This window comes from Phocoena sinus, chromosome 4, assembly GCF_008692025.1.
Source record: "Phocoena sinus isolate mPhoSin1 chromosome 4, mPhoSin1.pri, whole genome shotgun sequence".
NCBI classification, from domain to species: Eukaryota; Metazoa; Chordata; class Mammalia; order Artiodactyla; family Phocoenidae; genus Phocoena; species Phocoena sinus.
The window spans coordinates 31969406-32257763 of record NC_045766.1 but is presented as its reverse complement, the minus strand read 5'-3'; the positions used below and the strand labels follow the sequence as shown (position 1 = coordinate 32257763).

The 288358-nt window shown below is 37.5% G+C and overlaps 2 protein-coding genes across 41 annotated transcripts; one reads left to right on the top strand and one right to left on the bottom strand.

Moving 5' to 3' along the window:
• The first annotated feature begins 50620 nt into the window (after positions 1-50620).
• Positions 50621-61240, top strand: LOC116752595 (peptidyl-prolyl cis-trans isomerase FKBP8-like). Its single transcript, XM_032629384.1, is given in 3 exon segments — positions 50621-50926; positions 60834-60942; positions 60945-61240. Coding segments are annotated over 3 exon segments (711 nt in total).
• Positions 61241-78070: 16830 nt separating this feature from the next.
• Positions 78071-281498, bottom strand: MBNL1 (muscleblind like splicing regulator 1). Of its 40 annotated transcripts, XM_032629636.1 has the most exons (14): positions 281361-281492; positions 191441-191558; positions 187940-187965; positions 187064-187729; positions 118851-119021; positions 117659-117769; positions 108844-109044; positions 97668-97925; positions 96444-96497; positions 95425-95578; positions 87970-88005; positions 87183-87277; positions 84079-84153; positions 78071-81508 (listed from the first exon to the last, which is right to left on the bottom strand). In XM_032629636.1, exons 5-13 carry the CDS (start codon positions 118917-118919, stop codon positions 84097-84099), a joined length of 1035 nt encoding a protein of 344 aa, XP_032485527.1. In that variant the 5' UTR covers positions 118920-119021; positions 187064-187729; positions 187940-187965; positions 191441-191558; positions 281361-281492; the 3' UTR covers positions 78071-81508; positions 84079-84096. The 40 variants fall into 40 exon arrangements, 38 of the variants coding, with proteins under 38 accessions (XP_032485527.1, XP_032485528.1, XP_032485530.1 ...); XM_032629637.1 differs by lacking the exon at positions 187940-187965 and having other exon boundaries at positions 187064-187633; XM_032629639.1 differs by lacking the exon at positions 187940-187965 and having other exon boundaries at positions 187064-187269.
• Between the last annotated feature and the right edge of the window lie 6860 nt (positions 281499-288358).

The following is a 288358-nucleotide window of genomic DNA, read 5'->3' as shown; positions in this document are numbered from 1 at the left end:
GTTAATCTCAATCTCCCAATTCATCACACCACAACCCCCACCTCCCACTGCTTTCCCCCTTTGGTGTCCATATGTATGTTCTCTACTTCTGTGCCTCAATTTCTGCTCTGCAGACTGGTTCATCTGTACCATATTTTTAGGTTCCACATATATGTGTTAATATACGATATTTATTTTTCTCTTTCTGACTTATTTCACTCTGTATGAGTCTCTAGATGCATCCACGTCTCTACAAATGGCTCAATTTCATTCCTTTTTATGGCTGAGTAATATTCCATTGTATATATATATACCACATCTTCTTTATCCATTTGTCAATAGGCATTTAGATTGCTTCCATGACCTGGCTATTGTAAATAGTGCTGCAATGAACATTGGGGTGCATGTGTCTTTTTGACTTATGGTTTTCTCTGGGTATATGCCCAGTAGTGGGATTGCTGGGTCATATGGTAATTCTATTTTTAGTTTTTTAAAGAACCTCCATACTGTTCTCCATAGTGGCTGTATCAATCTACATTCCCACCAACAGTGCAAGAGGGTTCCCTTTTCTCCACACCCTCTCCAGCATTTGTCGTTTATAGATTTTCTGATGATGCCCATTCTAACTGGGGAGAGGCAATACCTCATTGTAGTTTTGATTTGCATTTCTCTAATGATTACTGATGTTGAGCAGCTTTTCATGTGCTTCTTGGCCATCTCTATGTCTTCTTTAGAGACATGTCTATTTAGGTCTTCTGCCCATTTTTGGATTGGGTTGTTTTTTTTTTTAATATTGAGCTGCATGTGCTGTTTATACATTTTTGAGATTAATCCTTTGTCCACTGATTCATTTGCAAGTATTTTCTCCCATTCTGAGGGTTGTCTTTTCATCTTGTTTGTAGTTTCCTTTGCTTTGCAAAAGCTTTGAAGTTTCATTAGGTCCCATTTGTTTACTTTTGTTTTTATTTCCATTACTCTAGGAGGTGGATCAAAAAAAATCTTGCTGTGATTTATGTCAAAGAGGGTTCTTCCTATGTTTTCCTCTAAGTGTTTTATAGTGCTCGGTCTTACATTTAGGTCTCTAATCCATTTTGAGGTTATTTTTGTGTATACTGTTAAGGAGTGTTCTAATTTCATTTTTTACATGTAGCTGTCCAGTTTTCCCAGTACCAATTATTGAAGAGACTGTCTTTTCTCCATTATATGTTCTTGCCTCCTTTGTCATAAATTAGGTGACCATATGTGCATGGGTTTATCTCTGGACATTCTATCCTGTACCATTGATCTATATTTCTGACTTTGTGCCAATACCATATTGTCTTGATTACTGTAGCTTGGTAGTGTAGTCTGAAGTCCAGGAGCCTGATTCTTCCAGGTACGTTTTTCTTTCTCAAGATTGCTTTGGCTATTTGGGGTCTTTTTTGTTTCCATATGAATTATAAAATTTTTTGTTCTAATTCTGTGAAGAATGCCACTGGTAGTTTGATAGGGATTGCATTGAATCTGTAGACTGCTTTGATAGTATAGTCATTTTCACAATATTGATTCTTCCAATCCAAGAACATGGTATATTTCTCCATCTGTTTATGTCATCTTTGATTTCTTTCATCAGTGTTTTATAGTTTTCTAAGTACAAGTCTTTTGCCTCCTTAAGTAGGTTTACTCCTAGGTATTTTATTCTTTTCGTTGCAATGGTAAATGTGTTTATTTCTCTGATTTTTTGTTGGTGTATAGGAATGCCAGAGATCTCTGTGCATTAATTTTTTATCCTGCAATTTTGCCAAATCCGTTGATTAGTTCTAGTAGCTTTCTGGTGGCATCTTTAGGATTCTCTATGTATGGTATCATGTCATCTGCAAACAGTGACAGTTTTACTTCTTCTTTTCCAATTTGTATTCCTTTTATTTCTTTTTCTTCTGTGATTGCCATGGCTAGGACTTCCAAAACTATGTTGAATAAGAGTGGCGAGAGTGGACATCCTTGTCTTGTTACTGATGTTAGTGTAAATGCTTTCAATTTTTCACCATTGAGTATGATGTTTGCTGTGGGTTTGTCATATATGACCTTTATTATGTTGAGATAGGTTCCCTCTATGCCCATTTTCTGGAGGGTTTTTATCATAAATGGGTGTTGAATTTTGTCAAAAGCTTTTTCTGCATCTATTGAGATGATCATAATTTGTTAATATGGTGTATCACATTGATTGATTTGCATATACTGAAGAATCCTTGCATCCCTGAGATAAATCCCACTTGATCATGGTGTATGATCCTTTTAATGTGTTGTTAGATTCTGTTTGCTAGTATTTTGTTCAGGATTTTTACATCTATGTTCATCAGTGATATTGGTCTATAATTTTCTTTTTTTGTGATATCTTTTCTGGTTTTGGTAGCAGAGTGATGGTGGCTTTGTAGAATGAATTTGGGAGTGTTTCTCCCTCTGCAATTATTTGTAAGAATTTGAGAAGTATCTGTGTTAGCTCTTCTCTAATGTTTAATAGAATTTACCTGTGAAGCCATCTGGTCCTGGACTTTCATTTGTTGGAAGATTTTAAATTATGGTTTCAATTTCATTACTTGTGATATGTTTGTTCATATTTTCTAGTTCTTCCTGGTTCATTCTTGGAAAATTGTACCTTTCTAAGTATTTGTGCATTTCTTCATGGTTGTCCATTTTATTGGCATATAGTTGTCTGTAGTAGTCTCTTATAATCCTTTGTATTTCTGCAGTGTCAGTTGTGATTTCTCCTCTTTCATTTCTAATTTTATTGATTTGCATCCTCTCCCTTTTTTCTTGATGAGTCTGGCTAAGGGCTAATATATTTTGTTTATCTTCTCAAAGAACCAGCTTTTAGTTTTATTGACCTTTGCTATTGTTTTCTTCATTTCTGTTTCATTTATTTCTGCTCTGATCTTTATGATTTCTTTCCTTCTACTGACTTTGGATTTTCTTTGTTCTTCTTTCTCTAGTTGTTTTAAGTGTAGGGTTAGATTGTTTATTTGAGATTTTTTTGTTTCTTGAGGTGAGATTGAATTGCTATAAAATTCCCTGTTAGAACAGCTTTTGCTGCAGCCCATATTGTGTTTTCATTGTCATTTGTTTCTATGTATTTTTTAATTTCTTATTTGATTTCTTCAGTGATCCCTTGGTTATTTAGTAGCACACTGTTTAGCCTCCATGTATTTGTGTTTTTTATAGTTTTTTACCTGTAATTGATTTCCAGTCTCATAGCATTGTGGTGAGAAAAGATGTTTGATACGACTTCAATTTTCTTAAATTTACTGAGGCTTGATTTGTGACCCAAGATGTAATCTATCCTGGAGAATGTTCCGTGTGCACTTGAGAAGAAAGTGCATTCTTCCACTTTGGGGTGGAATGTTCTATAAGTATCAATTAAATCTATCTGGTCTATTGTGTCACTTAAAGCTTGTGTTTCCCTATTTATTTTCATTTTGGATGATCCGTCCACTGGTGTAAGGAGGGTATTAAAATCCCCTACTATTATTGTGTTACTGTCGATTTCTCCTTTCATGGTTGTTAGCATGTGCCTTATGTATTGAGGCACTCCTATGTTGGGTGCATAAACATTTATAATTGTTATATCTTCTTCTTGGATTGATCCTTTGATCATTATGTAGTGTCCCTCCTTATCTCTTGCAATAGTCTTTATTTTAAAGTCTATGTTATCTGATATGAGTATTGCTTCTCCACCTTTCTTTTGATTTCCATTTGCATGGAATATCTTTTTTCATCCCTTCACTTTCAGTCTGTATGTGTCCCTAGGTCTGAAGTAGACAGCATATATATGGTTCTTGTTTTTGTATCCATTCAGCCAGTCTTTGTCTTTTGGTTGGGGCATTTAATCCTTTTACATTCAAGGTTATTATTGATATGTATGTTCCTATTACCATTTTCTTAATTGTTTTGGGTTTGTTTTTGTGGCTCTTTTTCTTCTCTTGTGCTTCCCACCTAGAGAAGTTTCTTTAGCATTTGTTGTAGAGCTGGTTTGGTGGTGCTGAATAATCTTAGCTTTTGCTTGTCTGTAAAGTTTTGATTTCTCTGTCATATCTGAATGAGATCCTTGCTGGGTAATCTTGGTGTAGGTTTATCTCTTTCATCACTTTAAGTACATCCTGCCACTCCCTTCTGGCCTGCAGATTTTCTGCTGAAAAATCAGCTGATAACCTTATGGAGATTCCTATGTTTGTTATTTTTTGTTTTTCCCTTGCTGCTTTTAATATTTTTTCTTTGAATTTAATTTTTGTTAGTTTGATTAATATGTGTCTTGGTGTGTTTTTCCTAGGGTTTATCCTCTATGGGACTCTGTCCTTCCTGGACTTGGGTGACTATTTCCTTTCCCATGTTAGGGAAATTTTCGATTATAATCTCTTCAAATATTTTCTCAGACACTTTCTTTTGCTCTTCTTCTTCTGGGACCCCTATAATTCAAATGTTGTTGCATTTCGTTTTGTCCCAGAGGTCTCTGAGATTGTCTTCAATCCTTTTCATTCTTTTTTCTTTATTCTGCTCTTCAGCAGTTATTTCCATCCATTTCCATTCTGTCTTCCAGCTTACTTATTTGTTCTTCTACCTCACTTATTCTGTTATTGATTCCTTCTAATGTATTTTTCATTTCAGTTATTGTGTTTTTCATCTCTGTTTGTTTGTTCTTTAGTTCTTCTAGATCTTTGTTAAACGTCTCTTGTATATTCTCCATCTGTACCTCTATTCTATTTCCGAGATTCTGGATCATCTTTACTATAATTACTCTGAATTATTTTTCAGGTAGATTGCCTATTTTCTCTTATTTCTTTGGTCTTGTAGATTTTTTCCTGGCTCCTTCATCTGTGACTTTTTTTTTTTTTTTTGCTGTCTCTTTTTTTTTTTTTTTTTTTTTATGAGTTAGATTGTGTTCCTGTCTTACTGGTTGTTTGGCTTGAGGCTTCCAACACTGGCTGTTGGGTAGAGCTTGGTCTTGGTGCTGAGATGAGGACCTCCATGAGACCTCACTCTGATGAATATTCCCTGGGGTCTGAGGTTCTCTGTTAGTCCAGTGGTTCGGACTCAGAGCTTCCACCGCAGGAGCTTCAGCCTGACCCCCAGCTCATGAATCAAGATCCCACAAGCTGTGTGGGGTGAGAAAAAAAAAGAGAGAGAGAACAATAATGAAGTAAAAAATAAAATTAGACTAGGAAACTAACAGATATGTTAGAAAGAATTTAAAAATAAAAATATAGATGAATCAACAAATGGAAGGTATAACAGTACCACAATAGTAAAAAAGAGGAGGAGGGAAAAGACAAAAAAAAAAAAAGGGGGAAATGACCTTGGCTGTGGAGGGCAGGGCCTAAGCAAGGATGTGGTTTGGGTGGTGGGCGGGGCTTATGCTTAGGACCCACAGGGCTGAAAAAGGCTCTGGAGGCTGTGGGGGTGAGGGGGGGTGAGGCTTAGGCTCAAGGAACAGATGGGGCTCAGGTGTGCCCCCAACCCTGGTCTCAGAGAGCAGGGGACTTCACCTGGGAGCCCAGCAAGCTCCCTAGGCCTGAGTGGGTGGGGAAAATGCCCCCCAGCTCCTCTCCTGCTCCTCCCAGAGGCCCCTCCTGCCTGCCTCCCCTGATCTCCGCAGCCTCCCTCCTATGCCCCCAAGGACCCACACGGCCTGGAGGGGGCTTTGGGGGGGTGATACCAGCCTGGGAGCTCAGCAGGCTCCCTGGGTCTGAATGCGCAGGGCAATCACCCTCTGCCCTCTCCCGCTCCTCCTGGAGAGACCCTCCCGCCTGCCTCTCCTGATCTCTCCAGCCTCAGGGTCACTGATCCTGTCTGGCCTCCACTTCTCCTTCCCCCTCAGTCCCTCGATGTCCTACCAGTTCACTTGGGCATTCCTCCTGTCTCCTTGGGCATCAGGGTCCTCCACCAGTGGCCAGCAGGTGCCCTTGTGGGGAGAAGCTAACTCGGCGTCTTCCCACACCACCATCTTGACTCTGCCCTGGTCATCTGTTTTAAATATAGCAGTGTGTCCATGTCAGTCCCAAACTCCCAATGTATCCCTTCCCCAACCCTTCCCCCCTGGTAACCAGAAGTTCATTCTTTAAGTCTGTAAGTCTGTTTCTGTCCTATAAATAAGTTCATTTGTATCATTTTTTTTAGATTCCACATATAAACGATATTATATGATATTTGTCTTTCTCTGTCTGACTTACTTCACTTGGTATGATAGTCTTCAAGTCCATCCATGTTGCTGCAAATGGCATTATTTCATTCTTTTTAATGGCTGAGTAATATTCCATTGTATATATGTACCACATCTTCTTTATTCATTCATCAGTCGATGGGCATTTAGGTTACTTCCATGTCTTGGCTATTGTAAACAGTGCTGCAATGAACATTGGGGTGCATGTGTCCTTTTGAACCATGTGTTTCTCTGGATATCTGCCCAGGAGTGGAATTGCTGGATTGTATGGTAGCTCTATTTTTAGTTTCTTAAGGAATCTCCATACTGTTCTCCATAATGGCTGTACCAATTTACATTCTCACCAACAGTTTAGGAGGGTTCCCCTTTCTCCACACCCTCTCCAGCATTTATTGTTTGTAGATTTTTTGATGATGGCCATTCTGACCAGTGTGAGGTGATACCTCATTGCAGGTGTTTTTTGGGGTTTTTTTGACCACACCACGCAGCACATGGGATCTTAGTTCCCCAACCAGGGATCAAACCCACACATCCTGCAGTGAAATCTCAGAGTCTTAGCCACTAGACCACCAGGGAAGTCCCTCATTGTAGTTTTGATTTGCATTTCTCTAATAATTATCAATGTTGAGCGTCTTTTCATGTGTCTCTTGGCCATCTATGCCTTCTTTGGAGAAATGTCTGTTTAGGTCTTCTGCCCATTTTTTGATTGGGTTGTTTGTTTTTTGGATATTGAGCTGCATGAGCTATTTATAAATTTTGGAGACTAATCCCTTGTCAGTCGCATCATTTGCAAATATTTTCTCCCATTCTGTGGGTTGTCTTTTCATTTTGTTTGTGGTTTCATTTGCTATGCAAAAGCTTTTGAGTTTAATTAGGTCCCATTTGCTTATTTTTGTTTTTATTTCCGTTACTCTGAGAGATGGATCAAAAAAGATATTACTAAAAAAAAAAAGATATTACTGCAATTTATATCAAAGAGTGTTCTGCCTATGTTTTCCTCTAAGAGTTGCATATTATCCAGTCTTACATCTAGGTCTTTGATCCATTTTGAGTTTATTTTTTTGTAAGGTGTTAAAGAATGTTCTAATTTCATTTTTTTACATGTAGCTGTCCAGTTTTCCCAGCACCATTTATTGAAGAGACTGTCTTTTCTCCATTGTATAGTCTTACCTCTTTTGTCATAGGTTAATTAATCATAGGTGCATGAGTTTATTTCTGGGTTTTCTATCCTGTTCCATTGACCTTTTTTTCTGTTTTTATGCCAGTACCATACTGTTTTGATGACTGTAGCTTTGCAATATAATGGGAGGTCTTGATATGTGGAGTAGGCATGTCCAGATGGTACAGGGCTCCTGGCAGGGTAAGGCATCTCAGTCCAGTGGCAAAATCAGCAAAGTGTTAAGCAATTCAAAGGACAACACCTGGGACCAGTATTCATAGGCTTATTTCAGGGAGGTGTCTTAAAAGTGTCTTAATTTGCAGAGAGAAGACCAATGATAATCATTGTTTGGGAGTCACAGATTATAGAATACAAATATCTTTTTCCTGTTCTCACAGCTAGTGGTCATTTCCTCTACCCTGTTTTTGAGTGGTCATAAACTTAAGACCATTCGTTAGTCATGGACCAAATGGCTAGAGCAAGACAGGACTCAGAGAAAGCATCAAATCATTGTATAGTTTGTGAGTAGGGGGTCTGGTTTCCTGTGACTGCGATTTTAATTATTTTTCCAGTTTCCCACTACTTCAGATTGTCAACATGATAAGAGAAATTAGAGGATCTGCTCAAGGGTGGAGTGATAGACAACAACCAGGAGAGGGCATGCACTCCCCAGGAATGCCCAGAAATACTGAGCTAAAGAAACAGACATTCAGATATTTCATAAAACAGTGATCTCAGGAGGCCAGAAAACTTAGGGATGCTTGGGATATGTGTGTGTGTGTGTGTGTGTGTGTGTGTGTGCGCGCGCGCGTGTGTGTGTGTATTTCTTCTGGGAGTATATTTTTTGAGATGTATCTCATGATGGCTGAATTGGTTGTCATTTACTTTTTTTTAATTGATACTATACACATACATTTTATTATGAAACACAGATAATAAAGAGATAACTTTATACTAAAAAGAACTTAATTCTATTTTTATAAGCTTCTATTAATAATGCCAATATATATCCTAGACTTCCAGGATTTGTGTAAATGGAATATACCCACAAAGGCATTATTGCTTAAAACTAAACCCCCAAGGGATTTCTTCAAAAGTACACTGACAAGAATGTAACCTATGCCCATCTGTGAATTACACCAGTATTCCTAAATATGTTACCCAAAAAAGAGTTCAGGGAAGTGCCAAAAAGTGAATCTCCAGCTCAGATCTCTCTTCTTCCAGCACTGATCCACACCTCGAAGATACACTTCCCCATGAGTCTTGATCGCCTCTGATGGGCTGTGCAGTAATTAGGGCTTTGATTTAATGGCCAATCCCCCACTTCCACCTTGAGAGTCAACATCCTTCCTAGGAAGTGGCCACCTGTTTGTGCTTACTTACATGAAGGTATTACATCTCCCCTCATCTCTCCCAACCCCCAGCCCAATGCTCCTGATCAGGACTTGTCTTTCTGATAGAAGATTGAATCTGACAACGATAGAGAGCAGATGCTGGGCAAAACTGTCAGGTTGCTCTCCCTGGTTCCCCAAGCACACCTTATTTTCTACATCACTGCCTATGAAATGGGCACCTGTTTAAAATTCTTATTGGTTGATATTGAAACATCCCCTTTCAAAAGCATGGCAGTGCCACACAAAGACCTGTATGTGAATGTTCATGGCAACATTATTCATAAAAGCCCCAAACTGGAAGCAATCCAAATATCCGTTTGGTGAACATATTTTTTAATTGGGGTATATATGCACGGTAGCATACTACTCGGTAATAAAAAGAAAAAACTACTGAGACATGCCTCAAGGTGAATCACCCTCAAAGCATCACGCTAAGTGAAAGATGTCAGATACAAAGGACTACATATTTTATGGTTGCATTTATTTGAAATGTCCAGACAAGGAAAGCGTATAGACAGAAAGCAGAACAGTGGTTGCCCAGGGCTAGGGGTGGGAGTGAGGACAGACTGTAAAGAGGTCCAAGGGCACTTTCTACAGTGATGGAGATGTTCTAAAAGTGGATTGTAGTGATGGTTACACAGCTCTATAAGTTTACTAGAATCGTCAAATTGTGTAATTACAGTAGGTAAATTTTATGTTATATAAATTATACCTCAATAAAGCTACTAAAAGAATTAAAAAGATGACAGTGATCTCTCTAGATTCTCTATGGAGTAGGTTCTCCTCTCCCAAAACAGAGTTCACAGCATAATCCCCAGGTCACCTGAAGGCCTGAAGATTAAGGGACTATAGGAATGTCTAGTGGGTGGGAACCTGGGTGTGACTGTGTACTCACCAAGGAATCGTTAGCAACATCTGACAAGTCCTTGGGCGTAGCAAGTATAAAGCTCAGTCCACAAATTCTTGTGTTCAAGAATTATCACATCCTTTTTCTGCATAACCTGAATCGATTCCTATTTTCAACCTTCATCCACCTGGCTGGTAAAGCAATCATTGTCATTGTTTATTGAAATTCCCACTTCTTGTTCACACCCTTTAGTTAGGCCATGGGGCCAAAACGTTGATGGTCGAGGTGTCATCTTGTCCTTGGTCATCAGTTTGCACACTACTAGGGCCCTAACTTCATGACCCCTTCAGACCAACCTTCCTCTGCTCTTTCAGCACGGCCCTCAGGCACAGGAATCCTTTGCTGAGATGGCCTGTGGCCCTGTCTAGGCTACAGGTTGCAAGTCATTGGCATGGAGGCTACATCTGGCCGGCAGATGTGCATTGTTTGGCCTACTCTATGTTTTAAAAACATTTTAGCCAACTTTTAAAAGTCAGGGGAGTTCACTATAAAAAAAAAAAAAAAAAGCACCATTTCTGGTTCTCTGGAAAATCAGGAAAACTAGCAATTATGGACCACCTCACCACGTGGCAACAATCACAGGCGCTGAGAAGGGGCTGCCCATCCAAGGTTTGACACAGACCCATCCAACCTCAATTATCTCCCCAACACTGAGGTGGGGTGCCAGTTGACGTTTTTATAATATTCACAAGATTTTTTTTGTTCTGTACACCAGGCCCTTTTGCAACCATTTGTCTGACCTGCCTTTGCCATAGCAGGTGTTCGAGATCCCTGCTGTGGCTGCACCATGCAGCCACCCTCTTACTGCTTCCCCAGTAGACTGGACATGCACTCTTCTGCTTCCCTCTCCCCTGCTGATGGTAATCTCTTGCTAGTCTGTGAAAGAACTTTCTCCCTCCATTTGTTTTAAAAGCTGTTTTCCTTTGACTAGCCTATTCATTTTTAGCTCTGGGGATTAGCCTTTTAAAAACCAAAACTAGGAAATGCCTTTTTTTTTTCAGGCAACATGAGCTTTTGTCCTTCTATAGACCTCTCTTAAGATTAGGGGAGCAGAATCCAATATTCCTGCCTAAAAGGAGAAGGGAGAAGAGAAAATATTATGGAACAAGGGAGCATAGGTTAATATCTCAAAATATTAGCCCATAGGAGTAACTTTGTTTTCAGGTATCTAATTAAAACACATACTAGTTGAGTCAAACGACTCATCAATTATTACAAACACATTCCATCTTTTACTTGAAGTCAAAATATAATCTGTTCAGTGAGTTATTATTCCCTTTGCTTGTAATATTGCTGGGCTGTTAATACTAGAGGAACATGTAACTATGCAGTTAAATGCCAGGGCCTCCCTTGAATGGAAAGGATGCTTCACCTCAGACCTGGGTCAGGAACTAGCTCCCCTACAAACATAACCTAAGTCACTGGGTACCCTTTCCTGTCTCGGGTATGTGTGCTGGAGAGCAAACCCAGCATGGCAGAACAGAACTCTGAGGAGGTCAGGAAGCCAGGCAGGGAAGGGCCATGCCTCAGTCAATGCTCAAGTCAAAGAGAACTGCAAGAAGCCAACGAAAGAAACTTCATTCCTGGGATTAACAATAAAAAAGCAGACGGCCTGTAGGCATTTATCCAAGCACACTGGAGGGGAGCAGAGGACTCCTCTGCAGGCTGCACTTGGAATGAACTTTGAGCATTTACAGATGGGAAGGCTGAGGGCTCTGTGTAAACAGTTATAAAGGCGCAGAAACAAAGAAGCTGCAACCCAGTACGGAATGTCATCAGGCCACACAAAAGGAATCCACTGGCCCAAGAGAGTGCAAAACAAGGATTCCAGGCAGAGTGGATACAATCACTTAGCCACTGACTAGGCTTATTACCAGATCTCAGGGGGCCAGGCCCTGGAAGTTATTGTTTAAAGCTCATTAAATGATGCTAATAGTTCTTTTTCTTTCTTTATAGTTGATTTACAATGTTATATAAATTTCAGATGTACAACGCAGTGATTCACAATTTTTAAAGATTATACTCCATTTATAGTTATTATAAAATATTGGCTGTATTCCCTGTGCTGTACAACATATCGTTTTAGCTTATTTATTTTATATACAGTAGTTTGTGCCTCTTAATCCCCTACCCCTGTCTTGCTAAGAGCAATGATATTGAGAGGCAGTGTAAATTAATCACTCAATCAATAAAAATGGCAGCATGCCCACTGCAATACCAAGACACTTTTTCCCTTTAGGTACTGAAGCTGAGTTGGAGGGAAGTGGCCAGCTATAAATCTCCTGTCGTTTATTACAAAAGTTCGGTCGGAGGTTGGGAGGCACAGCTAAATGGAAGACCTATTCTTTCTACCCCTGAAGAGATACCTCACTGCCCAAGGGGGAATATGTGTTCTTTCCAGCTCAGATATTAACTGGGAAGGCAGCCAATGACCAAGGACATAAAGAGATGATTGGATGGGATATAATTCCTACATAGCATGTTAACTTTCCTTTACGTGTGCTTAGAAACCTTTGTCTTATTGAACAACTTAATCCCTGCTGGAGCACATAAATCTCTGTAGACAGGGGAGGCCTATAGGTATGTATGTCCCAGAGACTCTATTAACATCAGAAAAGCAGACTCTCCAGCAAGTGACACCATATCTGTCCCCTTTGGACCCACCCTCATGATTGGTCCCTGGACAGAGAAACCTCACATGAGGCTGCCCATCCCTCTCTGTGCCCACCTGCTCTGTCGCTTGCCAGGGCCAACTGAGCCTCAGGAGCAGCCCTGACTGAGCCCTTGTCCATCCTGGTCCACCTTTTGGGCTTTCTATTTTTTTCCTTGTTGTCTCCCTTCTGTTTTTCCCACTTCTACCTTGGTTCCATAAACTATCTGGACTGGAATAAACTGTGCCCTTGCCTTTGTATGGGATGAAACCAGTTCGTGGCCAAGTACTGGCTCTGGCAATTAGGATGGGACAAATCTAGACCATCTCATCCCCTATCCTTATGCCACCCTGCCCTCCCCTGTCTCACTTGTCCTCTGGTTCAAGTGCTCCCAGCACCAGCTCCTGGCATATGAACAGCATCTGGACATATGGTCCATATCATGGTTCGTGGTGAAGGAATCACTGAGAGGCCAGGAGGCCAGTAAGGGAAAACAGAAAGCTTAGAAGAAGGTCAGCATGCAAATTTGACCCCTTAGGTGCATGGCAAGATTCCCAGTAACTAATGACTAGAAATTGGATGAAGAAATCATTGGAAAAGATACAGTCAAAACATAGCTCAGACAGAAGCATCATTTGGCTAACCAGAGCCACATTAATAATAGTTGGAAATTATTAGAATAATTTGATCAATGACTTTTGCTGCCACTTATACCATTTGTTATATAGTTTTAAAATATATATAATTTAGACATGTGCTGTCCAATATGGCAACCAGTAGCCCAATGTGGCTATTTAAATTTAAGGTAATTAAAATTAACTAAAATTAAAAATTCACTTCCTCAGTTGCACTAGTCACGTTTCAGATGCTTGATAGCCACATATGGCTGGTGGCTACCATATTGAACAGCACAGGTATAGAATATTTCCAGCATCTCAAAAAATTCACTGTATCTTCATATATCAGGTTACCTCTCCCTCCATATCAAGTGAACAAGTGTATTGTATATTGCTTGTAGCTCTGGTCACTGTGAAATTTACCTTCACTGTGGTAGCTGACACGGCAGTCTGGGCCACCTACTTACGCAATCTACTCGTAACTTCTCTTCCTGTTTTGCAAATATTAACGTACTATTTCCACCTTACAAGAGATCGATGATACTCTTATGCACCTTATGACTCTGCAGATTGATAATATTCAATTTAGGGTAAGCAACTCAAGTTTCATAGTCACTTTTACCTCCATGATTCAGAGTCTTAATGCCTATTGATGTACATTAGTTTCTGAGGACCTGTTCTTTTAAGCAGAGATGAACTCAAGATTCTGGGAGGTCTGTCTACACTGCCATTTGCCTATTGGAGCTTGCCAGAGATTCCCCATATCTACTGTCTATACCTCTAGCACCATCAGATCTGCAGGATGACACGGCCAAGTGGCAGAGAAGATTGCACACCAGCCTGAATCTGCTGCCATCACCTCCAATCTGAGCTCTAATCAAAATTGTAAACTTTTCCCATAATCTGATAAACTGATTGGAGCTGGTACTCCCAAGCATGGAATAAGTTCCCTCAAAAAAACAGTGGGAGGGTGGTGGAGGAGGTATGGATTGGGAGCTTGGGGTTAGCAGATGCAAACTATTATACATGGAATGGATAAACAACAGAGTCTTACTGTATAGCACAGGAAACTATATTCAATATCCTGTAATAAACCATAATGAAAAAAATATGAAAAAGAATATATATATGTAAAACTGAATCACTTTGCTGTACAGCAGAAATTAACAGAACATTGTATATCAACTATACTTTAATAAAATAATTTAAAAACAAAAACAAAAAAATAGACCCAACCAAACACTATTTCTCTTTCTTAATGGGGGTCCAAGATGCAAAAATGCATTCTTTACATTAGAGAAGAATTTCCTGGAATGTCCCAGATCAGTGGTTCACTACAAAACTTTAAAATGTTTCAGGACCTCTGGTATATACGTATGTGACTAGAATATCTAGGGTAAATGCTGCTTCCTGCTTACCAAGTCTATTTAGCATAATGGTATCAAAATAGTGGACCAATATAATATTTTAAGGTAAGTCAAGACAACCAAGTTTCCTCCCAACTAAATTATGACATAGAGGAGAGTTAGCATGAAAACACTGAAGCAAAACAATGAAGGTATCCTGCCCTGTTTGAAGTGATCTCTCTTGCATGCTTCCCTATTCAAGGGATGAAGAATCATGCATTGCCCAACAGCAACCAGAGAAGATGTTGATCTGCTCCAGCAAAGATACCACATCTGGCAAAGTTGCTGCAATTGGGCCACCATCTGATTAAATTTGTCCATTCCTCCCATAACAGTCTTTTTTCTAATAAACCAGGAGATTAATGTGAGGGTTCTATCAGTAGCTAAGTATTTATCCCAATTATACATTTCAGAACGGGGAAATAACCACAAGTTGAGTCCACAGATCGATTGAACCTCCAGTGAAATGGACTTGAGCCCACTCTCCATTTACTACCAGCCATCTGTAAGTCCTCATCCTGACCAGAGGACCATGATGACAATGACAGCCCATATCTAACATCCTTGAAACATATAGCTATTCTTCTTTCTGGAGTGTACTATTACCCTGCAAAAACCAAGGGAACAGCACAAACTATTATAAGTAAGGCAAGTACCCTGTGGTACATAAGCTGAACCTGTATATTTTAGTGATTTGTTTCAAAGTTCTCTATATTCTGGGTTTTTTTAAATCTATCTCTCTGAAAATAACACAATGTCTTAACTAACATAGCTTTATTAAAATTTTAATATCTGTTAGAGCAGTTTTCTTCTTTGGAAATGTCTTGAGTCTTCTCGACCTTTTGCTCTTTCATTTAAGTTTCAAAATCAGCTTTTAAGTTCCATGAAAACCTCTATCGTGATTTGAAATGGATTTGACTTCAAGAGAGCCATCATTTATGTAGGGGATAGCAGTGTAAGACTATTTGTAGCTACGGAATAGAGATTTCATGGGAGTGAGCGTGAAAAAAAATTAAAGGGATTATCTGAGAATGTTTTCTGACAACTGGTATTTGTCCCGACAATGTTTTTACTGTTTCATAATAAACTTTAAACTCTTGTATATGCAGATCTTTTGAGAAGTCAGGTGGTAAAGGGAAGGAATGAGAAGAGAATATAGCTTGGAAATAAAGCTTTAAGTTTGAAGGAACATATTTTTGTTTTCTTTGCTATTGAGCTAGCAAAATTTGAAGATACTTACAGATAAAAGTAAAGAAACCAGCGGAAAGATGGAGAGTAAAGATTGAAGAGAAAAGATGATTGAGGAAGCAACAGTTCAGCAAATATAAAGCAGAATTCTGTGCGTGTGTGTGTGTGTGTGTGTTTGCACGCGTCTGCATACATGCACACAGAATTTCAAGAGTTCACAATATTAAAGAGGAAACTTTTTCCCAAATCATCACTTCCAAACAATCTCATTATGTGCAATTATTCTAATAGAATGGAGGGAAATCATTAGAGCTGAGAGACTGAGGAACTGTAGGAACAAAGAATTATTGTAGGAAACATGACCCATTTTCAGAGTTTTTCTTAAAAAGGAAATGAAATATGACTTGACAATTAGTAAATTTGACTGTAAAGAGCATCCCAAGTTAATATTCCCAGCCAGTTTTATGACTTTTTATGTAATTCCATAAAAGATACTTAAATTTCTCTGTATGCTATAATTTTACCCATCTTACTTAGGAGGAAAATTTCTCTATTTCATAATTCAAGGGGAACATTTTTTATAAATTAGAGATTGGGTTTCTTTTTAGGAAAAAATATTAAGAACTGAACAAAAAGTATTATAATAATAAATCACTTTCCCTTCAAAGGCACACATCTTTTTTTGAAATTTAGTAATATAATAATGAAAGCAAGTTTAAAATCAAATTATGTCATGGACATTCAGCAAGCAAAAACATACTAAAAATTGAATGGTGCTTTTAGTTTTCTTGCCAGAAGAATATTCTCTTTCACAAGCATAGTCTTAGGAAGTTTGTGATCTACACTCAGTTGTTTTAAAGTTACTGCTCATGATTTAATCTAATTTTAATTTGCTATATCTGAGAAAGTGTGTGTGTATGATTCCATGGCTTATAAAATTACTTTAATAATTAAAGTAAAAATGATTAAAGTGCAAATAGAAGAGGTTGTGATTTCTCTTACATTACTAAAAACATTGCCAGTGAAAGTGGTATGAGTATTAGTAATTTTATTAGTGTTACACATGACTACAGGGATAACAATCCTTAATGCTATATCTCTTCAATCATCTTTGTCTTTAAGTGGCCACATGCAGTTCTTGCTTTTGTTCTATTTTGTGTTTTGGGGGTGTTTTACCCTCCCACTTACCCCCCCATACACACACATCTTAATAATTTTGTGGCTTTTGGAATAATTTATAAATAAGTTATAAATAACTTTTAATTAAAACAAAACTAGTTCCTTCAATGTATGAACTATACAATGTATAAACTTTATACATTCCTATACAATGTATAAACTAGTTCCTTCAATAGATAAAATCATTTTTCTTTAAGCCATTAGTGCTCTACTTAGAAATTATGGTTCCAGAAGTATGTGACAATGACGACTTGAGGGAGTAACAAACTGTAACACATACAGCAACTGGCTCACTCAGACAATTCAGTGGTTGACTAAATCTCACAAATGTGTGAAAATGTGTGCTGATTCCTTTATTTTTTAATGTGTAAATAGGGAGTTTGAAATGCAGTTATTTGCCATAATAAGTCTGAGGTCTTTCAGTGACAAAGTTCCGGAGCTGAAATTAGTGTCACCAACTTTTAACTCAGTCTATTACATTCTAATGAACTGGTTGCATTTGTCTGGATTTAAATGGAATCATACATAGGACTTCCAGAATGGTGGCGTAACGACCCTCTTCCCCGCAGAACAACCACAAATGCTTAAAACTATATAAAAAAACAATGACTTAAAGTCTCTGGAAATTGTCCTAAGGAAATAGAGAAAATGGTAAAATTTTAATTCAAGAAAACTCACTCAATCTTTTTAAGAACAGTAGAGTCTGTGGTAATTGAGCCATAAACCTCTTCCTCCCACCCCCTCAGCTCAGCATCATGGAAACTACCCGTGGTGGGTGTATTTAAGAACACAGATCTCCCTCTCCATCTTGCTCTCAGGCTATGGCTATGAAATCTTCCCAGGAGTAGCATCCTCCAGCAATACTCATCCCCCCAGCTCCTTGTTCCAGAAACTCTATTCTAAGGAAAGGGCAGTTAAGGGATCTGGGACTCCCTTTTTCCACCCAGAAGGGTTGAAGAGTAGAAACACTATAGTAGGCCCCAGTCACTCTTGCCCCAGCTTGCTCATAGAGTGGAGGTTTCTAGCTGGGACCGTCAAGATGAGAAAACCAGAGACTATCAACCTCACCCAGCATTTCACTTGGATGACAGTGTTATCCCCATCTCCAATCCCCTAAAGTGGCACAGAGGTTTTACACAAGGGTGGTGAGACAGGCCATAAGAACAAATAGCTCCATAGCTCGGTAAATACAATATCCAGGGGCCCAAATTGACTTGAATCAAACTGTAGAGAAATGTATGCCCCAGGGCGTTGTTGCAAACAATAGAGCCATCAGCTGGCACTTAGTGAAGGCAACAGAGGGGCATTATCAACAGAGGCAAAAAACTTAACAGAGAGAGCAGGCAAAGAGATGAAGAAAGCCCTGATGAAACCACTGCCATCCTGAGTGACTGTGTGTCCACCCAAGGCTGAGCCCTATGAAGAACCACATCAGAGGATATGCACTGCGGGATATAGATTTCTTTAAAATTGTCTATTTCAACACAAATGATGAGATATGTAAAGAAACAGGAAAGTATGACCTATATACAGAACAAAAAAAAATACAGGCGAAAATGCTGCCTTTGAGAGGGCTCAATGATCAAACTTTGCAGACAAAACTTCAAAGACCTATTATAAAATATTCAAAGAACTGAAAGAAACCATGCATAAAGAAGTAAAGGCAGATATAATGGCAATGTCTCATCAAACAGAGAATGTCAAAAAAAGAGATGCATACTGTACAAGAGAACTGAATAGAAATTCTGGAGATGAAAAGTAAAAAAACTCAAACAAAAAATTCACTAGGGAGACTCAACAGTAGATTTAAGCTGACCAAAGGGAAAATCAGTGAACTTGAAGATGATTGATATAGAGTATGTAATCTGAATACACAGAGAAAAAAACGAATGGAAAAATAAGCAGCGTCTCAGAGAACACAACATACCTAAACTTATGGAATGCAGTTGAAGCAGTGCTTAGAAACTTATAGCACAAAATACTTTAAAAGAATAAATATCTTAACTTAATAATCTGACTTTTCACCTTAAGACACTCGAAAAACATGAGCACACTAGACCTAAAGCTAACAGAAGAGAGAGAATAGTAAAAATTAGAATGGAGATTAAAGAAATAGGAGTTAGAAAAACAATAGAGAAAATCAACTGAACGAAAAGTTGTTATGACCACAAAATTGACAAATCTTTAAGTAGATTAACTGGGAAAAAAGAGAAAAGACTCAAATGAAAGAGGGAACATCACTACTGACCTTACGGAAATGAAAAGGATTTTAAAGGAATAATATTAGCAATTGTATATAAGCACATTAGATAATTTAGATTAAATTAACAAACTCCTAGAAAGAAACAGCCAAAACTGACAAAAGAAGAAATAGATGTGAATAGACCTATAGTAAGTAAAAAGAATAAGTTAGTTAATTTAAAACTTCCCACAAAGAAGAGTCCAGTGCCAGATGGATCCACTGGTACATGCTACAAAATGTTTAAATAAAAATAAACACTCATTCTTCATACTCTTTCAAAAAATAGAAGATAATAATTCTTGACTCATTTTATAAAGGCAGTATTACCATTATGTCAAAATGAGACAAAAGCATGACAAAAAAGCAGAGACCAATATCTCTTATGAATATAAATACAAAGATCTTCAACAAGATATAGCAAACTGACATGGCAGTAATATATAAAAGGGATTATACACCATAACCAAGTGGAATTTATTTCAGGAATGTAAAGTTGGTTTAACATACAAAAATTATTTACAGGGCTTCCCTGGTGGCGCAGTGGTTGGGAGTCCACCTGCCGATGCAGGGGACTCAGGTTCGTGCCCCGGTCCGGGAGGATCCCGCATGCCACGGAGCGGCTGGGCCCGTGGGCCATGGCCGCTGGGCCTGCGCGTCCGGAGCCTGTGCTCCGCAACGGGAGAGGCCACAGCAGTGAGAGGCCCGCATACCACACACACACAAAAAAATTATTTACAGTAATACATTATATCAATAAATTGAAGGATAAAAAGTATATGATTATTTCAGACACAGAAAAAGCATCTTCATGTTAAAAACTTAATAAAATAGGAATAAAAAGAAATTCCTCAACCTGAAAGGTAACTTCTATAAAAAAAAAAAACCCACAGCTACCATTATACTTAATGGTGAAAGACCAAATGCTTTTCCCCTAAGATCAGAAATGAGATGAGGATGTCTTACTCTCACCTCATCTATTCAACATTATACTGGAGGTTCTAGCTAGGACATTTAGGCAAGAAAAATAAATAAGGCATTCACATTGGAAAGAAAGGATCAAAACTATTTCTATTTTCAAATGACATTATCTCGTATAGAAATATATTAAAGCTAAAATCCACTAAAAGCTATTAGAATATTAGTATAAGTGAATGAGTTAATATATTATATAATCACTATCAGATCAGATCAGAAGATCAACATACAAAAATCAATTGCATTTGTGTGTACTAAAACTGAACATTTCAAAAATAAAATTAATAAAAGAATTCAATTTCCACTAGAATCAAAAACAATAGAATACTTAGGTGTAAATTGAACAAAACACATAATACTTTACACTGAAAACTACAAAAATTGATGCAAAGAATTAGAGGATCTAAATAAATGAAAAGCTATTTCACATTTATAGATTTAGGAGACTTAATGTTGTTAAAATGGTAATATTTCCCAAATTAATAGACAGATTCAACACAATTCCTATCAAAATCCCTGTATTCTGTTTTTGCAGAAATTGATAAACTCATGCTAAAATTCATATTGAAATCCAAGAGACCCACAATAGCCAAAACATTCCTAAAGAAAAGAACAAAGATGCAGTACTCAGACTTCCCAATTTCAAAGCTTAGTTCACTAATCAAGATAGTGTGCTATTGATGTGAGGATAGACAGAGAGATCAAGGGAATAGAACTGAGAGTCCAAAAAATAGACCCTCACATTTATGATCAATTGATTTTTGACAAGGGTACCAAGACAATTTAATGGAGAAAGAATAGTCTTTTTCACATATGATGTTGAGACACTGGGTATCCACATACAGAATTAAGCGGTACCCTTTCCTTATACCACACACGAAAAATTATTCCCAGAAGATAGACATCACTGTCAGAGCTAAAACTGTAAAACTTATAGAAGACAACACAAGAAGAAACTTCATGACCTGACTAGGCAAAGACCTCTTAGATATGCCACCTAAACCATAAGCAACAAAAGGAAAAATAAGTTTCATGTCATCAAATTTAAAATATTTGTTTCAAATGACAGCATCAAGAAAGTGAAAAGACAACACAAAATAGAAGAATACAAATTTTATGCCAATAAAAGAGCTTAAAAAATAAGGAAAAAGAGAATCATGGTCTAGGTGCTATGGAACATTTTGCATGGGATCTCAGATCCTTCTTTTGTGTCAAGATATAGTCCTACTTTCCCCACATATTCCCTCTTTTACTTCACCTCTCTCCATGTGTAGAGTAGGAGAGAAATAATGAAACAGAAAAAATCAAGAGCAGTTGCTTTTCTAGTAAACTTTGGGAATATTTGTTTAGATCTTGTGAAAAATTAGAAGATCACTAACTCAGAATTCTACTAAGCTTGAAAGGGAAGCCTAAGTATGTAGCCTACTTACCATACACATCAACTTTACCTACATGATTACTCTTTAATGATTCTATAAGATTAACAGAAAATATATATTAAAATATATCAGATTTTAAAAATCAATAATCCCACCTATTAGTTCCTCAAAGAAAAAGTGCAGGGTATTTCTTAGAGCAGCACTAGATAGATTGTAGGTAATTAAGTTATACCTTGAAAAATATTGCCTCCAGATGGTAAATTAACTCGGTTTTTCTAATTAATATTTTAATAAATTACTCACCGTGGAGTTCTAAGAGTATAGGCTTTAAGCAGATTTCAAACTTAAACTATCCCTTAAATTCTTTTACCAGGATTACTAATATTTCCTAAAGAACTATTTATTTTCTAACTTGTTCATTTTCATTACTTAATATGCTGCTGGGAATACTTTGTCTTGGGCCATGTCTAGACATCCAGATGGTTTTGATAAATTCCCTTGAAAAAGAGGCTGAGTTCAGTGAAATGGCTAATCATTTTTTTTTAAACTAAGCATATTTTCTCCTAAAGAATGCCACAAAATCATCTTGACTGAATTATTCACCTTTCAACTGATTATTCTGGCCACAGGTCAATCAGAAACATCATGTTCTATGATGCAAGCTTAATATTTAGCACAGAGATACTTAACAGAGACATGATTCTTTAGTGGGAGCAGGGAGGGTACAGGGTGGTGGAAAGGAGGCTTGCTTTTAATGACCAGCCAGCTAAATACTGCCAAATAAATACATCCATCATTTTCACAAGCAAATTCATATCCAAAATCTAAGCAGCATTTTATTTCTAAGGGAAATAGATGTGGTTGAGGAAGCCAACTAAGAATCACTCTTTGAACTATACACTGAAAACTATCTTTAAATCAGGCCCAATAATAGACATGTTCATCAAAGGTGCAGCTTTCTCAGGTGGCAGAATGTAATGTTTTATTTGCTGCAGCCAAAAGAAAAAGGCTAGAACATGACAAGACTCACTGCACACCTCTTGGCAGATACACAAATGATTATCTCTTGTTTACTCTGTCAGACATATCCTGGATTCTAAATGGAGGAAGGATGTGCATTATTCACTCATTATGATTCTAGAGCCCAAGATCATGATTGTTCCTTCATTCATTTATTCAACAAATGTGAGAATAAATATGCGTTATGTGTCTACCATGTGGCAGCTCTAAAAGAGGTGAACAATATATAGAAGCCTTATATGATTCTCAGAGTGATTCTATGGCATAGAAGCCGACGCCCAATTAAATTATGTAATTTATCCAAAGCGGCACACTCTCCCAAGTGGAAGATCCAGGATGGAACAGTTCCCTCAGACCATAAGAACGTTTGTTTTTTACTTTGCTGGGTTATTTCTTTAAAGATATTCCTTTAATTTTAACTACAACGTATTTTATATATTTTAAAAAGAATAAAAATAGCTCAGCATTCAACAACCAGATTTAAGGGAAATTAACACTTCACAGCATTTGCTTCAGGTCTTAAAAACAAAAAAAAAGAAAGAAAAGGAATTAAGTATTACAGATCCAGCTATAACACTAACTCCATCCTTTCCCCTTCCTGATTTCCTAGAGGATCCACTGCGCTGAAGACGCTTTACATCATTCCCATGCATGTTATGTTAGCCAGTGCCTATGTATTTCTACATAGTAATGTTGTTTTATGTGTTTAAGTTTACATAAATGGTATCACTTTATGAATCTGCAACTTTTTTCATTTTATATGATATCTATCAGATGTCCATTTTCATATATGAATATATGATTATTTCTTTAGCCACTAAATTATATTAACATGCATTTTTAAATGTCCAAGTGCCTATGTTTTTACTAATGATTTCTAATTTTATTATTTACGTCTGTTGAGAGTTTCTTTGTGGCCAAAGCACGTTCATTTTTAAAGAGATTTCTTGTACTTGAAAATAACATAAAACTGTCTAATTGTTTTATACGCATTCCATGTATGGCTATTATGTCAAGCTTATAAGTTGCTTTGTTTAAATACTCTATATTGACACTAATTTTTGTTTGCTCAAGCAACTACTGTTTTAAAATATTAAGTAGAATTACAAATCTTTCTCTGTGATTGCATATCTATAAATATCTATTTATATTTTTTACTTCATATATATTAGTATGTGTTTTACCAAAATCATATCTTCCTTTTATCATGTAATGCCCTCTTCTCCATAATAATGTATTTAACTTAAAATCTATTTTGTTTGATAATCATCTTTCTGGACACCATTATAGTATGTCTCTTATAAACAAGGTATAGCTGATTTTGTAGTTTAAACAAATTGAGAACTTTTCTCTTTTACCTTGTGTGTGTGTATTGATTGTAGTTTCTGATGGTAGATATATTACTATCATATTATTGTGTACTGTTAACAATGCTTTTCCTTTTCTAATTATTTTTTCCTCGATTCTATTAGATTGACGTGTCCTTAGTTCTATTTTTAAAGTTTTTTAAAATATGCATATTTGACAAGCTCTAAATTAAATCAACAATTCTACACAGCTACTGACTAACAATGAGTACTTTTTTTTTTTTTTTTTTTTTTTTTTGGTACGCGGGCCTCTCACTGTTGTGGCCTCTCCCGTTGCGGAGCACAGGCTCCGGACGCCCAGCTCAGCAGCCATGGCTCACGGGCCCAGCCGCTCTGCGGCATGTGGGATCTTCCCTGACCGGGACACGAACCCGTGTCCCCTGCATCGGCAGGCGGACTCTCAACCACTGCGCCACCAGGAAAGCCCACAATGAGTACTTTTAATTGCTTTACATCAGTTGCTCAGAAAAAAAAATGTAGTTTCTCCAGTTACATGCATAGAAAACATTTTCCTATAGCTAATCATAAAGCAACTGCCATATGATATGGTAAACTTTAAAATCAAAAACATCCCTGTAAATATCTCTGAGTTGTTACTTGATTATCCTTGTGTGAAGTTAATGTGGCATGTGTGTTAATGTGATTTGAACCAAGATAAATTTAGGACTCAGAGGAATAGCTCAATTGTTCTCATGATGGAATTTTTGCTAAATTCGAAGATGTTCAAGTTTCACATTGTAAAAACTTTAAGATCATATTTATAAAGTTGACAAACAGCACTGGTAAGTTTGAGTTTTATTAATAAAAACAGAAATAAGACACACTCCTCAATAAAAGAAAACCAAGTTTTATTTTTTCAGAAATAATTTTCTGCTATTTTCATACTAATACATAGACGAATGTGTGATTAGGGTTCCTAACTTTTATTCTATTGAGCAACGTTTCACAGCAGTTAAAAACAAAGGAACCTCACTTTAACATCTATCTATTGTATCTATCATCTATCTATCGATCTACCTTCCTATCTATCTATCATCTATTTGTATATGGCAGAAGACTACGTAGAGGAAAAATAGAGAAGTGATTTTAAAATTTAAAAATATAAAAAATAATGTAAAATTCTAATAAAAATATTAGAATCTGTGTGAAAAGGCTAAAACAATGTTAAGAGGAAAATTCATCGCTTTAAATAATATAATACATATCAGGAAAAAATGAGATTAATTTAGTTACAACTTCAATATTATTAAAATTGTTCCCGAGCACAGAAAAGGAATCAAAACTTCTAGATTCTTTAGTAAAAGCCATCGGAACATTTATTTCACCCCACCCCCCAAATAGTACTAAAAATGGAGAAGTACAGACCAATCTCAAATATTAAATATATATAATATAATATTTGTATTATATTAGCCTTATTATTCCATTGGGAACACAAATGATGGGGAGGAGAAAAATGTTGAAACCACACTGACTCTTGATTTCCTCTATCTCGAAGGATGCATATCACTTTTTACAGTTCATTCGTTAAAGAACTGCTCACATGGACACACCCCAGCTGAAGAAGCAGGTGGGAAATGAACAGAAAAATGGGTATTTGATGAACATTAATGATACCTCCTACAGATATATTCTTGGTTTAAAACATAAAACAATAAATTGGAATGCCTTTCCAGCTTGCTGTATATCAGATATATAATCCTCAGAAGTCAGTGTTGACTTATGTGAGGTAAATGGCAATGTCTTCCTCTCATGAGCATACTTCTGAGCATTTAAACATACTCTAGTTTCTACCTTTAAAAAAATTAAAATCTCTCTTTCCAACCCCATAATTCTCCAGTTATTGTTCCACCTAAGCCAGTGGCACATAATTAGCTAAGACTAATTATAGCAACATGTAGTCTAATTATAGACTAACTCATAGCAACTAATAGGAAGCCTTGGCTATTATGTGAGTTGTCAGTTGTCATGATTTAAATAAATATCTTATACCCATTTGATAAATAAATAAACCAAGGCTTATAAGATTAATTGATAACCCAGTTAGGGTTATAGAACCAAAACATGGAGGTCTTTTGACTCTAAATCCTAGTCTTTTACCATCAACATAGTATATAGTAGGTAAACGATCTCTCCATACTGTTAACATTGTCTTCAAATTTTCCCCCTTCACTTGGGTTCCCCTAGGAGTTCAGGGCCAGAGAAGGAGGGCACTTCCTTCCTCACTTTCCCTACCCTGCAGTGCCCAACAGTCAGGACTAGCTTTCTTCTCTGACTACTCATCAAAATTTTCTGTCCCGAGTTTCTCTTCCAAAGAGAACTGATGTCAGCAAGATGAAAAAAGCACAATATAGTCAGTCATCTTAAAGAGTAACTTTGGGAAAACAATGACTTGACATTCTTACACAGTAGAATTTGACAATATGACAGTGCAATAATTTGAGAAACCTACACATTCCACTAGGTAGGCAACTTTCTGTGCTGTCTCTTTAGAGGGCATATCTTGAATATTAATGATTATCACATCCCCATTAAATCATTATACTGACTGATTACCTAACTTTGGTATTATGGTAATTCATCCTAAATTATACAATAAACCTTAGTTTTAACTAAATACTTTAGATATATTTCCCAAGAGAAAATGAAATTCATGGAATATTTAAACACATGAACAAAAAATAATTACAAAGCCATTATCAAGTATTCAGATTTTATTTCATAGTAAACTCAAAGCGTACTTAGTAGATTTTTTCCAATGTAATTTAAAAACCTAGTTAAAGTCATAAAAAATAATTTTCTCATGTTATATTATGCTTTTGTTTTAATAGAAGTAGCACCATGAAAGAGTTCATCAGAACTGTTTAATATTAGTCAAGTATTAAAATAAGGCATAAGGCTTTTCCAAGTCCAGTAATTATATAAAAGTGCATTATTGATATTAATAGATGTTTCCATACTTATCATTACCAAATTTGTTATTACAAAGTCATTTGCATTTTAAACTGATACCATTTTTATGTAGTCCAATGTGCTGTAAAAGTTGCGATGCCTATTAAAGAAATAAGCACCGATTGCAGTTTGCATTGTTACCATTAGGTGGCAATAGTTGTTTCTCTGTAATTTACAAAAGAATTTAAAGTTACTTTAACATTTTTATTTCTGGGGTGCACCAGTTCACTTCAAAAGTCCTTCTGCTTTAATGGCAACCTATGAAAAGAAAAGTGTTAAACAGTTTTTCCAAAATAAGACCGACTGTGTTTTTAGAAACCCCAAATCAATGAAAACATTATGGTATGCTTGATTTTCTCCATATATATAAAATAAAAACAGTTAAATAAAATGTACATGTACATAGATAGTAAAACTTTTTTCTATATTTTTTGTTTTCAAAATTCTGGATAAATCCTTTGAAGCTAAATCAACCTCAGTCTCAATCTCTCTCTCTCCAAATCTCTCTTGCTCTCACTCTCCCCTATTTATTTATCTACTTATTGGTTTGTGTGTTTAGTGCCCCTCTTTGTGCATGCCCAGAGCACATGCTCAGTCTGGCAACTGGGTAACACTGCTCAACTCAAAGATACTATGTAATAACAAATCCAAATTTATAATTTAAAGCTTACCACAGTTTAAAATTTTCTGATTGTTAATGTTAATTTTTCACTAATAGGTTATTTTTTCTCAAAGCAAAGTGCATGTGTACACACACACACGGAGAATTTCTTACTCCTTTTTAAACAGTAACTGCAAGAAAAGTTTTATAGTTTTCAATTATAGTTAGAAAGATTTATTTAGATTCACTGTGACTATATCAGAAACTCAAGCACACTTATTATATTCAATATAGAACAGAATTACGAACATTACTAATTAGTATTGTTAATACTAATAACATAGATAAGCTCCTTGTCTGCTGTAAGGAAAACTTATGATCTCAGACTCTAGTGGAAACTTGAGCTCTTATTCTGGCGGACAGAGACCACGTCAATCTTGTTCACCATTGTGTCTCCTGTGGTTAACATGGTGCCTGGCACAGACAGAGCAGCCCTTCAGTAAATGTTTGTGGACAATCTAAGTGGGAATTTCTCAGGCTTTTAGTTTTGATGACAGTGTAGCATTTAGAGAATATAGTCTTCGAACTCGAATGGGTAACCAACAAGGCCCCACTGTATAGCACAGGGAACTCTACTCAATACTCTATAATGACCTATATGGGAAAAGAATCTAAGAAAGAGTGGATATATTTGTATGTCTAACTGATTCACTTTGCTGTGCAGCAGAAACTAACACAACATTGTAAATCAACTATATTCCAATAAAAAGTAATTTTAAAAAATAAATAAATAAAAGTAGACTTTTGACTTAAAAAGAAAAAATAAGGGAAGAGGGCAAGGGAGCCCCTGGGGCAAAGGGAATCAGAGAGAGGCTTACATGTCTCCGTGATATCACTCAGCCTCAAAGTGGGTAGCCTCTGGGTCAGAGACTTCCAAGGGGCAACAAGGTTTTCCATTCTTCTATAGCCCCAGGGGTTTGTCTTATCTATAACTGGCAGATAAATCAGTGCAGTCCCACAGGGTTTAGAAGGCAACCAGTCTCTAAATGGCTATAAATATCCTTACTTGGGCTATGTTTAAAGCAATTGGATGTGTAAAAACTTGAGTCTGGCGCTGACAAAATTTGAGCTAGTGACCCTAGCCTGCTGGGAAGAAGTAACACCGTAGGAGCCGATATCGGGGGCCATCTTAACTCATTTATAGAACACACATGGATGGATTTACACACACATTCAAGATGCAAATTGTCCTCCTAATATCCTGTTCTGGTTAGTTTCCATTTGTTGCCTGGATTTATTTATTCTCCACCCTTTTCGGCCATTCTTTGTCCCGAGGAAGATGACCACTATAGAGAGTGTGCCCCAGGCTTCCTCGTTCTCTGGTTTATGTTTGGCACTAGCAGAAGATTAAGGGTGGGAGGAAAGAAAGATTGGGATATAGCTTCTTTTTGCTCCTTATTGCCGCACTGTGTCTGGCATGGGCTGCTTTCTACAGTTAGAGCTGTTGTCCTTGCCTTGCCTCCATGATAGCTCCACACCCTTTACCCTTCTAATGGGACCCAGCAGCAGGGGTGCTAGTCCCTCAGTGCCTCACTGTCCTCTGTCCAGTCCCTTAAATCAACGGTCCCCAACCTTTTTGGCACCAGGGACCAATTTTGTGGAAGACAATTTTTCCACGGATTGGGAGGGGGGATGGTTCAGGCGGTAATGTGAGCGGTGGGGAGCGGCAGATGAAGCTTCGCTCGCCGGCCGGTCGCTCACCTTCTGCTGGGCGGCCACTTCCTAACAGGCCACAGACCGGTATCGGTCCACAGCCCGGGGGTTGGGGACCCCTGCCTTAAATCGGCACATCTCTACTCTTGGTCCTTTCATCTCACAGCTCGAGCTCCAGTTATCAAATCAGACCAAATAATATCTCTGTTATTGGTGGGCAAATATTTTTCTACTTAGCATTGCAAGCCATATATATGGGTTTAAGATTTTACAAAAATGTTTAAATAGTTATGTTCATATGGCTCAAAAAAATCAAAAAACTATAAAAGATAAATCAAAAAACTATAAAGGATAACAACAACAAAAAAAATTTCTTTCCAACCCAGTCCTTTATCTAGCCAGAACCTCCTTGCCTTCCACATAGAAATCTCTACTCTTAGATTCTATAGATCTTTCCAGAGTTATGCATATTCAATAAGGTAGAAATATAGATTTTTATTTTTTCTTATTTTATACAAAATGTATATTATACCTACTGTTCTGACATGTTTTCCCCACTATATAATTCCTAGGATTTGTTTTTAACAGGTACATAGTTCTCCACCATAAAAGTAAACCATAATTTATTTAGCCATTCCCTATTGATGGATTTTTTTAGTTGATTCTAACCATTTGCTATTATGCAAAAATGTTACTATGAATAGATTTGAACCTATAGCATTGAGCATATATATACAAGTAAATCTATAGACTAAATCACAAAAGTCAAATTGCTGGGTCAAAAGCTATATGCATTTGCAATTTTGATAAATGTCAAATTGTCTAAAGGCCACACTAATTCACACTCATTTCAGCAATGAAGAGTGATTGCTTCCCTACAGATTGGCCAAAGGAGAATGTTGTCAAACTCCCTTCTCCTATGGATCTCTTCAGCATCATCTCAAACTCCAGACGGTGGGGCAAGAGGTTTACACACAATCGTAGGTAGCAAGCAAAGAAGCAGTCAAGGTAAAAAATATATATAATTAGCTTTAATTTAATAAGCTCACTTAAATATTTGATACAGAAAAGGAGTTATAAATCACCCTTTTAATTGATTCCCACTACGTTGTCTTGATATTCTGCTTAATATTACATCCTTAGTCCCCCCCAAACATTTCATTTTCTTACCGTCCAAAGAGTGACAGCCAGTGAGGCAGAATTTTTTTTAAGTACCTTTTCCTTTTTTTGATGAGTAAGACAAGTTCAAAGGGACATAACAAACTTATGAGTCCTTGGAGAAAACATGTAGCAGTCTCTTTCCTTGCCTATCTCTCAAAGAGATTAGTCACAAAACAAATTTATTTCTCTAGCTCAGAGCTGAAATATCTGGCTAGTGTTGCTGGTGGTCCCATGAGAGTTGTTGCAAAACATGAATAGAGGAAGAACAATTCCTTCCCTCTTCTAATGTGTTCACTGATTAACTTCCTGGTTGTGATTATAATGTTAGTGAAACATACTAAATTTGTCCCTACCATAATCTCTAGACTGGCCAGTATTAATATAGCAAACTATTAAAAAGATTGTGTTAATATGAGGCAGAAGTGCACTGGTAAATGTTTACAACATACTCTCCAGGGCCCACATTTTAGTATCTGTCAACTTCCATCATTTATATATTTCCTCCATGATGAGTTTTAAGCTACCAATGTAACATCACAAAATACAGAACTGGGAAGAGAAGCACAGGAGCTCACTATTATATAAGCGTCCATTATATATTATTTCTACCTGTGATATTGTGATTTATAATAAAAAATACACATTTGGTCTTCTTCGGTTTCTACCATAGAGCTCCTAAAACCCTTGGAATTTCATAATGGCTGAGAACCATAAAGGTGTCTCTTGTCACATTAATGAAGTGACTTTTGGACCTCCGGTAAGGATGAGGGCTGGTTGCCAGAAGAACCAACCCTGTGATTAGAGGGTTGAAACTTTCAGATCCATCCCCTCACTTCTTACCCCCGCCCCCCGCCACCTCTGGAGGGAGAGAGGACCTAGAGGTTGAATAAATCACAAATGGCCAATGATTTAATCAGTTAGGACTACATAATGAAGCTTCCACAAAACCCCAAAAGGACTGGGTTCAGAGAGTTTCTGGCTTAGTGAACATGTGGCGATTCAAGGAGGGTGGTACCCTAGGAAAGGGCATAGAAATTCCAAGTCTTATCCCCATCCCTTGCCATATGCATCTCTTCCATCTTGGCTGCTCTAAATGAGATCCTGTTACAATAACCTGGTAATCTAGTAAGTAAAATGTTTATTGAGTTTTGTGAGCCTCTCTGGCAAATTAATCAAACCCAAGGAGGGGGTTGTGGGAACCTCTGATTTATAACCAGTTAGTCAGAATCACAGGTAGTAACCTGGGTTGTGGCTGGCATCTGGAGTAGGGGGCTGGAAAGGGGCTGTCTTGTAGGACTGAGCCTTAACTTGTGTAATCTAATGCCGTCTCAAGGTAGATAGCATCAGAATTGTGTTGAATTGTAGGACACCATACTAGTGTCGGAGAATTGGTGGTGGTATGGGAAACCACACGCCCCTACGTTAGAAAGTGGGTCTCAGAACAACAATTATCACCATAGATACAATGGATGTACATAACCTCAAGGGCATGGATGATAGTCAATTACAGTAAAATAATTAGAAATTTATCTGTTTTAAGTATTTATTAGCCTTGTTTCTAAGATAATTTAATTCTGTTTATATTATTTAATTTTTAATAATGGCTGTTTAATTACCAGCTTGCAAAATTCTTGAAAATTTATCAGTTGGCCCTTGCAAGCTGACTCTAATGCATTACTAAAAGGGAACTATTATAGTCACACAGAGAAGCAAACCACTGCAAAAGGACACATTTATTCTTGGACCTCCCAATAGTTATAGTCATAATAATAACAGTGAGAAAGACTGCTGGTTGTCTATCCAAATCCACTATTCCCCTTTTTTCTTAAGAACAGAATTTTAATTTTGTTAGGTTTGGCAATGCCTCCAGTTAAAGTATACTTCCCATCTCCCCTTAAAGAAAAGGGAAAGCGTGTGACTGCATTTAGGCCAGTGATGTTTGAGCAACAGTTATTGATTGGGACTCTGGAAGAAATGGCATGGATTCAGCTGGCCTTCACCATTTTGCACAACCAGCTTTTTTCCTTCTCACTGTATGTGGTAGGTAGGATCATGGCAGTCATATTGTGAGCATGAGGTAGTTCTGAGGATGTGAGCTTCTGCTAAGAAGAGCAAAGCAGAAAATAGAAGTATTCTAAGATATTGATAATATGAAGAAGTCAATATGCCAGCCTTGAACAGCCCACCTCTCGACTCCATTGTACGTGAGAGAAAATTTAATGTATTTTTAAGCCACTTATTGTTAGGTCTTTGTAATGCACAATCAAATACTACTTCTAAATGATGATTATAGTTAAGATTTATTGAGTGTCTGCCATGTGCCAGAACACCATGTTAAGTAATTTATAAGTGTTACTCCTAGAAAGATAACACCTTTCTGTGCTTAATCATGCTAGTTTATGATATTTAGAATTATTTGTCCTACAAAGGATTGATTAACTTTAGATTTATAAATGTTCACACTTTCCCTTCAGCAGAATATACGTGTTCTGAGTCAAATTTATCCTTTCATGCTACGAGGGGTATTTACTCAATTTCTGCTCAAAGAGGTATTAACAATATAAAGAATTGTATTACATTTGAATTGCACGTGCTAGTCTAATACTCAGTTCATTGTTTGCAATAGTAAGTGTCTATTCAGAATCACAAGAAGTTAAGTAAGACTGAATATAGAAAGCACTGTTCTGATGTTCAAGCTCTCTTATAAAGATTTGAGGTAACTCTACTCCATTTCTCCATACAGTTCCAAAAATTTCTAAAAATCATATTATTAAGTTAGACATAATATTCAGACATAGAATCCCTGCTGGAATTGCAGACAGAAGGAGCTAACATTTCTAGTTCCTTCCAATGAGTCTATGACAGCACCTCAAAATAACAACTCATTGAAATCAGCTACCGGAAGGAGCAGTTGATAATCAGCTAGAAGAATGAAGCCTTGGCATGCTTGTCAATCATATCTATTGTTGCATCCTATGAAGGAAGGTAATCAATTCTGAGTGGCATCTCTTAAGGAGGAAACCTGCTTTTATTACAATAAGGCTTTTCCTGAATTTTAATTTTTGAAAAACATCTCGATCCTTCTTTTCTGAAATACTAAGAGGACCATTTGAGGATTATTGTACTTTATTTTACAATTCAGATTATAGTCTATCTTTTTTTTTAATTCTGAAATTAAAATTGAGGGGGGTTTGTTTTGGTTTTGTTTGTTTAAGTCCTCAGAATGGAGCCGTTAATAGTTATTGGCGCCAAACAACTTTCACCAAATCTTTCTTGATGTCCTCGCCTTCACCCAGTCCCATCTCTCTTTTATAGCAGCAACAATGCATCCTCAACAAAGTCAGAATTCCTGGGGAAGATGTGGAGACTTAGTCCAAGATTTATACTCCTTTTTTGAACCACCGTGAAATGTTTTTTTAAAGGTAATCTTTCCTAAAATACCTCCATTTATTTCTTCAGTGTGTTATAATTAAAGGGAAAAAAAACACCATGACTGACTTACACATTTTCTCCTTTGTATTTCTCCTTCACTGAATTATCTGTGAGAATTCTAAGGAAATAAGTAAATACCATGTATACACAAGGATTTAGGTAATGGGTTTTACTCCTGTTGTGTGCCAAAAATTTGTCTGGAAATTCCAGACATGTACGAGTTAACTACTTTTTAAAAAAAATTATTGAAGTATAGTTAATTTACAATGTTGTGTTATTTTCAAGTGTACAGCAAAGTGATTCAGTTATATACATAACTGAATATATATAAAGAATATGTATATACCCTTTTCAGATTCTTTTGCATTATAGGTTATTACAAGATATTGAGCATAGTTCCCTGTGCTATACAGTAGGTCCTTGTTGTTTACCTATTTTATATATAGTAGTGTGTATATGTAATTTAGGAATTTACTTTTTAAAGTGACCTGTTGCTTTTCTGGTGTCTGTTCATAGACAAGGAAAGTTTGGAAGTTGGGGGCAGAGCTCCACGGGGTCTAGGACTGTATAGACCTTTTTTGTTTTCCTGTGTCTTCACAAAATGCTTTATCCAGAGCCTGCCCAGATAATAAGTGACAGATAAGGCATACTGGGTCCTTAACTCCACGCTAGGTACCACACTGAGCAGTTGACATGTGTGATTTCCCTTAGACCTCACAGTCAACCTAAGAGTTAGTCAATGTTATTATATTTATTTCACAGATGAGGACATAGAAGCTCAGTCACAGCTATGGCACAGCCTGAACTCAATCAGCTTTGTCTGCCTCCAGGGTCTTTGAACTTAAATTCCGGTGCCCTATTGAGAACCTTAACAGATATTCACTGCATGTTTGAAGATCGCATAGGGGAACTAAAGGCCTGCAATAAACACATCCCTTTCAAAGTACTCTGCCTCAAAAATATTTCCCCACTTAGTCCATTGATTAGTTGTACTTAGTTCATCAAACCTTACACTGCACAGGTTAAGACTTTTACCCTCAGAGTGAATTACTTTAATCCCATGGTCTCCTACCTGCTAAAGATAAGCACTTTTTGGTAATAACCATTTTGATCTTAGGGAAAGAAAGAAAGTAAGTGAAGAATGGAATAATTTTAGAGTGATGTTGACTTTATGCATGGCAGACCCTGTGTTGAGCTGTGAGGTCGCTCAGAGGCAAAGAAGGATACAGAAGAGAGAGTGAGAAGGCAACAGAAGTATACTTATTTTAGTTTGTAAATGCGCCTAAGGCCCTTTGGGCTGAAGCAGATTCGCAAGCCCCTGACTGTCACATCTGGTTTCTCAGCAACAGATTATTAACATTTGTTCTGGGCCTTGATGGATTGAAAGCTTTAAAATAATTGAAATGTAATAACAATACTATATATACTAAACCAAAACAATGCTGAAGATCATATTTTTAAGTCCATGATTCAAAACACACTGTATCTCAGATCAGATCTTACTGGATCTCAGAATAAATATTCCGAAATCTATTACAAATATTCTCGTTATATATGACTTTTGGTTGTTTGCAGATACTCAGATCTACACAACAGAAGGACAGTGAAGGGATCTTACTGCACGTTTTCTGCAAGAGAGGCTACCTTTCTAGCAGCCTCTTGGCAGATGTAGAGTCACATGGCTTCATGGATGCTGTATTAGTTTCCTATTGCCTCCATAGCAAACTGCCACAAATGTAGTGGTTTGAAACCACAAAATTATATATCATACAGTTCTAGAAATCAGAAATCTGACACAGGTCTCACTGAGCTAAAATGAAGATGGTGCTCGGGCTGCTCTCTTTTCTTTCTCTGGAGGAGAACTCATTTCCACATCTTTTCCAGCTTCTAGAGGTGCCCATATTCCTTGGCTCAAGACCCCCTTCCACCATCTTCAAAGATTATAATATTAATATTGCACCTCTCCAACTTTTCTTTTGAACTCTCATCTCTGACAGCAGTTGAGAAATGTTCTCAGCTCTTAGGGCACATGGGATTAGATCGGGTCCACCCGGATAATCTCCCTACCTCAGGGCTGTTAACATCACATCGGCAAAAGTCTCTTTTTGCCATGTAAGGTAACATATCCATAGGTTCCACAGATTAGAGCCTAGGGATCTTTGGGATCCCTTATTCTGCCTACCACAGATGGCCTAACTGAAATATTTTGACTAGGACTGCAGTGGTCACCCTCCATGGGGCAGCAAGGAAGGTCACTGTGCAGAGAGCCTGACAGAGCCTCATCCTCAGAGTGACTCAAAGGTTAATCCTCTCATGGCAACCTCAGTGATAGCAAGTTCAAAAACAATTAAAACCTGCCAGTAGACTCCAGCTGTGAGCAAATTTTGTAGTACTGGGAGGAATAAAATTGGACAAATTAGCTTGGCTGATTTAACTTGAAAAATTTTTAATACACATTTAGAATATTCCTGATTTGGAGGTGAGGATATATTCAAATAAGTCATCAACTTAAATCAGAGAATCCCAGATTGGGATGAGATATCACCTTTTACTGTCCAGTGCTATAGTCCTCTCTACCACGTTTCTGACCTGTGAATGATATCTAACCATAGCAAGGGCTGGTAACTCACTGCTCATTTAAATTTTGCACAGCTGTAATTGTTTAAAGGTTCTTCCCACCACTATGCTGAAATAAGCCCATCTGTCATGTTCACATATGGCTCTCTGTTCTCTCTTTTGGAACCACACAGCAAAAATCTAATTCAGCTCCTACCTGCTAACTGGTTTCTAAGAGGGCATATAGATCCATTGTAGGCCACTGTATAGATTAAAGAAACTGATAGTGACTTCCCTGGTGGTGCAGTGGTTGAGACTCTGAGCTCCCAATGCGTGGGGCCTGGGTTCGATCCCTGGTCACGGAACTAGATCCCACATGCATGCCACAACTAAGAGTTTGCCTACCACAACTAAGGATCCGGTGAGCTGCAACTAAGACCCAGCACAACCAAATAAAGAAAGAAAGAAAAATAAATATTTTTTAAAAAGAAAAGAAAATGATAAAGGTTTCCTATTTTACAATTTGAGTCAAGAAAACAAACAAAAAAATCTAGCTTGTGCCATAAGTAATCACTTGTAAAAACAGTTAAAAGATGTATTATAAATCCATTAAACTGTTTTTAATCCATATTATAATCTCCTTGTTCAAATTTGTTACAAGGGAAAAAAAATTCTACAATGGACTTTTAGCCAGACAGTTCCGACTTGACATTTATCTCCAAAATACTAAAAATCACTTCAGTCACTAAGACTAGAAAAACAATCTTTCATTTTCTTTATGAAACATATGAAATTTCTATTTCACTTTAAAATCATCTAAATAACATTGCCCATGCTCTCTTTTAAGACAATTTTACTTTAACAACAAAAAGAGAGAATTTGAAGATTGAAAATTTCAAGGAATGGAATAGATAAGGGTCAGCAATTTCCAGGCAGCTGTTAAATAGATGTTTCTGTATTCAGAGGAACTGTTCATGAAAAGCAATTAAGTACTGCGCCTTTTAGTGTATCTCTTATTTTTTTTGGTCATGCTTTTCTTGGTGTATTTTTAAAAAATTTTTTTAATCAATATTAGTAAATATATAATAAAAGTTAAGGAAATTCACTCAAGTTTAAATAAACTGGCTTTGCTGCTTAAAATTTTTTAAAAAGAAATAATTCTGTCTAGTTCTTAAAGCTTATTGGTGTTTATAAGCAGTCAAGTAAACAAAATGAATCCAACAAAAGACCATTTATTAGTGTTTTTTAAAAAGTGATAGTGAAAAACACAGGAAGTTAGGGGGGAGAGATTTTTAAATGGGGGGATAATCTTAATCATAGGAATGTCAACTTTTTGAAGTGACAAAAAGCAACACGTTCAGAAACGGAACATTTGATTGACAGACGAGAATCTGCACAAAAGCTTTGAGAGTTTGATCCTGGTGTCTTTTGTGGAGTATTTGAATTATAAAAATAATGAACATACCATGTTGTTCTGAGGTATTTTTGTAATTGAAGTGTTATTTGGTTCAAAATTTCTTTCTGTGCTTGTTAAATATAATTGGTGTTAAAATATCCTTTATGTGTATTGGTCTGTAGCTTAAAACTGAACTTCAAAATGAATACACTGCAAATGAAATTCAAATTTGCCATTAGAGCTCTGATTCTGCCTGGATGAATCTATATTCATTGAAATATTTCTAAATAAGATATAGTTTAGTTGAACGCTCTTTTTTCACCAGTATTTTTGGATAGTTTTAATAAATAATGTAAATAATATCAAATTCAATTGTACCATAGTAGTTCTATTACCTTTTTTTAACTTAAAACACTTTATTTATGAATATTCACTTTTGTGAGACATTTGTGGCTTAAGTTGTGCTCCCTGAAAAATAGATTCTGAGATGGAGATTTGGGTGTCAGAGGTTCGGGACTGCTTCTGGGAATACTTCTGAAGAGTAAGGGAAGAGAATTGAGCAAAAGGAGAGGTTGAACTGTGATACATTTGTGCAAGCGTGTTCTCAAATTGAGGCCAAGGTTCTAGGCCTTATTATCTTTCCTACACTGACATGTCATTGGATGTAACACACATAGGGGAAGGGATGCGCAAGGGATGTGCTTCAAAGGAGGGCAATTCCCCAAGTATAATGCAACTATGAACTCTAATCACCCAACACTCTCAGCAGCAGTGGAAATGAGTGCCCCTTCCTCCTAAAGGCAATGGGTACATTACACTATTTTTTCAAACTAAAAAAGAATTCTTCCAGTATACCATTGGCATCATGACCATGATATCATTAGTATTAAAATTTAGACCTTAATGGAATATTTGTCATGATCAACCCCAACCCTCTCAAAGCACTAAGGAAGAAACAATGTAGATGATACCCTACACATCAAACCACTTCTAAGACTTTGGGCTAATGCATTCAGCTGAATTCCAACTCATATATCCACCTGCCTACTCAATATTCTCCTTTGAATGCCTAAATGGCACATTAAAATAAAAATCAAGCATTTGATTTTCCCCTGCATAAGTGTGCTCCTCCCCCAAGATTCCTCACTTGAGTAAGTGGCACAGTCATTCTTCCAAGTGTTCAAGATAAAATAATCTAATTCATTACATTTTGCTCCTTTTGGCACATGGAATCCATTAGGACATCATGTAGGCTCTTCCGACAAAACATAACTAGAGAGACTTCCCTGGTGGTCCAGTGGTTAAGACTCTGCAGGTCCACTGCAGGGGGCACGGGCTCGATCCCCGGTTGGGGAACTAAGATCCCACACATCACGCGATGCGGCTGAAAAAAAAAAAACCATAACTAGAATCAGACCACTTACATGCTATTATTATCTTAGCATAATCCAATATCTCCACTTGGCTATGGAAGCAGCCTCCTGTGTGGTCTCTGCTTCCCCCTTACCTGACAGTATGTTCTCCACACATCAGACAGCGATGGTTTTAAAACTAAGATCATGTCACTCCTTTTCTTAAAACCTTTCAAAGACTCCATATCACCCTCGCAGTCCCACTCACTATCCCTCTTAACCACCCACCATTTCCCCTCCCTCACTCTGTTCCGGCTACACCAGTCTTGTTAGTCCCTGAACACAACCACCAAACACATACCCTCCCTCAATGGCCCTTTCCCTTCCTGTTTTTTCTGCCTTGGATTCTGAGCAGAGAGTTAGATATCTGCACGTCCCCTCACTTTCGTCAGATCTCTGCTCAAATTTTGTCCATCAAAATTTTCTTCCTGCCCCTCCCTGACGCATCATCTTTTATCCGTTTCCCTGACTTAGGTAGTTCTTTAGTGAGCTTTTCAACACTTTTGCCATACTGCTCTGAAATTAAACTTTGTTCTAATATGGCTGTCGATACTGATGGCAGCTTACTTTGTCTAAGGTAAATACCTATCACACAAACATGGCAGATGGAGAGAACAAAAAGATGATGACAGGGAAGGTAAATGTTGTGGCTTTGCTCACTAGAAGAGTGTTCTTAGTGACAGCTGGAGGGAACTGACACAAGAGGTGATTAGTTTCCAGTTTCTGGAGGGTATCCTCAAGATGCTGGAGAATCACCTCCTGGTGGTTATATTCACAGAATTGGATTCTAAGTTGGTCAAATGAATCTCAATATCTCTTACATATCTGAGTTCATATGATTTTATTAGAATTTTAAAGACCGACCATTGTGTTTTACTGTTTTATGGACCCTTGAGATATTTTTATTCATGTTCAAATTTGACTAGGCGATCCATCTCAACGTGCTCCTGGTTTGCCATAAAGATGACTCTTCTTGTAAACAAGGCAAAAAACAAATTCCTCTTGAAGGATTCATTATGCATATGAGCACTTGATTAGAAATTTGGCAACGAGAAATAAATAATCTCTTGAAAGTTCATTACTAAATGATGCTATCATATTCTAAATAAGCACAGTGTGAATTTCAAACTGGTTCATTAATCATTAGAAGATAACTCTAATCAGTGGAGTGTTTAGTGTAAAGTCTAACTTTACGGCAATTGTACTTGATTGAAAATAGCTGCCAATTAAGAAAAAAATGCAAATGATTGGCAAGAAGGAAAAAGAGAACCTTAAAATCTTAGACATAATGACTCCACTGATTGCTAAAAATTGAATTGTTTAAAACCCTCAGATTGTTATAGCTGCCCTGAATTAATCCTGCACTATGCAGATTAGAGAAGTAATTTCTAGGTAGAGTAGAGACAGTTTTCATTCTCTCCTTCCTTAGTTTCGAACCCCAATTATATCTACAATGCATTCATGTAATGGACTACATTTCCAGCCAACCACCTTTATGGTTAGCTGACAAAATTCTGGATAATGGGATGTAATTTAAAGTGTCTGGGGAAAATTCTGGAGAGACTATTTTATTGGGAGCTGACTCAGCTGGGAAGTATGTTTTTGTGCCTTCTCCCTTCCCCTTTCCTACTGCTTGAAAAATCAGATTTGAAGGGTGAACTTCCAGAAGCCATATCAAAGGTGATTTTGAAGAGGGAGGCCACCTAACTGCAGAACAGCCCTGGACATCTATCTCTTTTATGCGAGAAGGAAATAAACTTTGATCTTCCTTAAGCCACTGTTTTGCATTTTCAGATACACATAGCCAAATTGAATGTGATAATACTCTGCTGCATGATGTTATATTAGGTTCAGTGGACGTGCTCTCTGGAGCACAACAAAGTAGCAAATGCACTGAGTATGGTAGTTATCTGTCATAATTTCCTGCCCAGCACCTATTCCTTTTCTCAGGAATGTGATCTCAGCTTCTGTGGAGCCATCTTTCCATTACTGAAGGTTCTTTCGGTGAGACTATAAAACAAGATGCCCTCTTCCCTGAGCAAGAGGTACCCATTATCCAACCATGAATGATGGGATTCCATGTGCCCTAATCTTGAAGCTTGAGTGACAAAAAGGTGAAATCTCTGGAGCTGAGTCTTCTACCATCATCCTGAAGAGACTGCCCTTTGTTTCTAGCCAAATAGATACTGAGAACCTCTAGTTACTGTCCTTTCTTAGCCCTAGTTATTTATCTTTTTCTTCAATGCTATATTTCCTTTCTATATATATTTCATCTTTGCTTTCCTTTTGAGGGGTGTTGAGGCGGGGGTGGGGAGAGAGTGCTGTATTTTCTTTTGTTTTTGATTCAGTAAACAGAAGTGTTTTTTTTGTATTCCAAGTTGTACTTAACACATGACCAAAATTGGTCTCATGATGGGTCAGTCAAACCCAACATAATTGATACTGATTAAACCTGAAGCTCATGTCCACTGCAGCCGTCTCATAGACTTAGACTGTTCTGATGCCAGATGACCACTAGGACTTCTGAGAGTCTAGCATTTGTCCCTGGTCTGCATGGGATCTTAGGTCACTATTACTTAAAGCAATTGGTTACTGTATAGTTTCTTTTTTTTTTCCAGGATGAAAATTTTATTACTTTATTTTTATACCTTATTATTAAAATGAAGATGACTATCCGCATATGCATATTTCTTTGGCATTTGAAGTTACATCATTGTAGACACAGTTAAAATTTATAATGCAAGATTAAACAGGACAAGGACAAAAAATGAAACCAGTAAAATAGGAAATGATGATATTTTCACAGCAATTTTTCAAAAGGCTCAAGGATTAAAGAAAGGATTTCACTTCATCCTTAAACATCTTTTGGGATTAGCTGAAAACTTTTTTCCTTGGGTATCTGGCAATAGACCTGGAAGAATGACAGGCCTTCATAGTACCTGAACTCTGAGTGTGTATAACACCAGTACACCAGCAAGGTAATGGAAAAATAGATCATATTACTATAGGAAAACCTTTCCGTTACCAAGTAAGATAAAATAATAATAATAATAATTTACATTTGTATGCTAGTTTTCAAGTTTCAAGTATTTTCCAAAGTATCTCCAGAAACCTAAACTTCTAGAGAATAAACAATCTTCTCAAGCATAAAGGAGAAAATTTTAAATGACTATGTTTTATGACTCTGGAATGTACCCTTAGTCACAGCTAACCATGTCATAGATGATGTCAGTGACTAACGGCATTATTTGGAGTGGATAAATTCATCCCCACTCATAGAACACAGCAAATCAAAAATCACATAACGTAGATGCTAACATAGTAGACTTTTGAACACATTTAGTACAACTCCAACTTAGTGCCATAGAGCTTGATTACTGTGGCTAAAACTTCCAAAACTATGTTGAATAAGAGTGGAGACAGTGGGCAACCTTGTCTTGTTCCTGATCTTAGTGGAAATGCTTTCAGTTTTTCATCATTGAGGACAATGTTGGCTGTGGGTTTGTCATATATGGCCTTTATTATGTTGAGGAAAGTTCCCTCTATGGCTACTTTCCGCAGAGCTTTTATCATAAATGGGTGTTGAATTTTGTCGAAAGCTTTCTCTGCATCTATTGAGATGATCATATGGTTTTCCTCCTTCAATTTGTTAATATGGTGTATCACGTTGATTGATTTGCGTATATTGAAGAATCCTTGCATTTCTGGAATAAACCCCACGTGATCATGGTGTATGATCCGTTTAATGTGCCATTGGATTCTGTTTGCTAGTATTTTGTTGAGGATTTTTGCATCTATGTTCATCAGTGATATTGGACTGTAGTTTTCTTTCTTTGTGACATCCTTGTCTGGTTTTGGTATCAGGGTGATGGTGGCCTCGTAGAATGAGTTTGGGAGTGTTCCTCCCTCTGCTATATTTTGGAAGAGTTTGAGAAGGATAGGTGTTAGCTCTTCTCTAAATGTTTGATAGAATTCGCCTGTGAAGCCATCTGGTCCTGGGCTTTTGTTTGTTGGAAGATTTTTAATCACAGTTTCAGTTTCAGTGCTTGTGATCGGTCTGTTCATATTTTCTATTTCTTCCTGATTCAGTCTTGGCAGGTTGTGCATTTCTAAGAATTTGTCCATTTCTTCCAGGTTGTCCATTTTATTGGCATAGAGTTGCTTGTAGTAATCTCTCATGATCTTTTGTATTTCTACAGTGTCAGTTGTTACTTCTCCTTTTTCATTTCTAATTCTATTGATTTGAGTCTTCTCCCTTTTTTTCTTGATGAGTCTGGCTAATGGTTTATCAATTTTGTTTATCTTCACAAAGAACCAGCTTTTAGTCTTATTGATCTTTGCTATCGTTTCCTTCATTTCTTTTTCATTTATTTCTGATCTGATTTTTATGATTTCTTTCCTTCTGCTAACTTTGGGGTTCTTTTGTTCTTCTTTCTCTAATTGCTTTAGGTGCAAGGTTAGGTTGTTTATTCGAGATGTTTCTTGTTTCTTGAGGTAGGATTGTATTGCTAAAAACTTCCCTCTTAGAACTGCTTTTGCTGCATCCCATAGGTTTTGGGTCGTCATGTCTCCATTGTCATTTGTTTCAAGGTATTTTTTTATTTCCTCTTTGATTTCATCAGTGATCACTTCGTTATTAAGTAGTGTATTGTTTAGCCTCCATGTGCTGGTATTTTTTACAGATCTTTTCCTGTAATTGATAACTAGTCTCATAGCGCTGTGGTCAGAAAAGATACTTGATACAATTTCAATTTTCTTAAATTTACCAAGGCTTGATTTGTGATCCAAGATATGATCTATCCTGGAGAATGTTCCAAGAGCACTTGAGAAAAATATGTATTCTGTTGTTTTTGGATGGAATGTCCTATAAATAGCAATTAAGTCCATCTAGTTTAATGTATCATTTAAAGCTTGTGTCTCCTTATTTATTTTCATTTTGGATGATCTGTCCATTGGTGAAAGTGGGGTGTTAAAGTCCCCTAGTATGAATGTGTTCCTGTCAATTTCCCCTTTTATGGCTGTTAGTATTTGCCTTATGTATTGAGGTGCTTCTATGTTGGGTGCATAAATATTTACAATTGTTATATCTTCTTCTTGGATCGATCCCTTGATCATTATGTAGTGTCCTTCTTTTCCTCTTCTGATAGTCTTTATTTTAAAGTCTTTTTTGTCTGATATGATAATTGCTACTCCAGCTTTCTTTTGGTTTCCATTTGCATGGAATATCTTCTTCCATCCCCTTACTTTCAGTCTGTATGTGTCTCTAGGTCTGAAGTGGGTCTCTTGTAGACAGCAAATATATGGGTCTTGTTTTTGTATCCATTCAGCCAATCTGTGTCTTTTGGTGGGAGCATTTAGTCCATTTACATTTAAGGTAATTATCAATATGTATGTTCCTATTCCCATTTTCTTAATTGTTTTCGGTTCGTTATTGTAGGTCTTTTCCTTCTCTTGTGTTTCTTGCCTAGAGAAGTTCCTTTAGCAGTTGTTGTAGAGCTGGTTTGGTGGTGCTGAACTCTCTCAGCTTTTGCTTGCCTGTAAAGGTTTTAATTTCTCCATCAAATCTGAATGAGATCCTTGCTGGGTAGAATCTTGGTTGCAGGTTTTTCTCGTTCATCACTTTCAGTATGTCTGGCCAGTCCCTTCTGGCTAGCAGAGTTTCTGCTGAAAGATCAGCTGTTAACCTTATGGGGATTCCCTTGTGTGCTATTTGTTGTTTTTCCCTTGCTGCTTTTAATATGTTTTCTTTGTATTTAATTTTTGACAGTTTGATTAATATGTGTCTTAGCGTATTTCTCCTTGGATTTGTCCTGTATGGGACTCTCTGTGCTTCCTGGACTTGATTAACTATTTCCTTCCCCATATTAGGGAAGTTTTCAACTATAATCTCTTCAAATATATTCTCAGTCCCTTTCTTTTTCTCTTCTTCTTCTGGAACCCCTATAATTCGAATGTTGGTGCGTTTAATGTTGTCCCAGAGGTCTCTGAGACTGTCCTCAGTTCTTTTCATTCTTTTTTCTTTATTCTGCTCTGCAGTAGTTATTTCCACTATTTTATCTTCCAGGTCACTTATCCGTTCTTCTGCCTCAGTTATTCTGCTATTGATCCTTTCTGGAGTATTTTTCATTTCATTTATTGTGTTGTTCATCATTGTTTGTTTCATCTTTAGTTCTTCTAGGTCCTTGTTAAATGTTTCTTGCATTTTGTCTATTCTATTTCCAAGATTTTGGATCATCTTTACTGTCATTATTCTGAATTCTTTTTCAGGTAGACTGCCTATTTCCTCTTCATTTGTTAGGTCTGGTGGGTTTTTATCTTGCTCCTTCATCTGCTGTGTGTTTTTCTGTCTTCTCATTTTGCTTATCTTACTGTGTTTGGGGTCTCCTTTTTGCAGGCTGCAGGTTCATAGTTCCTGTTGTTTTTGGTGTCTGTCCCCAGTGGCTAAGTTTGGTTCAGTGGGTTGTGTAGGCTTCCTGGTGGAGGGGACTAGTGCCTGTGTTCTGGTGGATGAGGCTGGATCTTGTCTCTCTGGTGGGCAGGTCCATGTCTGGTGGTGTGTTTTGGGTTGTCTGTGTACTTGTTATGGTTTTAGGCAGCCTCTCTGCTAATGGGTGGTGTTGTGTTCCTGTCTTGCTAGTTGTTTGACATAGGATGTCCAGCACTGTAGCTTGTTGGTCGTTGAGTGAAGCTGGGTGCTGGCGTCGAGATGGAGATCTCTGGGAGATTTTCGCCGTTTGATATTATGTGGAGCTGGGAGGTCTCTTGTGGACCAGTGTCCTGAAGTTGGCTCTCCCACCTCAGAGGCACAGCACTGACTCCTGGCTGTAGCACCAAGAGCCTTTCATCCACACTGCTCAGAATAAAAGGGAGAAAAAGTAGAAAGAAAGAATTAGTAGAAGTAGAAACAGAGAAAGAAAGAAAGAACAAAGAATGGAGGGAGGGAGGGAAGGAGGAAGGAAGGAAGGAAGGAAAAAAAGAAAGGAGATAAAGTAAAATAAAATAAAGTAAGATAAAATATAATAAAGTTACTAAAATAAAAAACCTCACTAATTAGGTTTATTAAGAGAAAAAAATTTAAAAATAACAAAAATCGGACGCATAGAACCCTAGGACAAATGGCGGAAGCAAAGCTATACAGACAAAATCTCACACAGAAGCATACACATACACACTCACAAAAAGAGGAAAAGGGGAAAAAATAATAAATCTTGCTCTCAAGTCCACCTCCTTAATTTGGGATGATTCGTTGTTTATTCAGGTATTCCACAGATGTAGGGTACATCAAGTTGATTGTGGAGATTTAATCCGCTACTTCTGAGGCTGCTGGGAGAGATTTCCCTTTCCCTCCTTTGTTCGCACAGCTCCCGGGGCTCAGCTTTGGATTTGGCCCCGCCTCTGGGTGTAGGTCTCCGGAGGGCGTCTGTTCTTCGCTCAGACAGGACTGGGTTAAAGGAGCCGGTGATCCGGGGCCTCTGGCTCACTCAGGCCCGGGGGAGGGCGGGGCACGGAGGGCGGGGCGGGCCTGCAGCGGCAGAGGCCGCCATGACGTTGCACCACCCTGAGGCGCACTGTGCGTTCTCCCGGGGAAGTTGTCTCTGGATCCGGGGACCTTGGCAGTGGCGGGCTGCACAGCCTCCCTGGAGGTGGGGTGTGGAGAGTGACCTGTGCTCACACACAGGCTTCTTGGTGGTGGCAGCAGCAGCCTTAGCGTCTCTTGCCCGTCTTGGGGTTCGCGCTTTTAGCCGCCTCGAGCCCGTCTCTGGAGCTCCTTTAAGCAGCGCTCTTAATCCCCTCTCCTCGCGCACCAGGAAACAAAGAGGTAAGAAAAAGTCTCTTGCCTTTTCTGTAGGTCCAGGCTTTTCCCCGGACTCCCTCCCGGCTAGCCGTGGTGCACTAACCCCCTTCAGGCTGTGTTCACGCCGCCAACCCCAGTCCTCTCCCTGTGATCCGACCGAAGCCCGAGCCTCAGCTCCCAGCCCCGCCCGCCCCGGCGGGTGAGCAGACAAGCCTCTCGGGCTGATGATTGCCGGTCGGCACATATCCTCTGTGCGGGAATCTCTCCGCTTTGGCCTCCGCACCCCTGTTGCTGTGCTCTCCTCCGCGGCTCCGAAGCTTCCCCCCTCCGCCACCCGCAGTCTCCGCCCGCGAAGGGGCCTCCTAGTGTGTGGGAACCTTTCCTCCTTCACAGCTCCCTCCCAGAGGTGCAGGTCCCGTACCTATTCTTTTGTCTCTGTTTATTCTTTTTTCTTTTGCCCTACCCAGGTACGTGGGGAGTTTCTTGCCTTTGGGGAGGTCTGAGGTTTTCTGCCAGTGTTCAGTAGGTGTTCTGTAGGAGTTGTTCCACATGTAGATGTATTTCTGGTGTATGTGTGGGGAGGAAGGTGATCTCCACGTCTTACTCTTCTGCCATCTTCCCGGAAGCCTCACTAATTAGGTTTAAATGTTTTTCATTCTTTTTTTATATTGTCTTTTGAAAATTGTCTCTTTATATTCTTTGTCCTTAGGAATGAGCTCTTTATAAGTTTCTCTAGTGCTTAAGCAACGAAGAAATATCTGTAATCATTGTTGAATAATCAAGTGATCAACTTTTTAAAGCCCTTGTAATCTTCTGTTCAGCAATCCTACTTGTTTTGCTCATAGAAACTAGCTTTTTACTTCTAGTTGCTGAACATAAGTTGAGCACATAGTAGAGATGACAGTTTACACTCACTACCTCATATAATTGTTTTTGTCAGTCCTGTGAAGTAGGAACCATCCAGGTTAGAGGTGATTGGAGAGAACGGTAAATTGCAAAGGTCAGACAGCTTTTTAGTGCTGAAGCCCAAACTAGAGCCCGCACCCCACTCGCTTTAACCACTGCAAGCCACCAAACACAAGAAGTGTTTATAAAAACAACTTGTCACATGGGAGCTGTCAGAGAATGACCTGATTCATACTATCATATTTCTGACCTTTAGCTTTAGTCTTGTGACCAAAAAACACCCCCCAAGTGGTATAAAGTTTAGCTTTCAACATGACTGAAGAGCGGGAATTATAGAGCTATTTTCATCTTCATCCATGTGAAATGACAAAAGGCACAGTGATGGTGTGAGAGCTGGGTCTTCCATTAATCCTCAGTCTCCCACTAACCCCCTGAGTGACCGTAGGAAGTTGTTTAAGCTCCCAGAGTCACGATGTCCTCTTCTCTAGAAATTATCTTCATACAACTTTCCTTGGATTCAGTGGAACTGTATATGTAATGGACCAGACAGAGTGCTTGGTACATGATAGATGCTCAATAGATATTATTTTTGTGTTTGGTTTCCAAGGTTTGATTTGGATGTGTAGGTGTCAAATGCCTGCAAATGATTTGCTCCAGGCTCTGTCACTCCTGAGAGTTGCTAAACTAGTTAATTCTTGCCAAGACTTTAATTGGAAGAAAATAAGCCATTTTAGAACTTCTAACAAGTACTTTACACATTGGAAACTTTCCAGTGTAGACTAAATTACTCTTAGCACATCTCTGGACAATTCCATGTCCTCCAAAATCTCTGTACCTTGACTATATTCATAGTGTAAATTCCTGAAACAGGCTTAAATAACTGATTGAGGAAAAGAAGAAAGAACGTCATACCATTACCAAGATTGGATTCAGACTCCCACAAGCCTAATTACCTCCTTGAAAAGTACTCTTCTGTACGTTTTGGCTCCAGCCTCTTAACACAATTAGCTACAGCCTTGATTTTTGTCTCTGCTCATTACCTGTATTATCTTCAAAGGAGGTATGCATGGTGGATTATTTCTTTCATCCAACACTGATACAGGCACAATTATATGATATTAACACTTCCTCTTCAGAAGAAGTTTGTCTTGTAGAGGTCTTGATAATCAGTTGTTCCTGATTTCATGATTTCGTTTAAGGACAGGCCCAATGAAACACATTTCTATTCTCCTGTTTTTTCAGTCTGTTGATTGCTGCAGGTGCATTGTAAGCCATTAGGTCCTTCTCACATAATCACAATCTTTCTCTTGGTATAACTGAAGTTACTGCATTTGTTACCTTCAAGAACAGTATAATTTTCAAAATGCACCACACTCAGTAGCTAGAATGATTTTAATTTCCTTTATTCACTGAGAGATGGCAGAAAGAATATTTAGGGTATGTAGTAGGGACTAAGTGGGTTAACTAGATATAATTAAGGCTGAGATTTTTGAATGACACAATGATTTTATTATTTTAAAATGCTTTGCAGTGCCTCCTCTGTTGTAGTTATTGTCTGTTTGGGCTTTTAAAAAATCCAATGCTCACTTGATTAAAATGGCAGTGCTAATTCTTATTCAGGCTGCTTGGTATTTCTGCTTCTACTGTGATGGATAAATCATTTAGAGGACATAACCCTTAATAACCTTTTTCTTTGTTTGTTTGCGGTACGAGGGTCTCTCACTGTTGTGGCCTCTCCCGTTGCGGAGCACAGGCTCCGGACGCGCAGGCTCAGCGGCCATGGCTCACGGGCCCAGCCGCTCCGTGGTATGTGGGATCTTCCCGGACCGGGACACGAACCCGTGTCCCCTGCATCGGCAGGAGGACTCTCAACCACTGCGCCACCAGGGAAGCCCGCTTAATAACCTTTAACAAGACCTCAGACTGTAATCTGTCAGAATTATTCCCTGAATACAGTTCTTCCTTCTGCTTCTGCTGAACATTTATACAGCAAAGTAATGTTAATAACTCCTAAGAGAGCTGGTAGGATTTTATTATATTTTAGAAGGAACAGTTATTTCTCTGAGAGCCCAAATTGGGTTGTCTATCCAAGGATCTCAACCTCAGAGACTTCTCTAGAAGTAGAATGATCCAGAAAAGCCACTTTGGATAGGCTTTCAAATTTTCATCTTTTCTAGAGAAACGACATTGATACTGATGACATAAAAATGATGGGAAGTGTGCCTTTCTTGACTGTCATGTATGAAACAGGTGACTTCCCTGCATTTCCTCACTTATCACCCCACAAAACCCATGTCTTTTTTCTTGGCCATCGTGTGATTATACGTAATAGTGCATCTGATCATAATACTTTGCCCATAAAATCTAGCTACCTTGCACTAGAGTTAACAGAGGTAACCCTTAGGGTTTCCATCTATAATAGTGCCAAGCTCAGTTTTTGTGTATAGATTTCATCAACATTAGATTTTATCTCATCTGTCTATTTCTGTTCTCAATTTGATGCTGATTAGAGACCCACAAGTGCAAGAACTTACGTTAGTCCTGCCTCAGTCCTCTAAGACTCCACTTTGTAGCAATGGGTAGGGCTTTAAAATCCCACTGAAACTTAAAGGGAAATACTCATGTGCTAAGTGCTATTTTAAAAGTAATTATCTCTTTTCTCAGAAGCTCCTTAATTTCCAAAATGATGTTTAGTTGCTTGGCTATTTACTATTTACTCAATGTGTGTCTTTTTCTTTAAATTTTTTTGGCATATAGTTGCTTTACAATGTTGTGTTAGTTTCTACCGCACAGCATCAATGTGTGTCTTAAACATGGACATGGGACAGTTATTTTGATTACTCAGATCTCTTCTTTCCTTTCACATGAGTTTTGAGATCTATTTCTGATAGTAGAATTACAAGAAAATGTCCTCCATATAAATTCAATCCAAATCTAAAATCTAAATATATGTATACACTCAAATGTATATTCATATGTGTTTTGGTCACTTGATAGGAGAGGGACCTACACCCGGTATTTGGTTTGAATGTTGAGACTGATGATGCCACACAAGCACCAAGAGAATCGAAAAAACTTGTTAAATAATGAGGCTTTGGGGAGAGAGCAGGGTGCCTCCCAAGCAGTTCCAAAAGTCACTTGGGAGTGTAGAAAGGAGACTAGCTTGCGAGTTTTATGGTGGTTAGGAGGTGGGGCTGCTGTGGGAATTCCTGTGTATGGCTTGAACTTCCCGCAGGAGCCACAAGAGGGAGCACCAGCCTTGCTTGCCGGCTTGCCCAGCTGTGGGGCAAAACGGGGAAAAAGCGGGGAGAGCCTTAGAAGCTGTCAGCGGGCAACCTCAAAAAATAGGGTCAGGGCCTCCCTGGTGGCGCAGTGGTTGAGAGTCCGCCTGCCGATGCAGGGGACACGGGTTCGTGCCCCGGTCCGGGAAGATCCCAAATGCCGCGGAGCGGCTGGGCCCGTGAGCCATGGCCGCTGAGCCTGCGCGTCCGGAGCCTGTGCTCCGCAGAGGGAGAGGCCACAGCAGTGAGAAGCCCGCGTACCGCAAAAAAAAAAAAAAAAAAAAAAAAAATAGGGTCAGTCTCTTACTACAGTATTACACGTGCATAAACACATAGCACAGACTTGAGCACACCTACCTACCCCTGCAGTCTCCTTTACCTTATCTTCCCGTAAGATTTCTGTGCATTGCAAGGACTTAGGTTCCTGTGATCACACTTGGCTCGTAATTCCTGCTCCCTTGTAATTCTGACTTGCATCTCATCTCCCAAGGCTATTGGTGTCTTTCCACTTGGGCTGATCAAGATGCAGAATTCAGACCTTCTACGTGACTGAAACAACAGCTGAAAGAAAAATGTCCCACTTCCACAAGACATTTGCCTTTGTGTCATACTATTGTAAAAGTTTGATATTTCAAAAGTTTTCTCTCAAGAAAAGAGAGTAATTGGTAGATTACTATCCCCCCATTGGTGGGAATTCGCCCCACCTCTAAGAAGGCAGAAGTGCCTGTGTGAATTTTTTCTCTATGACATAAAAAAAAGCTGTCCCCCTTTGATTATATGAGATTATAAATCTAAGTAATCTAGTAAACACACACACACACACACACACACACACACACACCAACACATGCAGACAAATGCTGACACATGGTCTGCTGATCTTGTTTCCTTGATGCTAAATGAGGAAACTTCACACAAAGTTGTCTTAGACTCAGAAGACTCAGAAATTCTGATAGTCTCCTCTAGAAAATGAAGCCGAAAATCACAAAAGATCTCTCTAAATTAAATGTTATCATTTGTATAAAATTCATAAAGTGGAGTTCTAACAGAAGGTACCCAAATTCTCTTTTCCTCTAAACTTCTTTTCTCAGGGGAAAAAAAAACCAGAACCATTTCTGTTTATTCCTACAACATATATTCACATCTCACTTTCCCTAATGAAATGTGGAACTGAGAGGTAAATGACTTTAAGTACGTGTCAACTTAGCATTATGAGTTGAATTAATCTGTAAACATTAAGCTTCTGCTCCTCACTTGTAAGGGTGTCATTGCTGAGCATTTACCACGAGTGACAGGTCTGGAAGTTTCAGACGGCTGCTTCCTCCCCTAATCTAACTCCCAACAAGATTCCTACTGAAGAGGACAGGCTGATAAATGTACTGGCTTGAGCTTTGTCTTAGTTAGAATATAAATAATTTGGATGATTCAAATATAAATTTCAAGGTTTATTTTTCCCCAATTTTAGGACATACGGTTTTAGAAATAGCTTATCCATCTTTTATGGAAGCAAATAAATGTTTTGCATGATGAAGAAGCTTCATAGTTCCTTCTAGAAAATATTCAAGGTTAAAATGAGCCTGCCTCGCCCAAATTTGCCAAAATATTAGGAAATGATTTTATAGGAAAAAAGTTATAAGCATCAGTTTCACATGTTAAATATAAAAATCAAAAATGTTACCTTGAGCTTAAAATAGTATATGTCAGTGATTAATGATGGATCTGTTTTCTCTTTTATTACTTATTCTTTGTAAGTAATTTTTTCAGTTGATAACAATTAAATGACTAGAAGTGGTTTATTGCAAAATGTTCTCAAGGATCCAAATGAATCAATGAATCTTTATAATTAAGCATTTTATTTGCTCTCTCCCTGAAAAAGAGAAAATGATATTAAAACAGATTTTACATCCTGTTATGTCCTTTAACCCAAACTAATGCTGACTGGATAAACCAGCTGCATAATTTCTATAAGAGTTTTTGTGGATTTAAATAATTGTGAACAAATTTATATTTAAAAAATAGTAAAGAGTTATAAAACTGGCTAACCAGAATTTGAAATTGACTAAGACCAGTGGTATTTGTCTTGAGCATCCCAAGGTTTTCTCAAGGTCACCAGAGTCAGAAAGACCTCTTTTGAATTCTTGGTTAATTATTAAAGCTCTATTTGGCAATGTATTGTCCTCTCTGTGCCTCAGTTTCCTCGCCTCCCAAATGGACATAAAAATGCCTACTTCAATAGTTTAGTTGTGAGAATTAACTATAATAAAAGGATTTTAAGAAAAAAGCAGAGCACAGTGCCTAGTTCACTGTGGCACTTAGTACATAGTACCTATTATCATTATGGTACAATTGCATTTTCCGGCTGATACTAAAACTACAGGATATTTTTCCTTCACTTCTAAAAGTACACATTTTCTGAACTATTGATAGCAAGACAACTTTTAAGACTCTTTGGTTTGTACATGTCTCAAATATATCCTTTATACTTTATACGTACAGTATTCTCTCTTTCTCTCCTTTTAATGCTCAAATGCACATAATACAAAGAAGCTCTCACACACACAAAAAGAAAAGAATATCTCTTCTTCCTGTTCTGAGAATTTTTCATTGCAGGTAATAAAATATTTTACAGAGAATTTATGTTATATATAAGTTACAAAGCTTTTATCCCAAAAGATAAGCCAAATATAATTGAATTTGAGAAAGTTCCCCTCTTACGAAAGCTGCTGCAAACGTGAGTAAGGTTATCCTTACAACTTCACCAGTTTCTAGGCCAATTTTAACAAATTAATACGGTGGAATAATAATTTGAGATGTTCCTTTGGTCTAAGAGATATGATGAAGGGACGTCTGAAATCGAGGAGAGATCAAGAGGGAAACTCCTTAGCTCTTTGATACAACTTATCATCAAAGTTTGACAGGCTAATTTAGGAAGTGACCAGTTATCAGCCAGAGCTAGTTTTTCCTGCTTCCATCCTGTTCCAGACCAGATAAAGCTTGTATAAAGTGAGGAGGGAAATTGAGGGTATTTTGACATTGGTGGTTCTCTACGCCTTTCTTCCCATCTTCACCCCAGGATGTGTCTGTGTGGACTTTGGATTAGCTGTAGAACATCTCAGAACCACTTGAGGATGATCCAAGAGCTGAGGAGGACTGTGACTCAGCAGTCCCTTATGGACTCTGGTGATTGCCAGCCTTGCTGATGTCCTCCCACCCAACGGTGTGAAAGCTAGAATCCAGAAGTCTGCGAGGAGTGTTGGAAACAAGCTGTAGCTTCAGAGCACCACAGAGGGGTGTGCGAGAGTACCCAAGACTTCCCTGTGTTCAAGAGAAAGTGTCCGTACCTGAAACTAACACAACATTGTCAATCAACTATATTTCAATAAAAATTTAAAAAAAGAGAAAGCATACCCAAGGTGAATGAGAGAGAGAATAATTAATGTAAGCATGGAGTTGGTTCCTTCAGCCAAGATGAGAGGCTCTGTAGCAGGAAATGTGTGCAAAGCTGTCCTTGCCAGGCAGCACTGGTTGGGAATGCAGTCATCACAAAGGGATGCCAGTGTGGACTGGGCAGTGAAAGCGCAACCACTAAATTGACTATGTTTTTTGGGAGCGACTAGACTTAAGTAGGTTTTATGTTTCTTACATCAAGCAGAATGAGTGCTTTTTTTTTCCTTTCTTTCTTTCTTTCTTTCTTTCTTCCTTCCTTCCTTCCTTCCCTTCCTTCCCTTCCTTCCTTCCTTCCTTCCTTCCTTCCTTCCTTCCTTCCTTCCTTCCTTCCTTCCTTCCTTCCCTCCCTCCCTCCCTCCCTCCCTTCCTTCCTTCCTTTCTTCCTTCCTTCCTTCCTTCCTTCCTTCCTTCCTTCCTTCCTTTCTTTCTTTCTTTTTTGAGGGCTTTGAATAAAGAAAGTTAATTTGTAGGAAATATAGAGGTATATTTTTGCACATATGCTATTTGAAGAAGGTTAGTGGTACCTGGGCGAAAGAAGCCAGGATCCTTACCCAGGTCTTTGATCCCAGAGCCAAGGGTAGGAAAGGCAACGTAAATCCCATATTTTCCGTCCCCAAATTATACCAGTTTTCAGAACTGAGGCTCCCAATAATTTAACTTATGTTATTATTTTTCTATATTCTCCAAGTTGAATGATTTCACCTACCAAACAAGTTACGTATGTCAAGTAATCATTAATTCATATTTCAAATTTTAAACCAAAAGGTATATAGCTAATTTTCAGTGCTTCTCAACAGTGTGAGTTGATTGAATCCTTCCAGGGCCAATGAAACTTACTTGTGTTCACCTCTTTCACCTTATCGCGGCAAAGGAAAGATGATTTTCTCTTGGAAAATCACTAGACTCCTAAAATTCCAACCACAGTCTCATTTCGAATGTGAAGGAATGGTGAAAGGTGAATGGTGAAAGGCTCATATAGAGGATAGATGGTACATAGCCGAAAAACCGAGAGGTAAAGAGGATAGAGTATTCTCATTGTTAATAATTAGAATTTGAACGTAAGAAAAGAATTCAAAGGTGTATTTAAAACTTTGCAGAACCCGTCTTACTTATCCAAATACACATAAAGTAAGCTAACAGGTAGGAAAACTGTGAAACGATTGTTGGGAATTTTTCTTTTTAAGATTTAATTTTATTTATTTTTGGCCGCATTGGGTCCTCGCTGCTGAGCGCGGGCTTCCTCTAGTTGAGGCAGGCGGGGGTTACTCTCAGTTGCAGTGCACGGGCTTCTCCTTGCGGTGGCTTCTCTTTTTGCAGAGCACAGGTTCTGGGCATTCGGGCTTCAGTAGTGGTGGCACACGGGCTCCGTAGTTGTGGCACACGGGCTTAGTTGCTCCGTGGCATGTGGGATCTTCCTGAAGCAGAGATCGAACCCATGTCCCCTGCATTGACAGGCGAATTCTTATCCACTGTGACACCAGGGAAGTCCCTGGGAATATTTTTAATTACATAACTCATTGTTCCCTATACAATATCTCATTTGACAAAATTTCTCCTCTGTAAAACCTTGGCTTTCTTTAGGTCACTGCTTTGTTTCTCTCTCTTTTTTTAAAGAGCAATTTTAGATTCACAGAAAAATTGAGAGGAGTATACAGAGGTTCCCATGTACACTCTGTCGCCACACATACACAGCTTCCTCCATTTTCAATATTATTCACCACAGTGGTACATTTGTTACCAAAGATGAACCTACATTGACACATCATAATCACCCAAAAGTCCATAGTTTACTTGAGTTTCACTCTTAGAGTTGTATGTTCTTTTGGTTCGGACGAATGTATAATGACATATCCATCATTCTGCTATCATACAGAGTATTTTCACTGCTTTAAAAAATCCTCTGTGCTCTGCCTATTCATCCTTTCCCACCCTCTACCCTGACGACCACCAATCTTTTTATTGTCTCCATGTGTGTCATATGGTAAGAGAATGACATTATGGAAAAGGCAGAAGTATGGTAAGACTAGGTTTAGTTTTGTAAGAAACCACCAAACTGTCTTCCAAAGTGACTGTGCCATTTTGCATTCCCACCAGCAATGGATGAGAGTTCCCATTGCTCCACACACTCACCAGCATTTGTTGTTGTCATTGTTCTGGATTTTGGACATTCTAATAGGTGTGTAGTTTATCTCACTGTTGCCTTAATTTGCATTTCCCTGATGACATATAATGTGGAACACTTTTTTCGTATATTTATTTGCTATCTATATATCTTCTTCAGTGAGGCATTTGTTAAGGTCTTTAGCCCATTTTTTAATTGGGTCGTTTGTCTTGTCATTGTTGAGTTTTAAGCATTCTTTGTATAGTTTGAATAGCAGTCCTTTATAAGATGTGTCTTTTGCAAATATTTTCTTCCAGTCTGTGGCCTGTCTTTTCTATTTCTTGGCATTGCCTTTCCTTAAGCAGAAGTTTTTAATTTTAGAGAAGTCCAGCTTATCAATTATTTTTTTCATGTATTGTGTCTTTGATGTTATATCTAAAAAGGCATCACCATACCCTGGGTCATCTAGGTTTTCTTCTATGTTGTCTTCTAGGAGGTTTATAGTTTTTGCATTTTATAGTTGTCTATGATTCATTTTAAGTTAATTTTTGTGAAAGTTGTGAGGTCTGTGACTAGATTCTTTTTTTCTTTCTTTATCTTCTTGCATATTGATGTCCAGTTGTTTCAGCAGCACTTGTTGAAGAGGCTATCTTTGCTCCATTGTATTGCCTTTGCTTCTTTGTCAACGATCAGGTGACTGTATTTATGTGGGTCTGTTTCTGGGTTCTATTCTGTTCCACAGGTCTATTCTTTTACTGTAGCTTTATAGTAAGTCTTGAAGTCGAGTAGTATTAGTCCTTCCATTGTGCTCTTCTTCAATATTGTGTTGGCTATTCTCGGTCTTTTGCCTCTCCAAATAAACTTTAGAATCAGGTTGTCTATACGCATTTCTCTTTTCATGTGTGTAATTCAGCTCGGTCAACCTTTTCACCTTGGTTGCCTGGAAAAAATCAATGTAAGGTATATTTGCTTATTCACTGGAATTCTGTTCATCCTTATGGGTGGAATTTGATTTTCTTCTCTAAGTCTTGTTTTTCCCCTTTCACTTAACTTTTATTTTCTGAGTCATAATGAAATAAATATAAACATGAATCACAGAGTCAACCCAACTTTAATAAGCCCATCATTTACCTTCCTCACAGTGAGGAAGGCCCCCGAGTCAATCAACTTGGGAGCTAAGGGTCTGATTCCTGTTCTGTCCTTCAACCGCACTTCATTCTTAGTTGTTCTCACTTAGGAAAGGAGTCGGTCTTCTTCACAAGACAAGAGGGAAAACAGACTGCTGGGTGATCAGCCTTTTCAAGTGGGGTGTTGCCTTACAGGCTCATATCGATGAAATCCTCAACAACCCTGATTTTCCCTGCATGAGCACTATTGTTGCATTGGAGAGATTCCTCACATTCTGCTCTGTCTGCCTTTCTCTTGGTGTGCTCTTGAACCTGAGTTGGTCCTTCACTGATAACATGCAAATATGATCCAAAACCACACAGTAAGACATGCAGAACAGACAACTGCTTGAAATGCCTGTTTTGATATGGTCTCTATACTAAAGGACAAAGTTAATCTGCACAAATATCAAACACTGGTGACCTATTGGTAAACAAACAAACAAAAAAAGATTGGTTCACTTATTTTCCCAGTGAAAGCCTGAGTGCCTCTACTCAGTGTCAACTTTCTTGTATATTTCCTCAAATTCCTAATGAGATAAAAGAACTACTAATCATAGCTAACATTTTGAGCACTTACTATGTGCCACATACTGTACTATGTACTTTATATTTATTTCACTAAATATTCTTAACAATTCAGTGAAGTGTCGGTATCATTAACTCATTTTCAGATGACAAAACTGATTGAAAAGAATATTAACATTTTTCCCTAAATTATAATCTAATAATTGAAAAGCAAGGATTTGAATCTAGGTAGACTCTAAACTCTTAAGTTTGTGTTCTTAATCACTTATTAAAATGGCCTCTAGCCCCAAACTATTCTTAACTACTTGAATATACTTCACATAGTCCTCAAAGAATCAAGATTATGCTCTAAAATCACTAGTATTGAAATCATATGCATGACCAACATTCATTAACGTTTTGCATGTTATTTATTCTCCGAAAACCTTTCCCTTGAAGGCTCATGTTCATCCTTCAAGGCTCCAAATTCCTTCCTCAGTGAAGCCTCCCTGACTTCCTCCAGGTAGTATCTGTTGCCCTGTCTTCTGTGCTTAGTAGCTTGTTCAAACCTTGTGATAGAACTTAACCCCATAATTACAAGACTTTCTTTAAGGCAGCTAGGCTGTTCTATTTCTTTGGTACCTGGTAAGTGCTAGATAGATTTTTCTAATATAAACACATTGAAATTCTTCAAGCCAAAAAAAAAAAAAATCATCCTTCTGGGAAGGAATTCAGAGAGAAGAATAGATAGCAAATATACTTTTTGGAGCAAGAAAAAGAATAAATACATATAATTTATGTATAACTAAAACAGGTTAAATCTCAAAGAGATGGAAGAATACTGTTGAATTCAATATCTATTTCCTAACCTACAGCAACATACTTCCCACAAAATATCCCACAAAAGAGCAGAATTCTCCAGAATACCTTTCGGCTCTTCACAAGAACTGAGGAGCTGCACAGTACTCTCTTCTTCTTCAAGGTCAGGCCCCAGGTTTGGAGGACTTCCTAGATCACATCAAACACCAACACTGACATCTGCTGGAAATGCACTCTGCCCATATTTCCTGCAGTTGATTAAAAAGAAAAAAAAAAAGTGCACAGAAACAAACTTATAAGAAACTACCTAAAAAAATACCCCTGAACCTAAACAAAAAACTAATTTACCAAGAAAATGTGAGCTTGAACAACCTGGGGTATTTCTTTTACTGAGACTATACTCTTGACAGAAAATTTTTGGAGTAACATGGCCATAGATTTATGACTCTGGATTACTAATTCTTATATACACATCCTTTAGCTTGGCCTCCAAAATGTATTTAATATTTTTTTAAAAAAGAAAAATAAGATGCATATCTCTGCAATTAACTTCTACCTCACTTTTCATAAATAGCATGGTTCGTGCTCTCTGGATCATAGAAAATACTAAATCATTTTGAGGCCTCAGTTTTCATGGATATGGAGAACATAGTTTTGGTGAATAGTTTGTTGCTATGGTTTATATCATTCTACCTGTTCTCCTAAGTTTTCTTTCTGCTGTCTCACTTGTGATAGTAATTAGGTATTTGGGAAACAGTCAAACTGAAGAAGAATATACTTTCCTCCATTTATTTATTTATAAATTTAAAGTTAATCAGATGTGAAGTATTTCTTTCTACACTTATTTTTCCTATTTATTGAAACATTTTGGTAAGAGAAAAAATTCTGCAACTCAAAAAAATTATTTTGTTTTATTTTTCAGGAAAAAAATTCCAAAAACCTGTATGTTTAAAATTGGTTTCCTATAAAAATTAAATCCTAGCTTTCTAGCAGAATCTTCCATGTTAAAAGATGTTCATGTTTTCTTCTAAATTTACCTCCTAAGTTCCTTTCTGGGGAAGTAAGGTACTTATTTTGTCCCTTTTTTGCTTTTCAGCTTTTTATCTCTATTGTAAAATATGATGAATATACAGAAAAAGCATATAAAACACAAGGGTACAGCTTAATGCCTTATAATAAAATGAGCACTCACGTAACTCTCACTCAGCTCAGGAAATAAAACATGAGCAACACGTTTACAAAAACCCTAGCTGCCCCTTCTCAGTTACAATCCACACCCTTGCTTTTCTTTACATTTTAACTCCTAAATATACATCTCTAAACACTACAGTGTTGCTGGGATTTTAATTTTGTGTAAATGGGATCAGAGTGCATGTTGGCTTTTATGTTGGCTTCATTCAGTCAACATTCTATGAGTTTTATCCATGTTGTTGCACGTAGCTGTGATTTGTTTATCTTTACTGCTCAATGTTACTCCATTTTACTAATATATCACCAATTGCTCATCCCATCTGTTGTTGGCAGATATTTGGGTCATTTCTGATTTGAGGCTGTTTCTGATTCTAATGCTTCTAAAAGCATTCCTATGTCTTGTGATGCATTTACAGACATTTCTGTTCGATATAAACCTAAGAGTGGATTTGCTGGATCATAGGGTATATGGGTCTTCAACTTCCATACGTAACCAAATCTTTTATTAAAGTGGTTGTACTGATGTGTATTCTACCCAGCAGTATATGAGTGTTTCATTTACTTCACGTCCTTGCCAACACCTGATATGGTCAGACTTTCTCATTTTAGCCATTGGGGAGGGTTTGTAGTAGTATCTCATTTTGTTTTTAACTTGCATTCAATATCCTTTTTTTTATAAATTACCTACATAAGTCCATTGCTCATTTTCCTAATGGAAATTCCTTTTTTCTTAGAAATTTCTAGAAGTGTCTGAACAACCTGGCAGCCTTGCAGCCGAAGTTGGACCACTGTGCAGTCCTGTGCACCTGCAGCTTCCTGCTCCAGCACCTGCCAGGCGACATCAAGGCACTCTTCTGCAAGCCCAGCAAGGTGAGTACAGCAAGGCCATCCTCTTCCTGAGGGCAGCCCTGAAGCTGGAATCTTCCAACAAGACCATCCACACCAAGCTCTCAAAGCTAGTGAGGAAGCACACCAACCAGCAGAGCACAGAGACCACCCTATACCCAGAAATGCTGGGCAACCCCACACAGCTGACTACCAAGTATCCTGCCAAGGGGGCCTGGTCCATCCCATGGAAGAGGCTTTTTGGGGAGAATGCTGTTGCCCTTGGGGGCATGGCTCTCTCTGTGGTCTTCGCTGCCAGGGACTGACTGCCCAGGTGGCTGCCACCTGCCACCGCCTCCTTGCACTGTGGACCCCACCCCATGCTCCCTAACTCTCCCAGGCTCCCTATCCACTGCTCTCTCTGACCTGACTCCCTCCTCCGGTTTGGAGGCAGTAAAGTTTGGGGATCCCCTGGTCCAGAGCGCAGAAGGGACTGAGACCCTATAGGAGGAAAGTGAAGCAGAGCAGAACCTCACGTCCAGCTTGGAGGGAAGGGACCCTCAATCCTCCAGACACAATTCCCACCCCGACCCCATCCACCTGGGCATCTGTTTTCTAGAAGGCCCTAAGCATTCATTATCTTAATTCTCACCATCGTGATGTCTCATCACCAATAGCTGGTTTTCCTGTTGCTAGTTTTGCCTTCTCAAATCTTCTGTCAGTGGCAACCAGAATGCTCCATCGGTCCATCACTGCACTCTGAAAGTAGAAACACTTTACTGAGGTTGCTGTGACCCCATTCCGGCCTCTCTCTCCAGCTTTCCCATCGTCTCTGCTCGCATTTCATGTGATAATGACTTCAGGTTTGTTGAAGCCTTTCGACTCATGCCTCGTCTTATCTCCTCTGTGCCTTAGCTAAGGTGGCCTTTTCTGCCTGGGATGTTCTTCCGGCCTCTTTGCCTAGATGCAATGGCTCATCTCTTGGCACCTCCCCGAGAGAACTTCCCAGAACACCCCAAGCTAGATTTTGTGCCTGATGCCACCAATCGCCCTATGCCTTAAATGTTCCTAGGTCTTATGTTACTGCCTTTGTACCTTTCTCCCCAACTGAACAGTCCTCCATCAGGGAGGGAATAGTGCCTCACTCGTTTGTCTCCATGTGCTCAGTGCGAACACATGCTTAACCTAGAGGAATCATCGGGGAAATATTTGGTTTTTTAATTGAAAATGTTGAACCCTTGTATTTCGTTACTTTACCATCTTGAGAAACACTTAAAGTACGAAATAATTGATTCATTTGTGCAAGTGTTTTGCAATCATTAGAGGACACGTTATTTATAATTCGGGGATTGACACAGGTAAAGCTGTGGCTGCCCAGAGTTTTCATCATTTTAGGATTATGGGAACTTCCAACAGAGGGTGAGCCAGAGAAGGAAAATAAGATTAAATCAAAACCAATCCATTTTCTAAGATAAGAACATTAGAGAAATAAAGAAGAATAAATAAATTGTTGAGACTAATGACTGAATTGATGTTTGAATTTTGTGGAGAGCTAGTTTACTCTTTCACCCCTTCATATTTGAAATAAGACATAATCAAGCCTGCCTTTCAGAGTTTTGGAAAAATGCAAAGAGTTAAGCATTTAAATAATTTCTCTTACATGTATTTTAAAATATTATAACGTTTACCCACGCATGTGGTGGGTATGCACTTGATATTGGCAAATCAGAGAATTAAAGAGATATCCATCCACATTTATGCCAACACATCAATCGATTCAAGTTAAAGGAACAGTATCATTTGCTGGGGCCAAAACGTAGGGGATCGCATTTTGGACTCAACAAACTGAAGGTTTGGGTATTGTGCAATTACAGAAGGCAAATAGTAGTATTCTTCTGTATCTCACGAGCATGATAGAGCTTGTAGAGAGGGGCACTTTTTAGAAAGTGGGAAAACCGTAAAATTGGGGAAGTTAGTGTTCCATAGACTCATCTTCTGGGCTCCTTCCCTACCATTGCTCCTTAGAGATCAGTGACCTTGCCCTCTCCTTTCCCATAGCAGTCTGCATAGTCCTCTAGTTTATCAATCATCAGTCTGAACTGCAGCGTTTTGTTGGCACAAATATCCTGCCAACTCTTCTTTGGGGTCTTTGAGCATGGAGACTGATTCAGATTAATTGTATTGTCCTCAGTGACTATCACAGAACAGGACACAGATTAGCATTCTCTAAATTCTTACCAAAGAAAGAACAGGGGAAAAAAAGATGAAGAAAGGACATGAGAGAGAGAGGAAAGAAAGAAAGTAACAGGAATTTAAGTCATTTTTCCCACAAAGTCTCTTAAAGTATTTAAATCATCATTAACTATGGAATGAAAATTTTTATCTCTTATTCAGGGGTTGGTAATTAAAAGTGAAAAGGTGGGAAAATTGTAGGGGAATGAAGCGGCTTCCCAGACCCTCTTAAGTCACATCAGATGAAATAATTGTTCACTACACCTTTTCATAAGGAGGGTTCTGCTGGGAGCTGAGAGCAACAAAAATAGTGATCGGAGTTCAGTGCCTTGTGAAATAATGTAGAGGGAAGAGGGAGGAAGAAAAAGAGCCAACTAATTAAAACAAGATAAATATATTAAAGAGTATTCAGGCTGGAGGTGTATATTCTGTACAAATCAATTTCCACTGCAATTCTTATAACTTGTTCACAAGCAAATGGCTTATGTTCCTCCTATGTGCCCCTGTTGTTGCTAATTAGCACAGGTTTGAGATGCCTGGGAAAAGAAACAAATACATAAATAAAAACCGTTCTGCGGATGATAGGGAAAGGCATCTGCGTGCAAGGCAACAGACTCTCAGTTAGAAATCTTTTAAAGGGTGTACAAAGACTATAAATGTATGTTCTCTCTTTCACCAAGATCCCTTATGAGAATATGCTCATAAACTATCCCACCCTACCAGAATATTACTTCCTACAGTCTCCTCTCCATAGGTAATGAGTTAGGTAATCACATTTTTGTATTCAAGGAGGGAGGAAAGCTTTAATTAAACACATTCTAAATTACTCTCTTTAGTGGAACAGTTCAAGGAGTTTAGAGTGGGCTGTGGGCTGGGAAATACCAGGTCATTTCTCCAGACAATTTTTCAAACAATGGAAGACACTGAAATGCCATCAATCTTTCTAGATACTCAGTGGTTGCATTGTTTTCATGACCTGAAAAGCAGAGTTAGTTAGAATGTTCCTGATCTGCATTTTCAGTGAGGATAGGAGATACATTTAATTAAAATTCAAGTAAACAAACCTTCAACCAGCACCTCCTAAATACAAAACTAGTGCTCGGCACTGAGTGCCACACACAGATGAGTAAGACTGGCTAATCCTGGTGAGAAAATGCCTTTCTTTGGGCAGATTCCAAGTTGTGATAGTCTTCCTGTAATATCAGGAAGAGTAAGTACTGAAGTGGAGGTAAAAGCAATCAGCCCTGAGAAAGTAAAGCAAGAAATAATTAATGTGTCTTTCATGTTGTCAGAAAGGAAGAGAAGAATGCTTCTAAAGGAAGTGGCATTTAATTAAGCGGAAAGGATGAGTCAGCATTCAATAGGAGAGATGGCTGGAAAGGATATATGCCTCCAAGGTAAGAGGATGCTGCCTTACTCCATTCAGGTCTCTGCTGCAATGTCACCTCCTTGGAGAGTACTTTGCCCCCATCTCCCAGCTTAATATACTTACCTTGCTAGCAAATCTTCCTAAGGTATGTTCCGCACACTTACTTGTCTTTTCCACTAAATTATAATAAATATATATGAAACAATTTTGATGATTTAGAGTGTTCTGAGGGCAGGGAAGGTGAGGAAAACACCTAAATAAATTGATTGATTGGTTTAAAATAGAAATTTGTGCCATAAATAAAATGTAAATAGCGAATGATATAATCACCCAGAAACTAGTTATAATCTTGGAGAATTAAGACCAAAGATTATACAAGATTATACTAAGAGTCTTCCCTAAAATAACATACATATTTCACTGATTCAGCAAGATATTTTATACAATTTTCAACTAACAGTGATAGATAAGTGCATGTTTTAGATAACACATTTTAATACTCTGAATTTGGCAAACCAACTCAAATGGGTGTCTGCTCTAAGAAACAATTTAAATGAATTTATCGTAAACAGTAAAGGAAAAAATATGAAGCAATTTAAATGAAAAGCAATAAATGTTTACTAAAACGCTTAGAAAATTTGAAAACCCAGAAAATTTAAAAATAATACTCCTATAATCCTACCGCTAAAGTTACTTTCCTATGTGACCAAATCATTTTTGAAAAAATCCTTTTTAAATACAAAACACTCCCTAATACTTTACTTAGTCATTTCCTAAGTACTGACACAAAGACTGCTCTTGGTTTTTAATATTATGAAAAAATGCTACAGTGAACATACTTACTCATAATTATTTTTTCAATGCTCAGATTACTTTTTTTTAAACATCTTTATTGGGGTATAATTGCTTTACAAGGTGTGTTAGTTTCTGCTTTATAACAAAGTGAATCAGTTATACATATGTTCCCATATCTCTTCCCTCTTGCGTCTCCCTCCCTCCAACCCTCTCTATCCCACCCCTCCAGGCAGTTGCAAAGCACAGAGCTGATATGCCTGTGCTATGCAGCTGCTTCCCACTAGCTATCTACCTTACGTTTGGTAGTGTGTATATGTCCATGCCTCTCTCTCGCTTTGTCACAGCTCACCCTTCCCCCTCCCCATATCCTCAAGTCTGTTCTCCAGTAGGTCTGTGTCTTTATTCCTGTCTTACCCCTAGGTTCTTCATGACATTTTTTTCCCTTAAATTCCATATATATAGCATACGGTATTTGTCTTTCTCTTTCTGACTTACTCCACTCTGTATGACAGACTCTAGGTCTATCCACCTCATTACAAATAGCTCAATTTCGTTTCTTTTTATGGCTGAGTAATATTCCATTGTATATATGTGCCACATCTTCTTTATACATTCGTCCGATGATGGGCACTTAGGTTGTTTCCATCTCCGGGCTATTGTAAATAGAGCTGCAATGAACATTTTGGTACATGACTCTTTTTGAATTATGGTTTTCTCAGGGTATATGCCCAGTAGTGAGATTGCTGGGTCATATGGTAGTTCTATTTGTAGTTTTTTAAGGAACCTCCATACGGTTCTCTATAGTGGCTGTACCAATTCACATTCCCACCAGCAGTGCAGGAGTGTTCCCTTTTCTCCACACCCTCTCCAGCATTTATTGTTTCTAGATTTTTTGATGATGGCCATTCTGACTGGTGTGAGATGATATCTCATTGTAGTTTTGATTTGCATTTCCCTAATGATTAATGATGTTGAGCATTCTTTCAGGTGTTTGTTGGCAGTCTGTATATCTTCTTTGGAGAAATGTCTCTTTAGGTCTTCTGCCCATTTTTGGATTGGGTTGTTTGTTTTTTTGTTATTGAGCTGCATGAGCTGCTTGTAAATTTTGGAAATTAATCCTTTGTCAGTTGCTTCATTTGCAAATATTTTCTCCCATTCAGAGGGTTGTCTTTTGGTCTTGTTTATGGTTTCCTTTGCTGTGCAAAAGCTTTGAAGTTTCATTAGGTCCCATTTGTTTATTTTTGTTTTTATTTCCATTTCTCTAGGAGGTGGGTCAAAAAGAATCTTGCTGTGATTTATGTCATAGAGTGTTCTGCCTATGTTTTCCTCTAAGAGTTCGATAGTTTCTGGCCTTACATTTAGGTCTTTAATCCATTTTGAGCTTATTTTTGTGTATGGTGTTAGGGAGTGATCTAATCTCATGCTTTTACATGTACTTGTCCAGTTTTCCCAGCACCACTTATTGAAGAGGCTGTCCCTTCTCCACTGTACATTCCTGCCTCCTTTATCAAAGATAAGGTGACCATATGTGCATGGGTTTATCTCTGGGCTTCTATCCTGTTCCATTGATCTATATTTCTTTTTTTGTGCCAGTACCATACTGTCTTGATTACTGTAACTTTGTAGTATAGTCTGAAGTCAGGGAGCCTGATTATTCCAGCTCCGTTTTTCGTTCTCAAGATTGCTTTGGCTATTCGGGGTCTTTTGTGTTTCCATACAAATTGTGAAATTTTTTGTTCTAGTTCTGTGAAAAATGCCAGTGGTAGTTTGATAGGGATTGCATTGAATCTATAGATTGCTTTGGGTAATAGAGTCATTTTCACAATGTTGATTCTTGCAACCCACGAACATGGTATATCTCTCCATCTATTTGTATCATCTTTAATTTCTTTCATCAGTGTCTTATAATTTTCTGCATACAGGCCTTTTGTCTCCTTAGGTAGGTTTATTCCTAGATATTTTATTCTTTTTGTTGCAGTGGTAAATGGGAGTGTTTTCTTGATTTCACTTTCAGATTTTTTCATCATTAGTGTATAGGAATGCAAGAGATTTCTGTGCATTAATTTTGTATCCTGCTACTTGACCAAATTCATTGATTAGCTCTAGTAGTTTTCTGGTAGCATCTTTAGGATTCTCTATGTATAGTATCATGTCATCTGCAAACAGTGACAGCTTGACTTCTTCTTTTCCGATTTGGATTCCTTTTATTTCCTTTTCTTCTCTGATTGCTGTGGCTAAAACTTCCAAAACTATATTGAATAAGAGTGGTGAGAGTGGGCAACCTTGTCTTGTTCCTGATCTTAGTGGAAATGCTTTCACTTTTTAACCATTGAGGATGATGTTGGCTGTGGGTTTGTCATATATGGCCTTTATTATGTTGAGGAAAGTTCCCTCTATGCCTACTTTCTGCAGGGTTTTTATCATAAATGGGTGTTGAATTTTGTTGAAAGCTTTCTCTGCATCTATGGAGATGATCATATGGTTTTTCTCCTTCAATTTGTTAATATGGTTTATCACATTGATTGATTTGCGTATATTGAAGAATCCTTGCATTCCGAGAATAAACCCCACTTGATCATGGTGTATGATCCGTTTAATGTGCTGTTGGATTCTGTTTGCTAGTATTTTGTTGAGGATTTTTGCATCTATATTCATCAGTGATATTGGCCTGTAGTTTTCTTTCTTTGTGACATCCTTGTCTGGTTTTGGTATCAAGGTGATGGTGGCCTCATAGAATGAATTTGGGAGTGTTCTTCCCTCTTCTATATTTTGGAAGAGTTTGAGAAGGATAGGTGTTAGCTCTTCTCTAAATGTTTGATAGAATTCGCCTGTGAAGCCATCTGGTCCTGGGCTTTTGTTTGTTGGAAGATTTTTAATCAGAGTTTCAATTTCGGTGCTTGTGATTGGTCTGTTCATATTTTCTATTTCTTCCTGATTCAGTCTTGGCAGGTTGTGCATTTCTAAGAATTTGTCCATTTCTTCCAGGTTGTGCATTTTATTGACATAGAGTTGCTTGTAGTAATCTCTCATGATCTTTTGTATTTCTGCATTGTCAGTTGTTACTTCTCCTTTTTCATTTCTAATTCTATTGATTTCAGTCTTCTCCCTTTTTTTCTTGATGAGTCTGGGTAATGGTTTATCAATTTTGTTTAACTTCTCAAAGAACCAGCTTTTAGTTTTATTGATCTTTGCTATCGTTTCCTTCATTTCTTTTTCATTTATTTCTGTTCTGATTTTTATGATTCCTTTCCTTCTGCTAACTTTGGGGGTTTTTTGTTCTTCTTTCTCTAATTGCTTTAGGTGCAAGGTTAGGCTTTTTATTCGAGATGTTTCCTGTTTTTTAAGGTGGGCTTATATTGCTATAAACTTCCCGCTTAGAACTGCTTTTGCTGCATCCCATAGGTTTTGGGTCGTCATGTCTCCATTGTCATTTGTTTCTAGGTATGTTTTTATTACCTCTTTGATTTCTTCAGTGATCACTTCGTTATTAAGTAGTGTATTGTTTAGCCTCCATGTGTTGGTTTTTTTTACAGATCTTTTCCTGTAATTGACATCTAGTCTCATAGCGTTGTGGTCGGAAAAGACACTTGATACAATTTCAATTTTCTTAAATTTACCAAGGCTTGATTTGTGACCCAAGATATGATCTATCCTGGAGAATGTTCCATGAGAACTTGAGAAAAATGTGTATTTTGTTGTTTTTGGAAGGAGTGTCTTATAAATATCAATTAAGTCCATCTTATTTAATGTATCATTTAAAGCTTGTGTTTCCTTATTTATTTTCATTTTGGATGATCTATCCATTGGTGAAAGTGGGGTGTTAAAGTCCCCTACTATGAAAGTGTTAGTGTGGATTTCCCCTTTTATGGCTGTTAGTATCTGCCTTATGTATTGAGGTGCTCCTATGTTGGGTGCATAAATATTTACAATTGTTATATCTTCTTCTTGGATCGATCCCTTGATCCTTAGGTAGTGTCCTTCTTTGTCTCTTCTAATAGTCTTTATTTTAAAGTCTATTTTGTCTGATATGAGAATTGCTACTCCAGCTTTCTTTTTGTTTCCATTTGCATTGAATATCTTCTTCCATCCCCTTACTTTCAATCTGTATGTGTCTCTAGGTCTGAAGTGGGTCTCTTGTAGACAGCAAATATGTGGGTCTTGTTTTTGTATCCATTCAGCCAATCTGTGTCTTTTGGTGGGAGCATTTATTCCATTTACGTTTAAGGTAATTATCGATATGTATGTTCCTATTCCCATTTTCTAAATTGTTTTGGGTTCGTTATTATAGGTCTTTTCCTTATCTTGTGTTTCTTGCCTAGAGAAGTTCCTTTAGCATTTATTGTACAGCTGGTTTGCTGGTGCTGAACTCTCTCAGCTTTTGCTTGTCTGTAAAGGTTTTAATTTCTCCATCAAGTCTGAATGAGATCCTTGCTGGGTAGAGTAATCTTGGTTGCAGGTTTTTCTCCTTCATCACTTTCAGTATGTTCTGCCAGTCCCTTCTGGCTTGCAGAGTTTCTGCTGAGAGATCAGCTGTTAACCTTATTGGGATTCCCTTGTGTGTTGTTGGTTGTTTTTCCCTTGCTGCTTTTAATATGTGTTCTTTGTATTTAATTTTTGACAGTTTGATTAATATGTGTCTTAGCGTATTTCTCCTTGGATTTATCCTGTATGGAACTCTGTGCTTCCTGGACTTGATTAACTATTTCCTTTCCCATATTAGGGAAGTTTTCAACTATAATCTCTTCAAATATATTCTCAGTCCCTTTCTTTTTCTCTTCTTCTTCTGGAACCCCTATAATTCGAATGTTGGTGCATTTAATGTTGTCCCAGAGGTCTCTGAGACTGTCCTCAGTTCTTTTCATTCTTTTTTCTTTATTCTGCTCTGCAGTAGTTATTTCCACTATTTTATCTTCCAGGTCACTTATCCGTTCTTCTGCCTCAGTTATTCTACTATTGATCCTTTCTGGAGTATTTTTCATTTCATTTATTGTGTTGTTCATCATTGTTTGTTTCATCTTTAGTTCTTCTAGGTTCTTGTTAAATGTTTCTTGCATTTTGTCTCTTCTATTTCCAAGATTTTGGATCTTTTTTTTTTTTTTTTTAATTATTGATTTATTTATTGGCTGTGTTCGGTCCTCATTGCTGCGTGTGGGCCCTCCCCAGCTGCGGAGAGTGGGTGCCACTCTTCGTTGCGGTGCATGGGCTTCTCAGACCGCAGTCTCAGTAGTTGTGGCACACGGGCCCAGCCGCTCCGCGGCATGTGGGATCCTCCAGGACCAGGGCTCAAACCCGTGTCCCCTGCATCGGCAGGCGGGTTCCCAACCACTGCGCCACCAGGGAAGTCCCTGGATCATCTTTACTATCATTACTCTGAATTCTTTTTCAGGTAGACTGCCTATTTCCTCTTTATTTGTTAGGTCTGGTGCATTTTTATCTTGCTCCTTCATCTGCTGTGTGTTTTTCTGTCTTCTCATTTTGCTTATCTTACTGTGTTTGGGGTCTCCTTTTTGCAGGCTGCAGGTTCGTAGTTCCCATTGTTTTTGGTGTCTGTCCCCAGTGGCTAAGGTTGGTTCAGTGCGTTGTGTTGGCTTCCTGGTGGAGGGGACTAGTGCCTGTGCTCTGGTGGATGAGGCTGGATCTTGTCTCTCCGGTGGGCAGGTCTATGTCTGGTGGTGTGTTTTGGGTTGTCTGTGGACTTGTTATGATTTTAGGCAGCCTCTCTGCTAATGGGTGGGGTTGTGTTCCTGTGTTGCTAGTTGTTTGGCATAGGGTGTCCAGCACTGTAGCTTGCTGGTCATTGAGTGAAATTGAGTGCTGGCATTGAGGTGGAGATCTCTGGGAGATTTTCGCCGTTTGATACTATGTGGAGCTGGGAGGTCTCTTGTGGACCAGTGTCCTGAACTTGGCTCTCCCACCTCAGAGGCACAGCAGTGACTCCTGGCTGCAGCACCCAGAGCCTTTCATCCACACGGCTCAGAATAAAAGGGAGAAAAAGTAGAGAGAAAGAATTAGTAGAAGAAAGAAAGAAAGAAAGAAAGAAAAATGGTAGGCCTGAAGGAAGGAAGAAAGAAGAAGGAAAGAAGGAAAGAAAGAGAGGGAGGGAGGGAGGGACGGTGTGAGGAAGGAAGGAAGGAGGGGAGGAAGGAAAAAAAGAAGGAAGATAAAGTAAAATAAAGTATAATAAAGTTATTAAATTAAAAAATAATTATTAAAAAAAAAACGTACGGATAGAACCCTAGGACAAATGGTGGAAGCAAAGCTATACAGACAAAATCTCACACAGAAGCATACATATACACACTCACAAAAAGAGGAAAAGGGAAAAATCATAAATCTTGCTCTCAAAGTCCACGTCCTCAATTTGGGATGATTCGTTGTCTATTCAGGTATTCCACAGATGCAGGGTACATCAAGTTGATAGTGGAGCTTTAATCCACTGCTTCTGAGGCTGCTGGAAGAGATTTCCCTTTCTCTTTGTTCTCACAGCTCCCAGGGGCTCAGCTTTGGATTTGGACCCGCCTCTGCGTGTAGTTCGCCGGAGGGTGTCTGTTCTTCACTCAGACAGGACGGGGTAAAAGTAGCCGCTGATTCGGGGGCTCTGGCTCACTCAGGCCGGGGGAGGGAGGGGCACGGAGTGCGGGGCGGGCCTATGGCGGCAGAGGCCGGCGTGACGTTGCACAGCCTGAGGCGCGCCGTGCGTTCTCCCGGGGAAGTTGTCCCTGGATCCCTGGACCCTGGCAGTGGCGGGCTGCACAGGCTCCGCAGAAGAGGGGTGTGGATAGTGACCTGTGCTCGCACACAGGCCCGTTGGTGACGGCAGCAGCAGCCTTAGCATCTCCCGCCCGTCTCTGGGGTTCGCGCTTTTAGCCGCGCTCGTCCCGTCTCTGGAGCTCTTTTAAGCAGCGTTCTCAATCCCCTCTCCTCGCGCACCAGGAAACAAGGAGGTAAGAAAAAGTCTCTTGCCTCTTCGGCAGCTCCAGACCTTTTCCCCGGACTCCCACCCGGCTAGCCGTGGTGCACTAACCCCCTGCAGGCTGTGTTCACGCCGCCAACCCCAGTCCTCTCCCTGCGCTCCGGCCAAAGCCCGAGCCTCAGCTCGAAGCCCCGCCTGCCCCGGCAGGTGAGCAGGCAGGGTGGTGAGTGCCGGTCGGCACCGATCCTCTGTGTGGGAATCTCTCTGCTTTGCCCTCCGCACCCCTGTTGCTGTGCTCTCCTCCGCGGATCCGAAGCTTCCCCCTCCGCCACCCGCTGTCTCCGCCTGCGAAGGGGCTTCCTAGTGTGTGGAAACCTTTCCTCCTTCACAGCTCCCTCCCAGAGGTGCAGGTCCCGTCCCTATTCTTTTGTCTCTGTTTATTCTTTTTTCTTTTGCCCTACCCAGTTACGTGGGGAGTTTCTTGCCTTTTGGGAGGTCTGAGGTCTTCTGCCAGCGTTCAGTAGGTGTTCTGTAGGAGTTGCTCCACGTGTAGATGTATTTCTGGTGTATCTGTGGGGAGGAAGGTGGTCTCTGTGTCTTACTCTTCTGCCATCTTCCCCTCCGCCCCTCAGATTACTTTTTAAGGATAAAATGAGTTGGATAATGAATAGAGTAGTCATAGTATTGTATTCGAGAAGAGAGGGCGGTTTTCATTTAACCTATTCTAATGTATGTTGTGGTTCAGTTAAGGGCTTGGAGCAGGAGTGGGAGGTAGGAAATACTAGATCCGTGTGTATGCAGTAGCCTATACGTCTTGTTTTAGTCATTGCCCTGTGAGGTTCTTGCCTTTCAACCTTGCATCTCAAGCCCAGCGTGGTGCCTGGCTAGATTCCTTTGTTTGTTTTTGAATTTTATTTTATTTACTTTTTTATACAGCAAGTTCTTATTAGTTATCCATTTTATATATATTAGTGTATATATGTCAATCCCAATCTCCCAATTCTGGCTAGCTTCTTATGTGTGTTTATGGAGCTGAGTCAGTGCTAATTTAAGCATCTAAACTAAACCTATGATGAAATATCATAAATATAGTAGTGCTACTCAAATGTAATTAGAAATATTTTGATAAATAGAATAAAAACACTTTAAATGTATTGTTTAATGACACAGTTTTCATGATCATTAAGGCATCCATTCTATGATTTGATCTTGAGCATGACTTAAGTAAAGAGGGAATTCAAATAGTTGAGTTTAGGTACGTCTAAAGGGTCGCTTTCAGACTGACATGGTTAAGTATGGTCTGTGATCATATCGTGCTGGCTCGTGAATTTAAAATGTTCAGTGAGTCAGAAAGCACTTGATTCTAGTTTTGAAATGTTTGCTGTATTTGCAGCAATGAGCAGGACCTGTTGTGGTGGTAAATAACGGGAAGATAGAGTTTCACTTCTGAACAGGAAAGATAGAATTAGAGATGACACAAATAGAGTATGTCCATGACTGCTTTGAAAGGGATGTGTAACCTAGGAACTAGGATGAAAATTAAAGATTACGTGGAGTCACTTGAGAAATGGATAATGATAAAATAGCAGTCATAGTTACCATGTATTAATTTCTTGCTGTATGCCAGGCACTGTTCTAAGCATTTTATATACATTAACCCAGTAGTTGCCTCCATAGCAATTAAATCAGAATGTCTGGTGGAAGGGACCAAGCATCAATACTTTTTTAATGATGCCCCAGGTAATTCAGTCTGGAAACCGTTCAGCAACCCTGCAAGGTAAATATTCTCATTGCTCTTTCTATCTTACGAAGGTGGAAACTTGAGTCCCAGAGAGGTGATGTAGCTCCGCCAAGGTCAAAGAACTGAAAAATTGAGACATGAGTCCAGGTGGACTGATTGCAGAGCCCTTGATCTTAACCACTTGCAGTGCCTCCCCCAGTGCTTTAATGCCATTTCTAATGAGTAGCTTTGATTTTTATGAGTTTAAGGAAGCTTCCAATGCATGTCTTAACAATAATCATTTCAGGAGGTTATACTCTTTTCCTGTGGTTTGACCAGCATCTGTGTTGTTGGTGGCCCTGGGTAGTACCCACCACTAACATGCACAAGGTTGTCAAAAGTGCCCTTCTCTCTGTCTCATTCCTTAACCCTCCAGATATTACTACTTATATTTATCTTCAGAGTCCACCTAGGCCCACATCTGGGAATTGGTTGCATTTGTGAAAGGAAGAGGCAGTGCCTCCCAGTGCCAAGGCAAAGCAGGGCAAGTGCTGACGTTCTTCCTGTTACTGAAGCCCCATTCACCGTGTCCAAATTTCGACTGTTAATTTGCTAGTTGTCCATTACAAAGGCTTCTTTTGTTCAGCCTCTGCTGCAGGCTTCTAGTTCCTCAGATGTCTTTCTGCTTTCATCCGAAACCTAAAGTCAAGCTCCTCAGATGTCCTTCTACTTTCATCCGAAACCTAAAGTCCTGTTATATTATGCGACTTCAGGGGTCTCTCACCATAAGACTTTAGTCAAGAGGCTTATAATACTCTCTTCTAGACTAGTGTACTGTGTGCCATTCTAAATAGATTTTGGAGATCTGCTTGGCTAACTTTCTGGTTCTTTGGCACGGCATTGCTTTACATTTAAGTTCAAGCATGGACTTCTTCTGCAGACTGCTCACTGAGGCCCAGACCTTGAAAGGCACCACCACCACTATTTCTACACCCCTTGTGAACACGGTGTTCTCCTGTGAATGGATCCTGTCTGCATGGGTAATTTCGGTCACAGCTACCCTGGTCCAAGCAATTGCCTTTCAGCTATAGCTTGGGGGGTATATTTCATTATTTAATTCCCCTATAGCAACTGCATATCTAGTGTCAGAACAGATTTAATAAGCAAGGCACTTGGAGGTCTGAGGACTCATCCAGATGTGGAACACTTCTGTGGAAGTGTTCTATGCTTTTTTATTTCCTAGATGAATTCATGACCTCAGCACACGCAGTGGTTGCAATAGTTAAAATTTCCCTCCAGTGAAATTGTGCCCTTTGCAGTGGAATCATACAAGCCCACCCGAAGCTGCAGTTGAACGCAGCCACCAGGCTCTGCTAAATTCCAAGGGCAGGGATTCAACAGCCCAGGCTCCACCAAGAGGCACCTGTGACCGACAGCAGCAGTCAGAATTCACATGACAACCCAGTGGCTCCCCACCACCATGAACGAACCTTCAGGTTTATTCTTTACCTGTGAGAAATTCTGTCTTGTCATTATGAAACCCAATCAGGAAGAAAGAAACTGACTGCACTTGCTTCAGTACATTTTTTCTGAAAAACCTAAATAGGTCACTAATAGTAACAGATTTTGTCTGTGTTCTAATCTGCCACTGCTCTTTTCTCCTAAAATGGTACACTTAAGGGCAGGATATATTTTTTTCCCCAACATTTAATTAGCAAAAGAAAAATATCACATGAATAAAGAAAAAGCTCATACGACAAAAAAGGAAGAGAACCGAGGGGGCTGCTTCCTAAGACAAAATAGGAAGAGAACCGAGGGGGCTGCTTCCTAAGACAAAATAGGAAGAGAACCGAGGGGGCTGCTTCCTAAGACAAAAAGGAGTAGCTCTGACCCCCTTGGTTGCCTCAACCCCCTGGTGGAGGACAGGTAAAGGGTAGGACAGGGCAGTTGAGGATGCCAGGTGTCCGGGGCAAGTGGCAGCTCTGAGGGAGTTTGGCTACAGGGCTTGGAGGAAGGAGAGTGCTCCAGCCCCGGGCCCCAGTCGGCCCCAGCACACATCTAGATTTTGCTCTTCGGGAGTTCAGAACACACAGGGCCCTTTGAAAACCTAGAGTCCAACTCATAAGAAATCTGGAGTTGTAAGCTGTGGCCTGGTGTGGCCTCACACAGCTACAGTCTGAGGGTAGCTTCAGATTTACTGTCCACCCCAAGTGCTGCATAGCTGGGACCAACCATAGCAAGGGCCGTATGCTGGAGGCTGGGCTGAGGCCAGCCATAGCACAAGGCCACTTTCTAGTCACTTCAGTGAGGTTCAGTGTTTTTGAAAGGTCAAGAAAAGTCAAAACAAATCCTTTAACATTTAATCTCCAACTTCCGCATTTTGTATCCCTTCATATTAATACGTGGACTTTGAACATTAAAGTGGATATGTTCTAGACTGTAAAAAGTTTCCAAATCTTGATATGTTCTAGACTGTAAAAAGTTTCCAAATCTTGAACATTATAATTTTGCTCCAGAACATATAGACTGTCTCAAATAGTAAAGTGACTGCTTCAGACTCATCAGTGAGTGGAGTAAAAACAAGTAGAAAGGGCTTCCCTGGTGGCGCAGTGGTTGAGTCTGCCTGCCGATGCAGGGGACACGGGTTCGTGCCCCGGTCTGGGAAGATCCTACATGCCGCGGAGCGGCTGGGCCCGTGAGCCATGGCCGCTGAGCCTGCGCGTCCGGAGCCTGTGCTCCGCAACGGGAGAGGCCACAACAGTGAGAGGCCCGTGTACCACAAAAAAAAAAAAAGTAGAAAAATAGCAAAATCTCGTTGCTGACTGTCCCACAGGTTCACTCCCATGTTGAGTGACTATTTCCTGTATGAAGGTGCGCCTCAGTCAAATTTAGATTGTCACTGATCTTCAGGGTCATTCCAAGGTGTAAACTCCGTGAATGTCAAGGGTCTGTAATGAAATAAGAAACCAGACTTCTAAGACAGGGTCCCATCCTGTGAGCTGAGGACCCCTAGTGGTCCCTGCAGTAATAACTCCTTCTGAACAATAAGCATTGTCTGGAGAATGAGTATCTCAAATGACTGTTTTTCAGATGCACGTATATGTTGTTGTGATTAACAAAAACGTTACAATTGCTATCTGTTACTGTATTTTTTCAGTTAAAAGTTACCCCAAAGTACTATCACTAATTGGAGAGGAGCCAGATGTTTTGATGTTACTCAAAAAGGCTGTGAACCCCTTCTTTAGATAATCTCCCCCCCAGGGCAGCTACTCTGGGGTGCAGCACCTTGAATAGTTGAGTCCACTGAAAATAACAGAAGTGTTCCACAGAACTCAGCCAGTAACAGAATTGTATTAATCATAAGTAATGCAGTTATTTTTATTGCAGTAAGTTTTAGAAAACAAGCATTGACCTACAAAGGAGAATTTGTAGGCTCTGACCAAATAAATGTCAAGTGCCACAGTCACACAGAGTAGCACTAAATGATCAAATGAGCAAATGTCTTCACATTGGAACTCTGGCTTTCACTGACTATCCGAGAAAATTGCAAAGTGCAAAGCCATGTGGGATACCAGGCTTCACTTCAACAGAATTTTTAATTCACCATTTAAAAAACTCACACACACACACGCACACACACACAATCAAGAGTCATGTCATGGCTTGGTTCAGCTGTGTGTGTGCATAAACCTTTATCCCTCTGAATCAAGTGTCATCATTATTGCATTTATTGAAATATTCTCTCAGATTGCCTGATATCCAGTGCCAGTCTCCTGGGGCAGTCAGGCAAATAAAATTTCATTTACAGAAAGAATTGATGAGAGAATTTCCTTTTTTCCCTTAGAATTTTCCCCTCCAGCATCTAAAATATATCAAACAGCACTTAAAGTGTCAGAGGAAAGGAGGACGGGATTTTTCAGAGAACACTGGGCAGTGGGCGGCAATACATCACGATTCAGATTCTCCCTCTTGGTCTGAGAGGCTAGTGGGGAAGATAGTCAGTGCCTTACCTGCCATCAGTTAACACCTTATATTGAATTTCTACATCATTATGTTCGTCAAGACAGACATGCATGGATGCTTGAAACGCACAAAAATAATTTACTCTTCAATCTCAGATACACAAATATACTTAAGAAAGAGAAGTTTTATTAGGGCAATTTCACTTTATTTTTCCATACAGCAAAGTCAACTACTGCAGTAATAATAAAATAAGCATAAAACAAATTGCAGCCCAAGACAAAATACATAATTTTAAGCAACTACAAGCAGAAAGTAAGTTGTGATTACATAATAGTAAAACCAAGCACATCTGTCCTTTCAGCAGATGAAAGCGTAGGGTTGCTGATAAGTGCAACACCATAACCAGCTGGAGTGAAGGCTGGATACACTAATTCATTAAACACGTGCCCATTATCACATTTGCGTTTTTGAGTGCTTCTGAGTTGAAAATTAAAACCATGAAATTTGAACTGTGTTTTATCTTTTTCACCTGCTGAAAGAACAGGATCCTACAGCAATTAAAAAACAATCACGTAACAACTATAGCTACTGTGTGCTGTTTGGTTTGCCTGTTTATGGTTGAAATTTTGTGAAAGTCAATACTTGTTTTGAAGATTTTTTTCTTTTTTTTTTTTTTTTGTGAACAATAAACCACTGAAATTGGCAGAAACTGATTTGAATAGTATATGTCCTTAGTATAGTTCTGTCTCTTTTTTGTTTTGTTGAAGTTTTAAACATGCAGTAGTTTTGAAAAATGTAAGGAATATTTGATCCATGATTTCACCTTAATGGTTGAAGTACCTGCTAGTTTTGGTAATGATCTTCAGGCAGATTTGGCCCAATGGAGTTTTTGTCAGTCATGAGATCTCGGAAGGATGGCCTATCTTTCCAGCTGAAAAAATCCTGGCAAACTACAAGCTGTCCACAAAAAGCAAAGCAACATGTTTGAAGGGGTATGGAGTGCTAACTCTGTGCCACTTTTGCAAGCAATTTTGCTCAGTCTGTCGTTGTATTAGCCTTAACAAAACTCCTTGTAATTATAGACGTTTTTATTCAAAATAAGATCTTACTATTATACAGGTTTCTCTCTTTTGACTATATACAGAAGTGCAAAAAGTCAACCTTCTCTCTAGACGTTCCAACATGCTAAAAACTGCAGCATAATCAACCCTCAGGAGTTTGCACACACGCTGTAATTCTCATTACGTAAACTTTGAGTATTTGGATTATCAACAAAAAGTCCCTTGTTCTATTTATTGATTACGCAGCTTATTTATAACAAGGCCTGATATTCAGGGATTTCAAAAATATTAAACAATACTTTAACATTTGAAATGGATACAGTAGAAAATAAATTTTATTCTAATATCTAGGATCTAGATCTTCTTATAATAACTAATTACAAACAAAATAAATCATCAAAATATTACTCAATTGTCTGCCAGGATTGTTGCGATAGCAACAACTTAACTTCTTACTTAGCAATGATTATATATTTATAAGATATCCATATAAAAGATCTTTGTTCTTTTAATGAAAACTAGACAAGAACTAACAATGACTGACATTCTTACACTTTAATATTAAATCAGTAAAATATAAATCATTTAGTTAACAATAATACGAATATTCATATGACACTACATGTAATTCAAAACTGAGTATGTTATGAAGGAAAAACTACTTTAATTTTTTTTTTTGTATTTTGAAAAATTCATCGGTAAAATCTAATAAAACAAGAGTCTATAAACTGAAATGGTATTCAATTGTTAATAGAAAATGAAATCTAATAAATGTAGGAAATGAAAAACTACATTTTAACAAGAAAAATAAGTAATATTCTATAATGTAACTAACTACAATAACATATGGAGTCACCATTACTCTCTTAACACGATTGAAATTACATTGGTATGGGTTCCAACCCGTAATGTAATAATCTAAGGCTTTAATAGATGTACAGTACAATCAGTAAAATCAACACATCAGTCTTATATTAGAAAGCATCTCTCTCAAGCATAAAAACTTGCAGTAAACTTGGAAGTATGGAAAGTTCTAGAACTGAACTTTCACTTCTCCCATTCCATACTAGAACTACCAGTGACCTGGCCCCTACTTCAGCAATTTTTAGAACTGCTGAACAGAGCAAAAATATCCTTTACTAGCTGCAACATCCAAACCACAAAAAAGGAATTCCTTTGGATGAATCCATTCTTAAAAACTGAATGCACATCTATTTTTTTTTTTAATTTTGTAAAAGGCTTTCTAAGGCTATAAGCAGTAAATCTGAACAAAACAAAACAAATCACATATAAAATTCACCCATGTACTTAACCCACCCAGTGACTAGGTTAATTAAACATTTCCCATTTTCATATTTTGGTTTATCATGCATCTGATGAGTGCTGCTTTCTTCTTTGTTTAGAGTCACTATTTTAAATGTGACTGTGATGAAGCATTTAAGCAAATGTGAAACCATTTTTGCAAAGCATTTAGAGTCTTCTGACTTTTGACAGAGCTATAAATAGAAGCAAAATAATTTCCTCCAACTTTTTTTTTGTTATCGTGTCTCAGAAATGGCATATCCCTTTTGAATAACATGTTATACAGTATAGTATGCATAAATATTACACTACAATGCATTAAAATAATTTTATATATATATATCTATTATATATATCTCCAGTATGTGTGAGTTTATCTGTATTGAGAGAGTTTGTATTGTGCTGTCTATTTTGTTACGGTAAAGTTAAATCGGCCATTTCTGAGACAGCTTTGGTTTCCAAAAAAAAAAAAAGGAAAAAAAAAAAAAAGAATGGTGCCCTTTGACTGATTAGTACTAGCAAATAAGCAACAAAATGTGGCTCCGAAAACAATAACACTGAAGAAATAATACTCTAATTTGATGTACAGTCTATGGCACTTCATGAGAATCCTTAACAACATGGTACTTAAAGCCATGATGTGCTTTAAAAGATACACAGTTGTGGTTTTGCTTGGCACATTCATCTCTGTCAGATCCCTCCCTCACCACATCTTAAAATCTACTACATTAAAAATATTACTCTTAAACAAAAATGACTGTGCATGCACGCTCTCATCTATAATGGCAATTTTAAATACAAGGTGCACCTTTGTTATTTGTAAACCTTGAAAGAAATAAACTTATTTTTAAAAAATTATATCTTGGTCTACAGACGTACCAATACATAATAGAATCATGGTTACACCATAGTCTGTCTTTTCAAGATGGCATGAATATATAGGAAACTAATTAGGTCTGCATATTTGAATGCATCACTCTGTGCTAGAAAAGAAAGACAATGTTGTTCTTTTAGACAGGAATATCACCTCAGCACAAATATCAATTAAATGTACAAAGTGTATAGGCAACAGTGTGCAGTGGATTTCCATGTTGTCTTGTCTTCTGGTTAACATGCAATATGCGGATGTCTTGTGGCTGAGGGGTTTTTGTGTGTGTTGCTTGACGGTATATACACTATGGCTAATGACCTCGTCCTTTACTCTAACCAAGCACACTGTCCTTTCCTCTTTAGCATGATCTGCAAGGGAAAAAGAGATAATCTTCATTAAAACAGCCAATATCTAACAGCAGTTTCCAACATGCATTCAACATGAAAACTGTATTTCTTGGTTTAAAGAGTGAACGCATGTATATTGTATCTTCATGTAAAAACAAAAAACACTTCACAAGTACCCAGGATCTAAATTTGTTTATCATTTCTTCGAGAATAAAATGACATGCACAGCTTAATAAAACTGTAGACTCTGAACAAATATCACCCAACACCAAGCTCAAAGTATAAAATACATTTGTAGAATCAAGGGGCATAATGTAGTAGAGCTCTTTTTACCACGGTCATTGTGGGGCAGAACTTACAACTCATTTTACTTCTAAAGGTTAATAGGTTTCAAGAGTAATGATTTGGCCCACGAAATTAAAATCCATGCAACAATCCTGTTAAACACAATGTGCTCTCTTCGGGTGCTTGATTAGCACAGTATGTGTTTGGAAAAAAATAAAAGAACGATACTCTACATGACTGTTTTGGATAAAGTTTGGATTTTTCCCACTAAAGGCAAGAAAATAAAAATTGTTCCATATGCTCCTGACAAATTACGGTTGAACTGCTATTACAATGCACCTGTGAGCTTGGTTCCAGTTTTTACGTGAAATTCGTTCCCAGAGAATCTTTACGTATTAAAATGTGCTTTAGCACACAACCTAGAGAATGAAAGAAATCACACTTTTGCTGCACTCAAAAACCAGTTTAAATATTGTAACTCCTCATGAAAATGAGTCATCATTTGTTAAACAGAACATTAAAGAGCCTAAGTTTCAATACACACAAATCCACCGTTTTGCTAATTGATGAACTTACGGCCATTTGCTATCTCATTTTTTTTCAACCTGGATTATTGCGAAGAAATAGAACGTAGTTACAGATACACATATCAAACACACCCAACTGACTATAAAAGCTTGAAACAGTTTTTTTTTTTTAACGTGTCAAAAAGACAACTCTATTTCCAAACCTACATACTGCAAAGCGACGTGCTTATTCAAAATGTGGCTGTTGCTCAGAATAATAAACATCATCAGAACTGCATTGAGAGAGCTTATGAAACACAAAAATCAGTTTCAGTCATTTAATTCAGGATTGCAGCATGTCTCTGATAGTACTTCTCAGATTGAGTCTATTTCTTTCTTAGACAGCTCTCAGATTTCATCTATACACTTCTCCTACATGGGTTCACCCTTTGACCAGCTGTTGCTATGCTCAAGGGCCTCTGAACTGCCCCATCTCCTGACTCAACACCTCTGTCCCTTCTTCTGTAAGGCCCTGACATCTCCCTTCACTCTGTAACAATCTTGATTGTCCAAATTCACTTAATTTCTGACTCTGTTAGGAAGAGCCGCTCCCTCATCTTTGCTCCAAGAGAGATGTGTTCACACCTCTCTTATTTTAATGTAGAGTGCTGAAAGTTACATCATTATCTCATTATCTACTCATCTTTATTTCCCCCGACCTGGTAATTAACACACAGTAGCACCAAAAAATCATTTGTAAATATGTTAATGAACAGATAAATGAATGAAAGGAAGCAACAAAGAATGATCACCCATCTTATTTACGAGACTCAGTTTTAAGCATTACGGCTCTTTCTAAATATAAAAATAGATACTAATACACTTCTGAGCATGTAGATAACTTGAACACATGCATACTGAATAAAACATATGCTCTATGGATGAAAAATGGTCGTCTTTGCAAGTATCTAAGTCAATGTGTCTGAAAGTAAACCACAAGACTTTCAAATCATTTGAGAAACAACAACATCTTTAGAATTATATGATCCTCCAGGGTGACTATTCTGAAGTACCTAAAGTTTACCTGGATATATAGATGTGTGTGTGTGTATGTACACGTGCACATACGTCCGTGTGTGAATATATTTATTTAAAGCAGACTCTTCATATTCTAATGACCCTGTGTGTGGCGAAGCACGGGGTAAAGTGGGTACATGTTCTCATTTAGGATTTAGCAAAGCAATTTTTGAATAAAATAAATGCTGACCTACACCAGGGATCAGCAAACTACTGCCTGTGAGCCAAATCTGGCCTGCTGCCTGCTGTAAATAAAGTTTTATTGGGACACAGCACACCTTTTAGTTTACACATTGTCTCTGGCTGCTTTTGTGCGACAGTGGCAGAGTGGAGCAGCTGTAACACAAACCCTGTGGCCCACACAGCCAAAAATATTTATCTCATCTTTCAAGAAAAAGTTTGCCAGCCTCTGATCTATGCCTTCTATTTAGTTTTAAGTTGCCTTTTTTCTTCACTATTGTGTTTATTTCTAATATGAAACAAAAACAAAATTAATATATCCTAACCTAAGTATTACACATATTTAAGTGACATCAACATATTTATTATGAATTCACATGATAAAATTCCTCATAACCCATCTAAGATAAAATTGTGAGCTCTATATAAATACTTTCTTTGAAATTTTGTAAAATTTTTTTAAGTGCATTACACAATTGTTATCTTAAAAAAAAAAAAAAAAACTATCACGGATATACACTCTATATTACACAATGAACTTACTGTGTAGTGATGAAAATTCTACATCTGGGTAACATACTTGTGGCTAGTCAGATGTTCGGCAGATATTATGGGTATCTAGCAAATAAAAAATTATTTAATGAATGATCCATGCAAGCAAGCCAACAACCAAGAGATGAAAACATTTTAATATTAAATTTTTTAAGAAAAGTGAAATTCAGCTGTGAGGTGACAGTCCTTATCTGGTCAACATAACAGTAAGTTAATGTAAACTTAATGCCAAAGTAGCAACTCAGTTTTAAAAATCTTTGTGTTAAATACTATTCTATAAATGTTATCAGTTTTTAGGAAGAGAAGTAAAACTATCAAAAATTCATGCAGAGTAGTAATTGAAAGAAGCCCTTTTTGTTGGCCTACACACACACACACCTGTGGTTTCAGTTATTCAGTAATCCAAAAAGTAAAGTAAGAAATGTCTTGCCTATTTTTGTGCAAGCAGTTTCTACATTTTCATTCAACTGATGGTGTCTAACTTTTTTTCCAAGTTAAAAGTACCAGGTAAGAATTATAAAGGAGTATTTCAAAAGAACTGGATAACGGTGTTACATCTACTTCAGAACCTATTTCTGAATCCCAATTGCACATTTTATTGTACTTTAAATGGGCAAGAGAATTACAAAACTTGAGAGAAGATACCATAAGGAAATACAATAAGGAATATAGAGGTGACTTGTTTCAATCATCCCAAAAGCCAAGATCTTCCAGTTTGTAGCCTGATTCTCCTCCAACCCAGAAGTATGACTGCTATCCTGGGAGATGGATGTATGACATCTATCCTATAGATGAAGACAATCAGAGGAATGAAGGCACGGCTTCTAACACTAGTGGATCCATTTCCCGGTGTGTAACCTTGAGCAAAGCACTTACTCTATGCTTAGGTTTCCTCATCTCTAAAATGGCCCGAATCCCATTTCGGCACGGTTGATGGGAGAATAGTAAAATCACATACATGAAGGCATTTTTGTTGTTGTTTCGATTTAGTTGTCCTAGACCAACTCAACATATTACAGTCCACAGTCTGGAGTGTAAATTAATTATGTCTCTATTTTATTTCCATTTCTCAGATGATATCTTCACACAATTTTACAGCATTGGCAAATGGCACGAAAATGTGCTCCAAGCATAATGAAGCTTCTCATACCATTTTTCCTGCTGCTGCAGGACAGGATGTTGCACCCAACAGTGTAGAAGCATCAAGGATGGGGCTGTCGAAACATACCAAGGACCTTCAACACCAATCGATGCAGATGAAGGGCCAGCTATAAACTTCTGCATGCACGCAGGCTGCATTTTGTGGCATCAGCTATTTCCAGCATTGCTACTGTACTGTAGGCATATACATATGTATGTATATGTAGATATAATATATGTGTGTATATATATATCCATTCCCTTTTCTTTCTTTTGGTCGTGAAACAGTATGAAGACCCAAGATTATGCATGAAATGGTCACAGCACAATGCGAAAAGTAAAGTGTCCCCTACGACCAAGGTGGCCAGGGCGTGTTGAAATTTGCTTTGCTGTACTTCTGCTTACACCAGCAATTCTATAGTCATCCATGGTACACACAAGAGAGTTCAACATCATTAATCTGCACCATAAACGGACTGCATTGAATCCATTAAGAAATTTCTACCATAGATTACTTACTAACATGCCACATATGCACAATCTAGCATTCTTGTAAATGAGTCTGATGTGTTAGCGTAAATCCAGGGCTATTTTGACAAGCTTCGTAAAAACTAACGATTCTTCGCCAAGAAATGTTTAAAGCTTGTCTGAAACTTTAAAATACATCCATTTTGGCATGCTGCTTGTGAAAGTTGTTTTTAATGGCTCTACTAATAGCTTACAGTTCTTCTTCAACAGTACACGGTGCACTACAGACACAAGGGTGGCTACTCCTTACGGCAATAACTGCGAATTCGGACGGTACTTAATGGCTCTTCTTTTCCCAGAGGGGCAACATGTTGATTCCCATCTGATACTGGTTCTTCTGAGAACCATTTGGCTACATTTAACCTTGGTCTGGGGGTTATCTGAAATTTGATTTGCCTCTAGATTTTTTCATACGCTATTAACCCTACTGAACTTTACTTTCGTAACAAACATATCTATATATTCAAGCCAAAACCTACTTTACATAAATTTGACTTTGATTCAACCAGTACTTTCTAGAACATAATTTTAAATAGGAGCAGAAAACGCTGGTTGAATCCATGCAAATTTTAAAATGTAAGTATTTTAATAATCAATTTCTTTTGAACAATCACATCATAAAGTTTAAATTTCTGAAACAGATTCCTTCCACTTAAAAATATCCTGTGTATCTGTCACTCCATAAACTTGTATGGAACATAGAATGACTCAATTTGCCGTACTGGATGCCTTTTTTTTTTTCCTTCATAACCCTCCAACGTTTATGCTGAGTAGTTACAGAAGTAAGAGCACTTAGGAATTTTATTTTTTCCCTTAAATCACTGAGAATCAAAACTTGGACACAAATTTAACTTATTTTGAATACGCAATCTGCTTATTGAATAAAACTATATAACAAACTCTATTTACAAGAGTGGTCATTTGTGGCATAGATAAAACATTTAAATATTTTGCTTTTTATGAAGAATTTGGGCAAGAACTAAGAACTTGTATGCATCAAATGCTTATAACAAAACCCTTAAAATCACCTGTATTTTAAAAATGGTTAAGTTTCAGGTGTGCCGCATTGTAGTTCAACACCTGTATACACTACCCTATATAATTTCGATTGGTCAAAACACCTGCGTGATGGATTGAGCCCAACTGAGAATTGCTTGTGTAAATATCATTTTAGTAGCTTTAGAAATGGAGCCGCGACAACTTTGGAGCACTTATAAATGGCATAAAAGCATTCTGCCGCTCATCAGAGAGAATGTGTAGGCCAACAAGAGGTATCTTTGAAACCCCATGCTCTTAAAGCACCCTCTACAGCCCTCACAGACACGCGACTCCCACGGACCTCAGCGGGAAATCCACGTGCGTCAGGGCTGTCGGACTGAGCCCTACGAGAGTTGGTTTTTAAGAAACAAAGCTGTAAATTAGCAAACCTGGTTGGCTGTGGCGGTTGCAGCGAAGGGAACACTTGTGGCAGATGTTGTTGCTGCGGACACAGTGGCTGGCGTAGCACCGTGCACCATGGGAACTTTCGGAGGGAAAATCATATAAGCAAACATACAGAAGAGTGTAGCAATATGGAAACCATGGCAACATGGAGGAGATAATTGGGCATGGTATTTATCACAGCAACAAGCCGTGTGACGGGGCATCATCACCAGTGAGTGACATGCAATCACAGCGCAAAGCAGGACAACATTCCAAGGAGAGAAGGGGAAGGGGGATGAAAGAGAAAAAAAAAGGGGAAAAAAAGCTTGTTACCATCAAATCAAGAAAATTGACACAAACAGGCTTAATTTGCTAAGTCAAAAACAAGAATTTTATATAGTGTTCATAGTCAGACATTCAAAATCTAAGTCAAAATACAGGTATTTACTTCATATATACAATTATCTGTTTGAATAAAAGTATGTTTTCTTATTTACTATTGTAAAAATATACAATATATTACTTTTATGAGATAGTTTTTTTTTTTCTTACACACCAGAACTCATAGTCCAATCAAAATCCACTAAAGGTGACTAAAGGAAACTTGTGTGTAAAGAAAACATTTATGTGAGTCCATGTCAATTAAAAAGAAAATGGCATTTAATTGACAGGTGTTAGTAAAAAGGAAATGGACTTGCCCAATAGATATAAGTTAAACTTAGCAGTGGATTTTGAGGGGCTGTGAGGTGCACCATAGGTTTAAGATAATCAAGAAACAAAGCTGGCACCTACCAACACTTGTAGCGGGTGTCATGCACAATATTGAGCCTGCCCATCATGCATTGCAACAGGAAGGTGGATTTGAAAAGGGAAAAGAATTAAAACATCCCATCACACGTGTAATTAGGAAATTCATTTGAACAAAGAAGAAAAATTGTTATTATGGGAACAGTGGCATGTAACTGTCAGCACAATCAAATCATACAACAGCATAGTGATCAATTAGAACTAGTCTCAAGTGAAGAATAAAAGCCAGTTTAACTGTGTGCTGGTACACGTTGTTTCTCCTAATTGCTGCCTACAAATAAAAGTATTTTGAAAAAAACTGAAACCTGCTTAATTCTTTTAAAAATAATACTGCAATTTGTTTTGTTTTAATCTGGTTACTAGCCATCTGGTAGCTCTGCTATTTCTGACTTTAACCTAGGAACTGAGCACATGTTAAATCATTAGGGAAATTTATTATTAAGATGCTAAATAATTCAACGCACAAAACTGACTTAACGATGTAATGAAACCAAAACATTCATTTTCATTCCTTTGGTCTTATTTATTTCCCTGTTCACTATAGCGACAACAACACAGGCATGGAAGGGGTTGTGATCATTCATACAGGAATTTTATTGGGAGGAAACAGACTGGTTTTCACTGCTGGTTTAGACCCTCAGGACTTCTTGGAATAGCAAGTGTTCTACAAAATTTCACATCCAAAAAATGGTTGATTAGATTTCAGTAAAAACCCTGAATGGGAGATAATGAAGATATATACATTGCATATGGGGTGTTAGCACTGATGTTCACAATGGCTCCACCATGGCGTTAAAATAAATATTACGCATATAGTCCCTGTTCTCTTTGACATATAAACATTGAAAAATCTAACTTATTTTACCAAGTACAGGGCCCTTTCCCACATACTGAATTACTGTTCTTTCTATGAGATTAGTTTAGACTTCTAGGTTTTAAAATATCAAATGATTTTATGTTTCTATCTGAATCTTGGTGCGTCCTATTTAAATACTAGCAGCATCTGGGATGAACATTTGTTAGAAAAATATCTGCCAATTTCCTCTTGTCAGAGATGGCCCTATAAAACAAAGCTGCCATTGAGAAGCACAGATTACTTAACTGGCATCCTTGTAACAGCTGCAATTAGACTGTTATCACAATTAGATGGTGGGCACAATGATCAGTGATTAAACTAGGTAATGGAGCTAGGGAGGCATCCTCTCAGGTGGAGTACTATTACATTGCTAGGCATTATTTAAGACACTTGAAGATCTCTGTCATTTGCTACCACTACTGAGTCAAAGACTTGTGAAAGACAACAAAAACAAACCAGTAATAACAAAGACGGTAATTTGAGACAGTAGAGCAAGCAAAATTTAATACTCTAGATCTTATGAAATCATTATCCCATAATAGTGGGGTGGGAAGACTGAGAAAGAGAGGATGAAAAGATGAATGAAAAAGAATAATGTGCAATTTGATAAACAGTCGTTTTAAAGACTGTACAGGTTATAGGTTTTAAATTTATTATTTATTATTATGCTGCAATTTGCCTATTGTATTTCATCCCATGCATAATTGAGGCTGCACACGCTGAAAATGAGTTAAATTTACCCTATCTCTCTAAAACTCTAAAGCATTTATGATTTGCATTTCAGTTTGAGTTATCTTCCTCATTAACATTATAACCAATGCACACAGTTTTGAGAGGGATTTGCAGCAAATAAACATAAGGCAGCAATGAAAATACTAGCCAGGGTGCAATAACTCACGAATATGAAGACATAATGCTGTAGGACCCACTTACCAAAAACAAAAAATCACTTTTGAAATGACCGTAATATCCATCTTTACATCAGATGGGTTGATTTATTAATAATGATTGTACAAGTAGCCAATTAAAAATTTTTTCTTCAGTTTTCAGCACAAGGCAACATTTAAGTGAATGTATTTGTCAATTTCGAATTTCCCCTACAAAGGTATTTGCAGAGCAGAATGGCGTGTTTCTGAGGAATGCAATACTTTAATTACATGATATTCATATTAAAATTTTAAATTGATCTGTATGAAGGTGCAGAAAAAATTACTAGGAAGGTAAGTTACAAATGAGACGTATGTGTAGGTAAAATCAGTTCAAGGAGAAAGGAAGGAAGTAGAGAGAAAAAGAATTATAATGGAGATTTGGTTGGAGGTTTGAATTTAGATACGGTAATTCAAGCCTATTTAGGTAGATTATGATAGAAGTATAAAGCTGATTTAAAGTCTTTTCAAAATAATTTATATCATTTCAAACTAAAAGTTCACAATCAGTTGAATTATTCTCAAAATTGATATCTAAAGAAGCAACAGCTTCATAGAATTTATTTCTGTTTCTATTCAATCAATTTAATTCTATTTTATTGCACTACTGAGTTGGGAAATAATAAATAAAACTCAGTGCTTACTACATTCCAGGCTTTATTCTAGACTCTTAGACTTGTCTATAAAAGTGCTTTAAGAAAATGTTTTTATCAAATATGTTTAGAACTCACTTAAACACAACTCTGAAATAATTACTACTATTATCCCCATTTTATAGATGAAAAAAATGAAAGTATAGGGAAATTATATCCTGTGGTACAGCTGTATTTAAACTTCCAAACCAGATTTGTAATCACTATGCTAAGTTTCAAGTAAACCACCTGCATTAATTTCATTAAGTATAATGAAAGTGATAAGCTGGAAATCTTTGTTTTCTATTCTTTCTGTTAAAACAACCGCATCCCTCTGCAACTCCCCTCTCACTCCAGCCCCTCAGCAAAGTTTCTTGGCCTTTTGTTTCCTTATTTCTGGTAGTGTTGCCACGCATGGCGAAGCTGAAGCCGTTTACAGCAAACTTACTTTTAGGTCTTCTGAAATCATAAACCTAAACTGACTGAGGGCAATATGCTAGGAGGAGAGAAGAGAGGTGTGCTTCTGAGGATCGCATGTAGGCAAAAACTGTGAAGGAGAGCAGAGAGAAAAGTTCCTCCAGACCCTGGAGAGGAGGCGGGCAGTGTGCAGGGTCCCTGGGTAGTCAGGCATGTGGCGTGTTCTTTCACAGCAGCCCTGCAGGCAGCAGGCTTTCCAAGGAATGGGCTGCTAAGGGAGGGAGGCTAAGGGGCTCAGGCAAGGATGCTTGTACCCAAGGCAGGCATAGAAGCCCTGGAGTACCTGCCTTCAAGAGATCTTGTGGGCTTCCCTGGTGGCGCAGTGGTTGAGAGTCTGCCTGCCGACGCAGGGGACACGGGTTCATGCCCCGGTCAGGGAAGATCCCACATGCCGCGGAGCGGCTGCGCCCGTGAGCCATGGCCGCTGAGCCTGCGCGTCCGGAGCCTGTGCTCCGCAACGGGAGAGGCCACAGCAGTGAGAGGCCCGCATACCGAAAAAAAAAAAAAAAAAAAAAAAAAAGAGATCTTGTAAACATGGACACTGAGGACATCAGCAGTGACCAGTGCTGACTGAGGAATGGAGAATGGGTAGGCTGTCTGAGACTACTGGACTGCACAGGACCTCTATTTGAGTAGAGACAGAAAGAAGAGGAGATGTGAGGATGGGGTTCTGGAATCCCAGTGACGCCGCCTGATATTTCTATCCAACACAGTGAAATTGGAGTTTAGAATTGGACTTAGTTTCAGTTCAGGAAAATAAATCTGATGTAAATAAAAGTGTTATTTCTTACACACTCTAATTTTAGGGGTGAAATTTACAACTACAACATAAGTAGACCCTAGGTTATGCATAATCTGTATAAATAGTGAATTTAGTTTTAAAGGGTGAAGGTTAAAAAAAAAAAGGACTATATATCTAAAAAAAAAAAACCACCAAAGCTTCAATGTGAACTTAATCCAAATTACTTGTATTTATCTTTAAGTGAGATGGACGGTGTGAAAACAAAAGGCCAGAAAACTTTCTTGGGGTGGGTGGGAGGGAGATGCAGTGGGATGGGGTTGATTGAATGAATGGAAAGATGGATGAATGGACAAATGGATAAGTAGACGGATAGGTGGATGGAAAACAGGGAAGGAACAGAAGAAAGAGAGGAAGGGAAGGAGGTAGGGTGAGAGAGAAGAATAGATAGATGGTTAGAAGGATGGATGGATAAATGGATAGATGAATGCATACATGGATGGATGATGGATAGATGGGTATAGGCCACGTAAGTCCCAGTTTGTTCTTAAAAGTTATGGTATATACTAATTTTTCTTAGCTAGCTAGCTGGTTTGCCACTGAACCCTGATCTTTTGCTAGCAACTTACTCTGTATACAGAGTTACCTGCTCTAAAGATTTAGCCAACCATGCTTCATTGTAACTTCAATGAAATAGACCTGTATGTCCCTGAAGTTATGATTGAGGCAACAGACTACAGAGCTCTAAAACTCTAAACTGCAAAAAATAAATGACTTCCTTTTTCTAATCAGTTCCAATGAAGTCTTCAGAATATAACTTCCAAATTATAATACTGTGGTTAGATAGGATGCTCTGATCATATAATTCTTCTATATGTCTGCAGAATAATCTAGACTTTGGAAAATGACCTTTTTCTCCCAGGTGTTATACATAAGATGACATATGAATTTGTGGTAGGATGGATTTTCTGTAGTTCTCAAAGTATATGTAAAAACTTAAATTAGTTGAAAATATTTCAAAATTGAGAGATTTCACATATGAACATCCAAATGTTCAGAATATCTGGAAAAAAAATCATAAGATCTGGCAACACTGGACACCAGGGCCACTGCATTAGGTTGTACAAGTTTGTATACAACCAACCCTGGGAGGAACAGACACAACCACCCCTTGTTCACGAAGACTCTGATGTATATGGAACCACAAAGGGTAGTGTGCAGTGCACCATACCCACTAGGCAGACAATCCTCTAAGGCAGCAAAGGGCTAAGTCTGAACATTGACCGACCCCTTTAGACTGGGCCTGTGCTCTCCAGTGCCTCCCAGACCCCACAGCTCGTACTTTATTTCTTGCTCACTTATTCACGTTTCCTGCCTGGCCCTTAAGGCATTTGGGTTTTATATTCTCCGCCTTAGATTTCTTTCCTTTCTGGTTGTCTGATAAAGTGGTTTGGCAGAAGTATAAATGGGCTATCCGTTTTAACTTTTTAATGCCATACTGGCACGCAGGTACATATGACAACGAAAATTTTATTTTTGGCTGCGCAATGCGTGGCATGTAGGATCTTAGTTCCCTGACTAGGGATCGAACCTGTGCCCCCTGCAGTGGAAGCGTGGAGTACAAACCACTGGACCGCCAGGGAAAGTCCCGACAATGAAAATATTTTTAAGGAATGATGGAGGCAGTACTTACTTCTGATTATGTGACTAATAAAGGTTAACCTGAAGCTTAAGCTCTTTAAAAGTGGGTTACAAATAACTCTTACTTGATATTACTATTGCAATAATTTCATAGCATGTTGACTACAAATATCAAGAACAGAGTATTTCTGATGCAAATTCATCATAAAAATGCAAATGCATCTTAAAAATTTCAGCATATTTCAATATATTGTGACACACTTTATTTAAATTAACAATGCTTAGTTTCTAGCACAGAGAGATTAAGTATGATTCTGACTTATGGAGGTATTTATTGTTTTTCTCTGACTTGACCTTACCTATCATCTTTTGCTCTATCCTATCCACAGACTAAAAACCATTCCAGGGAGACACTATTGTCATAAGTCAGAGTCACGCATATCATGCAATTAATGATTATACTTATTTAGAAAAATCTTCAGTCATTTGAATGTTTTTGGAGAAACTGATGCAAAACCCATTTCATAAAACAGATTATTTTAGGTTTCTTTAAATAATTTATGGAAGAAGTTAGATTTGTTTTTATATTTAGATTTTTAAATAGGGAAACTGTCATTTCTAGTAGTAATGTTTTATTCAATGAAATAAACTGACAAAAATAATTTTTAATTTCTTCAAAGAGATTATGGCAGTTACCTACTTGAAACTTGGTTTGAATCCCTTGAAACTTTGTCTACTGATCTGACTATAGAAAAATTGATAGATTATCTGTTGGAGACAGCATAAATCCAGGGGCATGGTAATTTATACGAAAGCAGAAAGATCCATTTCTGGAAATCTCTGAAAAACTGTATACGTTGAGAAGAAATTTTTTAATCTTATAAAACTTAAAACAAATGTGACTTTTCCCTCAGAATGCAACAAATACCCTACAGATCAAAATGATTTAATTTCTGTTCTAAAATGGACAAACTGCAACTTGATAGACACTATTTCATGAGTAAATATCATTTTATCTGTGGTTCTAGGACAGGCTATTTCTATTAGTGGAATATTCTAGTTCATTGAATGTTACTACATATTCTACATAGGGGTGGCTAGTTTTCAAAGACACGCTGTATATAAAGTTGTACTTAGCAGTAAAAACTAATGTGACTATAATTTATTCTTATTATTCAAAAAGAAATTATCACATTCCCTCATGGCATTTTGAACGTAATGCCCTGTAAATACTGTTAACATAGTATAATATACTAATGGGGCTGGATCTCTGACATACATAACTAGTCATAAACTTATCAATTTAATTAATAAAATTATTGTATTAAATAAATCTCTTAACACATGGTAATTTTTTAGAAAGATTAAGAGGTAAAGAGGAAAATAAGATTAGAGTCTCTGGTTAGTTGAATTCCAGATTACAAGAAGTGTAATATGTATTTTTCTGAAGTAAATGATGAGTGAGCAAAAATAATGAATTTCTAGATAACTAATTTTCTGATTATTTATGTTTTTAAATTATGTATCTTTGTGTATAGTTCTAGAGTATATTTATTTGACTAAGTTGTAATCAACTGAAACCACAAATGTATAACTCAACAATAAATGTAAACTTCACTGGGCACTTAGGGCTACTTCAATATTAGCTCAGGAGTAACAATTTTAAGTGACGTATACTGATTGGTACTGATAAGAGCACTTTTTAAGAGCTCTGGAACACAAAGTCAGTTTTTTATTCTCCACCTTGAAAACAAAAAGGCTGAAAAATAAAAATCCAAACTGAAAAGTGTCATTTCATATAATTCAAATGAACTCTATGGAATCATGAAGGCAAAGGGGTCTTACAGCAGGAAAGGGTCATAAAATAGCTTGACAGACATATAACGGTATAGAGGAAAGAGGAAAAAAAAAGAAAAGAATTCTACTTCAATTCCAAAGTACACAAACAAAAATAAATATATAAAACATCAATGATGTCTAATCCATCTTTCATTAAGCTAAAATTCTTAGTTTTTAAGGAAAACCATAGGAGATACCTCAGACAAGTTTCCATCTTACCTTCCACCTGCTCTATGGCTAAAAACAACTGGGGGTGTGGTTTATCTGCTCTACCAGTAGCACTCTACATGGATCATCGGATTCATTTATTCATAAACTCAAACCCCTTACCTGGTGGGAGAAATGCTGTATGCTGTTGTAACTGCATGTTGGCTAGAGCCTGTTGGTATTGGAAAATACCAGTGTTAAAGACTGCGGTGGCACCGTTGGTTTTTTCAAGAGCAGGCCTCTTTGGTAATGGGGGAAGTACAGCTTGAGGAATTCCCTGTTTAGTGAATGAGTATAAAAAACAAATACCAGTAAAAAGAGAAAAAGAAAAAAGAAAAATCAGTTGAGGGCTAAAATTGTTAGGAGGCACAAGCAAGTAAGCAGCAGAGCACTGAACTACCCAGGGGGGAACATCCAATAAACAAAAATTAAAGGGAAAAAAAGCAAGATAAAAGCTTTAAAGGAAGCATTATTTTTGTCTTGGGGGCGGGGGGGAAAACCCACTAGTATGAGAGCACATGTTATAATGTGTTAAAGTGTTTTAAGTCCCATAATGCTTCAGGCTTTCTGGGAGAAGCCATTGATTTGGGAAAAGAAGAAAAGCTGCACTGCGAGCTCCATGAGGACTGACAAGTATAAGCAATGTTAATAGTTAATTGTACGGAGTGACCGAAACAGGTAAAATAAAAATCAGTCCCACTCTGCCCCTCCCCCCATGTCTACCTAAACATGCACATGTCCCAGAGCATGCAAGTTTTTTTTTTTCTTAAAACACTGAACTAGAAGTATTAAAAAGTCAATAATTCTATCGCTAAAGCCATGCTAACCAAACAGGTACATAAATATACAGTCCAAAAATACATTTTTAATGTCCTTCAAGTATTCCATTAGAATATTCTACAATGTAGTTAAACTGAATGTGGACTGCTGGGCTTTCGGAATCTTTCATTGTATGATATCCGTCCAGGGACTTGTATTACAGTCTTTCCGCTAATTTTGTCAGGAAACCACACTCAGTTTTTCATTGTACTTTACAACTTTATAACAGAAAAAGGAATATATATTTTTAAATAGATTAAAAAAAAAAACTTGTATCTACAATAAAGCTACATGCCAAGCTAAAAGGTGAAAGGTCATAGTACCAGGTCAAAGGTTGCCTCGAGGGGTCGCTTCAGTGATTTGACAGCCGACTGAGTCTTAATTAGCAGGCAGCGAGCACATGATGGCAATGGGCCAGTGGGGTTCAAGCGCATTAACATAAACAGCAAGCAGAGGTGCATCATGGGGGCAGCAGTGCATTTTTGGGTAGGTGAGAAAAAACAAATAAAAAAACAAATCATCGGAATGCCATATACAACGAATAACAAGACTAAGCATGCACAATAAAGGCACTACTGAGTTGTTATTGGGAGGATAACTCCTCTTTGTAGTTAATTACAAACAAGATACTCTAACAGAAAAAAAAAAAAAAAAGAGTGAAAGGAAGAGAGGAGGAGAGAGTCTGCCTTCTGTATTTTTGCTCAAGTATCCATAAACAAACACAGAAAAGACCTCTCTCGTGATTATTTTACTGTGCTATGAAATACCACAGTGTTTTTTTATGAATATTTTAAAGATTACGTCATATATTTATGTAAAAAAAAGGACAACATTACAACAGCTAAGCAAAGAGCAAAAATGGACTCATTAAAATCAGCTATTAGATCACATTAAAATTTACCTTAAGTATATAGGTATCTGTTCTAAATGATCCAATCTCTAACTCCTCCTTGAGTACTGCTTTCTCCTTTCTACATAATGGCACAGGCACGCTTCTCTAGTTTTACAGTTCTGTTCATGCCACAATATTGCTTAAGATTATCTAGATAGCAAACTGTTCAAAATCTTGTAGCTAATTCTAAAAACAATTTTGTTGAAGCAGTTCTCCTAAATAGTTCCAGATTCTCTTATGGTTAAAAGCAAGATAATGTAGAGAAGAGCCTTGATGTGCAAAAGAACACACCGAAGGAAAACAATGGCTGATTAGATGGCACACAGAAATAAGAGGACCAAAAATGGCAGTATCGTTAAACCGAAAAGGAGACAGGTGTTCTGTACAAAGCAGAAATTTCAGAAACCCTATATCCAGAATAAGACAGTATTAAGAGCTAGGCCGAGGGAAGGAGCAATCTGAACCATTTGAGGAGTTACTCTCACTTCTCTGAACGGTAACTTCATTATGTATTGTCTGGGATACCTGAACAAACATATCTTAAGCAAAAATTTGTTTAAAAAAGGTTAATAAATGAATAGCTTGTCGTCAGATACAGTTGTTCACTTTGCTCTTTTGACTGTTAACGAGGATTGATCTTAGGTCTCTAACTCACCATGGCAGCTGCGGTGGCTGCAGCCTGAGCTGCAGCAGCCTGGTTGACCTGGTATTGGGCAGCCTTGATCTTGGCTTGCAGATGTGCGGGAGGGTGAAAGTATTTGCACTTTTCCCTAGAGCATCTCCCTTTGATGTAATCCATACACACGGTGACTGTGTTGTCGTTGGTGTCAATCATTGTGCTGTCAGCAGGATGGGCAAACCGACAATCGTTTTCTCCTCTGTTGCAATTGCCACGCTGGTACTCTCGACATACCTACAGGGTCATTAAGGGCACAGGGGTCAGTCAACATGGACAAGTAGAAACTTTCCGAAGATTTTAACTTAAAGTGCAAGACTGGTGATAGAAGCCAACAAATGAAAGGGGAAAAGATAATTTGCAAAGGAACCACAAAATAACCTGAAAACATTCTTAGTTCGGTATACAAATTATAATCCCATTTCAGTAAAATGTCCATGAGAAAGAAAACACATTTATGATACTAATTATGGTAAAATATCTAATTTAAATTATGTTGATATACTTATTCATTACCAAGGGGGAAAACAGTAGCTTTATATAGTGAAGAACCCTGGGGACACCACTTTAATCAAACAATCAAAGTTAATATCACCAGTACTAAAGACATAATGACATCATGTACTTACTGATATGATGCACTGAAAAAAGGATACAACATTACATTTGTTGTATTACTGCTGAGAGCGCATAACCTGAATTTATTTAATCATGAGGAAACATCAGACAAACTAAAATGGTAGGATGTTTTACAAAATGACTGATCAGTACTCTTCCAAAGTGTCAAGGTCATGAAAGACAAAGAAAGATTGAGACACTGTCACAGACTGAATGATCCTGGAGTCAGAGAAAGGAGGTTGGTAAGACAACTGGTGAAATCTGATTGAGGTCTGTAGATTGGCTAATAGCAGCTTATCAAGGCTAATTTTCTGGTTTTGTGAGTGGTAACATGGCTATCTAAGCTGTCAATATTTAGGTAAGCAGGGTGAAGGATAGATAGGCAGGAACTCTTGGTTCTATTTTTGCAACTTTTATGCTAATCAGAAATTATTTAAGGAAGTGTAAAAAGTAAAATGATAGCTTTTTCATAAAATGTTTCAAAGAGCTAAGTTTTTTATCATTAGAGATTTACCTGGTAGCTATAAAAAGCAGATGGAAAAAGATTAGTTTTTGTTAGTTTTTTTATTTTTTTTTTTTTGCGGTACGCGGGCCTCTCACTGTTGCGGCCTCTCTAGTTGCGGAGCACAGGCTCCGGACGCGCAGGCTCAGCGGCCTTGGCTCACGGGCCCGGCCGCTCCGCGGCATGTGGGATCTTCCCAGACCGGGGCACGAACCCGTGTCCCCTGCATCGGCAGGCGGACTCTCAACCACTGCGCCACCAGGGAAGCCCTACTGTTTGTTTTATATCTATTAATTTTGGATGGGGTCCCTGGGGAAAGGTGAAAATGGGTTATTTTTCATTCATCTGCTCGATTTTGACTCTTACTATTAAAGTTTGTCATGGTGCTTGCTCTAATCAAGAGGTTGCCGGCGCTGTCTTCAGTCAGAATAGTTTGACCTTTTTACCACAAGAGGGCCATCTAAACACAGAATGTCCTTATATTTTTATGCTCTTACTTCATGCTTCAAGGATGTTTCCGTTTTGTTTTTCACAAATCTTTTTACAAACTGAGCGAATGCAGACCCTGAACACTCAATTTTGCAATTCATCAAGGGGAAAAAAGGGGGGGAACCCCATTGTGATTTAAAAAAACAAAGATTTTCTTGGATTTAAATACATGAAATGATCACATCTAATTCTAGGCATTTCCCCCTTTTACATCCATATCCCATTACTGAGGAAAGTGCTTCCTTTTAAAAAGGTCTCTATAATTTGTATCGTGGTATATCTTAAAAATAGCATTATAAATGACATCTTGCACCATTTGGAAACCTCAAGCTAGCTAAAGCATTGCATTCCACACAGCAATGAGCCAACTCTATTCATCACCTCAATTTACGTAATTTTTAAAAATTATTAAATAACTACTCTGTACCGGACACTCTGAGAGATATTAGGAATACAAAGACGACTTAGGAAGTTACAGAAGATCCTTTTTTTTCTTTTTATCATTGCATTTATCTTCTTGAACAAAAGAAAACAAGGATATCCAGGAGTTTATAATTTGAAAAGCAAAAGTGGTAAAGCTGTTATCCACAACTATTGTCCTCCACTCTCACTGAGGACTGGAGTCAGCTGTGCAGCTTTCTACACCACAAATCCCCACTTACTAAATTAGGCTCATCAAAATAGGAAGAGAGGAACACTTAAATGAGGATAAAAACTCTTCACGTATGTATGCAAAATTATGCTAAACTTATACCACAGCATAAACAAAAAAGTTACTTTTCTGTTTAAACAAATCTGTGTCAATGCAGCCTCATCCAATAGGAAACCATCTGTGTTCGGACACTACTGCTGTTAGCTCTTCAGTAATTCCTGCTTTCTCGAATATGCTCGCAAAGAAACTGGCAGCAGCTGAACCAACACTCTGTTTTCCAATTTCTCTCACTCTTTGCCACACTGACAAGAAAGAAGATCTGAAGGCAGTCTATCTGTAGGATCTTGAATCACTATTAAAATCAAAGATTTGCAATTTTTCAAAAACAATTATGCCAGTGCTGAGTGCCAGGCTGATTTTGACTTTTTTGTTTCTCTGTCCATCTCAACGTTCTTTTTATTTTCAGGGATGTGAGCTTAAAATCAGGTTGCATAAAGATGATCATTCTAAGACCCCTTCTCGTCCCTCTCCGTTTGCTTTATGCATGTGTCCGTGTGGTTTGTATAGGTTAATAATCGGTTTATTACAGTTTTGTACTCTTTACTGCCTTGCAGGATGCATTGGGGGAGAATTCTAAAAAACATTTAAGCAGAGCTGATAACTAGCAGTTAGCTCAGAATTTTGTTCCTAAATCCAGCCTTTTCTGATGTTCCAAGAACTTAGGTAACTGTTTCTGCATGATATACATTTTTGACTGTTTTATTTTTTTTTTCCAACTTAAGGTTCCTCCTGACAAGAGAAATGGAACAGAAGAAATATACTGAAATAGCTGTTCTCCTATTATTCTTGCCTTTGAAAAAAACAGAGAAGAAACTGAAAAATCTCTTGTGAAAACTTGTACTGGTGAGAGCTACAAGGCTAGAGGGGCTAGAGAAGTTTGCCAAGCTTTGCATGTATATATGGATTGTTGGGTACCTATCTGAACAGAACAAACTTCCCAAAGCTTTTCAAACAGATTTTTCTCTAATAATGACCATCAATAAAATGGGATCTATCCCTTGACTGCTGAATCTGGGTTTGGCCTGATAAACTCAAGCAAACTTTAGACTGTGTTGCTTCCCCAAAAGAAATCTCTTAGTTGTAGTATTGTGTTACCAAATTATAGTTGACAGACAAAATTTCAACAAATCTAACCTTATAATTCAAATAAGGATAAGAAATTGCACAATTTACCATACAGAGAATTTGGAACAAAGAAGATAATATTAAATTTGAAAATCCTAACAACATTATGGCTCTTCTTTCTATTCTCATCCAATCTTCTGCACGAACATAGTTTTCAAATAGTTGTAACTACAGTATGGCTATTACTTGGTGATCTGTTTTTGCTCAACAATGTAGCATAAGCTTTTTGTTTGTTTGTTTTACTTAATAGTGTCCAGAGTCATCATTTTTGCTGGCTGCATCAAATTCCATAAAACAGATGTGTATAATATAGGTAACTCTTTCAGAGAACATCTAGATTATTTCCAATATTCCCATATTACAATGTTGCAAAGAGTATATTCATGACCACACTCTTTAAAAAAATCATTCTCTAAGGATAAATGTGCAGAAATGGCATTAGTGGGTCAACATATATAAGTACTTTTTACAGTTTGGTAAGTGGTTTTCAAACCTAGATGAAAATAATTCCATCTATTGATATTAGCGAAACACATAATGTGCTTCAATCAAAAAGAATGTTTGTAAGTATAAGTACTTATATGTACTGTAAGTATTAAGGCAGTTGACCTATACACACTACTATATATAAAATAGATAATTAATAAGGACCTACTGTATATAGCACAGGGAACTCTACTCAATACTCTGTAATGGCCTATATGGGAAAAGAATCTAAAAATGAGTGGATATATGTATACATATAACTGATTCACTTTGCTGTACACCTGAAACTAACACAACGCTGTAAATCAACTATACTCGATTAAAAAAAAAAAAGTATTAAGGCAGAATTTGCTTTGGAAATCAGGTAAGTTTTGTAAACTTTCATACAAAATGGATAAGAGGTTGCTTTTACAGTAAAAACCGTCATTTCAATAAAAATATTCACTGAAAATTCCATTTCCAGAAAAACACCTTTGGCATATAAACTTTAAATAATCAAAAGAAAAAGCAATCAGAAAAACTTCCCAAGGAAATCTAAATTAATTCTACATAAACCTTCTTTTGTTAATTAAATAGCAGTAGTAGGGTGGAAAGAGAATAGAGTTCGAAATCAGAAATTTTCGGTTCTATCTAGTGTTTATATTTACTAGCTCTGGAATCATGAATACTGAATAAGATAATGTACAGATAGCTTAAAACACACTATACAAATCTGATTAAACAGTTCTGTTATTCGATCTCAATTTCTATAAACATGACAAACATTTCAAAATGGTCAAAATAATAATAGGTTGTATAAGTAGTATTAAATTCATCATTACTCTGCAAGTTAAGGCTTGAGAGTCTAAGGAAATTAAGGTCAATGGATGAACTTATTCAAAACTAAACAGCCATTTGCATGTTCTTTAAGAGACATTCTATGTTTTGTGCTTAACATAGTTAACTCAGTCATCTTTAGAGACCAACATTCAAAGCAGGAAGAGAGGGCTAACTGTAACAGGGAAGAGGGACTCTCAGGGTACTTTTTTTTTTTTTGCGGTATGCGGGCCTCTCACTGTTGTGACCTCTCCCGTTGCCGAGCACAGGCTCCGGACGCGCAGGCTCAGCGGCCATGGCTCTCGGGCCCAGCCGCTCCGCGGCATGTGCGATCTTTCCGGACCAGGGCACGAACCCGTGTCACCTGCATCGGTAGGCGGACTCTCAACCACTGCGCCACCAGGGAAGCCCATCTCAGGGCACTTTAATACTCTGGGAAGTCAATTTAAACCTAATGACCAATATTAAGGAGCTTATTCAAAGACACATACATACCCGTTGTTCAACAGTAAGCATCATGGACTTTATTAAGTTTGAGCTAACACAACACTTTAAAAAAGAAATACTGGATAATCAACAATTTTATCAAAGAACCCAAAGCATTACAGGTCATGAATATACAATCTAATACAAAGAAATTACCTGTGTTTTCAATTCAAAAAGAATTCAAATATCCACATCTTAAAATTCTGGTGATTAGGGGAAATGATCTTAGTTAATTGTTTGTAAAATTACATTCCCAAGATAAATATCTGATGATGCGATATCTAGTTTCAGTCTGTTATTTGATAATTGTACAAATTTGGTCTACCTGAACCTCATTTTTTAAAAACTGAAGAAAAAGACATCTACTTTAGCTACCTCAGAGAATTTCTGTTAAGATCAACTGGGAGTTTTCTTTGAAATCTAAAAGGTGGAACCTATCATTACCACCAAGCCAGTGAAGACAAGCATATTTCTATAGATGATATAGCTAAGAATGTGTCATTTGACCGTATGTAATTAAAAAAATCAAATCTGAATATATAGGAATGACCAACTAAATAAAACTTCCCATTAAATACACTGCCAGATTTTCATTTACTCATTTCTATGCATGACAGGACATCTGAAACAAGCTCATCAATATGCCAAATGTTCAAATCTATAGTTACCTTTATTACTACTTCTAAATAACTGCAAAGATAGGGGCATTTTAGCTTTAATTTGTATGAAGAAATTGGTGGAAAAACAGCAAATATGAGTTGGCTGAGCCAGGATCAGCAATTCCCTTATTTTAAACAACGTACAACTCTATCATCTCTAAAACAAAACTCAAACTAATCACAGACAGTAATAATCGACAGAGACTAGATGTTTTAAATGGGGGATGTGACCACATTTTAGAGAGTCATTCTAAAGCCTTATTACAATTAAAAAAAAATGTAGACTACATAGACCTGTGTGCATAAAACTCAGTATTTCTTGGTAATTTTCTAAAGAAATTAAAATATCATACAAGCAGTAGCCAAACACTCTCTACAAAAATATGGAAGTAAAATAATTCTATCAATAAGCCTTTCTTAGATTATTAAAAGCATTTGCTTTTCTAATCTTATTTTGAATTGCATCTTTTATATGCAATAGATCATGACAAATCCATTCAATGCCTATAATAATGTCATGTAGGTATGCCTTTCACTATCACTTGAATTCACATTTATCTTTAAATGCTCTTTTTTGTGTAGGCAGTAGGTATCATATGTTTTTATGTCTATATGAAAAAAGTCACTAGACTCTTCTGTGTCAGTAAGTAGTGGAAGCATTCAGTATCCAGTGGTCTGAATTAGAAATTCATGTCATGATTACCTCAGCAGAATAAAACTTTCGGCACATGAATACTTTATTTTAAAACAAACTTTAACTGAAAAGTATCAGAAGCCTAGTGGTTTGCTCTCCTTCCCTGGGAATATGTCGTATGTTTTTGTCATATAGACTATTGATATAAAAATGATGTAGTTCACGAAATGGCAATCTAATGTCTCCATCAGCATATGAAATATGTGGCCACTGGTTTGTCTTTTGTTTGGTTAATGCTGTTATGCAGTATAAATTACCCTAAAAATTATCACCAATTGCTTAAAATATTTCATAATGCTGTACATTGTGTTCTCAGCAATTTCACAAAATGTAGAATGCTAAATGCATTGGAGGGGGAAGATTTTTGTATACAAGTAACTGTACATGAGGTAAATGATGAAAATTAAGACTTAAATAACAGGTGCTGGCATCCCTAGAATAGGTATTTTATAGACCATTTGCATTTAGAATCACCTGGCAGATCTGTGCAAAGGATTTCAGAGACCCGCTAAAGACCCACCGAATCAGTCTGTGGGGATGAGGCCCTGCATTAAAATTTTTTTTTTTTAGTGTTTAATTTTTTTTTTTTTTTTTTTTTTTTTGGCTGTGCTGTGTGGCTTGTGGGATCTTAGTTCCCTGACCAGGGACAGAACCCAGGCCCTGGGCAGTGAAAGCCCCAGTCCTAACCATTGGACCGCCAGGGAATTCCCAGGCCCTGCATTTTCCACAATCATCCCAAGTGATTCTAATCACATTAAAGCTTGAAAACCACTGCTCTAGGACTAGGGGCATGAACTAGATGCCATATTTTGTAGCTGGAATGTTCAAAATGTAAACATGTTCTCGAGAAGAATGCTAACACATGTTTAAAATGTGTCATATTTTATCTCTTCTGTTACATTACCCTAAGCTCTGAATAAGGGCATGTATCGTTCTGTGATTAATTAATTGATTAACTGGCTGACAGACTCATTTATTCCTTCACTGACTAAGTTACTGGGCATCATTTATGAGCTTGGCACTATTCTGGTGGACCTTTTCTTGTTGTTAATAACACAGCTGATAACCTTATAAGGCTTCAAGATATTCCTTACAACAGTTTTTACGTGTAAGATGTTCAACAGTTCTTCACTGGATATTGTTGAATAAACAAGAGAATAAATGCATTCATGGATCCTTCCTGCACCATAAAAAAATTATTGTGTCGTGAAAATAAGTCAAACAATGATTTCCTTAATTACCAACTCTTTGTAATGAAGCAAAGATATGACTAAAAACCTCAGTCCTTTCCAGTGCCTACAGATTTTTAACAATTTTTTAAAATAATCATTGAAAATGACCGCTACTTGAAAATTACACAAAGGCATCCCAAGGTCACAAAATGGAATTTTAAAAGCCTCATTTCAGTGACTGATATTCGGGAGAGTTGCTTCTCTTTAGAGCAAACCATGAAGACTGAATTTTACAGCATAGAAAGTATGCAGCTACAAGGTCTTTTAAAAGATATCCAACAGGGCTTCCCTGGTGGCGCAGTGGTTGAGAGTCCGCCTGCCGATGCAGGGGACACAGGTTCGTGCCCCGGACCGGGAAGATCCCACATGCCGCGGAGCGGCTGGGCCCGTGAGCCATGGCCGCTGAGCCTGTGCTCCACAACGGGAGAGGCCACAACAGTGAGAGGCCCGCGTACCGCCAAAAAAAAAAAAAAAAAAAAAAGATATCCAACAAAGAATGGATAATATGAATAGTGATAGAAAGCTTAGGTGTGTGTGTGTTATTTATGTGTTAAATACCTTTTCAGTAGTTTGTGGCTGGCATTAAACACAGGAAAATGACCTAAATTTCACCTAGACTGTTCTAACTGGAGGTGATCTTAGAGATTATCTGGTATATTCCCCTAATTTAATATGTGTGGAATATGAAGCTCAGAAAATATAAAAAACTTGACCTATGCTTACTCACCTAACTAGCAAAATCACCAGCACTACTCCTTGGATTCGATTCCTGTTTTTCAATTTAACATTTTTTGTAGTATCACACTGGGTGCTATAAATATAAATATGTGTTAGTTCCTCTAAACAGAACCAGAAGGCTGATAATCTACCATGTTTCTAACTTCTTCATTGTCTATTTTGTAGCCAAAGAGAGAAAGAAGTGGCAAGAAGAATTGGCCAATATTTTAACTGATTCAAAATCTGTTCACCTCAAAAGGAACTCAAAATTCTAAAATGTACTTGGGAGTTCCATGAGTTAAAAATAGAGTATAGATTTAAACCCCAAATAACTAAATGTGTAAATTAAGTGTGTGCACTTACTGCCATGTCTTTTAGACTCCAAGATGTAGTGCAATTAGCATGAGAGGAAATACCCTGAAGATAGGAGTGTCTAAAATCACAAGTGCTAGGAGAAAGGTGCCCCTTAGCTTCACATTGCAACATCCTAACAGGTTGTAACTGTGACATTGAGTCAGATCCCATGCAGGAGAATAAGGAAGCTGCCCTACCATCAGGCATTTAGATAAGTGGAATTCGGGTTAAAAGGAAATGACAGTCATTGCAGCAGTAGCCATTTGTTATGACTATGGGAAAGGAAGACAGACAAAATACTCAAAGTAGCTTCTTGCAAAAGAAAATCAAAACAAAAAAAAAAGAAAGAAGTCTTCATTTTAACTAAACACCATACAAAATATAACCAATTACAGACTACCTAAAATTGTGGGAGGATTAGTTTAAAAGAGTTCTGACCACACAATCAGCCTTTTAAAGAGATTCTTTGACAGAGATTTAAATAGAGACGTTCTCAGCTTTAGGAATATCATCTCCTATTAATAATTAATTCTATCAAGTTATCTCAGACTGCCTATTTGGTTCCCATTAAACAATCAACAGTTACACATTATGAACCCAGGGTTTGCTTCAGACAGGTCGGTGGGGGGGGAGGGATGATTCATACATTGAGCACATCTAATAATTTTTAAATATTTAAAATTTCTTAAATTTCCTCCCAGTTTATCTGCAAACAGCATTAGTTAATCAATGAGCAAGAACAATTGTGCAATGACTAACCACCCACAAGTCAAGGTGTTATCTCTAGCACACAGCAGAGTCCTTGGTGCACAGAGGGCATGCAATTAAGTCTCAACATCCTTCCTGAGTTCTCCTGGTGGAACTCTTGTAATTAGTAGCTTTTTCCAAAACTGTTCAATGAAAGGTAAAAAACAAGCCTAAAATAAACAAGCAAGTGAAAACTCTAAAGGGAACATACAAGCCAAAATTTACTGCCTCCTCTTTGTACTGTCACCTGTATGGGAAGGGAGAGTAATACACTAGTGTTTAAAAATGTAGTTCTGAGTTCATACCCCACCGGAACATCCTACCCGCGTGACCTTGAATAAGTTATGTTTCATCTCTCTCCATAAATTTATCGCCCTGTTAAATGGAGTTAATGATAGTATCTTCCTCATAAGATTGTTTTGGGGATTAAATGTGTTGCATATGAAGGGGTAACGCTGTGATTGGTAGACAGTAAATATCCAATAAATATCAACTATTATTATTACTGTCAAAAAGATGGTGGCAGTTATAACTACTCTGAAATCTGAGATCCTTTGTAATGCATGCAATGAAACTTAATAAACAAAAAATTGGTGCTTATTAAATAAATTCCTTCTAAACTGATTAGAGTCAATTATGTTCACACAATGGCCTTGTTCTACCGCTTTCTCAGTAATTAAGACATGTAAACGTTCTCAGCACTAAGTACTGCCTCATGCTAACCAGGGAAAAGAGGAAGAGCTCATTTGCTCTTTATATGGACACCAATGCTAGATTTGAGAGCTTCAATGTACAGTAATGTTGCCATTTTTCCCCTTCATCTAGAGTTTACCAAGTTCACTAAATTACAGCCATGCTAAAATTCTCAACAACCACTTCAACATAAGATTTATATCTTTAATTTCTTTTTCATGTAGCAATAGCAAAGTACATACGATCATCCTTGACTCTAAGACTGAGAGCATCACCCAATTTACAATTTAAAAACTTATAATCACATTTCACAAACAAGGCTGCCTTGCTATTCCAACCAAAATATTATGAGGCTTATGAGGAAACCTGCAACGATAAATTTCAAAACAGTTTGTAGAGAGTAACTGAATAACATCTTTATGAGGACAAGTATCAGGGGATTGACAGAATTTGTTAATAGCAACAATAACAAGAAACATTTAGGAAGCTTCTGCTGTGTGCCAGACACTGACTAACTCTTTGAGGTAAGTGCCATAAGTTTCTCCAATTTGAAGATGAGGAAACTGAGGCACAATGAAGTAATAAGCCGTCTGATCCCAGAGTCCAAGTTCTTACCCATTATTCTACATACGGATGTTGTGGCTTCTATAAATGTTACATTCATCAAGTATAGCATATCTATATTCTAGCCAAATGCTCCAAACACTGAACCAAAATCTCTGCTTTGAATTGTTTCTAACCTTCATGGCCAAGGAAGAAATAAACAAAGAGCACACTTTGAAATTTCGAATGGAATACGTAAAGACACCAGCGAATCACTCCTACCTCAAGTCTGTCTGTCCGCATTAATTTCTGTGCAGCAGCTGCAGCAGCTGCAGGTACAGGGACCCCAGGATTCCCTGTAACCAACATGGGTGCAGTCGGCAAGATCTCTGCTGGAACCAGGCTTGGGGAAACAGGTCCCAGGTAGGGATTAAAGGCTGCTGATGCATTGGTGGCTAAGCTTGGTGCAACTGAAAACATTGGCTGAAAAATAAAATACAAAGCAAAATTTAATCGGCAGGTCTTGGTTCAAAGTTGATATCCTGCATTACATATCTATCCTCCATCCATGTATCCATGCATCCATTCATAATCCATTCTCCCTTTGCTTCCTCTTTCCCTCCCTCCCTCTCTCCATTTAATTGTATGTTTATTTACTCTCATTTAGGATAAGAACGTTTCTTAAAATAAGCATTCATCAAATCAATGTTCTTCTAAAATATAATGGGTAATTATCCATTAAATTTTCCACTGGGATTTTGAAGCTTGGGGTCTATAATACTTGCAATTTCTTTTTGAAAAATAGCTCAACCAATTCAATACAGAAACTTCTTGTGGTTACCTAATCTCCACCTTTGTCCTGATTTAATCCTGGAAACTTGTCTAAGAAATACATTTCATAATTGCTATGTCAGATGTACTTAAAAGATCTGTTTACAACTGTTAATAGGTTGCAAGTGTCCTATTATCTAGAATAAATAAAGCAGAACTCACAGTGGACAGCAGAATTTCAGTCAATGTAAACTGTGAATAAATCTTATGGGATACGTGAAAGGTGATGATGACACCATTTCTTTTGAGCATATAAGATAAAGTATTTGGCATATATATTTGTTGCAGGTTTTCCTGGGGAAATTATAAATCTCCCACCAGCCTATTACACCTTTGTGAGATACTTAACAAATTCAGCTTACTAGGGAGAAACTATTCTGAAATGTGAAGTCTGAAAAAGAACACTTCTAAAGAAATGCATTATGATTGTTCAAGGAAATACATATAGTAGCATTGAATAAAATGCTACAAGATAGATTTTTTTTGCCAGAAATGCTTTCATGAATATATGACAGTAGTTTCTATTTGTTGATATGAAAATTTGCATATCAGGAAATACGTGTTTTTGAGTAAAATTAAATAATTTACCCGAAATCTATTTTAACAATGTGCTTTTCCAGTTTTCAAAAGATAACCTAGCACAATTTTCCACCTTATTGGTGGTAAATTTTCAACTTCCTAATTCAATGGAGTTTTCATTCTTGATGTTTAATGCTGTGTGTAATAATAATGTTTGTTTCCAAAACACAAAAACAAATGGACAAAATGGATCCTGTTCATTAAGGTAATTTTAAACAATCTGTTAACTTTACCCTGTAGTAAGGAATAGAATCACAGAAATTTCTTTTAGGAAGAAAGGGACATGAGAATGTAGATAATTCTTCCCTCTGACAGGAATAAGAAGTTAGATGACCCCAGAGTTTATTTAGTATTCAAGAGAGTTTTGGTGTAAGGTTTTATGCAATCAAGATGTATATGTTACAAAAGTAATTCTTATAGCTCAGAAGAAATATCTTTAAAAAAATAAAATATATCCTTTATCTAATTTGGCCCTGACTCATCCTGTATTTAGAAGAGTAAAACAGATTTCAAGTATACCTCTTTTCTTAGGGCAGTGGTTCTCAATTATGGGTGATTTTGTCTCGCAGGGGACATTTTGCAATATCAGGGGACATTTTTGGTTGTCACAGCTGGGGGTGCCAGCTGCATCTAATGGGTAGAGGCTGCTAAGTGTCCTGTAACACAGAACAGTCCCTCGTAACAAAGACTTATCCAGCCCCAAATGTCAATAGTGCTGGGGTTGAAAATTCCTATCCTAAAGGATACAGCCTTCTCGTGACTTCACAAATTGTTTTAGGACAAAATATTTGCAGCTAGCATATCCAGTCTTACTAAGAAGACCATGTAATACAGAGTATTTAATACATAATATACCATGGATTCCATCGATATTTTCAAATTAAAATAATTATTGTTCCTAATGTGTTGGTTTGAATGCCATGGTTAGTTGCCCTGCCTGGTTGATGGCTCTTGATGAAGTTGCCTGAAGTAATACTTCCGGTCCCCAGTTCCATCCCTGCCCAAGGCAGCTACCCACGGACAACAGGAAAACTACTGGGGGTTCCAGATATTAACAATCAATAACCTGTCAGAAACTGGGGCCCAGAGCAATCTCCATCTATCAACAGTTACTTATTCAAACAGCAGCTGATCTGATACTGCTTCACTGACTACTGGCTGCCAAGGCAGCAGCAACACAAGAGTTGCCCTGTATAGTAAACACATGCTGAACTTGGATCTCTATTCAGAAATATTCAGGTTAAACTTACACTGTTACACGCTGTCGGACACAATATGTGAAATTTCAGCCAGAAAAACATTCTAATTTTTCTCTTAGATATTTAAGAATTATAAGAAATTTAGCACAGAAGACTAAAAGACTAGTTTAGAATATGGAGAACAGAGCTGGTCAATGTTAATTCTTGCTATGAATTAATATGTATTTCCAGAGAGGGCATTTTAAATGTATACTTCATAAAGTTACTGAGATGTTTATGTCACTTTGCACAATCTACTATAATTATTTAGAAGCAGAGGTCCAACTGACAAACTGATGGAGGGAAGAAAAGCATTTTTATTTTAAGAAAACAAGATCAGTGGCCAGTAAAATTCAGCTTTGCTAAATATCACCGAATAAAATAAATTTATAATCTGCAACGCATATAGTGTAGCAGTTGCATATTACAGATAAAAGAATACTTTTATGAGATAAAAATACTCATCTTATTAACTGGAAACAATTTTTCCAGTAGATTGTTTCTACAGAGTCGTCACATGAATTAATTTTCTGACAATTCAGCAGAACAAATTCAAATCTGAAGAACTTTAGGGCACTGTCCCCAAGTAAAATCTGTAGCAGCTTCTAAAACACAAACTATTCAACAAACACTATCTCAAACTGCTCCCTCTCCAGATAAAGAGTTATTTGCTAAACAGGCAGACAATCGATAATAATAGCTCTGTACTTTGAAACTGGATTCCAGCAGCTGCCAAAAAAAACCCACGGAAGTGCAGCATTCCTTCATTTCTTTTGAATTTCTGTAAATTTGTTATATCCCTTTTTCAAAGAGCACCTTGCTGGAGGTAGGTCATTGCCGGCCCCATCAGAGTGCTCTAATCAGATTAGTGAAGGACTTGAACTGTGGTACTGCCAATTCTCTATTCCAAATGCCATCCGAAAGAGGATTCAGCAGAATCACAAAGACGGATATTAATACAATGGTATTGTCAAGCAGTATCCTATTTTCTCCGAAGTAACCACAGCATAACATATAACTATGTAATTGGTGTATTTGATACTGACTATATCCTTGTAATAATGATTTACAGATATCTTTGTTCCCAGAAGGCATAAGGAAGGTTGGTTTATGATTGCCTTTTTGCCAGTGAACATCCTAAGCAGAGAAAAACAAATTGCAATCTCACTAATGCTGGTGCATTTATGGGCTAACCACTTGTTTGTTTTAAATGAGACATTTGATTCCATTAAGGTAATCAGGCTTTATTATGAATGAAAATGTTATTCAATTTCACATTATGACCCTCGTTAACTGTGTGCCAACATGATTATTACAATAATTCTATTTATTGCGTGCCAGGCATTGTGCTAAGTGCTTTACCTATGTTATTATATTTAATCCTCATAATAGTAGAGTATAAACTCCTTGGAGCAAACGAAAGCAAAAACTCCACTGCTTTTGTTACAAGGAGGAGGGGATACATGTTTAGTTCACTACTAAATTCCCAGAACCGAGAATGATGCCTGGCACACAGTAGGCCCTCAATAAATATACACTGAATAAGTGAGTGAGTCAATGAATGAATGAAAGTGTGAATAAATTACAGCCTTGTCAGGTGGATATTATTAGTTTCATTTTGCAGATAAGGGAAAGGGCTCACAGAGATTATGTGCCCATGGTCACAAATGAGTGCATGGAAGACCTAGGATTTAGACATCGGTGTGTTTAATTCCAGGTGGTTCTAAAACCAGTGGTTCTCAGTGCTGGCTGTCCAGCAGAATCACCTGGACGACTTGAAGCCCAGAACTCCCTGGCACTCTCTACTCATCAGAATCTCTAGGCAGCAGTAGTTTTTAAGGCTCCTGGGGAAATCCGATTCCATATACTATGTGGTCTTCTACTATTTAAATACAGAAATAGGTCCAGTTTTCAGGTTCTATGTGAGGTCTCTAAGTATATATGTGCCTCCTGTGGCTCCCTGCTTTTGAACATGGTTTTCCCTCCACGGTGAAGGTTGCTCCTGTCCAGCCCAACTGCTTAATTCCTAATTAGGCTTCAAGAATCACGACTCTTTCTCGAAGTTTGCCCTGATCCACGCACACCTCCAACTATGAAGGGGCTTTTCCTACCCTCTGTTCCTACGTAATTCTTCGTCGCTGGAGTTCAGCATTGATCACCAGGTGTGTTTACTTAACCATCTCTTCTACTTGGGCTCTCAGAGTGCAGTCTCAGGCACTGTGCTTTGTCCATTTTGCACATCCTGCACTTGGCATCTATACAGGTCCTCTACAAACATTTGCTTAACAAATATATTTACGGATTTGCTGTTTTTCTCTGCCACAGAAACTAACTAGCAAATATATTAAATGTTTTCTAGTATACGTATTTGAACATTAAAAAAGATTTAGTGTTATTTCCTCTGAATCTCAAATTTTAATCATTCATTTCTTTAGTATGCTTATTTAAAATTTAATTTATTTTATTTTTGATTGTCCCTTTTTTCATATTGAACTAAGTTTCATTAACAAACTGTTACCACGCTGTAATCTTGCAAATATCATAGGGATTCTAATTTATTTTCAAACACTGTGTGAAACAGTGTTTGTTCTGCGTATAATGTTTGCCATTTTTAATAAAACAGAGGGAGTATATAAAACAAATAATATATACTCAGTATGTGCTGGGATTTACAGAACACAAATTTTAAGTCAGAGTTTTCTAGATTTTACCACTGTGTGTGTGTGTGGCGGGGGGTGGTGTGTTTTTGATGGTCAAACGTGTAAACAGGGAAAAATTAAGCTTTTTAAAAAAATTTACAGCACAAAATCAAGGTATATAAAACCATGTTTCTGGGTAAGCACAGCCCTGTACAAGAGCTATAAACAGTCTCTGTAAACAACTATTTTGAATATAAACATAGAGCCAAAAGCTAACGGGAATTATCAACAAATTTACATTACAGTGTCTTTTCTTCTAAGAAGGTAGCCCGTGATTGGAATAAAATGAGAAATACCATTTTAAACTCTGCTTCTAGACTGACTCGCTGACTGGGCAAATCAAATGACCACTTACTTTATTCTTAATTTCACAATATACTTCAAGTGACTTTTAATGAAGTAATAAACATTTAAATAAAGAAGACTCACTTCTAGCCCTCCAAGAAGAAAGGTATCAACAAATATGGCCTGGTGCCTAAGATTCAGGGCCCATTCTCACGCTGCTTGAGGAAGTAGAGGCTCCTTGACAGAAATAGGCAGTAAGATGGGCAGGATGGATGAAATAAGATTCAGAGTGACGGACCTGGAAACATTTTTACCAGAAACACTTGGGGATAAAGCAGCCTTATCTCAACCACTAGTTGGATAAACTGGAATGTAAAGCACTAAAAAACAATTTAAGAATTCTAGGTGTTCCTGGAAGTGTGACAAATGATGACTTCAAAGCTTTCAGGAACCAACTGCCCAAAAAACGCTTGGATATGAAGTGACAGCAAAGGCAAGGCGACAGGAGCAGCAAAGGAGCTCCTAAGACTTTAGCTAAATCCAGTAACTTTGAATTTCTCTATCCCTAGCCTACTTCAAGTTCATGAAATGCATAGGGAATTCGACATGAGTTTTGTACCTCGAAGTAGCTAGTGTGTGTACCTTCAGGGCAGGTGCCTTGGGAAATTATGGATGGCCAAGGCCAACCTTTGGGCTCACAGGGAAAGGCATGGGAGGGCACTGCTAGGGGACCTCCAGAGCTCAGATACACTCTTCAAAACACTGCTTACGCAGACCTCTTCAAGGGCAACGCCGAGAACCTGGAATCAACAGGGTTTCTGAAAAACATCTTTCTGGGATGGACCAAAGAAATACACCAGATGCCTCTAAGTTGTGAGCCCCTAGGTGCAGTGTATCGTTGATTATTTAGTAATTTCTTGTTAGATTACCTTTGCATCAGATAGTGTATGGCAAAATAATAGTATTTTTTTAAGTACTACCTAGAAAAAAAATCCAGAAATTTTATTTTTTTAACTTGGATAATTAAATACTATAGGTCCTCTATTTATCTTCACAGAACATACAATAAAGGATAAAATGCTCTTTTGCATTTTTATTAGTGGTTTAGAAATGATAATAGAACTAACACCAATTACTTGATAATTTACTATGCTAAATTTCAGGAAGTAGACATATAAATTCAATTATTTATTTTCAACTACTTATTTTCTTATCTTATGAAATTGGAATAATTATAAGATTGGTAGGACCTTTCAAATAATATATCTTAAAGTTTTCACTATATGCTGAAAAAGGTCAGGGATTTTAAATGAATCCACCAAAGACCCAGAGTTGGTTGGTGGCACGTCTCCATTTAGTGTTTCTACAGCATGGACGCCAGAACCTGAACGGCCTGCGTGAAAATCCTGGCCCTGCTAACTCACTAGCTATGTAACTTGGGGAAACTAGTTAATCTCTGAACCTCTGAGTCTTCATCTCTAAAGCTGGATAATATTCCCTACTTTTATAGTACGGTTGTGAGGATTTATGATATAAAATGTGCTGAGTGCCTTCAATGCCCTCAGAGTACTGTAATTACCCCCCAAATGTTATGTTCTTTTTCAGATTCCTGGCTTGGTACATTTCATTACAACATAATCAAGTCCATGAAAACAAGAAACTCGCCTATAAATCCCTGCATTTCGCAGACCAGTCCAGTGTTATATTCTGGAGATCTTAAATTTATAGACCCGGTCTCTCAAAATTTATGAGAAGATGAGAACCCAAACTGGGTGGCATGATAGCTATTTCCTAGTCCCAACAGTACCCTCATCAAGTCCCTGGCTGCCTCTGCTAACAGTCTACTAATAGGTATCCACCTGTACTCCCCATTCGATGCTGCAGTCTCTATAATTGGGCTTGTGCTCTGGTTCCAGTTATAATTCCTTTGGACTCTGGCTCGGGTAAACTACCCTGAACCTCTGCCTGTTCTTCTCATGTTCGGGAAACTCTTTCCTTCGTTCTTTCTTTCACTTATCAAGCAATTTTTTAAATCTCTGCCACATGCCAGGCATAATGCTAGATGCTTCTGAATTTGATTAGACCTCGCTAGCCTCTTCCCCTCTTCCTGTTTCCTCCAGTTATGGTCTGGGGGCCAAACTGGCTGGCCCTAGAGAACTAAGATGCTTTACTTACTTGACTAAAAGTCCAGTCACTGCTCAGATATTCCTGATACTGCTGAGGTTATGAATCTGCTCACAGCATTATCTCCTTTGCTATCACTACTACCTGGGTTGGATCCAAGTTTATACCACGTCTTCAACCACCACCATCTATTCTAGTGGCCATCCTCTTCTGAGTGGCAACCCTTTTCCATATTAGTCACCTGGCTGTGTTATAATCCCTCTCTGTAGGCCCAGCACTAAAGTTCCAGTAAACAGCTGGTTATGACCATCTTGTTTATTTCTGAATTTATATTCTGATATGAATATACATTTCCATATCATTATCCTCATCAAAACAGGGCTGACTACAAAAAGGATCAAAAAGTCTCAGGTGGGGTTTTGAAGGCAAATTTCCTGGATTAAAGCCTTTTCTACAGTCATTAAAACCCTAAATGCTTTAAAATTGAATAATTAAAATGACTTCTATACTCAGTACAAAAACGTCACTCTGAATGGAGTCTACTTTTAGACTATGATCTCAGGAAGCCTCTAGCAGAAGGGTAATTCCACATTCAAATCTAGTCATATCAGGGAAAATTAACATAAAGCCTGAATGGGCTCACAACTAATAAAAATAAATGCTCCATCTAAGCAGAGAATTTTCCAACAATAACACCAGAAAATGAGGTAATTTTTCTGATGGTTTCAGAAATCTGTGACTTGTTGATTTTTTTTTAAACAACACATATTTGTTATACCATTTCAAACACATGAGCATAAATGGTGTTTAGAGTTTGTCCCAGGATTACACATACGATGACCCTGAAATGGCCTTGAGAGTAAAACTCAAGGACTAACTCAGGAGATGGGCCAAGACTTCACAGTGAGGAACTCACTGTCATGACCTGTTCTCTGCCATCTGGGAACCACACTTGCTGATCTCAGAGGTTCTCCCAGTCACCCAGAGGGTAGAGCCTGCCGGTCAGCACGCTCTAAATGTTTAAGTGGAACAAAGTGTCTCACATCAAGGAGAGATATTATATTGACTATCGCAGTAGCCACCCCAAGGATTTATCAGATCTTTGAAACCATATGTGAGAGTCGAGTGTAAAAGAGAACTCTTGTCCTATATTTTACGCTAGAGACAATGATTAAACTTTTTTTTAAAACCAAATGGAAATCTTCATGCTATCCCAACACAGACATGTGAAATTAACAGGTGTCACAGAAATAAATTTAAGATATCATATTTTTAACTGAGTCCCCAATAATGGAAAAAATATATCAAGTTAAAACAGACAGAATTATAATATTCTCTCACCTCAACTGTATAGTATTGATAATTGGTATCACTGCCGATTGGATTTGGAGATCCCTCCCACCTCGAAATGCAATCCCCCCCTCTTTTTTGGAATGATTGGTTCATTAAGTTCTAAGAGAGAATAATAATTACATTGAGTTCAGGGGTTAAAATGTATCAGGAAAAAAATTAGTTAGCATACATGCTACAGTTAGCTATCAGAAAAATGTGGGTCTTCACGTTTCCATGACCCCATAATATTGCATATAAGTCAGTGACAGGAATATTCCGATCATTGCAAATTTCAACATGCATTTAAATACAGAATTACTATATCACAATTAACATCAGAACATCTTTTGTAACCTAAAATTAGTTACGATATTAATCTCTCACATTTTTGTGGATAAATGTGAGTAAAGGTTATTAAAGTCATTTGTCACATACACCCTCCTCCCAAATCCAAACAAATAAACAAATAAATAAATATGCTCAGAATCAAAGGTTACGTACATACACTGCTCAGTAAACATTAAATCCATATGACCACCTACAGTTTATAAAATTTTGCTCTTTTCTTAAAAGCTCTTTCTATACTCTTTCTATACAGAGTTTCTAAGCTCTTTCTATACAGAGTTTCTGCCTCTCCTGATTAGGTCTCCTTTGATGAGACTTCGAGGTCCATGATACAGATTTGTCACTGTCAGAATTTTCCTAGCATTTGTAACTATAAACTAGTTTCAATTTAAGTTTAAAAGAATAACAAAGGCTCCTTTTCAAGAAAGAGAACTGTATAGATTCTCTTTAATGAGAGAGGAAAGGGAAACATTTTCTCAAAATTAAAGATGATATACACCAATTTTTAAAATGACTATTACTGCTAAAGGTAGCCTGAAAATGCACCTTGACTATACTGCTGAGTTTAACGACCACTTAAAAAAAGACCATTTAACGTCTGCAAGTCACAGGATTTAATTTGAAGGGAGTTTTGAGGGACAAACATGCTGTAATGTAAATTTCCACATGATTTAGCCAGAAGATGCGTAACTTTACGGTGTGAAAATTGTTTCCAGGGTTTGACTGCTAGTTTGGCTAGAAAATGCTAGGTAACTGACACTGTTACCTATGTTCAGTTGATCTATCACCACTTTAACACTGAAAGTGAGCACTCAGAATGACAAACCTCAGGAACGAGAACTGAGAACACGCTTACCACGGGTTGCAATGGGGCACCGGGCATCATGGCGTTGGCTAGTTGCATTTGCTGGGCCAACATGGCCATGTTCTTCTGCTGAATCAAGTTATTGCGCCCATTTATCTCCAATTGCGTTTTTAAGTGGGGGGGTGGGTGAAGATATTTGCAGTTCTCCCTGGAGCAACGACCCTAAGAAACAAAAGCAGAAAATAATCACCTTAAAAAAATAATAAAATCCACAAATCTTAAGAAAATCATAATGATGCAAACCCGTCACTTGAATCTACCGTGGGTCTTTCACACACTGAAAAGAGTCCAAATCACTTTATTATACATTTCGAGTAAATAATGAATTCACTCTAGTGTATTATCAAAATGAGATATTAAGACATGTGAAAAAAGTTTCAAGCTTAAAGAAGCTCCTGTATTTTAATATTAGCACTAATATTTCTAGTTCCAAGTTTAAAAATCTACAAACTGCCAGGGGAATATTAAAACACAGAACTATCAAATAAAATGTTAGGCTCCTTCCATAACATCTTCTGGTTAACTTTAATGAACCCAAAAGAATGATGAAGTTTTACCATTTATTTTTACTTGTACTGAGTCGTAAGGGAATGAAATTAGAGGACTCAAGGCACACGGTTATCTTCAGTAAAACACCTTTACATGTATCTCACAAGAAGTAACATTAAAATTACTACTAAGCGTTATAAGCCAATATATTAAGAAATGTACAGATGAAAAGAAGATTTCCACACATTCCTCACTGTGTATAGAGATTAGTAAGTATAGTGAAATATTGGTGAAAAATGTAGCCTTTAACCTTCCAGTGGTAAATCTAGTCTACATCACCCAAGAATAATAAAACAATAGAAACAGACATATTTATCCTCCCAAAAACTTAGAGTATAAAATGGAGGAAAAAAATAAGTTACTATAAAACAAGAAATGTGAATATACCTTTCTTTTGGGATGAGTCTTCTCATCAAAATATATATATTAAAGTCTGTATTATGCAATATTGTCAGGGATTGACCCATATTATTTCAATATAGTATTGTCAAGTCATATTGATAGTAACTTATCTCATGAATTACCACCCTGACAACTTCTTTCACCAATAAATCTAATTACAGCTGTTTGTGAGGGTAAAAGAAAGATTTAATTGAAGCCATCAACCACCTTCTTGAGCTTTCTTTGATTTTTCTAAGAAAAATCTATTTACCATAATTTGACCTTGTACTGTAAATTGACTCAGAAAACTGATGTTTATATTTGTGAGAAAATCTGTCACAATTCTAACTTGAATGATTTATTTCTGGCTCGTTTTGATTAAGCTGTTTAGGAATAAGTTCATAAGTTTATATCACAGGATACTGCCTTTTATTTTAACAAGCTTTATGTAATAAAGCTTTACTAATAATATTTTAAGTCAGGAGGCAGTAGAGAACAGTGGTCAATAGCAAGGACCTTACAGGTCTCAGGACCTGGGGTAGAGGCCTAGCTCTCTCACTCAACAGCTGCATGAATTGCATAAAAAACTAACTTCTTTAAGCCTCAGGGTTTTCATTCATTTCAAAACTGCTATATAACCTACAAAAGAATAAGTTTATTTTTAAGATTAAAGAAGATAATGTCTATGTCACACCCTCGGTACCGCATGGCGCTCTCCAAGGAGCAGGGGAAGGTCAGAAGCTGCTATTACCACCGCTCCCAGAGCATTTTAAATTGTATACACAATAAGAGAAAAACAAAATATTGGCATGAAGGTAACTTTTATAATATTTATTAGTTATGGCTATTGATAAATTCACAAGTAAAGTAACATTTACATATCTATGACCTATTCCATCTGAAATCATCGTGCTTGACATCTGTTGAGATCGTGAGTATATTAGCGTAAAAGCATCTGGATGCAAAACAACTTTCATAAAAACAACACATCGGGCTTCCCTGGTGGCGCAGTGGTTGAGAGTCTGCCTGCCGATGCAGGGGACATGGGTTTGAGCCCTGGTCTGGGAAGATCCCACATGCCACGGAGCAACTGAGCCCATGAGCCACAACTACTGAGCCTGCGTGTCTGGAGCCTGTGCTATGCAACAAGAGTGTCCACAATAGTGAGAGGCCCGCGCACCGCGATGAAGAGTGGCCCCCACTTGCCGCAACTGGAGAAAGCCCTCACACAGAAACGAAGACACAACACAGCCAAATATAAATAAATAAATAAATAAAAATTAAAAAAAAAAAAAAAAAAAAAAACAACACATCGAGTCACAAGATAAACCACAGGGAATGACTGGCCAACATAAATAACTCATGGATGACACATGGTCTGATTTCAGGGATATCCAGTTGGGGTCTTTTAAAGAAAACCTGCTTTTTCAGTACAAAGAACAACTTGTCTCTAAGAGAAATTCCGCTTCTCAGTATCTCCACATCACATTTCTTACTAAGATTGGATTTATTTAAGTGCAGATAAGTAGGGTTATATCCACTCTGAAGATTCAGTTACTGTCAATTGACTCAGATCAGTTTCTAGAGTTCCATAAATAACACAGAGACAGCCCTGGGCCCTGAACCCTGCTTTGTCAACACTAACACTGGTCTTCCTGGCACTTCATTCTAGTGCCTCCCTTGAACATAAACCACCAGGGCTCTCCTACCTAGGAATACAGCCTGGATGGAAATAACGAAGGAGAGAAAACACGTGCAAACCACCATATATTCTGTATCCCCGCATCTCAAAACTTTTAATAGAAACTCGGACCTTTGGTTTTCGTTTTGTCTTTACTACATCTACTCAGGAAAAATGCCATTCTACTACACTTCCTACATAGGCCACCTTTCCATGCTTAGCTTGATCTGACTGGATTGCAGCCTCACTTTCAAAAAGCTATGTTCCTAAGAATCATTAACTGAGGACATTTTGTGGCAAAGTACACAGACTACCAAGCCTCCTCCACAGAGTCTGTGGCAATAGGTCTGGGGTCCAGGGATCTACATTTTAACGGTATTCCAGGTTATTCTGATATAGCAGAAAACACTACAAAACACAATTATGCAAAGCCACGTGAATTTTTCATCGACACGTATGGAAAAAATAACTGAGTAGCCTCCGCAATTCCTATTAGATAAACTTAGCTTCTTAGGAAGGTCAAAACGTGTTTAATGCTTACTATGCTGCTGAAAAATTGTGGTTTGACAAATAAAAAGGTCAAAAGCAAGTTAGAATAAACATCCTCTTCCAGAGAATTGCCTAAGCTCTGAGGAAAACCACCAGTAACAGCCCTTCTAGAGAGTTCAGGTAAATACGACATTGGTACCTCTCCACATTCATCCATCTCTTGAGTTCCCAGCACTGTACCTCAATAAGCATTTGCAGAATGAATGAATGAACACTTCTTACTAAATGCTTAAAGATGAATTCTACTGTAGATCCATTCTGGAGACAATGAAGATAACAGAATAAAAACTAGATCTAATACCAAATTTTGACTCTGAGTTGTACTAACCTAATGATGGTTTTATTCAGAGGCCAGAAATTTGAACACAGAATAAATAAAGCCTGCCACGATAAAAGGAGAAAAAGTAACATGAGGCCTGCAAGTTTCACTAGGGAGGAAGATTTGTGTAGGGATTCAATGTACTTGGTATTTTAAAATCTATACAGTGACAATACAGTCTAAAAAATCTAAAAACAGAAATTCAATCAGTATCTTGTACTCACATATGCAGATTTTTGTATAGGAGCTACTACTCTACATCATCAGAGATTTCACCCCAAGATACAATAAACTGGGTTGCTAGGATTAATGCAAAAACATGAGGAAGTTTCTATTCAGTTTTGATTGCTACATGCAGTTCCCCTTATTGCCATATAATTGTACATCTGACCAAACATAGCTTGGTTCAAACAACAGCTTTGTTACTCACTTGCCGTGTGACCTTATGGAAGTTAGTTAACTTCTCAGAGTGGCCACAGCTTTCCTGTAAATAGTTAACAATACCATTGACCTCACTGGTGATGTATGAGGATTGAGAGAGATAGTGGGCCAGCCTCATACATGGCTCCTGGTATAACAGCCTGGCAGTAAATATTAATAATTTCTCTCTCTTTCCGTAAGTTCTCAAACTAATAACAAGCAGCAGTTGCTTAACCTAGCACCCTATCTGTTAAAGGTACTAAAAATAATACAAGTAGCAAAACTCAGTGACAGTACATGTCAACCATCAATAACATAAGCTTTCCCCTTAATCATCATTTTCTATTTGCAACATCCACGAAGGGAAAATGCCATTCTAATACATTTCTCACAATGTTATGCTTCTGCGGTTTACTTCTGTTGATTGCACCTGAATCTTATTTTCAGTGAGCTGGCCAGCTGACTAGCAGGCCACACTATACTGCCTATACCATAAATATCTGAGACTCCATTCAAGGAGGCCTTTTATAAGTTAACACAACACAGATTCCAAAGACATCATTGTAATGCATATACTGTATATTTTAAGGAAACGGAGGAAGTTCAATAAAATATTGATCCAGAATGAGTCCATTTTTCTCTAATAATTTTTCTACCATCTTTAAATATAAGTAACCTGTCCAGAAAAAGTAAAAAATGTCCCCTTGTAGACCATTTGAGGCTAATGAGAGATTAAGTCATCAACTCCTCAATTTCTGAGGTTACAAACTGTTAAACTGTGAACTGAAGGATTTTCTCATTAGCCTTTGAAATTGGTACAAAGCATGTGATTCTAACAAGGGATGATGTACATTTAGATTAGTTGAGCCTCAAAATAAATGCCTGATTAATTTTTAAATATTATAGTGTAATTAAGTGTACTTTAAAGTGATTACACACATAGTACAAGCATATATAATATATATCTAAAAATGATATGTATGTGATGTATATAGTGAAGTATAAATTGTAGAATAAAGATAAAAACTGAATGAAACTAGAGATGGCAATTTAGAGACATAAGAAACTATTTCTCTGCTATTTCTAATATTTATTTAAGAACTAGCTAGCAATCAAAAATAAAACATCTTACTTAGAAGTTGGTCAAACTTAGTAAGACAAAAAAAAATCAACATTATATCTGAAAACTGGAAACACTAGTTTCCCATTTTTAATTACACTTCTTCCACCTAAAATAAAAGGAATATAGTGACCTATGAGGTCAGAATGTAAAAAGTCACCTTATTAAGTTGCTAATGGTAACTATGTGGTAGGATGAAAATTACTGAGTCACATTTGCGTAGACTCTGAAAAGAAAAGGGCAATAAAAAAATTATAGGGGTACCAGCTAATACGCATATGTCTTTTCCAACTTTCATTGGAAGTACTGGTTTTCTGGTAGACTGTTCAAACTGCAACCATTTATTTCAATTGTTAAAACCAATATTTCCTTTGGAACAGCTGATATATGCAAATGTTCTGAAGCACTTTCTGAAGATATTCACTGCTCAGATATTGGCCAGAAGCTCTGGCAAAGGAAGCTGGGAGCTTCCTATTGAAAATTGCTACTGGTTTGGTTGGTTTTGGGGGTTTTTTTCCCGCTAAGATGATACAACTATCTCAGAAAAATTTTGCCAAAGGGGGAAAGAAACCCTTTGCAGTCAAGAAATAGTTTCACGCTTTTCCAAAATGATGTTTTCTTATGGTTCTGCCATGCTTTCAAATGATCAATTCTAAGGCAGGGGCGAGTAAATTTACATATATAATATTTTTTTGAAAAGTATAAGTATCTAGTGGTAGGAAATGTACGGCAATTTAAAAGGTGATTAAGAAAAAATTATATTTTATACACACACAAATATGCACACACATGCATATATGCTCAAATGTTTTGTTTTCATTTAGGGAATGAATATAAGTTTAATTAGCTCTAGGAATTACAGCTTATTGGCTTTTGCAAATATTGAAAACAAATGAATTGCATCTAACACACAGGATATTGTAGCTCTTAAATGTATATATTTCCTTATGATTCACTTGTTTCCATAAGGGACTTGTGTCAGCTTAAAATTTTTTTATTATACTTATTTATTTTAAACATTTTATTTATTTTTTGGATGCTTTGGGTCTTCGTTGCTGCACGCGGGCTTTCTCTAGTTGCGGCGAGCAGGGGCTACTCTTTGTTGTGGTGCGCAGGCTTCTCATTGCGGTGACTTCTCTTGTTGTGGAGCTCGGGCTCTAGGCACGTGGGCTCAGTAGTTGTGGCGCACGGGCTCAGTAGTTGTGGTGCACGGGCTTAGTTGCTCCGCGGCATGTGGGATCTTCCCGGACCAGGGATCGAACCCGCGTCCCCTGTACCGGCGGGGTGATTCTTAACCACTGCGCCACCAGGGAAGCTCCTTGTCAGCTTAAAGAACACACACATCCTAAAAAGAAGTTCAAGGTTTCTCAACCTCAGCACTATTGACACTTGGGTGGCTACCTTGCCATTGCCATTTCGGTGGCCTAGTCTTTGTCGTGGGGCCGTTCTTGGCATTGGAGGATGTTTAGCAGCAGGCCTGGCCTGCTAGATGCAGACAGCACTCCTGCAGTCCGTTATGACGGTCAAAATTATTTCTTGATATTGCCAAAACATCCCTGGGGGTCAGGGGCAGGCAAAACCATCTCCAGCTGAGAGTTTTCCACTGCTTTATACCTAATGGACTTTAATGAAGGCCGTATTAGTCTGCTCAGGCTGCCGTAACAAAATGCCATAGACGGGGTGGTTTCAACAACATAAACGTATTTTCTCACGGTTCTGGGAGTTAGAAGTCCAAGAATAAGGTTCTGGACAATTTGGTTTCCAGTAAGAGCTCTCTTCTTGGCTTGCAGACAATCACCTTTTTATTTCCTCACATAGCCTTTCCCTGGCGCATGGACGCAGAGAGCTCGCTCACTTGCTGGTGCCTCTTATAAAGACACCAATTCTGTCAGATCAGACCCCACATTCAGGACCCTAACCTTAACTACTTTAACCTTCATTACTTCCTTAGAGGCCCCATCTCCAAATATAGCCACACTGAAGACAGGACTTCAACATACAAATTTTATGGGGATACAAACAGTCAGTAAAAGGGGCACACATAATTTAAAACCTGCTAACCTGAAGTTTTTTGTAAGTAGCTTTAAATATTTTCATTCTTACATTTAAATGGTAGGATCCTTTATTCTGGGAATTTCCTCAAACATAAGATAAGGGATTTGTACTATAAAACCTGGCTCTAAAGGAGTGGGTGGTTGACCAGTTATTCCTTCCAATTTTGCAAAATTCTAATAGCTGCAGCTTCCAAAAACTTTCAAAGTATGAATATGTGAAGTTCAGTAGCTGTTTGTTTTGGTTTTAAATAAAATTATTTTATTTAAAATAAAAACAAAGACTGTGGTATATCAAAGACTAAATAATTAAATTCCAAAATCATATCAATAGCTCCATTCACTTGTTAACTAGAATACTGAAGAAACTGACTTTTTTAAGGGCAAGCAACATTTTCTTGATTTCCCTACAGAAAGCCTTTTCAGGAAAACTAAAAGTTAGACATGTACCCCCCCTTTGAAAAAGAAGCTATTGAGAAAGATAAATTAAGTAGCCAGAGAACCCAGAAAAATAAAGATTTCTGACTGCCAAATGGAATTCTGGGGGACCCATTGCATAGTGTAGTTTTTAGTCATATGTAAATGGATACACGTGTACGTATGTAATTATGCATATACACACCATGTATGTTCACCCCAACTGTATACCTATTTCTAAGATCAGCGTATGTACTACAAACTCAGACTTTGCTTTTGTTGAAAATTTAAGAAACTTAAGATATATGACTAAAATTTTTATTTTATCCTTTATTTGAGAAAACACATGAGGACTTTTAGGAACCTATAGAATAAAATCTAAAAAGAGGGCTTCCCTGGTGGCACAGTGGTTGAGAGTCTGCCTACCGATGCAGCGGACGCGGGTTCGTGCCCCAGTCCAGGAGGATCCCACATGCCGCGGAGCGGCTGGGCCCGTGAGCCATGGCCGCTGAGCCTGCGCGTCCGGAGCCTGTGCTCCGCAACGGGAGAGGCCACAACAGTGAGAGGCCCGCGTACCGCAAAAAAAAAAAAAAAAAAAAACCTAAAGGAACGCTGTACTATCATTTAGTCGAAATTCTTAAAGCAGTGAAAACAGGTATCTTCATTTTTTTTCTTAAAAAGTCTCCAGGGGGACTTCACTGGTTTGATGTTATTGTTTGTTTTGTTTTGTCTTACAAATAGTATTCTATAGTATATCAAAAATGAGATGACACTTGAACAATGCAGTGGGCCGGGATGGGGGGTTGGTTGTTAGGGACACCAACCCTCACACAGTTGAAAATCCAAGTATAATCATATGGTTGGCCCTTGTTATGGGAGGTTCAACATCTGTAGTTCAAGCAACCTCAGAGAGTGTGGCATTGTTGCAGTATTTATTGAAAAAAAATCTGCATATAAGTGGGCCCACACAGTTCAAACCCATGTTGTTCAAGGGTCAACGGCAGCATACACATTGTTAATATGTCAAAACTATCTATTTACTATTTTTAGATAGTATGGTATACTACATAGTAAATAGATAGTATTGACATATTAACAGGAATTTTTTTTTTTAATTTGAGCTACATTTTTTGTTTGTTTGTTTTCATTTGGCTACGTTGGGTCTTTGTTGTGGCAGGCAGGCTCTCTAGCTGCAGCATGCGGGCTTAGTTGCCCTGTGGCATGTGGGATCTTAGTTCCCCAACCTGAGGTTGAACCCACGTTCCCTGCATTGGAAGGTGGGTTCTTGACAACCGGACCACCAGGGAAGTCCCTATTCATTTTTTGTTCTCAAATATTATGACTCTTTAAGCCAGATTATAAGTGCACCCTTGTACTTATTTCAGAGCTTTACCATCTAAAAAGGCTACAAAATATTCTTTAAAACAAACACAATTTGTTTTAATTTCCTCATTGGACTTTCAGGTAACACCAGGAACAAATGTTTAGCATCCCCATAGAACAATGGAGAAAGGAGTCATTTCTCCTCTTATTTTGCTGGGCAGTTAATCTCTAGTCTCCTAAACTTAACATGAAGTAAATATAGCAACATGAATCAATATTTAAAGCTTAACTTTCTAGGTGTAAATTGCTATTTCTTCATCCAATCAACGTAAGGACAAATGCTTGGAACTCAGGTCAACATAAGACCTGAGAGAATTTTCTCCTATCAGTAAGAGAAAAAAGAAGCAGAAATTTATAAATGTATTTTCACTGAAATATTCCCTATTTCTTTATTTTATTTTACTACCTATCTGAAGTGCTTTCAAATGAAATGCAATATAATGCAAATTTTGATATTTTTCCTTTTCCTGACCCCATAAAAAGTTCATCTTTATATATAAACTGTGGCTTAACAACTACTGAGACTGCCAGGAAAAGAAAGAAAAGTACTAACACACATACACATCCATACACACAATCTATTGAGTTTAAATTTGTAATTTTACCATGGCCTGAAAGGATATAAAAGAATGTAACAGACACTGTTTCATGGGCATTAAACTTTTTCACATCCAAGTCTAATCTGATTTTAGGGAAGCGATTCTTGGTTAGACTTTTCTAGCTATTTAAAGAGGCCTCTGCAGTATTCAAATGTTCTAGGCACTATTTTATAGAACATTCCTAAGTTTGATGACGATGATTCTTGGACACGAAGACCAACAGTGACATTTACAAGACTCCAAAATATCCTCAATGCTGACGCAATATCAACGCACTCTAACTCAAACATCGGGATACTATGACTTTTTTCCCAGAGAACTTAGGAGCTTTAATTGCACAACTCCCATTAATCATCTTGAAAATGGCATAACTGAAACTCTATACGTCTAGATAAGTATTACGTAATGCATGAGAGTCGGGTTAGCTGCTGCCGAGGAGGTGGAGAAAGGGAAAAAGGCAACAAATCACACACACATTCTTGTTACAAAAATACCACTCCTTTCTCCAGCAGCTTTTGTCTGTGAGAGATCAGATATACATACAACTGTGACAGCAACAGTTATATCAGCACACAATTTTAGCTGATACTCATCTGAAGAAATCTTAGCCTCCTCAGAGAGGGCCCACAGGGATCTTATATTTAGAGTTGCTTTTGATGGGATGCTGTAAGAAGAAACGGTCTCACTTTTTCCTTCTACTCCTGGCCTCCTCTATGCCACAGAATCCCACAAAAGTGTGTAGCCATCTATGAAGTGCTATAAAGGGTTTAGCTGGCACCTATGGTCTGCCACTATTCCAGTCTTCCTAGGCGCCAAAGATGGGTCTGGCCAGCATCCCTAAGCCAAACCAGAGCCTCCATGACCTTGTGAAAAGCCCAGTGACATTTGGTAGGTGCCAGTATCATTAAACAGTCCAACATTTGTTGGCTGCTTTTTTATAGCATCATAAAATTGGAAATGCCAGATCACTATGTTTCTATTATTTTTTAAAATTGCTTCATTATTTTTTCGGTACAGTACGTGTCAGACTTCTAAACTGTTTGGAGCAGAAACACTTCTGAAGTTTCATGGTATCCAAATCAGACAGTCTTCAATCTTGGCTAATAATTAAAAGCCCTAACATTTACATAATAAAATTTAGAGCTCTATTTGTAGCGCATGCCTTTCAATTGAGAAATACAAAATGTTTTACAGATAGCACCCAATTCATCATCATACCATTATTAGGTGGATTACAGCATGACTGTCTGTATTATATTTCTAGGGCTTTCCTGAAGGTAAAAAGGAGGTAAACTTCTTAAGTCAAAAGTACATAATTTTTTCCTTAACAATCTCTTGGAAGACTTGTTTAAGCAGTTCTTTATAGAACTATTCTAGCTCTTAGTGCATTGATAAAGCAAAAGCTCTCCATCTTTAAATACCTCTCCAAAGGAGAAGGAAAGGGGTCCTCACCCAAGTACACATAACTGAACCCAGACAGCCCAACTACGAAGTTGGAACTCTTCGCCATTACACTAGAGGTAATGGTAACCATTACACCATCACTTGATCATCGTTACATGTGCGTGCTTTTCTAATCACTGCTCACACCAAACACAGAAGACTTTATCCAGAATAGGTCAGAACCAAACGGATGCTTCAACCCCCTTGAGTTCTGCAAAGCAAAAGATGTTTCACAATATAAGCAACTAATTTTGGAGAAGATTAATCCACGTAGTATTTCCAAAGTGTAATGAAAAAAATTAGATTCTCTTATAACTTCCAGTTTCTCTGTCATTCTTTTTTTTTCCCCCTCAGCAGGACCGGTACTATAGGATCAACAGCAGAAAAGAAAATAATTGAACACCATAAAGTTAAATTTCTGCTTCACATTATCCATTTCAACAAGAGCCCTAGTGAGTCAAGAGGTTCTTGGACTATCTATGGATTCCACTGACCTGGCCTCTGTGATTTAGATAGATCACAAGTAAAGAAAAGGTGATTTTATACAGAAAAAGAGAATACATTATATATATTAAAAATAGGGCTTCCTGGTGGCACAGTGGTTGAGAGTCTGCCTGCCCGGGTTCATGCCCCGGTCCGGGAAGATCCCACATGCCGCGGAGCGGCTGGGCCCGTGAGCCATGGCCGCTAAGCCTGCGCGTCCGGAGCCTGTGCTCCGCAACGGGAGAGGCCACAACAGTGAGAGGCTTGCGTACTGCAAAAAAAATAATAATTAAAAATAAAAAACAAAATTAGACAATATAGAGAGGCTTTAAGGGGCAAGTCTTTCATTCAGCAACAGAAAAGAAAGTAATGGAAATCAAAGAGGTAAAACATTTTGATGACGTCAGCTCAAGAATAATAACACCATTGCTTTTTATTTACATGAAGCATTTGCTATATTTATACCTTCTAGATCCTACACATGCCTACAAATATAGGAAAGTAAACCCTGTTTTCACATCTCTAAAATAACATTTATTATTGGTTATGATAAACCTTTAAGTATAATATTATGCAATGTTTTCAAGGTCCCACTTCAATATTTCCCTTGTAAATCTCCCATCAAAACCCACTAGATTGGATAGTGTATAGTATGCATATGACTGGTGCTTAAACAGTTTTCTAAACTATAACAGATGTCCAAAATTTTGGCTATCAGTTTTATATAGAAATTATTAAATTACACTGCTCTCCAATCTTTTAGAGACATCACTGACTTTGCCAAATAACAAAGACCCTTCCTTTTCCCCAATTTTTCATTCCAAGTCCTCTGTAAACCTCTGAGATTCCCTAACTGAAGACACACAGTCACTAGCTTCCTGACCTCACAGATTCTGCCTCAAGTCCAGCCATTAAACACTACTGCTTCACGTAAACAATGACAGAGCACAAGGCAAAGGTGAGGTGACAGAGGTCCGCACTACTGCTGACCACTGTCTCCTTCGGGCAGATCAACTTCGTACTTGAACAGAATGTGCTCAATGCCACTGGCACTGCCCCCGTAGGGAAAGCACTCCCCTCCCCCCATCCCCATGACAATTTGCTAAAATTGTGCAGTCATCAGCTCTCTCTCTCTCTCAGACTTCAGGCTGCAGCGAGGAGAAAGACAATTGGCTCCCGGGCCCAGAACACGTCTCTATTGGATGCTGACTGCAGCAGCATAGGCGGTAGGGTGAAAAACAATCTCTTGAAGTAAAAAAAAAAAAAAAGCATCACAACACAGGTTATCTGAGCCCGTCTCCTCCTCTGCCCCCACCCCCATCCCCAGAGACTTCCACTGGCTTTCTCAGGCAGGTTCCCAAACATCTAAAGGAGTGACCGTGAACAGAAGTTACTTGAAAATTATCTCTGGGAATAAAACAGGAAAGTCTCCAAATTTTGAGAAAGAGTTCATATATTTCTACTATCCTAGAACAGCTTTCTGGAAAATGATCCACTTTAACAGTAAACAAATAAAAAGAGATGCCTATGAACTATGGAACTCTTTCAAAACATCTATATGATAAGTCTCTTAAGGCAGAAGGGTACTGAAGTGACTTAAACAGAGGCATTTGAAAAGCTTAATCATTACAAGGCGTTCTGTTCGAAACAGCAATCAGAAGCTGCGGAGATATTCTTAAGTGCTTATTTAAGATGAAAAGTATGGAGATGTTGGGCCTCACGGGAACCTCAGCCACGGCAACACTTTTATAATAAGTCAGAATGCGAACGTAAGAGGGAAAAGCACAGGCGGCTGTCACATGGTGTTTTTCTCCTGCTATCACATCAAAAACATTTAGGCTGAAAGCCCGGATCTGCTCAACACCGGGCTTGGGTGCATTAAGTGAGTAAAGCAACGTATCTGTGAATTTTACACTCTCTACCTCTGGCTAAAGCAGGTGGCTGTTAGTAGACATAGTTGTTTCATGTTCCTTGGCACTCTGCACATGCCTTCCTCCCAGCAGGGCCACAGGGCTTTACTGTGCACTAATGTCTTGCCTTCCTCCCATGGTGATGGCCTCCAGAAGGAGGCTGTGCCTCAACCTTGTGCCCACAGCGCAGCCCAGGCCAATAAGCCTAATAAACATTTGCCAAGTGAGTGAGTCCTGACTTTATTTCAGAATACAAGATATTCTGTCCAGAGAAAGAGAAATATAGTATGACATCACTTACATGTGGAGGCTAAAAAAAAAAAAATGATACAAATGAACTTATTTACAAAACAGAAACAGACTCACAGACTTAGAGAACAAACTTATGGTTACCGGGGGAAGGGTGGGGGGGAGGGATAGACTGGGAGTTTGGGATTGACATGTACACACTGCTATATTTAAAATAGACTGGGCTCCCCTGGTGGCGCAGTGGTTAAGAATCCACCTGCCAATGCAGGGGACACGGGTTCGAGCCCTGGTCCGGGAAGATCCCACATGCCACGGAGCAACTAAGCCCGTGTGCCACAACTACTGAGCCTGTGAGCCACGACTACTGAAGCCCGCGCGCCTAGAGCCCGTGCTCCTCGACAAGAGAAGCCACCGCAATGAGAAGCCCGCACACCGCAATGAAGAGTAGCCCCCGCTCGCCGCAACTAGAGAAAGCCCGCCCACAGCAACGAAGACCCAACGCAGCCAAATAAATAAATTTCTTTTAAAATTTTTAAATAAATAAATAAATAAATAAAATAGATAACCAACAAGGACCTACTATATAGCACAGGGAACTCTGTTCACTATTATGTAACAACCTAAATGGGAAAACAATTTGAAAAAGAATAGGTACATGTATATGTATAATTGAATCACTTTGCTGTACACCTGAAACTAACACATTGTTAATCAACTATACTCCAATATAAGAAGTTAAAAAATAAATAAACTTACAATAAAAAAACCTTCAGACACACACACAAAAAAGAAGAAATTAACACATTATAAATCAACTATACTTCCATTAAAAAATAAATTATATTAAAAAAAATTCTGTCCGATAAAGTAGTTCTCAAAAACATTCCTTGTGCATCTTCACCCAGACCTCTGTCAACTCACACACTGTGGCCTCATCTTCTCTCAATTCAATTGTATTTTCCTTCTCCCCTAGTCTCCTCCCATTTGCTCCATTTCCTGGTAACTTCTTACTACCATCATCCAGCCACAACTTTGTACTCCGACCCAAATAAGCAATATGGCCACTTGCTGGATTTCTCTGTGCCTTGAGCGTGTAACCTTCTCCTCTAGAGGTCTTGGTGATTTTCACACAGGAACTGTCCCAGGACTTGACATAAAAAAAGCAATAGAGCCCCAGCTCAATGGTGACGACCACATGAACTGGAATCACAGAGTTGTTTGTTCCAATGCTAATTTTGATATTTATTAGCAGCGAGACCGGGTTAATTACTCAACCTCGCTCAACTTCAACTTCCTCTTCTATAAAACTGGAAGTAAGAATACCATCCTAGGGGGCTTCCCTGGTGGCGCAGTGGTTGAGAGTCCGCCTGCCGATGCAGGGGACGCGGGTTCGTGCCCCGGTCCGGGAAGATCCCACGTGCCGCGGAGCGGCTGGGCCCGTGAGCCATGGCCGCTGAGCCTGCGCGTCCAGAGCCTGTGCTCTGCAACGGGAGAGGCCACAGCAGTGAGAGGCCGGCGTACCACAAAAAAAAAAAACAAAAAAAAACAGAATACTATCCTAGGGATGGAGTGACTGTTAGGCGAAGGCATGAATAATGGCCCTTGATTATGCTCTGGTACTCAGGGGACGGACAGCCCTAGGTCCCTCTCACTCTCCTAACACATTCTTCACATCCCTGGAACCTTGCAACCCCTGCTTCCTGTCACACAGTCCCACATCTCTGGTCACGCTTGAAAGCGTTCCTTCTCCTTTTCCGTCAGCCCCTGTTTTGACAGAGTCCTTCAGTTCACCGTCAAGTTAGAATCTCTTTTAATGAACTACTAACTCCCACTAAGCCTCTAGTGGCCAAGGATGGCAAATTTCCAGTCTAGGGGAAAAAACACTTCTCCAGGAGCCGGGGAGCCCTGGCTTCACTACAGCTCTTTCAGCCACTAGCTTTGTGGCATCATACAGATGCTCACTCACCTCCTAGCCCAAACAGTGCCTTCGTTTGTGAAACTGTAGCCAAGTAACGCAACTCCTGAGTGGCTGTGAGAAAGCTTTCCCAGTGCCCAAAGGCTGAATCAACTGATGCTTATTTCTCTGACCATAAGGAAACTGGGCATCTGTATTTTAAAAGGGGTTGATAATAAAGAGGAATCATTATCCTAGGTTAAATCTGATGATGAGAGGTGACCCTTTTCAAGTGTCACTTTCCTTGGATGTTTCCTCTTTCCCTTTCCCCTCTTCCTTCTCTTTCTTGTCAGGTAGGATAAACTCACAGTGGTGAACTCAGCACCAGTCAAACTGTATTACAGGTAATTTTTACAAGTCTGTCTATCCCTCGAGATTAAGAACTTGTTAAAAACAGGACAAACTCTTAACTTAGCAACCTAAGTACTTTTAGTTAATGTTTGTAGGATGAATAAGCAATTGGAGACAGGAGGGCATTTCTGGGGTCCCAGCCATCACGCCACTGAGACACCCCTGTAAGGTTTAAGCCAATGGTCCTTAATCATGGCTGTACATTATAAATTAAAAATCCCTATACCCAGCCTCCATTCCCAGAAATTCTGCTTTAATTGATTTTGGCTGGGTCCCAGGAAAGCTCTCAGACAATTCTAATGACTACTACTCTGAGGACCACTGGTTAGTCTCTATATACTAATGCACATTCTCATTTACACGTCAATCACAGCCCTTTTCCCTAGTTCTTTTAAACCCAGTGTTTGCCAGTGACTCCAAGATAACCACTAATGGTATCTGTCAGTTAACTGATACTTGTGTTTCTAAACGGTCTCCTCACAGCTCCTTTCCTGGACAGTGGGAGAAAGGGCACTCGGGGCAAGGGCGGGCACAAAAAGAGCCACTGCCTTTTGTTCCCTTGGGCATGTCATCTTGGGCACACACGCAGGCAAAAGAGAAAGCAGAATGGAACAACGATTCATTGTCTCCTCATCTAACCCAAAAAACAAGCTAGAAGATAGGAAATGAATGGATGAGGCAAACAAGTAAAATAAAATAGGCGGTTTTGCCTTAAATATGCTTTATGCCAAGTCTTAATATCTTCTAGAATAACTTATTTATACATTTATCTACTTGCTGAGACTACTCATATGCTGAGTGCTGCAGGGCCGCGGAGACACACATGAACCGGACACGTAGTTTGCAAAGGGGAATAAAGCATGCACATAAACAGCTAGAATATACGGACAGAAGACAAAAAGGGCCATAAGGTCAAAAAGACATTCCACTTAGAAAAATCAGATAATAGCTTTGAAGAAGAGGTAGAATTTATACATGAGCGGTTAGAAAAGATATCCAGGTAGAGGAAATAATATAATTTGAAGCATCAGTGACAAGTAATAAGTCTGTAATAAGAGGAGTGGGAAATAAGGTTTGCTAAGTATGCTGAGTCTCGCTTGGGGACAGTTTTAAAAACTGAGTTAAAGACTGTCTACTTTCTTCTGTAGGCCAGGGAGAGCCACTGAAGGGAACCAGGGATGACAAGAGCAAAGCTGTTGTTTCATGAATTCATCAGACAGGAGCACAAGGGGGCTTGACATGGCTGACAGCCTGGGGAGGAGAGACCAATTAAGTAATTATTTTAATAGTCCAGGCAAGAGCTAACACAGACCTGACCATTCTCCACATTATTATCCCATCTTTCTCACAAGCTCCCACTCCACCCCTGTTCTAATGCACACTCACATACTCATTCTCTCTCCCTTTTCCTTTCTCTCTCTCTCCCCAGCCATACTAAACTAAACTACAGTCAATCCCGTGTACAAGACATTACTTTGTCCGTGTAGATCCAGTTCTTCAAATAGTTCGCCTTCCCCCCATCTTTTTTGTTGGGCCTAATTTCCAGTCAGTCTCCAGTTAAATGTTGCCACCTCCAGGAAGTTTTCTTTAAACTTCAAGCCTTTGTTTAATGCTCTGTTAGTTGGTTCCAGAGCACTCATTACACTTTATCATAATTGCTTGGCAGTTGCCTATTTCTTTCACTAGACCAGGAATGAGGCTTGAAAACCACGACTGTTTATTTTCCAGTTGTATTCCTCAAACAAGAACATCTAGAATAGTGTCAGGCTCCTAATAGGTATTAACTCATTGAAGGAGCAAATAAGTAGTCTTTTAAAGCAGAATGTATACTGAATAATATACATATCATACATATATACTAGACATGTAATACACACTCATATATTAACTGTATATCTAACTTCTAAAACACAACTAGAACAGGGCTTTTTCAAAACCTACTAACGGGGATTCCCTGGTGGCGCAGTGGTTGAGAGTCCGCCTGCCGATGCAGGGGACACGGGTTCGTGCCCCGGTCCGGGAAGATCCCACATGCCGCGGAGCGGCTGGGCCCGTGAGCCATGGCCGCTGAGCCTGCGCGTCCAGAGCCTGTGCTCCGCAATGGGAGAGGCCACAACAGTGAGACGCCCGCGTACCGCAAAAAAAAAACAAAACAAAAAAAACCTACTAATGTCTTGAGAATGTACTTAATTGATTATCTGCCACATTACACCTGATCATTTTCCAATTTCTTGCTACTTAATAACAAATTTCTGGTTCAATCATTAGTCTGTTATTCTATGTTCCACTGTTTCCTTAATACCACGATAAAAACTGGCCTCCACACTACAGTCAAATCAGAAAACAGTAAATAGTAACTGAAATTTGGATTACTCAGATTAGAAAATGTTACTTAGAAGTGTCAATATGGTAGGCAGCTTGGCCAAAATTCTGAGGCATTGCTCAAGGGATATACCAATAAAATGAAACTAAGAATGTTTTGGGTTTTTTCCTGTTGTAATAGTTCTTGTTAGAATAGCAAGAAAAGTGGTTGATAATCAAATGGACTGATTATGCAAACAAAAAGTAACTCCTCCCAAAACCAGTATTCCATGTTATAAACTGGCAGGGTTTTGCTAAAGCATACCGGCTTCTGTGGGGCAGGGGGCAGATGCCCCAGGCTCCACAGGAGTGCATCCGTGAGATTACCAGAGCACACCTAACACACAGCAAGAAAAGATTTACAATGTATTAGTCAAGGAGTTTATTTTAGGGAGAGATTAAACGGAGAACCATGTAAGGACCAAGAAATACTTTACATAGATTCAAGTAAAAGTTTACAAATTATCCATCGCCTTATTATTTACACTTAAAACATGTTATCAATCATTTGAGTCTGCGCAGTCCTCAGAATACCAATGTTCTTATCTCCCAGATTTTCTGAAGTGGGGGAACTTTCAGATGACATCGTTCGTTCTTAACAGTACACATACAGTCCTGCCAACTCATTTGCTGTGGATTTGCTTTCTGTCATTTCTCCTTTTGTTTTTTCCAGTAATATACTCAAAAATATGCTATACCCACTGTGTTTTTCTTTAATATATGTCTGTGGGTCCACTATGTAAAAACATCTGTTAATTCACCACAGGCCATTTCTTATACCTCACTTTTCATAAATAAAACACTTTGCTCACACAAATGAACAGACAGTTCATTAAAATAAACGGGTAACCCCCAAACTTTCTTTTGAGAATTTTAACCTACATCTTTCTTTTATCTGATTACCTAACGAAAAAGAAAGGAAAAAACAGAGTGAGGCAGACCATAAATCATAACATAGGGTAAATTTTAGAAAATAGATAATCAATACTATGAAGTGTCCTGTGACACCAAGGGGGACCAAGTGCAGAGGAAAATAAGACCAGGGGTGAAGCAGTTCCTGGAGCATTTTCAATCGACCTCACAATGACCATGTGAGTAACCGGCATTAACTCCATTAGGCTGACGGGGAAATTAAGGCCCACAGAGATTTAATGACTTGCCCAAGATCGCAGAAGTAGCAAATAAAGTTTAAATCTAAACTCGAGGTCTGATACTAAGTCTGAGGATTATGTCCTCTATAGCGCAGCTGGCTTCTCAGGAATCCAAAAAGCCAGGAGGTTCTACTAGGTAAAATGGTAGCAAGTAACACCACACAGGTGGGAACTTCAGGCTGTCCAAAAGACAAGAGATAAACCAACCTGGCTGGAACGAGGGCTTTGTTCAGGAGAGGTAAATTCAGAGAGTTAAGGCAAAGTAAGTGGAAGTAACTAAATACCTGGTTAAGAAATCTAAATATAAGCAAAGAAAACCCATCCATTGAGTGCCTTTGCTGAGATCAATTTGAATTTCAGGCAGACACTGCATAGTGAAAATGGCCCAAGTCATAAGGATGTAGAAAGACTGCACTCAGTAAGTTCAAGTGGAATGACTGTCTAGCTATATTGTTCCTAACAACATAAGACAAAACAGTTGCGCTAAAATGTTTAAGTGGGTTAGCATGTCAAGCTAGCACACACATGTCCTCTGTGAAATGTATTACATACCAAAATGGCAGAGAAGAGAAACTAGACTTAAATGATGATCAGGACTATTATTTGATATTTGAGTTTAAAATAATTTATATGACCCTATGAAGAAATGAAAAGGTACCTAGTCACTCTATTAACCCTGAAGAAATAAGATGCTTGCTTTGCAATCTTAGATTTATAAAAAAAAAACATTTCTCACAAAATAAAAACTACTTATCTATATCTTTTTAAAAAAATTATGAACAGTTTAATACAAGGCAAGGAAATTAACCATGGGTGATGAGGGGAAAAAACTTTACCATGTTATTTATTGTTCGTGCTCTTCCAGATAGAGCAGTGGACATAATCAACTCAACTAAAGTCCTCCTAGAGTCAGGCTCCACCTGACACCACTTCTGTTTATTCTCTTCACAGCACTGGTCATACCTGCAACTACGCTGCTTATTTATGTGTTTCCTTACTGACTGACAGGCTGCACTAGGGACCTAAGATCCATGAAGGCAGGGCTTGTTTCCCAGAGCTTGGAGTGAGTCACAGTGTGGAATAAAGGAAAGAATAGATCTCACGTAATCCTCCCCACAATTCTATGATGGGAGTACTGCAATCTCCACCCCCATGACCTGGTGAGGATCAGGGATCCTGTGAAATTAAATAATTTGCACAAAGTCACAGAACAATTAAAGCCACAGAGACTCATCTGCCTGATTCATATGTACTACCGTACAAATTTGGCAGACTATGTTTAGAACTAAGACAATATCAAGTTGAAATTCAAATAGTCAGTGTTTAAAATGTAGCAATGAAAAAAGAACGATCTCCAGAGGGCTCTTTTCACGGTATATAAGTGCAGTCAGACATACTTCTCATAGCTGTCACCACAGTACACATTTAGTTATACTATGGATTTCACACAAATTGATATGACATTTTGCAAATCATAAACAAAGTTGTTGATGTCACCCTTTGGGAAAAAACTCAATTTTGCTCCAAAGTATTTGTGTTGCCACTACTAAGGTCTCAGTGGTTCTCACTTGGGAGAAAATTGTGAAGAAAATCTAGCTGATATTCTTATTTTTAAAAGCTGTAGGTTCATCCTGGAAAACCATGTAGGATGAACTGAATGTCAGTGCTAAAAATAGATTCATACAAAATTGGTTACTCTCAATAACTGTTAAAAAAGCTCTATAAATTAGACACCATTTTCCAGTGACATTCTTAGAAAAAAATTATTTAAAATACTTTCATACCTCCTACTAAAAGTGATAATATCCATGAGGACTGAGAAATGACTCTTTTGAGAAAACAATTTCTACAAACAACTGGCGAACTATATATAATCAAATTCACTTAGCCAACTACTGCACATACATAGGAAAGAGGAAACTGTACCCACAATTTTGCTAATAACCTATTTTTTACATCTATCTATTAATAAATATATATTGGGTGTCTATTAGCTTATCATTATGCTGGATGACACAGGATAGAAAAAGAAAGATAAAATGTAACTCTAATTAGTAAAGAGAGTCAGATGTAGGAGACATGAGTGGAAGCTGTCTTCATGGGAAACATCCTCAAGATGAGGTATGGATAAAGTTGGACTAAAATGGTCGAAGGACATTCTCTCAGCCCTGACAGGATTCATGCTCCACCCTCCCATTCATTCTCTAGATAAGGTGCTTTCTTACCTACTAGTTCACTAGGGTTCCAGAGACTTCTGGCTCATTGCTCACCATTTTGTGGTGGTTAAATCTCAGAAAGTGAAAGGGCTTGGATTATGCCCATTAAAAGTACTCTGGATTGCTTCCATGTCTTGGTTATTCTAAGTAGCGCTGCTCTGAACACTGGGGTACAACATAAATGTCCATCGACAGATGAATGGTAAAGAAGATGTGGTATATATATAGGATATATCTATACACAAGCATACATACACAATGGACTATTACTCAGCCATAAAAATGAATGAAACAATGCCATTTGAGCAACACGGATGGACCTAGAGATTATCATGCTAAGTGAAGTAACTCTGAAAGAGAAAGACAAATATCATATGACATCACTTATATGTGGAATCTAAAAAAAAGAAGGATACAAATGAACTTATTTACAAAGCAGAAATAGACTCACAGAGATAGAAAACAAACTTATGGTTACCAAAGGGGGAAGGGGGGAGGGATAATTTAGGAACTTGGGATTAACAGATAAACCTATCTACTATATATAAAATAGATAAACAACAAGGAACTACTGTGTAGCTAGCACAGGGAAATATACTCAATATCTTGTAATAACCTATAATGGAAAATAATCTGGAAAAGAATATATATAACTGAATCACTTTGCTGTACACCTGAAACATTGTAAATCAACTATGCTTTAATTTAAAAAAAAAATAAGGGAAGGGGAAACAAACAAAAAAAAGCACTCTGGAACCTGAGATCAGTTTTGGATATCAAAAAATCCTCTAGGATAGATTCTAGCCGCAAGATCATTTGTGATTCTAACCTACACAGCAGATTTAAAAGCCATGCAATGGCCATGAGCCCCTTCTATGTGAATTCTAGTGGGAATGCAATGTTGCCACTTTCTAGGATCTCAGAGCTATACAGGCACACATGGGGAAGGGATTTGAGGGAGAGATGACATAAGACAGGGAGACAGACCAGTAAGTGTTAGGTGGGAAGGATAGGGATGTTTATGTGTAGTTCTGTTACCCTCCTATGGCATCTAGGCAAGAGATGTGGACCCCTTTTAGGAGGTACCTCAAAGAGATACGACAGAACCACTCTAGAAACTTAGGATCTAAGGCAATAAATTATATACTGCATTAACATGCTGGAAAATTCAACAGACCATCTGCATAGGCATGTTTCCTGTTAAAAACAGAAAAAAGGGGCTTTGGGATTTTCTACTCAGATGAATTCTCAGGAATATTTTTACATCTTTTATGAAGTTTCCCTTACATTACTGCGAAAAATGAGAGTAGCTACCTTTCAAAAGAATGTGACGGTACTGGCAGAGCACTGAAATATTCTGAATGGCTACTTTTATAATGTATGCTCTTTCTTCATGTGTATCTTTCCCACCCTGAGATTATGGCTCACCCAGTTAAGGCTATTACATAATTGTGACAAAAATAGAAAGGGATTAGTTAAGAAGAAATGCTAAAGAAGACATATATTATTCAAAAATTAAAGATTAACACTTTGAATGTTCTGTACTTCTTGTTGCTACTTAACCAATGCAGAAATTCTGGGGCAGTTGTTTATTCAAAGAGGCAGAAGTAGGAGAAGTATGCCGATTTTCAAAAGCATTCCATTCATTTTTTGAGTTTTGAAATGGCACATGAAACGTAAATATGTACAAAAGGCTCAATTTGTTGAACTCTGTTCCCATTAACACCACTGCAATGGGTCTCATATCAATTTTAGTTCCCAGAAAGATGCTCTGAAGTTTTTAATAGAAGCATTATGTAGCAATAAGAAGTGGACTACATATTAACACGGATACAATATTACCCAAGTACTAAGAAAAAAATAAGGCCCATCTTTAGGGACCTCTTGTTGATATTTCTGTTTATATTGCATTATATGAAGAAAAAAGAAGTCTTTATGCCAGTACTTGCTAGTTATAAATCTCAACTGCCTCTCCACAAGGTACATTTCTTTTTCCAAAAATGACAAGACTGAATGATGTTCCCTGTACTTGTAATCCATGCTCAGTAGAAGAAACTCTTAAAAACTCCGCAATACATTCAGATGATAGAAGCTAAGGGAGTGCCAATACTTTATTAGCAATTCCTTGAAAACTCAGCCTTTCCCCCCAGAGTAGAACTGGAAACCATTCATAAGAATGTTTAAGGGCTTCCCTGGTGGCGCAGTGGTTGAGAGTCCGCCTGCCGATGCAGGGGACGCGGGTTCGTGCCCCGGTCCGAGAAGATCCCACATGCCGCGGAGCGGCTGGGCCCGTGAGCCATGGCCGCTGGGCCTGCGCGTCCGGAGCCTGTGCTCCACAACGGGAGAGGCCACAACAGTGAGAGGCCCACATACCGCAAAAAAAAAAAGAATGTTTAAAATGGGCTTCCCTATGAGTTGGGGTGGGAAGAGGATAGACACACAGATACTGCATGCTTGTATGTTACTTCTCACTGCTACCAATTAGGATGTCAGCACTTTGCTGATCAAATCTGATTTTCCACCTCTGATGTATACTCCGTTTTTCATCTTGAATTATGCTAAGGTGTTCGGTATAGGAAGTAGCACTGCGATAATGCCTGACATATGTTTAGCAGAAGGCTGCACAAACAAAACCATGGCAGGCGGGAGCTAGATGCACCGAGGGTGAGGAAGCATGCAAAATTAAGCCCCCAAATATGGTCAGCTTTCCTCCCCAAAGTCTTCTGGAGCCTCAAGAAGCATTTTGGTTCCCCATGTGATTTTCAGGCAAGTTGTGTGAACTAAGTTTTCAAATGCAAATGACAAGGTCAAAAGAAGGAAGGTTTACAGGTATGAGGATCTGGAAGAAGCAATGGAAATGTGGGAAGAAGGTCAGGAATTTGAAGGGTAATGTCAGAGATCTGTGAAGGGAAGCTTAAGCAGTTACATAACACATCTGCTCCTAGCTGTGAAGACTTCACACTTCAAACTTGGGATCGTCATTATCCATTCTAGGAAAGGTTTACATTTCTCCAAGTAAGTTCACCTTTATGTGTAATATTATGCTGTGAAGTTCCTTTAAAACTGATAAAGGAGACAGTGTTTAAAGGTGGGAGCTCCAAAAGGGAAAGGATATCTGTATGCGTATGGCTGATTCATTTTGTTGTGCAGTGGAGGCTAACACAACATTGTAAAGCAACCCTACTCCAGTAAAAATTTAAAAAAAAAAAAAAAAAAAGTGGGAGCTCAAAAAGCAAAAGGATACATTCAGTTTGAAATCCCAACCCTGCTACTTACCAGCCCTATGACCTTATGCATACAGTTTCTCATCAATAAAATGGGAATAACTATACTATCTACCTGATAATGTGATTTAAGAGAATTCAAATGAAAATTTATGTAAAGCCAGTACCTACCACCTAGAAAACACCGGTAGAGTGTAGTTGTTTTTCTTATTGTAAGTTTATCTTGATTTGTTAGATGAAAGTTTTCTAGTCTCTCTCTACTCTGAGTTCATTTTGAAGGCCTAGGTTCATTGTTCTGGTAAGTAGGGCCTTTCTACAAAGGTCTCTGCCACTCCAGACTGCAGGACAAGGGCATTCTTGCCTGTGCCCTGTGACCCCCGCTCGGAATCAAGTATCCTAGTATTAATATTCCTGCTACCTGGGTGTGCTTCTCCACTACAAGAAAGCAGGCATGGCATTTTATTTCCAAAAACTTGATCTCAGGGCTTCCCTGGTGGCGCAGTGGTTGAGAGTCTGCCTGCCGATGCAGGGGACATGGGTTCGTGCCCCGGTCCAGGAAGATCCCACATGCCGCGGAGCGGCTAGGCCCGTGAGCCATGGCCGCTGAGCCTGCGCGTCCGGAGCCTGTGCTCCGCAACGGGAGAGGCCACAACAGTGAGAGGCCCGCGTACTGCAAAAAAAAAACAAAAAACAAAAAAAACTAATTCACCCTTTGTGTGTTTGTGTGTGTGTAGAAAGAGAGTTACACATACGAGAGAGATGAATATACATACATATATATGGGGTAATGTGTATATACAGAGAGATCCATACATACATAAAGGGCATATATGGAGATAAATCCCCATTCAAGATCTATGGAATACTTCATGTGAACTTGGCAGGATTAAATAAAAGTAAATTAGGCTCTAACCAGAAAAAGTCCATTATTAATCTTTATTAACAATATCCACATTCATCTTCTCCAGTAATCCAGATATTACTCCACCACAACCTCACCTTCCTTCCTTGCCCTTACTTTAGAGCATGATTCATGTAATAAAGATTTCTTTCAGTTAGTGAGTTAATTTACCTATATACCTGTGTAATAATTTACATGTACAACATCAGATATGCTTAGTGGATACCTACGAAATACCATCAATGAAGTTTCTGCATTTCCAGCTTTAACTTTCAACTGCTAGGTCCCTGAACCAGAATCATTGGCCTTTTTCCAGAAAATTCTGTGCCTCCTTCTGTCCTACCATTTCCCCATAGTGTATCTAGTCATACACCTTCAAAGTCATAAACCCTGGACTGGATGCAGGTAGGCAGACAAAAGAACTGAACTCCAAATCGGGAGCACCCATGACCAAGACAGATGCTCTTAGTATAGGAATTGAGGGTAGAACGGAGATAGAAAAAGAATATTCCTCCACTCAATTATGAGATTGGGACTTTGAGAATTATAAAATCTGAAAATCTGAAAATGATAACGAATCTTTGTTACATTTTTTCCACTTTTAAAATTCTATTTGTACAGCCCTGATATGAAAAGACCCTTAATATTTTAAAGCTCGACTGTGTCCTCTAGACCTGTGTAAATTTCCAAACATAGATATGCCCCATTTCATCAGAGCCCCTGTTTATGTGAAGTCAGCAAGGACATACTGAGGCAGGTGGCCGACTAGGTGCCCTCTCCAGCTGAGGTATCAAGCCCACTTAAAGCACGTGACTTACATTTCCTCCCAAGAACCAACACAATCAATTACATGTCATGAATCTTTGGGATTGTTCCCAAATATTCAAACACTGCAAGAATATATAGGGTCTAGTGAAATCCAGGTGGCCCACAAAACAGTGTTCCAGGGCCTGTGGCTCAAAGAACAGAGCATCGTACAGGGAGCTGTAGACCACCTAATTTCTGCTTTTACTTTTTACTTTTCTTGTTCATTTATGGAATGGCTTTGGTAAGCTGATTTATCACTCTTTATATAAGTTAATAATACCCTTTTTATCACTTTTCTTAGGCTACTGGAGACAAATGAGATACAGTCAAATCTATCTACAAAGCATGTATGTGTGTGTATACATATATGTATATATACATATATGTATATATATATATATATACACACACACACCATACATATAGACAGATAGCAAATATATATAATTTGTTTTCTATATAAATGTAATTATAAAATTATGAGAATCCTATCTGCTCAGGAAACATACATGGATTAGAAGGGTAGACTGGCACTTTAGCAAGATAAGTTTGAACTATTCAGAAATAAATGCTGTCTGTGACTTCTGATGAAAAGAACAAAGTCATCTGTTAACCAAAAATGCAATGACAACAATTTTAAGAGACAAAGATGGTATATGAGAAAGGAACACTTTCACAGAAAATCTGCAATAGTGGAGAATAATTAAAAAGAGTGACTAAACATATTTTAGTTCTTGACTGTATGAAATCACAGCTTTGAAGGAGGAAATATACAGTATCATTTACTCTTTCCACATTTTAATTTTTAGAAGACAAATTTAATATTGCAAGTCTTCAATGTAGACAATTTCTTTCTTTCCAAGGATATGCTTTGTTAGCTTTCGTTTAATAACAGTTTTCACATTCAACACCAACTGCATTACTGTCTTGTGCTTGGTGCAGGGTTATGCTACTGCAGTGATATAAAAATAGCAAAGGCAAAAAAAAAAAAATACACAGCAGACTGGAATAGCTTAAAAATTGAAGCTTTTGGATAAAGCTCTCTGAAATAATTATAATAGATACAGCACCTGATCCTTTGCTATAAAATAGATCTTCCTTCATTATATAATATTAAAATTACTTAGGGATTCATATTTCTTTCTCTCTAGACCTATAAACTATTAAAGTTATACTGGGTTTCAGAAGAGTTCAAAATCCAAGCTGCATTGGCCTGCTGTGTCTGTTTACTTAATCTATTTTTATAACACTGCAGTAGCCAAATCCAACTTACCAAATACCTGCTTCAAAAGTGTGCACCACTTTGATTCAAGAGATAAAATTTATGAGAAGCTAGCTGCAAACTATGTTTATTTCTAATAAATCAATCTACTCTATACTATTAAATTCAAGGCCATAAGGAACCACAGATACACTGCTTTGAAGTCTGAAACACGGCCCAAAAGGATTTAAATTTTTTTTCAGACTGTTTGTTCGGCCAGGTAAGATGGTTGCCTACTTCACCTGTGTGAAATAACACAAGTTGCTATTCTTAGTTTGCAAATCTGAGTTTCTGTACCAATCCTCGGCAGGTTTTTTGACACCTAACTGGGTGTTGGGATAGATATATCATCTCTACGGCAACCTACTACACAAGTATATTGTAGCCAAATTATTTAATAAAATAAATCCTCGACCTTGAACATCTTTCATGCCAAAGAACAATGCCAAATCTAACTTACTCTGTGAAGCATTTCTAACAATTCAATGTACCCAAGAAAAATAAGCTTGAGAGTACTGACAGAATGGGATTTGCCAATTAAAAGTTGTTGCCATAGAAACAGGCTTTAATATGTTCTATGAAAAAAATGAACATGTTATGCTTTCTCTTGAGTCATTTACATTTGAACATAAAATGTGAAAAACACAATTACAGAGAAGGGTGTAGCTCCCTAAGGGAGCACCGAACGTATTCTCTTGTTCGTGAAAAAATAAAAGTTCCTTTTCTTAACCAAAAATGAACACACACTCTGTTTTCTTGAATTTTTCATAGGTTATTTGACTAATATATCACTTCAGTGTGCGGGGTGATTTTTTTTCTAGAACTGTGCCTTTTTTTCCCCAAAGTACTCTACTAGATTTATATTTTCTGAAAGTCTTCAAACACTGTGCTCTTTGAAAAATAACTTTAAAAATATCTTTTGAACTACTCGAGGGGGAGATCATTACAAAGGATCCTTTGACATTCTGAAGACTCTAAATACCACATGCTAAAAAGTATTTTAAGTACATCATTGAATGTTCCTGACTGTTTACTCAAGGGATTAATATGGGTTAGACTCTAGCCAGATGACCATAACCAGCCACAGGATATAAAATAGTGAACTACTCTATCACTTTTATTACTGTTTTACTAACACAGCCTATGACAAGAATTCAGGACATGGTGCTATCAGTCTTCAGGTGGTGACCCACAAGATAAATATTAATGTTTTGTAGAAATTCTATCATGCAGTTCCCAGACTGTACCGATTTCAATACCACTCTAAAAAGCGAATGACACATTTAAAATTTGTTTTTTGAAAGGAACAATCTATTATGATGTGACTTGATTCGTTATATATAAAAAGAAATCCTATGACTGATGAAAAGTTTAAAGTATATATACCTTCCTCAGTTGAGGGTAGAATGATCTGCTATGTGAAAAGACACTGAATAGAATACTTAATTAATACATTAATATTGTGTACCAGTGATTATCCAGAATTAGTATGATTAGATACCACTGAAGTTGATGAAGATTTTCATCTAGTATACTTAAGATGAAAGAAAGTAGTTGTTAAGAAAGAGGATGATATTTTAATTATAGAAGAACTGAACTGAAACAGTAAAACGTACATGACAGTACCAATCCTCTACATTCCCTTCTTCCTCCCCTGTGGGCATTCTCTCTGCCCTCAAAGAGGACTAGAGAGCACCTTGCTTATTTAAGGCCACAATGGCTCTTAAAGAACTTAACTTAAAAAAGGTCTAAATACAAGAAGGAGATATATTCTCGAAAGAAAGCATATATATATAAATATCTTACAACTCATTTTTTAAAAACCTTAAGCTATTTGTCTTTCAAACTGCAACAAAGATGCAAATCACATCTCAAAACTAAGTATTGTTACCAAATAGAGTTCTCTTTCTGTGATTTCTACTACAGATGTGCAACCTCCCTTGCATTACCTAAAAAGTATAAATAATCCTGAAAATTACACCATCGCTATTTGATCTTCCTTTCAGGCCTGAAGAGTAAATAATAATTATCCAAACAAGTTCTATGAGAACATGCCCACTAAAGAATTAAATTTGCCAGATAAACAACTGGCCAGCTGTGGACAACAGCTTATCTTAATGGTACAAAGTTTGGAATTATAATAAACTCCTGACAGCATTGGTTTATACAATTAGACATTTCCAAAGCAACACAAAAGGATGTCTGTTTGATCAAGCAAGAATGTCCTTTGCAGATTTACATTTCAAGTTTCGGAATCGAAAGTTGGAAAGCAAACATCATAACGAACTCCACACCTGCCAGCGAACGTTGCAAATGACTTGCTTCGGTGCCCTTCCTTCTGATTTGGTTCAACAACTAGCACAGTATCAGGCTGCCTGAAAGGATGTTAAATTACTATGACTGTAATCTAGTTGTTGTTTAGTTTCTTTTTCTAAAATATGTTGTTCAGAGAGTAATGTCATGACGTTTTATGGTTTTTAAATTGACGATGAGATGTGTTTTCAAAAAATGTAACTTTAAAAAATCAATTTGAATTCAGTCTGGATTCTTTTCAAAGTGTACATTTCATTTGCAGTGATTTTTCTATGATCCTCTAGCCAGGCAAAAACCCAGCAGCAATATTCTCTGGGGATAAAGGGTTATTTGATAATATGAAAAAGACTTTTTAAAAAGTTTTTAATATACCCTAAAAATGGATAAAAAGTATAATGATTCGTAGCTCCTCCAAGAAGTATTTCCTCTAGGCAGAGTTAGCTATAGCTTAACTCCATCTACCACCCTCTCCCAAATGTAACTTTTCTTAAAATAAAACATTATAAACTTCTGTTGTACACTAAGCATATGGGGTCTGTAATCATTCAAATACAAATTATTTAAATTTTACATTTTGAAAAGTAACGTGGAAAAGTTAGTCACTTTGTTACCGAAATAACAGGTTACAAAGTCAAACTCTCATTTAATCTAAATATATAATAAATCTAATAAACGGTAAATCTCAAACTCCCTTTAACTGTACAGATTTTACTTAGAGGCTAGAGATCTGCTGAATGCCCATTACATACAAAGGGAATCTGAGGCGAGTGAAGGTGAAATCACTAATTCTCTTAGTCACAGATTAAAGGTACACTCTCCAAATTCATCATTTTTGTTAGGTGTTATTTTTCCAACATGACAGCAACACAGTTTGCAAGGCAAAAGGACCCTGAAATATACCACAACACATCTACATTCTGAAAAGTGTTCATGTCGCACGCAGCCTCAGTATCAATACAATGCAGAACTGCCCAGAGGATTCCTCCAAAAACAACCCAAATAGGGTCACTTGGGAATTAGCTCCATGGCAGCTATTCCACAGGGATAACAAACCTTTGTTGATCTTGTTACAATGGCTCCTTTACACCAGCTCATCTAATCTAATTTAATGTATTCTCTATTCATGAAACAGTATTTCTCTATAACCAAAGTTTTCAGACCTTTGCTATTTTCAGAATACTTTCTGGCTCTGTACAGGGCATATAAACAGCTCTTAAGCTGTGGAGGCTCAGTGACATCCCTGTATGCTATGGGCTCACTCTTCAGGAAACCGCACATGAAGAATTAACATAAAATATTAGGGCCTCTGAATGTCTCCATTGAAACTGTGAACTCCTTCAGGAGTTCTGTGAACTCTGTAAGACTTCCTGGTTTAAGGTAGAATTCCAAGCTCCACCCGTTGTAATAGCTGTTAACAGACTACAGAAAATAGGACTCATCTAAGCACACAAAAGCAAGTCCATGTGCACAAAATCGTTCTCTGCAAGCTGTCTGATGGAGAGGCTTTTAGTGGGTAATAGAAGGAAATTCTAGAGAAATTTTGGTAGAAACTTCTATCAAAGCAAAATGCTAATAACACCTTAAAGGACAGCCCTTGTCTCCTGGGCCCCTTGCGTCCAGAGGTGGGATCAGGCAGGTCTTCCCTTTTCCTAGTTTTGAGACTGGAAGGATGGCCCCAACTCTCTCTCAGGTGAGAACCACTCCTTGAAAGAGATGTTAACGGGAGACCAATAATACGTGGAAACACCCTGATTAAGTATGGAATGGGAATGATAAACAAAATAAAGCAGCATTATGGAACTAAGAATGCTATGACAGAAAAAACCTGAAACCCAAAAAAACAAATCACCACCACCACCACCATCAAAATAGCAACAAAAAAAACAAACAAAACGAAGTTGCAGAAAGTGTTAGGATAACAAAAACTGTATTTAAAAGGTAAGAAAAAGAAGAGATCACCCCTGCCCGATGTAATAAGAAGAGAGGACAGAACAGAAGGACACCTATCCAACTCCTACTTACATTCTGTCATTAAGGACAAGTATCTTTATTTTTTTATTTTTTTTGGTCTCACCATATGGCTTGCAGGATCTTAGTTCCCAGACCAGGGATTGAACCTGGGGCCAGGGCAGTGAAAACACCGAGTCCTAACCATTGGACCACCGGGAAATTCCCAAGTATCTCTAAACTGAAAAATATGAAAGCTATAACGCACTCTGCCTTCTTGCCTGGGATACATACCCGGTAACATTCATGGACTGGAGAAGTACTAGAAAAATGAAAAAGAGCCTCTAGAAAAACACATTTTCCCATTTATTTTGGATTTCCAAAGTTTTATTTTCTGTTTCACACTTCAAATTACTTGAAGCTTTAGGGAAAGGGCAGGATAAGTCTTACTTTCATTCTCTCTCTAGTTCCTCTTACTAACACAATGTATGACTTCTCCAGCTTTTGTGCCTTCTTAAAAATGTTATGTGGCCTAACACACAGCAAGGGACAAAGATTCTATCATAGATTCATAATGTCCTCATACTTATGAGTCTCCATTATGATTTTAGGAAAGAAAAATGTTTCTTTTCCCTTAATCGGTCATTGTCTGAGGGGCATTATACTTAACTAATGCATAAGACAAACAGGGTAAGAGTAATCAGCTAGTTTTCCATTTGACTCTTACTACTGCCAAGTGGGTTTAAAGGCAAACTATTTCATACTTATATCTGCTTACTTGATTAAACATTACCACCTCTGCTTACTAAACAAGTCTAAATATACCCTCCTTGGGGTAACTAAGGAGTGTGTTATGACTTAGTGTAACTGTAACTTAGTTACACTAAGGTTGTTTCTAAATCAATTGACAGATACGCCACACACCTAATATGTCCCTGGCCTCAAAAAATATGATCCCTGTACCGAAGCAGGTTAGGGTGTCAAAAAAAACAGTTAAAAAACAAAGTAATAAGTCAATCAAACAATTATTTGACATCAAATAACTAACCCGTTCAAACTTTTTGACTGGGTTGATTATGTTGAAACAAAGTTAAGCATTTTAGAGGAATGCAAATTTTAGTCTTTTCTCACCCTACTGAGTTACAATGCTAAACTAGATAACATTTAACCAGAGAAGTAAAAAACACACCTTTTATAGAACAACTTGTGAAAATGAACATATGTGAATAAAAAGAATAATTATTTGTATATTAAATTAAGACCAACTTTCATAAAAATATGGATGTGGGAAAGTAAAATAAAATTAAATTTTGCTACACTATACTACATTGTCTCTGAAGTGAATTTTCTGATAAGTGATTTTCTAGTAAACAACACTGAACGTATTTCCCTATTCTGCTATAATATTTCAATAAGTAACCCATCAAATGTCTTCACCTTTTCATGTTGTATTAAAATTCTAAATATCAAACTATAAACAGGAATTTTTCTTAAGAAAATAGTGTGCATTTATGGGTAGAATTTATTTTTATTTTTATTTTCTAACAAGTTAGGATACATACTAACACAATATGCCCTGGGCTTTTTCTATGTCCAGCCTGAAGTTTAGGGTATATATAAAGTACATAGTTATAGTAAGGAAAACTATAAACTTCTGCTACCTTCACATATAACCATAATTGTACACACTTCCCCAAATCCAGACATGTTCATCCTTCAATCCCAGCTTTGTAACAAATAATTCTGAATATGGGCAGAATTTATGTCTTTTACTTAATTGTAATATAAGAATAAAACTTGTTATAATAAAAACATCTATTATAAAATCTTAGTTTGGGGAAAGATGTATGATTTTTGCCATTTGGATTTGTCCAAAAACAAGGAATTATTTTCTGACACAAAGCCAGATAATTCTATCTCACCCCCCGGCCTTGTTTTATTTACTGTGTACTTCTCAAATGCTATGGTATAAGAACTTGCCATATTTTAAAAAACCTTAACTTGTAATTGGCTTATGACTGTCTTGAGCATTCAGAGTTTTCCCGTATAATGCCAAACAAAAGCATGGGAAAAAACAGTCACCCAATGCTTAGAGAAATAATGCAGTGGAATATATACACATTTAAAGCACATAAACACTCATAAATTATTAAAAACTAAACCCAGAGCAGGAAAATGTGTAAAAGCCACATTAAAATATAGCATGTGAAAATGTAAATGAAAAGTTCCATATGAAGGGCTTAACATAATGTACTAAGGTATCAGAAATATTACTTATTCAAGCTCACAATACTCAGGATATATTTAGCCAAGCCTTTGGGGACAAGCATGATAAGGCAAAAGCTATAAAACCTCTTGCAAAACCTCTTTAGAGGCTTATACCTAGTAATCGATTAATAATCTGAATGTTCTTTCATCCATGTTCTTGTTTTTCTGTCCATTGCCCTTATCTTCTCTTTCTCTCCTTTCTATCTGGCTCAGGGCCAGTTAGACTTGAAGACCCGAAGAGTTCATACAAATGAAAAGTGTCTGATTTGAGCAATTTGGAAGGTAAGTAGAGTGCCAGATTCTTAAATTATCCCACTTTCTTTCTTCCTCTAATAATTTCAGGCACTGTATTTTAGGCATTCAAGGACCAATATGTTCTACAACTGTTAATTGGTGAATTATGTGGGCACGTCCTATTTTTATACTTTCTGACGCATCTTTTAAACTTCAAATCTATAACAAAAGGAGACCTCTCAACCACAGAAAACATAGTAAGAGATGAATAGTGAAGGAAAATTTCTTGATCTCAAGGTTATACAGCCTGAAATGTATGACTGAACAATAGTATAAGAATCTTCATACCTAGAAATCTTTAAGAAGAGACCTTTGTGGTTTAGAATATAAACTCCTCATCCAGGCTGGGAATAGCTGTCTGTGGTTTTAAGCTGTTTTACTTTTAGAAATTATACCTCTTGTGAAGGTCTTTAATTGCCTTCTAGTCTAAGCATCCTATGTCATTAGCCTTGTGTATCTTAAGGAAACTGGAGTCCTTCACCAATTCAGGTGGAGCAGAGGCAGGGTACTTTAAACCATCTTCATCTGAATCTTTGACCAAAAAAAAAGAAAAAGAAAGAAAAAGCCAAAATAAAACAAATTTTAAAAACCTCAAAACAAACAATCAGAAAACAAAATAAACAAAAAACCCCCAACAATCCTACTACAACCTCCTGGTTCTTCTCTGCTTATTTGTAGCAATTATTAAAATGCCATTTAGAAAATCTGTGTTCCAGTAAATTTAATGAAGACAATTCTGAGCAATCTGGAATGATCCCAGGAAAGGAAACTACATCTTGCCAAAAATATAAAATACAATCAAAACAATAGTTTGAAAGAAAAGCTGAAATGATTTAAATATTTAAGCCTCCAAGAAAAGCTACTAAGCCTCCTCAGTTGGTTTCTATGCAAGGCAACATGCTGTAATTACCCAATATTAATGATTACTAGTTGGCAAAAAATGAGATATTCTGATAAAAGTTTTCAGAAATAACCATATTCGCAGTTAGGAGAGAGCTACATGTATAGGAATTCCTGCTTAAGTGTTCTGTCAATTTGCTATGGTCATCAATGAAAAACTCAAGGTTAATTGTCAGAAATGTCAGTGGCAACCTCCCATCCAAGTTTTTATATTTAATTGCTGCTGTTTCCAACCTAGTTTTAAGTTATTCAGCATGTGTTAAACATGCAGGATAATCAAATTATAAATCAAAAGAAGAGTTGATATTCAGTCTACTACAAACACACAGTTTTAAAACTACTCAAACAATGATGTAACATAAAATATTGGGCATGAGTTCTTGATATAATTGGAATTATAAGAAGATTCCAAATTTTTCAAAGAAGAAACCTTTCATAGGAAAAAGCAATGATATAGGCACATTTTACAACAATAGTTTTGAAAAAAACTGTCTATTATATAAATATCAGGAAGGCATATGCTATTAAATATTTACATAAATTTGGAGAGGAAACAGCATTAAAAACAAGCATTATATTATACCTATTTCCTAGTAGTAAAATGTGAGTTTAGCTCTCATAAAACAGAACAATTAAAACTGATAAATATAGGCACACGTGCACTCCTACATCTCATTTGGATGGCAAGAACAGATGAAATATTCTTAAAACACTCTGTCCTGGTTCCCAGAATTTGACAGCTGTATGTTTTATCAAACAATTAACTAATGTGATAGCTCTGATTTTAAAAGAAATTTAAGGCACTATAGAAGATACTTAATTTACTCAATGTTAAATAATTCTAAACAAGTAACTGCCCAAAATTCTGAATCATGAATGTGACCTCCAAATATATTGATGTATATCAGAGCATACATTTTATTTCCATCAACAATTTGTCTTTGGACACATAATGACAACTAACATTTATCATCATATAATGTGTGCTAAGCACCGTTCTAAGTGCTTTGTATGTATTCACTCTTTTAAGCCCTTACAATCTTATTCAGTAGGCACTATTAATATCCCCAACTAAAAGGTGAGGAAACTGAAACACAAACAGGTTAAGTAATTAGCTAATAGTCATGTGGCTGACGAGTGGAGGTGTCAGGGTTTGCACTTCTTAGCTTGGGCTCTCTAACCACTCTGCCAGCTACAGTGTGTCTTCTACACTAGCTACAAGTTCAAGTCTCTGCAGATGGTCTCTTGCCATATCGAGCAGCAGAGGAGTATGTACTTTTAAATCAACCCAGATTCAAAGGCCCACATAAAAACAAAGATCCGGCCAATCTAATGTTTAAAAGCATCATATCTGAGCACAGTTCTATTAAAAATAGTAAAATGTCATCTTAGCAAAAAAGGAAGACACCTTTGAAGAAAGGAATGAATATAACCATTATTAATAGCTTCTTACTCACAACGCAAACCTTTCAACTACCTGGCAGAGACTCACTGTTATTGCTGTATTTTTCTCACTGCCATGGCTTTGGGGTTTCGTATTAAAGTAGCAGGAAGTTGGCATGTGAATCACCCACCACAACCCCTACCCCAAATCACATTTTGAGTATGAGGAAAGAGGAAAAAGGAAGGTAAGAGAAAAGAGGAAGTGAGGAAAAGGGAAACATAACCAGGAGAAAATGGGGAACCGAACTGGCATGCAGATCCCGAGGTGAAACAGCAGAATCAGAGTTCTCCAAGAAGACATATAGGGCTGCACCGCTCAGATCATCTGCTAGGAGATGTAATTGGAACAAATCACATGAGGTTTCTGTTGTGAAGTATTCTTCACAACACGCTCTTATTCCTAAAAACACACCATTTGCCAACAAAGTGTTATTTTAGATTCCTTGGTTTTTGGCTCTCCTCTCAGCTAGATCTAATATATGATCATCTACATAACAATTTGATAAATGGTAAGTGTCCAACAACTATTAGTCAGCAAGTCTTATCTACCATAAACATTTCATTCTGCTTCTAAAACAGCTTCATATTTCAGGTGTGACCCACAAATAACAACAGCACTTTCAAAGACTCTCTAATTTAAGAGATTCCAACTGAAAAGCTAGAACTGTATCACTGCATTAAACGAAAGATTGCAACAGTAGAGATAAAGTGCAGTTCAATTTATATGCCTTCAAGACAATATGTGAGAATATTTTCTAAGACATCTGAGTCAAATATTTGTATTATCTGAACCGTTTAACAGAAGAGTCCTACGGAAAAAAAAAAAACCCTATACTTCTAGTTTTAAATATTTCAGTCATTAATTTAAAAATTATTTTTGAAATTTAAAAAACTTTTGTAAAATGTAATTCATATTACACTTCAAACTATTAATCTATAAATATGTTGATGTGTCCTGTAGCAAGAATATAAAAATATGTAGAAGTTTCTCTAGGAAACAAAGGGTTGATATCTAAATTTAGATTTTCTAAAGTCTAAAGGGAAATAAATGTGGCTAACATTGCATTGCAAATACTTCTTACCCTTGTTAAAATTATACCATAGTATTAACTCGTAGGAAAATACTCCTTTCAGCATTTGAGAACTACACGGAAATTTGAGTACTATGTCTCTATTATTATAATTATTATTTATTTTTATGAATTCATTACCCAGGATGCTGTAAATATTTATATGCATAATTCAGCGGTAATCAGTGGTGTTTATCTTGACTAGCTGATAATCTACAGACTGCAGTGCATTTATGATTTCAATGGAATTAATCTTCAATTCTCTACACTTCATTGTGAGAAGAGCTATAAACAGATTGCCAAGAGGAGGCTTTTAGCATCGAAGCTTTACTTGAGGAAGAAAAGCAATTCCTTTGGGAGCAAACCCATCTTTATTCGCTGCAGAGTACAAGTACTCTCAAAAGGAGCTAATAACCCCAACTCCTTATAATATACATATTTAAAAGATATTTTCTTTGTCCGAGATATAAGAATAATAGACACGTTCCAAGAAATAACGTGATAAAGTCAATTCTACTTTGTCCAAGGGAAAGAGGATTACTTCCACTTCACAAGTCCTCTTTTGACCTAATAGAACACAAAGGATCTGTGGGCGGTGGGCAGGAGATGATGGGGTGGCAATCTGCCTTGTTAACAGTTCCAACATCCCTGAAGCCCTCCTCTATTTTTCCAATTATTTTTCCATGTTCAAATCCACACTGAACACTTCATTCTTGTTTGATAAATTTTATGTAGATTATTCCACAAGGAATACATCAATTTCACTTTCCTGGCAATCACACCCTGCCCATTTTCAGCTGGCTTCCTTTGACTCCAATTTGATACCCTGGATTGAATGGTCATGCCACGTAAGGGAAATGCCAAGGCAAATCTGTCAGCTCTGCGGGTTAAAGCCACTGTAGTGTGGCTACTTAATGATTTATAATAGAGCTGGGAAGCAGTCACTTGCAGTGCTGCTGGGAGATGCTGGTGGCTGACACCGATCACAGAAAGTGGTACAGATGTTTTCCAGCTGAAGATGCCTCGGAGCATTTTGTTTTTGTCATATCACTGCATATACCCATTATCCCAAAACTGAAAGTGACCCTTCTCTATCCAACCCTCTCCTCTCACTGCACACACACACACACACACACACACACACACACACACACACAACACTAAAACTAAAAATGTCTTTCATTGGACAAATATTGGAAAATTTTCAAATAATAAATCACTGTACATAGTAAATTTAAAATAAAAGCTGATTTTATAAGTGCTCTTTCTAGAGCTGAGCTATTCTTCTCTAATTTACAGTTATCTTTAAACTTAAATGTTTCTACAGAAGAAGAGATATAAGAGATCCTCATCTTTTAAAGTCTTTATATGTAAAAGATTAAAGCATTTACACAAAAAGTGATATGCCGTTTAGAATTTGCTTTAAAACATTAGAGCCCACTGCCTATCCCCCCTCCAAAAGCGGAAGGATAGAAGCAACAAGATTAACAAATATTGAAAATTGCTGACACAAAGATTACAGTATATTATTCTCTCCACTTCTGTATGTTTGAAAATCTTCACTTAAAAAACTTATTTAGAAATAAACACGGAGTTTTGCATTAAATCACCACTTTTCCTAAATCAATCAAATCATTTTAGTATCATTTTAGTCCATCCAATATTTTAAATACCTCAAAATATTAATGTCTAATAATCTGCTAAATCAATCAAATCATTTTAGTATCATTTTAGTCCATCTTTGGACTAAATCAAATCATTTTAGTATCATTTTAGTCCATCCAATATTTTAAATACCTCAAAATATTAATGTCTAATAATCTGCAAACGATTACTTGACCATTAATTAAGGACAAATGCGATGATCTGTAAAGAAAATCTGTCTTAATTCACTATCCAAAATAACTGACATTACTAAGCACTTATTTTGATGTCCCTCATTTTCATAAGGAAAGGTAAAACAACAAAGGATGACTGACATTCAAAAGCTTGCTCACCTTCCTACTTGGCTGTGATATTTGTTTCTTCATTATGCCTACGTATTTAAATTTCAGTCTTGCACCTGTCATAATCTATCCTCCCAAAGCATCGGACTGCTACATTTCCAAAATATAATAATACACTGAAAGATTCTTTCATTAATCTTGCAACATGGACCACTTAAAAGTAAGTGAAGCATTATAGCCTAATTCAGTTAAATTTTCCATAGCATCTACATTCAAATGGAAATGTATCTGTCAGCTTATTAGGTGCTGAGGATATTACATTATACTCTGCAGAGCTTGGCAAGATGACTCACACAGCAAAATAAGAAGAAAAATGGATTGAAACGGAATAAAATTAAGTGCTATAAAAATCAACTGGTAAAAAGTACACGTGGTAAGAGATGTGTGCTTTCTCTAAAAATTATGTTTTTAAATCAGAGATATATTGGTCTTTTAAGACCAGAATAAGATGCTTCTGATGGTAACTAAATTCAGGGTTGGAAAGTTGTTACTCAGTGCTCAAATAGCAACAAATCCTCTGGCTAGGATTATAAACCTAGTTAACAGCTTTTATACTCCACTGTGATCACTGAGACTACTCTTCTTTTTTTTTTTTTAATTTTGTGGTTAATAAATAATTGTGGAATCTTAGAGTTGTAATAGAATTTAGAAATAGCATTAAGTCAACCGCCTAATTTTGTAGATAAAGAAATGAAGGTTTGCTCATGGAATGTCAGTCTTGCCTTCCTCCTAGGTTGTAGCAAATTTAGCATTCTTTTACATGTTTGTCCTGACACAGGCTGCTTTGTTATGCTTTGTTATGCGTTTGTCCAAAAATTTACCTTCCTCCCTCCTCCCCCACCGCCCCACTGTCTCTCTCTATATATACACATACATGTATATCATATATATGTGATGAAGATATCTTCCTCTTTTAAGCTAATAGAATATCTCAGAAGAAAAAAAAGTCCCTTGAAACTATCTTGGAATTTCCAGGGGAAAAAAACTGCATACATTTTCAGCCTTTTAAAAGATGTTTAACAGAATTGTATAATTAAAATGATGTAGCTCTGTTATGCCAACCTCAAGACTATATCAGTTGTTCACAAACTGTTCTTAAGACAAAATAAAATTAGGCAAAGGTTTCTCAATTCTATCTTCAAATTCTATTTCCTTTTAAAAAAATTAACTGCTTAACATCACCAACTTAATCTCTAATAATATATCTTTTTAGCTATCTCTATTTTGGGGAAGATAAACTGAGCCTAAAGGCTCAATTACGTTCATCCAATTTGCGGTATCGAAATTTGAAAATGAAAGGCTTTAAGACATCAGAGAATGAAGGATGACAGTTTTAATACATACATGAGTTGTTTTGCCTTATCATGAAGCAACGTGAGAATAGCAAACATTCAACCATTTTATCTCTTCGTTTGCTGGGACTTGAGAAAAGTTAAGTCATCCAGTAATTTTTCACTAGTTAACCAAGTAATTAAAGGAACTACAAATCTATAAAATTTAAAAGAAAACTGTTTGAGCTACATACCCATTTTACTTTCATAATTTACAAACTGTCAAATAGTACAGTTTTCGGATCACTCTTCAGAAAATTTATCTCAATTCACGTTTTACAGGTGTTAAGTTCACTAAAGATATGACATGCGTGTATTTCAAATCTCTAGCATAGTTAAATGCTTTCTAAATAAGCCACAACCATCCTAAATTGGGTGGTATAGATTTCGTGACTGGTATCATCTAAAGAGCTTCCCAAAAGAGAGGCTTAGTTATAAAAGGCTGAACTCAGAGTGATGAAAGATAGCTCAGTGTTCGGACAGAGCAGTCCATTTCCATGGAGCTGCTAGCACATTTGTAGCCAAGGTCCTAACGTGGTCTGCCCTTGATCTTTACTTACAGCTTCAAAAGTCATTATGCCAAGAAGAAGGTAGGACAAGACACAAAATAACAAACTGGATTCCTTTTCACCACTGTAGTAACAGATCTACTTTCTGTTCTTTTGCAATCTCCCTCACCGTGTCTGACTGACTTTTTTTTCCCCCCAAGTTGGAGGCTTTTGTCAAAACTAGAAGTAACTGATTTAAAATACTTTATGGGAAACTAAATCATGTTGGCAGGACTGGGTTTGGAAAATAGTCTAGAGTTATAAATATGTTCTGAAAAAATGTTTTAAAGATACTTAGGTTTTTAAATTGAAGTCTGTTCACTAATGGGTCATTCTGGGTCATAAATATATAATGCAGTTAAAGCTTTTGTTTCACAATTTAGAGGACATACCTGGTTAATATATCATCTGGGATGTCAGATAGGTTTCAACTTACACATCAGTTCTGAGTGGGTGAGTTTCTGGAGTGGTAGCAGGCATGTAATGAATTTATCCTTCGTGACCTCTGCCATGCTGTACATATGCTAGACATGTCAAAGCATGCAGTGTTTTAGTAGAAATGACAAAGGGTACATTGTCCCCTTGCAAGTGATCTCTTACTGAGATAACAAAAACACAAAGTTATTGTAAGCCACACTATAGCTATATTGTACACAGATGTCTCTTGTTATAAGGGATTTTAAATATAAAAGATGCAGGCACTGCTACACAACGATGATGTTATAGTCTCTACCAATTATATAACTTAAGTGATCAAATTAGAGAAAGAAGGTACTCTATTCCAGGAGTTGTACATGAAGAATAAGGGCATCTTTAATTTATAATATATTGTGGGAACAAAAAATTCACTTCACAGATATTCTCTTTACTGAAAAGGTTTTGATGCAACGTAGTTACTGGATCAACACAAGTTATGTTCCCTGGGGGCATCAACAGTGTGATGGACGAATCTCATTACTGACTGATTCAGAAAAAGCATGAAAAAGAATGAAACGTGAGGGCGATCTGATGAAGACTATTATCTGTAAAAGGGCAGGATCTGACATGTTTTCTTCAGTAGAGAGCATCTGGCACTTTAGGTATTTTAGGTGCTTGTTAAAAACGGGTTGTAGCATTTAGGCCCAATCTCTGGTTCTGATATTAACCAACTACATGATGTGTACTCAAGCATTTAATTCTTAAGTTTTCTCATCTCTAAAATGGGACTATCAATACTTGCCTCAGTGAGCAGTTTTACAGAATGAATGAAATCGTGTAAGTGTAGTCACCTAGCTTGGCACCACAAAGCCTGACATATAGTCAGCACTCAGTAAAAAATTGTTTTTAAAAAATGCTATAAATAGTTTAATACTGGGCTAAGACAGAAATTAATTTCACTGGGCTTATTCCTGTATCTACTTCCTTCATCCTCCTTTTCTTTGAAACTTATTGGTCTCCTATGAACATAGCTAGAAGAATTCTAACACCTCTGTTCAACTTATTGATAGTGGCACATCCCTACTAAATCCTTACCTCAAAACCCTCTACCCTGTATCTTGTGGCTCAATCTATAAACTTAACATTGAGTTCTTAACATTTTAATAAAGCTTAGGCTCTTAAAATGGACTTGAGGACATGGGGAGGGGGAAGGCTAAGGTGGACAAAGTGAGAGAGTGGCATGGACATATATACACTACCGAATGTCAGCTAGATAGCTAGTGGGAAGGGAGATCAGCTCGGTGCTTTGTGACCACCTAGAGGGGTGGGATAGGGAGGGTGGGAGGGAGACGCAAGAGGGAGGATATGGGGATATAGGTATACGTATAGCTGATTCACTTTGTTATAAGGCAGAAACTAACACACCATTGTAAAGCAATTATACTCCAATAAAGATGTAAAAAAAAAAAAGATTAGGCCCTTTGTGTATAAGGTATGTGTAAATTTCCATAATAATTTAAATTTATATCTCTTAATTCTACTACTAGAATTGAGTAGTAATATTAGTAATAACATATTTCAAAGTGAAGAAATACTAAATTTGTACACAGAAATGAAATCCTAAAACAAATGTATAACTCCAATATTGTAAACCATGACTGAAAAGGACTATCTTTTGTGGTTATGTTCTTACAGATTTAACCCTAATTCTGCTATTATTGCATAAAAATATACAACTTGTTATGGAACTTTGTCTATATAATTTGATACAAATTTCTATGGTTGTTTCCTTTCTCTCCCCATTAATTTTTAAAATATGGGAACCACACACATATATTAATTTAGACAATTCTACAGATTTGTTCATCCTATGAAATATTCTCTAAATAAGCACTCAGCAAAGTGCCAAAACATAATATTTACATATTTACCTACATCTATATAAAGGTAGCAATCTACATTTGAGAAATGAATAAATGCAATTAGCCCATGAGAAGGTTCACTGAACTACTTTTTAAAAAAATTGTAACCCTTAAGTGTCTACATCTATGGTTCTGAAGCAAGGACAGTTTTGCCCACCTGGGGACATTTGACAAGTTTGGTTGTCAGAACTGTTTGGTTGTTTGGGGGAAAGTGCTCCTAGTATCTAGTGGGTAGAGTCCAGGGATGCTGCGAAGCACCCCACAATACACAGGACAGCCTCAGCCACAAATACTTATCAGATCCAAATTGGTGGTAGTGCAGAGGCTGAGAAACTCTGGTCTGCATAAAAGTCAATTAAATAACACGCCCTTCAGAAATCAAGTTGATGTACTCTTTTGTGGCGTTACCCTTGAAGGGAGAACTATGCTTTCTGCCTATAGGAGTTTAAAACAAATGCAATGTGCGATTTTAAACGAATACAGCTAAGTAAGTTTCTTGAATCTAGGTCATAGACTTGAAACATCTGCACAAGCGATCCCTAGTAATGCAATCTTGAGGCCCGTTGATCCTGCAGTGGATCTGTGGTGCAGGGCGCACAGGGAAGTGAAATGTGAATGATGGGTGCTTGGTCAGGGCTGCTGAAATCTGCAAGTCAACCATGTGGAACTGGCCCAATAAACAAAAACATTACATCAATTATAAAACCTCCAGAATCACTGTCATGTTTTCATTGATTAATTCCCACTCATTTACTCAACTGAAAGAGTTTTGCAGCAAGGAATAAAATGCTTTAAATGATATCCAGTCCCCTGCAAAGCCAGGTGTCTAATTATCGTGACTCATCCTTTCTGCGCTCTCTCTCTCCCTCTGTCTCTTTCTCTCTGTTACGCAGCAATATTAGCTGGAGAGACTACTAACTCTTTGCTGTAAGCAATACATTTAAAAAATAATTTTTAGATGTCCATTATCTTAGGAGAGAATGTCTGAAAGAAAATAAAATTGGCTCTTGGGTAAGAGACACTGGTTGAGGTATAAATAATTTGGTTAACTTCTTAAATGCACAATAATTACATACCCTGCCATTCATTCACTTTTACTCTTTGGGTTATCTCCTCTAACAGCAATATCTAGTATCCCCAAATTAAAAATATTAAGATCCATCCTTATCATAGTCTTTTACAGGACAAAATTACTAAAACACAAATCTGGTATCACTATCCCACCTAAGTTATTCAATAGTTGGCCCTAGCTCTTCTTTTTTTTTTTTTTGTAGTACGCGGGCTTCTCACTGCCGTGGCCTCTCCCGTTGCGGAGCACAGGCTCCGGACGCGCAGGCTCAGAGGCCATGGCTCACGGGCCCAGCCGCTCCGCGGCATGTGGGATCTTCCCGGACTGGGGCACAAACCCGTGTTCCCTGCATCGGCAGGCGGACTCTCAACCACTGTGCCACGGGGGAAGACCGGCCCTAGCTCTTAAGCAAAGATTCAACTCTTCCGCTGAACTCACAAAGTCCTTCATAACCTGGGTTTTAGCCTTCGACCCTGTGCCTTTCCTTTTCTCATAACTGCCCGTTGGCAACTGCCAGAGCACTTACACCAAACTGCTAGCAGTTCCTGGAACATCCCATATTTTTTCATGTTTCTTTGACTCGAAATATACTGATGCTTTGGTCTCAAATGTGCTTTCTCTCTTTTTATCTGCCTCATTTACTCCTTGTCATCCTTCAAATCACTACTGAAGCATCACTGGAACTCCTTAGGAAGCCTCCCCTGCCGCCCCCTCCTCCAGGATACGATGGACCCGTACTATGGATACAGGTCCATAGTACCCTGAGAACCTCCATCAGTGGGCATATTCCACTGCATCTGATGATCTTTTCTGTCTCCTATGTGAGACTGGATCCTTTAAAGGTAAGAAGTGTCCTCTGTGAACACTCAGAGCCCCTGGCAATGGCTGGCATAGAACAGATAATAAATGGCGGTGACTCAATAACTGGTGTCAATGAATGGATGAATGATGGTAAAGTTCATAGATTTGGGTATATGGGTTCCTTTCTCCACTTACAATAGTAACATTTTATCCTCTCCTTATAATCTAACCATCCTCAATTGTATACATCTTCTATAGTCAAGCTATCTCCTCATTGAAACCTTCAAAGTTCACCTTCAAAGTTCATCTGCTACCTAGTAGCTGTTTCATAAATATTTGATGCATGAACAAATCAAGAAATAAACCTTTTAAAATGATTAAGTAAAATTAGTCCAAGGATAGGAGGATTTCAGTAAGGGCTGACTAACAAAAGGAGTGGATATGTGCAACTTATCTCCTTCTGGATTCAAGGGAAAAATGTGTATGAATACATAAATCTACTTGGGAAATCTACTTGAATGGCATATGGGTATCTATGACACTGGTATTGCAATTTCTGTTGGGTCTGAAATTTTTCAAAATAAAATTTGGGGTGGAAAATACCAGCAATTGTAACAAATGTAGAAGTACTTACGGAAGGGTCAACAGAGTGCTATGGAAGCCCCAAGGAGAACAAGAGAGGAAACCTAGTTAGGTCTGGGAGCAGAGAAGCCTACTTAGAGAAAACTTCACAGAAAGGGTGATTCCTGAGATGAATCTTGAAGGACAGAGAGGGATAAGGAAAGGGAGAAGGAAAGGAGATTCCAGGATGAGTGAATGACCTAGATGTCATAAGCAAGGAAGGATTTGTTTATATTGGATCCTATCAATTTTAAAAAGTTTAAAATGTGTATCAATATTACCACAGATAATTACTGGATGGGTGTATGATTTTCAGCTATCACTAACTGTAACCATCAGGGCTGGGATACGGATGTGGGGTTTTGTTGTGGTTTGTCACGTTATGGTGTAACACCAGAGCTGCCTTCGCTTCACATAAATGTGGAAGATATACTGGAGGAGGGGAGACAAGTAACGGAATGCTAATCTGACTATAGGCATAGGCCAAGGACCTATTCAAGAAGTGTTAGGGCAAAGATACTAAAAAAAAAAAAAATGACAGAATAAGCATATCAGAAACTAGGGAGAATTAAACATTTGGAAATCATTAGGGCCCAAGCCCAGGTACTTGGTTGCCATGACAAAGCCAAAAGAATCAACTGAAAATCTGACAAGAAGGTATCCTGGGAGAAGCTGAACAAAGAGGAAAAAGGCCAATGTTTTCAAGAGGCAATAGGATTATAATTTTCTCTCTCTCTCGGGAATATGCTCTGAGTATCATTCTGCTTTGAGTCTTAGAGCATGAGTCTGATCTGACTGCAAATGAAGCAAAGGTAGGTAACCAGGGATGACATATTTAAGGTCCGAACCCTCTTCTAGCTTTTTAAATTCACCGTGAATCACTGAGGAATTTGCTATTTGAATAAAAGAAGGAGTCTGGAGCAAATAGCTATGCTCACAGTGTAGCATCGCATTCACTAATACCAGTAGAGATGTCTAGAGCCATCCTTTATCTTTCATTTCATGCCTCCCTCAAATTCTAGAATGGAAATTTTGGTTTTGTGGAATGCTGATCCCTCCAGGGGTGAGCTGGCCCCTGCTTGCACTGGCCAGCCCTAGCTGACTGTGTACTTCTCTTCTATAATCTACATTCAGTGACCTCACACTGGCGCTTGAAATCAGTCATGGCGTTAGTATTTCTACCACAGAAAACAACAGGACAAATCAAGGTGGCTTGTTGCTTTTTCCCCTCTCAGGGGGCAGATTATTAAACATTTACCAGGATACCACTGGATCCATACATCCAATCTAGACAGTCAGAAACCAACTAAGCATCTCATGATAAATAATAACTGAAAAAAACAATATTATTTTAAATAAAAAATACATGAGACATGGAGAAAATTTTTGAAATTCAGTTCAGCAATCTGTCAGCAAGCAATCAGTTGGGATTGCTCTAGGAAAACAAATGATTTGAAACTTTCAGTGTCATCTCTCCTCCCCAAGTGATGAGGTCAAGATATATACGGTTCCTGCTAATGCCAACTAAGAAGGAAGCAACAGTCATGTCTTGCTTATACATGTAGCTGAAGTCAAATGATAGAACATGTGGACGAGTTTAAATTGTGTTATTCTGGGGAGATAAAGTTTGAATTTCCAGGGGAATAATTAGTCTTTGCTTGTAAGTACTAAATGTAGTCTTTGAAAGAGTCAACATGTTTTCCCTTCAAGGAAAATTAACAAATACAAGGTATTAGTTAATGTACGCTTAAGCAACTGATATATTTCCATAAAATATGTATGCAGTTCTTTAAAAACCAGATGATACCTTTTATAATTCAGAGATTAACCAATATGGATCACTCAGTTCCTTTGATAGAAAAGACAGCTAAACTAGTGCTTTCTTATGCAATCCATAAACAGAAAAGAAGCAAAATGTGTTCTATCACTATGAATAGAAGGAAAAATGAAAAAAGAAGAACGCCATCACTTAGATATCTCAATTAATTCTCTTCATTCCTGAAAGCAAAGGAAAGATATCTATTTAAGAAGAAAACTAATTGAACTTGGATATTTAAAAGTGAATTATATGTATATTTTTTTCAAATAGCTTTTGCTGTCTTTTCTATCCTTTATTCTGACAAGTCACTTAAATCCCAAAAGGTAATTTTCAACTCTACCTTTTCTCTTTAATCATTTGTCTTTTTTTTTCCCATAAAACAGGCTTACACAATTCTTTTTTTGTTTTGTTTTGGCTAAGCAACATATGGGACCTTAATTCCCCGACCAGGGATCTTACCCTTATCCCCTATGTTCAAAGTGTGGAGTCTTAACTACTGGACTGCCAGGGAAGTCCCAAGGCTTCTACAGTTCTTAAGAAGCCAGTGGTTGAACACTACACTTACTATCTTCAACACATCTATGTTTAAATATGAATAAATTTAAAAATATCTTTAATAAAATAGATCAGTAATAGATCAATGATAATGACACATTTATATATCATGAATAACCTTACATGACTTTAAAGCTCCTTGAATCATAATTTGTTTTTTAATAATGCTTTCTTTATACACACGTTGACTCTTCATGAGATGCCAGAAACTCACTGATTTTCTGGCATCCCATGCCACTCATTGATGTGGCATATGAAATTTAATACTCTAAAGCTAACAAATCCTTTTCTTTCTTAAATACAGCCTACATAAATACTCATTCCTTAATTAATACACATGTGCGCACACACATACACACCTCTATCTTCACTTTTAACTCCTCAAGTGTTTTCTGCTCTGTGGACCCTGGGGATCCCCATATTTCTAATTTCACTATGAATTCTCTTTGTTCCTCTGCCATCACCCATATCTTGACATGCTGACCACTGGCCAACCTTTTTTTTTTTTTTTTTTTTTTTTTTTTGCGGTACGCGGGCCTCTCACTGTCATGGCCTCTCCCGTTGCGGAGCACAGGCTCCGGACGCGCAGGCTCAGCGGCCATGGCTCACGGGCCCAGCCGCTCCGCGGCATGTGGGATCTTCCCGGACCGGGGCACGAACCCGTGTCCCCTGCATCGGCAGGCGGACTCTCAACCACTGCACCACCAGGGAAGCCCCCCAACCTTATTTTTAACCCTGCATCTCATTGCTTTCTTCATTTTATGCGATCTCGTTGCAGCTCAGATTACCCTGATCAGTAATGTCACTCATTCATACGTCAGTCTATAACCAGGACCTATGGGAGTAGTAACATATAGAGGCAAGAAGAAAGTGGGAAAATGAAAGGCACCATTTGAGATTCAATTTCTCTGACACTGTTCTCTACATACCCTTCTCCTGTTCCACACGCCCACCCCCGCCAAGAAAACACCACACATACCCTGAGAAACCCTCATGATCACATTACTGAAACAAAAGTAGTCTTAAAGCATTCCTCCCACAGTCACTCTGGGTGACTTCCCTGCTCCTCCAAGGCTCCCTCTCAGAGATGGGAACTTAGTACCAAAGACAGTATGCAAAAACTACCACTGTCTATGTTTATAGAACAATTATTATTTTCCATAGTCCTCACAACAGTCACTTGACATCAAGGCAGATGCCACTACCTTCTTTTAAAGGTAAGGAAACCAGCTTCGAGATGTGAAATGCCTGGCCAAGGATCACAGAATTAATGGGTAGCAGTGGTTTTGATGACAATCAGGCCTTCTGAAAACTGACCAGCCTCCTTCCTTGTATCACTTTTCAGGATATAAGATAATATCGCTAATCACATCTACCATTCCTGAGGGCCTCTGTGAGCAAAGAGTTGTACTGGACTCTCTACGAGCACATTCTCCCAGCAGCTTGCAAAGATAGACAAGGCATACTCTGTAATTCAGGACTGCATGATCCCTACTTAGAAAATGTGGAAAATGAAGCCCAAAAGCCACACCAATAGTAGATGGTGAATTTGGGGATAGAACCAGGTCTTCTCATTCCTTGTCTGTCTCCCTACCATAGCACTGGCTACTCTGGGATTGCAAGCATGGTAATGTTACAGGGAAAATGTAGGACTCTGCGTTAAAATATATTGGGGGAAATGTAAGAGCATACACACGTGCGCGCACATACACACACATACGATACACACATACGTACATATACACACCTCCTGTGGGATGGAGAACAAAAATAATTGTATTTTTATAATTTTTAAAAACTAAGAAGAAAATCGTTTCTGCAACCAAGTTAATGTTTAGAAGGTTAGAGTAACATTACTGTATTCCACATAATTATTTTCGATTTTCCAGGTAGCATACACTTCCAGACACATGCCCTGTTGGATGTCTCCAGTTCTACCAGAGGAGGTTACCATGAACAGCTGAACTTCTGACCCTTAAGAATCACAGAGAAAAGATGAGCGGTATCTGTATAATATCTAAAAACAGGCCACCTTTTAAGGGTGTCCTTCGTCAGGCAAACCTGGATTACTAGTAGCTTCCTTAGCTGGCATAGCTTCTATGGATATTCTAGGATTCCACTGTTTCTTTTAAGGAGCAGATACTGGCAGTTATCTTATAAAGGGTAAGAGGCTTACCTCACAACAGCTGAATGCTGTTGATGACACATAAAAACCGAGAAGGACATTAAGTCCCATCAATCTCAGAAAAGAACAGAGTAATAAAGTCTTTGGACAGTCTTAATATACAGAAAGTGTGCTGGGATATCTGATTCTCTTAGTTCGAGACTATAAAAACTGCATCTGAGCATCATAAAACATAAGTCAGGGAGACTGTTATCTTTCTTAGCACCCATTTTAATGAATCAGAAAATGGTTTCACAAAACCACGAAAACGGATGCTTGCCACGTGATCACCAACCCACGCTGTTCTGCTCTACCAGATTACAAGGTGTATCATTCAACTGAAAGCAGAAAGTCTTTCCACTTCACACGATTCTGGAATTCTTGCTGCTTCTCATGAGACACAAGTGTCATGAAATTGAAGCCAGAAGCAGTTTTGTATATATTAAAAAAAAAAAAAAAAGGCAGACTCTGTGCTTTGGTAGCTGTGTGGCCATAATGGTCACTCTTATTATTGCTGTTTATCAGTTCACACGGGTACAGGTACTATGTTAAAGGAACAAGCTCCGTGGTGACTCCCCCGTATCTGGGGATGACTCAAGCCAACACATGGCAAAAATACTTGATATCGCTGCTTCTCCACTCTGCGCTTTTGATTAAATCTATCAGAATACTGAAATCGCCTGGAAGTCGACTACATTCTTAGAAATAAAGTCATGTTAGTGAATAATTTTCATATTAAATTGGTTTTGAAATACACATTCTTTAACAGAACAGTAGGTGAATACTCACATTCAGTATATTAGTCTAAATTTTGGACTGTATCTAATAACATAGTTATTAGCCTGGCAGTGTCCCATCCTCCGCTCATTAATTAATGACTGCATTTTTCTAATGGAATGCCCATTTGACAAGGAAAGAAAATTAAATCTGGAAGAAAAGTCTAATTCTATAGTCTTATAAACTTGTTTTTAAACTTCAAATTATCTTAAATAAGTTTGCACTTAAATATTTTATGCTAAAACTAAAATGTGAATTTAGTCTCAATTTCTAGGATTATCAAATGCATAGTAATAAGCCAAAGTTTAAAATATTTTGCTTCCTTTTATTCAGTGTCAAATGATATTCACTCTCTAATTGTTATCTTAGTAAAAAATTTAAATATTTATGTCCTAATCACATAATCCTTGTGGTTTAAATTTATAAAGCAAAATTAAACTGGACATAGGCTCTGCTCCAGGCATTTGCATATACAAACTCATTTAATCCTCACATGAACACTATAAGATAAGGAATGTTATTGCCAAGTTCCCTGATGTAGTGTGAGGTCAAGCTAGTACTTGAACCAAGGAAAGTCTCTATGATGCTATTTTGCCTCTCAGACACTAGGGCAGGGATGGAGTGTCATTCTTTTATTTTTTTTAATACTTTCATTTTGTTATTTGCTCATTCCTTCACTGAGTAAACATGTACTGAGCACCCAAACAAGTGCCAGGCTCTGGAGGAATAATAATAAATAATATAGAATTTATGCTTTTCAGTTATGTTCCAAGTCTGGTGAGACCGGAGAGCAGACTTTTGATGAAATAATTAAAATCTACTCAGAAAAATGCTAAAATGACAGGTAAAAAATTTCTATAGAAGCAAAGACTTGGAGAGAACCATTTAAACAGTCTGATTCTCAATGTCTGCGTCTGAAAAATGGGCATGAACAACAAGTATTTCTTTCTGAAAAGAAATAATTCTAAAACCATGAGTAAATTACGTGTCAACTTGATACTAACTTACACAGTATACACATGCCCTGCTTCACTCTAGAAATGAAGGATTTTGAGGCATTTACTTTCCATATGGTAAAAAGAGGTGAAATTACAGTGAAGCAGTTGAGAATATAAAACTCCAAATTAAGAGATTTGCTTTATAACTTTAAAGAATGAAGGGACTGGGCTTCCCTGGTGGCGCAGTGGTTGAGAGTCCGCCTGCCAGTGCAGGGGACACGGGATCGTGCCCCGGTCCGGGAAGATCCCACATGCCGCAGAGCGGCTGGGCCCGTGAGCCATGGCCGCTGAGCCTGCGCGTCCGGAGCCTGTGCTCCGCAACGGGAGAGGCCACAACAGTGAGAGGCCCGCGTACCGCAAAAAAAAAAAAAAAAAAAAAAAAAAAAGAATGAAGGGACCGTGGGTATCGAATTAAGCTATGGAAATCTCTTTTAGTCTTTTCATTAATCTGTATGGTCCTCAAACTCAAGTATAGACTTTAATAGAAAAACACTGACTTCTCTGTAATGCAACCATAAAAAAAACCTGACAATTTTAATCCATTTTTCTTTTTAAATTTTTATTTATTTATTTATTTAGGGCTGTGTTGGGTCTTCGTTGCTGCGCGCGGGCTTTCTCTAGTTGTGGCGGACGGGGGCTACTCTGCTGTGGTGCGCGGGCTTCTCACTGTGGTGGCTTCTCTTTGTTATGGAGCATGGGCCCTAGAGCGCATGGGCTTCAGTAGTTGTGGCTCGCAGGCTCAGTAGTTGTGGCGCACAGGCTCAGTTGCTCTGCGGCACGTGGGATCTTCCCGGACCAGGGCTCAAACCCATGTCCCCTGCATTGGCAGGCAGATTTTTAACCACTGCGCCACCAGGGAAGTCCCCCATTTTTCAATAAAGGCTCATATAGGACAAACTGGCAAGAGACACCATGAATAAAAGGAATTTGCATTCCCCATCAGCTGCCTGACTCTCAAGCATGCTCTTATCAACAATTCTGTCTACTGTCGCATCTCTCTCCTTGAATGAATCTATATCTAGGTAGCAACCAAATCAGCTCCTCCATTCAACCTGAGGGACTAAAGCTTTAATTTTAAAAGGTTCCTAGTATTCACCTAAGGCAGGAAAAATTTACGTTTGTGCTGATTTCTCACCTTCTCCAATACTTCACTCATCAGTGAGTGCTGTCCGGGCACTCTCAACACTGAGAGGACGATGATGGGTGGGCTGCAGAGATTTCGTGGACCCCTGAATGTGCCTGCCTGATTTTCGGGTTAAGTGCTGATGTGCACTGTATCATAACTTTTATCAGATTCTCAAAATGGACCACCAGCCAAAAAAATTGAGGATCTATTGAGATAGACTCTTCTTCAGAAATGAATACACATGAGATGTAACAAGTACTCAATAAAGAGCTGTGGAATTAGTGTTTGACACTTGAATTCACCCAAGGGTGTCTACCTCTTACCCCTCTATCCGTTCCATCATGCCCAACCCAAAAAATAGGAACATAAAAGACAAAGCAAAACACAGAGCAGCCTGGTCAACTTCTATGCACTGTTGTCTCTAAGCACCCCAAAAGGCTAGCTTTCCCAGCCTCTGTTGCAATTAAGTTGTGCCATATAACTAACTCTAGCCCAGGAGTCACACGGAGGAAAATGGAGCAAACTTAGATCCCTGAGTCACTGGATGAAGGGCCGCACCACTGACTTTACAAGAGCGAGAAATAACTCTTTGTTGAGATAAGCCACTGAAATTGGGGTGGTCTGTTGTTGTTGTTTGTTGCTGTTGTTGATAATCACAGCCTATCTTCACATCCTCAAATTTAAGATAAAAAGTCTATCAGACACAGTTTAAATCTCTCTATGCATTAATTTTTTTTTTTTTCGGTACGCGGGCCTCTCACTGTTGTGGCCTCTCACGTTGCGGAGCACAGGCTCCGGACGCGCAGGCTCAGCGGCCATGGCTCACAGGCCCAGCCGCTCCACGGCATGTGGGATCTTCCCGGACTGGGGCACGAACCCGCGTCCCCTGCATCGGCAGGCGGACTCTCAACCACTGCGCCACCAGGGAAGCCCTAGCAACTTTTTACTTTGCACATTTTGATCTTTTCAAGATTATTTTCTTTTTCAGTCAAATGTTTCCACTTTCTATAATGAATATGGTTAAAATTTTTATCTGGCTTTGAAGGTATCTATTTCTGGGCTCTAAGTTATGTCTTATTACGTTGTAACTTTCTAATCAGGAGGGGGAAAAGAGTATCATATTAATAACCTGTCCCATTCATTTGAAACTGAGGATTTGTTTTAGAAACAGATTTTGAGGTTCACATAGGTAGCTAAATTAGCCCTGTATTATGAGGCACAGTCCAGGCTGCAAAACCATTCCCCTGATAGCACTGGCTTTGGGGATTACTGAAATACATTAGGGACCACATGAAAAGGGAGCTTATTAAGAAATTTATATGCGGTTATTAAACAATATACACTTTTCTGCCCTCACAAAATTTACAGTCAAGGTTGGACTATAAGGCAAGAAGAGTTAAACTAAAGGATTTAAAACACATTACATAATCGTGAGTGTGAAAAAGGCAGTGAAACATCCAGACAACAAACAAGATGCAACTGAAGGTACAGAGGGGATGCCAGGAGAGTAGTCTCCCTGGCTGAGCACCTCCTCTTTGAATCTGACTCTCTGAACTCTGAAGTGCTTGGTACATCTTCCTTTCTAAGGTCAACCTCCCTACCCGCTTTTTTGACCCTTTCTCAGCTTCTCTGATATATAGCACTCCCCATTATCTTTATTTTAATGAGTATTCATCTTTTCCTCTCCAATGACTCCTGTATCTTCCTTTAGTGGGAGAAACATGCTTCCATTGGACCCTCCACTCTTCTACAACAATCTTCTCTTCTCTGAACTCTCCAGCTGACATTCACTTCTCTTCATTTTATTACCGAATTTCTTTAGAGAGTTGTCTAAACTTGTTGAGTTCTCATACATATCTTCCAGTGACTCATCTTCATGGAATCTGGTTTGCAAGGAGGATTCCACCTCCTCCCTCCCAGCTCTACTCAAACTGCCTTCTCAAAGGTTACTGGTGCCCGTTTAACTGCCCGAATCAGTGTCCTTTTCTCATTTCTTGTCCTCTCTCTAGCATCTGGCACCACTAACTACTTCCTTTTCTCTTTTGCCTTTCTTGATAATGCACCATTCTCCCTCCTCTTCCCACAGTTTATTAATCTGCTTGTTCTCTGTCACTTTATTTGATTTTTCTCTCTTCTGACTGCTGATTATAGAGAGATGCACTAAGACTGTCTTTATATCCCTTCTTCCTGCAGTACATTCCCTCTCTGAATTCAGCACAGAACTCTCTTGTAACACAGCACTATCAGTTCTATATGAATGATTTTCAGATGCTTTTTCTGTAAATTCAACCATCCCCAACCAAATCGGTTATCTGCTCCCTGCTTATTCTCCCTAAAAAATAGAGAACACATCAATTCTAACACCTATATTTCTTAACTTGGCTAATGGCAATGCCTCATCCCTAAACATCCAAACGATAAACGTCAAGGTCATTTTCAGCTAACTTTCCTAGATACACATGGAGAAATAAGTGATAAACAGTAGCATAATGCAAAACATTTACTGTGTCTCCTTTTAAGTACAATATTTTTTCAAAGCATCACATCCATTTTCCTGAAATATCTTTGAGTGGGCTCTGTGATTTTTATTGTTCAAGATGGACCACTATGAAAAATACGAACTAATAAATAATTTCCCATTATTAGGATGACTAAGGGATTAGTCAGAAATGATATTCAGCTTTTCTAGTTCAGTGATTTCCTCTAGGCTTTGTAGAAATAGTAAAAACGTTCTCCACTAAGGCTCAGATAAAATCTGAGTGTTTTGATAAGCTGTTCATTCAGAAGTCCAAGTTTCTATTCTTTCTCTTTTTTTTTTTCATTTTTCAACATGCCATGAATATAATGTTACATTCAACTATTCATTTACAAAATAATAAGAAATAAGTTTCCAGCTGTTTTATTCACTGACTAAAGCCACTGATGTTTGCATTTTTCTTAAATGTTGTTTATGTACTTTTTCAAATGATGAAACAAGATGCTGTAGGTAACACAAGTCAAATACTAGCTCTATAAATTGGTACTAAGATAAATAAATGCAACAGCTATAAATAATTACATAGTAACCCCTGAAGAACTGTTATTCCAGCATTTCTAAACGTCTACAGTGTGTGTTTACATAAGTACTCTCCGTAGCACAAGGGATACATTCCTGGGGAAGGAGCCCCTGGACAGGCATGGTAGCCAGTACTTATGCTGATGTGAGCTCGCTTCTCTATCAGCCAACGCTCTTCCTTTCTCTTCAAATTCCCACCTCAGTTTATTTCTGCAACCACTCTTTCTGTTCCCATGCTGTAGGAAGGCTCATTATGCTGTCCATAATGTCCCAAGACTTGTGAAAAGCCTTAACTTCATACTGATATTTAATGTTTCCCCTACCTTTTTCTCCAACAGTTAAAAACCTGCCATGATAGTATCAAGCTCACTGCTTTTTTTTTTTTTTTAATCCTTTATACTTTTGGGTGTCACTGCTGCTGACTAAATGTTTAAAAATACATAGTGCATGGTGTTCCTTTAACACAATTACTGTCAAAGCTAAATAAAAATAGGGATAGAAAAAACACTAAATTCTTCTAAACCACTGTAATTTTCTTAATCCATTTCTATTTATCTTATTTAGGAAGTAATTACATGGATGAATGTCTATTTTTAGAACAGTAGGAACTGCCCTTTTGCTTATTTGTGTTTTCTCCTCTACTGGTTCCCAAAAGCCGTATAAATGCAGGTAGGGTAATTCAACCTGCATAAACAATATCTTATAACCTAAAAGTTCTCATAGTACTGTAATGACTGGCTGTTACCACAAGAGAAAATGAGGAATTTCACCCAATTTCTTTCAATGAATTCTTTATAGTACTTTAAAATAAGTATTGTTCTCTAAAAATAATAAACAGGAAGAAGAATGTGTTACCACTAAATTTATCCATTCATTCATCCACTAGCTCACTCTTTTTTCACTAACACACTGATTTATTCAATAAATACACGTTGGCTTATCCAGCTCTTTGAGGATATAATATATTTTGATGATATAGCAAATTTTATATTCTCTAGTGTTCGTTAAAAATTCATTTTCTCCTTGAGGGCAGATGCTTGCTTTCTATACCTTAACTCTCACCATTATATTCACCTTCTCTTTTGTAAAATTATTTTGGGCAACAGAAACAAGTCTCAAAACTGCAGAAGAGGGCTTCCCTGGTGGTGCGGTGGTTGAGAGTCCGCCTGCCGATACAGGGGACACGGGTTCGTGCCCCGGTCCGGGAAGATCCCACATGCCGCGGAGCGGCTGGGCCCGTGAGCCATGGCCGCTGAGCCTGCGCGTCCGGAGCCTGTGCTCCGCAGCGGGAGAGGCCACAACAGTGAGAGGCCCGCGTACCGCAAAAAAAAAAAAAAAAAAGAAACAAAACTGTAGAAGAAATTTTAAATATGACCTTGACTTTTTCAGTGTATGACTTAGCTTTAAGGAAAAGAAGAGTTTGGACTCTTTTTCCTCCCACCTCACAATTCTTCAAAATAGATTAAAATTTGTACTACCAATTATATTATAAAAACAATAATATGTTTTCAGTTTTAGTGTTCAGGAGAGCAATATACAAGTGCATCATTAGGGGTCAGATTTCAGGAAAATATTTACTACTCACAGTATACTTTTGAACTTGCATTTGTATTACTTTTCAGATAAATGAATTATTTCCCAAACAAGATGAAGTTGAGTTTACAAAAGGTGCTGTGCTATGCATCATCCCTATCAGATTTCACGTGGTCCAGGGAGGAAACATGGTGGGTATGCTTCCAAGGACACATGATACACACAAGGTAAAATGGTGATTAAATGGGGACCTGTCACAAGAAACTAAAAAACCAGTGCTTCGTCCCAGTCTTACATGATTTGTAGTTTACTTTGTTGTAAAGCTCCTGACTTCCATTAAAAATGCCAAAACCAAAACAAACTTATGGTTGCCAAAGGGGAAGGGGGAGAGGATAAATGGGGAGTATAGGATTAACAGACGCACACTACCATATGTAAAATAGATAATCAACAAGGATTTAATGTATAGCACAGGGAACTATACGCAATATCTTATAGTAACCGATAATGGAAAAGAATTTTTAAAAGAACATAGATATATACACATATAACTGAATCACTTTGCTATAATCTGAAACTAACACAATACTGTAAATCAACTATACTTTAATAAAAGGGAAGAAAGAACAAAAACACCAAGAACTTACAAACATGAAGTAGAAACTGACGTGATTTCCATAAGGACGGGTATATTTGAGTTACAGGTAGAAAATGGTCTATTGGAAGACTTAAACATGAAATCTAATTTTAAAATAGCTCTGGAATGGAAATTCATAACAAAAATAACTAAAGGATAATTTTAACTCAATTTGAGGTTCTGTTATTAAAAATAAAGTGTCAACTGAATTAGTATTTTTTAAATAATTAACTTTATTTTTCAATATGTTACTTTTCAACCCTTGTAAAGATATTTTAAAATAATTTTGGTCACAAATGAACCTAAAATTAAACTTTCCTCTGAGCTGGGACGTCCTTTTTAAAGAGGTCTATTTCCATGCAGCAACCTTAATATAGCACATTTAGGTATCCTTTGTTGTATGAAAGTTCATTACATGTTTGCAAATTTGTCAACACGGTTCCAAAACCATAAATACATAAAAGAAAGTACAAGCCCAATCCCTCAACCCTAGACTTTGGAAATACAATATAGATTACTTATTTTCTAAAATTAAAGTGATTGTGTTTAGAAATTTGGTGTAGGGCCTCAGACAGTGTCACCACAACCTTTGTGATAGGTGGGTCATGAGAAGTTTCGAACACAGGGTCAGGAATCATGAAAACGGCTTCTGAAGTCTTTGTTATTTTAATGTTTTTAATTGGAGGTGCTCTGTACTTTCCTCTTGGGCAACCTTCACTTTCTGTTGTAGATGATAATGGTGGCTTTAGTTAGCCTAGGCAAACTTGGGAAACAAAACCGCAGGCCTGTATTTTCCTTACTTCAGAACAGTAACGCAAAGTCTAATAGAAAAACTGAAATGGGAACTGTCCCAGGAAAATGCGGTTATGCTACAGTACAGCATCCTTATGAGTGTCATCAGGTTTAGTCCGTTAAATAATATCTTGCTTTAATCCCTGTAAAATAAACTCTTCTCAGGAAAATGGTGGGACAACATGGAGAAAATCAAGAAGAAAGGAAGGGAAACAATGAAAGTTAAAAAAAATAATAAACCTAACCTATTTATGTGAAAGGTATGAATTTTTTTAAATAAGGAAACTGGTTTAAATGGATATTGGTAAAAATTTCTCACTATAAGACACTGAAATGCAGTACTGATGCGGACACATTTGAGGATTATTCTCTAAGTCTTCCAAAAGGGCACTATTGCCAAGCTCCACCTCCCAATGACATAACTTCAGATTATTTTGAAGTGTAGCTCCCTCCCATCAATCATCCATAAGTTTTCTAAGTTTTGGACCCCACACTACCACATGAATTTGTCCTCTGGTTGACCTCTTGGCTAGAAAACACTCTCGCTGACTCTCAGTTTTACCTTTTTCTCACATTGTCAGTTCCCATCAGCCCTACATCATAAAACAGGAGGCTAGATAACCACTTCTGTTAGAAACTAGTCACAAAACAGTACAGCAAAATAATAACAACAGCTTATTGAATATCTGGTGTGTGCCAGGCACTGCTCTAAATGGTTTAAATTTATTAATTTATTTAATCCTCAAAACAATCCTACAGTCCCATTATTATCTCCATTATAAAGATGGGGTAGCTGACGCTCAGAGAGGTCCAATAACTTATCCAAGGAAACACACAGTAAGTAGTGGAGCTGGGGTTTGAGCCCAAGTTATCTGTTATCTGGCTCCAGAGCCAATGCTCCTAACCTCCAAGCTATACCAGCATAATTGCAATTCTACTTAGAAATGGTGTGAGAGTGTCTGCAAATTACATCTAATAAATTATACATACATATACATACATAGTGGTTTAACTATACAGCTGTCCATCTTAATAAAAATAGTGTTTTTTAAACATTTGTTTGGCTTGTACCACACAGCAAATTTCTTTTTAATTACAAAAGTCTTTTAAAAAATTCATACATCAAAGGCCAACTGCCAGATAGGAAATCAAGAGTGACAATTGGTCACGATTACCAAGGACCGTTCACTTTATTTACATTTTCTCTCTTAGCGTTGACACTTCTACATCCAATGGCAAAACTCTCCTCAGGAAGAGATACCACTAATTTTATTTGTACCACTCACTGCCTCTTATGTTATGAAACGGGTAAAACAGAACAGATTAAACTGCCAAGAACACATCCAGGGCAAAGGTTGGGAGGAGAAAACTGATACTCAGGTATCTAAGTTATTTCATGTGTAAAGGATTTTATGATGAGCTTATTAACTTTTGTTATTTACTACATACGGTTTCAATAATATCTCAAACTTACTACCTAATTAAAACTCACATGATGAATTGACAAAATAAACTAAAAGCAGGCATCAGGAAATGAAAAACAGAAAAAAAAAAAAAAAGGCACTGCCAGGGTGTTTCCTCATATAAACAGTATGCTACACCCAGATATAATTCAGTGATGCATAGCCATAAAAGCAAAGCAAATGACTGAAGAGAATTACAGAGATAACATCTTGCAATTTGTGTTCTGGTGTAAATCTTTTATGGTATAAGCTAAAGTGTGTGTGTGTGTGTGTGTGTGTGTGTGTGTGTGTGTGTGTGTGTGTTGCTATCTCTATGTATACATCTCTGTATATGTCTCTATGTATTCAGAGAGAAACTGGGAAGAGAGGGTGAGTTTACAGACACATTTGAAAATAAAAGCAGGGACGGACCCTACTTTCTACAAAATAACGTACTTGTGTTAGTGATGATTTTTCCATTTTCGGACTCAATTTTTTGTTTACCTTCACATCAGTGTGTGTTTTCCAAAGCAAAATTTTTTAAATGTGAAATGACTTCGCTCTTGATTTAAAAGTTTGTTCTCGAGATACCCTGGAAAGTTCCACACTATCTTAATATTATAGAAGTACTACTGCAGCATATGGTCTTTTTCAAATTAAAGAGACACAAATGTTCATGGAAACATTTGATCTGATTTTAACTCTCAGTTGAAGTTTTCTAAACAGCCATCCTTCAGGTGCCAGCACACAACATCCTGGGTGTGAATGCAAGAAGCAAATGTGTCTAGCCTACATATACCATGCCGAATAATGGGCATACCTGTTTGGTTTACCTAAAAATACCTTTATGGCAACTTAAGTGTCAACAAAAATTGTTAGGCTTAACGTTAAGCAGAGTTAATTTTCTGTTTAATATGTTTTATGTTTTTAATGCAAACTTTGATTGAAAAATGCTTTCATCTTATTATTTTGGAGAACACACATCAAAGGAGGAGTTAAATTTATAATAAAACCCCAAAGCTTTGCCAACCATCCCCCACAAATATTTCAGCTTTCATAATTACACTCTGACTTCTCCCATCATCTGCATAGGCTCTTCATTTTACTCATACATTACGAATTACAATTTTACAATATTACATATTTAAAACCATATTTTGATAACTTCTCTATGTAAGGGTATATACGTTAATGATGTATTTACATCAGATATATTTTTCTTCAAGTCTCTGGCACCAAAATTGAGTTTTTAATGCCAGAAATATCATTTTTAACTGTATGAAAAATGAATGTAAATAGATTCCAGTAGCTTTTAATTCTTTAAATATGTCCTTGCTTGAAAAGTTTTATAAACAGTTTAGAATATTTTATTCCCACATTCATTAATCAGGCTACATTAACAATTTCAATTCTGCTAGGTCACCAAACCTGTCATTACAAAGGTTATATACATTCAGCTCCCTGGCCCACCTCTAGGATCTGCTTTAGCCCTTCTCTCTGTCCGTGAGGGAGCCCCAGGACAGCCTAGGCTTCCTGCACTGTAGACTTGCTTTCCAATCCCTTTGGCGACCACGATATCCTTAAATGAGTTCTTCTGTCCCATTTCCAAAACTTCTAGTCTTTTATTTAATTGTCAAACATGCATTGAGCGTCCACTATTTCTGAGACCCTGTGCAAGGCAATGCAAGTAAATACAATAAACATCCCCAACCTCAAGGAGTTGAGAATCTAGTAAAGGAGGCTAGACAGGTTAAGCAGCAAGAATTCAAGAAGTCCCTGTTCTGACTAGTGTTCAAGACTAACCTCTGATACTCGGCTCAGTCCAAGTTAACTCTCTCTCTCCAGAACTTAACCCCACCTGCTGGTTTGGGTTCTGTTTCAAAAGGGAAAGAATACAAGAATGATAATACTACCTACCATCTGCTTAACCAGGACCATTCCCACCATCTGGTGACCATGCTGCCTGTCACTGACACTGCCCAATTGAGAGAAGTTCACCCACCTTCCTGATGGCAAAACCACCCCAAATTTGGGTCAATTCTGATCTTTGATAACTTTTCCCCACCTTTCTCTACTGGCCTGCTTACTGAGGAAAAATAGCTTTGACAGGGAAATCATATCAATTCTTGGAGAATGGAAGATCATTGAATCACCAAGATCCTGTCCATCTCTGATTTTCATAAGCCATGCAGCTCATTCTTTGAACATACTATATTTTAAAAGAAATATGTACACCTCAATCAATTATTAATAAAAGTCATTTATTGGAGGAGCTCTTTAATCATTTACTGTCCATAATAACCCAATATAATGGAATAATGATATAATTATTAGCTTTACATATAGGTAAAGAACTGTAGCGGGGTTATGTAACTTGCCTAATATCAAACAGTTTGCAAGAAATGGAGCTAGAATTCCAATTTTTGGAAGCCTTTCTTCTAGAGTTCCCCCTGAACCCCTAAACTATGCTACTTTGCCCAGCAGTGTACATGACATCTTGATTTATTCATCATAAAAGGCATGGTTAGGGATGAGAGAGTGTCGGAGTGCAGAGAAAGCATGAGTTTTTGCTTTGTGGTTACTGTTGTTATTGCTGTTTCTTTGTGGAAAGTGTATATGTGTGTATATGTTCTTGTTTTGTTTAGTTTTCCAGTCAGACAGACTTAGGTCTGAATTCTAGTTGTATGAACTTAAGAAAGTTACATAATAGCATCAACAATTTATTGGCTATTTTCTATATGCTAGCCACTCGGCTAAGTGCTTGGCACACTCTGTCTTGTTAAATTAAATTAAATTAATTAAATCTTCATAAAAAGACAAGGAGCTCTTACTCATATTTCAGAGCGAGTGTGACTATGACTGAAAGAGGATAGTATGTAACATTTTCAAGGTCAACTAGCCAGTGATGAACATAGACCAGACTGAGTTGGGAGGATGTTTAGAAGAGAGCGCCTTGATGTCATTGGGTCATGAAAAGAGGCAGTACTGAATTTAGAAACTAACACTCACTGCCAGAATTGACAAATTATAGGACCTCTGAGTGTGGACACTGGAGCCATACAACCTGTGTTTGAATCCTTGGATTCAGTTATGACATCTTGGGCAGGTTATTCAACTTCTCTCAGCCTCAGTTTCCTAATTTGTAAAGGTAAAATAATAACACTACATACCTCCAGGTATTTTTGTGAAGAATAAATGAGAGAATTATTGTAATGGCACTGGAGGTAGTAGGTAATCAATAAATTACAATTAACGAAAGAGATAGCTTAATCTTGAACGATTCTGATGCGATAAACTTTAATTTCCACACAACAAAATGAATAATGAACAGTGTAAAACTCCCCTAAAGGATCAAAAATGTTAGTATTGGGGATCATTCCCTAGATCTGTCCCTTCTTTTAGTTGCTCAAACCAAGTGCATCTTTTCTATATGGGTACGTCTAATGAGGCTGTGAACTTTGATTTATTTGTTACAACCATGGAAATATATCATAAAAGGCTCACATTTGACATTTCTCAATGTCGTTTATAAATGTTCTGCTCATAGCCCACCAGTCTGAACAACTCTCATACTCTCCAAGAAGGGACAAGGAATAGACGGGAAACAGGAACCAGTGGGAATTGAGAGGTATGAGTCGTACGAGCTGAGTGATGGTAGAAATACTTAGGGATTGTTACAACTGGGATTAAACAGACCTTATTTTGCGAACTACCCCAAGACTTCTAAGACTTGCAGTGAATAAGTACTTCGTATTTTTTTCTAAAGTTATGTTTTACAAACTCCCGTTCCAAAACTACTCCAATCCTTAAGTATTTTTCAAATTGAACTTTCTAAAAAGAGAATTCAGAGTTTATATTCTTAGTTTTGTACACATTTTTCTCCTAGGTCCATCTTGGTTAATGAGCATCTTGGGCAACAAGCAAAGGGACTGGATTATAATTATACCTCCCCAAGAACCACATTAAAGGAGCCTAAGCATGGTCTTATTAAGTGATGATAGCTATATGGTAAAGTCAAGGAGAATTTGGATTTTGAAGTAATAATTCCAAGTCAGACAACCAGAATGCATTTAATTGATGAATATATCAAATAATTTCACACAAATATAATTATTGTATTACAGAGAATGTGCATTCTTTCCACTTTTATGATACCACAAACAAACAGGTATCTTTAAAAATACAAGTTGAGGAATTTTTAAATTTTGGAAACAATGAAAGCCAATTAAAATTTTTGCTTAGAAGCAGAAAATATACTGCCTATACTTGAACAATCTTTTCAACTCTAAGAATTTAAATTTTCAGAACAGTGCCAAATTTACATGATCATAAACTGAAATAAATGGCATGCCAGAAGTTCTATACTTTCATCAAAAATATTTTAATGATCCTTCCAATGTACTTTTCAAAATCCTAATATACTGAAAGCCACACTAAACAAGACAAGAAATAAAAAAGAAATTCTAAAGGCCTCAATCATGCTACATTGTGGAAGTGAGCCCAATGTTTATCAGCCATGCTCAGAAACTCTTAATACTGAAGAAAATCTCTTCAATTCCTAGAATCCATTCATTGCTCTGCTGACATTGGCAAATTGGCCCCTCAAATGTACTGCAAGTTTAAGAAAGAGAATCACATAGAGACAAATGCACTGGGTTAGAATTCAGTGACTTGGGTTCTGGTCTTGGCTCTGGGCTTAAGAAACTGTGAATTACTGGTCCTCTGCTTCCTTATCGCCAAAAAAGTCACTCTATTATTTATTTACTTATTACTATTACTTATTCTATTCAGCTAGCTGCTAAGATCTTCACGGTACCACTATTTTATGATATGTACATTTTCTATATGCCTTAAAAAAGTCATCACTAAACTATCAATATTACTATACTGTGTCCTGCGAAGTTACTTTCTCCATAGAACATTAAATACAATGAATACCACTAATTAATTGTGCTCCACTAAAAATATTTTTAAAGTAAGTTTAAAATTGTAAGGTAATTTTATAAATGGCCATAATAAGTTCAATCTATCATTCTGTCTTAACACTTAATTAAATCATTTTAAAATTATATATATACAAAATTTTATATATATGTAACTATATATATATGTATATATATATTCATTTCTTGTCCCAGAAGAATATAAGAATTCTAGATAAATAAAACAGGGAAAAAGCACTCTACAAGCCAACTTGAGAATAATGCAAACTCCTACCTTGAGACTGTGCCATACATTTTTTAAGAGAGTAAACACATTATAAATGTTAAGAATCAAAGTATTAAAATTTCCCTTTTCTATTTTTACATATGAAATCAATTACTCAATTTGATGTACTAGAAAGACAGCAAAACATTCCATTCACTTATGCTTCGAGGTCTAGAGGGAATAAAACTTGGATATTTGCAAGTGTAAATAAAATACTTTGTTGAACATCTTTTAGTTTTAAAAATAAGCATGCTAAAGTAAGCACTATCAAAGATAAATCTTCGTTTTCATTTTGTACAGCTATTCGTCAACATTCTTCTTTTTCATTTTTAAAACCTGTTATATTTTTGGTTATTGAGATGAAAGTGTTTCAACCTGACAGTAAGCTAATAATAGCCTTAATTCCAACCATAGGGAATCAATTAAGAGATTAAGTCCTTATTGAAAAGAAAACAAAGGGAGAAAAAAGAAGACATGAATTGATAGTAAGGCCACCAAAGATCTCATATTAGAAGAGGTGTGTTAATAACACTTCCGAGAATAACGTCTATGAATGGAGGCTGAGTAAAGAATAAAAGCTATAAATAAATACCAGTTGCCACAAAAGCTATTCATGCTGAAGAGATGATTTGGGTCGTTCACTCCGAGATGCTGCTGTGCTCCCTCCCAGCCCTCACACACACACCAACATCCCACGTGTATCTTTCATCCTGGTTTTTACATGCAAATGGAATAAAATTTTTCCCCCAAGAAATAGGGGCAGGGAAATAATCCCCTTTAAACAAAAAAACAACAAAACCTGAACTTAAATCCTAAAAGAAAAGAGACTGCTATATTTAGAATGCCAAGCAGTATTTTTGACAACGGACAATAACGTATTCTAGCACTACCATGATCTGAGCTGCCTTTCCCATTCCTTCTGAATTAACTATGGACATAGGAATTTGAGTTTGAAGAATTTGAGGATATAATCATTTCATGTTTGTTTCTGGTTTTAAACATGAATGGAGAGGTAAATAAAATACAGGCATTTGGAAAGATAAATAATTTCTAATTTATTTTTAACTGTTTCAATTCTCAGCAAGATTCTTCTGACAAGATACACAAAGCCAAAAGGTGCTTCATGAATTCCACTTCAAAGAATGGAAAAAATATTTTTAAAAATCAATTCAATGCCAAGTTTAATCTAAATAAAATCAAAGAGAAATGCGATTATCACACCAAATTCCTAAAGGAAGTGTTTTGTTTTGGCTCTATCATCAGATACAGAGTTGCCCAAGGATACTCTAGCTATGGAGTCTACGTTAAGTTAATGGCTGTAGGTTTTTTAGCTTCTAAAACAGCTTCCTAGAGAAATCAGTACCTTACCTTTACATATCTTCTGGAGAGGTTTCTTGGTGCTTTGAAAAGTCCTGAGGTCTATGTCAAACGGCCATTCTGTTGCTCCCAGGGTCTTAGGGGCTTGGAGAAATCCCAGCACCTGCTGCTACCACTGAGCGTCGAGGCTAGGAAAGCTTCAGGGTTTTGACAGCAGGATCACTGAGCCACAGCCAAAGCTTGGGAAGCCTTAACAACTGAAAGCAAGTGTAGAGGGCAACGTGGTACCCAGCACGCACAGGGCGCTCAATCGTAGCAGCAGGGGGAGGAATATTCCCGCCCTCACGAGGGTTTAGGGGCAGCCATCAGGGAACCCAAGGGTCTGTCAAAGGACAGAGCCAAGGAAGTGGAGACATGACCACACAGCACGAGACCCTAAGAGAACAAGGGAACGGGAACAACTAGCAGAGAGCTCAAGTAGCACTTGAAAAGAATCATCAAAATTCCCCGACAGAACACAAGAAGCAATGGCAAAATGCAACAAAATACATGGAGATAGGCCATACTAGCATCCCACAGACAGCCAAAAACACAGTTGAGGGGGGATATGGAGCTCTAGTTCTAGAAAGAAAAGTAAGGAAGACATATTATATAGTATGCCTACTAGATTTGAGGTTAAAAATCTAATAAGTGGCATCAAATTCCTAAATCCCATCACTATAATATTTACACTAAGATAAGGGAATTTACAAATATAAAAAGTCAGAGTGCGGATCCACAAGGCAACAGAGGTTAAAAGGCAAAGTTGTCCATTATGGGAGGAGAAAATGAAAAGACAGAGAGAAGGTTAAACGCAGTTGATTTTTAAATGGAGAAATCAATAAAACTGCTTTTTAAATACAACATATGTTTTATCAAATACATCACCTTCTATTATGATCAGATGAGGGAGACTGAAGGAATTCATGAGGTAAGAGAAGAATATGAAGAAGAAAAGGAAATGGACAAAGTGTTCAGAGATGAGTAGAGGGCCAGATGGAAAAAAGAAAAGAGAAAAAAAAGGAGGAAGAAAGAAAAATGAGATTAACTTATTAGGTTTTAATGTATTGTCAGATAACTACTCACTAAGATTCTCCTAAATCTGGGTTTCACGAGGTTCTATTTTCCATGGAGATGCTTATAGCTTGTTAACCACTATTCGCCGCTCTTCAACTTCTCACAAACCCTCAGGAACTTATCTTGAGGAGCCAGCTGAATATTAAGTAGTAAACAGCTACAAGAGACAGACCCTAAGACAATTTTGCTTTAATGAGCTGGGTAAAATCAAGCCAGGGACCAAATATAAACTCTGACAGAACTTTAATCATCCCTAATATGAATCAAAATTAAAATGACCATGCTCATTTAGGAACTGTCACTTTTTCAAGACTAGAAGCAAATTAACCATGCATAGTATTTTATATTGTTTTAGAGTTAAATGAAAAGAAACTTTACTGCCTAATGGCTATTCTGTGTGTGTAATTCTTGATTTCAGGTATTTACTTAACATATATTAAGTTCAGGTTAACTAGAACAGTAATAATAATCTATTTTACTTGCTGTCAAATAACTCAAATAACAAGTGTTGGGAAAGGTTGACTTCCATCCCTCACCTCATATACATGTGGTTATGTTATGTTGTATATATTATGTTAATAATCTATACAATAAAAGCAGCTCTTACTTGGGCAAACTTACTTATGTCCAGAAAGTCGCTATGGGTCAGATTTTTTTTTTTTTTTTTTGCGGTACGCAGGCCTCTCACTGTTGTGGCCTCTCCCGCTGCAGAGCACAGGCTCCGGACACTCAGGCTCAGCGGCCATGGCTCACGGGCCCAGCCGCTCCGCGGCATGTGGGATCTTCCCGGACCGGGGCACGAACCCGTGTCCCCTGCATCGGCAGGCAGACTCTCAACCACTGCGCCACCAGGGAAGCCCTGGGTCAGATATTTTTATAAAATGAAATAATCCTTAAACTACAAAATAGTAAGTACTGCCCAAGCAGCTAGTATTTTAAATTTGAGAGAATTGAGATTTTATAAGAGGATGAGGAATCTGAATTTCCCTTTAAAAATACTTCTACTTTATAAACGGTGCCTAAGTGTAGATGTTGGTTTGAACTAAAACTTAATTTTTTAAAACACAATCATGTCAATATGATAGGTTTGCATAATGAAAGAGGGAGTCCCTATGGTAGAAACTAAATGGAAGCTGAGCTTTCTTTTTAGTGTAATAAGTCTGACTTTAAATAATACATTAAGGATAAAGAAGATGTGGCACATATACACAATGGAATATTACTCAGCCTTAAAAAGAAATGAAATTGAGCTATTTGTAATGAGATGGATAGACCTAGAGTCTGTCATACAGAGTGAAGTAAGTCAGAAAGAAAAAGACAAATACCATATGCTAACACATATATATGGAATTTAAGGGAAAAAAATGTCATGAAGAACCTAGGGGTAAGATAGGAATAAAGACGCAGACCTACTGGAGAACGGACTTGAGGGTATGGGGAGGGGGAGGGGTGAGTTTTGATAGGGCGAGAGAGAGTCATGGACATATACACACTAACAAACGTAGTAAGGTAGATAGCTGGGGGGAAGCAGCCGCAAGGCACAGGGATATTAGCTCGGTGCTTTGTGACAGCCTGGAAGGGTGGGATGGGGAGAGCGGGAGGGAGGGAGACGCAAGAGGGAAGACATATGGGAACATATGTATATGTATAGCTGATTCACTTTGTTATAAAGCAGAAACTAACACACCATTGTAAAGCAATTATACCCCAATAAAGATGTTTAAAAAAAAATAAATAAATAAAAAATAAAATAAAAATAAATAATACATTAAAAAATCAATTACAGTTTGTTTTCTGACCTCTGTTCTCAAGCCCACTCATGAAAATCAGTTTCAACAATGTAAGCAACAAAAACTAAAACATACAAACAAAAAAATGTGGAAGAGAAGATAAGAGACTGAATTAATGTTGCCACTTGAAATGGTAGAGTCCATTCAATGATAAAGCTCTTCAGACAGAATGGTATGTCAGGATTGTCAGTGAAAATAGAAAAATCGGTACTAGCTTTTTAAAAATAAACATTACATTGCTACTAAAGTATCTTCCTAAAGTAATGAGATAATCTAAATCAGTGTTTCTCTGTTGTTAAGCATCACGAAGGGAGAAATTTTTGACAAAGGTGCTTACAACTGTATCCCTGCACCTAGTTAACCTTAACCTGGCAACATAGTAGGGGCTCAGTACATATTTACTGGCTGAACAGTGGTGCCACATGTGAAAAGGCACTCCTCAAAAGCATGGGGGTGGGAGGGGCGGGTTATAGTCAAATAGAGTTCTTAAAAATTAAAGTTAAACAGGGGTCTTCCTACACGGCTTGTCAGAACCTTTACTATGCTCCTGAAAATTCCTAAACTTGATTGTCAGCATTTTTCATGGAATACCTATTAATCATAGATTAATTATTCTAGAAAAATTTGGTCTATACCTCTATGGAAAACTTGATATTTCTGCATCTTCTAATCTTTTAATGAAAGACACAGGTGAACTATAAATTGGCACACATTCATTTCTGTTATAAATTATAAGGTGGAAGAGATACCTATGTATTTCCAATCTCATAGTAGGCTTATCACAAATGGCTGCTGCTTTGGGATAAGGAAATTTTAGAGGACAATATGTTGGAGTGAGAAAAATTGAGAGAGCTCATTCAAATTATTCGTTTTACCAATGAAGAAACTTGCTCAAGGAAACTATTATACATTGTGTTGACAGATAAATACATTAGCAATGAAGTTTCTTTATTGCTAATGTCAAAGATTCATCCTGTGCAACTATCTGACTAATATAAACAACACCTTACTAATTTGCTTACATAATTATCTTGAAAAGAATATTCCTGGCAAGAATTTGTGTATTAAATAATCTCTTAATTTAAAATTCTATACTCTATTGTGCTGAAAAAAAGGAGGGGCTCATTTAGAATTGAAAGGGAAAATAACTGCTTTCATATACTAGAAAGTTATTATTTTTTTTAATCACTGGGAGTCAAATGAAAAACAAGAATGAAGATTAAATACTGCCTGAGAAATAACATGGGAAACTATACTCCATATACTGAGATAGCTAGCAAACTTCAGGATTAGTATCTTCAAGTAGTAAAGCTGGAAATAAATATGTTTATTTATGGAACATACACAGGATCACAGATCAGGTCACCAGTGTTAAAACTATGATTCCTTTCTAAAACAATGTTCTGATATTCAGATTTATCAGATGCCATTTTCCCATAGACGCCACCTCAATCCTTGACAGAGCGAACCTGCCCAAAAGGTATCTTAGTAAACTGGCTCCCCAGTTGCCTTATTCACTCACCAGCATCCATTAGCCAACTCCAGGCTTTATCTTCAATAGATAAGATACGGCTTCTTCTTGCCATGGTGCCATGAAAAGGATCCAGAAGGTTCCCTTAAACACATTTCCTGAGTGACTGCTGCAGCACCAAGAGTAAAGGATATGCCAGGTCAGCCTCTTTTCCTTCCCAGCAATATTAGCAGCAGCAGCAGCAGCAGAAGCTGGAGCAGACCGTTGAGACCCAACTCCTTGCAGGATGCTAGCCAAAGCACTCTTGTATACTCTACACCTAGACAGACTTTGCCCGTATGTTTGCACCTTCCCCACAGTGTGTCAAAACAGGTGTTTTCCTGTGATCATGCTTTAAGTCTGCTCCCCAAACAAGGTGATAAATATACTGTCACTATGACATTCTAAGTTTCTAATTCTATGGAAAACACATTCTTAAAGATTTACTTTATCATAAGGAAGCCTGGATGAATCCTTTTTAAATTTTCATTCACCTTTCCCACTCCTAAGAAGCAGGTAGACTGCCCTAAAATTTCCTGTTAATGAAAACACGGATGTTACCACATGAAACAAATGCCATCATGCAATTTTGGTCATTTCTTGCATAATATTCTATCTGCCTTCCTGGCACAGAATCACGTTTTACAAATGCTAATGTTTTCATAATCTTTACAACACTCCCAACAGATGGTGAAATATCAGGTCTCATGAACTTTATTTTACAGAAGCAATGTCTTTTCTGCCTCTATCTCTGAGTTGCTTTTCTTCCCAGTGGTGTCCACTTAATGAGTGGCTAGAATATGGCTGGACAAAGAGAAGGTAACATCACTAACAAAGCATTTACTTTACTTAACCGATTCATCCAGAGCTCAAATCCTACAGGTTAAAAAAAGCATCTACAGATTTTTAAAAAAAATCTAAACAGTCCAACAAAGGATAAGTGAAAACCAGATTATTATTTTCCTAACAATTAGAAAATAATTATAAACTCCAAGGCATGTGTTCTCTGCACAGTAGAAAATAACAATTCTCATTAGCAAAACTGAAACCCTACATACACAGATTCTGAGTATACCATGTTGCTCGTGTACTAATACTTCATGTGTTCACTTCAACATCAAAATAAAAGTCAGAACAGTAGTTAACACATATCACATACTCAAGTAGTGCCAGGCACTCAGTACTTTACATGTGTTATCCCGTTTAATCTTCACAGCAACTGCAGATCAGGTATTATTTACGGTCCCATTTTGCAAATGAGAAAACTGAGGCTCAGTCAAGTTATGTCACAAGTTTAAGGTCACAGGGCTCGAAAATGATTTGAACCCAGGTTGTACAGTTCCAGACCTGGAGCTCTTAAACATCTTGTTAAAACTGCAGCATCAGTTCTGGTTTTCGTTTATTTCTGTACTGCAAGTTTACCTAAACAGCTAATATGTATACAGTACTTATTGTGTGCCCTAAAATTCCGTAAGTCCTTTGCATGTATTAATTTCGACAAGATTCAAAACAAGCCAGTGAGGTAAATACACTCCTATTTAGTGGGGTAAGAATGTTATTAAGGAAGTCGCCAAAGCTCATTGGACTACTAAGCAACAAATGTAAACTTCGGATCCAGGGAATGCAGCTCCTGAAATTGTGGTTTTGTGGTTTTGTGCCTACGCCTACCCTCTACTGCCTCCTGAAAGCTGACTGCATGTTAGATGAAAGGGGATAAGAAATGTCAGGTCTGGCCAGAACCCTGGTGGAAGGAGGATGTGCTATCCCGTCTCTTTTCAAAAACATATGTATAAAGTACATGAGCTTATACAAGACACAATTCTATCATTTTCCTTCATTATGCTTACTAACTTAAGGAATTAGCAGATATTTTATGTGATTCTCAGATTTTAAAAAGTCAAGGACAAATTCGGCTTTCACATTTTATTCCAAAGATTTATTCCAATCTTCAGAGGCACTAACAGGACAGTAACATTATTATCATCACAGTGTCAGTCATTCTGTTTTGGGGAATTACCATTGCTGACGGTCATATTTATATTTTATTCCCATCATTGGCAAATAAATGTAATTATGTGCAGGGCCAAGACAATAACTGTGAGCTTAGAGGAAGCTTCAGAAATCCAAGGTTCATCCCTTGAGATGATGGCTGCAATCAACCTTGGGCCAAGACACTTGCTTGAATATTCAGCAGCTGAAATGACCTTCTTTGAATTAGCTCTTAAGGACACAAAGCCATCTGGGGAATGTCAGACAACTCAAATCAAGCACCTAGGGTCCCAAGTCTAAGTCTGAAAAACCAATGAAGAATACTGAGACCAAGCGATTTCTTTAATTTGGCAGCAAAGCCTAACTCTCAGGATGAATTCTGGCTAGCTTTAGCTTTTTCGGCTTTAACCTGACATAAATTACCATAAGAATCCATGAAAAGTTCAGAGAGAAAATACAGTTATGGTAAAGGTGTCTACCCTCCGTCAGAATTTAGCCACCAGCTGTAAGAAATGCAGCCATTTGGCGACATTCAGCAGAGAGAAATTTACATCCCCACGTGGCATAGCTTGAGGGGATGCATTGGAGTCTGTTTACTCTCAATTATTTTTACAATCAAAAGTTTCCACAGAAGGAAGATGACAATTCTTTACCCCATTTCTAGACAACTACCTTCTCTGTAGAATTCCTTGGGAAGTGGTATTACATACTGTACCCGCATAAGCTTGATTTACGCTTTGGCTGACACCAAGATTTAAATTTATCTCAGTGTCCAATGTTAACACTGAATTAACACAAAAGCTATTCAAAAAATTTTCAAAAACACATTCTGGGGCTTCCCTGGTGGCGCAGTGATTGAGAGTCCGCCTGCCGATGCAGGGGACACGGGTTCATGCCCCGGTCCAGGAAGATCCCACATGCTTGTGTACCGCAAAAAAAAAAAAAAAAAAAAAAAAACACATTCTGGAATTTTTTGGGTGAGAAAAAAAAATTCCATAGCCTCTTACATAAGGCAGAGCATAACAAATGATTTTATGACCTTGGCACTACTAAGTGATAGACTAGGAAGATCATGACTCGTTTATGAAATTGTCCAAATTTTATATAAGCATATATATGTATATATTCATTGTTTGACTTATCTATTGAAGTTACAGTTCTTGCTGTTATGACGCTGTAATTAAAAACATAGAAATATGATTCTGATCTTTTTTTTTTTTCCCCCCCCAGTACGCGGGCCTCTCACTGTTGTGGCCTCTCCCGCTGCGGACCACAGGCTCCGGACACGCAGGCTCAGCGGTCATGGCTCACGGGCCCAGCCGCTCCGCAGCATGCGGGATCTTCCCAGACCGGGGCACGAACCCGTGTCCCTTGCATCGGCAGGCGGACTCTCAACCACTACGCCACCAGGGAAGCCCTGATTCTGATCATTCTAACACATTACTTTTAGAAAGGTATCAGTCAAGAGACATTATATTTGTAGATGAATAAATTAACTGCTTCTTATTCATCAACTCCTACTGGGTCTACTCTCTTTTATTTAATTCCTTGAACTTGGCTTTATCTGCAAAGAAATATGTTAATAAGCATCAACTCTAGCCCGTTCACAGATCAGAACAGGAGGAGTTGCAGTGAGCTTCCCGGCTTCTTCTGGAAACTAAACAATGCACCAACTGTAACCAATCCTTAACTAAGTCGGCTAGATATGAACTGGTGACCTAAAAGTGAAAAGCTTTAATTGTGCATTACAAATTTCTGAGTCATTTTGTCCTCACAACTTTATGCTTTAAATAAACCTAAATGCTGGGTAAAGAAAATCTACAAGTATGACTTAGTGTTTCCAAACCAGGAAAAGGAAGGACTTTCAGTGTTTGAGATAAGGTTTGTTTTCTGGAGTTTGGAAAATAAACATTTCCTATGCAGTTATGCCTGGGAGGGTGTGTGTGTGTGTGTGTGTGTGTGTGTGTGTGTGTGTAGTGTCTACATTTGTGTGGGTAAGGGTGGAGAGGGGGAGAGAGGGAGGAGAGAAGAGAAAGGTAGAGAGGAGAGAGGGAGAAACAGAGAGAACTTTTTAGCAGTATTTGGTGTTCATGCAAACTGGTTATTTTGTGCTGGAATTAGAATTTACCTCAGGAAGTATGTGCACATGTGCCATGAAAATATTGCAATTTATCATAAAATCAACAGGAAATGCTTACCTGACTGTATAACGCATTTCTATGAATGCAATGATACAGAATATGTCCCATATAGTTGCACAAAATTCTCTCATAGGAGAATAAGCAAATTTTGTCCTGATGCCGTGCTTATATAACCTTAGAGATATCTACTTTCTCAGTAATTTTTATGTAATTTATTGCTTACTGTAGTTACTAAGGAATGGCCAAGGGAAGTAATAGTGTCATATTTGTCAAGTATAGATACATTTGTAACCTATCATATGACATTTTAAGTATCAAGGCATCAGTAAGAGCTTCTACTGCAATTGTACATCTTCCCATGTGTTAGCTGGTTAGTTGGAAATGCGTCACACAAGCCTGTGCTCAATATAAGGATACAGGATTAAAATTAGAAAAACAAAATGCCACTTCCGGGTCTGTGTCTACCAGTTCACTTAATCCTCATTACACAACTCTGAGGCAGGTATATTATTATTCCCCTTTGACAGGTGAGAACACTCCGAGAGGCTGAAAAATGTGTCCAGCAAAAGCTGTTCCATGAATGCCCCTAATAGAAATTAGGGATTAATAGGATTTCACCAACACACACACACACACGCACGCACACACACACACACGCACGCACACACACACACACGCACGCGCACACACGTGGTTGCCTGTTTTCTGTTATAGGGACTGTTATATATATTTCATTTGATATATAGAGTTAAAATTTATACTTTCGAGAATTTATAGAAATAATTCTTAAAGTATTTGGAGATTGCTACTCCTTCAGTTTACTGTTTACTTCAGATAAGTAAATATATAAGTGAAAACTATTTCAAACCAAGTAGCTTACATATTTTAATATGTCCAGAATGCTTTTATTTTGCCCAACACTTGAGAACAGTAGAACATTTGTTTGTTTTAAAAGAAAGCCATTTTCTTTATGCACTTGGACAGTGCTGTCTGACCTAAGCCAAGTCAGCTCAGCCAAGGAGTAAACATCATTCTTTTATTTCTACAGGGTTCTCTTAATCCCTAACAGAAAAATTTCCCCACTTGTGCTTTTGTTTGCTGTTAACATAAAGACTATATGTTGTAATACATGAGACCAGTATCATCCCTTTTTTTTTTAAAGCCCAGTTTCGCCCTCTAACGAGCTCCTGTTTGTTATCACTGGTACTTCCAGTTCCACCTTCCTGTTTAAAATATTTCTTCCCCCGCTCCCCACTTTTTTTTTTCCTTCCAGAAATGACTAATCTTCCTGTTATTCTACTCTGTCCATTTTTCCCCTGGTATTCTTTTCATGTTGCGTAACATTTAATTTTCACCAACTCCTTTTAGAAGTTTACTACTATATCCTTGTTGCTAGCCTTCCATTTTCTACAGATTAAAACAGTCAATACTTATGGATGAGCACACTTTTTGGTCAACTCTCGTGCTATTCAGATTAAGCTATTTCCTCAAGTCAGAAATGCAACTATTCTTTCAATTGACATAATATAAACAGCAATTTTGATCTTCAAAGTCAAGTCAGCTTAATCCTCAGTTACCAGATATCACAATTAAAGGGCTTAGTTTTTTGTTTCCTTTCAAATTTCCTGATAAGGTAGGTGCTAGAAAGCAAACCTAATATCACTGCTTTTAAAAATCTCTTGCCTCCCCGCACTTCTCCATAACATCATAAAACACATTAGCATAGACTCATAAGCAGAATGTAATATTTCTCTATCTTTCTGATTTTCAACTGCAAAAACTACTTTTAATGATATGCCAGGAATCTGCCTTTTACCCTAATTTCAAATAATCGTAACAGCTATCTCATACTGTCTGAACATGAGTGAAAGAGTAGATCTGAGAAGAGTTTTAGAATTACAATGGTCATTTAAATAATATAATCTAAAATTTTACAACATTAGTATCACATGTCTAACAAAACAATATAAATTATAGCCTCAGGTTTACGTAATACATTTTTCTGGTGAATTCAACATTATGTCATATTCACTATCTCACAGTCACAGAATCCCTTAGAGAAAGGAGTGTTCTACTAGTCCCATTTACACTAGCTATTCATACAAGAAGATGTTCACAAAGCTTTAGAAGTTGTATGTTTTCTAAAATGCAAAAATGCCTTAAAAAATCCTGACAAACCACATTTTAATTATAGGAGATAAAGACAGCCAAAAAATGTCACCCTCGGTTCCTGAAAATAGAAGTCAAATTAAGTTCAAATATTTGCTTATATTAAAATAGCACAGGATCTTACCACTCACTTTTGTCTTGGGGAGGTCCCCATTATTCCCTCTTCTTACCTTTCCAAATAATAAAAATTAAAACTTCCTCATTTGTCACATACAGTGCCCTGTATGGAAATACTTCATTTTTCTTTGGGTCAGCAGTCACAACTTAACTTTGAAATCTCTTTATTGTTCCTATTTTAGACACCAGGGCCAGGGTCTCTAAAATCAGCTAAAAATATTGTTCATTAAAATGCATAAATAGGACACCAAATATGATAGTAAGCAGAAACAGATTCATATACGTGTTTATTTTTTTTAATCATATCATATTATGAGTAGAAGAAAAACCCAAAGTATATATTCTGTGAAAAAGCAGGGCTAGTGTCTACACCCCTAGTAGCTAGCCTAGCACATTGTTACCAGAGAAAAAGATGATCAATACGTATCTTCTGAGTGAACAGATTCGATCATACAGAGGTATATTTATGGTAAACAAAAAAGGAGGGAAAGGGAACTTTCCATGGGAAGTAATGTTATCAAAATGCATTCATCAAAAAAAAAAAGATTAGGAGAAATAACCCAAAGAATTTCCTCAAGGGAAATTTTGTAAAAATCTGTTAGAATCCTTTGAATAACTATACTATAACTATATTTAGATCTTATATTAGAAGTTAATGTCTGATTCTGAAAATTGGTAAATAAAAAATCATGCAGTTTCTCCATCTTTTTGCTATAAACTGTATTGTGGAGTTGCCAATTAGATACTGAGGAAAAGCTCTTTACGGAAAAATTTCAGATAATAAATGCAGCAGGAATAATAGAGATAAAAGTCACCGTTTTGCAATCCCTAACAAAATCATGGCGCTATGAAATGATCGACAATGGACTGAAACCACTGGATCCAATTTTGATGGAGAACTTTATAGGAATTGGCTCAGGCTCACCTGAACTTACTGATAGATTTCAGCATCACTAGAAGTGGAGAGAAATGAAATTATTCCCTCCTGATGGGATGCAATTGGAAGTACAGAGCCCCATCTGGGAAGTATTCTCACCAAATAACAGTAAGTAGCACTAAAATTAAACTCAATTCTAGCTTTAATTTCTAGTCTACAGAAAATAAGGGTGATAGAGGAACAAGCTAAATGATACTACAGGGAAGCAATTAGCTAAATTCAGAATCTCAGATGTTCTCCAGGACAACGACCTGATTTTTTCAACTAATAAGGACATGGGGGGGAAGAAGCAGGAATTATCATAGATTAAAAGAATCTTAAAAGACATAAAATCCAAATAGATGTTGTTTAGATGCACATCTGACAATTTTATTTAGATGGTCATTTGAGCAATCTACCTGTAAAAAAGATGTGCTGTGACAACTGGGAAAAGTTGAATGTAAAGTGGGAATTAAGTGAATTAATGACCATATGACCCAGCAATCCCACTACTGGGCATACACCCAGAAAAAAACATAATTCAAAAAGACACATGCACCCCAATGTTCGTTGCAGTACTGTTTACGATAGCCGGGTCATGGAAGCAACCTAAATGCCCATTGACAGACGAATAGATAAAGAAGATGTGGTACATATATACAGTGGAATATTACTCAGCCATAAAAAGGAACAAAATTGGGTCATTTGTACAGACGTGGATGGACCTAGAGACTGTCATACAGAGTGAAGTAAGTCAGAAAGAGAAAAACAAATATCATATATTAATGCATATATGTGGAACCTAGAAAAATGGTACAGATGAACCGGTTTGCAGGGCAGAAACAGAGACAAAGATGTAGAGAACAAACGTATGGACACCAAGGGGGGAAAGCGGTGGTGGGGGTGGGGGGATGAATTGGGAGATTGGGATTGACATGTATACACTGATGTGTATAAAATGGATGACTAATAAGAACCTGCTGTGTAAAAAAATAAATAAAATTCAGATATAAAAAAAGAAACAAAAAAAGTGATATAATGAAATTATTGTCAATACTGATAGATTTGGAAATAGAGTTATACTTAAAACAAGTTATATTTAAAACAAGTTCTTAACACATAAAGTTCCTACATACATATAAGCAAACTGATAGGACAGGATGTCTGAGATTTGCTTTAAAATACATCAGGAACAAAAGGTATGTGGAAAGTAATATGTGAAACAAGATGGACAAATGTTCACAGAATGTTCACATGGATACATCCATAGAAAATGCAGATTGATACATACACAGAAGTTGTTACAGTATTTCTCTAACTTTGTGTATATTTAAAAATTACCACAATAATTTTTTAAAGCTACAAAAAGAAAAAAAAGTTAAGCAGAAGAGAACGAGTTGTTACTGTCTAGAAGAATAACCAAAACTTTCTCTTATATTTTTAACTCAGAGTCACAAAACCTGGTTGACAAGCTAGGCTTTGCTTCTCCAAATCTGATCTGGCTGACCTAACTCAATTCATTTATTTATATCTGTGAACATAAATATCTGTATCTGTAGCAGGGAAAAAAATGATCTTTCCTACTTCAAGATCATGTATATATGAAAATAACTTGTAGACTTAATTTATATCTATACAAATATAGATATCATTATTAAAATGCTTCCTTGTTCACCTTCATGTCACATGTGTATATTATCATCTCTTCAACCAAGTAATAAGGTCTTTATGAGCAAAGCCTCTAGCTTATTTCTTCAACCAACAACCATTTGATCTTTTTCTATGGGGTCTACTATGTAACAAGTATTTCACTAAATGACGAGAACACAAAGGTGGTTAAGTCACAGGCCATGGACTCAAATCCAGAGAGGGAGGGAGATGCATAATTATGATTGATGTGCCAAAGACAGTTACAGAGATATGAATTGGGCGCACTACAGAAACGAGGAGGCAGGACAATAGGATGGCCAGGGCTGGAGTGAGGAGAAGCTTCCTAGAGGAGGTCATGTCTAAACTAAACCTAAATATGAAAAAAGTCTGCAAAACTCATATAGGAAGAAAAAAGTTCTCAGCAGAAAGAAACAACACAAACAAAAATAGAGGACATTAAGTTGGAAGAGCAAAAGAGGAAGGCTTTTACCACAGGGCACTATGGCTAACACTCATTGTTAGAGGCACTGAGTCTCAATCAATGACCCACTGGACTCAGAAAAATGTTAAGTACTTAGTAAGGGATCAATAAATATCTATTAATTAAAGTACAGAGAGATAAATGGTAACACTACTTGAGTGCTCATTGTGCATCAGGCATTTTGCTAATATACTGAGATAAGTGTACTTCTTACTCAACCTCACATCAGTCCCAGGGTGGGTACTGTTACTATCCCTCTCATACAGATAAGGACACTGGGGCACAGAAAGGCTAAGTAACGTGCCCAGTCACTCAACTGGCAAGTGGTATAGAAAGAAAAAATCTGGAAATAAATAAAACAGCAGAGAAAGAAAATATCTGGAAATAAAATTCTACATGGATATTCCATATGGTCAAACAATTTTTTAAAAAAGAAGAGACAATTCTATAAACAGTGGGTGCTGCTAAGTGTTTAAGAAGTAGCTCTCTGGGGAGGGAATTGTAGCATTTGCCAATTTCCACAGTGTAAATCCTCCTACCATGGCCAATTTTAAGCTGCCAATACGACATCACTTAACCTGGAGTTGGGAACAGGTCTTATGTAAGCCAGTCCCAGCACTCCATTGGCTGCAGCTTTCAACAAGCTATACAGGTAGAGAGTTAAATTAACAGGCTAATCATATGACCAGGAGGTAACAAGTAAATCAAAGAAAAGGTGCCACTGCTAACTCTGCTATTTACAGGACTCTCGTATATAAGGAACAGACAATTTATATTTGAAATTATTGAGTTCCTAAGGAGTATAATGAAACATATGAAAGGCAATGAGGATAAACACGTAATTCATAGAGGTTCCTCAAGGAAACATACATTTTATATGAATGACAGAGTTGACATTAAAAAAAAGTATTCCTTCTATGTGATTAATGAACAGTAATTAGTAAGTGATTCCCTGCTAAACTATTCCTCCCTCAGGGAGCACACAAGAGGATTTATTTCTAACTAGAGAAGTGGAAAAATGAAAGCACAGTTTAAGGAAACTATTTGATTTGGGTCAGCAACAGTCATTGCAACCAAAAGGAGGGGCGGAGGATTATTTTTGCATACCCTGTGCCTTGCAAGCTACCTATCATATAAAAGGGGTTGAATGATACTGATAAGGAAGGAGGAAAAAAGCCAGTCCCTCACAGATCTAGATCTAGATCCAGACAGATATTTCTATACACAGGTATGTGTATAAAAGGGAGTCCAAATTATTAATATTACTGTATGTACACCACTGCTTTGAAAACATTCCTTGAGGTTATCTATTTAACAAAGCATTGACTAAATAAGCATAGTTAGGTGAATTTTATATTTATATAAAAGACAGTTCGAATTATTAATGTTTATATATTGATCCTATCTCCTTATAAAGTTCCTTTATCATTTAACAACAGTGTCCAATAAATAAATATATCTAGATAAATTATAAATGAAATATAAAATCTATTTTTCACGCAGAATGCAAATATAATGCTAAAGAAAAGCAGCTGGTGATTAGCAAAGCAAAAAAGATAAATTCTACACAAATCTGTTTAGAGGTCTACCAACCTTAAACCAGTATGTCCCCTTTTTTTGGCATGTGGCATGTTACTGAATCTGGCTCTTATGAATCCGCAGCCTATCTATTAGTTAACAGACTCCTGACTTAAATAGACTCCCTAGAAAAAACTGCAATTCATCAGTACTGTCTTTTGCTATTTAATACATTTGCAAAACAAAGGCAAAAGATGCTTCTGAGCCTTGTTAGAGTCTATATAGGTTGCTTTCTGATGTTCTTCTTGTCTCAATAGTAGGTCCCAGGCATCTTTTATTGGGTCAATTTAACTATTAATTTCTACTCATAATGCTTATCAACATCAGAAAAACATCACTTTTTCAGTCCACTGCCTTAGGGCAGAAAAATTCACAGAATAAGTGATTAAAAATGAAAAAAAATCAATCAGCAACACTGTTATCTAATACATAAAATAACTCCAATAACCAATTTTGTTACTTAACTAAATTGACATTTTTCAGCCCAGTTAGGAGACTGGCATGAGACTACGGGTGTATATTTTTATCTTTGTGATATCACAATTAGTTGAGAAGTGAAAATTCAAGTCAAGTGATTTTAGTGTTCTACATACAATGCTAGTTTTCATTTCCCTTCAAAGAGATGACTGTGTCAATGTTTAATGAAATGTGTGGTCTAATTTACAACTGTAATGACTATAATTAGCTTAATTGTCTTTTGAATCTTAAGGGTGGGGCAAGGAAGGTTGTGGCATGGGTCAGGAGCTACTAGTTCAGCTGCTATTCTGCATTTCGTCCCATTTTAAAGTCAATGCAAGTAAAGTAATATTTATTGGAAGCTGACCATGTGTCAGTCAGGCCTATGGGTAGGCACTGGAGGTTCTAATAACTAAGGAATAGTCTCCGCTTTCAAAAAGCTTCCAGACAGAGGATGTGTAGGTCAAAACCTAACTAAAATGGTTTATCTATTTTAGGAGTATGACAGAGTTCTAAATTATCTCTCCTGTCACTGCATTTTTATGCAGTAAAATCACCTAGGAAGTAATGTGTGTGTTTTCATATTTCCGTGCCATGGTAATACTACCTGGCTTACTAGAATCATACCTAAAACCAGAATGAATAGGCTTTAAGTTAGGGATTAAGCGATTGTTCCTGGTGATACTCGTTCCTGGTAAAATCTGATCTGTCCAGATTTACAAAAAAAAAACTCAAGATAAAACAAATATCACCATCTCTTCCAATTAGTTTAAAAGTAGATCCAACTACGTGTTCTTGTGAAATTAACATGTTACTGTGTGTTATACAAATAAGAAGCAAGACTTGAAATATAGATTTACTGATTTAAAAAAAAAAAAAAAAAAGCTACTTAATGTTTTGGTGATGAAGCATGGCACACCAGGCTCAATCGGCTGTCTCTTGAGCATTTTACTTACTTCCCAACTTGCAAGATTAGGAAATCAAACTAGCCTCATAATCATCAACAAATACAGTAAATGTAGTACAAAGGTGTTCTCTTTTGAGCACCATATGAAGAGGCTCACTGATGAAGACAGTAAGTATCGCTTATGCCACAGGAAGATACTCTACAGAGCCCGTATCTCTTTAAGATTATTATCAAGGCCTTACCTTCCGTGAAAGCACACTTTGCAGAAAAGCATGCAAAATCTAAAAAAAAAATGGGTCAGCAGAACTTAGTCTCCAAGGAGACAACATTTACAAATTGTGAAGCTCCTTGAAGAGGGCCACTATGTCTCAGGAAGTGACTGTTTAAGTGGAGACTGTAGCATTTGTTACCAGCTACATAATTACTCCACTCCACTCTAACCCTAAATGAGCCTGAAGTACTAAATTTTTAATCCCTCCTAATGATTCTCTTCAAAGTGGATAAATGTAGGTTTCTCCTCAAATACTTAATTGCTAGGACGACTGGCATCAACATAATCTGGATTGTTTTTGACTCTCCAGAACTTTTTTTTCAATAGCTCGTCACACAGCTCCTAAAAGAACTGTTAGAGGGAAGAAATAATGAGCAAGGTAATAAGTGGTAGGGCCTAGGCATTTATACTTTTTGGAAGCTTGGACTCTCTTTTCTTCTTCAGGTTTAAGATATGCAACACTGTACAGGTTTCACACTGGGAAGTCAAAAAAATTTTTTTCCCTAAAATTGGAGTGTGGAGAAATTTAAGTGCAACAGAGATACATGATCTCCAGACAAATAACCTGTGTCTTCGTTACTGTTATTAGTTCTACAATAAAAACAACAGTAGTTATAGTTGCAGTCTGGATCCCAGAATGTTCCCCTCACAATAAACACCAACGCTAATCAATGCTTTTCTCAATATTCTCAGCAGAGTGAAAGAAAAAGGAAAAACAAAACACCGATGATGTTGCTACCCTGGTAGTATTGCTTCTCCCCATTGAACATTTGAAGAATAAATACTCTTCTACCTAAGCGTGATACTTTCCCAACAAAGCACTCTTACTAACAGTGAGTTAATATTGTTACAAAAATAACTGTGTATTGTGCCACTGCCCCGACCAATTATCACTCCCCTCTGAGACATGGGCTATCTATACAGCCACCGCTATCAGGAAGCCTGACCAGGTCCCTATGTGCTGCCTGCACAAGATAACATACAAAACATGGCAGGACAGCAAATAAAGGCCTGTTCCAGAGATTTCCATCAATAGAACATAAACAGTCCACCACAGTGTCAGAGAAATTTAACTGCAAGAGTCCTACTATAAATGAAGGGTGCTGGATTCCTTAGAGAAATAGTTTATGAATATTTATATGTCACTACCCAACAAATGTCCTATTACATGAAAAAAAATTCTCTAACAAATTTGAAAGCACATAAAATCTCACAATTATCGATCATGGTCAGGAAGAAACATTGCTTTCAATTCAATGAACACTGAATGCCAAGGACATTCAAAACACCATACATAGAGAGGTGATGAATGTAAGCCTCCCATTCTTAAGGAGCTTACAAAATAGTGGGAAAAAGAAACATGAAAAATGAACTATAAAATCAGGTATAATGTGATTTATTCTGTAATACATAAAATGGTAGGAAAATGTAGAGAAGAAAAGTTATTCATGAAGTATGTCTCATCTGATAATCACTGTATAATGAGGGCCTCTTATGAGTAAGAGCACAGAGAGAGAACTAATAACTCATCTGTCAACTGCAACCACAGGTTGACTTTAGATGCAAGTTTAGTCAAAAAAAAAAAAAAAAAAAGGATTCTGCAAAAATCAATTGGCTAGGGCTTCCCTGGTGGTGCAGTGGTTGAGAGTCCGCCTGCCGATGAAGGGGACATGGGTTCATGCCCCGGTCTGGGAAGATCCCACATGCCGCAGAGCAGCTCGGCCCGTGAGCCATGGCCGCTGAGCCTGCGCGTCCGGAGCCTGTGCTCCGCAACGGGAGAGGCCACAACAGTGAGAGGCCCGCGTACCGCAAAAAAAAAAAAAAAAATCAATTGGCTATACAGAATATAAAATACAGGATATTGTGTGTTTTATTATAATTTTAAATTGTGTCCTATACATCCTTTTATTAGTAAATTTTGTTATAAACTTACGTATACTTTTTTTTTGGAGAGCCTACTATTAAACCTCAAAACACTATAAACTTTTAATGCCACCAGTAATCAAGGCATCACAATAGCCAAGAAAGTTAAGGACCTTAATGGCAGTGAATAGCACCAACTCAACCTTAATTAATAGCAGTTATCATCAACCAAGTGTGTCATATGTTATTTTCATAAGGTGAAGACAGCATATTCCAGTTTTTGCTGTGACCTATGACCTGTCATATTTAAGCGTCCTGCCAATCTCAGGATCTTTACAAATATGATTAAGCTCTAACCTCACCAGTGGCTCCTCAGTTTCCTAATCTATAAAGCGAATGGATTGCATGACGTCATTTCTAAAGACTCTTCTAACTGCAATCCCAAGAATCTACGGATCACTGGAGTTCAATGCTGAAAGTGATGAAGGAACATAAAGTATCTCTAAATATCATGCAAAACCCTTGAACATTCCATGAACAATCTTTTAAAACGCAAAGACTACCCAAATCTTGAATTTAAGCAAGAAAAAGTTTTTTTTCAAGGAAAAACCTAGCACCTGAAGTTTTCATTCTTGAAATTCTTATAAAGCTTTAATTGTAGTGGAAGCTTGACTACTCAGTGATTTGCCTCTACAAGTGTTACTCTGGTAAAAGCTTAACCTAAGTGGAACCCCAGATGAATCCTGATTTTCTTTCAAGTTACTTCAAAAATGCTAGAAACACTTCCAACATTAAAAACAAAAATAAGGGGGGCTTCCCTGGTGGCGCAGTGGTTGAGAGTCCGCCTGCCGATGCAGGGGACACGGGTTCGTGCCCCGGTCCGGGAAGATCCCACATGCCGCGGAGCGGCTGGGCCCGTGAGCCACGGCCGCTGAGCCTGCGCGTCCGGAGCCTGTGATCCGCAACGGGAGAGGCCACAACAGTGAGAGGTCCGCGTACCGCAAAAAATAAATAAATAAATAAGGCTAGTAGGTTACGTTCCAAATTTTAAATATTAACCTGATACTGAGAAATCATAATAATCAAGGGTACTTAACTAGCCAGGATATTACAATTTGAAAGCTGGCAACCATCTGTGAATGACCATAGAGTGTCTTTTTTTTTTTTTTAAGCTGTATTGATTGTATTTCTATTCTTCAAATTGACACAATAGCTACTCATGGCTTAGAAATGAGATTTGCAGCCTGTCCTTCCAAAGATCTATGCAGTAATGGTAAACCCAGTAGTTGGAATCCATCAAGCTCACACTGAGCACTGTCACTGGCAGAAAAGTTGCTGCTGGACAATGCATCTTTTCAAACCACCTGGAATAGAATCTATAAATCCACAAACAAATGATTTTCCATCGATCAAGTCCTATTTTCATTCACATGCAGTTTAGAACCACACAGTGGAATACATTTGTAGCAACCTGATAAACCTAAAACATTGAATCTTTAAGTTTATGATGACGCAGTTTTATATGTGCTGATGGAATTAAAAAAAAAAAAAAAGGTTCAAAAAACAGAACGGCCAACGTGCTGCCAAGGTGATGGGAGTTAAAGTACGTAATGGTGTTAAATAATTTCCTGTCGAATTTCAAGACCCACATTCATTAAATAATTGGAAATGTATGAAACAGAATCCTTTTAAGGAGTTTTGTCATAAGATAAACACATCTTAGTGATCCAATCACTTCCAGAATGCTGGCAACTTGAGATTTCATTTTTCTTCCAACAGTGACCTGTTTTTCTCTAGAACAGTTACTAAGAAAAATATTTTTCAGCTAGTCATAAGAATGACTTCCTTAGAAGCCCTTTCCTTTGTACTATTAAACAGTCTGGAAAATTGCTTGCTTGACTCATTCATGCTGTCAAAATATACTACAGGCTAAGGCTGACCATCAGTTTTCCCTGTTTCCTAGAACAACACATATAATTTATGCATGAAGTTCTAAAGTAATGGCATCTGGAGTTTTAGCATCACTTTCATGTATTGATAGTTTATAAAACTATATCCACCCAGGCTAGTCTAATCATTTGCTGTGCCTGAGGCTGCCCCTAATGCAAGAAAAGTTTCGTTCATTTAAATCCACGATCAGTCAGAAATTCAAAGAGAAGATATTAGAATTATTTGGAGATTACTCTATTTGCAGTTGCTTGGAGATAATGAGATGAAATAAAATATGCAAAATATGAAATTCTTTACAAAAATAATTATGAGGTCAACCAGGTCATCACTGGAGCTCCACATTTGTTGATATACATTATAAGAATCTTAAAAGTAACACTTATTCTTTTACCAACTGTCTATTTTATTATAATTAATAGAGGAGATACAGCAAAATGGAAGATACGTAGCAAAAAGGAACCCTGCTAATTACAATCCATTTTTTTTAGGGAACAGAAGTCATAGCGAGTGTTATTTAGAGAGAAAAAATTATTTTTGAATTTGAAAGCTAGCAGGGACATTAATGAAACAGAGTGACTCCACTCTACCTTCTAACTATGAATAAGAAATTAAGTAGGTGAGAAGGTTATTTCATTTTTTTTTTTAAGTCGCGTTTTCAAATTTATCCACGATGCTAATCAAAAAGCAAAGTCAGCTCTATATGGGGAGTCTGGAGCATGTGAAGATTTCCAGATGGTTTTATCCTCGGGAGAAAAATACATCTTCTATATGGACTGAGAAGTCATGGCAAAAATACTACCTTCCCTGAACCTCTCAGCAGTATTCAAAGAATGGTTGTTAACCATGAGCCTACAGCTTTTGAAAATATATACCTGGCCATGTCTCTTGGTTTAGAGATTCCAACTGAGTAGGTCTAGGTGGTGGGGCAAGTGGTAGGGGTAGGGAAAGAATATACCTGCCAGGTCTTTTTGGCTTTGCGCAGAAAGCCTGGAAAAGCACCTGAGATGCTATCTGGCACACAGCAGGCATGCCACGTAAGCTGTTGACTCACATGGAATTAAGTGGGTCCTACTGTTAGTATGGTGGATAACTAAGCAAGGGAAAGGTTTGAGTCTAGCAGGTATTTGTAGCAAAATGATCCAACTGGCACCATCTCTTGTACACTCTCTACTTTCAATGCTGAGCTTTCACATTTCTACAGTTAAAGTTCCAAACTGGCAGGTCCTTTGAGGACAGGGTTTTAATAGGCATTTCCAAAAAGCCAGTCATAACTGTTTATGTTCCCTCATTTTTCAACAATCGTATGCTAGGCAAATAAACCAGAGGTGACAAAAGGTTATAGATCGAAGAGCCCTGGAAGGTATTAACACGGGGAGAAAGCAGTCCTCCTTCGGTCACCCTGAAGCAAACACGTTGTGAAAAAGTAAACAGATTTAAAATTTGAGGCCATACTGTGACTAGGAAGGATTAATAAGGAGCGCCTTTATTAACCTGAAAGTTACTATCATTATCAGTATTTTAGTTTTTTTTTTCCAATCTAATATTTCCATAAGTGGGGCGGAGGGGAGGGAGAGAGAGAACACACAAGTGCATGCTCTTTGACTACTGATGTTATCTGTAGAAACTTGTCTGCTGGAAAATGTTTCTTTAACTTTGGTTTGGCTCCTGTCTTGGATCTGATGGGAAATAAAAACTTTTCCATGGATTAGAGCCAACTGAGCCACTAAAACAAAAGGTAACATTCATTAGAGGACCATGGTACCATGATCTCAGTCTGAAGGTTAATTTTTTTTTCACATTAAGTATGGATTGTCTGAAGTTTGGAAAATTCAAACAATGTCAAATAAAATAAGCAAATATCAGCCCTACCTTAAATGTTATTGTTTACATGAAAAACTATTTTTCGCTAAGAAACAAAAGAGTAGATAAAAATAACTCAAATTGATTCCCAGCTTAATCATTTAACTTAATTTCCTATCTCTGCAATATCCCCCAAATGTGAGCACCTACACACACATACACATTCCACTTGCTATTTCTACATATATCCAATAATATGCGATTTCAATAGGAAACCATTCTTAAAAAGACGTGACTTTTTCTCAATAAAATGTGAGCATCTAAGGGTGTTAGCTCCCTTGATTTTTAAATGAAATACAGGGGGGAAATCTCAGCTTTTACACATCTGCTAACCAAATATCAATTGACCATTTAATGCCAGGAAGGACTTACTGCACAATTTTTGGCATCTTCTAAAATGCTGAAGGGACTTGCCTGGTGGCACAGTGGTTAAGAATCCATCTGCCAATGCAGGGGACACGGGTTCAATCCCTGGTCCGGGAAGATCCCACATGCCGAGGAGCAACTAGGCTCGTGCGCCACAACTACTGAGCCTGCGCTCTAGAGCCCGCAAGCCACAACTACTGAGCCTACGCGCCTAGAGCCCATGCTCCGCAACAAGAGAAGCCACCGCAATGAGAAGCCCACACACCGCGACGAAGAGTAGCCCTCACTCGCGGCAAGTACAGAAAGCCCACATGCAGCAACGAAGACCCAACACGACCAATAAATAAATAAATAATTTTTTAAAATGCTGAAAACAAATTTTATGTTTCCTGCCTTCAGAGGTCCTCCTGTACTTTCTCCTAATTGTTTCACAATATGTTAAAAGCCTAGCCAACTCAATTAAACAGGCTACAAGCATCTCCTTCAAACATATTTGATCCTCTTTCAACATCAAGTAATACAATTAACTCATTGCCACATACTAAATCAATACACAGCAGAACAGAATGAGCAATAATCAATAGCCTTAACAAGAAGGCAGTGGCATGGCTCAATAAATAAAAATAGTAAGCGCACAACTCATATTCAGAATTAGAATATAACAAAATTTATACACAACTGCAAAGGAAAACCCAGAGCTAGCCACAGGAAACTACTAGGCTATACTAGCCCTGAAAAGACAATAAAATCAGGGAGCTGGGGCATTTTTCCCCATTTGCTGCAAAAAGTATATACTCTCATTTCTAACTAAAATAAAAAAGTCTCAAGCTTGTGAATTAGGCCAGCATCTTTAAATATCTTGAAGCAAAAGAGACCATTTTACTGGGCTAGAATTGGATTCCTATCAATTCTGGGTAATATGAAAGGGGGAAAAATGAGGATGTGATAAATGGAGTATCTTGGACTTGGATGCCCCTTTACACCTTTGAGGAAGTTAAGTGGTAGATATTTTACCAACTAAGTAAGTTTATACAGGTATAAAAAGAACAAAGTAGGGATAGTGCAAATCATGAAAAAATAGACTTTAATATCGAACCTTCTAGTCTGTGCAGGTACTTTACTGAATAAACATTAATTTTATTTTTGAAACAAAGTCCTAGGTGAGTCTTTTAGGAAGAAATTTACATAAATAATATACTATTTGAAATATCAAACGTGAACTACTTATTTTAGGCCAACACAGAGCTAAAGAGGCATTAGTTTTAAATGAAATTAAATTTGGAACAGATGGTCACAACCACTTTTCCAATCATGGATAACTGCATTTATGAAATGGGTTTTTAGGCACAGATAATGATATAAATACTGACTTATTTTATTAATACTACCCCAGTGAGGTTAAAGTCAAGTGGTACACATGCTAGAGGTTAAGAGATGTTTTCTCTTGATAACAGGTAAATGAATAAGCTAGTGTGTGATAATGCAGGAAAAAGTCATCTTTAAATCTTTAAATTAAATAATGGATAAATACCTGTAGTACAGTATGCAAAATAATGCGACATTTCTTCTGACATAAGGAAAGTTCTTCTCTTAAGGGGAAGATACCTTAGACTGAATTCCAGCATTCAGACAAGAACACCACGAGCAGCTAGCTACTAGGTATGAAGTGTTTACACTGAGAGAGATGTTGCATGGAATGACCTATATTATGGAAATGATCTCACTGAATCCTCACAAACATTCAAAGCAGGTATCATTAGTCTCATTTTATGGAGAAGGAAACTGAGACTTCGGGAGGCAAAGTGATTGGCACAAAGTCACCAGGAAGTGACTGATGGAATCAAATCCATATCAAGCTGCATTCATGGTTTTGGCTCTTAACCAGGTCTTACTCTTTGCCATGAAAAGTTTTTTATTTACACATTTTTGAATATGGCTTTTTGCAATCACTCTGCAGATGCTACTTTGAGAAAAAACTCCAAGGTAGCGTTGGGACTACGTGAAAGCCATCAGTGGCTACATTCTCGTTACTCCTGGCACCGATATATTTGCTATAAAATAATATTTTATTGTAGATTTCATCCCAAGGAAAAGAGCAAAGAGGCCAATCTAGACACTCAGAAAACACCAAGAGGAAAAAAAAAGCAAAACTATAGCTAAAGCAAACTAATGAAGAAAATGCCCAGAGAAATGAAATCAAAGGACGAGGAATACCAGCACTCTGGTATACTCACCTTTCCCTGTGATCAATTTGGTTCTGAACACAAAATAAGTTTTACTTCCATACCAAGTTTGAGTTTATATATCAAAAACAATTTTGTTAACAACATTTCTAACTGGCTGTTTGACTAAACTGATGCATTCAAGAAAACGGCCAAAAGGCACTGAGTTTCTAATCGTTTAAGGAAAGGATCCTTGTAACACTAGCTATTGATGTTAAAGGCTTTCTTTTCCCTTTTGTCCAAGCCAGCATTCGTCCAAATGAAAAGCTCTGTGAGGATAATTATATGTTTATCATAGAGCATTTTAAGTCATATAATGAACACTAATATTTGGATACCTCTTTTAAAAGTCCAATTTAAACTAATATTTACTAAATACCCTGTAAGCCCAGGAATTTGACGTCCTTAAATCCATGTTTTTCTGAGAGCAAACATGCTCTTTTTGTCATATCATGAATAAAATGCAAACAGTGATTCTTATATTTAGTCATTTTTGTTTCAATTACAAATAATGCAAAAGTCTTAAAAACGTCATAAGCTATTTTAAAATTAAATATTCATGTGAAAAAACTTTCCTCTTACTAAAGATAAGTACTATACAAATATACAAAGAATTAAATTACCTACTAAAATATTATTCCTAGCTAATTTTTAAAATACAATCTTAAAAGTTAGCATAAATACTTAAGTGTGACATACAATAGGAAGACGTATTATATAAATCATTGTCAAAGAGGTGGGTGAATGCTTTAATCTAGATTTTAATTTCATATACCGTAACTTACAAACACTTAGAAAGGCTTAAGCACAGTTTTTTGTTTCCAATATTATTATAAATGCCCAGTGAAACTCATGAAATATGAAGGAACTCTCACCCATTTAAAAAAAAAAATGCCTCACGGTTCTATGCATTAGAAAAGTATCAATTATACTACTTCCTTGAATAAGAAAGGATATTCTATTTTATGCAAAAAAAATCATAAGGATAATTATGTAATGAAAACCTCCTTATCTGGTGCCCCATACGTCACTTCCAAGCTTTGTCTTAGAATACTGAAACTCTTATTTGTTTTTTTTCTCAGAACAGACTATTATTCTGATTTTCTATACTGTTCCCAGTCTGGCAAGACTTTCAAAACTCTTCCTGACCTAAGTTTTAGATTCTCTATATTATCAAACTTCTAGTTAAAATTTAGTATAAATTTTCCATTTTAAATTAAAAAAAAACCTTATTAGTGATTATTCAGGGATGTTTTTCTGAATTAAGAAAAAGTGTGAGTGATCATGTTTTAAAAAGTATAGTTGTCTTAAATTCAGGCAATTACAGTGACTCAACAAATCACTAAGTGATTGTCACTAGTGATTGCCTAAGTATGTCTGTCACTCTAAAATGCAGACTCACTAATAATTAACACTATATTTTTGTATGCATAAGGTTGCTGTGTAGTGCTTCATTAACACTTTGTCAGCTTAAACAAGTTAAACTCAGAGCATAGGTTCTAAAGGTTGAAACACAGGCTCTAAAGACAGGCTGCCTGCATTGAATCCCAGTTTGACCACTTCCTGGCGATGCAAACTTGTATAGGCTACTTAATCATTCTGAGCCTCATCATTTTATACAATCAACAGATGACGATCAAAGCAGGGGAGTAAAATTAACCATTTCTATGTGTTACCTAAAAATCAATCTGATTCAGGTTTATCTTGCTAAATTTTGGAATATGATGGGTCTAGTATAAATCTTTTATCACCTAAACATACTCTACTAATACAAGCACACAGTTTCCCTAGCAGTATACATAACCAGAGTTGAAATTCATCTGCTCTTCCCACACTGACTACTTAACGGTTTCCAAGTTTTTCATGACAAACCTCTCAGACATACACAAGGACATTTAATGCCTACTTACATTTTACGTGGGCAAATTTGTGTTCCACTGGGACATTTTAATATTAAAGAATAGAAGAGTTAAAACAATGTTTTATTATTCTATGATTTTTTTTTTTTTTTTTTTTTTTCGGTACGCAGGCCTCTCACCGTTGTGGCCTCTCCCGTTGCGGAGCACAGGCTCCGGACGCACAGCCTCAGCGGCCATGGCTCACGGGCTCAGCCGCTTCGTGGCACGTGGGATCTTCCCGGACCGGGGCACGAAGCCGTGTCCCCTGCATCGGCAGGTGGACTCTCAACCACTGCGCCACCAGGGAAGCCCTCTATGATCATTTTAATCTTCAATATACTTCTCAGAAGCTGTAGTCTATCAACAACCTAACAGGCTCTGTGTGTTATTCACCCACTGCCTATTGCAACGTCTGGTACACAGCAGATAATAAATGATGAAAAGGGGAGGAAGAATGGATTATTTTCCATTAATTGAGATGCAGAGGTGGCAAATACTTTGGTTTGCCATTTTTTAAATTCCTAACCATTCAGCATAAAAATATGTGTTTGGGGTGAAAACCTCTCCTCCAGCATTATTCATCCTTACGGGAAACACAGAAGCCAAAAGTAGCCAATAAAGATTCTAAAACATAATAATAATTTTGCATTTCTCACAACGCATACTCAACCCACTATATGTACGTTACATGTTAAGCTACTATATGTCAATCATAGTTTAAAGGTTGGGGGGAAGCTACTTAAATAGACTCCACTATGCAAAAACTTGCAATGTAGATGACTCTTCTTCAATGTGGATATGACTTTTAGTTTACCTGAGTTTCAGATGAGTTTGTTTTTGGAGTGTTCTTTTATATATTGGGTATTCTTACGTGTACATTTGTCTTCAATTTATTACTGTGCTATAATTCATGGAAGGCAATATCTGGTGGTAAAATTTCATAATAGTGAGAAAATTTTAATAAATAAAATCATGATGATAATCTTTTCTCATGGCTAGATTCAGATTTCATTAGCTTCCACTTAGCCATGAAGAGATATGAGATAATGTGAAGAAAGGTTCATTCAGAACACAGATCTTTCTTAACAGGATTCTTTACAAATAAATGAATTCTTTAGGTATTTCGTTCTTCATGGTTCATTTCTCAGTTGCCTCCATTAAAGAATTGTTTTATGAAAAGCAACGTCGTCTACCAAAAAGGAATCTTATTTTGGGCATGATAAATTTGGCTCTGTTTTTCTCTAAAATCTTTTTTTTTTTAAACTTGGCCCATTTGGTAAGCTAACACTGTTTAGTTATGAAAGCTTCATGGGACTGGAAGATGTTACTAGACTTATTTTCAGTCTATGAACGATTTTAGAATATTAGATGAGCAAAGATATCTGAAAGCAAATTATCGTCTGAATGCAGTAACATGGAAAAGAATGAATTACAGATGTAATTTATCCGTCATGAGCAGATCCTAAACACTGATTATGTCCATGCTTGTGCAGAAAATTGAAAATGATAGAAAAGCTTCCCAGCTTTTCTAACTTTAATTTTCCATGTTTTACTTTATGTAATTTACTGTCAACTATTAACAGCAGATGCTTCCTGCCTTATTTGAGAATAGCCTGGAATTAAGTATAAGTGATTCTGAAAACCAGAAGCCTCCACACCAAGTCTGAATTTTGTGCAGAGAGATAAATTCTAAGTTAAGATGCCTGGGGTCGTATGGGGTCTTGAGAAGACAGTTTTTGGATCTCAATAAATAGTGAGTCTCAATCTAACATGAACTGCAATTAAAATATAAATACTGTTGAATAAATTGAGATAGCATCAGGGACCTCCCTGGCGGTCCAGTGGTTAAGACTTTGCCTTCCAATGCAGGGGGTGCGGGTTCGATCCCTGGTCAGGGAGCTAAAGATCCTACATGCCGCACGGCCAAAAAACCAAAACAGAAAACAGAAGCAAATTCAATAAAGCCTTTTAAAATGGTCCACATCAAAAGTCTTTAAAAAAAAAAAAACTGAGATAGCATCAGAAGAATCCTTCTGAACCTAAAATTGTTATCTAGGGTTAAAATATAGGTGGTTCCCAATAGACCAACGGTGATGCAGGGGGAGCTGCCCCAGCCTGGTGGCCTGTGGCTATGGGAACTCTCTTATTGGGAAATTCCCTCTAGTTCTTCTCTTTCTACTTGTGGTCTCAGAATTAGTAGTTGTGAGAGGGAAGGGAGGGAAAAAAAGGAAAGATAAACCACCAAACACATTTCTCTCTCTCTTCCTTAAGTTTCTCTTCCACCGACCCTCCAATTGCTATGGAAAAGTTCCGCCTCTGAACTCTACCACCACCACCTAATATACTGGTCTCCCTGTTAGCAATCTGCCCCTGGAGGGCTGTGTTTTTAATATCTGCCTTCCCAAAGTTTGACACAGGAAGTGTTTAAGTTATACTCCTTGAATTGTGAAATCCCCACCGGCTATCACCTCCTAGATGTCTTTCTTCTCATATCTGGTTCTTTATTGCTGATCCCTTGACTATATCCTGTGATAAAATGGCCAGAAAACAAAAACAAAAACATCTTAGTTTGATATTTTCACTATGCACCTATTTTTCCCCATTTCTACTAGTAATCAGAAAGAAACGGTATCAAAACAAAGCTACACTTTTGATAATTTTAGAAAGGAAAGAGAATGGGAAGAAGCTGTTCATCAATATGAAGTTCCACAGTGGACCAGACTCAGAACCAAAAAGCTACACATTTGAAAAGGAAGCAGGTTGAGACCTTAGCAAAAAAGGAAGGTTACTTGGAAGATATATTAACAAAAAAGTCATCCCACCCAGGGGAAGCTTTTGACATAGCCCCTCATTCCATACCCTGTCTTTACTCCCTATGATTCTGAGCCACTACCCTACTGAAAGCCAGCTCTGGGGCACAGAAGTAGCCCAAACACGGAGCTGAGGAAACCTCTCGCACCGGCTTGCAGATAGTGTCTGGGAGTTTGGGAAAGGTACCTTCCCTGCATTAGGCCCGGATGAATTTCCAGAGCCCCAAACTGAAACTTGAAATGTATTTTTCCCATCGAAACAGTTTAACAAAAGCAGTTGGGGACCTATGACACTAATATTACTTAAGATGTATGATGGGATAGTACTCATAATGTTTCTGGGGAGCCTCCTGGGTTTAATTAATAATCAGAGTTTCCAGGGTACTCTTTGTACCCCTATGGGTTACTTAGGCTTCCCAGGGTTGGACTAATGACTTAACCACACTGCTTCTGTGGAAAAATGCTTTCTAAACAATTAAAACTTTGGAATATTTTTTAATATACATTGGGGGACAGCTATATAGTTTATACAGTGACTCCTTAAGATGATAAATTTAAAAAGTTTTCCTACATGGCCATACATTTAAAACAAATATATAATCTTTGAAAGTTGATGGAAGCAATTTTTTTCATGTGGGACCTTCCCAGACCGGGGCACGAACCCGCGTCCCCTGCATCGGCAGGCGGACTCTCAACCACTTGCGCCACCAGGGAAGCCCGGTGGAAGCATTCTTGATGCTATTTTGTGTTCCCTCACTGATTCATTTGTTGACTTAAAATATAATGTTTTGAGTATTTACTGCTTTAGGCCCTATGCTGTAAACCTGCCTGAAATATTAATTTTTATTCTTAAGCACTGCTGGTCAGGTATTTTCTTTGCTGAATCCTTGGGATGTGGATATGTAAATTAAGAAGCAATGTTTTACAGGAAAGTGGTTAAAAGTGCAGGCTGTGAAATTAGGTTACCAGGCTTGGAGTCCACATTTTACTGGGTGAATGACCTTGGGGACATCACTTAACTTCTCTGTACTTCAGTGTGACCATCTGAGAAATGGCAGTGATACCAGTAACTCTTCAAAGAGTTTTTGTGAGGACTAAGTACTATGAAAAAAGTAAAAGCACTGAAAATACTGACCAGCATAAAATAATTTTCAATAAATATTAACTCATTTTATTTTGCTTCATACAGAGGAAATAAAGTATTTCTGCAGAAGCAGCAGAAACAGGCATCAGAGTAACTACAGATTCTTTTGTCGAAATCATTGAGACCCGTTTTTTATGACATACATTCCTGTTATATTCCAGTTATAAATATATAACTGTTTATATAAGTATGCACTGGCAATAGGAAAATTTTTAAAAAAATAAAGAAAGCAATTTTTTATTTCTGTATTAGTAAAAATCAATCCATTCGTGATATGCCATATTTTATTGACTAAATATATCATGATTTGAAAGAAAAAAAAAAAGGCAACTCTAGTTAACAAGGACAGGAAAAGTGAGGACAGGTTTGCCAAGATAAGAAGATAAAAGTTTCTCTTCAGAAGTGATCTCCTCTCATACCCAGATGCTTTTCAGGGAGAGATACTTGATTCTGGAAGTTTTCTGGGGGGAAAAATATCTCGCTAACTCCCATCCCAGTAACTGCCCTCCCGAACATCCATTTCCCCCTTCTACCTAAACTACCCAGAGGCATGGTTTCAATTAGGGCGACAGTTAAGTACACAGTTTCCAGCTATCCCTGCTGCCAATGAGAAACCAGGATGAATCACTGGGTGAAGCTTAGAGGACTTTTGCTAAAAGGAGCCTAAGTGGGCTGGGCTGTGGCCTCTTTTGCCCATGCTTCTTCCTGCTTCCTGGAATGCAGATATGGTGGCTGGCACTGCAGTGGCCATCTTGCAATTTTTAAATAAACCTATGGTTGGAAGTCATGTGTTCCCGAGGACCTAAGGGTAAAGAAACCTAAGTTCTAGTGACTGTGGAGTCATCACATAGGCCTGGACAACCTACTGAAATATAAACCCTTAATTTGTTTATGCCTCATGCTGGGGAGGAGAGATGTCTCTGTTACTCAATACTGAATGTAATTCCTTAAAGACAAAATGTCTAAATCATTTCTGTATGACTCCAGAGAGAAATATAAAAAGGGATCAGAACCAACAGTTCTGAAGCTGGGCAGTTAGAAAGCTGGAAAGAACTCAGGGATAACACAAGAAGAATATTACTGGTCAGACACGGCCAAGGCCCAAAGGTATCCAGGAGACAGCCTTTCAATCAAATTATAATGTATAAGGGATTATAACTATCAGTATCTTTAAAACACAAGTCCTTATAATAGAGAAAGTTTTATCTCTAACAACAAATCAAACTATCTCAAAGTGAAAATCTTTAAAAAATGTGCCAGAAGAGTATAAATAATGCTGTAGGTGATGTTCATTTGATGTTTTCTGTATAAGAAATACAGTATAAGATAAAAACTCTGTAGTTGTTTATCATAAATAAATATTAGAATAAGATGTCCTCACCAGAATTATTCCTGTTTAAGGTAAAATTCACCAAGAAATCACTATTCTAACAATCTGTTATACTTCAAGCAACTAAATATTTCTAACAAGCCTTTCCAGTTGCTTTTACTGAAATTTCTGCGTATTAATAACTATCCTCAGGGCTAAATCACAGACCATCTACTTAGTTATCCATTTCCACTGACATAATTTTTGGCCTTGTTAACATAGAAATTGCTCCCTTATCTACAAGCACAAAATGTGCTTCTGCTGAAGTTTAAAAAAAAAAAAAACAAAAAAAAACACTCAAAATTTGCTCAATAGGATCTCTTTGTAAGAAAATAAGAAGCTTTGTCTAAGTCTGTGGGAAGGCAGAGACATTGCTCAGCATGAAAGGTAACAGATTAGCGATGTTGATAGCTGAAATCCTCTACTTATCCTTGGCAAGGAAAAGGACAGGATAAGCTTCCCAAACTAGGTCCCTAGGTGTCTGTGCTGAGTCTGAGAAACATTCAGTTTCTCACCTCTCGCGTGAACCAGGCACATGTCACACACTTCCTGAATACAAGATTCACACCACACTGCATAGGCTCTTTTAAGTCAGTAATAGCCATCAGCAACAGCCTTGTACATGGAATCGCTTTGAGGCCATTCGTGTGGAATCAGAATTTTGTGTATGTTTAGAAGTCTGAGTTACAATTAAAGTTTGAACTCGATTATAAGTGCCACATTGCTTTAGGTTTAAATTGTTTTTCGTTTGCCACAAAAGTTGAAGCAAGGTTTAATGCGAAAAAGAAAAAATAGAAGCAGTGTACCATAATCTTACGAAGAAGAAAAAAAAACTAGTTCTAGAATTAGTGCCTTAGGTATCATGATTCAAAACACGGCTTGAAATTTGTCCAAAAGTTTAAAAATCTTTGCTCCTTTAAAAAATATTATTCTAAAAAAAGTCTAACCATAGAATATAAATAGGTAAATGAATAAAGTTGTAAGTATTACCAAAGCAGCTGCGGCTACTGAGAATTTCATTAAAGAAACGTTTGTGTCAGAGTTGATGACATTACGCCTGGCTCATTCACAGGGTATTCTTTACAAAGTTGTGACGTTTCTGCTTAGAAAATACAATTTGAACTTTCATATGATACACAGTGCTACCCAAGTTATGCTAATAGCTCATCTCCTAAATCATTAGGGGGAAATGAGGAAGTCCTGTGTCAACCTGTCACTGAAAGACACACTGAATATGTACCTACAGAGCTACGTGTACCTACAATACTCTGTCAGAGTTTTCATATCACATGGGAGATGCACTTAGCAAAACAACAAACAACAATGAAATTCTAGGTAAAAGTTATTCCAATTAGGAGCCTACTAGATCAAAGTTTTAATTCAAAAGTAGATGTTTAGCCTGAAACTTGCAGATACCATTTTGTCAGGATTATCAGCTGAACTGTTTAAAAGATATTATGGAAAGACTATGCTGGGACTTACAGTAGCAGCAACACAGGCAATTGCTAAATGGAAGATAAACTGTGCTAACAATGGAAGATATTCTAAAGTGTAACTGTCAATACCTTGAGACGACTTTATTATGTCCAGTTATGTCACCCTCTCCCCACGTAACCATCTGGAGACTTGGTTTATCTGCGTTACTATGAGTTTTCTAGTTGCTCATTTACCTGGATGTTTACCTATTTGTGTGTCTTCTAATAGCTGATTTTATTACTTCACATATTCCGCTAAGTCTTCAGAGGCACTTTAAATGTGTTCGCTCATGCCCTTGATTCCACACCACTTTGCAGTGGAATCTGGTCTCTGATGTGTCTATGATAAATTTGATCAGCTGGGCTATCTATATACACAAACATGTACAACAGTGAAATGAACAATTATTTATCTTAAACAAAATTGCCCAATTTGGTAAGAGAACAAGGTACTAAACTTTTCAAAGGTAAAAGTTTGCTAGATTTTTGGAAAATAGATAGTAAACATAAAGGTTATATTTCTCCTCCCAGAGCACCTGAAAAATAAATGGATGTTTGAAAAAGAAGAATTCAATAAGCAAGTCTCTTTCCGCTGATCACAAGATGAAAGCTTATTTTTTGATAATATAAATAACCTGGCATCACTTTCAAATACAGCCTGTAGGCTTTCTTTATATCAACTACTTAATTTTAGTTAAGAGATGATTACTGAAGAAAATCGGTAACTTGCCACTAACGACTCTTTGAATCATCATTCCTGAAACATGATCTTCTAATAGCATCTTATAGTGTTGACATTTTTCTTTTGATATTTTTCTCTTTGGGTATCCCTTTCATAAGCCATAAGAAAAAAAAATCCTCTCCAGCATTAAATAAAACACCTTTTCTAATGTTCAGTATTTCTGAAGTAATAAAACACTCAAATCTATAATCTGTGAGCAATTTAATTCTCAGTATGAATATACTCTTAGACTGCTGGAAATTAAGACTGCAAGTGCAAAAGCAAAATTAAGGGAGAAAAATTAAGTGCTTAAAATATTGTTTAATTTATAAATGATAAGTCATTATTACATCTTTTGTTCCTTCTTACTGCCATCATTCTATTTCAGTATATTCATAAGTAAAATGAGAATATATAATAATGAGGAATATACGTATATTCCTCATTATTATATATTCTCATTTTACTTAGCAACACATTTACTGTGACGCAGAATTCTCGGTTTTCACGTAGTAAATGCATCTAAGTTAATTATTTAAACTTTAAAATCACCTATATGCAACTAAAAGACTATCAGCTGATTTTCTTCCTATTTCCTTTAGTATGCCAATTGATTTCTTTTACATAAATACTTTCTTGAACTGTTTGACTTCTGTTTTTAATGAAATGAATTCTCCGCCTCTGTGTAGAAGTCTGCTATAAACCTAAGTCACCTGGGAGCCTGGCCAAAGTCTGAAACAGCACAGCTGAAGGGTACAGCCATTTCCCAGGGTCCTCTCAGAGAGTATTTGCTTTGCTTTCCTAACTTGCTAAAAATAGTAGATTACACAGTCTACCTCCATCTCAGGGCTCAAGAACTCACAAAAGGCTGGACTATGGATTGTAGCAATATATAGAACACATTTTATTAAAGAAGTCAGGATATTACAAGTTTTCTAAATTCCTTCCGTTTACTCTCTGAAACAATACAAATGATCTAGCGGTTACTGGCATGGAAATCTCATAATGCTCCCAAATTTCAGAACTTCAGGCATGAGTCATAGAATTACTTTAACTGTTTTAAAATATGTTTTTGATCTATTTTAGCCACAAAATTGAACACAGGAAGACTACTATCTAAAAGGTAGGATTCTAAATACTCTATAAAGGATCACATGTGTTAGTTACAAACATACACACATATGTATGAAACATGGCTTTTTGAAACATGAATACTTAATTACACATTCAAATTTTTAAAAATTACTTCTTAACATAGTTCCCTAACATTTAAGGAGCTGTTCTTCTGGGGATGAAGCTTCACCAGAAATAAATTTGTGTTTATTTTTTCCCTGTTATTTAAATCAAAATATCTTACCACATTTTAGACACTATAAATTAAATTTCAGTTTCTCTCAGAAAGACAAAGAACATGGACAACGTTTGCATTGATTAGCTGCCACAACAAGCTGATTTCAAAAGTAAACTTAAAATCCTGAAATTATTTGTTATTAAAAAAAGTCCTTGATGTTGATGTGGCAGTTGAATCCTGTTAACCACACAGCATGTCATTAAGCAATGCTGCTGCTTTACTCAAAGGGGGACTGTTCCATGGCCACAAGTGAGCAGCAACTAAAAAAATATTTTGAGATGGAAAAATAGCAACTGAATTTTAATGTTTCACAATGTTTCCAAATGCTGTGAAAGCAGGTCTTCTGTGAAACCACTCAGTGTCACAGCCAAGTTTAAGGTCCTTCATTTTGCAGCTACCAGTGCACCATCAACTGTCTGTGGGATTAAAAATTGGATTTACTAGTAATTGGGTCAAAACAGGGCTACTTATGGACACAGCTGGTTACAGACAAGAGTAATTAGCCCTTTGCCCCTCATTTTATGGGTCCCAGTCTCTAATCACACCTAAGTTCAGTTGGCAGGAATTTAGGAAGACACATTCACAAGGCACAACCACTGTGCCCTTCATCGATGCCTTTCAAAGGAAAGGGAAAGAAAGGCCCAGTGGTAATTTATAACTTTTGTTTCTTGATCTTTAGCACTATGACACTAAGAACGATCTAACATTATAAGGTATCTTTGTTGTCGTTAATACCTTTTTTCATATTCTACTTTGAAGATAATATCCTTGAGTCTTTGGTGAAACTTTAGCAAAGTGAGCTGCACACACTGGACCGAGAAGCAATTTACTGAAATAGTTAACTCACAAGTTAACTCGTAACACTGGGGTGAGTTATGAGTTAACTTACATGTTAACTATTTCAGTTAATTCACCCCTATGGTATTAAAGAAAGGTTACTGTAGCACTCTTTTTTTCTTTTTGCAAAAGACAAAATGGATCTATGAAACCTTCACTTTTCTACATATGTTGAAAAAACAGCGACTCCCCTCTCCAAGGTTCAAAGAGTGAATTAAACCAGCACATTAATATTCAAAGGCAGTTCATTGAACCAAGTATGTAGAGAGTACCCAGGAATCTTCACACTTCTAGTCGACCCTGCACATCAAAATTAAGACACGTATGCTATCTTTTAAAAGACCCACTTTCAAACTTGATACCTGAAACACGAACCCAATGACATTTTTGAATGTCGAAATATACTAAAGTGAACTTGTTGGTGTCATGGTGCCCACAAAAGCTAACTTTTAACACCCCTAGCTGAGACTGTTACAAATAAAAACATAATAATCAGGAGGTAACAGAAAATAAACGGCTAAGTTACTTCACATTAGAATTTTAGAAACTTAAAAAATCCAATTAATAATACTACTCAAGCGTTTCTACTGAATTATAAAAGTCACATTCAACAAAGTTTATGCCTCTGACAGGGTACCGTGGCAGCAGCCCAGAACCTTACTTCTATAGTTATGTTTTCCACAAAACACATTGCTTCTGGCCTTAAAATAATATGCTCATACAACAAAAAGGAACTCCACAATGTCAAAACATTAATATAAAAAGTCTATCCAAGTTTAGCTGACAAAATCTGCTATACTTTTACAACGGTACAGCACGTTTTCAAACAAGCAAAAACAAATTATCCCCATTCAGCTAGTGCCACGGCCTTGTATATAATCTATGCACATGCTAACACACACATGTATCTACATTTACTATTCCTATAGATAGGCACTGACTGAGCTATTATTAAGTAAAAAGTAGCCTGACACCTTCTGCTCTAGAAAAAAAAAAAATCACAGCATTAAAGGACGGAGAAAGTTATTCATAACAAAGAAAGTTTGGCCAGACTTGGTTCTATTGCTTCTCAGTAAAGTCCCCCACCTCAACATCATCAAGAACACACCGTATAACTAAAACTATTAACACAGCAATCCATAATTCCAAACTCAGTGGACTGTATATCCATATCCCCTTTATTCAATTATTGCATATCCTTAAAATAATATAATATTTACTCACTTTCAATGAATCAAAGCAGGCGATTACTCGTCCATTTTCAACTTGGCAGCTTTTCGAAGGATGTGCAAATTTACATTCCGTGTCTGGCCGTGAGCAAGTCCCCCTTTGGAACTCTCTACATACTTCCAGTGTTAGCCATTTTGTGTCCCGAATTGGTGTGACACTAACAGCCATGTTTAGATTTTACAGGTAGTTAAAATTTTCAGTGAAACCAACAAACCCAACCCCCCCCCCAAAAAAAACAGTAACAACCAAAAAAAAGAAAAAACTGAACTGATAAAACTGTAAAATGATGATGAAAATGTCTCCTCCAAAATACTTTTCCCCCACTCCCTGCTTTAAAAGTACATGGAAAATTGTGTTGTCAATATCAAGGAAAAGAATCTCCCACTAGAAATTCACAGCATGAAACTGTTAATTCAAAGAGGTTTTGGTTTTTAGAGAAATACTAGGATCTTAAGTAGATGAACGTTTAAAAGGAGGGCCTCGAATCAGCCTTGTGCTCTCAGTAACCCCTTCCCAGTGCCAATTTGGAGCCCAAAATGCAAGCATGAAAACGTGGCAGACCCTTTGACACCGAATTTCCAAGCTGCTTTCAGCAAAGTTGTCTGAAAGGGAATCTCCTCACAGCTGAATTTGCAATGGAGTTTGGTGATGCAATCGGTATTGATTAGTTTGGCATAGACAGATGCAGCAGTTTAGAGCAAAATCAAGAAAATGATTTTTTTTTTTTCCTCCTTGATTTCCTGGCAGAAGATATCTTACTTTTTCAGCAAACTTTTCTTTTAAAACTAAAGCAGCCTAGGGCAATGCCAGATACTTAGAGCTTTTCTCTTGATTATAAGTAGAAATGGGGGTGTCTGGGCTAGAGGTGGAGGGTGGATGTGCTGTCGTCACAGTCTAGCTGGCAGCAAGCAAGGCAAAAGCAGAGACTGCTCTAGAAGCGGTTCCAAGCAGCAGAGACGTCAGGAAAGGCACTTCTTAGTACCAACCTGTAGAAAAAAGAGATAGGTTAAGATTTACTAAGTAGCTCTTCACTGATGTCCTACAGTATCACAACCTTGCCATGTGCTACCAGACTAAGTAGTATTCAAGTCAGCCTCTCTCTCTCCCTTTCTCACACACTCACACACACTCTCTCTCTCTCACACACACACACACACACACACACACACACACACACACACACAAATACTTACAGTGAGGCATACTGCAGCCAGCCATCGTAGATTTATTAAAAAAAGGGGCCGTTTCCCCTTGTGAAGCAATGCATGATAGAGAGATAACCAATCACAGATAGTGTTGCAGCAATATTCTGGGCAGAAAGCCAATAGTGTGGGTTGTCTTATGAAAGGTCGCGCCTGTCAGATGTTCATTACTATGCTATAAGCACAGAAAATGTCCATCAGATGTGACTTATTCCACTGCAAGAGGACGAGCATGTGGGTTTTGAATTTACCCAACATGCAGTTAGTGGACTAAACCATGTTAGTTTCAAAACAGCTTCTCAAACAAGTCCAAGCACTTGAAGATCATTATCAGGAAATAAAAAGCAAGGTTTAAAAACTACAGCTGACTTCCAAGCTGCTCTCCCTCCGGCTCTGCGCAGGCACGGGCACTGAACAGCCTGCTCCTGCTGTCCTGACACGTGAATAAAAAAGGAAAGGGGTGTTTACAAATGGTACATTCTCCTGACCTATCCAATTCACTTCCTTCTACAGCCCAAGTCCTGCCCCTCCACTGAAAGCGGCACTCATACTGTAAAACTATTCCATTCAGCCGGCAGACACTTTGTCAATATATCACAGGGAGGCGAGATACGAACAAAAGCATCCTTTATTCTAACATTTTTTAAGCAGAAGTTGAGGTCATGTGGGGAAAATAAGGAGTGCAGTGTTGTCAGTGTGGCTGGCAAATCTGAAGTGAACCTCAAGGGAGAAAGTGGGTCCATCGCAGAAACATGAAATATTAAGTGAACAATTTGATTTGGGCAACATCATGCACTTCAGAGGTACGAATGAAGCTGGAGGGTGGGAGCTGGGGGATCCCTATTGCCTAACGATCTATTAACTCAGACTGCTCTCTACAGTGGGGCATTTTTGCTTTTAACAACTTACTTTCTCTTTCAATCTAGATGGAAAAACTTTCAGAAAATGCTCAGTAGTTACCAAAAGCATACACTTCTTTCCCCCATTTTGAAAGATACCAAAGAAAACAAGGCTTTAATAACTCTAAAAGTTTCACACTCTAAAGAGCAATGACACAGTATAATAAATACTGTTAGGTTACACTTCTTCAAGGGCCAAGAATGGCCAACTAGCGTATAATATATTTATAATTTGGAAATTAGAATACAGAATATGAATATGAATATATATATATATACATACATATATATAAACCATGGATATCTAGCCGAAATCTTTAAAATTTATTTTAGAACTAATACTGTCATTCTTAACATTAATTTTTTTTAAAACTCCCAGATACTAGGTTTAGAAAATATTGTAGTAAGACTACAACTTTTGGAAAGATTTAAAAAGAAAAAAAAAACTCATACTGATGCTCCAGAAATATTTTTGTTTTTAAAAAATTTTCCGGTCCTATTTCCTGGTTCTGTAAAAACAAAGCCAAGTTGGTCATTAACTCTTAAGATTCATCCACCTTCCTTAATGTTTACTCTGCATTCAAAATTTCTCAACTTCTTCATGCCTTGCATATGCACCACACCTGTGGTCAACATCTCTTTTGTCTCTGGAATCTTCAGGAGCTTCACCTGCAACCCTTACCTCCTTTAGAAGCTGGCTAACATGTCACTTCTTCCAAGAAGCTTTCAGGATGTCACTTCCTCCGTCTCCACCCACCCATATATTAACACTGTCTCCTCCCAATTACCTCTGCTCCCCTATACAGTGTTTTATTTGCGTACATGACTGACCCACTAGCCTAATGTTCCCAAGGACAGAAACAATCTTACTCATCTCAGTAACCCTAAGTGCCTGGCTTAGGGATTGAAAACTGATGGAGCTCCATAAACTGTGGCAAATTAAATGACTGATTTCTACATGCGAACTGGAATTCACTTTATAGCACATAAATACACAAACACATGCAGGAACACACCCATATAAACAAATGTGAACACACACCTGAAAACACACACACACACTCCTCATTGCCTCTATAAATTTCTATATTCTAGGGTCACTCAGACCTCCCAATGTCTAGGAATCCTCCCCCTGGCCCTGGACAGCTCCCTCTCACACTCCAGCTCTTCTAAAACTTCATTACTCTCAAGTCCCTCCTCCTACATGTTGCTCTCACTACCAACAGTAGATGACCTCATATGTCACAAATATTTCATAGTAAAAATAGTGGCCCCCAGGCATGGACTCTCTCTCACCTTCCCACCACCCATCTTTAAACTATCTTTCTGTAATCTTTCTTCTCAGTCTCCCAGGAGCTTTCCCTTCTCCTGCCCAAGGTTAAGCTGCCACCTTGACTGGCTCCTTCTTGAGAATTCTTTCCCTCTAAACTCCCTCTATATAGGAACACCTGCTTTTCCTGCAATTCCTTCTCTTAGCCCTCAAAGTGCTGAAGAAGCTCTAAACTGGAAGGGGTGGCACAGCAGGAGGAAGGGGACCTTGCCTAGTTACACACCACCTCTCCCTAATGCTCGTAATCCATGCTTCCCAAACAAATGTCTGAAGAGTCATCTACACGTGCTATTTTCCTGCTTCTCCTCCATTCACGCTTGAATCTGTATCAGTGTAATCTCCATAACTATTACTTTAGTGCTCAGCGACAGTCGTCAATGCCCCCAACCAAGCCAAATCCAAAGACTACGTACGCATAGTCCCTTGTCATTATTTGACCTCTAACAGCCGGTACAACTCCTTCTTTCTTGCCCCCTTCTCCTTGTCTTGAATTGACACATTTTATCTTTTTGGTTTCCCCCAGCGCTGCACCTCTATCCTCCCTGGGAGACAGGAGCTGTGAGGAACTGCCGAGGTTCTTGGCATATGTCATACCGTTGTGAACTCCTGGGACTTGTTACATGCTAACCCTTTGTTTGGTTTGACACATACTTCTTCACCCCTTCAACTCGGCAAATCCCTTCTCCTTGTTTAAACTGCTCTTCAAATATCACCTTCCGTAGAAGGCTGGGCCAACTCTGATAAACATTATTCCCTTTCAGAATATTCTCAGTACTTTGTAGCTCTTGGTACTTTTGCCCCCAAGGTTATAAACTCCATGACAATAGAGTGTATTACCATTTTTTTTTAACCCAGTCCCTGGAACATAACAGATGTTCTTAAAATGTTTACTAAAAGAATAGGTTTTATTCAACCTACTAGGAATAAACATGTTTGTGAGAATGTGTGTCCAGTTCTGAGGAAAATTTCATCATGATCTATGGGATCTAAACAACATGAGGACAGACAATGGTACCATTAAAAATATCTTCACTGCTTGCTGGTTATGTCTAAATACAACTACAAAATTAATTTCTTGGGTTGATTATTTTTCCTTTCTACAGTGTTACAGGTTTAGTTCCACTCAAGTACAAAATATACTTTAATTACTTAAATGCTTATAAATGGGTGTCCTGATTATTTATATTTTCTGTAGCAGAGAAATCCTATTTACATCAAAAAGTATCACTGAAAGAATTATAGATAAGTATTTGTAAGCTGAAAATACTATTATAAAATGTATTAGGCAAGGACGATAATCAAAATATTTATAATTAGCCAGGCATGGACAAATGAGCAACCAGATACGACACCGACTTTTATGAAATAGTCCAGCTGCACCTGATAATGTGTGTCCAGCCTTTGATACAGGGCACTGGGAGTAACAAACTCAAACTTTATCCTAAAAATTGGTTTGACTAAATTGCTGATATCAGAATACTGTCTTGTAACCATTTTCTTTTTCTTTATTGAAACATAAGAATTTCAGAGGAGACTAGAAATCTTCATAACTGAGTGCTTTGATAGATTAAGATTTTATAGGATTCGGGTCAATACTTCAAATGGCAATGGATTTTCGTTCTACAGATAGAGACAATGTTTAAAAGTGTATGGGTATTGTTCAGATTGCAGGAATTCTTGCAAACATATTTACTCTAAAAATATGTGTTGTTTGTAAATAATTACTGAAAGAAATACTTCTACTGTAAAGATATTTACTGGGCTTCCCTGGTGGCGCAGTGGTTGAGAGTCCGCCTGCCGACACAGGGGACACGGGTTCGTGCCCCGGTCCGGGAAGCTCCCACATGCCGCGGAGCGGCTAGGCCCGTAAGCCATGGCCGCTGAGCCTGCGCGTCCAGAGCCTGTGCTCCACAACGGGTGAGGCCACAACAGTGAGAGGCCCGCGAACCGCAAAAAAAAGAAAAAAAAAAAAAAAAAAAAGATTTTTACTAAAAGGTAAATTGCTTCCAAGGTAAATTTTTGACCAATATTTCAACGTATTATAATAAACCTCCCTGAACAAAAACGAACAAAAGAAATGATTGGGAATACAACCGTTTTTCAGTGAGAATCAAACTTTTAAAAACCTGCATAACAACAAGTCCTCTTTTACCTGTTGATCAAATTCCAAACACTAAACTGTAGTGTTCCTCCTATCATGGGACATGTTCTACATACAGACAGGCATATTCTTCCCAAGGACCGAGACCAATCTCTCCTTGAGTGGTATCAGAATTCACATGTATTTTCTACTTTAAGATAAGAGAAGGTAAATAGAAGGGAAAAGAAGAAAATGTAAAAATAGAGGAAAAGAAACCAAAAACAGGATAAAGTTTAAAAAAAAAAAACCACGGGGAATTACAAATAATTACTCTTACAGCAATTGATATATATTAGCATTAAAGTAACAGTGGATGGCTTCATATAAATATCTATTTAAGGGTTGCATGGATTCTACAGTAAAGGATAAACAGACACTTACAAGGTATAAGACTAAAATTCTGTTTTGGAGAACCGGATGGCCTCTATAAGCAAGGTTAAATTTCTTAGTCATATATGTTTACTAATCAAATATAGGCAGATTGGTTCTATTACAAGCCAGAGTAGTTAGCTGGGAACTTGGGGGACTTTTTCATAACTTTTGATTTTGAAATAAGTTACATATTGAGGAAGTTAACTTAGTAATTATTTGAGGTTTTTTTACTTACTAAGACAAGTTTCAATCTAACTGGAAGAGATGGCCAGCTTCGCTGTGTATGTTTGGAGCTGACAAGGAGAAGCTCGTCGTCCAAAACAGTTAACTTTTCCCCCTGGCTCACTGGTGTCGACAAGTCCATAATTAGCAATGCATTACTTTAGTAAACTAAGTTAGCTCACAGTACAATTTTGCTCATGGCTTGTCCCAAATATTAACAGAGATTTCAGTAAACAAACAACTAACTAAGCATTTCTGGAGGCTGTATAGTTCTTTCTCTACTCACTAAGGTACTAAATAGAGTAACAAAGTTATTTATTATGTGGGAAAAACTGTGGTCTGAACGGGTTAATGCAATCTTCAGCAGTATTCAACTCCATATAACAAAAAGCTGAGATCAGTGTTTCTCAGTGAGGGGTAAGCACACTACTGGTAGCACCCATGGCGATTTTAAGTGATGCAGAAACAACATAATTTTAATAGATGCGTCGGAATGCTAAAACAAGTTTGTCAAGCCTGTGGACATCATAACTGAGGAAGAGGCTAAAGTATACTAAAAAGAATTTAAAGAATAAGACTAAGTAAATATATTGGTAAAAATCATGAAGGAGATATGCAAATCACTGAAGTTTTAGAAACACTGCTGAGAAAAAAAGAGAACTTTCAACCACAAATCCCCTGGAATGGCACAGCGATGAGCAACGTGGCCTATTGGTCTGACGCTCTGCACTGTGTTTTGGGTGACAAACTGCTAGCAAGGAAAGTAAGATTATGTTTACCAACTCAAATAAGTAATCGAAGGTCTATCAAAGCATTCCTTTAGAATTCTGATATGTTTGATTACCTAATCATCAAGTGGTCTCTTATTGAAGGAAATTGAAGGAGTGTTGGTTAGGTGATGCACTATTGCTAAAGATTTGAATTCCAAACGCAACTCACTAAACTGTACTCAAATTAGAAAATGACTCTTGTCCCTTAAGTATTTACATTTAAGACAAAATGAAACATGAAGCCTCTACTCAGTCAATGATTAAAAAGTTAATTTTGAATTGATTCCTATATCAGGCAAAATTGTAAAACTTAAAAGACATAAGAATCCTTAAAAAACGACAAACAGAGCTACCATATGACCCAGCAATCCCACTACTGGGCATACACCCTGAGAAAACCATAATTCAAAAAGAGTCATGTACCAAAATGTTCACTGCAGCTCTATTTACGATAGCCCGGAGATGGAAACAACCTAAGTGTCCATCATCGGATGAATGGATAAAGAAGATGTGGCACATATATACAATGGACTATTACTCAGCCGTAAAAAGAAACGAAATTGAGCTATTTGTAGTGAGGTGGATGGACCTAGAGTCTGTCATACAGAGTGAAGTAAGTCAGAAAGGGAAAGACAAATATCCTATGCTAACACATATATATGGAATTTAAGAAAAAAAATGTCATGAAGAACCTAGGGGTAAGACAGGAATAAAGACACAGACCTACTAGAGCATGGACTTGAGGATATGGGGAGGGGGAAGGGTAAGCTGGGACAAAGTGAGAGAGTGGCATGGATATATATACACTACCAAACGTAAGGTAGATAGCTAGTGGGAAGCAGCCGCATAGCACAGGGAGATCAGCTCGGTGCTTTGTGACCACCTAGAGGGGTGGGATAAGGAGGGTGGGTGGGAGGGAGACGCAAGAGGGAAGAGATATGGGAACATATGTATATGTATAACTGATTCACTTTGTTATAAAGCAGAAACTAACACACCATTGTAAAGCAATCATACTCCAATAAAGACGTAAAAAAAAAAAAGACATAAGATAAATATCAGAACGACTCACTGCATTTTGTAGACTGAGCCACTAGTTTTGTTCCTAACTATGCCTTCCTCCAGTCCCTACAGCAAAGTTATCTTCTTAGAAGCTTAGTTTTGTTCCTAACTGTGCCTTCTTCCAGTCCCTACAGCAAAGTTATCTTCTTAGAAACTTTTCCCGCCCACTGTCAAAAGTATCCAAACCTTCTGTTCCTCTCAACACCAGCCCCTTATCCTGCTTTATTCTTCTTCACAACAGTTGTTAGTATTTGGCATAATACTATGTACCTATTTCACTATCTGCTTATGAACCACAGTTTAAAACACTGAGATGCCACCTTTATAACTGAATGAAGCCACCGGCAAACGCCACTCTTTGGAAAGAGCACAAGGCAGTGAAGTTAACACAGAACCATATTTATACACCTCCTTCATTGTGAAGTTGATGGAAGTTTTTTTTTTTTTAATCCACGGAATAATTTGAAACAGTTACACGTGGCTTTGCAAATTTAAAACTTGTAAATAATTATCTGTGAATTTCTGACAGAATCAGTCTTCAATTCTGGCAAAAGAAGGGAAAATTTGCCTTTTTTTTCTGATGATATTCAAACAGGCAGTCTTTTAACATTTCCCTCTATTCCATGAGAAAGTCTAATAACACTACGAATGTTACTTTATCATTCTTCAAGATGAAATGCTAATCCTATTTACTGTTTTATTTATTCTATATATTACCCAAAGAAGTTGTTATCTTGTTAGGCTTAGGTAGTCATTTCTGATCTGTCCATGTCATTTAATATTTCAAAATAATAATTAGGAAGTCAGAACACAAGACTACAATAAAATTAACAATGTGGATATGTGCTCAAAGAGCTAAAAGATAGAAAAACCAAATCTAACCATTCTGGCAGTTTTCAGGAAGAATGGTACATTAACCCATCTGGAATCTACCAGTGTGAAATAAGCATGATAAAACTGTGAATGTTAAATGGAATGTAAGACATCGTGATACTGTTATTCCCAGGGCAATGCCATGATTAGGGACTTTGATTTTAAAGTTTACTTAAATGAGTTATAGTTTATTTGGCACAGTAACTAGGGGCCAAAATCTTAGCTTTAATTTTCCATCTTTACATCTTCTCAACAATATCACCTAGCTTCTTACTGAGGTTGGTGGTACCTCCACCTAAAACATGTTTAAATATTATCTTCATTGATTGAGGAATGGTAACAAATTCACCCATGCTTCCCTAATAACATTACTGTACAACTCAAAAGTAAGTATAAAGTTGATTAACGAGAGACTTGAGGAAATATTCCCACGGCACCCTGTACATCAGTGAAATCTGCTGCATGTGTACCTCTTTGCCCCACTGTTCCAACTTTCCAAGGCAGAATCATTCTCACAACCACCGGTGGTCATTAAGAGCTTCTCCATAATTAGCCTATGCCTGTTTTCCATTCGAGTAGCTTCAATCGAGCGAAATGATAAAATCAATATGTAAAGAAGTGACAAAAACAAAACAAAAAAATTCGGACCAAAATATAAAGCATATCTCTGTTAGAGCCAAATAATCATAGTTGTCACACTTTCCCGAATTTCTAAAATTTTATTGTAGCAATAGCCCTCGTTACCATCAACTATATGTGAGCACAAAAGCTTGATCTTAGCAGATAAATCTTGAATTTCCAGATGTCTGATTTAAAACCTAACCTAGTAACCTCAACCTGGGAAATCTTATTGGCTTATTTCTATAGAGGACTGCCCAAAATCTGTTGCTTAATTATTAATCATTATGAGAAAAATATGTAAAATCTGTGTTTATAGTTAAAGAGATCTAAAATAATTATTCTTCAGAATATAATGAATGATATCAAATATGGATATAGGATTGAATGCATCCTAATTAAATGAATTAATTGACTTCTCATGACAAAACACAATACGTACATAATTCCTCCTTTCCATTTAATCAGTAAAAGTCCCCATCACTTCACAAATGTATCTCTTATTGCAAACTTTACAAATACTCAAGCCACAAAGGTACCACACAGTTTAACGCTTCAATCCTAGGGATATTTCTATTGATTTATATATTTGACCTTAAAGATTACCTTTTTAACAAATACACTCAAACATACTTTTAATAATATACCAATGTCAACTGAATTTATTCCTAATAAAAATAAAATATTAGAATCTCAGTTTGACTTGAGTTTTTCTAAAAAAACCCCACAAATTCACATACACTCACATGCAAATAAGAATTATGTTTTCCCTAATAGTGAGTCAAGACCTAGCTGTTTTTCCCTAGTTTAAAAAAAGAGGAAGATATGTTATAAAACAAAGACATGCATCAATAACTCATTCTCACTTCAATGTAGCTGAAGTACCTTTTGGGGAACGTTCCTAACAAATATACTAAACTAGGTCTCAGATGCTGAACAAAACAAATTATGCTAATATTATTGCAACTGCTATAGAATAAGCCAGTGCTTCAGAAGGTATTTTGCAGAAGCCTAAAATTTCAAAAAGCAGCTCCACAGTGACAACAGGGAGGCATATTTTGTTTGTGCCTACCTCAATATTTATTAATTACGAGGCTTAACTTATAAAAAAGAAAAACACACTGAGAGATTCTGCACGTCTTGAAAATATAAGATTAACTGGATAAAAAGGTAATTTGGCTCCCCGATAACTAAATTTATATTTATACATAAATCATTTACCACACTTTTGTGCCACAAAACATACTTAAGAACTGAAATCTCATTATATGAGCATCAAAGGACAATGCAGATCTAGAATCTCTGACTCATTCATTCACAGGAACTTTTGCAGACATACATGGAAACGTACATCTCATGGAGCTCACATTCAGAAAAAGATGTAAAATAAAACAAAGAAAAAACCTACCATGTGGTGATCAGACGGTGAAAATAAAGTATTCTCAGATTTGAAATGTAAAGCCTCAGGAGCAAATTAAAAGTTGAACTAAATACTGTTTATTTAAATTTTGAGTTTTTCTCCTCTACACTTAGACTTTCACATCTCCAGTGACTACAATAACCTGAATTATTTCAAATCAAAGAATGAACAATTTGCACTCTTAACTATGGTTCTGCCTTGTTTTGTGATTGAGAAGTATGGGTATAAATGATAAAGCTATTACCTACATAGAGATAGATACTACTAAATAATAATGGAAGAGATAGTAAAATATAAATTCAAATGATGAACAGAAATCTCTAGCAAGCAATTTATATGAATCATGTACATTAACTCCATGTATTTTTTCTTTCTTTTTTTTTGGCGGGGGAGGGGGGTTTAGACATTGCTAAATGAATACATTTTCACTGTAATAAATTTAAACCATACAGAAGGGTTTTACTGAGAATTCTCCATCCTTCCATTGCCAAATCAGACCCCCTCTAAACCCAAAGGTAACCACTATTATTAGTACGGTGTGTCTAGTCCTTTTTTCCATGCATTTCTCATACACATACACACATCTACAGATACAACACACATACACAGTTCACCATTTTTACCAAAGTGATGGAAACATACTAAAGCATATTATTCTGAGGCTTGCTTTCTACAATATATGTTAATGACCTTTCTTTATCAATAGAAATAGATCAACATAAATACTTTTTAACAACTGTGTATTACTTTACTATATGTCCATGTCTTTACTAGTGGTTACCTAAATTGATGCCAGTTTTTCATTACTTTAAGCAATGCTGCAATTATAAATACAAAACCATGCTTCCATTTGAGTGGTATTAATAACATAAACACTTAGAACATAAAGTATATGCATATATTAACTTGGAACTAGAAGAGCAAACTTCTTCCAAGAAAACATTTATTAATACCTGCTTCTACCAACAATTAATAACGTGCTTTTCTATATTTATTAAATCTATGCTAGACCTAAAAAAGATACTATCCTTAAATCTAGATTGTAAATTTCTATTGTAGGAACAGGTTAAAGGTATATGTCTTTCTTCCCATAAATAGAACTTAAAGCCTTGCATTTCTGTTTTGCAAAATATTTTCAACTGTTAGCACTTACATGGCAGTTAATCAATGGAAACATTTGTAAAATCAGTTGTTCAACTCCTGTTATTTCAAAATAAACAATCTAGTTGAAAAAACAATTACAAAATTTATATTTTGCAATTATTTGCCAAACAACAGGGGGCTGGAAGTCTGAATAAATGTTTCAGTTGACAGAGTATCAAAATGGACAATATATAGGTTACTATTCTTTTCTTATTAATAACAACAAAATGTGTAGTTAACAGAGTCTGTGGGGCATGTTATATTAGGAAAATCTCTGACAGTGCAATGTCATATGATGAAGGGAATGCTTTTTTTACACATCATTTCTACAAATGTCAGAAAATATCCTGCTTCCCCCCTCCTTTTTTAGACACTAATTGACTAAAGGAAATGGTTTCTGACAAGTGCTATAAATAAGGCAATGCGTTATCAAACTAGCTAAGGCACAATAGAACTCTGGTGAATTCATGTAGGCCCAAACACATTTCCCTGTGTGGTTATTTCTCCTGAGGCCAGGGCTCCTCTTGCCCTGGAGTGGAGCATTCTCCTGGAGTGGCATGCACTTCCAGTCTAAAGAACCGAGATAGGTATACACTTTTGTATGATTTTGCCAATGGACATACCTCCCGTTAGAAAGTAAAACACTCTCCTCTCACTTTACCCTCCTCAAACGCTTTCTCGCTTATTAAGTAACAGTTCACAGAATAAAGAAGAACCTCAAACTGGATTTGCAAAAGACTTAAGATGGCTGGTTGGCAAAGTGTGGGCATTTCTAATGCTTTTATTCTCTTTTTGACAATGTGCTTTTACCATGTTGTCAGAGTATAAATAAAGTCTCACTTCTCAGGAGATAAGAGCAAGATTCTATTCCTAGGATTTTGTACTTTCCAAAAGAGCACACATACTGAGCACACTATGAACAAACTAACATGGCAACTTGAGGTTTGGTTCCTTTGCTAAATAGAAAAAAGAACATCCCTTTCTTAAGTATTTTAATTGCCCATAAGGTTCTATGCATTCTGGAAAAGCTGTAACTCATGAGGAAATCTGAAAAGTGGACTACACCCTCCTAATGAGACAGTGATGAAATCTTTTATGTTTTTCCACCAGCGTCATATGCACTTAAAAAAGCAGTGACCTGCTTTCCATGGCAAATCACAGTGCATGTGATGTTGATGGAAGTATATATGCAGTTTACCGTGTGTCAATTACATGTCAACAGCGCCTTTAAAAAAAAAGGCTAAGAACAGACATTTGTCTCAACAAATAAATGTAGCAAAGAACAGAAAAAAACAAAACAAAACATATTCCTGGGACCTACCCTAGACCTACAGAGGATAAAGACCAGTAATCTACATTTTAAGCAAACTTCCCAGGTTATCCTTAATCTTATTAAATTTTGGCAATCATAATCAACTAAAGCTAAACTACTACTTCCACGAGAGACTGTTTACTGCATTTCTACCTAATAATTTCCCAAAAGATGGCTTATTTGAGATTCGGCATTGTTGCTTTCATTGTGGTCATCCATTTACAATGCTTGGTGTCAGTTTATCTATCTCTTGTAAAGATAAAATTGTGTGTGTGTGTGTGTGTGTGTGTGTGTGTGTGTGTGTGAAAAAAATAAAATAAAAAGTCAAAAAAAATGGTTAAGATGAGATTTGGTGACATGCTTTTTGATTATATTCCATTAACTACTTTAGAAAATAGACATACCTGCAAAATGTATATGAAGTTCTGTTACATTCGTTTTTTAAAATATTATTTTAAATCAGGCACCATACATGCCCCTCCACATCATTCTTATTTATAATAAGAATAATTTATGTAGTAAAATTATTTTGCAAAAAGATGAAAAAACAATTAAGCACCTATTCAATCACTACAATAAGATAAAATAAATTGTTAATAGTAGGGATAAGATATGAAGTAAGGATTAACGTATGTATGGGAGTGTAGATATGCATGTATGTGTGTTTGTGTGTTTGTGTCTGTATGTGTATCCAAAAAATAAGGAAAAACTTTGCATAGGAATTAGTCAAATCATGTTCTTCATACATAACTAAAACTTGGCTTTTTATTTAAATTCAAGTAAAACCTTCGTATTAAATTTAATAGGGGGAAAAAGACTTAAATAATGCTTTAATCTTCTTCCAGGAAGAACCACTTTATTTTGGATAAAACTATAAACTATGCATCTTCATTAAAAACCCGTGAAGAGATAAACTTTTTGGGAAGTTGGCTTGTGCTACATTTCTTTTTGATTTATATATAAAACCTGCAAGGTGTTCATCTTGTTCTTTAATAAAAAGTTTCTACTGGAGGAGCCACTTAAAAAAATTTACTTTCCCCTCAAGAAAAATTTACTTTTCCCCCAGAACTCATACATTCTATGATTATGCAACAATAGCAAATAATATTTGATATATTGGTATACAATTTACTTTCATCTGAATTTTGCCATTTGCTCCTCAGGACTCTAAGAGATGGTTATATTATCTTGCCCATTTGTGAACAAATAAATTAAGGCTTGCACGGGTAAGTGACTGGCTCGCCAAAGTCTCCTAAGCTAATTAAATGGAAGAATCAGGACCCAAAATCAGGTCTTTTGATTCCAAATTTAAAATTTCATTCGCAACACATGCTAGTACTTTAACACCAAACTTTGTAGAAATGGCCTTAAATACAATAGAAGCCAAAACACAGAGAGATTTTGGGGGTAGAGTGGAGCATGGTGCAGCAGCCACGACTACACCCCTTGTGGTTTGCTCTGAGAGGTAAGTGAAAGAGAAAGCCCTGTGTACAGATCCTGAGGGAGATAAGATGGCCTCTTCACACAGCTGAGAGATGGATGTTCTTGTCCTGGTATGTCCGTGGGGCATATACTGGACACTAATAACGTGCGCTTAGAAATGTGAGAATTATACACTCCAGGTCTATTAGTTTCTTCTAGGATTGTTAACTGGTTTTAATCTAGTAATTCATACATTACAGGGTTCTAAATACTCAGCAACTGATGTAAAGATTAATTGTAGAGGAAGAGGTGCTTGAGCACGATTTTATTTTTATTTGTCTGCTTTCTGAGCAAGAAGAGGCTACATTTTCTTCAGAGCTTTCGAGGAGCTTAGATTTCCACCAGCAGAAACCTTCTACATAAGGAGCAAGGAAGGCTGCTCTAAATGCATACAACTGAATATATGCTAAGCAAGTGTGCCTACAGTAAGACTGATCTATATCAGCCACTAAAACAGTGTTTGAAAAGCAGTGAAGGAGATGCAATAACTGTCTGAAACACTTCTAAGCCACGTAGAGGCAGATAGATTTTTTGACGGCTGTTAAAGTCATAGAAAAGTATGCTAGAGAGAAAGCACAGAGGGTTTGAAATGGTACAGCTGGTATTTTTCTTTTACGTGTAACAAACCTGTTCTCTAATACATTAGTTACCTTATGGCACCAAAAACAAAAAAATGGTAAATGTTAAGCTGCTTTCTAATAGGAAAACCCAAAGTCAAAACAATAAAAAAAAATTACAATCTCAGTTCCACTGCCTCAAAATTATCTCCTTTGACAAAAACTGTAAGTGCTGCTCCTCTAATTGTGCTCTTGACTTTTTTAGTTCTCTTTCTTTCTTCTCTACTATCCTAGGGGAAGAAAAATGTTTCCTTTAAAGAAATCCAAATACATTCAACACACAACAACAAACTTTTTGCACCACCAGGGAAGCCCAACAATAAACTTATTAAATGAATAAATATATTCATTAAAGGTAAACAATACTTAGATAACATAGTACACATGCATTGATTATATTAGCAGTTTATTGATGTTATGTATGTAGCCTAGACATAGGGGGAACACATGGATGCAGCTTTGAAGAATTTACTGCTTAATCAGGGGACATAAAATATACAAATAACTGCACATAAGAGAGAAGGTGGGAAGTACACAGCACAGATAACAATAAAGCTTGGTGACTAAAAGACAGAGGTCAGGGGTGGTTTCTTGATGGATAAGACATCTAAAATAGGCCTGGAAGGATGGGCTTCATTTGGTTGGAGACAAAAAGGAATGGCACTCCAGACTGTAGGAATACAGAGAACAAAGGCAAGGAGAGGGCAAAGCACAAAACATGAACACTGGGGGAATTGGTCTGTGTGGATCACCCGTGTGCAACGGGGCTGGCAGGAGATAATCTGGGGCTGGAACCAAATCAGTAAGGGCCTTGAAGGCCAGACTGAAGATTCCAGCCTTCACTTCTTAATTAATTGGAATTCATCCATTCCATGATTTCACTCAAGGACAGAGTCAGAATATTTAACTAAATACCCTAAGGGCTAAGAATAAGACTGTATATGGGATACAAAGAAATCTTAATAAATAAACTTGGGATTTTTCTACTTCCTAAAGCTTTTGCTTTGGTTTCCAGAAAGCTGAGAGAGAAATTTAGTTCTCAATTTCATCTCAAGTACTTGTTCCATCTCTTTTCCTTCTAACTGATTTGTTATGTCTCTTTTTCACAGTCCTGTTTTATATGTGCACTTACTGTTGCAAGCCAACCAACATCCTTCTTTGATGGAGCATACATCACACATAAATAAAATTATATTAACATTTGTCCTGGTACCAGGTAAGGCTGTAGACGCAACACTTAAAGTTTCAGAAGAGAAGAGACATATTAGAATCCAACCATCAAGTAAAGATTGTTCCTCTATAAATATTTCAATGAAAGATGGCCACATCGAATTCAGATACCCAGTTAGCATAGTGGACAATTATTCTAAAATCTACAACTGTTGGGTTCAGCAACCTATCTTCTTGCCTAGCTGTCCAGTTTGACCTTCCCTGTGAATTAGTGTTTCTACTATGAAGCCAAAATGACCTTTTGAAACTTACAAGGCGTCCAAGGCTGCATATATTTTCAGCTGTATCAGCCCTGGCTGTCACAGCATTCTGCATGATATTGAGTGGCAAAACTGGAGCATACTGTACTAGCCTAACCTTTTAAACTTTACAATATTGTACGGCCACTCAAAATTGAGTTTTCTCTTTCTGCATTACCTTGTAATGCTACTTCTCTTGCTTATTTGTAAAGCAGTGATTCTAAGCATAAAATGGTACTTTTCTTACACGAAAATAGAATACTTTACTTATACACAGTAAACCTAATACTGATAGAGGCTTTAAAATAAATATTTACTGACATCTACAAATAATACTTTTTTAATTAATGAAAAGAGTATTTAAATTCTGTGGCAATGGGAACTATAATATGTCATTGTTTCTGCAATGGCCAATCTGAAATTTGAGAGATGTCTCAATTTTATAATTGCACTTCTATAATTGCATCTCTTTATGTTAACCATTATGTATTCAATGCCTAGCACAGTGCCTAGAATATAAAAGAACCCAAATTAATATTTAAGTGAATGTTGCAGAATCTATATGTTTAATTACACTTCATTTATCATAGAACTATTGCAATGAAACATTGGTGCTAATTTTCTTAACAAAAAATTAGTACATTAGCATAGAATATTTATCTTTAAAAAAATACGCCTGAGAATTCTTGGTACACAAAAGGGAAAATATTTTTCAAATCCATTAATGTCAGGTCATTTACAAACAGAAAACTGTTACTGTGTGAATAGGATAAAGTTTAACAACAGTAGGAAAAAAAAGCAATAGAAATCAATTCATTAAGACACAGTTAAGATTCTTAATAATGATATCTATCAACTGTTTGATCTCAAGCCTAATAACTATTAGAGAGTAATAATAAATTTAGATTTACACATGTATGTCAGAATATCTTTTGTTTTGTCACTGACATACTAGATTTTCACAAGTCCTACTTGTAATCAGTGCGAAGAACCACAAAATGATATTAATATAATATTTCAGAGCAAACTTATACACTAACCTTATTGGTGAATGCATCCCTTAGTTTCATATATTTATTTTGTTCCTTTTTCAGCTATAACTTATGGACTACTTCATAGTCCTTTATGGAATACACATGTACATATGAATATAACATACATATATGTGCACATCACACACACACAGACATGCTCTAATTACTCTGCTAGGACTTGGGGGAAAGTGAGAAAAGTTCATCAGAAATCTCCAAGTGTATGTCAATTCTCAATGACACGTTTGATTATTTTCATGTTGGCAACAGATTTCTATTTTTTAATGATGAGAGAAATGAACTGAATTACCCTCATGCCTTCAATAATGCAGCTGAATAAATTATAAGAGCATTTGCAACACTCTTTTATGGCTCAAGACACTTCTTAAAATGTGCCACTTAAAGCCATCCAATGAAGCAATTGGCAGAATGCTATGTCATTCAGAAGTGACACCAGAAACTTCACAGGTGGTAATGATTTTGAGTCTAAAAGTAGATTTTGCTGATCTTGGCGAGCGCTGGGGCAGAGGGTATTAGGTGTGAGTAGAACTAATACCGAGCAAACCACACAGGCAGATTAGGCCATTCGATACTGCCCTCCTCTCCAAGCTGGGGAAACTTCGAAGTCCACTCCCCCGTCTCTGCTGTTTTATGACCACAACGCTTCAAAACCCGTCTTTCACATCCTGCCTCCTTTACGAAGTCTTTCCAGAACTAACCTGGACTGAGCCTCAAGTCTACATTGCTGGGTTTGTTGACTTAAGTCATGCCATCCTGATGGAAACAGACAGGCAGACAAACAAACAGCAAAACTGGGCTGAGAGCTCAGCACTCACAGTACCTTGCTACATGACCCTTGAGCAAATCACCTGACCTTAACCTTGCTGAGCCTCCATTTTCTCACCTGTGAAGCAGAGCCAGGGCCAGCAATGCATAAATCTCACAGCGCTGTGTAAGAACTAAGTATGGTCACATAAGGAAAATAATAAGTGCCTACCAAGTAAGAAGCTATTTTTATAATTATTATGATCGCTGATGGTATGGTCTTTTGTAGTTCTTGTTTTGTTTTCATTATTTCAAGATGAATGGATCTTTTCCTTTGGGCCATAAACTTCAGAAAAGAGGACCTATATCTCTAATTTCTCCTGAAAATTTCAGCCAAAAATCTTATCGTGAAGGTTTTTATGCAGTGGGCTTTAAATAAATGTTTATGATTGCAAATGAAGAATGGCAAGCCATACAATAAAAATTCTGAGTTTTCCAACCTAGAATGCAGAATCAATCCTGGAAACAAGGAACAAACACTTCACAGCTGAATGGGGTCTTATAGAATATGCACAGTTGCACTTTCACCATTTGAAAGTTTGGAAACTAGCCTACAAAATACAGCTTTATTTCCTGCAAACAAAGAAAAGCTGGAGGAAAAAGAGCTTCGTGAGCGTTATCTAAAACCTTTTGTCACTAAAGTTAAATACAACACACCTCTCTTTTATGGATTTTTCTTTTCTGTTAACACAAAAGTTGCAGCCTCTGAAACCTGACTGTCAATACTGAGTGTCTTCATCTCCTAATCAGGGAGTTAGTATGAAGAAGCTTCAGGTGAATTACGTCCCCATCTTTCTACAGAAGCGCCAACATCTGTAACAAATTAATCTCTTCTGTCTGGTCTAGAATCACCCTACATTTGGGTCATGCTTATTTATCAAATACTTAAACAGAAAGATAAACAGCTTAAGTACTGAATCATGTAATTTTAACAAATTATGATTTGATTTTTGTCTTTTCTCCAATATACAAAGTATACAAAGAGTTAAGGTGTCTACTGGTTGGTTTTAGGCAAATTCCACACTCTGCCCACAAGCAGCCTATTCTTGGCTCTTCCGTGCCCACTTTGTTTTGCCCGTACATTACTTGTGAATATTTCCATCACTACACTGGAAACCACCCTGAGAACAGGGCGTATCTTACTCACTTCTTTATCCTCTGATAGGTGGATAAAGCATGAGAGGTGGCACATGGACAAGTACACTCAATAAATATTTCCTAATAAGAGAGCTTTCCTCTGAGGTCAAAAGCAATGGCATACAATTCTTCCATCTTCCTTCTCTAAACAATATATAATTTTATTTGGTATATGTTCAAAATACCTCTATGAAGAGAGGAATTTTTTAGCAAGTGACAAGCTCCAAGAGAACCAGTCTTCAATGAATACTTTATCTTTTTTAAGTCATTAGGCTATGCCACATAATGACAGAGAGTACAGACTGGTGTGTGAAAATGATGCAACATGAAAGCATAAAATGACCATATGAAGACGATAAATGAATTTAGCATGTGCTCTGGAGCTCTGCCTATCATTTCTTGGTGAAAATTTTATGGCATTATGTTATTGGTGTGAAAGTACGTTATCTTCGCAAACCTTCCTCTGATTGGATCCCAGATGGCCCAAATGCAATGTTATAATGGGTCACACTACTGCATGCCCTTACCATATCTGCTAAGACAGGAGGCTTATAAACCTAAGAAGCAAAGATTACAAACAGGTGTAAAACTCTATGCCATTTGTAATCCAATGTCAAAGCAAAAGAATGAAATGTACTTGCCAGCCTTTTAACTTAAATTTATACCTTCTTGAGCCCTGTCAATTCTATGGGTGAAGTTTTAAAATTACTGTATCATAACTATACCACATTCATTCTCGGCAGCATCATAAAGGGGAAAGAGAATGCTGGTTTTGAAGTGAGAAAAGACCTGGCCTCAATTCATTTTGGCTGCTCCCCAGGCTGCGTGAATTTAGGCAAGTAGGTTAACCTCTCTGAGTTTCAGCTTCCTCATCTCTACCAAGAGGATGGTGGTTCCTGCCACACAAGCCTGTTCCCTAATTGTGTAGCACTACGGTTCTTTTCTGGAAAGAATGTCTCACGCAGAGAAGGTGCTCAAATATGGCAGCTAGCCTCATTCTGTTGATACTGTTCGTACCGTTTCCCTCTATTTTCTGAAAAGATTGCCTAACCTTCAGCCTATGTCAGGCCCACCTCCTCCACAGAGCAGGCCCTAACCATTCAGTTCCACAAAGACTTCCTTCTTTGAATTTCCTCCTTTGGTACTCAACTTTATGGTGCCAATCCTGATTGTACTGTTAACTTTTCATGTCCTTCTCCCCAACTCAATTACATGTCAAAGAAGAATAGAAACTATGTAACTCTCCTTTGAAACCTCTTCTCCTGACCTACTACAATCCCTTACTTCCGACAGGTGCTCAAAATATGTTTGTTAATTGATTACTTAGCAGAGCACAAAGAATTAATTGATTTCCCTATATTGCCTATTGTTAACATAGGAACATAACTTTCTAAGTGAAAAGACCTCAGCACGTGATAAACTTTAATCCATTACTGAGAAACAGACACAATAATCGCTTCCTATGTTAACTGCTCCCAAAACAGTATTTACTTTTAAAATCCAGTCCTCAAACTATATTCCTGTGAGAGAGTCATTTCCCACGGACAATTTTCAGTGAATGTGGTCCCCCAGAAAGCATTACGCAGAATTCCATTTGAAGTACATTTTTTTCAATCGTCTCAATTATTGTTTTGGATATTTCAAATTAATTTTTGGAAAGGTCCTGCAATACCTCAGAGAGGCTCTACACCTGGGTTAAAGATTTGCTTGTATTCCCTGTTGTTCACTTTCCCGACGCTCATCAAATCTCTCAAAGTCTTCTGGATAAAGTATTTAAGACCAATTGCCTTATATGAAGGCCATTAAGTTGACAATGCAGCTTTCCCTGAAATTTTCAAATAATGAAAATTCAAATAATGGCTCAAAATAACTTGGAGTAAATTTGTCTAGTTAAGATTGGCCCAGTGAATAGAGAAAACAAAGAAGAATTTCTAATTTTAATACTATTTAACCTTAGTTACTTCAGGATGAAATTTTCTAAGCATTATCTATAATTCAATAAAAACAGATTTTTACCATATCTTTGTAGCACAAGGCCAAAACCAGATAAGGCAAAAAAAAAAAGTCTAATAATAGAAAAAGGCATGTTCTGAGTGTGATTTTCACATAATACTAAAAGGCATATAAACAAAAGGTAAAATGAAACAGTTAACATTATGTTCTCTAGCTCTACATAAACATGCTACATTTAAAGACATAAACAGTGCAATTTTAAAATTATTTTCTGTGGATATAGAACATCTAAATAAAGTGGTAAATCTTTATAAATAGAATCTTTTTCTTGAAAACTGTCTTGATTTCATAAGAACTTCTCTATGTGTATTAAATACAGTCATTGTTCTGACATGCTTTGCTTAAACTCTCTTAAGCCATTTACTTGTAAAAGGCATGTAAGTGCCTTATGTAAAAAGGCCTACGAGTACTCCTGCAAAGCTTTCTATTCTATTTGAAATATAACTATTCTCACAACTCCATGTAACTGTTAACTCAATGCAACTGGTTATTTATTCCCATAGGTAAATAATTCTGTTTATAAGAACGTCTGATTATTAAGGATCTTTATTTCCAGGAAAAAGAATACCACAGTTACACTGATACCTTCCCTAAAATAGCAAGGTCTGAGAAGTATAAATGTCAGCTACATTGAGCACATTGCAAACTTGTTTTATCATGTATCTATCTGCCACCTGGTTTATCATTGAGGATCATTTACACCAGCGTTCTGCATGAACTTTTAACAGGGGACCACAACTGCCTAGCCGTCAATGAGACATTTCTTAGCAAACAACAACATACCCCTAAAGATGAAATTACGCTTACTTTAGAATTACCAATTTGGAATAAAGAATTTAAAAGACAACCTGTCTTTTAAAAGAGCTTGACACAGAAATGAACTGTTTTAAGAACTTAACAGGTATCTTCCACTTACCCAAGTTATAGGTCCTGATAAAATATAATTTTAAGTGTTTTTCTCTGATATTTTAAAATATAGTTCTTTATACTAAAAGAGCTCACAAGGAGCAATGTGATGAACAGGGATAACATTAACAAAGCTTTTAAAATTTTGGATGAAAAGTTTTAAAAATTCTTACCATATTTTAATTTTTTTATTTTTTATTTTTTTGCGGTACGCGGGCCTCTCACTGCTGTGGCCTCTCCCGTTACGTAGCGCAGGCTCCGGACGCGCAGGCTCAGCGGCCACGGCTCACGGGCCCAGCCGCTCCGCGGCATGTGGGATCTTCCCGGACCGGGGCACGAACCCATGTCACCTGCATCTGCAGGCGGACTCTCAACCACTGCGCCACCAGGGAAGCCCTCTTACCATGTTTTTAAAATCATTTTTAATACCTCCCATCACCTTTAACATCCACATCTAACACTTGCTACGTCCTGTGGACCCAAAGCCTGTCACTTTTTCCCTAGCACACATGTCCCTTTCATTCTCCTGTCATTGTCCTTTTTTAGTCCCTCATCTCTATCCTACAATCTCCACTTCATCCTATGTATGTCCTATTCTTCCTCTAAAAAATGTCACTAAAACACAACACCTGTACAGTTACTTGCCAAAGCAAATGTTTCCTAATGTTCCCATTGTGAATCAAACTTACTACCTGGTCCTCAGTGCCCTCCAAAGTGGAGCCCCATCTCCCTTTCCCACCTGATTCTTCGTTTCTTCTACCCTGTTAACTGCCCCTCCCTAGGCCTTTTCTCTCTCTCTTACTTTCTACTCATTCTTCTAGCGTCTCCTCAAATGCTGTAGTAAGTTTTACTCTTCTGAATTATTCCACATGTTTACAGTTTCTATCTCCTATCAGTACCCAACACAAGTGTTTTTTAAATTTTATTTTTATTCTTTGACGTACAAGCATGGGTTCTAGAACTGGACTACCTTGGTTCCACTCCTTGTTGTGCCACTTCCTAGTTAAGAAACCATGGGCAATTAACTTTGTGCCTCAGTTTCCCCATCTTTGAAACCAAGATATTCACAGTACACATCTCATAAGGCTGTTCTGAGGAATGTGTGAATTAATTCATAAACTTTACCCTGGCACAAAGAAAGCAGTTCAAGATGTTAGTAATCATTGTTAAAGCTATTATCCTCATCACCATTCTTTGTATATGACTGCAAGCAAGACAAAAAATTGGTTAAAAATATGGACATTGGAATAAAGAAGAAAAAAGATCTCACAACTCTGCGAACTACCAAAAGTGTTTTCTAGTCATGCTATTCATCTTTAAGATAAAAGTCATAAGGGATATTTTACAGCTGTCGGAAAGATTAAATGAGATATTTTGTAAAGAAATGTATAGCAAGTGGCACTTCTATTATTAACATGTTTATAATTTCACAGATGTAAGAATTAAACAATGGAAAGAGTAAATGGTTTTTCCCAGTCCACATACCTAGTCACATCTGGTTTGGTGAAATAAAATCTATACATTGTGAGACTTTTGTGCCCCACCTCCCGAAGTCTATTACTCCTTTCAAGATGTAGACAAAATGGAATAAATATATAAAGATACGATAATTTTTAAATGATAATAATAACATCAGTATCACCTCTTATATTTACAAAGTGTTCCACTTTTCAAAACATGTTACCCCCAAATGAGGTCTGTTTTTGTTGTTCTACCTGCACTGCAACAAAGATTGTACTTTCAAAACAAATTTAGATATACTGTCTATAGAAACTGATGTATCATTTCATAGCATGGATTTTTGAAACTAAAATTTAGTAAACAGAAATATCAATGAGGGAATCTTTGTGGAGAATACTGAGTTGCAAACTCAATGGCTCAGAGCTTTTTTCTCCAACTCCCCCCTCCTCCCCCACCGCAGCTAGCCATTTGCCCTCCTATTATATCTGTGGCCTGTGGCCTAACTTGACTATCACCATCCCACCCCAGACTATCTTTCTACTAGGATAAGAGCTAGCCATCCACATAGAGTGCTAAAAGGTCATTGTAAAGGTAATTCTTTTCTTGTAATCAGATAAGACAGAAACAAATAAAATGTTAACCTATCATTATTACTATCATCAACAATGCTGATAAACAGATTGTTGAATACTGGATTAGATTAAATTTTTTGGATGCAATAAGCTGTGTATGGTCTGTAAGTTTTAATACTAAGTCAAGTTCAAAAAGTATCTTTAGTGATGTTCTAAATATGAATATGAACTGCTTAATGCCTTATTTGGCATTCTTGTTATTTAACCTGCTTTTGACGTGTTTTGACTATTAAACTGTAAAGTCTTTCACTGTTTAGATTTCCTCACACTCCCACTGCATATACTATTGTTACCATACATTTTTCGAATTTTCTGAAAGAGTCTATTCAGTCATAATCATTGTAGACAATGTCAGTATGCTGGGATTTGGAGTACAGTAAGTATACACAATGTTACCACATCTTTCACAACCATGTACTTAAAATATTCATGAATTATTTTTAAAAACCCACAAAATTGTATTCACAATTGTGACACTTCTACCAGTGCCTGAAATCATCAGCTATATCTTGTTTTTCTTTCTTCACTTTTCTTCTATTCAACGTCACATTAAATTGTATACTCTGGCTGTCTCTGATTAAAATCTCCCTGCTAATATATAGTTCTCTCATTGCTGTTCATTATATATTATACGTTTCCTTTCCCAAAATGAAATCACTGGGTTTTTGGTATATTTTAGTGTTACTTCCACTGCTTAACTTTAGTATATAGATTTTTTTAGCAAACAACCTTGTAATTACCAGCTTATTTTTAACCTAGCTTTCTCTTGAACATATTTTTCTACATCCACTGTTCACCCCAGTTACCCACTTTGGTTTCTGATACATTTGTAACTATCTGGTGGCTTCAAAAACTGATATTTTATGGTATTCAACAGTAATACTAATGACAAAGCTATCAATATTTTAGTATAGGACGTTTGGAAATCTATGTATTTCTACCAGCAAAATGAACTAAATAAATGAACTAGAACATGTATGAAAATTATGTCTGGATGTTAAATGTATACATATGAAAGATATGGAAATATCACTAAATAGATATAATTAATGCTGCTTTAACAGAATAATATTTTTATAATGTTAAAAAATAAAGAATACCTTTTGTTTTCCACTATTAATGCGTTAGAACTGTTTGTTCCCTTTATTACATGTATTGGTCAGAGCTACATTAAGACGTATCTTCCCTTATCTCAACTTCCATACCATGTTACCTAGCCTCTGCTTACGAAATATCACTTTCCACTTTACAGTTATTTTCAAAACTCTTACTTCCCCTACCAGACTGCCACCTCTTTGAGGAAAAGGTATATCTTAAGTTTGGCAAATCTCACTGAACATAGCTTGCTATTTTTGCCAAAATACGTATTTTCCTATGAATCAACTTTACAAAATAAAATAATATCTCAAATCAGCATGCAATGTTCATTTCACATGATTAAACGTGTTCCCATGATCCTAGAATCTTGTTAACTCTTTAAAACAAATTTATTCTTAATTAAGAGCTCCCCGACTATTTTTAAAGTGGAAATAATAGTGAAAATCCAGTCTCAAGATAAATTTTTTTAAGAATCCTTTGGAGGAAGAAATATTGTCATTTTGTGAATTCTGCTAAAGAGGGACTGGAATGGAGGTGATATTTTTTTTAACATCTTTATTGGAGTATAATTGCTTTACAATGGTGTTATCACAATTCTTTTTAATAATATTATGTTATTTAATATCCAGGTGATTTGAATAAATTGGCATTGCCTTGGGAAAAGTTTTATCTTCATATATACATTCACACACAAATTGTATCCACGCTTGATGGGACTATGTACCTTATTAGCTATTATTCACCTCTTTGGGTATATGAAAGATACACTTCTCGATTTCTTAAAACAATGTCCAAAGAGATGACAGTTTTTTCCTTTGGAGCATATACACTACTTGAAGCATGATACTTATTTCAGAAATACCTTCACCTTTTTAAAATAATTGATCTCAGTGGAAAAGTAATTTACCACTCTATCCAATATGCCTACATTTCATCTTGAGATTAATATATCCTGAACTCTTTTTGACAAAGGATCACCACAGAATCCTAGAGTAAGATCTCAAAAATAGTGGGAAAAGTAACAAATACAGAATGCCTAAAACTCTAACATAAATTCTTCAAAGGTTTTTCATTTTTATGGACGTCACAGGCAGAAGTGATAAGATGCCTCTCAGAAAACATGAATAATTATCTGAAAGGGATCTAATGAAATCATTAAAAGACTAACAATAATATGTAGAAAACTATAACCTCGTATTTGCTAAGTGTTTTTCCAAGGATATAGCTGTAATGCTTATATAAATGTGTATTTTTATAATATGAAAACACTACTACATAAACCCCGAGTTCCCTACCTCAACTCTAAAAATACAAAATACGTCTAGAGACTTTTAGTGCCCTATGTCAATAGCTCTTCTTGAATCCTCTGCGTTGTGATCAATAATTCTCCAACCATTAGTGAATCTGCTCCATGACTCATCAGAAATGATCTACAAAGTTAATGGGGATGATTGTCCCCCGCAGGTTCCACACATGCATTGACACTAATGGCAGTTATGCCTCCTGTAGGTGGGGGACAGATTCAAGATGGCACCAAGCCGGGAGGCAACTCTTCTGAGATTCTCCATAAAACTTGCTCCCTTCCCCGCCCCACCCCCACCAAAGAAGAACTCACTGCATCCAACCTGTCTTATTATATCTTTGGTATCCTTCAAGGAAATAAAAGTAAGCGTATGTTATATGGATGGAAAAGAACCACGTTTTTTTTCAGTTTAACACTCACTGTGCATGGCAAAATGTACTTCAGTTTTGAAAATATCTGAAAGGAATGTCTCCAGGTCCTAGGCCATTGTGCTTTGTTTACCAGTCAGATGCTTTCTCAAAATGTGTTCAAATTATAAAGACAATGTCTCTGTGTATAGGAATTCCTCAAAGCCCAGAACATTACTACAGAAACGTATTCTTACCTTTCCTAACATTCAAAACAATGCCCTCTTCCCTCCAGGTGAAAAATCTCTCATTCTTGTGAATTCATTAATCTTCGATTAACATACAGTCAGGAGTTTGGACTTATTTGGGGTTTTATTCTCTAAAGGTGGAAAGTCACAGCAAAGGAAAATATATATGAAGCATCTGAAGATAACTGCTATTTACTGAAAACTCTATTTTAAAATAAAGTTTAGTGACTCGTTTGTGTTTGGTAACTTCAGGACAATGATAACTATAGTGTCTCTAAAATGTTCCTAAGTAGCAATCATACTCTATTCTGGCCTTTGAGAGGTGTTAAGACTCATCCCCTAATTATAAGCCTTTTCTCTGTTATTACTACCTCACCATTAAATCTCTAAACTAAATAGTAGTTTTGAGGATACAAAAATAGATGTTAGGTGGTGTGTTTTCTCAAATTTTGGTTACAATGGATAAGAAAGATGAGGTATTCCTATGTATAATAAACTTCTTTAGCTTGTAAAAATAAAAATCCTTTTTATTGTGTTTTGACCAGCAAACTCCTTAGGCTTTCTACCAGAATAGTGCTTTCTTGCGTTATTCTAGAACAGCCCTGTCCAATAGAAATACAATGCAAACCACACTTGTTATTTTAAGTTTTCTAGTAGCAGTATTTTTTAAAAAGTGAAAAAAAACACGTGAAATTAATCTAACAATATATTCTACTGAAACCAATATATCCAGAATATTATCACTGCCACATATAATCAATATAAAAAATAGTATCAGATGTCTTATACTCTTTCTTTTGTACAACGTGTTCAAGATCCAGTACGTATTGTACACTTAGAGCAAACCTCAATCCAGAAAACCACATCTCAAGTGCTCAACAGTCACATGTGGCCAATGGCTACTGTACTGGACAGCACGTTCTAGACTCCAAAAATATGAAGCTTTTTGGCCTAAAAGGCCACACACTTTAAAATCTCCCTATGTAACATCCTCTGTGATCGGTATTGCCATTAGGATTTTATATTGAACCAAATATTTAAGTAACTATATTTCACTTCCTTCTTCTGCTCCCCTGACCTTCATATCTACGGCCCACCCTGATGCCTCAGAGTGTAAGAAACCCCAATCACCTATTCTTTTCATCTTCTTCTAAGCAAGATCTGAGATATTCTCTAATCTCTGCATCTTCTATCACCAAGCAGAAAGCCAGAAGGTGCAGCAAGGCTATTCTCTCTGTTTCCATAAATAGATATATCAAATACAGGCCTAATGTATGGCGACAATGATAAATGCAAGGGCGATTTTTTTTGCTTACAGTAAAGACTGGAAATTTTATATAAAAAAGTAATACACCCTTCCTCAATCAGAAATACGATTTTACTCCCTCCCTCCCCCGCCAGGAGAAACCTTGAGATATTCTGTTCTTGTTCTGGAACAGAACCCAGTGTTTCATTTCATAGGAATTCCGTGCCCAGAGGAAGAACAGAATGTTGGAATCAAAATTTAATGAATTCAACTTGGAGTCTAAGTTTGCCCCAAATGTGGAAATGTAAACACAAGCAATAATATCTCAAACCATAAAACACTTTGGATTCTCTGTTGGCATGGCTGCACAGAGTATCACACACGATGTGTATCTGCACACAAATTTGTTCTTAGTTACGTGAGAAAAAAAAATTAAACTAGGCACATGTGAGGTTTTCTGAGTCTCTTAGTAATAATACAACCTGATTGTTATGTCTTTAGTGACACTGTAATTATAGACGAATGGATAAACAGGTTTTCTGGTGCTGACGCAACTTGTTCCTTAAAACACAAAAGGCAACTTTTGCAAGGAAACCCCCCATTGAACAAATAAAACCAAAAGCTTTGTCTACCTTTTGAAAGAAGGCCTAACAACACACTAATAATCCAAAAACAAATTCACCCCCGTGCAAATACACAACACTGATGAAACTCAGAAAGCTGGAGATTTCCTAAAACACAGTTCGGAGCTGTAGTTGTCACCAACTTTAAGAAAGCAAAGATACAAGTGACAACAATGTGCTTTCACAGGCTACAAAATAACTTTATTCAGAGTCTCCAGCTATAGCACCATATCTAAGACATTCTAAGGACTGAACTAAGTATTCCTGGGATAAATTTTACAGTCTTTGAACTTTCATTTTAACTTGTCTCAGTGATAACATTTTTATCTCAACAGCAACACCAACGCTCTCAGGAACCCACAGAGATAACATGGAGTGGCTCACTTATGCTGGTATAGAATAGTTATGTACTAACTACCCTCTGGGTATAAACAGGCACTGTGTTCAAACCCAGGAGGGGGGAACACCGTGTCCACTGGTGTAGTATTTCAAAGCACATTGCAGACGGCCTGCAAATCCAAAGGCATTCATTATGACTTCTCTCTCACTGTATTAATTTGTTTGAGAAATTCCTCCGAGTAGGGCAGAGTTTACCATCCATTTGCTATCGGCTTGTGCCTGGGCTGGTGGGCACGCAAAGTAAAGGCAGTGGCAATAACCTTTCTGGCAGCTTCTTACTCAATCTTAATCCTAGGGAAGCGCACTCCACGGAAATACAGCACAGAATCCTAGTAGCCGCATATTCTCCCCGCCCAGGAGAGATTTAAGAACACAATTACCCTTCCAGCTTCACCACTCTAGTTGTAAAGTGCTGTGAGAGGGGCAAGCATAAGCTCCACCATATACCTGCTCGTGTTACAGGCTCTGGAATCAAAGTATTCTCACATGACACATTACTACCAATAACAGATTCCGGCTCCGTTTAAAAAAAGAAAAGGGGGGGGGGAGGCCGCGCTACATATTTGTCCTGCTTTTGTCTAAAAAACCAGAACCCAAGTCCTAACTACTTTTCATTCTTTTCAACCTTTCATGAAAGCAATTCAGTCCACTAACTGCGGCTCCACCCTGAGAGCGCCTATACTTACTTTTCTTACAGTTTTTGAGTGACGCACTACAAAACGATGGGGAAAAAAAAAAAAGAGCCCTCTCATGCAGGGCTTCTTCCGCCCTGTAAACTTGGCAAAAGGCAAACTGGACTGAAATACAGCACTCTCCATATAAGGAAGCCCAGCTAAACATGTCATGCGTAATTTATGGGTAGCAGGCAGAGAATTAACCTTTGCGTGCACATATTTGGCCCAGAAGAAAACCGGGCTGGATGGCAGTCCCAGGGGCAGGGATGCGGGATCTCTTGGGAGAAACCGTGGCTCCCATCTGATGGACTCGCATCTCCCCCCCGACAAAGGTCGTTAAGTTGTAAGTACACTTCCACGCACCTGTTTCTTTTATCCGCCACCACCACCACCCCCCTTCTTTCTTTCTCCTTCTTTCTCTTAGGCTGCCAAGTGGGAAGCTGGCAGTGCTGACAGTGTCCGCAAAGCCCAGGGAAGGGCTCCTCGCAGCTGGGCTGCAGCTGCAACCTCCCGCTTTCCCTCTAGCTCGAGATGGTGTGTGATAGGAAACCATCCAGCGTGCTGAGCCGGCCCAAGCGTCCTCTCACTTCCTCCTTCAGCCATGTACAGCCCCGAAAGAACACGAACAATGCAGAGCAGCAGACCAGCGCGAGCAAACTGTGAAAATGGAAACTTACCTCTCACATTTTTTTTTCAGAGGCAGCCCGACTGCCGAGCGAGTGCCCAAGGCATTGTGGGAGTCATGATTCCAAGAGGCCCGCGATTTAAAATTGAACTTGTCAGTTCCCGGTCACGGGAGCATTGTGAGCGCCACAACTCATTCAGCTGCAGTGAAAAGACTGTTGCATGTCGCTGTGCAGCCTCTTATCGCCGAGGTCTGGTTTCCGCTGCTGCTGCGCGGCCCCTCCCCCGCCGGCCCAGCCCCACCAGGAAGCCCTGGGCGGACTCGTCGAGCCCCGGAACCCACGCGGCGGCGAAAAAAACGCTCTTCAACTTTCCGCCGCCCCTCGGCTCTGCTCCCCCGCCACCTCGTCGCCCCTCAACCAAACAAAGTCCGCTGGGGGTGGTCGTTGCCACCCGCCGACCGGCGCGGAGAGCAAAAGGAAACCCGAGCTGGAGCTGGCGAGGTGCATCCCCGCCGCCTCCCGGTGGTATCTTCCATCTTATACGTTCAGCATTATAACCTCCGAGCTATAGTGCAGAGAGGACGCACCGCTACTACTTTCTGCTCCTTGCGACTGGCTGAGCCGACAAATCGGTTCGTTGTTGAAAGAGGCCCGTGGATGGGACTTGGTAAGGCAGCCGGCAAGGTTAGACTGAAGGTGAGTCTCAAAATCAGGATAAAACAGTAGGAGCTGGTGGGGCTGCCGCGTTAAAATGCACCAGTTTTTGAACCTGATGGCCCACAGGCGGGAAAGACATCCGCACGGCTGCCAGTGTGTATCTTTCTCAAGTAACAGGGTGTCCACGGTTTTGGAATTCCTTAGTAAAACTTACTGTCACACAAGCACGAACACTCACATACCGGCTTCCCATCTACTTCGTAAATAATATTTGGAATGTAAAATCCCCTTCCTTCCCAACTCTGCATTGTATGATTTATAGAAAGAAGAACCCCCTCTTTCAACATAAAATATTCATTTTCTGAAATACTGTAATAGTCCAAGGCAAATAAGTCATATCATTGCTGGAACAAAGGAAACCACAGCCCCAAATCATAATTCACTGGGTGTCGTAAGATGTAACTTGCCTTCACTTTGAATAGAAAGAATCCTGGACTATCGTTATGTGATCAAGTTTTAGAGATAGGCGCGGGGGGCGGGGCAGAACTTCCTTTGGATTTAGGGAATAACTTGTTCAATGACGATTCTAATTAAAAACATTTTTTTCCATGTTTTGGACACAATTTAGGACCAAATGCTAGCTACTGTGCGATGTACTTCCTACAAGTTTGTTAGGCTGTGTTAGAGAGGGTGGGGACAGCTTCAGGAGGAGAAGGAAAAACATCATGAAAGGTGCTAAAATACAAAAATACTTCTAGAGGCATTAATAACAGACTTGCGATCTCGACCCTTGGCTAGATCCACAAAACACTGAGTTAATATTGTGCACTGCTCCCTTCCAGAACAAATAAATTAATTAGATGGTGCCACTTCTCAGTGTTAATCATTGAAAAGTACCCAAGTGCGCACACAGTGGAAGCAAATTTAAAAGGAAACCGACACTTTCTCAGAGAACAGGGATGGGCATTCTCTATCTGCCAGTTGGTAGCTACCCCAAGCTATAAGGACTTCTTTTCTTCTAATTCAGCATTCATTTCAACAACTACATCAAGTGCCTGCTATGCCAGAGATTCAAGAATGGATGACACAGAGTTCCTACCCTCAAGGATAATACCTCTACTAAGGAAGAGGCTACTGAAGAGAAAAATAAACCAATTAATTCCGCCTGAAGGATAAATGCTAAAATGATGAAGGCTAGCCCAAGATGGGCCTGAGTAGAGTCAAGAAAGCTTCCTGGAAGAGTGACTTTAACAGGTCCCTTGAAAGGTGTGTAGCAATTAGCAAGATAAAGGGAATTGAGTCCAGGTCCACTGGAGAAAAGAGCCTGGCAAATACAGTGGACCTGCCAGTCTTTCTGTTAGAAGTGCAAGCCGGATACTTATAGGAGAGTGGCAGCAAATGAGCTAAAAGTAGGTCTGTGCTAATCCAAGGGTCTCAACTTTACTCTGAAAACTGTGATGATCTAGATGAGTTTACACAGCAAGGAGATAGGTGAAATTTGGACTTGCATTTCAGAAAGATCCTGTAGCAACAGCTTGGAGGGTGAATGGGAGTGTAGGGTGGAGGCCGATGGAAGAAGGGTGAATGGGTGTGGACAGACTGGAAAAATGACTCATGCAGGGAATGAGGAAGGGAGGAGACTCCCAAGTCCCTGGCTAAGCCTACTGGATTGTTTGCTACTTGCTTTTTAATTTCTCCTGTTTGCCTCCATTCTCCTTGACAATAGACCTTGACTTCTGAGCTGGGCCACCTATGCCTGTGCCAGCAGGTGGGTGCCCTCACTGGCTTCCATGTGCCTCTCCTCAGAATGTCCAGTGAACCGCTGAGGGCTAATCCTGGTTGTAGGAACTTATTTTCAATTGTTCTCAGACCCTTGCAGACTTCCAGGTTAGAGCTTTGGTGTTCTTCTTTCACGTGGGTTAGAAAATTCGCTGTTGGGAGCAACATGGTGAAAAACAAGACTTTGAACCTGTGTGGTGCAAGAGTGGAAATTATGTTTCCACTTCAGCACTGGAGGAGGGGAGACGTTCTGGGAACAAAAGAAAAATTGAAGCCCAGACAAATTTTCTGCTCCACTGAACAGAAGACAAAGAAATACAAGAAAGACCCTTGAATGTTAGAAACAGTAGAATAAACATCCTAGTAAATGACAGAGAAGAGAGGAAAAAATGTTATTTCACATAAGAAAACTCATACAAAACAATGGTCAACCTAGGACTCCAAAGTGAGTCAAAATAAATGATGATATAAAACTTCACTGCCACTGGTTTAGCTTAATTTATTATCATTGATAATACTATAACATGAATAATGACATTTAACAGTTTGAAGCAGTGCAGCAAACACCAGATCATATGCTACAAATATTAAATCATGTTGCCAGCTTTCAACTACCAGTGGCATTCTAACCACATTTCAAATTGTGGAAATTATTAAAAAATCATTATAGTAATAAAAAGTAAATAGTTCCCATTTATAATACCAATCATATTCCCTCAGTGCTAGGATAGCATTATGGTTTCTCTTCTATGAAGTGTAGTTACAGTTCATAGGCTCATGAGTAAGTATATCTATAAGTATAAAAAGAATGTCGTTTTTGGGTGGAGAGGGAAATTATAGAAAACAATTTCAGATGAAATAAAACTACATTTTCAGATAAAGGAAAGAATATTCACTGCAGTTTCCTGAAATATTTCAGACCATTCAAGTCTTAATTATACCAATGAATCCCAATAGAAATACAGTTAAGGAATATGGTTTTCAGAGATAACATCAGCTACCTGGTTTACAATAACACAGATAAAGGAAATGGTAGCATTTATCTTTTTCATTCAAATGAGAGTCTTTACGGCACTGTGTAAGCTTGTGTGTGTGTGTGTGTGTGTGTGTGTGTGTGTGTATGTGTGTGAGAACTGTATCTTTCTTGTCCTACACACCACATTTCTTTTTTTACATCTTTATTGGAGTATAATTGCTTAACAATGGTGTGTTAGCTTCCGCTTTATAACAAAGTGAATCAGTTATACATATACATATGTTCCCATATCTCCTCCCTCTTGCATCTCCCTCCCACCCTCCCTATCCCACCCCTCCAGGCGGTCACAAAGCACCGAGCTGATCTCCCTGTGCTATGCGGCTGCTTCCCACTAGCTATCTACCTTACGTTTGATAGTGTATATATATCCCTGCCTCTCTCTCGCTTTGTCACAGTTTACCCTTCCCCCTCCCCATATCCTCAAGTCCATTCTCTAGTAGATCTGTGTCTTTATTCCTTACACACCACATTTATAGCTCAGTAAGCTCTCACTGCTGTCCAAATATTTGCCTTTTCTGCCTCTCCCCCAACAAACCATCTAAATGAAAATATCCCAAGGTATGCTTCTTAAACCTCGAAATATGAAAAGGTCTTGAATCACAGATCTAGGAATCCTGTTATTATACCAGAGTAAAAAGAATCCATTACAAGATAGTGTCAAAACTGGGACCCAAATTCAGGCCCCATGATTTTTGACCCATGTTTAAATATAGATGGTTAAGAGAAGAAGCTGCTGGAAGGCAGTGAAGAATTGGAAACACTTTCGTATGGTGAATCTATTTTAAGTACATGCATTAAATGTATCTCCATTCAGTTTCACAGCAGGGAAGGGGGTGGAAGCATTCTTCTGTAGCCTGGATTCAAACTTGTTCAGATATCTGAACAACTATACTTGATAGAATTGTATGAATTTAGTTTATCTAAATTTAGTTTAGGACCTTTATATATTTCACATATCAAGTAAGTTTTTAAAATTATGCCTAGTATTTAAATATAAATAATATATATTCTATTGTGTGTATATATAGTATGTTATATAATAGAACATATTGCATATATAATATATATACCACTTAATGTACAAAACACATAAATGTAAAAATATATAAAACCAATATATTTGTCTTAAAATGTTTATAAAGATTAAAACTGAGTTAAAATATTAATTTTATCATGCATTTTTCAATTAACCTATTTTACCTAAAAGTTGAATCTAAATCTTCACTATAATCATTTTAGTATCTAGAAATAGGGAAATAGAAAGCAAATACGTTTCAGAATTAAAGGTTTAGAACCACAGAATTTTAGTAGAGAATGGAACATTAGAGCCCATCTGGCCCTGTTCCCTTGTTAGACCAGAAAATACTGTATAAGTAAATTGGAACCATGACAGAGAAGAGCTAGCATCAGTGTCTTCTGATTCAGGCCATTTATTTTCATCATTTTTCTTAAAGACACTAGGGCAACAAGAATATAGGCATAAGTGCTCCCCAAGTTTAATATGAAGAAGAGCCACATTAGATTTCTAGGAATATAATTCTTTCCTGCTCTATTTCTTCCTTGTTTTTTCTTTTTTTCTCCTTTCCATTTTTCCATCCTTCCTTCCTTCTTTCCTTACAGAAAACACATTCACACAATGCCTCTGTTTCACAAATGTTCATGGAGTATCCACTGTGTTAAGTCCTGTTCTAGGCAGTATGGTTACAGAAATGAACGACACATCCCAATCACTTCCTTCAAGGAGTTTACAGTCTCTTAGAGGGAGACAGGCACTAAACAAGTAGAGAATAAATATGTAGAAAAAGATAAACATCTGAGGCAATTTCAGATGGAGGTAAGTACTATGAAGTAAAAGAAAGCAGGTTGAGGGGAAAAGGAGGGGAGGCTGTGTTTGTTAAACAGGATAGTTGGTCAAGGATTGAGATGGTCAGAAGTAGGCAGAGTCCTCAAAGAAGTGAGAACTGGGGAAAAATCATTCAAAGCAGTGGGAACTGTAGGTCTAGAACCTTGAATCCTGAGCTCATGCTAGGGCTGGAAATCCCATGACTGATAAAAAACTAATGGGAAACCTAACCTCAAGGAGTTTACAGTCCAGTGAGAGATTCGATGAATCTTACTAAAATTAATCACACTCAAAATGCAAAGCTCCAATCATGATAATTTTGCTCAGTGGGAACCATTGACATGTTTGGTTATATTGAAGTTGGGGGGGCCTGTATAATTGGCACAGGATCCAGATTTGCTTTTCACGGAGATAACTAGATTATACTTGACTGCTGTGTGCGGGAGCCTGATAGGCTAATCGCAGAACGGAAGGCAGGCAATACACCGCCGCTGAGAAGGAGAGCAAACCAGAAGAGTGTGCTCTGGCCAGGACAGCGAAGGCAGCAAATGGCTGAAGACCTGAGAGAAGAGAGTGATTTAGTTGCCTATAGCAGTGAGATACAGTAAACATTAGAATCTTCCATCTCAGAGCTGAAGAGAATCCATAAGATGACCAGCTCCAGGCCTTGAGAGAAGTGAAATGTGTGTGTGTGTGTGTGTGTGTGTGTGTGTGTGTGTGTGTGAGAAAGAGAGATTTATTTCTTCCCTCAAGTCAACACAGGATAGAAAACTCAAAATTTCTGAAGACAGAACATTTTCATAAAATTCAGCAGTGATTCCAGTTCCCAGAAATAGACACTGATAATATTAGTTTACTTCTTTCCAGGTTTTCCTCAACACATTTTTTTACACAATCGTTATTGTACTACATGTGCAATTTTGTGCTGTTTTTTTCCCCACTTCACCTCATAATAGAACTTTATAAAGCAAATAATATCTCCATGTCATTCATATGCATTAATAATCCTCATTTGTCACATAAAGTAACAGAGACTGGAGAATTGACCCCTGACCAAAACCTCACAGTTAATAAGGGGTCAAGCCTCCTGCCCCACAGTGCAGCATTTCTGAGCCTACGTCCCAGATCCTGAAGTCATGTGTCTAATGTGTAATACATTTCTAGACATTCTTATCTAGGATATACACACAGTCTTCTAATACAGACTGTCATTAAGGAAAAGAAAATGTACACTAATGGTCTTTTAATAAGTAAAAATGTTACAAAAATAATTATGAAACTGATACCAGAAGGTCAAAATGGATATATTACCTATATTATGTTACCTTACAATATATAATTACATGTAATATTGTGAAATATTTTCTACCATCTCATAAAATGGTGTGCTGTGGTTTAGCAGGGAGTCTCCTTGTAATCTTTTAAAAACAGTATCTATTAGATCTAACAGTATAAATGTTATAGTGTAACTATCTTATGGACTGTAATCCAAACATTTCTACATGTTAACTCTGTTCTATGTAGAATAAAAGCATCTGGAAAATGTGGCCATTGCCTTATTTCTTCCTAAATGCAAAATAAAAAAACCAAAAAAACCTGAAATTGCCAATAGCAAGGTTGATTTTTCTTTTCCTAAACGTCCACTGTATCTATTTACTCATTTATTTCTGAAGTTCCTTTCTTTTGGCTTCTGTGATATTCCACATCCTTCTTTCTTCTCATTCCTTTGTGTGGGTTTTCTCTCTCTGGATGTTTTGTCGGCATCTCTTATTCCTGCTTCCCCTTCTGTTTCCAAAATTACCTTCAGACCATGTTTCAAGTGATGTCCTAAAGCAGGGGTCCCCAACCCCTGGGCCACGGACCAGCACCTGTCCGTGGCCTGTTAGGAACCTGGCCGCACAGCAGGAGGTGAGCGGGCAGGCGAGCGAGCGAAGCTTCTTCTGTATTTACAGCCGCTCCCCATCGCTCGTATTACCGCCTGAGCTCCGCCTCCTGTCAGATCGGTGGGGGCGTTAGATTCTCATAGCCCTACTGTGAACTGCGCATGCGAGGGGTCTAGGTTGCGCGCTCCTTAGGAGAATCTAATGCCTGACGATCTGAGGTGGAGCTGAGGCGGTGATGCTAGCGCTGGGGAGTGGCTGCAAATACAGAGTATCATTAGCAGAGAGGTTTGACTGCACAAACACCATAATAAATCAGTTGCTTACAGACTCATATCAAAACCCTATCAGTGAGTAGCAAGTAAAAAGAAGCTCAGGGCCCCCACTGATTCTGCATTATGGTGAGTTGTATAATTATTTCATTATATATTTCACTATATATTACAATGTAATTGTAATTGTATAATATATATTATTAAAATGTAATAATAATAGAAATAAAGGGCAGAATAAATGTAATGCTCTTGAATCATTCTGAAAAACCATCGCCCCTCCACCCCTCCCCAGCCTGTGGAAAAACTATCTTCCACAAGATCAGTCCCTGGTGCCAAAAAGGTTGGGGAGTGCTGTCCTAAAGGGACTTCTGAATTAAGAACAGTTTTTGTCACATGAATAAATGGTGGGAGCTTCATATACACATCTTTTTTCTCTTCTTCCCTCTTTGCCTTGTCCAGTAGTGTGGGAACTAAGCAGTACAGTCATAAATTAATTCTAATGTCTTAATGTAGGCATCAGGGGCTCCCGGCTGCTCCTTGATTCATTTAACAGATATTTATTGAGCACTACGTATCAAGAGTTAAACGGCACTGGGGACACGGAAATTAAGATCTCTTCGAGGTGCTCACAGTCTAATCTAGTAGAGGGGGACAGACATAGGGAAAAAACCCTGCACGTTTGGAAAAGAGTGTAGCAAGTGAAATAATTCAATTAAACCCATGTGCCAAGCAGATGGCAAAGAGGATAGGGCTGGGCAAGGCCTTGCTCCTCATAGACTCCCAACCAGCTGGCAAATGGTATAATTACCTGGCACACGTTAAGTGCTTGACGGCAGAAAGAAAGACACCGAAAAGTCAGGAAGAGCCATTAGACAGACAAGCGACCTGACAGTAGGAACGCTTTAACAAATCATTGCCCTAGCAACGTGAGGGGAAGTATTTCTTATTTTTCATGCTGCCATTATGTAAAGCCTACTGAGTGTCAAGTCTAGTTCCCAGACGCTGTGGCTGCAGACAGGCAGGCTTCCTCACCCTGCCCTCAAAAAACTCCAGGCCGCCCTTGCAGCCCTTGCAACTCTCTCTCTCTCCTTGTTTCCCCCAGTCCTTCAATAGTAAATCCCCAACTAGGTGATAGGAGATTATCTGATTAAGTCATTCACACTAAGGCGAGAATGAGGCTTAATCCTTCAAAAGTGTTTGCTCTGACAAAAGGATAGCTTGTTAACCCTAATGAACTGCTAATAGGCAGAAGTTAGAGGGCTCTATGGATCTCTCCTCCTCACTTTCCCAGACTCCCCCAACCCCACGTCCTTCGCTTTCTAGTTCCCCTCCTGAAATAAAGGAAGAAGGGAAACTGGTGAATTCAGCAATATTATGGATTCCTATTACACACATTATCTCTTTGAACCCTCACAAGAGACGTGTGAGATAGCATTTATGAGGCCCTCCTAGAAATGAGGAGACTGAAACTAGGGCAGTGGTTCTTGACTTTGGCTACATTTTGGATCTATAGAGTGCAACCGTCTATCTCTGGGCTGCAATTAAATCAGAATTTCTGGGAGTGGCACCCAAGCACCAATTTTTTTTTTTAATATCCTCAAGGTTTTTATTTATTTTTGGCTGCGTTGGGTCTTCTTTGATGTGTGTGGGCTCTCTCTAGTTGCGGTGAGTGGGGGCTAACTCTTCGTTGTGGTGCGCGGGCTTCTCATTGCAGCGGCTTCTCTTGTGGAGCACGGGCTCTGGGTGCGCGGGCTTCAGTAGTTGTGGCACGTGGGCTCAGTAGTTGTGGCTCGCGGGCTCTAGAGCGCAGGCTCAGTAGTTGCGGTGCACGGGCTTAGCTGCTCTGTGGCATGTGGGATCTTCCCGGACCAGAGCGCGAACCTGTGCCCCCTGCATTGGCAGGTGGATTCTTAACCACTGCACCACCAGGGAAGTCCCCACCGATATTTTTTTTAAGTTTCTCAGATGATCCCGCTATACAGCCAAGGTTTCCTACTGCTGAGCTAGAGTTTATGAAATAAAATCCCTCAGAATCAGTGGCAATGTATGGACCTGCTCTGTTCCCTCCCCTTGGCAAGTTTGGCACAATAGAAACAGTGTTCTCTGCAGGAAACTTTACCTCAAATCGAGTTTAGGTTTGCCCACATGCATGTAGAAACGCAGGAGGCAGGCTAGTTGTGGGGAGGTTAGATGCTGTGGCACCTTTGTCATGCACCTGGTTGGACGTGACGCTCCTTAGGCCACCAAAATATGTCTCACTTTGTACCACGTAAGCATCAGTGACCTGTGGGCTTAAAGACAAGCTAGAGAAACAATCAAGCCCACACAGAGGATAATCCTACATGTTCTATGAGGCTTAGGTTGCTGTTTGCTTAAAATTCTATACCCTGCCTCTTTCTAAGAAATTGTGATCATGAGCACGGTTGAGAATGACATCAGGGCCTCTGAGTATCCTGGGCCACTTCCTTTGGGGTTTATTTATATCAGACTAAAGAAAAAAAAATATATTCTAGAATAAATACATATATGTATATGCATACATATATATGAAAATGTTATATGAATATATACATATATATGTACAGATATGATTTTTTTAGAAATAAAAAGTCTTTGGCAAATTTTAGTATGTTTTATAAATTCACTCAACAAACGAACATAGTTAAATCATAAATACAAATAAATTAATAGGACATCTCTCATTTGAATCTCATTTGCGGGTAATGTTACAAGTCTTAATTTGCTGTCTTTGTGAATGTGCCGTCGGCCAGAATGTGGCTCTCCTGGCCACACCTGGCTGGACTCAAATGCCTGTATTTCTGTCACCGGCTTAGCAATGAGTAACTGCTGACAGGACCTGATCCCATCTAGCCTTCTCAGTCATTTATATATTTCTAGACAATGTTGAACATTCTTCTCCCTTTCAAACTTTTCTGGCCGTAGGCCACCAGCTCATGGGTAACTGCTGCATTTTCCCTCTAAGTCATTTTGCTGTCAACTTTCCTATCTGGTCCACAAATAGTCACTGAGCACCTGGCATAATTCTGGCCTTTCCTGGAATCTGAGGCTACAGGGTGTGTAACACTGGACCCCAAGCCTCTTGAAACACACAGTCCCACAGGGGCAATAGATATGAAATAATAAGTAATTATAATCAATTAAGTAAAAAATACAAATTTGCAAAGTGTAGTGAAAGGGAAGGAAAAACATGTGAATGGGTGAATCTAAACTCAAAAGACAATTATTATTTTTATGATCTCCCCTTTATTTCACTGAATTCAAACATCTGAAATTATAGCTCTGTGAGAGCCATCACAGTACTTAAACTACACATCTACACTGCTTGAATTCCTCCTCATTTGTAAGACAGAATTCTATTACTGTTGTGTGAAACAGTGACTTTATTTCTGTTGAGATGAAAGGTGTCCACCACACAGCCCCCGAGGGCAAGGTTTAAAGAAATCTGTGATTGATCATTACTACTCTGCTCTTGCTGTGTTCTTTGGTGTTTACTTTCACTCATTTCCTGGGTTTAATCTTTTAAGGCTATGACATCTACAGACAAAGCCAGCTTCTCTCTCACACTTTTGGAGAGTATAGTATGTCAGCTTTTGAATTAATATATGAAAATCCACTTGTATTATCTTTGTTTTTGTCAAAGTTACAGGACTTTTTTATCCTTGTTTCTGATGTAAAAATTTTTTTTACTATTCCTGGATATAAAAGGTAATATGTGCTTATTTTGAACAATGTATCAAGTGCCTTTGATAGGAGTTTATTAATTCTGTTCAGGTGCCACCGTAAAGATGTTTATGCATGATTATTCTAGACTAGCAATAGAGTGGTGGTGTACAACTCCTACCCACATGCTTACTCCCATGCACAATGTAACTTCCTTCCACAGCTTCAAGACGCCCACGTTTCTGCAAAAAAAAAGCACTTTCCTACCTGTCATTTAGTCTTTACAATTAAATAAAGAAAAAAGTAACTGTATAAAAGAGGCTGGCCACTCAGAGCCTCTCTTTTCATAAAGTCTTTCTTCTCTAAAGATACTCTAAATTACAGACTTAGCCAGAACAGTTTTTCTCCTTGTGATGACTTTGAAGTCTGTTTATTCTTACAATATACTGGTAGGTCTTTCTTGGAAGAAGCTGTAAACACTTCGTCAGGTCCCTAAATACTGAAAACTCTACATGGTCCCTGGGAAGTTAACTCAGATTAGACTTAAGCTTGTAGAAAAGGGCATACTTGTCACCAAATTTCCAATTTATGTGAGGCAGCCAAATTATTAGGAAAACAGAGTACACGGATGATACTTGGCACACATTTGTTTATCTTCCTTACCATGATGGAAGAAGACAACTGAAGTAAGTCCATTTCATTTATGACTAACTTACTGGGTGACTAAAGGGAACACACTGTCTACTTTGGGGTTATTGGCAACAGGTATACACATGCCAAATATGACACATGGGCCAGTTTCCACTGGCAACAGTCACGGCTGCCGCCACCTTGCCCCTCTGCCTGTGTTGTTGCATGCTCTTGAAACAAGGCATATCCGTCTCCCCAGCCTCGTGCAATGACCTGTGTTTGCACCACACTCTTTAGAAGAATCAGGTTAAACAACGGGGGGTAATTTTTCAAAAGCTGCTGCTCTGCCCATGACCTTGGCTCCTGTGAGATAAAAGAGTCTTTGGAGTCTACTAGACATGAGATTCTGGACAGTCTCTCCAAGTCTCAGTTTCCTGTGAACTTAAAATGTCTACCTCATAAACTTGTGCTGATGAATGGCTTCACGAGGATTAACCTAACATGAGTGAGGCATTTGATAAGTTATAGCTATTGTTATTACTTTAAGTGGATAGTAATTACGAATTTAAAAATCTAGAATATCTGAAGAACAAGCTCAGTTTAAACTTCAAGTCTTTTCAAAATATGGTGATTAAAATCACATTACAACTTTAAGAAATTTACAGCTATTTTTCACAAAATGAAAAGACAGCTCCTCTTACAGTTTTTTGAATAGACAGGTAGGATGTAATTAAAAAGGGAATCCCAGATGTTCCCTGGAATGATAAACAGGCACTTGAGAAACATCTCTCTTTTTTTTTTTTTTTTTTTTTTGCGGTACGCGGGCCTCTCACTGTTGTGGCCTCTCCCGTTACGGAGCACAGGCTCCGGATGCGCAGGCTCAGCGGCCATGGCTCACGGGCCCAGCCGCTCTGCGGCATGTGGGATCTTCCTGGACCGGGGCACGAACCCACGTCCCCTGCATTGGCAGGCCGACTCTCAACCACTGCGCCACCAGGGAAGCCCGAGAAACATCTCTCTTAATTGGCCAGTGAACAGCTTTCATTTGTCAAACTTTCCCAACCCACTTTACAAGGGAAATCATAAGAAGGACAAGCCAAGCCAAGCAAAAGGCATCTACCACTTTAGGGACTTCCCTCGTGGCGCAGTGGTTAAGAATCCACCTGCCAATGCAGGGGACAAGGGTTCGAACACTGGTCCGGGAAGATCCCACCTGCCACGGAACAGCTAAGCCCGTGTGCCACAACTACTGAGCCTGCACTCTAGAGCCCGTGAGCCACAACTACTGAGCTCGCGTGCTGCAACTCCTGAAGCTCGTGTGCCTAGAGCCCGTGCTCCGCAACAAGAGAAGCCACCGCAATGAGAAGCCTGTGCACCGCAAGGAAGAGTAGCCCCCTCTCACCGCACCTAGAGAAAGCCCGCGCGCAGCAACGAAGACCCAACGCGGCCATAAAAAAAAAAAAAAAAAATAGAGTTTAAATTAAAAAAAAAAAAAGACATCTACCACTTTAAAGAACAGTTTATATGCACAGTTGCATGGAAACCACTTCCTTTGGAAACGTGCGTGAAATTATGATTTTTTTTTAACCCAGTCGAAGCTGTTGCCACAGGATAAAAATTTCGTTGTCTACTTGCTTCTTTTAAGTAACTCTAGTCAAGAGATCCTTTCAGACATAGCTTCCCCCTTTTCAGATTTTACTCCTACCTCCCTGAAAAAAATATATCTCTCAACTTCATCTGAACGAACATGCTCAGAACTCTACGAGGAGAAAATAATGATTATGTGTTGCTAAGTACTATTTAGTAACAAAGGCTTGGACCACAGGAATGATGACATCACCCGCAGAAAGAGGAACATTTACACTTTTGAAAGAGATTCTTTTCCAACATGATGGGTCACCGTCAGAAGAACAAAGCCAAATAAGGCAGGAGGAGAGTCTGCTTGGCCTGGAGAAAGCATTCTTAGCATCCAATTCTGGACAACTAACCGCCCCAAGTTAACTAAATAGAGTCACACCCCAAGCCCACGTGTTCTTTCTGTGCTTCCCTCCTGAATCTTGTTCACGTCAGCAAATATGTACTATTCTTATTGCAGAAAACCTGCAACTCCATAGTTTCAGTAGCTTTGCTTCTTGGTTAAACTGCCCAGCTATGGTAAGTGGCGGGTCAGAGAGTGGCTTCATGTTTCAGGACTCGTCTCTAATATTCACACACTGCAGAGATTCATGCATTTATTCCCTCATGCACTTGGGAACCACACACCATCTCACACTTTGCATTAATCCAATAACATGGTCAGTCATCACACCCACATATTTACGTTATAGGATGGAATGCACTGCTTAAATAACACATAAGTCATTTGCACCCCTCCACACTTCCCGAAACTGGTAGCATAATGGTTTTCTATTTGGGCATTGTCAGGAGTACTCAAAAGTTAGCTTCTGACTCCTACAGTATCATGTCTGCCTGCCTTGGGGAAATTATGATTGTGTTCCTCTCCACCCCACCCATTGCCATCCTTCTAGGATATACTCAGTTCAAGGTCAGAAGTAGATTTTTTTCTTTGTCAGCTCTTAATCCAAACCAGACAGAGAAGCAGCCATACTAGTTGTAATTCATTTCTTAAGTATAGGGGGAGGCCAATCGTTCTTAAATATTGAGTTTGTTTACTCCATTAAAAAAAAAAAAAGAATATGTCCTTTTCAGTAAGCTAGCTTATATTCCCTTCCCAAATCATACTCCACCTCCCACCTCCCTCAAAAAGTTGTGTCCAACTAACTCTAGGATTTAAGTGGTAGTAATTGGGTCATTTAGAGCTCTTGGGATAATAAAAATAAATCAGAGGAAATTTATAATTACCATGGAAAATGCAAAGTAAGTTACTACTACTCAGAAGAGGAACAGGTTGATATTGCAAGGGTCCCTATCATCACTGGCACTGTGATTTAGGAAGAATAAACAAAGGAACATCTGTTGTCTCCAGGCACTGGAAAACAGCCTTTTCTCTAGTCTTTTCTGCTTTAGATCCATGCAGAAACGAAGGTGCCTAATGACCCCATTACCAGACATCAGTGAACCTATCTTCAATGACCACGATTGGGGTCAGTTAGTCCATGGCAATCTTGCTGAAAAATCTTAAGTTGACAAATTTAAATGATATTTGAGACCTTTTCACTTTTATCAAACTCACACCTATTATGGAAATGAAAAGGCAAGAAAATGTAGTTAAACTCTGAAGGTAAACTTAGCTTATCTGAAATTTATCTAAATATAATAATTTATCTCCTAAGAAAGCTTTTGACCTATGTAGTAATTCCTGCTTCTCTTCAAACAACAGCCTTTCCTGGCCTGTGTTAAACATAGATAATGAATGGGTCATTCATGTACTCCTCTACCCAATACACACGTGTGCATGTCCTTGCAAATATTTGCTCACACTGTACAACTCCTTTCCTTGGCCTACAACGTAGGTTCCCTGGCCCTTTGTCCACCTCAGTTCTCCTTAGCTTCATCTTCCACTTCCCTCCAAGGACTGGACTCTTTCTGCTTCTCAGATATGCAGATATGCCAGACTCATTCCTGCCTCTGCACTTGCCCTTGCCCGTTACTCTTCCCGGGCCACTCTTCCCAGAGTCCATGGTTCTCTCAGCCTTCTCATCATTCAGGTCTTGGCTTAAATATTACACGTTCAGAGAGGCCACCTCGGGAGGCCAGCTGTCTCTCTGTCCTTCTATTTTGCTTAATTTTCTTCGTGATGCTACCCTCATCTGAAATTCCCTTAATACTCGTCTATTGGTTTACTCATTGTCTCTCCCCACTAGACTGAAGGGTAGAATGTGGAGTGTAGAATCTTGGTCCTGTCCATCACTGTTCCCCCAACATCTAGAACAGTGCTCAATGCGTGATGCTTGATGTAGGAATACATGAATAAACACACTTCAAAATGAAAACAGAGTCTTCTCACAAGAATTAAAAATCTTCTCTTCACATAACCCACTTCCTGAGAAGAACCACAAAGTCAGGGTCACCAAATACCTCGTGTGGGAGGACCGTAAAATAGAAAAAAAGTTACCCAATATTAAATTCATGTAATATTAACATTTTTTTAGTTCTTTTCTGAAATTTTCCTAAAAATTTATTATCCCTTTTCTACCGATTAAATGTTGATGGTTCAACTTTAAAGCTGATTCCTTCAGGAAGCCTGTGCCATCACTATACCCAGAAGTATAGCTTTCAATTATTTTGACGTCTCAAAAGGCACATAATATATCTTATATATTTTTCATACTGGGTCTCAAAATCCACTTCTTTTAATATTTCATCTACTAGATTGTAAGATTTCTGAGGCAGGGATTATACCACATAGTCTATAAATTTCTAACAGTATCTAAGCCACAGCTCTGCCTACCTTGCTTCTCAGTAAATAAGTAGTAGAGGCAGTATAATACCACGATAAAGACCCAGCTTAGAGAAAAGACACACCAAGATCAGTTTTGTGACCATTATCAAGCTACCTCTCTCTGAAGCTCTCTCTCTTTTTTCTCTTAAATCTGTAAAATGGGAATAATAGTACTAATTTCACAGTGTTGGTGAGGGTATTAAATTACTCATGGGAAGCACCTGAAATACAATAATATTTTTAAATGGTACTAAAAAAATAGTACTGAAAAGTGACATACAATGTTACTAAAAACTGGTGCTAAACGTGTAATAAAGCTATTATTAGCATCATCACCACCACTGTTATTTGGGGCCTAATAATCTCAAGAATCAAGTTTTACGTTTATAACCTTAAACTTGACATTTTGCACAGGCAAAAAAAAAAAAGTTTTCCTAGAGTAGCTTTATAATCCACTTCAAGACCAAAAATAGAACCAGGAAATAATTACAAAACAATATGTGAACTGCATGCACAGCCATGAGGACGGCACAGACAGATGGTTCATCAAGAAAGTATTCTGGAAGGAGATTGCTCTTCCATCTGGCTTGAAGAAAGCAATGAACCCTAACCGGCCAAGAAGAACGGGCGCATGTTTTTCTTGGTGGTGAAGGCATGGGTAGAAAAAGTGTAGAAGCCACGGGGCAGCAATGCACAGCAACTGCCCCTCTGGATTCTAAGAGGGTAGCGGCAGCCACTGTGAACTCATCTCTTTTTAGCTCAGTGGAAAAAAGCCAACACACACAAAAAAGAGAACTTCTTGGTCCATTTGTTGTCTCCAGGGACTACTTTTTTGTTTCAGTTCCTTTCACTCAATGGTAACAGAAGTATCCCCACCTGACAATTGCATGGCAGTTTAGAGCACTAACATAACCTTGGCTTCTTCCAGACAACCTTGGGAGATAGCTGTTATTTATTTTTTATTTTTTTTGTGATACGCGGGCCTCTCACTGTTGTGGCCTCTCCCGCTGCGGAGCACAGGCTCCAGACGCGCAGGCCCAGCGGCCATGGCTCACGGGCCCAGCTGCTCCGCGGCATGTGGGATCTTCCCAGACCGGGGCACGAACCCGTGTCCCCTGCATCGGCAGGCGGACTCTCAACCACTGCGCCACCAGGGAAGCCCAGCTGTTATTTTTATTATGCCTGTACATGAGGCTTAGAAACATCAAAGCCTTTTGCTTAATGATTTATTTGTGTACCTACTATACTCCATGCAGTGTTCTAGATACTGAGGATATATCATGAACAAAACAGACCAAATCCCTACCCTCATGGAACTTACATTCTAGTGGGAGGAACAGACAATAAATAATTGAATAAATAAATAAAGATGAAAATTTTATTTAGTATTAAGTGCTATCTAGAAAATTTAAATGGGGAAAAGGATAGAGAGTGACTGGGATAGGGACACTACAATAAAATCTTCGGTTGGTTATGGAAGACAACCCTTTGGAGGAACAAACATTTGAGCAGAGGTCTGAATACAGAATGGTTGTGTCACAATAATACGTGTGGGAAGAGCATGCCATGAAAAAAGAAGGAAGAGCATGTGCAAAGTCCCTGAGTCAGAAATGAGGTTAAGATACCCTAGGAGCAAAATGAAGAGTGGAGTCAGAGCATAGTGAGTGAAGGGATGAGAAGTAGGATACGAAGGAGGAGATGTAGGTGGAGGACAGGACATATAAACTATCAGGAAAAATTTGAATTTTATCCCAATTAAAATAGGAAGCCATTGAAGAATTTTGAGCAGCAAGTTATATGATATGATTTATGTTTTAAAGAGTCATGCTGGCAAGGATGCATGAGTGGAAAAAGATAAATTTCTTAGGAGGCTAGAACAAGAACAGAGATGCCTTCAACAGAGATGACAGTGTCTCACATGGTGCTCAAGATGGCAGAAGGGGTAAGCCTGATCAGTGCTGGCGTATATTTTAGAAAAATATATTAACAGACTTGCTGATAAGTAGGATGTAGGTGAGGCAAAGAAAGAAATTAATGATGCTTTTGACCTAGATAACTGAGTATAAGATGGTGCCATTTACTGACCAAAGATTGGGGATGGAGCAGAGAAGGGTAGGCAATAAGGAGATTTTTTTTTTTTTTTTTGGACCTGTTGACTTTGACATATCTGTTAATACCTGAGTGAAGAAGTTTAATAATCACTTTGAGGTATGAATCCAGAAGTTGGCAGAAAGTTAAGGAGGTATGGATTTTTTAAAATTTAAAGGTATGTGACTAGATATCTGGAGAGGGAAGACAAGTAACTTATCTAAGATCCAAAGTCAGTAAGTGACAGAATTGAATTTGAACATGAATCTTTTGACATAGACCCACTTGCTCTTGCTGCCACAAATATTAGAATGTATTCATAGCTATAAGCACTGGAGTAGAATATGGGGAAGGGCTGGGGGCAGGAACATTCTAGAATCACTTATATAGAAGGGTGAGAATTTTTTCCGATGTTTATGGACTACACAAATTCATGGTTACTTCTTATCTTACTTTCTTTTCTAATTATTTTTTGTAAATGTGGTGATATATATACAATTAACTTTAAAAAAATCTCTGGAATGATAAACTCATAAGGTTGGCCAAGTACTACAGATATCTACTTTCTCATCTGAAATGGTCACTTTTTGCAATACGCAAGAGAATAACTGACTTTAGACTAAACGTAGACTGCACAGAATTGAAATATAAAGATAAAAGTTCAACCAGCAACTCGAATAGGTATTTCTGAATTGTATCATAACATTTGAATTAGGTTGTATCAAGCTTGTTTAATAGAAATGTCCCCAGGCAAGTAGCAATTCATCTCTATGGCTTAAAAAAAAATAAAAGATTAAATCAATTCAAAAAATAAAATAAAAGCAAAAAGAATGCAAAGGAAGAAAACTTAAAACTGGAAACAAACTGAAACAAATGAATCTAATTGTATTTTAAATGAATATTATAACCCTGACTGAAAAGGAAAAGAAGAGAGAGTGAGGGATGGAGGGAAAGAGGAAGGAAGGAAGGAAAATTTATCCATCCAGTAATTTACAAATACATTATTTGGTGGGGTATGTGTGTGGGGGAGAGAAGTGCACACAAACTCTGCCCTCTTTTTCAGTAGGTTTGTTTATTGTAGTAGTGGTTTTGGTAAAGCAATTTAGAAATTATTTTAGAGATGTATCATAGGGTTGAGTGCACGAATAAGCATGTTGATGTTAGGATCCAGGGCTCACACTGTGGAAGGAGGAGCACACAAATATGGAATAGGGAAGGGCAAGAAAGAACCCTACAAGGAGAGATTGGAATTGGAGCTATCAGATGAACTCATGATGTCCAAAAGACGGGTGTGTGTATACAAAAGTTTTTATGCATAAGCATTTGTGAATGCATATTTTTGTGTTTATGTCTCTACATATGTATGTGCATTAACATATTTCTCCTGAAAGAGTCAAGAGGCAAAAATATTCAGTGGCAGTGGATATGCTAAGCATCCAGATCTGAGCCTCTAACACCGTTCCCCACTAAAGGAGATGAGAAATGAATGATTCCAGGGGTGAAACAGGATGGGTACCAGACCAGCCTACAACATCTTCTTCTGCCAGGAAGTACTCACTAACATGATGGAGAGGTGCCACAGAGGCATCAGAAGTCAGAAAGAGAGGGCTCCATTGGCTAAACAGGGACCGTTTGAGCACCAAAATAATTAAAGCAGTAATGAATTATAACCATTGAAAAGACAGAAATTCATGAGTTCACACCAGTAACAGATAGATACATAAATTAATAATTAAATAAATGGGAGAGAAGAGAGTTCTTTTGCTTAGAATGCGCAAGACTGATGAAAATGTGCAGGGAGTGCTGGAGTTGGAAAATCATCATTTGGTAACCATTACAGTACAGGTTGCATCAGATGAGAACACCAGTTAATGCGAAGCCCAACTGGAAATTTTTTCACTAGGAGCCTTCCTAATAAAATGGAGAAATTAAGCAATACCTTGACCAGGTGGCCAAAATTAACACTCCCAGTGTGGGACAGGTGAGCATCACGTGCCTCTAGGTGTGATAGCATGAGAGGAACGACATCACCTATACGTGCAGTATTCTAGCAGAAAATGCATAACCACAATCTAACCATGAAAAAATGTCAAATACAAAATGAGGAACTTGATGTTAAAAAGAATAGAAAAAAGAGTAGGTGGATAAACTGTATTCTTTAAAATTTTCAATTCCATAAAAGACAAAGAAATAGTGTGGAAATATTCCAGATTAAGGAAGGCTAAAGAGACATTACAACTAAATGTGATTCATGACTCTAGACTGAGTCCTTTACTGGAAGGGGAAATATTATAAAGGGTGTTGTTAGATAAATAGCAAAATTGTAATATGAACAAATATGAGATTAAAGTATTGTATCCATGTAAATTTATGAAGTAGATAATTATATGTAACTGTTAAATAAGAGACTTCTATTTTCAGTAATTACACACTGAAGTAAAGGGTCATGTTGTTTGTAATGTGCCCTCAAGTGGTTCAGAAAAAAAAAAAAATGGAGGTAGAAAGATAGAAAGAAAGAATGAGAGCAAATTATAAAGCAAATGGGGTAAAATATTAAGATTAAGCAAACCTGGGTAAGAGTATATGGGAGTTCATTATACCATTTTTATTTTTACAACTTTTTTGAGCTTGAAATTATTTCTAAATAAAAAAAACTTTTAAGTAAATGAAGCATAACAAGCATTTCTAGTGAGCATTTTAAAAAGTCCATTGCCATCAGCTATCTGATTTTATTTTACTCAGAAAGCTGCCTAAAAAAAAAAAAAAAAAAAAAAAAAAAAAAAAAAAAAAAGAAAGCTGCCTAATTGCACAGAGAATGTTTTTGCCTTTCCTCTAATTCAGATCTGTTCACCAACACAGGAAAAGAATAAATGCATCTCCTTATAGTTTTTCTTATAAAAAGGAAAAATAAATTGAACTAAGTTATACTTAAAGAAAAATTCTACTAAGTTTATTTTCAGAATCAGAACTTGTGATGTTTTTGCAGATCATATTACTATTTACATCAATAAGAAGAATTTTGAGAATGTGATAATGACTACATATATAAAAAACTAAAGGCTTATGATGAAATATCTGTAAAATAGAATAATAAATTCTCTTTAGCATTTTCCTCAATAATACTGAAAAATTAAAACTTATTTCTTGTACACGCATGGAATAATGAAAACATAAAGCTAAAAGCAATTTGGAAAACATCAAATCTAACTGCCTGATTTTAGTTCATGTAAAATAATAAAAAATATCAATGATGTCAGGTAAGTGCTGGAAATATAACAATAATGCTCAAAAAACAAATTATTTGCATTTTAAATATTTTTAAAATTAGCAGTTTAAAAAAATTTTTATTGGTGTATAGTTGATTTACAATAAATTAGCAGTGTATTTATTTTCTACAGTGCAGATGTGTAAATTAGACTGCACTTAACATATTGTTTTAAATGGGAATACTCAGAAGTATACAAGGACTTGCCTTTATTCTTTATATTTACGGAAATTATTTCTTATATGGAAATGAGATTCATATTCTATCTCACAGACAACCCATAGTTCCACAGTGCATATTTTTGGGAAAACAAGAACTTTCCGACTTATTTAGTACATATTTTTATTAATAAAATAAATATGAATAGGCTACATGTGGCACTTCTTTGGAAGTCACATACATTAAAAATAAATAGAAGATCAACAGATGTAGGTGGACACAAATTTGCTTTTAAAATGCTGAAAGACCCACGTTACCTAGATTTAGAGTATTTTTGTTTCTGAATTTAAAACATTGCGTCCTTCTTAGTCTGCGCTTAAGCCATAATCTTTCTTTCAGGCAACAAACTTTCTTGTCTTTGCTGTTTTTTAGCAAATGGGGAAATAGCCAAAAGGAGGGAAAGCAAAACAAACAAAGAAATGTTTCAGTGTTTCAAAAGTTCTTTTGCAAATCCAGTTATTTATGTCAAAAACAAATAACGTTGTTTCAAAGTAAAATTATTATTTGAAAGATGATATATTCGGGTGGGATAGAGCCCTCTGTTAGCAGCATTCTCTTCTACAGGTGGGCAGTTTTGGGAAGTTCATACTGCGAAAGAGGAGACAGCCAGGGAGCTGTGAGATTAGCTGGATCAACCCTGGATCTCGATAGTCTAACGGATCTCCAGCAAGATCACCCACAGGTCACACAGTCAACTGTGTCTTATTAAGACAGGTATAAAATTTCACAATACCATACAGCGGTCATCCAGTTTTAACTTTTATTAGATTCAATGAAAATTTATGTCTTAGATAGTGGGTCACATGAATGTAATCCTAACGAAACATAGTAAAATACGTGTCTATAGTGCAAAAGTCAAAATTTGTGTTTTCCAGAAATGAATTATTTACAATATTATATCTAACATCACTTAAAAATTTTGGATGTGTGAGCAGGGTCTAAATGTTTGTTGTAATAACAGTATGTGAAATAAAAAGCCTATGCAATGCATCCAGCTGTTTTCCTAATAACACCAAGAATATCCCCTTCAACAACCTATATGATTTATGCAAACACAGCCATATAGGCGCTAATTTTTTTCTGTAGATATAATTTTCTCAAAGGCAGAAAAAATTCTAAGCTTATTTTGCATAGTCTAGGACTAGACTGTTCATTCAGAGACTTTAGTAATTCTCAACAACATCAACACATCTGTCTTGCTAGCAAGATAGCATTTTCTCTACTTCTTTAGCCTTCATTTGTGGTTCTGAATTTGCAGCGGTGATCAATTTAGATTGTAATTTCCTTGGGTTATGTGTTCTCTTGGTTGTTATCAGTTATTCAGCGTAATACCACACTATGTATAGCACACCCACAGCACTTAATAGCTCATGATGTCAAAATACCTCATACTTAAAATTCTGGACATTTAAAAATACTTCCATCATTTTTTAAAAGAGATGGGCATTAAAAACGGTATTGTTGCAAATAACATAACGAAGTCCTGATGGAAGTAGTGTTTAACTAGTGCATGATACATAAAGATGAAGATGCAAAATTTTAATGGATTTCTCAATACTAAAATGTTGATCTAGTTAAGGATGTCAAACTTTATACTTTCTGAATTTATAACACGAACAGTCTGTTTTTAACAGTCTGTTTTTCTTCTCCCTATAATCAAAAGACAGCAACTCTTGTTACAGCACATTGCATGAAAATAGTTTAAAAAAAAAAAAGCTTTTTTCCAGGTAATGTAGTAGAACCAGTATGACAGTACTGTTTACCAAAACAGTAAAAATTAAATCCATTAATTGATGGAACAATGTAGACTTTCTCTTTTGGAAGCCATGTGAGTATTCTAATTAAAAAGCAAACCAAGTTAAGTAAGCATTCAAATTATTATTTGACTATATATATTATTTATATGTATGTGTATATAACTGCATTTTTCTTTTTAAAGATGTATTAAAATAAATTGTAATGTTTTGCCAAAGTACATAGAAACCAATTGTTTTTAAAAGGAGGATTTAAAAATTGCTATATAATGAATACAATTGTATTAAATTATACTAAATACAATTGCTATATAGTGAATACAATTGTATTAATACAATAAATTAATGTTAATATGTGTAAACATTACTCTAGATTAGAACAATAAGAAAAAAAATTCTGCTGGATTTAGATTACTTTAGAATTTCTTAATGAGATCAGTTTCAGCTTAGTTTGACCTCCAGTTATGAATGCAAATGGTCTTACCTTGTTTTAGTTCTTGTTCCATTGCTAGGCATTAAACTGTAATTAATCTTATTAAGACAAACATGAATTTCTAAAATTAGATTTACTTATTTAAATTTTTAAATCATATCATCTACACTACAAACTGCTCCTAAAGTATTTACGTATCGCTGCAATGTGATGATATGAAAAATAACACTGAAATGTCACATTTTAATTAATACAATATATTTTCACAGTGGGTAAACAAATGCAAGAATATCTTTTCCCTGTAAAACGTTCAACTAATAATATGCAAAATTAACAAGGCAATATATGTAGGAGAATTTACAAATGTTAGGAATTTGCTAGAGCTGGGGAAGAAAAAAGTTCTCAAAATTTATTATTAATATAAAAGTTCTTTTAGCACTAAACTATGTACAAAATTATGAAAAAAAGAGAATGTTTTACTTTGTAGTTAAAATAATTCAGCGATCGATAAGAACTTTTAAAATTTCCAGCTTTTTAAATGCTGTATGAAGTTGAAACATAAATTTACTAAACTTTTTCATCTGAAATATTGACTACTTACTTGAGAGAGGTATCGGTTTTATCTAACCTACCGTTATTAACCCACTGTTATAGAACTGTTATTCTATAAGTAGCAATCCAAATAAAATGAAAAATAACAAGTAACACTTTCTTCTTACCTCTATGTCTTATTTACAGTTGCTTGTTGAGCTGCTTAAATAGTTGAGTTAAACTATCGACACCTCAAAGAGCTCTGTTCTCTGCTCCGCTCTCTTCTCTAGACACATTTCTTTTCCCTCTGCAAAAGGATAGTCTACCAAAAGAGGAAGTTGTGAAACACCAGAGTCATTATGCTTTATAAATTCTGTGGAGAACGGAAAATTATTCACAAAGCTTACACTTGAAATCATGGTAACAGGCTATAATTTATGTGTATACATACATAATTAATGTATACACATATTTATATGTGTAAGCAAATTTTAGAAAAGTTATTGAAATCTATACTTAAGTAATGCTCATTTACATGAGGAAACATTTCCTGTGTGACTAAATGATAATCAAAGAGGAACAGAAAATACTGCTCTGTGTGGAAGAAAATTATCAAGCTGATACATGAGGAATAAACTTGCTTTTATAAGGCTAATTAATGTAAAGTCTTTAGAGTATGACCTAAATCTTAATCTGACTACAGATACTTTGTAAAAAGAAAAAGAAAAAAAAACTTCAATAAACGGGCATTTTCCTGGAATCTGAGTAGTGGTTTTTTACCTACAAGTCTTAAACTTCCTTTCCCATGAATAGTTGCCTGTTACATATAGATAAAGCATTGCAAAACTGAAACTGTTGCTTATTCATGAGCTATGGTCTCTCTCAACTTCAGCCACAAGAATAAAAAACAGGTGCAGATTCTGCAATGTTGAACATTTAACTGGTTAAGTTTCTAACAAGATGGGGCATTAATTAAAAATATCTATAGGACAGTAGGGACGATGTTTGAAAAGGACATAAAAACAGTTGAGCAACACAAATACTATTGCCAACTTCAAATAAAAAGAAATACTCATGTATATACTTCTCCCAGGTTACTGGATAATAGAAGCAAATGGGTAGCTGCAATTTGTATGTGGCGGTCTCTCCCAAACTCCCTTGGTCGTTGGGGAAGAGGAAGGGGGTGGATTGCAAGAATAATTAAGTAATTATGTAAACTTCCACAGATTGCAAGAATTACTTTCTGGACTTTAGAAACTACCATGCTCTCAGGGTAACACTCTGCTTTTTAGTTAACTATATTTTCAAAGAGGCAATAAAAAGTAATTAGGGGATGATTAAAAAATGGAAACATTTTCCATTTCACCTAAAGTCATACTTAATGTGAATTTGCAGTAAAAATAAATGAATAAACAATACTAAGAAAGCTGCCTCCACTCCCACACAAAAACCATAAAACCAAACCAACCAACCAAAAACCCCTCCATAGCATCACCAATATAAAATCTGATTTGAATTCTCTAGTGAGATAATTGTAGAAAAACTTTTGAAGAAAAAGTTATTATTGATGTGATTAACATTGCTTAGATTCTATGTGTTTTTTGAGAAATGTTAAATATTACTGTATATGAGTATTATTATAAAACATTAAGCCCATCTGCTCCCCAGAGACCCAGGTTCACTCTTGGAAGCACAGTGTTCAATATCTGTGGATGATTTTAATGTGCTAGCTCAGTATTTGTGTCCCTTTTACCAGGTGGTGGATGTGTATCTCTGTTTCTCTAATAATCCTTTCCAGGCTGGTGAATATGCTCAAAGTTCCTCCATCTTAAAAAATCTCCTCTGACTAAACTGCCCTATTACTTTCCTTTTTGAGAAAGTTGTCACCATTGACATCCTTCAATTCCTCATACCCTCTGTATGTGTGTATGTGTTTGTGTGTGTGTTAGAATATATATAAAATAAATTGACCATTATTGTCATTTGTTAAGCATATAGTCCAGAGGAATGAAGCGTTTACACACTGTTGTACCACCATCCATCTCCAGATCTTTTTCATCCTCCCAAATTGAAACTCTGCACTCATTGAAAAATAAATCCCAGTTTCTCCTTCTGCTGCCCATTCCCTGGCAAACACCATTCTACTTTCTGTCTCTATGAATCGACTCGTCCAGGTACCTCATAGAACACTTGTCCTTGTGGCTGTTTATTTCACTTAAGTTCATTCAAGTTATAGCATGTGTCAGAATTTTCTTCCATTATATGTATATACCATAGTTTGTTTCTATTCCATTATATGTATATACCATATTTTATTTAACCATTCATCCTTTAATGGATACTTGTGTTGCTCCACCTTTTGGCTGTTGTGAATAATGCTGCTATGAACATGAGGGCACAAATATCTGAGTCTCTGCTTTCAATTCTTTTGAGTATATACCCGGAAGTAAAATTGCTGGATCATGTGATTATTCTGTTTAAATTTTTGAGGACCTACCATACTGTTAAATACTCCTATCTTCCTCATGCTTCATCCCTCCGCATTCTGGTTTCTGTCTCTCCTATACACAAAGACTCTTGACAAAGTCACCGAATAACCTTGTTACCAAATCCAAATGACACGTCAAAGCCCTCGTACTTGACCTCTTTGCAACATTTGCCACTGTTGACCACTTCCTCCTCCTAGAAGTGCTCTTTGTGCTTGAATTCTTGACTTCACCTTCTTCTGATTATGTAGCAATTGCTTCTTTGACTTTCTTATAGGGTTCCTTAACTGTGTTCATCCACTGAAGGTTGCCATTTCTCAGGACTCTGTTCTGGACCAGCCCCTCTTCTTACCCACAATCTCCTCAATATATTTCCACGGTTTCAGTAGGCAAATACTTACTGCTCCCAAATCTGTCTCCAACATAAATATCTCTCTAAAGAAGTTTTGACCAGTGCAAAATACAAGATCATTTTTACTTGTGATCTAGAGAAAAAAATTTTGCCTGGAAGCCCTAAGATCAACCTGAATTAATTTTCACCTCTACTATTGTTTAGCTTTGCACATGTCAGCCATTATTTCTGAGCCCTTTCCTCATCCATAGAGTGGGGCCTTAAATGCCCTCCTTAGAGAATCATTGGAAGATGATTTTGTTAACATTCAAAAAATTATGAAATGAAGAATACTTAAATATTTTATTGTGTTTATAGTATAAAAATACAGATAAAGCAAAAGTCTATTCTATTTCCCTCTAACATGATTCTCCTCCCCCAAGGTAACCAATGCTATCAGTTTGATGCATATCTTTGCAGACCTATTTCCTGTGCAGTTATATATGTATATATAATATACATATACATATATTATAGCACATATGGAATTAAATAATTTTTTGGGTTTTTGAATGTACATAACATCATAGTGTATGTTTTCCACTGTGGCTTTTTTTAACTTTAAAACATAGCTTGAAGGTATCTCCAAGTTATTCTTTTTTTAAAAAATACATTTATTTTTTTATTTATTTTTGGCTGCGTTGGGTCTTCGTTGCTTTGGGTGGGCTTTCTCTAGTTGCGGAGAGCAGGGGCTACTCTTCGTGGCGGTGCGCGGGCTTCTCATTGCAGTGGCTTCTCTTGTTGCGGAGCACGGGCTCTAGGTGCGTGGGCTTCAGTAGTTGTGGCACGCGGGCTCTAGAGCGCAGGCTCAGTAGTTGTGGTGCATGGGCTTAGTTGCTGCGCGGCATGTGGGATCTTCCCGGACTAGGGCTTGAACCCATGTCCCCTGCACTGGTAGGTGGATTCTTAACCACTGTGCCACCAGGGAAGCCCTCCAAGTTATTCTTTTGAACTGATTCATATATATCTAATTCTCCTGTTGATAGAATTTGTGTAACTTCTTCACAATTAAAAATAGAGCCAGTCAGCAACATTATATCTCTTTAAAAATATGTGCAAGTCTTTCTTTAAGGTAGATACAGGAAAGCAGAATTGTTGGTCCAGAGTGTATATACATTTAAAATACTAATTGTCACTGCCAAATTGCCCAGTCAAGAAAAGATTTACCCTTTTAGCTTCCAACATCTCCTGGTTTTTGGCTCTTTTGTCGGTATTTAATATACTGAAACTTTTAAAGATTTGCCAATCTAATGGACAAGAAAATGGTGTCTTAATGTTTTTAATTTATATTCTCTGATTATTGTGGAGACTGAACATATTGTAATGTTTGTATCTCACTTTTTATTTCCTGTTTGTAAATTGTATGTTCTTTCATTCTAGACATTTGTTTATTGGATAAATGTCAACATCTTATTGATTTGTAGGGTTAAATTTATCTTGTTTCACTGCATTGTCATCATTCTTCTTTTTCAATGCTCCAGTAATTGGCTACTCTAACTTTTTGAGATGACTCCAATATTCTTTGATAATACACTTGCTTTTTGGAACAGCAAGATGACCCAGGCTTATTTTGTATATTTCCTACCATAGGTGTGAACTTAGTCATTTCCTAAAAGGACCCTGGTTCCTTTTAGTAGGACAGGGTTTTTTGAGACTACAGTTTAAACCTTAATAGTGTTCATTGCTACAGAGTTATCACAAGCATTAGAGTTAGTGAATAAAATGTTAGCTCTTTCCACATGCCAAGTAGCACTAAACTGCAAGATATATTTAAATATGTATTAGAAGTTTATGTGTTAATATTACATATTTTGCATTAAGAATAATATAGGAATAATATATCTGATATAAGAAAATACCTTTTTAAAATAAAAATTGGGCGCTATTTTCTTATGAAAGGATATTTTGATAAAGAAAGGCAATAGCATAGTAATTGTCATAGTTTGCATTCAGAATGTTCAAAATACCCTTCCAAAGACATTTCAAAAATCGTCTAGATTGGAAAGATATTACACAGCTTTCATATTTTCCATTATTTTAATCCGCATTTATCATTATGATTCTCAATCTCTGTTCCCTTCATTTTTTCCTGCTATTATGCCTTTACCACTTAAAAGTAAGCATCTGTGCATATGTCCCTGAAAACAGACTTCAATTAAAATAAAATATATTCATGCTTTTAGCCACTATTTTTTCTGAAGACATATTTTTATGGTCACTTGAAGACTACAGAAGTAGCAATATTTCAATTTCCCTCCGCATATCTTAATGGTGAGAGAAGTACTTCTGATTCACTGATTTTATTTTTAACTTCCTATAGAAATGCCCTTAATATTTAAGCATTCATGTAATTTTTTCTGTTTTGTTTTCATGCAGCTAGAGAATCGAAGAGGAAAGCATTGTCTGATCATTCTCAAATACCTTTAAGGCTCAGTTCCTTATCTGAAAAAGGGGATGAGAATACCAACTTCACTGGGGTGCTGGAAGAATTAACTGGATATCCAGGTAAAGGGCAAAGCTGAATAAGTTTCCTGATAAGTGCGATGCTGATCATTTCCAAATCTAATTTGAGAACACACAATTGGACAAAAATTTTTCTTCTAATTTGTGAATGTATTTATTTATTTGAAAACATTGCAAAAGGTTTACAAAGTAAATCACATCTAGTTCCACATTTACATTACATTTATTGTATTCATTATGAAAAATGAATGAAGAGAGCCAGGAATATAGGAGATTTGTGGAGAGTCATTTATTCATTCTTCTGTTTAAGATTTATTATCTGCTATATGTAAGGATTTATACTAGGAGCTGGGAACACAAAAAGAACAGCTGGACTCTGCAGGTTATTCTCTGTTTCACTCTTTCCTGCCCTGCGCCTTTGCCGAGAAGCTGATCTCTACTCACCACACTACTAGGCTCCCTTGTCCTCTTCCTTCTGGTTGAATTCAGCCAATGGATGTACCAGCATAAGATAGAGAAGAGAGAATTTGGAGTATTTATTTTATCCCCTTCATCCTGTCAGGGCACAGTTTAGGAAGTAACAGGATTCCTCTCCCTGCAGCTGCAGATCCTCTCTGCCTGTTTTTCTTCCTCGACATAGCACTGACCAAGTTCCAGTAACACGGTTCTTCTTGCCTTTCAGGTCTAGAGGTGGCAATGGCTTGCTACCATCACCAACCTATAGCTGCTTTATTGTACCTGGTTGGTTCCTAATTATTTCAACACCTCTCAATTATTCCTTCATTAAATCACCTGAAATTGATCCTTTCAAATGTACCATCTCAAGCAGACCTTACTCTCAACATCTACATTAGTTCTGTTGTGCAAACAGATTATACATGCTAATTTGAAAGTGACATATTAGAAGGTGTACAGTTTCAGAGGGGACACAAAAGTGTAAAATTATAGATGTCCTAGGCTAGGGGAATCAAGAATCACAGCTCAGAGGAAGTGATAATTGGACTGAGACTGGAAAGAAGAGTAGGACTTTATGGGTATTTAAAAGAGAGGTTGCAAATAGAAAAGGCATGGAAGTCAGAGAAAGAGATGTGAGCTGGAAGGGCTGGGAAAGGGGATGGTGAAGGACTATAATAGAAGAAGCCAGAGAGAAGGCATCAAAAGATGACAAAGGGCACCATAAGTAATGGTGACTTGAAATATGACTCCTGAAGAAGAAAAAAACCCCACTTTTTTAGCATGGCAAGCAAGTCTTTCGGGTATCTGTACTTTTTCTTACCCACATTACTGATTCTTTTTCTTCTGGAAACAATTTTCATGGTTTTTCTCTGAGGAACAGGCTCACCCTTGGTATCAGCCCATGTAAAGTAAGTGGCATTGACTGTCCTCACACTCTGACATTGGTGTAATCTGACCAGGGTCTGGCAAGCAAGTGTAATCCTTTTCCTTTGCTACGGTGACTGGTTCAAAGATGGGCATGTAACTCAAGCCAGCCAATAAGACTTATTCCTGGACATTTTAAACTCTGCTTTTGCTGAGATTGACTATCGAAGAGACTGAGCTCTGATGACATCCTCTGAGTTCCTGATTCCAGCTATGCCTGAACCCCTATCTCTGCTCTTTTCACTTACTGAGCCAACAAATTCTTAGATTTCTCTCACTTGCAGCTACAGAGTCTTTTACATCAGGAGGGAAACTCTGGAGGAGGAAGCATGTTTTCTTGAAGCATAGAATATCATCAGTAAAAGAAAGCTTTTTCATTATTCCTAGACCAGGACTGTTCAACAGAAATATAATACAAGCCACATCTATCACTTAAAATTTTCTAGTTATTACATTAAAGAGAAAC

Bases quoted from the DNA above. Each gene is read 5' to 3' on its own strand.
- MBNL1 (XM_032629612.1), bottom strand. From the start codon at position 225,367: ATGGCTGTTAGTGTCACACCAATTCGGGACACAAAATGGCTAACACTG. The intron at 119,022-225,193 runs GTGAGTAAATAT...TTTGTTTCTTAG, and splicing joins CCTGCTTTGATTCATTGAAA to GGTCGTTGCTCCAGGGAGAA. The intron at 88,006-95,424 runs GTAAGGGGTTTG...CATGATGGGCAG, and splicing joins TACAGCATTTCTCCCACCAG to GCTCAATATTGTGCATGACA.